This window comes from Serinus canaria, chromosome 1 (assembly GCF_022539315.1).
Source record: "Serinus canaria isolate serCan28SL12 chromosome 1, serCan2020, whole genome shotgun sequence".
NCBI classification, from domain to species: Eukaryota; Metazoa; Chordata; class Aves; order Passeriformes; family Fringillidae; genus Serinus; species Serinus canaria.
Window position 1 is genome coordinate 111,509,323 of NC_066313.1, and position 284,148 is coordinate 111,793,470.

At 45.2% G+C, this 284,148-nt stretch overlaps 2 protein-coding genes across 7 annotated transcripts; one reads left to right on the top strand and one right to left on the bottom strand.

Annotated features, from left to right (window-relative positions):
- The first annotated feature begins 58,752 nt into the window (after positions 1–58,752).
- ERG (ETS transcription factor ERG) lies at positions 58,753–203,610 on the top strand. 3 transcript variants are annotated; one of them, XM_018913382.3, is made up of 11 exons: positions 58,756–58,795; positions 98,450–98,537; positions 170,906–171,123; positions 183,619–183,770; positions 187,125–187,328; positions 188,227–188,307; positions 190,193–190,264; positions 196,048–196,116; positions 196,453–196,509; positions 198,083–198,130; positions 201,538–203,610. In XM_018913382.3, exons 2-11 carry the CDS (start codon positions 98,499–98,501, stop codon positions 202,056–202,058), a joined length of 1,461 nt encoding a protein of 486 aa, XP_018768927.1. In that variant the 5' UTR covers positions 58,756–58,795; positions 98,450–98,498; the 3' UTR covers positions 202,059–203,610. The 3 variants fall into 3 exon arrangements, with proteins under 3 accessions (XP_018768929.1, XP_018768927.1, XP_009087798.1); XM_018913384.3 differs by lacking the exon at positions 188,227–188,307 and having other exon boundaries at positions 58,753–58,795; XM_009089550.4 differs by lacking the exons at positions 58,756–58,795; positions 98,450–98,537 and adding an exon at positions 140,999–141,126.
- A 36,216-nt stretch (positions 203,611–239,826) lies between these two features.
- Positions 239,827–265,100, bottom strand: KCNJ15 (potassium inwardly rectifying channel subfamily J member 15). 4 transcript variants are annotated; one of them, XR_001990337.3, is made up of 4 exons: positions 248,641–248,777; positions 243,113–244,746; positions 241,205–241,343; positions 239,827–240,353 (listed from the first exon to the last, which is right to left on the bottom strand). XR_001990337.3 is itself a non-coding variant. In XM_009089554.4 (2 exons), the coding sequence occupies exon 2, from the start codon at positions 244,728–244,730 to the stop codon at positions 243,600–243,602; it is 1,131 nt and encodes a 376-aa protein (XP_009087802.1). In that variant the 5' UTR covers positions 244,731–244,746; positions 264,886–265,100; the 3' UTR covers positions 242,591–243,599. The 4 variants fall into 4 exon arrangements, 2 of the variants coding, with proteins under 2 accessions (XP_009087802.1, XP_018768930.2); XR_003945605.2 differs by lacking the exon at positions 239,827–240,353 and having other exon boundaries at positions 241,103–241,343; XM_009089554.4 differs by lacking the exons at positions 239,827–240,353; positions 241,205–241,343; positions 248,641–248,777 and adding an exon at positions 264,886–265,100 and having other exon boundaries at positions 242,591–244,746.
- Between the last annotated feature and the right edge of the window lie 19,048 nt (positions 265,101–284,148).

Here is a 284,148-nt window from a genome sequence, read left to right on the forward strand (position 1 = left end):
AGCTATTGAGGTGCACAGATGTAGTGTGGGCTGCAGTTTGATGTTTGGATCACAGACAAAACTCGTGCTTTTTCTGTCCTCTCACAGCCCCTGGGAATTATTAGTGTTGGCGTTAAAGTGCTCTGTCAAACACAGAGGGGATGTCTGAATGCCTTTCTTGTTTGTTTGTTTTCCAAATGTGTAAAGGCAGCCTGGAAAGCTCCCGGTGTTTGTTGTTGGTGGCATTCCCTGAATGCCTACGTCTCCCTGCTCATCCTGGAAGAACAGGAGATTTGGCAGCTGATCTCCTGCCCCACAGCTTCTGTTTCAGTGCTGCCCCTCCAGGAGCAGAGAGAGCATCCAGGACATTTCTCTGAGCTAACAGGGAGTTGGGAGCTGGAAGAGGGAAAGGGCTTGATATTCCTGGTATTTCTGGGAATCACAGACTCACTTCCCAACCAGCAATCTGTGCTGCTGGAATGAGCATCAGGTTTTGGAAAAATCAGTGTTACACCTCCCCCTGGGTAGAGCAGCCAGGCCACAAAAATCATTCTGGTGGTTTCTGTGGATCCTGGGGGAGGCCAGTTCCAGTCCCCACTCCTCCTTTCCCAGTTCAGCTGCTGGTTTTGCCTGGGTTGCTTCTTTGCAGCAGGAAAATTCAAAGGGGTAGGAGGAGAGACTGGTTTGCTGGAGCTGGACAAAGCCAGAGCAAAACAAACTCATCCGAATGAGATTGGTTCAGGGTAATGTGAGGGGTTTTAATTTCTGTGGGGAAAATAGGAATCCTAAATCACTGGCTGAAGCCTGGGCTGTGGATGCACTCCTTGTCCTGGCTGCAGCTCTGCCAAGTGGAGCTCATCAATGCTTTCCCCATCCAAAATTATTCCTCCCTGCATCTTCTGGAGGACTTGTTCCTTAGCCAGGGGTGGGGATGGGAGGGCTAAAACCAGTTTTAGTCAAAATGAGCAGGTCACCTTGCACAACACACAGGAGGTCTTTGCTAAGTGGAGTCATGAAGTCCTCAAGGAAGGTCTACCTCATCCTCCAAGAGCTTCAACAAGTTTCACATCAGGTTTGGTGACCTGACTGACACTTTTATGCCTTAACTTTCCATGCAGATGAGCTCTGAAAGGCAGATTGAAGCTGTTTCAGGGGAGGTTTAGGCTAGAGATCAGGGAAAGGTTCTTCCCCCAGAGGGTGCTGGGCACTGTCCAGGGAATAGGCACGGCCCAGCACTGCCAGGGATGCCCAGGGTGGGATTGTTGGGGGGTCTGGGCAGGGCCAGGAGTTGCCCTGGATGATCCCTGTGGGTCCTTCCCAACTCAGGATATTCCATGATTCCATGATGGGTGCTGTGGCCACCCCCTTGCTGGCTGTGCTGGGTGGATTCACATCCTCAGCCTCCCAATGCCTCCCTGCAGGGCCATCCTGCTGGGCCTGTTTGGGCACACATTGTTTTTGTGGGGTATTGTCACCCAGACAGTCCCAGTGGAAATTTTTGTCCCTGTGTTGTGTACCACATAAACACATGGGGACAAAATAGACCCTGCCCAGAAGAGCTGTAAATAATGAAGCCAGAGAAAGGTCATGGCTTGTGTTGTGTCTAGATGAAAAACTGAGGCTAAGAGGGTGAGCAATGAGCCTGGACCTCCTTCTAGTACTCCACAGGAGCTCTCCATCATTGCTACCCCAAATCTGAAAATGCTCAAATCTCTGAACTGGTCCCCAATGCTCAGGAGCAGTTATTTCCTGGTCTGAAATCTCCTGTAGTTTGAAGTCATGGCTTTATTTTTAGATCATCAACACCACCTCAGCCATAATTACACTTGTACCAATCAAGCATGTGGCAACGCTCATGGGTCTCTGAGTAGTCCTGTAGTGTCAGGCTTAATTTGTGGGGTTGGAAAAGGTGGAATGGCAGGTGTTGCACAGGAGCTGACACTGAGGTTCCACCTGCCCCATAAAGCTCCTCAAAGGTGATGTCCCAAGGGAAGAGACCAGCAACAGCAGGCACTTGGTTCAGGGTCCTTTTTCACCCTCTCCTTTCAGAGGGATCCTCCAGCCCTGATCATATCTTTGCCCTAAGTCACGTCAGGAAGCACATTTTTAATGTTGCTTTATTAGAGAGTCAGAGGCATTTGTGGGATTGGTGTGGGAGTACAAAATTGTTTTCTGATGAGGAATTGAGTCGAGGTTTGTTGGCGTCTCGTGTAGTGGCTGTTTATGTGTAAACTTGAAACCAAACCAAGCAAAAGGAGTGAAACCATCCAAGGCCTAAAATGTCATCTGGCAGCGAGGAAAGGATGCAAATACCAGACTAGGGGAGCCCAGAACCAGCTGGCTGCTGTTCATGCTGAAGTGAGTGCTCACCAGACATTCCAAAGCTGGCCATAAAGCCTTTCTAAGCTCACTCTGGTCACTGCCACTCATTTCAGGATCACTGGCAAGCATGAAGGGGGCTTCTGTTTAGCTGTGGGAAAAGAAGGCAGGGGAAAACAGCACCAAGTCCATAGTTTTAGTATCCTTTCTCCTGTGGTTCACAGCACAGACCACAGTCCAGCTCCATCTGGAGCCAGCTCCAAGGGCTTTGCTGCTTTTCAGCAGGAGCAGGGTGAACCCAAAGTGTAATGACAAGTCACAAAGGCTGTAATAAAGCCATGATCCCTGAGAAAACAGCTGTGGTGGTTTAGGAGGCCCTTGCCTCTCCCACCCCTCGGACAGAGGCGCCTGCTCCCAAAATGGTACCAGCAGAAGGGAATGTGGGATCATGCTCTGCTCCGCAACCTTCCCATCATCCCTCTTTCCTGGGAATCAATGTGGGATCATGCTCCCAAAATGGTACCAGCAGAAGGGAATGTGGGATCATGCCCTGCTCCACAACCTTCACATCATCCCTCTTTCCTGGGAATCAATGTGGGATCATGCCCTGCTCCACAACCTTCACATCATCCCTCTTTCCTGGGAATCAATGTGGGATCATGCTCAGCTCCAAACTCACCATCCCTTCGGAATCATGGGGATCATGCCACTCCCTTCTTTCCTGGGAATCAATGTGGAATCATGCTCAGCTCCACAACCTTCACATCATCCCTTTTTCCTGGGAATCAATGTGGCATCATGCCCTGCTCCAGAACCTTCACATCATCCCTCTTTCCTGGGAATCAATGTGGGATCATGCTCTGCTCCACAACCTTCCCAACCTTCACATCATCCCTCTTTCCTGGGAATCAATGTGGGACCATGCTCTGCTCCACAACCTTCACATCATCCCTCTTTCCTAGGAATCAATGTGGGATCATGCCTTGCTCCACAACCTTTACACCACCGAATCAATGTGGGATCATGCTCAGCTCCACAACCTTCACATCACCCCTCTTTCCTGGGAAACAAGCCTGTTTGGAGCTGCAGGCTGTGGCCATCTCCAGCAGCAGGCTGAGCCAGCCTGATGGGGTGATAAGAAACCCACAGTACCACCTGGGCTTGTCAGAGACCATTCTGGAGCCTGTCATTACCCATTGTTCCCTTTATTGAAAGCAGTTGTGTCTTTTGCATGTCCCCATACTTCAAAAATCAGACCTGGAACACAATTGCTGTGGCTTTTTGCTCAGGAAGTGTTTCTTATTATACATTAAAACCCAAGAGGAGGCTTTGTTGCTGCTGCAGCAGCAATATCCTGACTTGCTCAGAAGGAAGTTTCGTTCTGAATATAGCTAATCTCACACTAAAAACGTAACCCTTTGAGGCCTGGGGGCAAGCACCACGTGTGAAATCGTCTCAACTGTCATGTGGAAGGATGAGTTTGAAAAGCCACCCTTGAGAGATTATCATTAAACCGAGCCTTACGCAAGGCTGGGCTAGGAGGGATCCGTGTTTGCACATCTGTGGTTTCAGTGACCTTGGCAGAGTTGTTTCCCAGTATAAGTAAAATCAGAAGTGGAACTTGCAACAACAAGCAAATGTGTTTTTGCACTGTATTCCAGGCAGATTAGTGATGTCATGGCTGCTGTGTGCTGTGGCTCTGTCTCCTTTAATGCCTTTTTTCTTTTTATCTTGATGCTAATGTGGCTTAGAATTTCTTCAGCTAGAGAAGTCACAGCTCTTGGCATCCTGCCCCACAACATTTACCTGGAGCTCTTGCAACCTTCTGTGACATCAGTTTTACTGCTGAGGGTGTAATTGATCTTATCCATTCTTGAACATGCTCATTATAACATTCATTGTGGTTCTTTTCCAACACTGGAACATGCTCATCTTGGGACATCTATGCAATATCCACCCCCATGTACTTTATTTGTATGGTGGTTATTTTCTGAGGGTTATGGGGTTTTTTTGATCCTCACAAAGTGTGAGGATCAGAAAAGCCCAGGGCAAAGAAATTTTTTTAAAAATGGGGGGGAAATATTAAGGAAGAACCGCAAGCTGCGTTGTCTTTGTGAACTTAGCAGACTGAGTAGGTTTTTTATGTATTTCTTCTTTTCTAGTGATGCTGGTACCAGATGGCTGATTTACAAGTCAAAAACTTCAAGCATCCAGTAGTTCAGCCTCTTACTTCCAGAAGCCCTTGATGGATTATGCTAATGTGGCCCATGGAAATTCTCTTTGGATGAGAGACTGTGGGATGGATGCACTGGGAGATGCATCTTGGAGCTCCTTTGTGAGCTCTGCTGTGGGTCCCACACTGGTCCTTGGAAGTCCAGCACCCATGGAAAAGCTGAGGAGGTGGGTGGAATGTGCTGCAAACTTTCTATAGGAAAATAGAATCCACTTTGCTCATGGCTTAGCGTGGGTGCACATAAAGGAAAAGGGGATTTTCCTCCACTTCTCTCCAGGAATTTGAGACTTGGTTTCATTTTTCTTACAGTTAAGCACATTCAATAAATAGCATAACCATCACAACTGAAGTACTACCTCATCAAATGCTGTGAAAAGGATGAAGACATTTAGATGACACATAAATACACTGAGTTTTCAGCCATGGTGTACAGTGCACTACTTTCAATGGAAAATCAAGGCTTTCAAAGCAATTCATTTAACATTTCCATTTTAACACTTCCTCAAAGTCAATTGCAGCAGAGAACATGCAGCTCAGTTCGCTTCCTCAAACCACGACACAAAATAGTCCAGAACTTCTCCTATGAAGCAACAAAATCCCTCCAGGATAAAAATGCAAATTTTTTGTCCTACCACCCGATGACAGGGCTTAAGGGCTTTTCCAGTTTGCTGTCAAAGAAAGGATAAGTCTTCATTGCTGATTAATTAACTGCAATTAAGTAAAGTTTAGTTTGGTTTGATCTTCTCCCCTCCCAAGTTATGTTAAAGTGGATAAATAGTGTGGATAAAGCAGCCCCTCCTTGAAATAAAATGTGGGCAGTTCAGTAGAGGCTGGTCCTGAGCTCAAGGGTGGCTGTGCTGAGGATGCTGAAGGGTTCATTCCAGGGGTTTCTGCAGGAACTTGATTCATTTTCTGAATTTTTGCAGTTGTATTAGCACACAGGGGAGCTGGGGGAAGTCAATAATCATGGAGTTATACAATCATGGAATGGTTTGGGTTGGAAGAGATGTTAAACACCATCCAGTGCCACCCCTGCCATGGCAGGAACACCTCCCACTGTCCCAGGCTGATCCAGCCTGGCCTTGGGCACTGCCAGGGATCCAGGGATGGAATTCCATCCCAGCCCTGCCCACCCTGCCAGGGAACAATTCCTCATTCCCAAGATCTCACCCAGCCCTGCCCTCTGGCACTGGGAGCCATTCCCTGGGTGCTGTCCCTGCATCCCCTGGGAATTGTCTCTCTCCAGCTTTCCTGGGGCTCCTCCAGGCCCTGCAAGGCCACCCTGAGCTCAGCCCAAAGCTTCTCCTGTGCAGGTGAGCAATGCCAGCTGTGCCAGCCTTTCCTGCCAGCAGAGCTGCTCCAGCCCTCTGCCCATCCTGGAGCCTCCTCTGAGCTCTCTCCAGCAGCTCCATGACCAGTTGCAACCAAAAGGAAGAAGAAATTGTCCTGTGAGCAATTGAGATTGTATTAACTAAAGCTTCAGCCTGGGTTTCTTTTGGCTAAGGTTGGTTTAAAAGGTACAAAATGCAAGTGAAGATCTTTATATCTGAGTGGGTCTTCACCAAAAGGCACCACTCAGGCTCCATGTTCTGCAGCAAGGACAATCCCTGAGTATTTCTTTCCAAACTACTTATTTTCGGTTTATTTATTAATTGCTTCACTGGAATTCCCTTTCTAATTGGATTTTAGAGGAATAATAGTATCATATGGGGGGAATAATAGCATAATAGTAGTAGTGAGATAAACCCAAAATAAGCAGCCTCCCATCCTGTCCTTTACAAATAAAAATTAAAAATAAAGTCCACCAATAACAGCTTGTTCTTTGGTAAGGGGCTAATGGGACACAGGACTTGGCATGCTGGAGCAGCCACTGGAATGAAGATATTACCATAAAAATCCCTAAATCTTGACTTCATTAAAACCTATTTAATAGGATCGACGTTTTTTCCTGGCCAAAATTTCTAAAGTTATGTAATAAACTCTGTGTGCCTGATCCTCCAGGGTTATTTCCACACTCTATTAACAGGCTATAGCAGGTTTTTAAAATATGCAGCATGGTGTGGTGTGTACCTGGGAACAAGGAACAGAAAGTTCTTTCAGAGATTGTATGTACATATGTCTGTAGGCTGCATGAGCTTGCCTAAACAATTCACACCATTATCGAGAGGATCTTGGCAAAAACAAGAGAAAAAGAGATTCAGTGACTTACATAACAGGCATACATCTCTTTCCTTCTTGAGCAATGGCTGCTTCCACTGAACAAATGATATTTGAAGCACTCCATAAAAACTGCTAACAAAATCCATTCCCATGGCCTCTTCAGGAATGGAATTGGTTGCGTGTGGGATGGTGAGATGCTGGCTTCAGTTGTTTCATCTTCTGGGTAATCCCAGATATTTGCATTCCTGGAGAGTTCAAAATGTGTATCTTTAAATGTTTAGTTGCAAAAGGTGGATACAGAAAATGTTAAGTTAGGAGGAAAAGTGAAAGGATAAATATTATTTCTTTTTTCCAGGCTGATACAGATCTGTACTGTAACTTTTGGGAGAAATCCTACTGGAAGTCCCCCCCAAACACTCCTGACCATGCAAAAAATCCTGTATTTCTGGAGGTATGTGGATATTTCAGCATTTTGGGCTGGCCAGATGATCAGACCTGATCACAGGATGGGTGGGTGGAGATGGGTGGGTGCCACTCTTCCAGCCTGACCATCTTCCCCAGAGCACTGTTCTCACTTTGGGAGGTTTTAGCCACTTCTTTCTTTACCCTCAGATGCAGCAAACCCAAGATTCTTGGTAAAAATTACAAAATTGGAAAGAAATTGCCTGAAAGCTCACAGAAATTTTTCACTGAGGTGACCAAAGGATGTTTATGACTCAAATTCCTGAGTGCTGAAAATTATAGAACTGGAAAGAAATTGCCTGAATGCTCAAAGAAATTTTTCACTGAGGTGACCAAAGGATGTTTATGACATGAATTCCTGAGTGCTGAATGTTTTGACCAAAGCATTTGGTGCCTTGTAGAAGAGAAACTCCACTGGAAGGGGACAAAAAGCAGCCACTTGCCTGTCCCAAATGTGTGCAGGGCCAGCCAGAGCAGGCTGCAAGGAGGGACAGGCACATCCTCACGTTTCCTGCAGCTCATCCTCCCCACTCCTGACAGTCCCTGAGCTGGGACTTCCTGGCCCAGAGGCAGGATTTGTGTTTCTGTGTTTTATAGCTCACTGTGGACTTTTCTTGCAGGAACTGGGCTGAGTTTCCAGTTGTATTTCTGGCTCCTGTGACATCCGATGGTGAAGGATCCCCCAGTGTGGCTGTGTGCTTTGTGAAAAGTGTGTGTGAGTGTTTCAGCCTATTTCCTCTCCTCTCCACATCTTGCAGAGTGAGAAACAAAGGAGAAACATCCTGGGTTTGCCCCTTCCCAGTCACTCAGGTCATGCTGTCCCACTCCAATTCCTCGTGCTGTGTCTTGTGCAAACCAAGGGCTTCCCATCTCCTGACAGATATTTTTACCCTTTTATTTGCATAAAAGCTGAACTTCTCCAGTTCTCCTGTTGCAAAACCAAAGTTGTGGGTGTGATTATGTTAATATTATTTATATTTACATATATAGTATTAATTAAGATATATATTAATACATAAAGTATACCACAATATCTATAACATATAAAAAATATAATATATATTAATACATAAAATATACCACAACATCTATAACATATGTAAAATATATAATATATTAATACATAAAATATACCACAACATCTATAACATATATAAAATTTATAATATATTAATACATAAAATATACCACCACATCTATACCATATATAAAATATATATTATATATTAATACACAAAATATACCACCACATCTATACCATATATAATATATATATTAATACACAAAATATGCCACCATATCTATAACATATAAAAAATATATTATATAAAAAGATATCAATTAGCATTTCTGATATTAATTATTTACATTAACACATGGTGTTTTGTATTACCACAGTAGCCATGCTACTTTTCAATGGAGCTGTGCCTTTTTTTGGTCTATGTCATTTTTTTCTCCTGATAATGTAAATTCTCTCTGCTTTTTTAAGAACCACCTCGCAATAACAGCTCTGCAAATGCAAGGCAGGCTTGAAGGGATCTCTCTTTTATGTGCTGAGTTTGCTCCTCTCCACCCAAGACAAGAAAGCTCAGGGAGAGAAGTGCTTTGTTCAGAGGGAAGAAGTCTCTTCTATCCCTTTCCCACAGTTAAGAAATAGCTTTGGTTGAGTTATGAGTGAAGCCACTTACATAATCTATGGTCAGAAAGCTGAGCCGGCATGTTTTTGGGTGACTGGAAGTTGAACAAAGAGAAAAATATCGAAATTTCCCAGCTGACCCCAAAACAAAAACCTCCCATTAGGTTGGCACTTACTGCACATCTGCTGTGTAATTTGGTTTTTTACTGGCTGCTCACACTGAGATTGTCTTTGTGTGTCAGGAATTTGCAGATGGATTTTCTTGTGGAAGATGCATCAGTGTCACAGCTCTCATATCTGGAAATAGGTATTTTTGGGTTGGAAGGGACCTTAAAATCATCCTTGCCATGGGCAGGGACACCTCCCACTGACCAGGCTGCTCCAAGCCCCAGTGTCCAACCTGGCCTTGGGCACTGCCAGGGATCCAGGGCCAGCCCCAGCTGCTCTGGGCACCTGTGCCAGGGAACAATTTCCACCCTCCCAGGGAACAATTCCTTCATATATCTAACAAAAAAAAATCCACTATTTCAGTTTGAAGCTGTTCCCCCTTGTCCTGTCACTGCAGTTCCTGATGAATTGTCCCTCTCCAGCTTCCCTGTAGCTCCTTCAGGCCCTGGAAGTCTCCATAAGACCTCTTCTTCTCCAGGCTGCACATCCCCACCTCTCCCATCCTGTCTCCACTGGGCAGGTGTTCCAGTTCCTTCCTCAGCTTTGGAATTGCTCCACCAGTTCCATGCCCTTCTAGCTCTGGGAACACCAGAACTTTATGCCATGTTCCAGGTGGGGTCTCACCAGAGGAATGTCATCCCCAAATGCCTTTTCCCAGCTCTCCACAGAGACTTGTTCTGCTTCCTTCCCTCTGACTCCCCAGTTTGGCTCTGCCTGTGTTTTAGAGGAGCTTTTCTTGGCTTTGCTGGATGTCAACTACTGGACATTTGTTTATTCATTTATTTATTTCTATTTTTAGTTCATGCCTAACAGTCTTGAGGAACCAGATACATGTTCTAAATCATAATTTCGATCTTCTGAGCATCTTGTGATGTGCCAGCAGCTTCCTGAGCTTCTGGCCAGGTCTGGAAGCAATCCTGGCTCAGCCAGAGTGATTGTGTGGGATGGGCAAAGTTGCATCCTACAGGACACCCAGCAAAGATTTCCTAGAAAATCCCAAAGATTTTCTCCATTTCAGAAGAGATGGGATGCAGGAACCTCCTCCTTGCTCATGAGCTGCCCTCAGCAGCACCTCAGTGAACTCCCTCAGAAGGCCACCAAGGTCTGGCACTGTGATGTTCGTACAAACACACTGAAAGCTCTGTTTGTGCAAGTGAAGACTTATGTCATAACTTCAAGAAAAATCATTATGACAGAAGCTGGGGGAACAATTTCAGTGGATTCATTCAGAGCCTTGTGTGGGACTATTCCCAGGCTATAAATTTACCTATTCCCTGGGAAAATTTGCTTTGAAAAAGCCTTCAGTTCCAAGTTTTCCACTGTGCTGTTGGACATCTCAGCACACCAATGCCATGATTGTGTCTGCAGTGCATTCACATAAAAAGGTACAAACCTCATTTCCTTGCTGGTTAAAATTTGGAACCCACTAAGTTCTTTTAATGCAGCATCACCTAATTCTCTGTCACCCTCCCCATGAATCTTTGCCATCATTCTTTCTCTGCCATCTCCTTTCTCTTTCCCTCCCCCATCCCTAAATTCCCTGATTTGCAATTACAGTCTTTTTTAGCGAGGAGCAATGGCTTTTTAATTTTCCCCCCGAAATGGAAGTGTGCAATTATTATGCAAAGCAGCTCTCTTTTAATTCCCCAAAATTTCCGGTGTACACTGTAATCAGTCATTTTCCTCTGTACGTTTTACTGTCTGAAATTGTAAGCCTGGAACATTAGAAAACTATAATAAATAATTCAGTGATTTCCTTTCAGCTTCATATTCTACTTTGCTGAATATGTTTGGAGGTGTAAATATCTCTCTGGAGGGGGATAATTTTAAGTTTAGTTTTCTAATTTGATTAAGGAAGCGGCGCCTGCCTGTTTGCTCCACAGGCAGGGTATGAGTGCACCAGGGAGATATTTAGATATCTGTGTAGGTGTGTTTAATACACTCCTCCTAATTGTATTTCCTTTTCACCAAATAAGAAAAGTTGTAATGCAATGGGCAATGGGATTAATCCTCCCATATTCCCCCACCTCCTTTTTTTTTTTTTTTTTTTCTTTCCTGGTTTAATTGTTTCGTTCCTCACAGACAGAATCCCAGAATTGGAAAAGACCTTGACTGAGTCCCAGCTGTGCCCCATGGCCACTTTGTCCCCTGCCCAGAGCACTCAGTGTCACCTCCAGGGGACACCTGCAGGGATGGGCACTGCAGAGCTCCCTGGGCAGCCCCTGCCAAGGCCTGAGCCCCCTTTCCATGGGGAATTCCTGCTGCTGGCCACCCTTCCCTGGTGCAAAATGTACAACCTGTTCTCTCCATCTCATGGGTGAAGGAGGGACCATCTTACAAGAACAAGTCTTTAACAAACAAAACTTTCAAACCTTCAGTTAACATATGGAGTTGTGGCTAGCAAAGAGCTGTAACAAAAGAAAAGATTTCACTTAGCAGCTCTCAGGAAATATTTCAGCATATTTTGCAGAGGTGAGTGTGATAATTCATTAGTACAAAATGGCCATGTGCTATGTTAGAGGAGAGAGAAAACACTGCAGGGCTACACAGAAGTACAGGTGGCCTTAAAATTGTGATGTATTTATTTTTTTTAGCTTATGTAAGCTAAGGGTTCTTCTGTTTGTTTTCAAAACGTGTGAGATGAATTTGCTTTATCTTTTCAAGCTCTTCCTTGAAACCAGGAGAGCTCTAATTGTGGGACCTGAAGGGACCCTACAAGAACCTGGAGAGGGAATATTTACAAGGGCCTGGAGTGGCAGGACTTTAAGATGAAGGAAGAAAGATTTAAATGTGAGATTAGGAAGAAATTGTTCCCTGTGAGGGTGGGCAGGCCCTGGAATAGAATTCCCAGAGCAGCTGGGGCTGCCCCTGGATCCCTGGCAGTGCCCAAGGCCAGGTTGGACATTGGGCTTGGAGAAGCCTGGCACAGTGGGAGGTGTCCCTGCCATGGCAGGGGTGGAATGGGATGATCTTTAAGGTTCCTTCCAACCCAAACCAATTCCATGACTCCTGGATTCTATGAAAAAGCCATGTAAGGAAAGCCTAAATTAGAGCACTTTGGGAAATGCTCCATTACTGCTGCAGGTTGAATATTTTTTTCTTATCAATCTCTGGATCCCACAGTGCTTGTTTGGACTCTCCACAGGCTGTAGGGTGCTGCTTCCAGCCCTTTCATTTCCTTAGCAGGCAAGGCTGTGCTGTGGCATTATTTAAAATTAAATCCTTCTGAGTAGCTTTGGTGAGGAACCTGGACCTGCTCAAGGTGTGCTGCAAACATCCTTGTGAATCCTCCTGAACCCAGGGGAGCTCCTGAACCCAGGGGAGCTCCTGAATCCAGGAGAGCTCCTGAATCCAGGGGAGCTCCTGAATCCAGGGGAGCTCCTGAATCCAGGAAAGCTCCTGAACCCAGGGGAGCTCCTGAATCCAGGAGATTTCAGCTCAGTGTCTGGACAGCCCTGGTGTCTCAGGGGGAGTTAAAGGCAAAAAGAGATGCAGTGCTTGGAGCAGGGGACACCAAGAAATTTTAAATCAATTTGGGGGATAGAATCCTGAAGGAGGGAAGGTGTAGAGATGTGGAGGAAGGTTTAGGTGGGTTTAAATTCTTTGTGATGCCAGCCCATGAGGTTTAGGTGGGTTTAAATTCTTTGAGATGCCAGCCCATGAGGTTTAGGTGGGTTTAAATTCTTTGTGATGCCAGCCCATGAAGTTTAGGTGGGTTTAAATTCTTTGTGATGCCAGCCCATGAGGTTTAGGTGAGTTTAAATTCTTTGTGGTGCCAGCCCATGAGGTTTAGGTGGGTTTAAATTCTTTGTGGTGCCAGCCCTTTGGCAAGGACTGGGTCACTCTACAGCTTCTGGCAAATTCTTGAAGCTGTGCTTTGAGAGAGGAACTTTCTCAAAGCCTCACCCTCATCTCCCCTTTTAGAACCTTTGGTTCTGCACAGCTCCACAGCCAGACAGGCAAAAGCACCATGAAAAAAATGCAACTGGAGCATTCTTGGCATGACTTGGCATGTGGGAGCAGAGAGATGGGGAGCTTGATAGGCTTCCAGACGTGTTCTGCAGACTGAAGAAGCAGCTGGATAAGGATCTGAACTTTTGTGTGTTTATCTGAACTGAGCTCGAACTCCAAGCCACTTCAGAGTTTGCCTAGCAGTGGCTAGTAATTACTAGAAAGCTTGTTAAAATTGGAAAGTAATCGCAATAATTAATTAATTCACAAAAGGATATAAACAAATCCCCTCATTTAAACTGTGCTGGCACAGGAGTTTGGAGCAGACATTTCTCTCAGCTGACAGTCAAGGAAAACCTTTGAAAAAACCAAAATATTACAAATTCTTCTCTGCTTTAAAAACTATTGCTGGAAAAAACCCAACAAACCAACTACAAACCAGAAAAGAGGATTTGATAAATACAGAGGTGACAGGTCTGATTCCACTCCTCTGTAAGTCAGCAGCATAACTATGGAGTTACCTGTGGGAGTGAAGGGAAGCCAGAATGGGATCAGACTGTGCCGGCCACTTCTAAAGGTGGAGTTACATTATCAAAACACAGGCAGTCAGTGGAGGCTCATTCCTGTGAAAAATGTGTTTAGGATCCTGTCTGGGAATGATATGGTCGGCTTTCTCAGTAAAATGCATTCTGTAATGAAATAAATAAAGCCTTTCTGGTTATGCAGGCTTAGTTGTCATTTACTACCTCTTTAGTGATGTTAAACTTTAACGTGATAAGAGCAGAGAGAGCAGTTTCCACCCACAAGGATAAATATTGATCTGGGTGATAACAGAAGAACAAACATTCTGATGAAGTGGTAGGAAAGAAACTGAACCTGATACAGGAGGGGTTGTTTGGGCAGTAAAAGAAAGTTAGTCTTTCAACTCAGAACAGGGAAGGGCAAGGGGATGGCTTATCACAAAGTTGTTTACAGGATAATAAAGTTTCTGCCTTCAAGCTGTAATATTTGCCCATAAACAAAGAGATGATGACCAGGGTGAAGTTCTGGTGGCAGTGGAAGAAGTGGCAGCTTTGCTGCTGACTGAGGAGGGGCAGGTGTTTATAGCTGAGGGCTGTGCAGGGGCTCTGATGCTCTGTGCAGGTCTTTATCTGTCAGCAAAATTGCATCTTTAAGTCCCTTCTTGGCCAATGTCTGCTTGAAACCAAGCCTGCACTTCTCTGCTCAAAACCAAGCCTGAACTTCTCTGCTCCACTGAACCTGAGGCTGATGATTAGTCTGACACATTAGAAAAGTTTGAATTTCTATATTATAAGACCCTTCCCTTCCCTTCCCTTCCCTTCCCTTCCCTTCCCTTCCCTTCCCTTCCCTTCCCTTCCCTTCCCTTCCCTTCCCTTCCCTTCCCTCCCTTCCTTCCCTGCCCTTCCCTTCCCTCCCTTCCCTTCCCTTCCCTTCCCTTGCCCTGCCCTTCCCTGCCCTTCCCTTCCCTTCCCTGCCCTTCCCTTCCCTTCCTCTTCCTTCCCTTCCCTCCTCCCTCCCTTCCCTTCCCTTCCCTTCCCTTCCCGTCCCTTCCCTTCCCGTCCCTTCCCTTCCTTCCCTTCCCTTCCCTCCCTTCCTTCCCTTCCCTTCCCTTCCCTTCCCTTCCGCCCTTCCCTGCCCTTCCTTCCCCTTCCCTTCCCTTGCCCTGCCCTCCCTCCCTTCCCTTCCTTCCCTTCCCTCCCCCTCCCCTTCCCCTGCCCCGTCCCCCCCCTCCCCTTCCCCTTCCCCTTCCCCTTCCCCTTCCTCCCCTTCCGCCTTCCCCTTCCCCTTCCCCTTCCCTCCTTCCCCTCCCCTTCCCCCTTTCCCACTCCCCTTCCCCTTCCCCCCTTCCCCTTCCCCTTCCCCGTTCGCCTTCCCCTTCCCTTCCCTTCCCCCCCCGTTGTCCCTTTGTTTGTTGGTTTTTTTTTCATTGGTTTAAAATTTATTTTATACTGAAACCCTGCCCCTTCTGACACCTCACCTAGAAGAGCGCTTCCTGCTGGGCCTCCTCTGCTTTGGTGAGTTTCACATGAGAGAGCTTGGCTGGGGCTGGAGCAGGGAGGGTGACATGTCCCTTGTCATGGCATGGCAGATGCACCAATTTTCTGGGAGGAGAGAAATGAAAGCCTTGATTTACATGAGCCAAGAGGACAGTGCATTCAAACTGGCAGAAGTTGGGTAGATGGATATTTAGGACAAATCCCTTACCTGGGAGGGTGGGCAGAGCCCTGGATAGAAATTCCCAGAGCCAGCTGGGGCTGCCCCTGGATCCCTGGCATTGCCCAAGGGCCAGGTGGGAGCACTGGGGCTGGAGCAGCATGGCACAGTGGAAGTGTCCCCTGCCATGGCAGGGGTGGAAGGGGATGATTTTTAAGGTTCCTTCCACCCAAACCATTCTGTGCTTCTATACCCTTCCATGATTTAGCCCCCCAGCCCTTCCAGGTGGGTCTGTGGATTGACTCCTGGGGCCAGAGCAGCCAGATGATTTGTGTCCCTCAAAAAGAATGAAAGACCCCCCACACACCTCCTGTGCTGAGCCCACGGGCTTGGGCACACACAGAGGTGTGATTGAATGAGTGGGAAGGGATTACTGTCACCAAACAGTGTCCTTGATATCTTGTCCAGTTAGTCACCCAGGCTCCACCCGCATTCAGTGGGGAGGTTCAGACACCTGGAGGATGTGATTCAGCTCTCCGCCTCCTGCAGGTCTGGAGCAGGGCAGATGGAGCAGCTCCTGCGTCTCTGCTGTCCCCTGCAGGACACCTCCCCTGTGCCAGGCTGATCCAGCCCCAGTGTCCAACCTGGCTTTGGGCACTGCCAGGGATCCCGGTGCACCCCAGCTGCTCTGGGAATGATTCCCATCCCAGCCCTGCCCCCCTGCCATGGAACACTTCCTCATTGCCAAATCCCATCCAGCCCTGCCCCTGGCACTGGAAGCCATTTCCTTTGTCCCTGTCCCTCCATCCCCTGGAATTGTCTCTCTCCAGGTTTCCTGGGGCTCCTTCAGACCGCAATGAATCACACCCAGAGCTTTTTCTCCAGGTGAACAATCCCATTCCCTCAGCCTTTCCCCATTTGGAAGTTGTGAGAACACAAACTCAGCACTTGAGGCCATTCCACAAAAGCTCTTCTATTTTCTGGTCAGGCTGGGGCCCAGCAAAAGTCTGGAGCAGATTTCCAAGAAATCTCAGGGTGAGAAATCATGCTGGTAATTACCAACCTCAAAATCTTGCAGGATAATAAAAGATGGAGCTGTTTTTTGTTCTGGTGGAGAGAACTCTCAAGACAACATAATTTGTTTCTAACAAGCTTTTAATATACTTTTTGCCACAGCACACAGAAGAAAACTCCTGTTAGTCCCTTTTCCCAAAACAGGAATTGGGCTGCCAGAGAAGCTGGAACTGCTTGGAGGAGCAAGGTCTGGGGTGATTGCTCTCTGAGCAGGGTGTCACACATGGAGGTCACAGTCCCCCCGCCCCGGCGCGCCCCGGCTGCTTCCCTCTCTCCCTTCCCCTTCCCCTTCCCCTTCCCCTTCCCCTTCCCTTTTTTTGTTGGTTTTTTTTTCATTGTTTAAAATTTATTTTAACTGAACCTGCCCCTTCTGACACCTCACCTAGAAGGAGCAGCTTCCTGCTGGGCCTCCTCTGCTTTGGTGAGTTTCACATGAGAGAGCTTGGCTGGGGCTGGGAGCAGGGAGGGTGACATGTCCCTTGTCACATGGCATGGCAGATGCACCAATTTCTGGGAGGAGAGAAATGAAAGCCTTGATTTACATGAGCCAAGAGGACAGTGCATTCAAACTGGCAGAAAGTTGGGTTAGATGGGATATTAGGGACAAATCCTTACCTGGGAGGGTGGGCAGGCCCTGGAATAGAATTCCCAGAGCAGCTGGGGCTGCCCCTGGATCCCTGGCAGTGCCCAAGGCCAGGTTGGACACTGGGGCTGGAGCAGCATGGCACAGTGGAAGGTGTCCCTGCCATGGCAGGGGTGGAATGGGATGATTTTTAAGGTTCCTTCCAACCCAAACCATTCTGTGCTTCTATACTTCCATGATTTAGAGCCCCCAAAGCCCTTCCAGGTGGGTCTGTGGATTGAACTCCTGGGCCAGAAGCAGCCAGAGTGATTTGTGCCCTCAAAAAGAATGAAAGGACCCACCACACCTCCTGTGCTGAGGCCCACGGGTGCTTGGGCACACACAGAGGTGGGATGGACAAGAGTGGGAAGGGATTACTGTCACCAAAAGCAGTGTCCTTGATATCTGTGTCACAGTTAGTCACCCAGGCTCCACCCGCAGTCAGTGGGGAGGTTCAGACACCTGGAGGATGTGATTCAGCTCCTCCTCCTGCAGGTCTGGAGCAGGGCAGATGGAGCAGCTCCTGCTCTCTGCTGTCCCTGGCAGGGACACCTCCCACTGTGCCAGGCTGATCCAGCCCCAGTGTCCAACCTGGCTTTGGGCACTGCCAGGGATCCAGGGGCAGCCCCAGCTGCTCTGGGAATTCCATCCCAGCCCTGCCCACCCTGCCAGGGAACAATTCCTCATTGCCAAGATCCCATCCAGCCCTGCCCTCTGGCACTGGAAGCCATTTCCTTTGTCCTGTCCCTCCATCCCCTGGAAATTGTCTCTCTCCAGGTTTCCTGGGGCTCCTTCAGACCGCAATGAGATCACCCCAGAGCTTTCTCCAGGTGAACAATCCCAATTCCCTCAGCCTTTCCCCATTTGAAGTTGTGAGAGACACAAACTCAGCACTTGAGGCCATTCCACAAAAGCTCTTCTATTTTCTGGTCAGGCTGGGGCCCAGCAGAAAGTCTGGAGCAGATTTCCAAGAAATCTCAGGGTGAGATATCATGCTGGTAATTACCACCTCAAAATCTTGCAGGATAAATAAAAGATGGAGCTGGTTTTGTTCTGGTGGAGAGAACTCTCAAAGACACAATAATTATGTTCTAACAAAGCTTTTATACTTTTTGCCACAGCACACAGAAGGAAAAACTCCTGTTAGTCACCTTTTCCCAAAAGCAGGAATTTGGGCTGCCAGGAGAAGCTGGAAACTGCTTGGAGGGAGCAAGGTCTGGGTGATGCTCTCTGAGCAGGTGTCACACATGGAGGTCACAGGAAATCCCTGCCTTTGTTTTGGCTTCTCTGTCACTTAGGAAATGTACAACACACTCGCAGAGCCAAAGAAACAAAGCTCTGGTGTGGAATTTTCCAGGTGTAAAATCCCTGAGCTCCTCCTGTCTTATTGGGTGATTTTCTAACCAAAACCATTACATTTCCCAACCATTCTCTCTCCCTACAGTGTGTGTGACAGTGACAAGCCATTGGATGCAATGTCCACATCTGGTTTTGGTACAGGTCCCCTAAGAGGAGGTTACACTGCCCCATTCCCATCATAGTTTAGATCTCATATGCCTTCATCCATTTTTCTTTCACATGTAATCCTACAAATTTAGGAACGACCTAGGGAGGATAAAACTTCTGGAATAGCTCTGAGCTGTCCCCAGCAGCTCCATTGGGTTTTCTCCCTCCCTCTTTATATGAGTCTGTGGGGGAGGCAAGAAAGCTCCTCTGACCTTTGCCTGTTAACTTGTGCCTCCTCCACAAGATGCAGAGAGATTTTCCAGCTCAGTCCAGCTACCAAGAGCTTTCTGACAGTCAATAAATCACACCACAGCCTCTTATCTTGATTGGAGCTTCTGCTGGTTACTGTCAGATTCCTATTGCAAATATTTAATGCTGCTATTGCATTAAAAGAGGTTTTAGTCACTGCCATATGTGGCTCAAGGGCAAGGCTGGGGACACTTTTATGCCTTTTAAATGAATTTGTGTAGGGATAATAATACATGTGCCTTCCAGAAGAGCATTTCCTTCCTGAAGGTGATGGATTGGAGAGGGAAATGGTGGTTTGGAATCAGTAGATCTCTGTGTGGCAAACAAGCTAAGCAGTATTTGGCTTTGATGGGATTAACTGGAAGAGTTTATTTGTGATGGAAGGCATGGCTCCTGCCAGTTTTAAAATGAAGAATTTTTTTTCATATCTGTTCAAAAATCAGTCAGAAAGGTACAGATCAAAATGATCACTTCTCATTCCACTTCTGACTCTGCCTTGGGTGAGTCTCATTCTTTCTTCATCTTTCAGGTTTCTAAATATTTCCTCTTGGGTTTTTAAATAATGCCACAGCACATCCATAGCTGCTAAGGAAATGAAAGGGCTGGAAACAGCACCCTACAGCCTGTGGACTGTCCAAACAAGCACAGTGGGATCCAGAGATTAATAAGAAAAAAATATTCATCCTTACTAATGGAGTAACAATTTCCAAAATGTTCCAATTTAGGCTTTCTTTACATGTGTTTTTTTTTTTTTTTCATAGAATCCAAGAGTCATGGAATTGGTTGGGTTGAAGGAACCTTAAAGATCATCCCATTCCACCCCTGCCATGGCAGGGACACCTCCCACTGTGCCAGGCTGCTCCCAGCCCCAGTGTCCAACCTGGCCTTGGGCACTGCCAGGGATCCAGGGGCAGCCCCAGCTGCTCTGGGTACCCTGTGCCAGGGCTCCAGGTTTGTCTCTCCCAGAAAGGCACCACGGGCATGAGGGCACTTGGGAAATGCCTCACCTCTGTCCTGGCTGCCATCAGAGTGAAGATTGACGTAGGATCAGGGTTGTCAAATCTGGGCTTGTTCAGAGCCCTCATTTGGGATTAGTGACCTATATCTGGAATGAAAAGGGATCATAATAATGTAATTAAAGAACCTTTGGGCCAAGGGAGCTGTGCTGGTGTGTCAGGAGAGGCAGGGCTGTGCCCCAGGCTGTGCCCCAGGCTGCGTCTGAGGGGTTCAGCTGCGTTCAGTTCTACCAGTGCTGCCACAGTGGGAAAGGCAAAATATAAATAAATAAATTGGCCCTCAAATAGCTGCCAGATTTATCTGTCAGGGGATCAAACTCATCCATTCACACTGTGTTTGCATCCTCTGTCAGCCCCTGACTCTTCATTTGGCATGAGGCTGCTGATCCAGCAAGAGGTTTGCTGTCTTCCCCACTGTCCAGGACCACATGCAGCTTTCCCACACACAATCTTTTTAATTAGAGGTCTGTCATTTTTTTTTTTTTTTCCCAGACATCTTGAATGACTTTCTCTTGGCTTCCTTCACACTTTCAGTGCTCAGCCAGAAAGCAGCTCTTGGGAGCAGCCTCTGCTCCCTCAGCACAGCCACCTACTTGTTCCCCTTTGGTTTCTCAGCGAGCTTTATCTTTCCATTTTTGCTTCTAATTTATCAACACTGAGAGCCTGCCTGGCTTTGGCAGCCTTTCCTGTAATGAGGCAGCTCATGAAAAGCTGTGTCACAACCTGGCTTGTTCTTGTCAGTGGCTTTTATCTTCACTCTGCAGTCACTGGAGCTCCACTTTTTATTTTTGCTGGAGTTCTTCTGGCTGCTTTTAGCTGAGGTTGCTTTCTGTTTTAGCTGGAGGATGATTTAGCTCTGCTGAAGCCTGGCAATGATGGTACATAATAGCAGCATGTATTTTTAATCTAGATTTGGTTTCTATGTTTTACAGCACCAGGGAGAGTTTGGTTCTGTGTCTGAGGTGCCACTAAAAGATGTGTACGATTTCCTGAGTGTTGATGACTTCAGTGAATTATCCCAGCTCTGTTTTAGAGCTGTTGCTTAGGGACTTTTAGTATTTTAGTATTGATGTACAAAGCTAGCCAAAAACCAGTCTTCTTTCCTAATTCACAAAAAAATCATTCTCAAGTTGGATCTGCATCCAGAGTGGGCAGAATGGATTCTTCTCCCTCTCTGAAAACTCTGGTAAATCAGTGGAAAAGGTGCCATGTGCAGCTGCATTGCAAGGATGGCACTTTGGCAAAGCTGCTCAGCATTGCCAGGACTTCAGGGAGCCATCAGCCATCAAAGAATCCTTGTTCCCCCTGGCCATGGGGCTCTGTAATCTTACAGAATCCTGACTCCAAGGAGGACAGGCCAGGAATTGTGATGCTGATGAAACCCCTTGGAACCAGAGGCTGTGTGAACATGGTGCTTCAGGCATTTTCCTGAGGGTCTCTCTCCACATTGTGGCATTTCTCTGGAACCCTAAGGGTGAATTGGGCCCTGCCTGGGGATGCAGTTCTGTGCCAAGGCTGCACTCCAGACAGAGGTGCTGAAATAAAGCCTGAAGAAATTTATGTCTTGAAGCCTCTCTAGTTGTGAGCTCCTGAAAACCCCAGATTGCCTGATTCTGAGGCAGTTCAGTGCTGGGTGTGTTCTGCACTGTGCTGGAATGAAGCACCAGGGATTTGGGGGCTGGCTGGGGGCATCTTCTGAGGCTTTGCAGAATCTGTTTCACAAGTGGGCCTGTGGAGTGAGTCCATTGCAACAGAATTTTTGGTGATGGCTGAAGATCACACACTCATTTTGGCTCCAGGCAGGGTGACCCTGCTGTCCCTGTGCTCTCCCAGCACCTCCCCAGTGCTCTCTGCAGGAGGAATGCTGCTCCCTGCCTGGCACAGGGGGAAGGACTCTCTGACAAGCCTGATGCTTGTCAGGATCATTTGTTGGGCAATTAACCAGAGCTTGCTTCATCTGCTCTGTGTAGGGATGGAGCTTGGCCTGGCAGAGAGGAAAACTTCACCCAGAGGAAACAGCACTGAAGCATTTTAAGAGGAAACTCTGTTGAGGTTGTCATTCCATTTCATATCACAGCACATAGATTATCCTGAGTTATAAGTTGTGGTAAGAGGAGGAAGGCAATGACCAAATTCAGGAAAAGAAATTACTCTTTTTTTTGTATTGCTGATAAACCGAAATTAGCAAGTGATGGTGGGTCTGAAAAAGAGAGATCTGGCGCTCCTCTTGTCAGCACTTACAGAAGAAGCCTGGCAGGGTGCAGCCAGTGATCTCACCTGGGGGCAGGTCCTGATCCTGCCAGCAGTGAGCACACAGGGAATCCTTCAGGGAAGATCAGACAGGTGAGCAGGCTTGGCTGATAGAGCAAACCTTGGTTTAATTCTGTGATCACAGAAACACAGGTTGGAAGGGACCACATATTGCTAAATATCCTCACTGCAGTCCTAGCAAATGGAAGTGCTCCAAAAATGTGTGGATGTGGCATTTGAGGATGTGGTTTTATGGTGAAGTGGAGGTGCTGCTGGGTTGAGGGGCTGTTGGATTTGATGATATTAAAAGTCTTTTTCAACTTTGAGAATTCTATGATTCTATAGAATGAGCCAGAGCCCTGTATGATTTGTCCTTATGGGCTCCTATTTTCATCAGATCACTGCTGGGAAAGGGAAAAGATGTGGCTGAGAAATTCAGGAGATGGAAAAAATCAATCAAAGGTTGGACTCTACAGCCTTGGAGGCTTTTTCCAACCTAAATGATTCTGGGGTTCTGTGAAATGAGCTGGACACAAAAAAAGGTTTAATCTGTGCATTAAATCAGAGGTGTTTTGGGTGGTGCATTGCTGCACAAGGAGCTCTGAGGGGTTGGCTGCAGGACATCCCTGAGGTCTGAGGATGTGAATTCCTCACTATGCCCGGGGTGGTGATGGTGATGCCTTGTGCAGGCTGCCCTAGAGCAGGGGCTGGGCAGAGCTAAAGAATAAAGCATAGATTTATTCAAAGGCCTCCATGGACCCACCTTGGGCAGCACCAGAGCCCAGCCAGGGCTGCACCCAAGATGACCCAAAATGGCCCCAAAATGCCCGGCCGGGCACGGGGTCTCTCCCTGGGATCAGCTCTGCTCCATTCCCACCTTGCAGTTCATTGTCCCAGCCCAGCTTTAGCCCAGGCACTCCCACCCTGCTTGTTTTTCTCTCTCCAGCCCACGGGGTTTGTGCTCCTGGCCTGAGATTGGGATCATTTGTCCTTGGTGCCAGCTGGAGCAGGAATTGTTTTGTCTCCCTGCTCTGTGCACAGAGCTCTCCATCCCATAATATGAACCCAGACCCACACACTAAAGCAGCACAGAACCCGAAAAACAGAAAAGCTCAAACCTGAGGCATCAATGGAACCTCTCCTGTGGGATTTCTGAGGGGTCCTGTTGAGTGCTCTGCTCAGGGAGCAGTACAATATCAGAGAAAGGGGAACCCATTTCCCTCCTGCTCTGCCAGCCTGATGAAAACTCACTGAATTTATTTTCCCTGAGTTGAGCAAGGATCAGCCATCAAACAAGAGGAACCAAGTGGGAATGAGTAACATGTTGAAGTGTACCAAAGTGAGCTCATGTCCCCACGAGGATGGGGTATTTGTCTCTAGTTTTTTTTACTTCACTGGGAAACCAGAAGTAATTTTTTATTTTCTGAGAAAAGCAAGAAGCAGACCACGGTTACATTTCCTCTTTTTTGTTTCCTCAAGGAAGCACTTAGTCAGTTGATTATTCACTGTGAGACATATCCTCAGCTTTCTTTGCATTCTAGGAAGGAAAATCTAACAAAGAAATAAAGTGTGTGTTTGTGTGTCCGTGTTCATACACAGACACACACACACATACAAATCTATATATATTTTTTTTTTTTTTCAAATTTGTGGGCTTTCCCTCATCTTGGTTCAGAGCATTTTCATTTCTGAGAGGGAACTGAAAATGGCAATAATTTTACTTCTTGCAAATTTAAGGCAAGGTAACTTCCCATGTGTCCATTATTCCAGGATTTAAAAAGAAAAAAAGAAAGATGGAGTTTGGTTATTTTCAAAGCAGCGAATAATGGTGATTTTGCAATGAAAAAAAAGTAACTTTATGTAATTGAGAAAAGTTATATATTTATATAAAAATGTCTACATTTATACACTGATATTAGTCCTGACATTGGTCTCATATCTCAGTAGCTGAAATGTCACATGTTGAAATCTGTGTAACCTCAAACAGGCTGTTGCTGTTACCAAACTTCAAATTGTGTTTGGCAACCCAGTTTTTACATTTCAACATGAGAAAGGCCATGGAAATTTTGACTGTATGGTTTTCTTCATGATTAAAGTAAAAAAAAAAAAAAAAAAAAAAAAAAAAAGAAGATTTTGTATTTATTTTTAATCTGGACCATTTTTCATATCAGAATGATTTCTTTTTACTGCAGCTTTGGATTTTATTACTACTTCCCTCCCCCTTCTTCCCATTCTGAGGGGCTATTGCTAAAAGCAGTGTTTTGCTTGAAAATGACAATTTTTATCAAGGTAGTAAGAAGGAGAAGAGCAGCCACTTGCAGCTGCTGTGAGTGGATGAGGGCTTGGTCCTCAAACACTCTGGCACACAAGCAACTCCAGATATCTAAGCAGCCACATCAAAAGGTCTCATAAAGTTCTTTATAGGAACAAGTGTTTGCAGGATCATTGTTGTAGCTCTGAGTTCTCTCATGTTGCCCCATCTGTAAACCAGGAATGGTGCAGGATTCATTTGGAAAACACTCTGAAATCAATTGATTTAAAGCAGTAGTTATGAATTTGTCATTTTTTGATGTCAGGGAAGAGGGGGAATGCTGGCCAGCAACAATTGGTATTTTCCATTTTCCACAAAAATGATAAAATAGAACATTTCAGAGATGAACCTGGGAGAAAAACAATTCCTAAAAAGGAACAATCCTAAAAAGTGCTGCAAGAAGGAAGGCAAAAAAATCTGCAGAGAAACAGTGGAAAAATACAATTAAAGGAGGAATAAAATGTTAAGAAACTCTGTTGTTAGCCAGGGAATTTGGGTAGGGTGATGTCCAGAGGGCTTCATGCTTCCTTTTTCCCTCCAACAGCAGAGCCTTCACCCATTGTGCCCTCAGATCATTTTGGGGTTGATTTTCTCTGTAAACCAGGAACAGTTCTGCCCCTGCACACAAACTCACACTTCTGTGAAATGTCAGGCCCTGAACTTTTTGATGTGACCTTAAAGGGGAAATCTTGGCCACAAAGGTGCCAGCAGAGCAGTCAGACTTTCCTCCTGAATTTGTGACATTTGTGCTTCAGTTTGGTGTTGAGCTCAGTGCTTCATGTCTGATTTATTTTGATATATTTTGAGTTCCACATGCTGGTGTTACTGGTGTGATGAGTGAGGTCATCTGGCAGCCCACTGGGATCCTTCCCTGCTATTTGAGGGTTTGGCTTTTGTTTCAAAAGCTTTTTAAAAGCTGTCATAGGACACTCTTACTCTGTTTCTATTCACACACGGTTCATTCAGCTAAAGGTTTGGCAATTCATTTATATTTAGCCATCAGTTATGCAAAGATCTCTCATAAATTAAAATATGCAGTGGTGTAAAACGTGGTTACCCTGGTTTGGTTTTGTTTTCAATTATTTATTCAGTTATTTTATAATTTTTCCCTATTTATGCTGCCCTCATGATAGCAAGTGCTTATAGTGCCACCATCTGGTTGAGCCAGTTGCTGTCTCCACGCTCAGATTTTATCTTGAAATGAACTTTCCCCATTCCTACAAGAAAATCCAAGCCAGTTTTGTGCTATTTCTAACACCCCTTTCTCCTGTTTTCAGCTGTTGAGAACAAAAATTTGAAGGCAGCAGCTAAAATGACTGGCACTTGAGGAGGATTTAATCACCATTATGGGCCATGAATAATTTAATTTTTTCACTTTGAAAAAATCACTTTGAAAACTGTGATTATTCATCTATGCTAATAATTTAGGAGAGAGTTCCCAGTTTTTAAATTGGGCTGTGTTTTGATCTTTATTTAATAACTTGGGGATATAGTTTAGGGATGATGGTGGTGATGCTGGGGTGATGGTGGGACTGAATGATCTTGCAGATCTTTTCCATCCTTGATGATTCTGTGATCCAAAATTCTTCTGTGTGTATTTAGCCACTCCAAAAATGCCCTATTTTCCCCTGTGCTTCACTGATTCAGTTGAGCAGGGCAATGAATTTACTGCAGCTGATTTTTTAAATTTGATTTCTGACTTTCCAGTCTGATCCTGCAGGTGTAAAAACAACATTAATGATGATGATGATGGGACCAAGCCTGTAAAATAAGAAAATGGTGTACAGATGATTTGGGGGCAGGTAGCCCTCTTGGCAAGTGAGTGTCCAAACAGGCTGGGCTGCTGTGTAATTCCATTTCTTTTTTGGACATGTTTTCCATCCTGTGGGTACCACAAACACGATGCAAGTGGTAAAGCCAGGTCTGTGCCTGCATGTTGGAATCCACCTGCTGCCAGCAGGGATTTCCCAGTGCTCAGCTGGCCTGGGCTTTCAGTCTCACACTGGATTTGAGGATTTCCCTGCCTCCATTCCATCCTCACCAGATTCCTGCAGTCACCCAGAGCCCTTCCAGCAGCAGGGGGTGGTTGGTCCATAATGCTCAGGGAAGTTGTGGGGGTACAAAAGTGATTTAAACCCACCTTTGTCCTGTGGCCAAGAGGCAAAACACTTCCTGCTGCTTTCTTGGGCTCTGCCCTCACCTTTGGAGAGCCTCAAGGAAGAGACAAATGCACGAGCAGCTGCTTGCACAACCTGCAGTCCATTTCTTAACCCCCTTTTCTTTGGGAATCATTTCCTTGTAGGGTCCTGCTGGACAACCTGGCTCTCCCATGGGATGGGTTGGCAATGTTCTGCTGCCTCTCCCACAGCTGGGAAAAGCATTTAAGGGGTTGCTTGAACCTCGTGTTTTTTGCACAGAGCACAGGCCTGTGAGGTGGTCACTGGAGGACACAAAGCCAGGGATGTGACCTGAATTCCTTCATGGGTTCCTTCTCAACAGCTACCTTGTGCAGGTGCCACAAGCAATTACCCATTTCATCGGATACTTGAGTGAAACGTTTTCAGAGGGGGAGATGTGGGTAATCTCTGGGCCCTGAGGAGTTGTTCCATTTTTAATTGTGTGTTTTAGGGTCTGTGGGGCTCTGATATTTTAAGTTAATGCAAACAGCAACACACTGCCATCATTGTGCTCCCCAGCTCGGGGCTTGTGGCTGAATTACCTCATGATAGGCGTTTTAAGTCTTTTGGCCTCCTTCTTGGCCTCATATTTCAACACAACACGTGAAAGGGATGAAGAATGAGCTAAAACTCCCTCCTGATTGTTGCAGAGTTATGAGCTCTTTTATTTTTCATCCCATGTGTTTTGCTGTAACCTCTGGCTTTGCTGCAGCAATCCAGGCCAGGTGAAGACGGCGCAGAGGGAGGGAGCTTCCCCTCTGATGTCAGCACATTTACCTTCCCCTAAAAAGGTGGAAGTTTGCTTCTGTTTGCTGCAAACAAAGCCAAGGTCTTTCCCCAGGGTCACTCTCTGCTCGGCAGGATCTGTTTGCAAAGTGCAGCCCGCACGTTCCCCTGGAAAGAAAATTCCTGCTGACATTGCCCTGGCTGCACAAAAGGCTTTGCACTGCTCAATGCCAGGCAGTTCTTCACCCCAGAAATGCTTTCCCCAGGCTGAAGTTCCTGGGCTGTGTCCGTGCTGGTGTCTCCTCTTCAGCCAAGAGATGCCAAGGGCTGGGAACCACCACCACAGCACTCAAAACCTGCCAGAGCTGGTGCCACCAAGGGTTACACTGGATCAGCCACGGCCTTTTCAGCTTTTAAGGAGATTTTGGGCTGCCTGGGATTCCCTGGTTGTGATTGTTCAGGAAAGAAAAGGGAAATGGAGCTCCAGAGCACGGCAGGGTCTGTCCCAGGCAGGGTTTACAAATGGTGCCAGAGGAGGGTGACCGGTGGGGAATGGTGCCACATCCAGCTGGAGGACACTCACCAGTGGGATTCCCCTGGGCTCAGTACCTTTACTGATGATCTGGATGAGGAGATCAGCTACAGCCTCAGTAAAGTCAAGGATAACCCTGATGTGAGGATCTGCTGGAGGGCAGGGAGGCTCTGCAGGGACATCTGGGCACTCTGGATCCGTGGGCTGAGGCCAACGCTGTGAGGATCAACAGGGCCAAGTGCCAGGTCCTGGTGTCCTGGGTGGCCAGCAGCAGGAATTTGCCCATGGAAGGGGGCTCAGGCCTTGGCAGGGGCTGCCCAGGGAGCTCTGCAGTGCCCATCCCTGCAGGTGTCCCCTGGAGGTGGCACTGAGTGCTCTGGGCTGGGGACAAGGTGGCCATGGGGCACAGCTGGCACTGCCTGGGCTGGGAGGGCTTTTCAATCTCAGGGATCCTGGGGTTCCATGACTCTGAGCAGAGCACAAGGTGGGTGTCTCCCTGGGTTTCCCAGTGCTCCCCACAGGGAGGAGCAGTGCTGGTGCCAGCAGGAATGCAGGGGTGTGGCAGGGCAGGGCTCAGGGGAGGACAGAAAGCAGCTCCAGGCTCAGCCCTTTCCCAGCTCCCTCAGCCCCTCCTGGCAGGGACTTGTGCAGAGCCACAAGGGCCCCCTGAGCCTCCTTTGCTCCAGGCTCAGCCCCTGCCCAGCTCCCTCAGGAATTCTCCAGCCCCTTCCCAGCTCCCTTCCCTGCCCTGGACACGCTCCAGCCCCTCCAGGGCTCTCCTGCAGGAGCAGAACTGGACCCAGCCCTGAGGGACCCCAGCACAGAGGGACAATCCCTGCCCTGCTCCTGCTGGACACACAATTCCTCATCCAGCCCAGCTGCCAGTGCCCTCCTGCCCACCTGGGCACCCCTGGGCTCGTGTCCAGCCCCTGTCAGCAGCACCCCCAGGGTCTTTTCCAGCTCTCCAGCCCCTCTGCCCCAGTGGGAATGAACAGATGAGATCTGAGACCTCACTCCATAGTTAAGGTCTGGAAGGGCTGGTGTCTTCACAGAATCTGTGAAGAGTGAATTTAATATGGAGAAAAGAATAATTCTGTAAGAAGCTCTTGCAGCAGAAGAGATTTCTACTGGGTGGTCAGTACAAACTCTGTAGCCCTTTCTGTGTAGCACAGGTCAGTCCAAATACAAAAGAGAAGGTGGCTACATGGAGCTGGGAAATTTTGTTCCATTTGTTTTAACCACTTCCATCTGGAAGTGGTTGAAAGCAAAGTACATAAAGATGAGGAGAGGATGAGAGACTTTGCTTCTGTTGGGTAATTAAAGGGGGAAAAAGCCTCACCACCATAAAAAAGAATGAGATAAATCCTGTCACAACGAAGTTTGTTGCTGTGGTTATAAAAGTGTTCCCTTTTCACAGAAAGAAGCTCATATGTCTAGGATCAAGTATGATCAGAGCTTAACTCCACAAAGAAAATAAAAATACAAAACCTACAGCAATCATAGAGGAAGAGTGGAGGAAGAGATAAAGGAGAACAGAGGAATGAGATGTGGGTAATTTGTAACTTGGTATCGCTTTCAGAAAAAGATTTAGAGAGCCTGTGTCCTCCCAAAGGGCCTTTGGCATCTCATTAAAACCTTTAACATTGTCCTGACAACTCCTCTATTGCTTATATGGAGCTGACTGATAAGGCAATATTCTTAACTTTAGCACTGCTGCCTTTAAAATTCTTTAAGACAAATGTAGTTGGTCTTGAGATGGATGAGGGAAAAAAATTCCTGGACCTCCTGAAATGATTATTTTTTAAACACTGGAGCTAGGAATTCTTAAAAAAAAAACATTAGAAGAGCCTGCAGCTTTTCTCCCTTTCCAAAATTTGCTGGTGGAAAACATCTTATCAGAATTTTTTTTTCTTTTTTTTTTCTTTTTTTTGCTGCAAGAGCTGCAGGGAAAAAGCTGAGTGAGAGTGAGAGAGCCTCGCTGGTGACTTGGGGTCTGGCTGTGCTGCCTTTTCAGCATGAGTAATGGTGTCACTGTGAGCCCATATATTCTGGGCCATTTGTGAAGTGCCTGTCACAATGTTATCTAAAGAGCAGTGGCACTTTGGAGACCGTTCTGGGCTGCTGAGGAGGACAGGCTCCTCAGCCTGCCTTTGCAATCAGCTCTGCTCTAGCACACTGGGCTCCTTTACAGTGTCACATTATCCTCGTCTCAGGAAGGATTTCTGCATGGACAGGGTTGTTAAACAGTGGAAGGAGCTGCCCAGGGAGGTTTGGAGTCCCCATCCCTGGAGGTGTCCCAGGAAGGCCTGGAGGTGGCACTCAGTGCTCTGGGCTGGGGACAAGGCACAGCTGGGACTCAACAACCTTGGAGGACTTTCCCAACCTCAATGATTCTGTGACTGTTGTGCCCATGATGTCCCTGGTTGTACAATTCAGGAGAAAAGGCTTCATTTACCACTTCCCAGTTTTTCCTTCCCATGAGAAGATTCATGGCAGGAAAGCTCCCCCAGCCTGGTGAGCACATGTGGGGAGTTACCTGAGCAATTAAATGAAGGCACTCGAGTGAGAGGTGCACGTGGGATATTCTTTGAAGATGTTCTGTGATCAAAGCAGAAAAAGGAAATAAAAATAAGTATGTTTGCTAAATATTGAATAAATTAAATGTGAGGGTACTGCAAGGAAAAGGTAGAACATGTGTTTGTGGGGAAAGGCTCCATCCACTTCATATCCATGATTAAATATTTTCTGTTGTCAGTTCACATTCCTTCCTGTTGTTCCTGGTGGGGAAACTAGAGGATAAAGGAGGCTGGGACATAAGGAGCTTTGTGGGCAACTCTATGATTCATTTTGTGATTTATGGGCCAGTGTCAGATTTCTTTTATCTCCCCCAGGAAGAGCAGAACTCAGAGGGCTGACAGGGCAGTATTGTTCAGGGATGCAGGCACCAAGGTGGAAGAGTTCTGGGCAGGTGGCAAGAACTGAAAGAATAAACCTCTTCTCTCTGAAGTACCAGAATGGTAATAAAAGAATCACACAATGGTTTGGGTTGGAAGGGACCTTAAAAATCATCCCATCCCACCCCCTGCCATGGCAGGGACAGCTCCCACTCTCCCAGGCTGCTCCCAGCCCCAAAGTCCAACCCGGCCTTGGGCACTGCCAGGGATCCAGGGGCAGTGACAGCTGCTCTGGGAATTCTATTCCAGGGCCTGCCCACCCTCCCAGGGAACAAGTTAAAAGGGAGTGTGAGAACTCAGCCCATCACTCCTGATGTCCAGAGCTACCGAGAGAACCCTTGGGGGGCTCAGGAGCCTTGGAATGTTGCCAGAAGCACTTGGTGGCTTGATTTTGATCCATCTAGGGATGTGCCACCTGTGTATGAGGAGATGGAACCTGTGAGAATCACTGGGGTGTGAATGGTGAAGGGTAAATCACAGATTTTGGGGGTTTGGTACAGGGGGGTTGTGGAGGCAAGGTGGAAGAATCAGGGCATGTCACAAGGCTCTTCTTTCTTCTTCTTGTCATCCATCTTCTGTGGTGATGTTGGCACTTGTGGATTGGTCTGTGGTGAAGGTGCACAAGGGTGATAGGTATTGGGGATAAAAAGTAAATATGATATATGTAGTTTTTGCTATAAAAAGACGCGACCGCCTTGGGGGTGCTCAGAGTGCCTTTGGCTGCCCTGCTGGTCAGATCCAGGTCGGGCAGAGAAGGGATTTTGTAGATAAGAAACAATAAACAGTTCTGAAGACCAAAAAACCCAGAGTCCAGACTCATCTTTTGAGGCCCAGCGTGCAAAGAACCATTCTAAGCAAGTGTGGGAGCAGAGACAGACAGCCCAACCCCATAAGAGAGAAGTAAAAATCAAGATAGGTTAAGTTGGAAATTAACAGTTTAACCTTTCACTACATTAATCATCAGTTTGTAAGCCCTTATAATTGACTTAATAAGCTTTCTGTTGTTTGGAAATTAGGCTTTCATCTCTGTCCACCAGTTATAGACTTAGCAGTAGCTTAGTTCCTAATGTTCAGTCCATACATTTTGTGGAGTGAAATACACTGTGGAATAAACACAAACAGCTCTCAGGTCACAGTTTCCATCTGTTGTGAAGAAACTCCCTTACAGAGGTGGGAAAAGAGTTTTCCCAGGTTATAACTGGGAATGCAGCACCACAAAACCCAGTAAACTGCAGATCAAATATTCAATGTCAGGAAGGAGAAAAAACCCAGCCTGGGTCTTTTGACTCACTCCAGTGTTCTGTCTAACTGTGATAAGGTGCTAGTCTTGTTTTAACTACTACTGGGCAGCCAGCAGCTCTTCACAGGAAGAACAATATTATTTGACATTTCTTAAAATATGAAATGGCAAGAAAAATATGATACTTGACTGTGCATGGATATGAAGTTGTGGTCTTGCTCAAATATGTGATTCTAAGATGTCACAGTGAATCTGAGTGTGTGTGTAAGAGAAATTCAGTAGTTAATTTTCCAAAGTTTTTCCTTCTGGTTTCTTTTAATTAAATCTAAATTACCTTCAGAATTAGAAGGTCATTCTGTAAAATTCTGAATTAGGCCACCCTAAATAAGTTCAAAAAGGTCTATTAGGCCACCCTAAATAAGTTCAAAAAGGTCTATTAGGCTACCCTAAATAAGTTCAAAAAAGGTTAAACTTTTGAGTACATCTTATAATCATAACAATAATTATGCCTGATTGCTGTGACTGTTACTCATGAAAGAGGCAAAGCTGTGCTTCTGAAGCTGTGCTTCTGCTCCTCGGGAATAATAAGGTGATGGATGTGTTGATCAGATTTTCAGATGTGCTACATGCAGTGAAGGAAAAAAACCCAACTTAGTTTCTTTTTTCATCACTACTTTCTGGATAGGAGGGGCTTCCCACCTTCTAACGTGACCCTGTTTGGTTTCGCTCCATCAGATTTCTCAGTATGTGACAGAGGCAAGGCCTCCAGAATTCTCCTGAACACGAATGTCTGTTGCCTCTTCTGACTAATAAAGGAGTTTTCAGATTTACTAATAATTTCTCTTTTAGGTTGCCCCATTGATTTCAAACAAGTTTCCCCTAAAGGCGTGTTGCAACAGAGAAAAGCAAGGCACAATTCTTCCCAAGAATATTTCTGGGATTCACATTCTCTGAACCTCAAAGAAAGAAAAAACAATTCTTTTCTCATTTGCTGTGCCTGTGTTGTGCCAAAGTAGAATGCAATGTGGAGATTACTTACCCAAAGTGATGGTGGTTTGTTTCCTTGGCCTGTCAGAGCCCAGTGTGTGAGTTGGGACTGTTGGGTGACAGTCACGAGATTCTGTGCAGTTGTGTTCAGACTTGAGTGCTTGGCAGATTCAGTTTAGATGTAATGTAATATAGTGTAATATAATATAGACTAATATGGTATAATAAAGTAATTAATTAGCCTTCTGATAAGATGGAGTCAGATGCATCATTCTCTCCCCTCGTTGGGGGTTCCCTGCAAATTCCATGAAGGTGTGCTTGATTTCTAGGTTGTTTCTCCTTCTCCTTCTCCTTCTCCTTCTCCTTCTCCTTCTCCTTCTTTTTTTTTTTTGATGCTGGAACACTCAGACCTGGGATCCTAATCCATGAGATATTGTGAGGGGTTTGAGAGAAGCACTGGCTGTCCAGCCAAGCTTTGCTTCCATCTATACCACCACAGCAGTACAGACTCAAAGCACCTCAATAAAGTTTTAAGTTATTAAGCTATAATATTCCTAAATACAAAGTGATGTCTCCAGTGATGCCATCTAAAGCTCATTATCAAAAATGAATGTGATTTTCAGCCCACCTGTTTTGTTGGTTTTTTGTTTGTTTTTTTTTTAAATAACTAAATAAACATTGATTACTGGGGTTAAACTTCTCAACTCTGAGAAATCCATCAGCTGTTTTTCTCAGAAGCTGCTCAAGACACCCTGAAATCTGGTCATTGTGGTCTCTCAAAACCATTGTGCTTTGTTCTGTGTTAATTTCCTCATTCATTTGCACAATTATGTAAGAAATATGAAGGATGAGATCTTTGTCTCCCTTAATGTGCATTCCCACAGATGGCAGAAATTGTCCTGTATTCTATTAATAAATTTGTATTACCTGCAGGCCCTGTGATGTCTGCACAAGTGCTCTTAACTCTATTCAAGAAACTTCAAAGAATGAAAGCAACACTTCCTTATAGATTACATTGAGCAGAGATTTATTAACACCTTTTAATTGTAAATCCTGTATTTCTTGGAAGAAATGGATCCCTCCACTGGCTTGTGGAGGGACAAGTTGCTCTGGAAAACAATAGTTTGAATATTGTTTAGATTTGAATGGTTTGAATACAGTTTTGATTGACTCAAATGCCTGTGAGAACATTTATTCTTTCAATGACAGGTTAGCACACAGGAAACATTTAATCATAAATACATGTTGTGTCTTTGAAGCCCAAAACCTCAGTGTAATCTCAAACATTTATTACACAGTGGATTACAAGATACACACCATCTTCTCATTTAAATCAATGTTATGCCTATCATACCATTTTAAAAGTTGCTCTAAACAGGGGAACAAAGCTGTTCTTTCGGGCCCCTGGGATGGGTATGGGTTTGGAGCATCTGACAGGAGAGGCTGGGAGAGCTGGAGCCTGGAGAAGGGATAGCCCAGGGGGATCTTATCCATGCTGTAAATTCCTGGTGGAGGATGACCCCAAAAGATGGAGTTCAGTATTCCTAAGTGGCACCCAGCAAAAGGATAAGAGGTCAAAGGGAATGATCTGAAATAAAGAAAATTCAACCTGAACATAAAAAAACTTTTACTGTTGTGGGGAAGAACTCTGGGAAAAGGTTGCCCTGGGGGATTTTGGACTTTCCCTCCTTGGAGATGCTCAAAATCTGACCAGGAACTCCCTTCCCTCCAACAGCTTCACTTGGGGAGGGGAGGAGCTTTGGGTTTTGAGTTGTGATTTCCATATTCTGTCCCTGCAAGCAGATTCCTGGCACACACCTGGGAACACTGCACTGGGGCACACTCTGCACTTTGTGTGCTTTCTTCAGACTCCAGGCAGCCTTTGCTTGCATCCTAGATGACATTCCTCTGTGCTTGATGTTTTCTTGTCCAGAATTTCCAGTCCCAGAGCAGCTGCATTAAGCAGTTAATTCCCTTTCCCTTGTTACCTCCATCTATGAATAATCTCAGCCTCAAGAATGGGAACATTCAGTATTTTCCCTAATGCAATCCTCTCATTCAATCCAGATTAGGGTCCACTCCTCCACTGCTTATTTTAAGGTGCAGCAGAAGGAAAAAAAAACCCATATGGAAAATAAGAGAGTGTTTGTTTAAGCATGTGGCATATTTTGTGCAGAGATTTTAATTCATGCAGAAGAATTCTTAAAGACTTCTTTGTTATTAAGGTAGAGCCTGAACAGTTTCCATGTCCTCAGTCTTGTTCCCTGACCCTCTCTCCTCTCCTCAGTTACTTACTGGGAGTATAAGATCTTTTCACTGACAGAACTGGATTTTTTTTCTTCCCACCCCACCTGCCAGGAACAGCCTTAGCCCATGCCACTGGGTCTTGCTTTTTTTGATGCCATGCTTTGACTTCAGCAAAATAAATGCTCAAAATATTTGGGGCTCTCCAGTCTGCCCTTCAGTTTTTGGTTTTGTTTTTTCTCTTTCTAGTTCCCTGACAGTGTGAAACAGAGCCCAAAGAGACTGTCTGAGTCACCAGGTTTTGCCTGATGGTGCAGAAAGATTGAGATCCACCCAAAAACTCCATTTCCAGCTCAGCTTCCATCCCAGAGCTGAATAAGAACTTCACTCTGATGGCTGACAATCTCATTCCCCGGTTAAATTTACTTGTGGCTAGTCTGTGTTTGTTTTCTCTTTTGACAACTCCATTCTTTGCTTCAGGAGCTCAAATACCTCCCTAATTTACTTGTAGAAGGCACTTAACTCCCTAGATCTAATTTTGGTGGAGTAAACAAACCAAACTCTTCCATTTTCTTGGGTGAAAATCTTTTTTTTTTTTTTTTAGCATCTTCATTGCCATTCTCCACATCTGCTCACGTTTGGATGTTCTACAGCAACATTTACAATATCAAGATCTTAATACAAACATAGGGGCATTAATATTCACTCCATAGTGGCAGGATCTTCTGTTTGGATTTGTCTGTTTCTGAGCTGTATCACAACGCTGGGTTTGGGGAATTTAATTTTCTTTCTTCCCTCTCATTTTCAGCTGGGAACTGCTCCACATTCATGCCAGTTCTGTGGATATTTCTTGGATATTTGAGAGGACTGGGAAAATGTGTGACTTCTGGTTCCCTATATTGTGATCTTTTTTGGAGCCAAGCTGAGTTTGGAGAGACCCTTATATTTAACATAAGAAAAGCCAAGTAGGATCAAGTTTGAAGCCAGTTTGTGAATCCTTAGCTCTTCATAATCCTCTGCAGACAGGGATTCAGTTGGATATTTCAAAATAGCTCAGCAACTATGGGCATAATTTTTATGAACTATCTTTTAAACACAGTCATTCAAGTGACAGAGCTCAGAACTGTTATTTTAAAAGGCCTTTTAGGCATTCTTGCCCACTTTATTTGTCATGACTGTTGTTGGAATGCTTATCCTTAGCAGTCCAGAGCTTTGGCCTTTAATTAATGCTGAAATAGTCATGGTTCTAGCCCAAAAGATCTGCTCTGAGCTCAGCTCCTGTTGCTGCTGAAGGCTGAAATAAATCAGGTGGAGCCTAGACTGGGTGTGACACAGGAGTGGAGAGTGCAGGAGCAATGGTGGCAAAAAAAAATCTTACCTATCCCCAGTGGAAACTGAGAGGAAAATTTATCAGGGAGAAATGTAAGCAAAATAAATCAGCTTCAGCACAAAAAAAAAAAAAAAGAAAAAAGAAAAAAAAGAGGCAGAATAAAATGCTTATAATCTTCTTGTAAATGTGAGAGAGAAGAACTTCAGACACAGAGTCACTGCTGATGTCCTGCACTCCTGACGGGGGAATAATCCCGCTGATAAGGGACTCCTCAGCAGATTCATGCTGCAAGCACAGCAAAGAAAACAAATGAACTGAAACAAGAAACAGCATGGCATAGATGTCTAACCCTGGAAAGGCTGGAAGTCTCCAAGCACTGCCAAGATTTCTGGTTAGCCAGGCTGGGATGTAAACTCGGTGTCACACAAGAGCGACCGCGCGGTGACCGCGGGACGGAGCGCACGGGGGGCAGATGCTGCACGGCAGCACAGCCAGCTTCCATGGATTTCTCCTCAATCCATGGCTGTGTCTTGCCTGCAGCAGCTCTGCAAGAATCATTCAGGGATCCCCAGGGGTCTGGAATGGCAGTTCTGGGAAGTAGGGCAGTGATGAGTTATGCAGCGTTTCTGTGACAACAACAGGGCAAAAAAATCCTTCCTGGCTGGGCAAAGAGGGGGAAAGAGGGGCTTTCTGCAGTTTGGGTCTAGGTTTCATTCTCTCTCTGCCCTGGCTATTTGTGATCTGATCAATCTGCAGAACAGGAGCTGGAGGTTTGCCCTCTTGGTTTCTTCAGTGTGTTGAATATTTTCAGCAACAGAATACTCCCCCAGAAGCTGGGCTAAGGATGTGGCATCATTCCTGAGGGCTAGAACTGAAGAGCAAATACTGATCTCTTCATTTTGTCTCTGTGTTTTTATATAAGAGGTTGTTACAGACTGAATTTCATTTTTATGTTACTATCTATCAAATGATTTTATGGGAATACTCTGCAGTGGGATAGAGTTTTGCCATTTAAAATTCAGGAACACAGTAAAGGCCCCATACAACTTCCCAGTGGAGTCATCAGCACAAGCAAGAGGAGATAATCCTGTATATGCTGTCTATGTAGGATTCATTTTCAGTTTTGGACACATTAAAATATTTATTCACAGCTCTGCCTCATGAATCTGAACAATGTAACAAAGAAATTAGAAAACATCCTCTGTTTATGCAAATTGTGATAGGCTGGCTTTAAATTTCTATTTTTTAAAGTATCATCTTAGCAGTGTGTGTGTAAAATACTGAAAATGGAATTAGGAAATGAGAAATGAAAAGGAAATTTTCTGGTTTTGGCAAGTACATTTCACCTGAAGAGCTGTCAATTGGATAAATGTTCTGAGTATCATGAAACTGAAGCACAATGGAGTAAATGATACTCAGATGTGACAAATGATAAATTATATTCTCAACATCTTTGTACAATGTGTTAAAGACTCAGTTAGTTAAAAGAAAAAAGAAAAAAGAAAAAATATCAGTGAACAAAAGACTATAAAGAAAAAGGAAGGAAAATACTTAATCCCAAACAGTACTTGTCTGAGGAGGAGAAATAGAAATGAAGTGATAACCATGGAATCATAGAAAGGTTTGGGTTGGAAAGGATCTTAAAGATCATCTCATTTCACCCTCTGCCATGGGCAGGGAACCTTCCTCTAGACCAGGTTTCTCAAAGCCCTATCAAGCCTGGCCTTGAACATTCCAGGGATGGAGAGTTTCCCAGCTTGGTGGGAAATTTTCACTTTTTAAAAATATGAGCCAATTTCAAAATATTACCAAATTATAAAATGAGTTTCTGGCTCCTGCTCTGCCCACATGTAGTGGACATGCACCCTGGTAAATCTGCAGAACTGATCAATAAAGCGAAAGTGGATGTGTCTGACAGGACAAGGTGGAAGTTTCAGCAGTTCTCACCATCACTGAGCCCATGAACATTTTTGTGAAAGCACTGAATTTGGTCAAGACATGATGAAAACTTCTCCCACCATCCTGTTGCAAGTCCATGGATTGTCCCTGTGTAGGGGACACAGCAGATATGTGGTGTTTGGTGTGTGAGACAGACCAGTGCCACACCAGGGACTCAGCAAAGCCCCTGGAATGGTGCTAAAGCTGCATCTGGCCCTTTACTAGCCCAGGGAACTAAAAAAAAATGGCAAGAATTCTTCAAGGAATCACAGCTTTTAAAGGCTGAGTTCCACTTGGTTTGCCTTTAAAACTCCTACTCCAACTCTTCCCTGTCTTGAGGATGTGTGGGAAGGATCTTTCCAAGCCAACAACATTCTGCCTGTTAAAAAAAACCAGCCAACAAACCCCAACCTTTGCTGTGGATGACTTCCCATCCTATTCTGTGAGCCTCTCCTGCAGCAGAGCCCTCTGGTACCTGCTGAAATCCATCCCTGCTGACTCCAAAATGTGCTTTGAGGAGCAAGGGACCAGCCCTGCCTGCACTTTTGGGATGCTCAGGCTCCCCATCCACAAGGCCAGGGAGAGAGGACAGTGGGAAGGACAGAGGTTCCCTGCTGGAGGACTCACTTCAGCAGCCACCCTTGGTTTTGTTCCAAATCCCCACCAACACTCAGAGCAAAAGGAGGAGGTGGAGGCTGCCCTGGCAGGTGCTGGTTCACAGAACTCACAGAATCACCAGGTTGGAAGAGACCTTCAAGATCATCGAGTCCAACCCAGCCCCAACATCTCAACTAAACCCTGGCACCCAGGGCCTTATCCAGGCTTTTTTTTTATCCAGTCTTTTTTCCTCATGGATGGAGAGGCACCCTCCAGCCCCAGAGTCACACTCCAGTCCGTGCAGCTTGGCTCCACAGGAGCTGTGGCACCCGTCAGCTTTTCCACCACCCCTCGGATCCCCGGCTGCCACACGAATCCCCTTTTAAATCCAACCTGTGATCGACTCCTACATGTTTTTTCCCCTCTTTTGGAGCAGCCAAGCAGCATCCTGCTCAGCTGAAAGCTATCCAGCTCCCTCCACAGTGTGAGGGAAGCTCATGGCCTTTTTTGCTGGTGGCCAAATATGTGTGTAATGTGCTCAGTCTTCTGCAGCCCACACAGAGAGAGACCCTGCTCCTCTCCTGAACTTGGGTGTAACACGTTCCCTCCACCAGGCCAGCTCCAGACTCACATTTTCTGTTCACTTCATCACTACAGGACAAGTGCTGTACCCCTGTGGAAATCTGCCACTTGAAAAAGTGCCTAAAAATATATCCTGCAGTAAATGTTTCTCGGTGGGATGGAGCGTGCGCGCGGCCTGCGCTGAGCAGAGGGTTTCCCAAAAACAAATGTCTCACCCGAGCCTCTTGGCAAGGCCTCGCTGCTTTTTTAACAATTTATCAGCTTGTGTGTTATTTACTAAGGGCAGAAGATACTCCAGAGTTCCCTTTGAAACTGAAAGTTCCCAAAGCCTGCAAGGATGAGGGGCCATAAAGGTGAAAAGAGGAGGATGAGGTGAGGCAAAGAGTTTCGTTCTCGAGGGGAATGGTGTTCCAGGGGTTAGGAAATGTTGCTTGGGCTATGAAAATTGGGGTCAGCTCCTCCTTTTGCCTCAGCTTTCATGAACTCTGTGGGTTCCTCACTGCTGGAGCGTGACCACCTCTGTGCCAGGGGAGCTGGTGCACTGACCACAAGGAATGAGAGGATTTTGGAGCAAGGGCAACGTGAGACCATCCCAGGCTGTCACCACTGAGCAGAAGGTCACACTACTGCCATGAATCACAGAATTAGGGAATTACAGAATCATAGAATGGCTTCAGTTGAAAGGGACATTAAAGATCAGCTGGTTTCACCCCCCTGCCATGGCAGGGACACCTCCCACTGTCCCAGGCTGCTCCAAGCCCCAGTGTCCAACCTGGCCTTGGGCACTGCCACGGATCCAGGGGCAGCCACAGCTGCTCTGGGCACTCTGTGCCAGGGCCTGCCCACCCTCATAGTAGAGAATTTTTTCCTAATATTTCATCTAATCCTACTCTCTTTCCCTTTCTCTCATCCACCCTTGTCTTCTCCCTCCATCCCTTGTAAATATTGTCAGCTCCTTCAGGCCCTGCAAGGCCACCCTGAGCCCAAAGCTTCTGTGCAGGTGAGCAATGCCAGCTGTGCCAGCCTTTCCTCTCAGCAGAGCTGCTCCAGCCCTCTGCCCATCCTGGAGCCTCCTCTGGGCTCTCTGCAGCAGCTCCAGCTCCTCCCTGGGCTGGGGCAGCTCTGCAGGTCGGCTCTCACCTGAGCAGGGCACAGAGGCACAATCTCAATCCCTCTCCTGCTGCCCAGGCTGTGGGACCAGCCCAGGGCAGGGTTGGTTTGTGGGCTCCAGCACACTCCAGTCCTGCTTTAAAGACAAAAAGAATCTCACACTCCAAACCATCACTGAGGCACCATTCCAGAGCAGGTCTGGGAGTGGGATCACACCTTTTGGCAGCCTCAAGCTGCTGGATTCATCTGAGCCTCGTGTTAACCTGCCCTGCAGGTGTGTGTGTGCAGCACTGCAGAGGGGGTCCCAATCCCTCTGGGGAGGGGGGGTCCCAGCCCCACTGGGGAGGGGGTCCCAACCCCACTGGGGAGGGGATCCAAACCCCACTGGGGAGGGGGTTCCAGCCCTGATGGGGAGGGGATCCAAACCCCACTGGGGAGGGGGTCCCAGCCCTGATGGGGAGGGGATCCAAACCCCACTGCGGAGGGGGTCCCAGCAAAAGCACAGCTCAGCTCCCAGCAAGCGCTGCCTGCTGCACTTGATGGCTTGCAGATTTCTCTGAGAGAATATTGTGTAGCTGGCAAAAGAAAACACAAGAAAGGAAGGAAGCAGCATGGATTTCAGCCCTTTTACTGTTTGCCTCGATTTTTCCCAAACAGGCAAAGACATCTCACCGTGTCAAAGACCCGACGCGGCGTAAGGACAAAACATCGCTTGGATCACTTGATCACAGAGCAAATTTCAGTGTAGTCCTTTCTGTTTCCTCTTCAGACAGTCTTGTGCAGATTGAAGGGCATAAGAGCAGCTGTGTGAAAGCAAGAGCACCCCCCTGTAGAAGCAGGTTCCCATAAAAACCCTCCTGGCGTGCACAGTCTCCGAGCTGGAATCCTCTGAAGACAAGAAAGGACCATTGCAATTGCACCCTCTGAGACAAATTAACACAATTCCACCCTGTGCTCGTACAAGACTCTCAGTTCTGTGATCTGCCAGGGCTGCAGTGCAGTTAACCTCGGGAGCAGGCTTTTATAAAGGTGCTAACTGGTGTTTCACAGTGCCCCTGCGGTGTTTGGTTTTCATACGAGGCCCTGTTTGGAGGAATGCTGTGTGAGCATTTACTGCAGTTCCAGGGGCTGTTTGATCAGCCAGAATGGCTCCTCTGGGCAGCATTTTGGAAAAATAATATTTAAGAATTGCACTTTATAAAAATTCCGAGGATGTGTATCCTGAATTGTCGAATGTCAGCACAATGCTGGTTTGAGAAACATTCTTTTCCTCACTTTAAATTGTGACAAAAGAACACAGAAATTAGAAGGAAACCCAACTACACAACTTAATACAGTGGCACTGTTTAACAGAGTTCCCACAGTTTTCTCTGTACCATGGAACTAGGACTTTGAGGTAGGCTGGTTTTATTTTATTTAACCCAAAGACACCTTTTTTCCAAAACTAAATGTATCAGACTTTTATAAGTAGCCACTGCCAGGAGAAATTGTGTGCTCCTGCAGGGTATATCCATATGGAGATTTTGGAAAGGATCCATGAGGAAGACCCTGTTTGTGTTGAACCCCCAGCCTGCCTCACAGCTCAGTGCTGTCACCTCTCATGGGGGATGCACAAATAGAACCCTGCAGGAGTCTGGGCAGTTTGGATCATGTTCCACAGCAATTCAGAAGTCCCCACTTTCTTTTCATTGGCTGTGGAGTTGCCACAGGGTAGGGGGAAAGGAGAAACTGAGTGTGTCATGACTCCCAACTGCATTCAGTGAAGATCTGAAAGGTTTGGGGTTTTCCCCCTCAGGTTTTAAAGGTCTTCCTCTGGTGTCCTGGCTGTATTCCAGGTTGTGTGATCTTTCCTCCTGATCTACAGCCCTTCTTCAGTTTCAGCTAAATAAGCTATTCCTCATTTTCTGTCTGTTTACCTTTGCTGCATCCTGTTAGGGACTCCATCTGTGAGGTGTGGAGCCCTCCTGGGATATCCCAAATGCAAAAAAGGCAGCAAAAGCCTTTGGTTCCAGTACACATTGACAAAAATTTTTCCTTGTTTTGGAGCTGGAAGAACAGTGGGACAAGAATTTGAGTAGGGGTGTCCTCTGTTCACTGTGAACCTGTGCTCCTCTGGGTGGGTGGGAAATTTTATCCCAAACTGCAAAGGTGGCATTAGTAAAAAGAGGATTTTCTTACAAGAAATGTTGTTGCCAACAGCCTGCAAAGAGTTAAGTGGGGTTTTCTGTCACTCCAAAATTGCCAGTGACCTCAGGCACTGACCTTTCCTTGGACTTTGCTGGTAGCAGGCAGCTTTCCCAGCCAAGGGGATTTAGGTCCTGAGCCTGCTGCTGCTCTCCCTTTGGCTGATGATCTGCTCCCTCACTCTGGTGGGCTCCATGCCATGAGCAGTGTGGATCCCTCTGCTCTGGGCTGTCACCCTTTGGCCTTTGCAAGGGCCACTGTTCCTTTCTAACCCTCAGGTCTCCTGAATAAACTTTTAGGTAGAGATTAAACCAGTTTTCCTGCTGAAATGCTCACCACTTTTCCCTTCTGCCTCATGCTTGAAGCTCTGTATGGTGCTATTTCTTCTAGCTTTTTTTTCGCTTGTTTCTTTGATTGGGTTTTTATCTTTTTTTGTCCTCCAGCCTGCAGTTAGGTCAGTGTCAGCACCTTGTCAGCAGAGAGGCCTCAGTTGCCCAGAACATCCTCACTGGCCAGGAGCTCCATGTAAACTCAGCCCAGGCTTCAGATCATCTGGATTCAAGAATTTCCTTGTTCTTTGGATGGGTCTCTCCCAGCAGATGTTGGTCCTCTTACCATTAAATGCATCTCAGATTTTGGGAAAGTCTTCATACAGGAGCTATTTATTTTAAGACCTCCAGGATTTCCTTCAGGATTAATCCATGGTGCTAACCTCAGATCCAGGGTCTTGCAGTCTGTAGGCACAATTCCAAGGAATCACTGATCCCCAGTGCAGGACAGATCCCTGTTTGCTGCTGTCACAGGTGATGGAGCAACCTCCTGGAAGAGGTGACCCTGAGGATGTGACCTGAAAGCAACAAGGATGATAATTAAGCTTAACATCCTAAAAAACCCCCAAACAACCAGCTTTGTTATCTCTTGAATTCACTGTAAATTGCAAACATCTCTGAGAGAGGAATAACCTGTTTCACATTGAGGAACAAATCTCCTGGAATGATCTGTAGGAAAGGAAACCAATGGAAAAAACATTCTGGATAAAATACACAGTTGAATATCTCAGGTGACTTCATCCTCTGATCCCTAAAATAAAAATAAATGAGCCCTAACCAGTAAAAGGCCCACAACCTGTTATTCCCACAGGGAGGGAAATATGGGACAACTTCTACTTTAGATTTGTTACCCAGGGCTGAAAATGTTCAGGTGTCATGGTGAGATTTCTGAGATATAAGAGCAAGGTGTTCTAAATGTTTTCAGTATCAGGACAGTGAAGCTATTCTATTATCTAATAAAATATTTATAAATAAATACATTTATTATTACAGTGATATTTGTCTAAAATCTCACAAAATATCTGGTTGAAGATGTTCATTTGAGGGTTAACAGGAGGAACACATTGAGATAGATGCTGGTGGATCTTAAAGAATCCAGAACCTTTTGGTTTTGATTATATTATACAATAATTGTATCTGATCCAGATCAGTGTTGGCAATTTTTTAGAAGCCTAAAAAAATGAGTAGGGCAAGTACCATCATGATGAAAATCATTGCTCTTATTGGTAGTGATAAGCCATAACAGATGAAATAGAAAATTTCCTGCCCCTTCTCCCAAACCTTTAATGAGATTCCTCCAAGCCAAACTCACCAAAATGTGCTTTCACAAATGGAGACAAAAATGTTGTGGATGGGGACACCAAATTCAAAAGAAGATCCCCTTTCTTGTGCCAAGGATGTCATGGTAAAGAGCAATACCTGTGATAATGTGACCTTGAAGTTTCATTTCTGATCTAGGAAGGCTTCAGCAAGCTCTTCTGGCACCTAAACCCTGTTGAAATAATTTCAAGTCAGGCATGTAAATATTTGGAATAGTCAGAGCCCAAATTTACATCTGTTTGCAACTTTGATGTCTTCTGCATTTATACAAAATCTCTGAGTACAAAATTCAGTCTTTGCAACTGAGGAGTGGTTGGTAAGGAATGGTCCCATGCAGTGAGGGTGAGACACCTGAGTGAACAGACAGCTGACACTGATATTAAGATTATCTAATCATCAGCCTAACCTCTTGCCACCAGACACAGCTGCAGACAAAGCAATTTTTCACATTTGCTCCTAAGAATTCCAAATTTATTAATAATTTCTAGATGGTAACGAACTAGACACCAGGAATCTTGAAAGTAATTTGTAAGAAGAATTTCCCTCCATCAAAATCTTGTCCCAGCTGACCCTGACCTAGGAAATGCCCAAATCTGGAGGGTCTGTTTTCAGTTTCAGCCCCTTCTGCTAAGCAGACACCCATGGGTTGGACGATATTTTTGGAAAAGACGCCGTTCAAAGCTGGCTGCAGCAAGAAATTAAACAAATAACTCTGATAATGGGAATAACCTCCCAAGACAGTGTATTTTGTGGTGACCAGAACACTTAGAATAATTTACTATTGCATGAAGTGATGCAGCTGGTAAAATATTCCTCTCTTCCACATGGAGAGAGAGGGATGGCCGCAGGAAGCAGCTCTAGAAAGCCGCTCGCGTTCCCCTGTGGCTTGTTTTGCTAAATCAGTTGCAGCAAAAGGAGCCGCTCCAAATGGTGCATTTTTCCTGTCTTGGTTTGTTTCGTACTTGTTCAATAAAAAAAGATTCCAGAAAACCCAGGGTTGTATAATTTTTAATAAGATTTGTTAAAAATAGCGTGGCTGTGGCGAGAGGAATGACCAGAGGAAGCGATTTGTTTCCTGCCATCATTCCTCCCCCCTTCACCAGCGAGCACAAAATATTCACTTGATTTAAAATTCATCACAAGCAGCCAGAGGGTAGCAGGGCTACCACAACCCTCATAAATTACACCCAAGGCTGACCCTTCTGGAAGAGGAGGCCTTGCTGTGCTGAAGGACTCTCAGAGTTTGGTGCTGCTGCCTCCGACCGCAGCGGGACACAAAATACACCATGGGGAAATACCCAGAGGAGCAGGGGCCAGGCTGAGTCTGTCCATCCATCCACTCCAAACCTCTGCAGAGGCTTAACCTGGGAAGGAAGCCCTTGCCCACAGTGGTTCCTGCCTGTTCTAAAGAAGAACAGCCTTAATGTGGTCGTGGCTCCCACTTGTACCCACATCTCAGCTCCTCCATGGCAAACCGGGCTCCCTGGAGGGTCTGGCAGAGCCCCCATCCTTCCCTCCTGCAGGAGAGCTGCTCCTGGCCAGAGCAGAGTGGTTTCCAACCCAAATTCTGCCCCATCCACTTCGCATATGACTGATATTTCTCATGCAGGACTCCAGCAGGCTCAGGCTGTGCAAATAGCAAAGTAACTTTTTTTTTTTCCAGCCGTAAAAAGGAGAACCCGAGGAAGGTCCTGCAAAACACAGTGATGATAATCAGCACAAAAACCCATATTGCAACTGGGAGTAGCTTGATTAGTGTAGTTCTTCCCCCTGACCTTGGGAAGCTTAGTCCCATATCCAGAAAAGATGATTTTTTTTCTTCTGAAAGACTTTTCTGCGGGTCACTTTTGCCAGATAGCTTGGCCAGTTGCTCCGTGCTTAGTCCATTTTAACAATAACAACAGCAACAAAACTTTACAAGATGTTCTTTCCTCTTTGTCTGGAAGGATTAACAGTTCAGCCAAGGTCTGACTGGCCGCTGGCTCCAGGAGGAAAGGACTCAAAGGCACTCTGAGGGAGTAGTCACATGGGGAGCCTGGCTACCAGAGAGGGCTTTGGGGATTGTTTTTTATTCTGTGCTCACCCAGACTGGCACTGAGGGCAGGACTGGGCACTTCTGCTCTTGGAGGAGCTTGCTCTGATCAGTCTTCTAGGAAAAGTAAAGTCTGGGAGGCAGATGGACAAATCGATGTTTCCCCTTGGAAAATCACTTCCATGGGACTTGTTAGCTGGATTGAGACAGCAAATCTTTGGAAACAGCTTGGAAAACTGTTTTCTTCCTTGGAACAGTCACAAAATCACAAAATCACAAAATCACAGAACCACAGAACCACAGTCACAGAGTATCTAGAGTTGAAGGGACCTCTGGAGATGATCTAGTCCAAGGCCTGTTTGTATCCCGTCTTTGAGCATTTGTGTTTAAGCTAAAAAGAAGAGCAGGTGCCATCCAAACACATGGAAACAAAAGTGTAACTCCATCAAACTTATCTCTGGATTCTTTTAACCCATCCCTGGCAGGAGCATGACAGGAGTGGGACACAACAGGAGCCATTAGCCCTGAGCCACGAGGTCAGGAGGAGGCGATGACAGGAGAGCTCCATGCTCAAACAACACAATAAATGAGATTATTTTTTCCCCTCTCCTTTGTCCATGGGAAAGGAGAAACTTCTCTTTTAAACATTTCCTAGCAGGATATAAACACACAACCTCGGGGCCATAGGTGCTGGAAATACCCAGGCATCTGCTTGTCTTTGCTCCCATGGGATGCTCCCATTGGAGGTCTAAACCCCACAGCATTTGCTCCCAGCACACAAGCAGATGAGCCTGTGGATCAACCCAAACTTCCAAGGAAAGCTGGCTGAAGTGGTTCATGAGGAGTCAGGATTAGGCCCTCATTCCTCCTGCTTACACGCTGGATTTTCACCTTTCATGCTCCTGCAGCACAACCGCCTGCTAAAATTTAGAAAGCCTTTTTTAGAAGTTGTTTTATGAACACACACACACACACACACACACACACACACACACACACACACAATAATTACATTGTAAAAAAAACACACCAAAAAAAACCAAAACCCCAAAAACCTGCAGGCTTTAGAAATGCCATTTGTGAGGCGTTCCAAGTATGTACGACTGGCTCAGTTACTGGCTCGCCGTTGCCATCTGAACATCTATTTTTCCAAGCATTTAAGAAAAGTGATGTGTACATTTTTCATGTGTAATTAGGCAGCGTAATGTGATCTCTTTCTGCAGTCAAGCTGCCATGTGCCGTAGCCTCACTGAATAGCTTCCAGATTTCAACCCAATCTCTTCTGTCTAGACTCTACGTTGCTATTTTTTTTCCTTCTTTTTTTTTTTTTTTTGTTTTTTTTTTGTTTTTTTTTTCCCTCTTGCCTAGCTTAGAGCAGGCTCCAATATAAAATGCCAAAACCAGAAGGTTTTGTCCCTCTTTCTCATAAAGACGTGGGACAGATCTGGGAGGCCCCGCTGCGAGCTGAGTCCCAGACTTTTTCATAAGACATGTGTCGTCTGAATCTGACATTAAAGATTGTGCAGGCATTTCAACAGGTCATGCACACAAGGGGGGGGGGGAAATGCCCAAAAATATGGTTTTCATTAAGAAAGTGAGTATTTTTAGAGAGGTGTGGTTCAGTTCAGACGAAAAGGGAAGAAAGAAAAATGAAAGCGGCGCAAGAGATCCCCAACTGCAACATTATTTATATTGCTGTTGAAATGCAGTGTGTTCTCTTTATAAAGCTGCTTTTGGGAGAGAAATAATAGAGACCGTGCCAGAACCAGGTGCATATCATGGAGTTTGTTTATAATCCAAGTTAAAGGAGAGCAGATTTATACCAAAAAGAACTCTCCGAGGGGACTTTGGAGTTTAAGTGTCCTGTCTTAATCTATACATTACCTCCTCAACAAAGCAGTTGTCTTGAAGCAAAACATAAAGTACAGTTTCAATGAATTCACAGATAATTCCAGGGAATTTTATCTGGTGTGATATAGTTTCAGACTGCTTATTCTGTTCCCAGCTTTTTATTTGACTCTTAAGTTGTTTTATTTCTGCGTCAAGAGAATGAAAAAGATCAGAAAGGGCTCGTTTCCACAGAAAGATGCTTTTGTGCAATATAAGCAAAAAAAAACCAAAAACAAAAAGCAAGGCTTTCCCAGGCTTGCAATTCCACCACCTTGTCCTGGGATTTGCTGCAGTTTGCACACACTTTTTCTACAGAAAAAGTTCTTGTTTTAGTCCAGAAACAGCTGTGCAAATTTCCCTCCAATTTTATTTTTTCTTTCTTTCTTTTTTTCTAAATCTTATCTTTTCATCTCTCCTGTTCTAACACCACACTTTATGTTTTCCTTTTGCTCCCAGAAAATGGCTATTGTCCCATTGAGAACATATCCTTCTGCCTGCTTTTGTGTGAATGGCAGATTGGTTGGAAAAACAGGAACACTTTCACTCCTTTCTGAAGGGAAGCATGCAGTGCTTGCTAAAAATTCCCATGCTTCTGCAGAACCAACTGTTCTTTCCATTAAAAAAAAATCCACCTACTTGAGCAAACTTCTCAATATATTAGCCCAATTTTTCATTATGGTAAACTCTGAAATGGTTGAAATGTTTGCAACAATGGTGCAAATATTTTCTCAAATTTAAAAAAGGGAAACTAAACCAAAAAGCTGCCTGATCAAAATGGGGCTCTCATTGAAATTCCAAATGATGACAGCAGACAGTGCAATAATTTGATCAGAGAATCAACAGAATGGTTTGGGTTGGAAGGGACCCTAAAGATCTTGTTCCAACTCCCCTGCCATGGGCAGGGACACCTTCCACTGTCCCAGGTTGCTCAGAGCCCCATTCAACCTTCTCTTGGTGATTGTGAAATGCTTGTAATTACATTTTTAATAAAATTAAAGGGGTTTTTCTTTTTTTTTTTACATTTAAGTAAAATTTAAAAAAAATCTCTTGGGCTGAAATCTAAACTGATCACAGGAAGTGGTTTTTCTCCTGCTTTACAGAACCACACAATCAGTTAGGTTGGAAAAGACCTCTGAGATCATTGAGTCCATCCCAACAGTGAGAACTCATTTCACTAAAATACGGATTTTCTGAGCAGTAAATCAGGTCAGAATTTTGACATGGCAGCTGAGGTGAGTGTTTGCAAGCTTCACATCCCCACTAACAGCTATTTCACAGAGTCTCTATCCAAGAATGTATTGATCTCCTAAATCTTTAAGCCAGATGGGACCAATCATCATAATCTATTCTGCTGAATGGGAGCAAAGATTTCTTAGAGTTGTTTTGCGTTGCTGTCTTAGCATCATCTGCTGCCCTTCTCTTGACATTCCTCTTGGTATCTCACAGAATGTGGAAGGCCTTGCCATCATGAGTGTCACCAAAAATGTCTGAGCAAGATCACCTCTAAGTCTTTCTTCAGCCTTCCTGCAAAACCACTGTGGCCTTGGGAATCCACCATCCTTCAGGAGCCACATCCCAGCAGATCCCCATGGCCAGCCCTGCTACATGTGTAGTTTGACAAAATAAATCAGATCTTGGGTTGTGGGGGTTCCAGCTGTGGGTTTCTCTGGCTCTGGATTGAAGGCTCTCCAGATGGTGTTTCATGTTCAGACTCAGGTATTTATTATTTCTTATCAGTAAAACAGTCTCACTGCTGGGAATTCTGCAGCTTTTCATTAGAAGGCACAAAATGGCCACAATCTCTTGTTCCAAGGTCTTTTAAGACTAAACTATCCAATGAAGAACTGACACCTGGATTATTTTCCCTTTTACCCCAATAACTGATCCCAAAGAGCTGCAATGGGGACTTTTCTGCCAATTACAAAATGCCCCCAAACCCATGGAGAAGGAGGAAGAAGAAGGTGAAGAAGAAACCCAGGAGCACACCCTGTGCCCTCCATCTTGCTTCCATCCACAACACACTAAAAACCCCAAAACCTCAATTTCTCACCCAATGACACACCTGCACTGCTCTCTAGAATCTATTGCACACTTCTGTGGGTTCTGGTCTGTCTTGAAGTCTGGGAAACTTTCTCCATGGATGAGGGTCAGTCAGTGCTGCCCTGGGGGTCAGAGCAGAGAAATATTCCCAGAGCAGACAGAGAAATAAATATTCCCAGTACCCTGGGTTTCCACATTGGTTTGAATAACTTATTCTCGTGTTTTGAATGCCATGGAAATGTTGGGGCAAGTCCAGAGGGGGCCATGAGGTGGACAAGGGGTTGATAAGGAGCAGCTCCCCTGTGGAGAAAGGATGGTAAAGTTGGGGCTCCTCATCTTGGAGAAGGTTGTGTGGAGACCTCAAAACAACATCCAGGGTCTGAAGGGGCCATGGGGAAGCTGGAGAGGGACAATTCATCAGGAACTGGAGTGACAGGACAAGGGGAAATGACTTCAGACTGAAAGAGGGGAATTTTGGATTAGATATTGGAAGGAATTCCTCTCTGGGAGAGTGGGGAGAGCAGCTGGGCTGCCCCTGGATCCCTGGCAGTGCCCAAGGCCAGGCTGGACACTGGGGCTTGGAGCAGCCTGGGACAGTGGGAGGTGTCCCTGCCATAGCAGGGGTAGCACTGGATGATCTTTAATGTCCCTTCCAACAAAAACCTTTCTGTGATTTTATTTTTGCTCTAAACCACGGTGTCAGAAGCAGATTTCAGGGTGAGATATGTTTTGGAATACTTTTTTTTTTTTTTTTTTTTGCAATAAATGGTGCATGTGAGGCTGGTCCTGTCTTGACCTACAAGCGCAGATACAAAATCAAGGAAACCACATTTCTTTGTGGGATAATCCAAAGTTTTCTGGGGCTTTGAGTCAAAAACCAGCAGGGTTCAAGATGTAATTTTTTAATCCGTGACAGAACAAACAGACTTCACTTAATCCACTCCAAAGGGCTGCCCTGAATGAAACATCTTCATTTATTATCATCTCTGAAAGAAACATGAAACAGAGAATGATTAAGGCTGGAAAAGCCCTCCAAGATCTTGAGTCTCAGCTGTGTGTGATGCCCACCTTGTCAGCCAGCCCAGAGCACTGAGTGCCAGGGTTAAAACTGTTAAAACAGCTGTTAAAACTGCCCATGGCTGAGCCTGGGGACACGCAGGACATATGCCACCAGCCACAAGGGGACATCCAGGATCAGCCACAGCACCTGTGTCCCCTCACCCCTCCACCTGCTGCCACTCCAGAGCTGCCACTCTCTGCTCCAGGGTGTCGATTCAGCAGCTGGGAGCAGGGGTGGCTCCTCCAGAGGGTGACTCAGTGTCACATCTCCAGCTGAGTCACCCTCTGCAGCCGCCTCTCCCTTCCTGCACAGAGCTCTCTGTGCTGAGCCACCTGCACAGCCCAGCACAGCCAGCTCTGCCCTGCCTGCAGACACACCAAAATGGCATTTTTGGGGCATCTCTGGGACTTGTTTGCACTGCTGCCACGAGGTAGGTGGGGAAACAAACGTGTGTTTGTGTGTCTGGGACTGCTTTGGTGTGTGCAGAGCGGCAGCTGTGGAAAATCCAGTTTTTCCCATTCGTGTATCATGATGTTTTTTGGAGCTTCAGGGGGAGGCTGGTTTTCTGCCTCTGACTACAATTTCAGGCGTTTCTCTGAAATTATTATTATTGTTTCTCTGGTGCATGACACAGGCAACGAAGAAATGCTGCAGAAAACTTGTGAGAGTTAGCCAAATAAAAGAGAAAATGGTGTGATTATGTATGGGAATAGCTGAAAAATGATTAATATAGAGAAATATCACCTTTCCTAGAGCTGTGTGTTCATGAAGATTTGTTAACAAAGCTGGACTTACAGCACTACAGGCACTTGTGTGTGAAAACCACCAATTCCAGAGAGCTGAAGGCAAAATTTAAGTTTTTTTTCTAGGTACCATAACAAACAGAGAAAGCAGAGAAGCAGACTGATATAAGGAAGAGAGAGATGACAGTTCACAAGTTTCAATCCCATAAAAATGATGCTTATCTGGATATTAATTCTCCATTGGATTACATTTGCATTGAGCTATGGCCTCCTCAGGGATCACCATGCACCAAGGAATCCAAGGGAATGCAAAAATGTAAATATATAAGAAAATAATGAGCAAGTAACTTTATGTATTTACACTTACTAATTGCTTTCTATTGAAGTGTCAACATTTTATTTTTGTTCAGGCTTGTATTCATCCATTATTCATCAGCTATTTTTTATTCTGACACCAGAATTTTATTTTTTATTCTGGTTAGATTATTCACCAGTAAATATTTTTAAAATTTTGCCATCTACCTTAACTAGCTTTCTTATTTTTCATTTTCACCATGTGGCTGGAGAACTTTGCAGTTCTGACAAAGGTGCTCCATTCAGCCTTTCTGCATTGATTCACTGGGTGAGTTATTCCTTGAATCTCAGCAGTGATGCCAAGAAATGCCCCTTTGGAGAGAGGAAGGGAAATGCTTTGTTTGAAATAGGAAAAAGCACAAATTCTTCTCCTCAAGCCCAAACTGAGAATGAGTGAGGAGTTCAGTTTTGATCACAGAAATTTGCACAGAGAGTTTATTTCACTGTTATTCCAATTTGCTTTTGGACAATTATTCAGATATACAGCTTTGTCTCTTTTGGGATTTATTTGCCAATGCAGGAAAAAAAGTGAAGAGTTTCACCTTATTTTGGAAATTTAAGATATTTAGGAGGTATTCAGGCAAGTATCCCATCTCTCTAATCACTCAGATCAGACCTTTGGCATTTTAAAATTTTTTCCATCATTTCTTGTAGCTTCAAAAAACCCCTCCTAAATTCATGGGAGTTTCAAGTGTTCCCTGGACCCTTCCTGCCAACATATTGTTTTTTGAACTCAGCTATCAATGTAAGCAGAAAAAAAAACCAACCCAAAAATGAAAATAAACAAATTATCTCACTTTCCTTTTAGCCCTTTGCTTGGGAAAGAATTATTTCAAATTGACACAGCAGTCCTGAATAATCACTGATGCTGAATATCCTGGTGATCAATATCCCCTTCACCCAACCACATTATCTAACCAGATACTTACACAGGTAAGTTCCAAATTAAATCCTTTCTTTTGCCACTTCAGGGCTTTTAAATAGAAAAGATCTTTCCTTCCATAATGAAAAGTGTTTCTCTCATAGGAGGGACACCAGAGTCTTTCCAGAGATTGCCAAAATGATATTGAGGTGCCCAGTCTGGGACTAAAACAAGTCCATGAGTGCTGTAAAAAGCTGTAATTTCTGCTCCTTGAAAAAGAGTTTCCTGTTCATATCCAGGCAACAGGAGGTGTCTCTAAAACTGCCTGTCTCTCCTGAATTAAATGTCATTTTTACATAAGGGAACCTTCATTAGTGAATGTCACCCACACCTGTGAGAGGTAATATTTAGAAAGGTGTCCCCCCTTTGTTGCCTGACTTGTTCATCCTAAATGGTATTTTCATAGGTAAAATGTTAATCCTTTCTGATTCTAATGAGAAAATCAGGTGCTGGAATTGCATTTTGCCAGTGGGGAAAAAAATAAAATAATCTGTGCTCTATTTCTGTTGTTTCATATCAAAAGAAATGATGTTTATTTATTCATATATCCCATTTCGTTGATAATAACTACAAGGATTAATGCTACAAAGTTGGCATTATTATCCTTCTTTTTTGAGTTTTTTTTGAATGAATTGGTTGTTTAACCTGGGGAAAAGGAGGCTCAGGGAGGACCACATTGCCCTCTACAACCACCTGAAAGCTTGTAGCCAGGTGGGGCTTGGTCTTTTCTCACAGGTGACAAGTGACAGGACAAGAAGAAACAGCCTCAGGCTGCACCTCGGGAGGCTTAGGCTGATATTAGGGACAAATTCTTCACTGAAAGGGTGAAGCAAGCACTGGAACAGGCTGTGCAGGCCTGTGGTGGAATTGCTGTCCATTGAAATCTGTAAAAAACACCTGGATGTGGCACTTGGGGATGTGGTTCAGTGCTGAACACAGCAGCAGCCTAAAACCATAGCAAGTTTTGCATCCTTTAAGTGTTTCAGTCCCTAGTCCTGCCATTAAGACTCAAAATTATCTGAGGCCATTATCTGTGCCACTTCCTAGATGTGTTTCTTCCATTGCTCTGGAAGAAATATGGAAAAAACACTGGTTATGGATTTTTTTCTTGATCCAGATGTGACAATTTGTTGATTTTTATCACTTGTTTTGAAATTGTATTTTGAAAATTGTGTTTAAAGAGATGGAAAATGATGTGACCACTTTTTTTCTTTCCCCACAACACTCCTGAGCAAGAGGCAGCACTTGAAGATCCACCTGCTCTGAAATTTCCTCCTTCCTCCTGAGAGAAAGCTCCAGGAATGAGCCTTTGGGATGGACCTCGTCCCTGCACCGACACGAGGGTCAGCTCTGGGGACAACTGTGGTGACAGAGCTACTGAGCTGCAGGGCCATGGGAGCTGGGGCTGGTGGCACAGCAAGGGATGCTCCAGCCTCACAGAATTCACAGAATGACCAGGTTGGAAGAGACCTTCAAGACCATGGAGTCCAGCCCAGCCCCAACAGCTCAACTAAACCCTGGCACCACATCCAATCTTTTTTTAAAAACACACCCAGGGATGGGGACTCCACCACCTCCCCAGGCAGCCATGCCAGAACTTTCTCACCCTTTCTGGAAAAACCTTTTCCCTGCTATCCAACCTCATTTCCCTTGGTGCAGCTCGAGGCTGTGTGCTCTGGTTGTGTCAGTGCTCCCTGGAGAAAGAGCCCAGCCCCACCTGGCTACAGCCCTTTCCTACCTCGTGTTCCCACTGCTGCAGGAGCACTGGCTGAGTATTTTAGTCACACATGTAGGGCTTGAAAGGACAGACGATTGGGGGTTTTTTGACAGTGTGGAGCACCTTTCCACGTGGAAGCCCAGCAGCTCAGCTCTGTGCTGGTTACTGGTGGGGCTGCCAGCCTGTCCCCTGCCCCTGTGGTGCCTGAACTCTGAAGGTGATGCAGGACATGGAGCCATGGGGACTCACTGAGAGCTGGACATGACCCCACTGGCTTTGCTGCAAACACAGCATTTTGCGGGCCCTGCCATGGGTACCATTCCTGCAGCCACCTCTGGGTGCAGCATGAAGCTGTCAGCACACTCAGTGTCCCTCTCTCTGCTGTTTTATCTCACTTAACAGGAATCATGCATCACACTTCAGAGAATTTGTGGCCATCGTGTTATCCAGAGCTGCTGGGTGCAGTGTGCAAAGATTTGGGGTGCAGGATTTCCCCCCCAGCCCTCCTGTTCCTATCCTGCCAGGCATTTTCTGGCTCCAGGAACATCCTTGCTGGAGTCTGTAAGCACCACACTCCTCTGGACCAGGAGTTTCTAACCACAGCTCCACTGGGCAAGCCTGGTGCCACCAGCACCTCGTAAGGATGAAACTGCTGCTGGCTGCAGTTTGTTTTGGGGATCAACTGGTTTGGGGCTGTCTCCTGCTGGATTTATGTTCTCTGAAGAGTTAAGTACATTAGTGTGGGTAATCTCACTCCATTACCTTCTATAAAACTGAATCTATGATTTCCTCCCTGGTGAGCATTTACCATAGTGAAATAGGCTACTATTTTCATATTTAACTCATTGGTAACTCATAAAACCAGCTCAAGTTGTCTGCCCCAAGGAGCAGAAGCTGTGGGACAGGCTGGAGGGTCAGAACCTATACAAGACCTGCAGTGTCAGGGCAGTGCTCTCAGCATCGCCCTCACATCCCTCTCCCATCCCTCCCCCTGCCCCTGTGAAATCTACAAAGATCAGAAATTTATAAGGCTTCTTAAAAATCCGAGATGAAGCAATTAAACCTCCAGACTGGAGGATGTGAACCTTTAAAGGCCCTTTGCAGAATATCAAAAGAATGAGAGGATTATATTTAGCAGGTGTGACAGCCCACGCAGGACATTTCATTGTGAAAGGGGCTGACATGAACCAGGAACCGATACTTAAATTAATATAAAACATCTTGGGGGAAAGGTGTTTTCTTTTCTTTTTTAAGCATTGGGAAATCATACTGCTTTCTGGCTTCTTCAAAAGCGAGAGGTCCAAATATACAGGAGTCATCTGGCATGTAAAAATAAAAAAGTCTGGGGAGGGGACACACACATAAAAATTCTTTGGATGAGGTTGGGAGGCAAATGTTGAGGGCCAGGGGGCCAAGAAACACCGTTGTGAAAGACCTACCCTGCCTCACCTGGTGATTGCAAATCCAAGGATTTTCCCTCCCAGGGCAGAGGGGCAGGACTGGGACACGGTGCCCTGTCTGGCTCCTGGCACTGCATCAGCATCCCCTGTCCTGCCACCTCTCCTCATCCCCTCCCTGGAGACACAACCCTTCATTACAGGGGTGCTTTATTCTGAACACTCCTCTTTCTATTCCTATCACACCCTCCTAAGCCTTGGAGTGGAAAACTTGACTTGGGAGTTTTTGTGGGGAGGCGTCCATGACTTTCATGCTTCATTCACTACTGAGTGCTCCTAATTTTAGCCCAGCTGGTCCGTTTTGATTTTTCCAAAGCTGCAGATCTAACGTCCAGCAGCTCGGGTTGTTTTCACGCCCACTCGCTGAGAGCCACATGAGTGATGCTGCCCATCCAGGGGAAGGTGGGGAGGGTGACAACACTGTCCCCAACACTGAGAAGCGACTCCAGATCTCCATAGGTGGGTGCTGCAGTAGCAGAGGCCACTCAGTGCCACTTTTGGAGCATTTTATCTCTTCACTCTGCTCATTCAAGCACTAGGTGGTCGCTTGGGATCTCTGGGTTCTTAGTCACCCAAAAAAACCACACTTTGGGGTGGAAAGCTCATCTTTCTGCTGGGGCTGCCCCAAGGGAGGGAGGTGTGTGGTTGCCTGGATGTGTGCTATCAGGTACTCTTTGGCACTGAGAGAGTTAAAGGTCCTCAGCACCCACCAGCCCTGGTCTAGGCAGTGTCTAAAATCAGTCCTAGACCCGCTTTATTTTTTCCTTAAAAACAGGAAATGGAGCCCTGAAGGCTTTTTAACTGGAGAGGGAGAGTGAGGAGGGGGTATACTCGCTCTGCCCATAGCCAGCCCTGAGCCTGACCCAGACTTGGGGGTCTCTGTGTGTGTTTTTTTTATTCCTTCTCCCTTTTTTTCTCCGCCCCCCCCTCCCCTATTATTTTGGCAGACTTTTTGGAATGTCTGGGAGCTAAGGGCTTTGCTTCATGGAGCAGAATTCTGAAGCAAGAAAAAGAGAAAGTTATAGACTAAACCACAGAAATGTAAACATGTCTGCAGCTAAAATAACTCCACTTTCATTGAAAACACTCCTCGCTTACAATCAGACTTCTGTGTGCTATGCTCAATAAAACTGCATGCTAATAGCAACCAATTAATACATTATGTAGTTCTGCTTTAAAAACTGAGACGCTTTTAATTATTTTTTAAATATTTTTTTTAAATTATTATTTTAAATTAAGGGACTACTGGGTTTTCTGCTGCGGACGCCGGTGCCGGGCGCTGACCGCTGGCGGAGAGCGGCGGGCGATGCCCGGCGGTGCGGCGGGGGCCGAGGCGTGCCCGGGGACGGTCGGGGCGAGGCGGCGGCGGGGACGTGCGGAGCCCCGGTAAGGAGCCCCGGGGCCGCCAGCGGGAGGGACGGGGACAAGGGACAGAGGCAAGGGACAGGGGACAGGACGGGGCGCACCGCCCGCTTCTCCCCTGGGTTTCCTCCGTGCGAGGTGAGTGCGGATGGCACCGCCGGGACGGGTCTCCTCTCCATCACCCCTGGGAATGGGGTTGCAATCTCTGCCGGACCAGCCTCCTTTGCTTCCCCCCCACCCCGCCTCGCTCCCCTTTTATTCCCGAGCATCCCGTTATTCCTCCCGCTGCCCTCCTCGCCCGCGCTGCCACCTGGTTTAGGGGCCAGGCTGCGATTCACGTCGGGTCCCCGCCACAACCGCGCGCTTGTTCTCGCCCCTTCAAACGCGCTCCTGTTCCCCACGCCGGGGGGCGAAGCGGCCCCGCCGGGCCGGGCCGGGCCGGGCTCGGCCGCGTCCTCCCCCCGCGGGTCCCGCTCACCTCCAGCTCCGCCCGGCCCCTCCCGCCCCCCCCGAGCGCGGCCGGGGGAGGACGCGGGCACCGGGGGCGGGGGTCCCGCAGCGCCCCGGGCGCGGGGCCGCCCCGACGGCGGCGGGGGAGCCGGGCAGCGCCGGGAGCGGCGGCGGCGGCCGCGCTCGGCGATTGGAGAGAGGAAGAGGCGCCCGGAGCCGGGGGCCAGCGCGATGGGCTGAGCCCGTCCCGACTGAAGTGACTCACCGCAGTCGGCAACGCCGCCGTCCCCTGCCCGCTGCCTCACTCCCTGCCGAGCTCCCGCCGCTGGCGGCCGCTGCCTTTCCCCCGTCCCGTCCCGCCCCGTCCCCCCTCCCCGGGAGCCCGGAGTGACCCCGGCCCCAGCCCGGTAAGTGCTTTCCCTTCGGGGCTGCCATGGGGCGGGGGCGGCCAGCGGAGCGCCGGCCGTCGGGGCGGGAGCGGCGGGGAGATGGGCGAGGGACCGGCCGGGAGAGGGACCGGCCGGGGACGGGAACAGGGATCGGGCGGGGCTCGGTGACCCCGAGGGCGGCACAGGGACCGGCCGGGTGTCCCCTGGCTGGAGCGGGGCAGCCCCGAGGGCTCGGCAGCCGCAGCCGCGCATCCTCTGAGGGAAGCGTGCCCGAGTTGCTCTAAGTTTTGAAGGATTAATTTGCTGTTTGGCTTCGGTTTGGCCGCTGGCTTTTTAGGGCAGAAATGATATCGCCTTTCCCCTCGCCATCACTTTTCCCCCCTCTGGATCGTAATAGCGGCGTTGGTGCCTTTGTAATTCTTTCAGCAATTCATCATTCAATTAACTAATAGCTCTATGGCTTTTCAAAAGCTGGGCAGCTCTTGCACGGAGGAAAACCTTCAATTACCTACGTGGCTGAGGGGAGTCGTGGTTGGGTTTGGTGCTTTTCAGAGTAAGGGATACGCGGGGCTCTGTTTTGGTGTCCAGATGAGTTCGCTGAGGAGTTTGGAGTGCACGTAATTGTATTTACAAAAGTTGGAGTTGCAAGTTCTGGCTAACATAAACTTCCATTCATTGCTGCCTTTGCTGAGAGCCCACGGTGCGAGGAAATGGCTCGTTCTTTAATGAAGTTTTTTTATTTGTATTCTAAGTGTCGTTCTGTGAATTAACTCTGTTCTGAAGTAAGAGTTTGGAAATTACATTCTGCCCCGTTCTCCCCATGTAATTTTGAGTCCATTAGGAAAACCAGGATAGGTCTATGAACTGCACATGGAGAAATGTCACATTCCTTTGGTTTAACCCTTTGAGCACTTCCCTGGTTTCTCTGAAACAAGTGAAGCAGGCAAAGACAGCTTCTCACTGGGGTATGAAATGTAAACTTTTGTCAGGATACATAGATCAGGTGTGTGATTTCAGGCACATCTGAACTGACAGGAAAATCAAAGAAGAGAAATAGGTTATTTGATAGTTTCCCGGTTAGAAATAAATAAGTAAAGGCATAAACCAACCAAGCCATACCTCATACGGGACAAATATATTTTTATGTTGATTTTCTGATCTATTTCTTAAAGGGAATTTATAAAAAACAAAGATATGGTACATGGGATTAGCAACATTAGTCCTTATTTTCTCTTTTGTATGCGTTTGTGGGCAAACAACGGCAAATTCTTTGAAAAAGTTTGGAAGAAAAAAATCTACCAGCTCCAAAAACATTTCAGGGTTTAGAGCTTTGAACAGCATCTGTCCCCACCTCCCACAGTTTAGTCCCAAAGTTAAACAAATCATATAGTACTGGATAGAGTTACATGTTACAGGAATTTTATAAATGATCTGTCAGGGTAAGTCCTAGGTGTGATTAGTCGGACTTTTTGCTCCTGAGGTGTTGCTCCCTTTGGATTGTCATTTCTGTAGCATTTGGTTCTTAGAGATAGATTCTAATAGACATGTACATTATGCATGTTCTGCTTCTTATGGCTTTTAAGCAGTAGTTCCTGTGAGGTTCTCTCTGTTCCTTTTAATTAAATTTGAGCTCTTTGTAAGGCACTAAAGAAATCTGGGTGTGAGTCCAATGAGGACTCACAATGATGGTAACCACGAGCTTAAATCCCAGATTGTTGCAGACCTGGGAGCTGTGTCTCTCATCACAAGGATGCTGGTTTTGTTTGTCCTTTTCTCTCTGGAGCACCAGTTTGGACCCCGCTGTTGTCGGTGTTCAAATGACAATTCTGCACAAGATCCTGCCCCATGAAAGTGTCTTTGCTACCTGCTCTGCTGTTGGAAGTTTATTTTCTGTGCATGCACAGGGCTGTGTAAACAAACAGAAAACCTTGGGATGACTGTGGCAGTCCCGTTGGTTTGAACAAGACCCCGTGAACAGAATACCTGGCTGCTGATGAGGCAAATCCTTCCCCACTGCTCTTTCTGCCCAGTGCTTTGCTATCACAGCGTGAAGCTCATGGCACTGCTCTCCCTCTGCAGAGAGTTGAATTTTGATGGCTTTGCTGTGATCCCTGAACACAGCAGTTCCTCCTCCTGTGAGGATCAAAAAGCTTCTCAAAATGGGAGAAGCTTTTGAGGTGCTGATGGCATCTGGTAGCCCCGAAACATTACCTGTTACATTTCCTTTCCTCACCTGTCCTTTAGTAAATGCTCTAGGAGTTACAAGCAGGTAACAACAAAATAATTAAAAATAGTTGGGTCAAAACAAACCTTTTCCCTTGAATATCCATTGCATTGGGGTTTTGTTCCACTGTCAGGAAGCTTGTCATTTTCTTTTGAGTGAATAGTTATTTATTTTTTTTCAGGAAAAGGCAGCTGTAAGGGTAAAGCTGTACTTCTTTGAATCATGTGAGCAGCTCTGTGGAAATCTGGGTCCCAAACTTGAGGTGGAAGTTGTTGACAGGGGGTAAGGTTGGAAAGGGCCCTTTGGGCCTGATCCATATCATCTGAGGTCAGCAGGGCAGGCTTAGCCCTGAGTGCCTAAAGCTGCCCGCTGGTTTTCTGTGCAGCTGGGAAGGGATGCCAGGGATTAGAGTATGCTTTGTATGGCACTTTTCCTATACAGTTGATTTAAAATGCTTCTGTTTAAAAAAAAAAAAAAAAAAAAAAAAAAAAAAAAGTTCACACAGGGTAAAGATATTTTCAGCCTGAATTATAATGTTGTTTGTCTTGGGTTGGAAGAATTACCTTTTGTGCGATAACACCACACTGGTTCTCATTATACCCACAACTGGCTGCTCTCACAGCCGCTGGAATATTTTTTACTTCCCAGGGTGGTTCTGGCTGTGCCCTTTTTGACACTCAAGTTTCCCAGGAAAATGAAGCATTTTGTCTTTTTGGCTGAAGGTTTGAGTCCAAAAAATTTGTATCGATTTGTCATTTTGGAAGATAGTGGTATCTAATCTAATATATTCCTTTCACAAGTAGTTAACTAGTGTAGGTAGAAAAGTGGCAGTCTAAAATTACTTTGCTAAATTTAAATGTAAGTAAAAAGCAGGCAATAGGAAAAAAATTAAAGGGTATATCTAAATATGGAGTTGCGGCCGTATCTGTTATATTTAAACTGTATTTTAACCTCTTCTATTTATATTCAGTGGTCTGTGTGTAATCTGGAGGGGTTAATTGAATTCAAGAAACAGCAATTTCACAATGAAACCCAAAGAGTTTATTCTGCTGTGGACAGATTACATGTCCTCATTAATCAGCGATTTTTCAAAAGTAAAAAAGGTGTGCAGCGAGGTATTTTTGTGTAAAAATGAGACTTGATCTAAAATAAGTGTGAATGGATTTGCAACACGCCTGCTTCTCCCGCACTGCTGTGGCAGGAGGATCTCCTGCTGCCCTGGGTGGCACTTTGCCTTATGTGGAGTGTGAGATTTCACCACAGCAATTATTTTCCTCAACTTACCCTGGCTCAGAAATGTCCCTTTTTCCTTCAGAAAGCTGCCCTGCTAAGTGGATTGTCCTTGCACGCTGCTTGCATCAGCTGCAATCCCTCCTTGGCACAGCTTCATTCCAACAAGAAAAAAACCATTATTCCAGGAACAAAATACATAGTTATTTTTGTTTGATAATGCATCACATAAATATTAATTGTCTGCCCAAAGAAAAAACAATAAACACATGTTTTCATTTTAGCTGCAGATACAACCAGCTTTGAGAGGGGATGGTTGAAACCCCAGGGCCTCGAGCTGTAGCCACACAGCTCCGGCTGACCGCAGTGGGTTGGGGAGTGGTTGCTGTGCCCAGGTGAGGGTTTGGTTTTGCTTTGAGGCCTTCTGTGTTGATTCATTTTAATATTTAATACATGATACAACACCCAGGTGCTCATTAAAGGGTCTTGGCAGCTGCGTTGCTTCCAGCCTTCGGGAAGATGCCGTGCTCCTGCTCGGGCACTCGGCAGCATTGGTGGGATATTCCAAAGCTGTTGCCTCTTCCAGCTGCTTCTCCTGCCAACAAATATCACCTTCAGTCGTGTTTCAGGCCTCCTGAATTTGCCTTTAGCTGGGAACCCCCCACAGCTGATTAGTGCTGATTGGGGAGAGCAAGGCTGTGGGGGATGATGAGCACGGCGGCCGCCGCGCCAGGCCGGTTCAGCAAAAACCAGCTCGAATCAAATGTGGTTTCAATCAGCTCCCTCAGACACCCTGGTTCCTCCAGGGGGTCCCTAATGAAACAGCCTGGCTTGCTTTTGCTTTTCACCTCGCAAAGGCAAAGGCACGGCAGCGGGGAAAGCCCTGATGGAGCTCGCACCGCAGCGGCGGCAGAGCCTGTGGGGTGCGGGGATGGATGGGGCAGCACGGAGGCGTTGGGGCTGCAGGGGCTGGGAACTGGGAATGCTGGAGGGAACTGGGAATGCTGGAGGGAACTGGGAATGCTGCAGGGGCTGGGAACTGGGAATGCTGCAGGGAATTGAGAATTATGTAGGGACTGGGAGTTGGGAATGTGGAGGGAATTTGGAATGATGTAGGGGCTGGGAACTGGGAATGCTTCAGGGGCTGCGTATTGGGAATGCTTCAGAGTCTGGGAGTTGGGAATGCTGCAGGGTTTGGGAATTGGGAATGTTGGAGGGACTGGGAACTGGGATTGATACAGGGTCTGGAAGTTGGGAATGCTGCACAGGCTGGGAATTGGGAATTCTGTAGGGTCTGGGAATTCGGAATGCTGCAGGGTCTGGGAGCTGCAAATGCTATGGGGTCTGGGAGCTGGGAATGCTGCAGGGGTTGGGAACTGGGAATGCTGCGGGGTCTGTGAGTTGGGAATGCTGCCTGTGGCCAGCACTCAGCTCCTGCCCCAAGGAGAGCAGAGCAGGTCACGGCCCTGGCCGGGCTCAGGCACCTGGTGAGGCTGTGCAGGTGTGAGTGGGTCAGGGGAAAGTTTCTCTCCCACCATCCCACATGCACTGCCTGCTGAATTAGCATCTTTTCCTCCTGCTTTTTATTGTCTGTGACAAGTGGTTGGTAAGGGTTTGTTTTCTTTCTTTCTTTTTTTTTTTTCCCCACTATTGTGCTGTTAAAACATGCATTGATTTATCAGGTTTTCAGGTTGTTTCATTTTTCTGGTTCTGGGAGCATTGGTGTAGGAGGAGCAGCTTTTCTGCCCTGTAGACTTACAACAAAATGTTTTGTGAAATCTGATTGATTTCTTCTAATTTTTAAGGCATGTAGGCTTTCCACTTTCATAATTTTTGCATTGAGTTGATTACATTTTTTTTAGCTTCTCAAGTGTGGATATACATGGTATATTTGACCTGGTTTGACTGAAAAAAATCTTTCAACAAATCACTTGTATTTTAATACTTAATAGTGGTAATGCATGCAGTGTGTGATTTTAATGCAATTAAATGTACATGCAAAAATCAGGGATTTACAAAACTGCACAATGTATCTCTTTCTGTAAATTAAAGAAGAAAAAAATGGCAATCGAACAATTGTATGGTTCATATTTTTCTGTCTAAGTAGAAAAGGGTTTATACAGAAGGAAGTCTTGTAGTTATGCAGAAGGAAAGGCTTCTTAGCAAAATTCCGTTTTCTAAGGAGGCTTTGTCAGTTCTGAATAAACCCTGCAATAAATTTAAACCTGGTGGTTTAAAATTCTGTTTATAAAACGGACTGCTCTCTATAGAGTTCACAAATTATACACAAAGGATTAACTACTAAAGTAACATAAAGATGTTGCATTCAGCATGCACTGAGGCTAAGCTGAAAAATCTGCTTGGAAAAGCAGCTGATCTGCAGGACTTGCAAAGCAGACATGGGAAAAGTTCTCCATCATTTCTCTAAAGAACTGCTGTTGCTGTTCCATTGATTGTAGTTGGCTCTTCAAAGACTTATAAAAGGTTTTTTTTTTTTTTTTTTTTACAAAGGCTTGTGCAAAAATTTGCATTAAAAACAGGTTTGGAAAGGGAAAAAAAATAAAGGTTTTATTACCACATGAAGATAAGATAAAGGATTTAATATCAAATCGAGATCTAGTTTAGTCCTGGTCGATATCTTGTGCCTTTTCTTAAATTTCATTACACTTGCCCAGAATGTGAAGCTGGGAATTGGGGCTGGTGCTCTTTTGCTGCATTTATAAGTTCTCTGGTATTTTTATGTATTTATAGCAAACAGTCTGTAGCAGCCTCTGTATCTCCTGCAAGCAAGACCAGCCAAATCATCTGTCACCAATATGTGTGTCAACATCCTGACACCACCGAGGGCACTGTCTTTTGTAGGCACCTCCAAAGCTTCATTTCAGCAGAGCAATTCATCACCCTCTTGAAATGAAGAGCTTGAAGAAACCTGAACCTGGCCTCTTCCTTCTTCCATGCAGAGAAGTCAGTTCTAAGTGATGAGACTGAAAAATGGCTTTAGGAGGGTAGGATTCACCTCAGCTCACTGTAGCCATCCAAAAATCCAGGATCTGGCTGGCAGCAGTTGGGTAAATTCCAGCCTGGCCAGAGGACAGGGTAATCTTGCCAGTCTGAGACAGTGATGCTGGTTTGGGAGAGGCACTGAAGGTGCAGAAGATGGTCCAGCAGCTTGGGTAGGATGGGGTTGTAGGACTGGGTAGTGGCTGGCAGGGAGTGCCTTGAATTCTGCATCCAGAGACAAATCCAGGCCTTCCAGCAGCTGATCTTAGGGAGAGTGAAGGAAAAAATGTAAGTAAAATATAGCAGAGAAACAAGACAAATAATACAGTCTGAGTGGAAATTATTATTATTGCTTATTTATAATTTTAAAGTTTAATTTGAAGTAAACAGAACATTAATTTTTACTGTCAAGCTTCCTTTTTGTTTAGAAATAGAAACATTAGAAATAGCAACAGAAAACCCTTTTATGCTTTCTGCACTGCTCTCTTAACATCCTTGAAAAACTGAGTAAGAAAACATTAGCCATCATTTCAGCTTCAGAATAAGACAGGAATGGATTAATGCTGCTGCCTTTCTCTTAGGAGTGTGTTCTGGTCATGAAGGAAATAGTAACAATCATTTAAAGTGAATTTTTTTAGGCTGGTCCAACTGCATAGATGACAGCCTTGGGGCTACACTTTACTTAAATCTCTCGAAGCACAACTTTGGAAGGCTCATTTTGGACAGGCCATGAGGTTTTTACTTGTCAGGGCCAGTTTTTGGTCCCCTTGATGACAGTGGTCCCTGCAAGGAGCACAGCTGAGCTGCAGAGCTGCAGCCAGAGCAGCTCTGCATGGAGCCACTGGGGAAGGAGGGGCGAGCTCCGTGTTTGTTATTTGCTTGTGATTCCCTTGACAGTTTACAGGAGACAGAGTTGTAACCAAATGTGAGCCCAGGGAGCTCAGCCTGTGGTCTGTCTGCAGAGCAGGAATGTGGGATGGGGGGTCAGCATCAGGTTGTTGGAGGATGCAGGAGCTGAGGTGGAGGGAATTTGGGCTGTCTTCCACTCCTGTCCCTCTGGGCTAACACCTCCCTGTGTGATGTGCCATTTGTAGCACTGGGGTGGGGCACTGCCCCCTCAGCCACCCACAGGGGCACATCCAGCCCTCCCTTCTGCCCCTTGAGCTCATCATGACAGTTTTTGGTCCAAGATAGGATTTAAATAACTCCCTCTTTGCTGTGTTGGTTCCGCAGGACTAGAGAGGAGTGAGAGAAGTACTAAAAATCTATTTTGGTCACTAAAGTAAGCAGACATGACTCAGAATACTCACTGGGAACAGATCTGCTGGATGAAAAGGTGCCATTTTTACATAGTCACTTTTCTGAGTGTGCCCTTTAAACTCTTACAAAAATAGAATCCTTTCTCTGGCGCTTCTTTTGGACGGCAGGACCGGCAGCGAGAGCGAGGCCTTTCGCTGTGCTCCAGCCCCTGCTTCGGAACCAGACAAACCCTGCGCGTTTTGTGAGGCAAATGTAACATGTGTTTAACACCGGGAGGAGCAGAAAGAAGGCATTTGAAATTCGTGGGGAGGGGATTTGGGCTTGGATAGTTTTACCACTTGCAGCGGAAAAGCGCGATCCCTCGTTCCTGCCTGTTACACTTGGATGAATTCCGCCACTTTCTGACATCCTCGCGGCCCTGCAGGAGCAGGTTGGGATCAGTGGGCTCGTCTGGAGCACGGAGAGGCTCTGTTTGACCACTGCCTCCAATTCCTCTTGGACTGAGTGGCCTCAGCTAAAAATGAGCCTGAAACCACACTGACGTAATCGGCGTTTATGGACCTGCGAGGAAACAAATCATCGCTGGCAACCAGAGCCCCAGTCTGGTTGTCCCTCACATGAGGGGTGACTTCCCCCCACACTGGTGAGCCCAGGGCCCCTCCAGCTCCTGGGGAGGCTGATGGAGCCCAGTCCAACCAGATCCCTCATCTGCATTCCTTGGAAAGGGTTAGCAAGGCAAGTCATTTCACAAAAAGTCACTCCCGGCTAAGTAGGTGATACTGAATTTTTGAACTCTTCTCGTCTCTTTCTTGTTTTTGATGGTTTGGTAGGAAGCCGGAGCCTGGCTGGTGCAGGGAAACTCAAAACCAGCGGTGTTAGCACACTGCATGTGCTCCTGGGTGTTTGACAGTCCTGTTGTTCTCCTTTGGAGCATTGCTGTCTTGAAAAGTAAAACAACAAACCCTTTTTAACGTATTTACCACTTTCACTTGGTTTTACATGGAAAAAGAACAGCAACCCATAAATTCCTCTTCCTCCTTTGTTCCAGAATAACCCATGAAAGAGTTTGAAAACTCCGAATTTCTGTTTAGTAGATGAAATCTTGTCCTTGCTGAAGTGTCTCTGCTGGCTTTCACAGGGGCAAAGCTCTTCAGCTGAAGTGTTTCTTCCTCATGATTCTGCTGGGGCTGGAAAGCCCTGGAAGTGTTCTCACTGCTGATTTCCTAAAGCCTTAATTCCCCCAAGTCACTACAGCATTTAAAGGCACCGTCTTTTTTGCACAGGAAACAACCACTGCTTTTTCTCTTGATAAAATTTCCCTTGTATGAGCTCAGAGAATTTCCACTTTCTCTGTGTGGGCTCATCTTTCATAGAGGAGGAGACATGGGTCATACGCCTGCAGATCTCACAACTCCCTCCTGCTCCATCTCTGGCCTCCTCCCAGCCCCTTGGCAGGCAGGAGTCAGTGAAGATTTTCTATCAAGGCCTCCTGTCTTAATTCCTCACTGGACCCAGTAGCTTCCTCTTGCTGGGGAATCCTGTATTTTCTGGTTTAAATTTGAAAGGTGTTTGGGATATGATGACATTTACAGCCAAAGCACATCACCTCTAATATTGTCTCCTTCTCTTGATGCATGTCAGGTGATCTCAACAGGCAGGAAAAGGGAGGAAAAGCCCAGCAGGCTTGTGGGACACACAGGATTGTCACCAACCCTGCACTGAACAGCCCTGGGGATGCTCCTCCCTGCTCAGCCCCACTTGTGTTGTCTGAAGTGTTCGAGTAGAGCTGGTTTAGACATTTTCTGTGCTACAGAAACACAAAATCATTAAGGTTGGAAACCTCCAAAATCATCAAGTCCAAACTGACTGATGCCTACCTTGTGCCCAGCCCAGAGCACTCAGTGCCACCTCCAGGGGACACCTGCAGGGATGGGCACTGCAGAGCTCCCTGGGCAGCCCCTGCCAAGGCTTGAGCCCCCTTTCCATGGGCAAATTCCTGCTGCTGGCCAAGCTGAGCCTGCCCTGGCCCAGCCTGAGGCCGTTCCCTCTGCTCCTGTCCCTGTGCCCTGGGAGCAGAGCCCGACCCCCCGGCTGTCCCCTCCTGGCAGGGACTTGTGCAGAGCCACAAGGGCCCCCTAAGCCTCCTTTGCTCCAGGCTCAGCCCCTGCCCAGCTCCCTCAGCCCCTCCTGCGGCTCCAGCCCCTTCCCAGCTCCCTTCCCTGCCCTGGACACGCTCCAGCTCCTCCAGTGCTCTCCTGCAGGAGCAGAACTGGACCCAGCCCTGGAGGGACCCCAGCACAGAGGGACAATCCCTGCCCTGCTCCTGCTGGAGACACAATTCCTCATCCAGGGACAGAGGGAATGAATGAGGCACTTGGCTTCTAGGTGAACTAAATGTTACTATTGTAGTGCTGTAATTACAAGGGTTTAAAATTAGGTCTTGACAGCAGTTGAGAGCTGGTTCTCCACTGTGCTGCTGGCCAGCACTGAGATGTGTACCAGCTCCTAAGGGGAGCAGGCTGTGAGAATAACTCATTAACCAGTTACTCCACGGTGCTCTCACTCCACATATGGTGTGAGGGCTGCTGGGGGTCTGGAAGACATTAAGACCTGGTCTGAGAAAGGGCTGCACAGGAAAGGCAACAAATAACCCAGAGAGCCAGATCCCCATTCCCACACCGCTGCCAGGTACGTGCCCGTGTCACCCTGAGCCAGGGAGCTGGGCTGGGATCCAATTCCCTCTCCCTCCTGGGGTGAGCCCAGGTAGGTGAACTGTGAGTAATTGCATGTGAGGGGAACCTTTGCTTGGCTCTTGTTTGAGGGGTTCCCAGACAAAGGAAGGAATGATGAATCTGACTCCATGTTCTTGGAAGGCTCATGTCACCGTTAGGCTGGATGTGACATGCACATGTGATCAGGGGCTAAGAAGATAAATTTTTTTTATTCTGTGTGGTCTCCAGCTTATATACTCTTAACAAAGTGCAATCTTAAGTCCCTAACTACATCACAATAAATTATTATATTCACTGGTGCAAAGCAATTAATGTCAATATAATTGGTGAAAGTTTTACAGAAATTTAATAAGGCACGTATACACATCTACTTAGGCACATAGTTTAGCTTACAAAAATTTTCATGTATCCTTTCTAATCTGTTTCCATGCTGACGGCTTTATCTTCTTCCTTGGTATGGATACACTCGAAAATCATCAATTGTTATTTCTTCTATTCGAAAATCATCAATTGTTATTTCTTCTATCAAATCAGCTTTGCTTGCAGGCCAGCTGTCATGCCCATCCATGGGTTAATTTATTATTTTAAGATACTATATTATATTAAAGAATACTAAACTATACTAAAGAATACAGAAAGGATACTTACAGAAGGCTAAAAAGATAATAATGAAAGCTTGTGACTCTTTCCAGAGTCCTGACACAGCCTGGCCCTGATTGGCCAATTAGTGAAAACAACTCACATGAAACCAATGAAGCAATCACCTGTTGGATAAACAATCTCCAAACACATTCCACATGAGCACAGCACAGGAGAAGCAAATGAGATAAGAATTTGTTTTCCTTTTTCTCTGAGGCTTCTCAGTTTCCCAGGAGAAAAATCCTGGACCAAGGGATTTTTCAGAAAATACGACTGCCACACTTGGCCACATCCACATGGATCCACTAAGTCCTTTAGTGTTCAGGAGGATGAATATTTGCCTGTTCTCCCATGTGCTTTTGCTGCATGGGATGGGCTGAGGGATGCTGTTACACATCCGTGTTTCCAGAGGTAATGAATGCTATGGGGAAGCGGACGGCGGTGAGCCCATTTCCTTCACAGTGGGAGGAAAGCAGTAATTCAGGAGACCATTAAACATTCAAAATACCTCTGCAAGGTCCCTACAAAGACACACTCCATTTAGATTAAAGTCCCGTAGGGCCAATTACCTGGGAAGAACATAAGAACTTCAACAAAAGCTGAGTTAGGTATGCTGCCCACCAATGGCTTCGAGCAAGAATGGATGCAGTGAGGAAACACTCGTGTGTGTTGTGAAAGTGAGAACACTGGGAGTAGGGCTGTGTAATAACCCACTTTTACTGTTCCCCCAGGATCAGCGTGTGCAGGAAATATCTGTGGCATGCTTGCTTTTCCTGGAGATGACAGCAACCCTTTGGCAACCACTTTGTTTGATACTTTTCAAAACGTTGGGCTGTTGTTTTATGAATGTGCTCTGATTTTTTGGCTGCCAGAGCCTTTGTGCTTGGCTTTCTACCCTTCCTAAACTTGCCCATTCTCCTTCCAGCCCTGGATACTTCTCCATGAGTGCCCTTAGGTAGCTGTGATGATGCCTCTGTTTTTCTCCATGTTGGGATGGGGCTTAAAAAAACCAGGGAAGCTAACAAAAGTCCCTTATGATCCTTGTGTGGAAATAACCTCTATCTGTGTGGGTGGCTCTGGACTCCTGGAGATGGAGGGTTAAGGCAACTGAATTTGAAATCTGACTTTGTTTCTGTGAATGTTTTCTAAGAGTGGGCCGAGTATTTTGCACAAGGTTACAAAGCAGAGTTTGATCCCAACACTGGGGTTCAAACCTGCCTTTGCTTTGGCTGCTAGACCCTGATTTTGTTTGAACATTTAGCTATTCACAGTTAGACCTGAGCACCACAGTGCACTGATCCTTCAGGCAAGGGATTTTGAAAATGAGTCAGTTTTAAGACACTGGAGCAACATGTTCCTTAAAGTGTTTACTGATGCAAATTGCTGCCTGGTCTTGAAATGGCCTCCTCCCTTTAACATCATAAAAGAACTCTCTTAAGAGAAGACACAATAAACAGTCTGAGGTCTAATAAGTGAACAAGCAAGGCTGAAAGGTTTTAAAATACTGCTTGCTTAAATAAGAGTCATTAACATTGTAACTGATAATGAGAAAAATGCTCATGCCATTAGTGGTTTACCACTCTGGTTCTGAGAGGATAAAAACAGCTTCGTAAAAGAGACCGCAGACTGTCCATTTTCAGCCTCAGCGCAGGGCAAACGCTTCAGGAAAAATACAAACCCCATAATTTAAAACAATAATTCAGTATTTGTGTTTGGGAAGTGTGCTCAAAATGCCTTTTGAACGCAGGAGAGTGTGGTGATGTGTGAGCCCCAGCACTGGGTGTCCTTGCCTTGCTGCCACGGTGGGACATTGGCTCATCCACCTGCTGGGAGCAGTGCAGGAGCAGCCTCTGCCTTGCTTTGGTATCCCCATCTGATGGGGAAAGCTGAATTTGTATTTTACATGTGGCTGCCCTGGGCTCAGTGGTGGTACTTGTGGCCATCCTGGGATCCTTCCTGCAGTGGCCTTGCTGTTTCCTGCTGCTGGACTAGGGAATTTTTTGGCAAATGGAGAAATTTCAGCATCCTAGCTGGGAATAAAAGGTGCTGGGTGTGGGAGGCACTCGGTGCCTCAGGGCACTGCTGGGACTTGGTGGCTGAGGAGCAGTGACAGTGGGACCTTGTTTAACTTGGCCACCCGGGACAGGTGATCTCTTCTTTAAGGATGGTTCCTTCTTCTTCTTCTGTACCTCTTCCTCCTCTGGGCCCTGTCTCCTGTCAGTGTGTGGGGCCTTGTGATGACCTCAGCCAGGACTTTGACAATCACAGAATGAATGACTCGAGTTGGAAGGAGCCTTAAAGATCATCTTGTTCCAACCCCCAAGAAAACCTGGTGTTTGGTGTGGGCAAAGTTTGGGACTCAGCGTGCTGCACTCCTTGTCTTTAGCAAGGAACTAGAAAGGAGGCCAGGAGGAGGCTGAAATGTGTTCTCAGACTACCTCTGGCTGTAAATCCAACTGCCCTGGGTTTTACTGCTGCCTCCTGCAGCCCTGCTGCATCGACCACAGGCTTTGCTCTTACGTAAGGATGGAAAGTTGCCCCAGCTCCCCCCATGGAAATGACTACTGTGCCTTATTCAAAATGAGAACTCAATCAAGGCAGGAACACAGCTGGGTGAATGACAAGAGAAACAGAGCTGTGCCAGGGTGAATTTTTATGGAAATGCTCTCTGAATAGTATTTCCATGAAAAGACAACTCACTTGCAGATGGAGGCTGCATTGCATGAAGGAGAGTGTGTTGTACCACACCCTGAATCTGTCAAGGTCTATAAACTTTTCACATATTTTAAGTTCAGGCAACAGAGAGGCAATATTTAAGACACAAAGGTTTTCTTCTTTATGTCAATGTAATTATGTTATCCCCAAAGGAAGAAAATGTAAGCCAGGGGAAAATAAAAAGGGAAGTTTGTAGAAGGAACATTTCAAATATAAAGTAAAGGTCAAATATAATTTGAACTAGAAAGTCAATTGATCTATGAGAAAGGACACTTTTCAGGAGCATGGAAAGATCCTAATTTGACATTTCAGCAGCATCCTAGAGGTAGCAATGATAGGTTTTTGTCAGGGGGTGTGGGGGTCCTTTTAGTGGAGGAGCACGAGTGGCTTAAAAACTGCGAAAACTTCTCCCTCTTGATGGCAATGGCACTTTTCTTATTCACATCACCAGAAAAAAAGATGAGGGGAACTGTATGAAAAGCAAGAAGTAAAGGATGGTTGATAGTCAAAAAGTGGAAGAGGGGAAATAACCTGAGCCCAATCTTGAAACTGCCACACTTGGGTTTAATTAAACACCTTCTTTTTTGAGCTGTTGTAGCCTTCTCAGTGGGTTGGTTTCCAAACTGCCTCACTGATTTCACTGCAGATTTAGTGGCTATCAGCAGAGCTTCTCCAAAAGGTGATTTTTGAAATGAGTTCATTTTCCGTTGTTTCTGGGACTTTTTGATGTCATACCAATCAAGTTTGAAATGTGCTGAGAGAGAAGTTCTTGAGGCAGCCTTGAATTTTTTTCCAGCCTTTTCCTGAGTGTAGCTTTCTGAAATAAATGGGAATGCATTTTTTAATTTATGATAGCTTATAACTTGATGTCAGGGCTGCTGTAAGAATAATAATCAGGGGTTGTTATACTGACTTGATTGTTTACATTTCCTTTTGGCACTGCCAGTGATGTGCCAGAGGTAATAACACTAAACATTCTCCTCTGTCATCCTCTCAAACTTGTCACCATGGATGAGAGGATGACTGTGCATGTGTTTTAAAGCTGCAGGCATTTGTCAAATCCCATAATGGCCTCATAAAGGTCTGCAGTGGAAGTGCCATTACAAGGGAAACTTGGAAAAGGTAGGCCTTGGCTCTGAGAGTTGGGAGTAGAGATGAGTGACAGCCTTTCTTAAACTGCTGGATTTGAGAAATGGGGAAAACAAACCAAGAAGGAATCTCAGCAGGGGATTGTGAGACTGTGGCTGGATTTGGTGGTGGCACTGCAAAGTCGGGAGATGGGCTATGTAAGGGGTTGCTGGGGCTGTTGCTCCAACATTCTGATGTCAGTCATCATCCCAGTCAGATATGGAGTTGGGCATCCACAGTTTTTGAGGAATTGACAGTGAAATGACCAGGAATCACCTGCCAGCAGCACCTGGGAGCACATCCCCCAAACTCAGTGACAGTGGGACGTGTCCTTGCTGCTCTCCCTGAACCCCCAAACCCATCCCATAAATGCAACAAGCCAGGCAAAGGCATCAGTAGCAAGTGCTGACCCCCTTGGGGATGGAGCAGGGGATCCTGTTACCCCTGTCCAGCTGCACAGAATGGATGTTAACCCTTTCAAAGCCCTCCTGGTGAGCAGAGAGGGGCAGGAAAGTGCTGCTGACCTCCCCAAGTTTGGCTTTAAAAGGTTTGTGTCGGCACAGAAGGGCCACAGGGGCTCAGCAGGTCTTGGGGATGGCCGGGGTGGTGAGGACAGGGCTGGGTTCAATCTGCCACAGGCAGAACGTGTTTGGGCTGTGCTTTCATGTCCTTACAGCCTGCTCTTTATCTGGGGCTCTTCATCATCTCTCATGTCCTTACAGGCACATATCGCTGCAAGAAGCAACTCAGTCCTTCTCCTAAAAAGAGGAAAAATCAGTTTGCATCAGTGCAGGACTGCCTTCTGTCTCTGCTGAACCCCACACACCCCACAAACGTTGTCATGCACCACTTACTTTGCACGAGAAAAGGGGATATTACATCTCCAGGTTGTTTCCCCAGTACTTTTATTGTTCAGCCCACTACAGGAAGGGTTCAGGGAGTATATCCAGAAAGATGTTTTTGTTCCCCCACCATGGGTTTCAGTCCCAAGACTGCCAATTAAATTATCCCATAAATCCTCCATTATAGGTAGTAAAACCTAATTTTAGATTTCCTGCCTGCTCTAGTGTCCTGCCTGATTGCTACCAGTTGGAGAGAGGCTCAACTTGTTAAGCAGACAATTGCAGTGAATTGGCTGTTTCTTTCTGTGCCACATGTGGAGAACTTTTTAATATCTGGCATTTGGTCATAATTCTCCCTGGTTATTTTCTACCTTTTAGTAGCTCGAACATTGGAGGTTTTTTTGTTGGGTTGGTTTTTTTGCTTTTTTGGGGGGATTTTTTTGGGTTGAAAATAGACATCTGCAGTTTATTCTTTGGTCAAAATGTTTGTGAGAGGAAAGCTTGCTATGCTGTAGATAAGGAACAATGTTATTTTGACTTCACTATGAAAATATTAATAGTTTAAAATAATTTTTTATATAATTCTGTCTAAGAGCACTGTGTTAATAAAGCTAACACACTCCTGTGTAAGCTGAAAATGTCTCAGATTATCTGAATATTTTTTCATTCTTGTTCAAATACAAATACATTATTTAGCTGCGGTGCTGATTCTCTTGAGGGCAACTTCTGCTAATCAAATTCTTATGAAAGAGCATTCATTTTAAATACAGTCTTACTAAAAAATCCTATTTTACTTTGAGTACTAATGACCTCTTCTCTTGGTAATTTTCTTCCTAAGATTTACTGAGGGCACCTGATAGATAAATTTGCCACCAAAGGTGGATTTATCATGTGAGTAAGTTGTAGGTGCCTTGGTCTTTGGACAGAGAGATATTTGTGTTTGAAATCCCTTTGTCATTGAGATTGAAACAGAATCTGAGAGGAAAACTACAGCCTAAAACACAATGAGAAATTATTAATTTTTTGTTTTGTTTCTTTGCTAGACTTGTTAACTTTGCAAAATTCCAGGCCAAATCAGTTTTGGGTACTGTGGAGGCACCTGTGGATATCTTGTACCTCCACAAAGCACTGCCTGTATTTCCTGATGGATAAACTGGTGATGTTTTAACAATTTTGTTTGAATTGTTAAATTCCTGTTACACCAGGAAGGTGTGTGACAGTCAGGAAGGGACTTTTCCATCTCCAGAGTACAGTGGCAGGAAGATTAATTCCAGGTACTGGGTGTGTATAATCTTAGAGCTATTTGCAAAAGGGAAAAGTACTGCTCAGAGACATCATAGAAGGAGCAAATGCTGCTTCTCATGGAAACATGGAATAGTTTGGGTTGGAAGGGACCTTAAAAATCATCCAATTCCACCCTCTGCCATGGCAGGGACACCTTCCACTGTCCCAGGCTGCTCCAAGCCCCAAAGTCCAGTCTGGACTGGGACACTTTCAGGGATCCAGGGGCAGCCCCAGCTGCTCTGGGCACCCTGTGACTCCTCACCCTCCCAGGGAACAATTTTTTCCTAATATCCCATCTAACCCTACTCTGTCAGCTTGAAGCCATTCATATCATCTCATGCTAAAGTAACACAGAGGCTGGACCAGGAATTCACTTGGGATCCAGCTTTATTGATCCATCTGCCTTAGAATCATAGGATAATTAAGGTTGGAAAAGGTTGGTTCTTATCCAACCCTAATTATCCTATGATTCTAAAGATCTCCAAGATCAAGTCCAGCTGCTAACCCAGCACCACAAAGCCAAGTGCCACCTCCACTACCTTGCTGGACACTTCTAGGGATGGTTGTTCCACCATCCTGTTCCCATGCCTGATCACCTTTTCAGTGAAGAATTTTATTTCCTAATATCCAATCTAAATTTTGCTGGTGCAACTTGAGGCCTTTTCCTCTTGCCCTCCTTAAGTCCTTGCCTTGCCCAGGTAAATTTCAGCTGAACCTTCTGGTGACAGCCCCAGCATGTGGTGGTGGTGTTGCCCTGTTCTTCTAGCTTCTTCTAAGCCTTCTGATGTTCACATTCTTGTAATGGAGTTTCTCACACACTTTTATGTAATTAATTATTGTTTTTACATTCCTCTCTGGAGGAGGAGAAATTTAATGGACTGTTGATTCATCCAGTGTCATTAGAGGGGTAGCTCTTTCATCCTCCAATCCACTGTCACTTTTGAAAGTCCATAAATGTTAGAGTCAAAAAATAAATTTCTCTTCTTCTTACCTTGCAGTTCCAGTGTCCTCATCATTTTATTTCGTTTCCTACTGCAACAGTGGTGGTGCTCAGAGGGTGGCAGGAACTTGTCACTTAGAAGTGCCTGTCCTTGCTGATGGCCAGGACTGTGGGCACAGAAAGGGTTTTGTTCAGATGTTTTGTAGTGATTTGTGAGCTGCAAAAGGAATCAGCCCCTTTCAGCAGTGCTGACCTGTGTTGATTCTCTGATGTGCTGCTGCTTTTCAGCTTTCGCCTCAGAAGGGCACCAACTCTATTTCCTTGCCTCACCCAGCTTTTTGCTCCCCTCAGTCTCGATGGAATATAATCTTTTCAAGTCCATTAAACCCTGTTAAATTTGGGCAAAGCCAGGCAATGATTCCTAAGCTGATGGGAAAAAGGTCAAGGAACACTGCGTTGTGCACAGTGTGGTATCTCAAGTCCCATTCCTTGAAGAATGAGGCTAAAAATGGAACCCTTGTGTTTCTCCTTCTAAAGGGATCTTCTCCACCTCTCTTTGTTTACTGTGCTGTGTCTCAGTGTGGGGAGATTATCCTGTCTTGAGTGGTGCCTGAAGCGCTGTATAAAAAATAAAACAGACACAAAACCAACAAAGAATGGAAGGAAGGAATTTAGGACTCCCAGTCCCAGCACTGTGCCTTTAATGGTTGATGAAATATTACAGGCACGTTTTCAGTTGTGTTATTTGTCCAGTTGAGGAACCTGGAAATATGAGGAATGATCATATCAGTGCTCAGGATGAAGACCAGTCAGAAATTAGGAAATAATCTATGTTTTCTGTACAAGTTAAGAGCAAGAGTGACAGGCAGGGCCTTTTGAGAGGCAGAGCTCTGGGAATTGCTGCTGAATTGGATGTAGTTGATTTTAGGGATCCGCAGAATTGTGCTGAATAACCAAAATTTCAGATCCCCAAAGACAGTGCCTATAAAAGAAGCCTTGAAATGTAATCCCAGTGACTTCAATGCATGTTTGTTGTACTCTAAAATTCTAATTTAGACACAGCAAGAACTCTAGGATCATAGAATGGTTTGGGTTGGAAGGAACCCATCAGACCATCTCATCCCACCCCACTTCCATGGCAGGGACACCTTCCACTGTGCCAGGCTGCTCTAAGCCCAATGTCCACCCTGGCCTTGGGCACTGCCAGAGATCCAGAGGCAGCCCCAGCTGCTCTGGGAATTCCATCCCAGCCCTGCCCACCCTCCCAGGGAGGAAGTCCTTCCAATATCTGACCCAAATTTCCCCTCTTTCAGTTTGAAGTCATTTCCCCTTGTCCTGTCGCTCCAGTTCCTGATGAATTGTCCCTCTCCAGCTTCCCTGTAGCCCCCTCAGACCCTGGAAGTTCCGAGGTCTCCGCACATCCTTCTCTTCTCCAGGCTGAGCAATCCAAACTTTCCCATCCTGTCTCCATAGGGAAGGTGCTCCTTATCAACCCCGTACCCACCTCATGGCCCTTTTTGGGACTTGTGCCAACAATTCCATGTCCTTATGAAGGACACAAGAATGACCCTTCTTATGAAAGACGTGGAAAAAATGAACACAATTTGATACCCGTCCCTGTAAGGCTGAGAGTTCTCCACTGATTGATTGCACTGGGCACTTTCGTACTTATCTCATTTAAAAATATTTGCTTTTTACACCGAGCTGAGAATTTTGCTGAATATCCAATATCTTGCACGGGAATGCTCTTAATTCCAGGTATCCGGCTTCAGAATTTGAACAAGGCTTGTGTCAAGCCTGTGCTGTCTTGAATATGCTTCTGTTACCAGAAAAAAAGTCTCTCTGGTATGCTAAGAACAGGGGACGTGCTGGGGTTTGCAATTTTAGCATTACAGATTCTTTATTATTAATAGATTAGCGGGGATTTTTCCAAAGACTCCTATGAGTCAGAAGAGTTCCTGTTACTAAATTTCATATATTCATTTATTTATACAACTATACATGAGGTCTTATGGTCTTTTCAGCCCCGAAAGAGCCAATGTACTGTAAGTGTAAATGCAGTTTATTGAGCCCTGGAAATCATAAATATCTCCTTTAACATCTGATTTATCTTGAACTATGTGCATTGAAAGAAGAGTCTCAGCATTAGCAAAGAAGGGGCATTTGCTGCTCTTTTGGACAACCTGTGTATTCATACCCTGAGCAAAACTTTGGCAGAGAGTGGTTAGAATTAAGCTGTCACCACCAGGCCAGTTTTACTTTATATTCTGTGAGGTTATATGAGTTTTATAGGTTCATTTATTTTCCTGATTAACAGTCCAGTTCTGCTCCTGACAACATCTCCCATTTTTTTTTTTCATTCCTGTGGCTTCCCCAAGACGAGCAGAAGAGATAAAGTCTTGGGCAGAGGGAAATGTGAGGAGAGGAATTTCAAGGGAGGAAATTCGCTCTCCCGACATAAATTTGTCTGGACTTCGTGACAACATTCTGGGTTTGTACCATGGAGAAATTGTCCAGACAGGTCCCAGCAATCCAAGACCTCAGTGTACAAGGGAGCCTGCTCCACAGTGCCTTGTGGAGCCTCTGCCATGCTGGTAAATCATGGAATTACGGAACGGTTTGGGTTGGAAGGACCTTAAAGATCCTCCGGTTCCACCCTCCTGCCAAGGCCAGGGACACCTTCACTAGACCAGGCTGCTCAGAGCCTCATGCAACCACTATTATACTGAAAAAAATCAGTATCATACTGATATTATCTTTGCCTTTCCTTGCTGCCTCACCCCTACTGAAGTAGAGTAACTGGTAGATATTGTTTTCTTGGAAAGGAAAGCTGATAAGGGAATTCCTCTCTTTTATTTCCTTCAGCAATAATAAAATAGAGATAATTGAGAACATTCTCAATAATTGAATGACTGTAATAGGGTGTTCTCAACAAAATTGTATGTTGTGCTTCATTTTCCAGAAATGAAGGAGGTACATCCAGACATGCAGGTGATGGTGATAAAGTTGAGGAGAATTGTACCATAAAAATGCAAAATGCAATGACAATATAAAAACAAAATCAGATGAAAAAATATTTTGGGTTAAAATGATCAACTAATCTGGGCCTGCCAGAAATTATTCCAAGATCAGAGAGGATTTTAAAGGTCATAGTGGTCATAATGACCTTTGGGCAACCTGGGCATCCCAGCCTGTGTGGGCTGCTGGTACTTTATTCCCAAAGCTGCAGCAAACTGAAGAGTGGAACAAAGCAGGATATTAGTTATATTCCTTGATTTTCTGACAAAACAGAATGTTTTATTCTGCTTTTTTTTTTTTGCCATTTTCTCTTTTTTCCCGTAGAAAGCAACATTTCAGAAATGAGCTCTGTCCTTGCCTGTGATTCTTTCATATATGTACTTATATATTTATATATAATATAAATTATTTATATTTATATTTATATTTATATTTATATTTATATTTATATTTTCCCTCTGTTTGCCTTTTACCTGGTGACTGTGTTAGAGGCAGCCTGTGTCCTGAGGGAATGTTAGATGAGCAGGGAATCTGAAATTACTCCCAGAATGATTTTTTTTCCCCCCAGTGATTATGGAAAATAACATCTCTGCATGCTGGTTGCACTGGTTACCTGTTAATTTGTATGATTGTGTGCAGGAAGAGCTTTTTTGGCTGGTGGGACATCACCTGTGCTGGTTTCCAACAAGTTTATGGTATCCCAGGTCTTGCTTTAAACCTGTAGTTCTGAATACTTTGACACTCAGTCACCACAAGTGTCCCATTTTTCCATAGCTGAGATGAGAAAAGGGAGTATTTACAAGTGTAAGGAATTCTTTGTAAAGAGTTCTTGGTCCTAAGCCCAAATTATTATTTTTAAATCCCTTTCATTCATTTCACAGCTACTTTGGGTATCCACAATTGTGCTTTAAAACACTTACAGTAGTAGTTTTTTTGTAGTTGTTGTGGTTTTTTTTGTTTGGTTTGGGGTTTTTTTTTTGGTTTTTTTTTTTATTTATTTTTTTGGGGGGTTGTTTTTGGGGTTTTTTTTGTGTGTTTGGTGTTTGGTTTTCTTTTGTTTTGTTTTCTTTGTTTTTTAATAAAGACTTTAATAATAAGTTGGAAAAGTCTGTAGCTCCATGGTGGATATACCTGGGAAACAGGATGCATCCATTCTATCTGTGCTAGGATTTTAACATCATCTGCTTCCATCTTGCTCACTTTTGATGTCAGAGGATGGGAGTGTGCTTGTATTCCTTAGGTAAATATCTTTGGTTGGATTGTCCTGCCTGAAAGCCAAACTGCAGAGAGAATTCCTTGGACCCTGCAGGAGTGATCCCACAGTTTGCAATGGAAGATTTGCTGTTTATCCCCATGGAAGGGGTTTTAAGCTAAGGCAATGCAAACTAAGCTGCAGAACAGTTGCTGCTCCCAAGAAACTTTTCTGTCGAGGCCAGTGCCCATTTTCAGCCCCAGTGTGAGGAACAGAAGGCATCAATTAAATTCACTTTACTTAGGGCTGAAAGTTCATGTGCAGACCCTTCCTCTAGTTAACAGCATGACTGGAGAGGAGAGAGTGTACTTTGTAGCTATACATTAAATATTTATCTCCTTAAATGCCACTTCATTTTTTCTTTATATTCCATGGCAAAAATTCCACGGGGAGAGAGTTTTCTAGATTAGGGAGAGAAGCTGCCCAAATGCAGCTATGAAGATGCCTGATCCAAGCTGGGGATTTGGTTACTGTTTTAAAATTCTTTTTCTCCCCCATTTAGTAGCTGTGATCCTGGCAGGGCCGTGGGGTTTTGTGGCAGATGGTTGTTATACACACTGGAAGGACTCTATACTTCCAATATGCTCCATAAGCCATTAAAAGCTGTAAAAGCCTGGCAGACTTTATAGTTTGTATCCTGCCATTAGAGTTCCCTCTGAAGTCTGTCAGAGGGATGTAATTCCACTCTAATTAAAGCTATTCCCCTTTTTCCAAATGTGAAGCCGGCCTAATTAATGACTAATTGTTTCACAAATATAAACGAGGCTAATTGTTCCTTAGCCCCTGACTATGTGCCCTGCTTGCTCCCAGAGCTGCTGTGAAGGGTTTTACCTCCATCAAACCCCCTCTGTGGCCAGTGCAAAAGGGAGGATATTTGGAGCATGTTGCTTTTCTGTGGATGGTGAGCGTGGTGTCCCTAAGGGGGGATTTTTGTGGGTGCCCTGCAGGCCTCAGAAATGGGATGAAGATTGTCAAATCCTTGTGCTTCGTGCAATTCTGGAAACACCAGCTCGTCTCCTCCTGCCTTTCTGCGAGGAGAGGGGGGAAAGGGATGTTGGGAGCAGCAAGATTGAATTAATGGAGGTTCTGTAATATCTGAGTCAGGTGCCTGCTCAAGCAGTTCTGTCAGGTGTGAGCTGCTTGAAGAGGAAGCACATGAATTATACACAACCCACTGTGGAAACACTCTTAAAAGTGAACTTCCAAGTGGCTTTGTTACAAAATCATGCCACATTGCAACTGCAATCATCAGGCAGTGAGTGGAAGTGACAGTACTGATTTGTTCTTATCATCCCAACTCTATTTCATTAGCACAAGGGTAAGTCAAAGCTTGGAGTGGTGAGGACAGTAATTTACCTTTTTATTTCTACTGAAAAGGTAGTCAGTGCTGTTACACATTGGGGATTGACTTTTATACACACCTGGAACATAAAAAAGTGGGAGAAATTTGATCTGCATTTAAAGGAAATATTTTGCATCACTAAGTTAAAATCTTTGAACTTGGAGCTTGCTTTATTTCTTCTCTTCTTTCAGGAGTACATTTGTTTAAGGGACAGCAAGACTGATGCTACAGAAAACATAAATCTTTATCTACACACCAACATGCCTAATAAAAGGTCTTTAATACTGACATACCTGAGTTTTTCTAATAATTAAAAACTTCAGGGAACCCCAACATGAAGTTTCAGAATTGCACCAGGGTTTTGAATCCTGCTGAAGCTGTGATCATACATTAGCTCTGACGTTTCAAGTCAGTGGTGTGAAGAATTCATGAGGCCACCATGGCCACATGCCAACTTTTTTAATGTACTGGTGGATGGCAAAAAGATATTTTAAAAGGTAGTCAGTGCAAGATAGCTACAATGCCTGTTTGGCCCTCAGAAATGGAACACAGCCTAATGACCTATTTTAATGGTTCATATGCACTTGGAATAATGCCCCACACACATGCAGATGTACCCACAGAGAGGGACATTCAGTCTCTTTTTTAGCTGTACTCAACTGCTACAACAGTCAGGTGGTAGCACTGAGGAAAAATGTCAAAAGCATAAATGAAAAAAGTCCAAAGTTTGCATAATAGACCAAAAAAATTACTGTTATTACCATTCCTGGCTGTGTAATGGGGAGGTGCAGAGAAGACAGAGCTACACTTCTCTCAGAGGAGTGCAGCAAAGTCCAAAGGTTTGCAGTTTAACTTACAACAGTGGAAACTGTGACTAGGAATAAGAATAAAAACCAGATTGCTCTAAGGGTGGCCCCAAGTGGAACAGGTGGCCAGAGCAGTGGTGTAATTCATGGAATCATCACAGAATCATGGAATGGTTGGGGTTGGAAGGGACCTTAAAAATCATCCAGTGCCACTCCTGCCATGGCAGGGACACCTCCCACTGTCCCAGGCTGCTCCAAGCCACAATGTCCAGCCTGGCCTTGGAATTCTATTCCAGGGTCTCCCCACCCTCCCAGGGAGGAATTTCTTCCTAATGACCCATCTAACCCCTCTGTCTGTTAGCTTAAAGCCATTCCCCCTGTTTCTGTCACTACCAATTTGGAATGAGCACAGAAGGAGTGGGTTTGTAGGAGCTTCCATTCCTACAGGAAGGGTTTTGAAATAAAAAAAAATGCTGAATCATTTTTGGGTGAAACATTCCAGTTTGGGTGAATCATTCCAGTGAGACCTGGAAATTGAGACTGTTTTAGACATCAAAAGGGGGGGGGGAAAGTGAGCTGTTCCTAGGTAATAATGGGAACAGGGAAATGTCCTTCCTAGGTATAGAGGGAGCTGGGGAAATAGCCAAGTGAGGGCAACAGGAAAAAAGAATGGGAATTACTTGTAGTATTAAAGCACACTGATTGATCTTGCTTACAATTGCATCTTTGGGGAAGAGGGGCTGAAACACAACCAAAAAATGCATGGAAGTACATAAAAATTTATTCTAAACTCAGACTCTGCAGTCAGGTTTAGAACCACCATAGAATCTCAACATTATTATGTGTCTATGTCTCATATTTTTTTTTTTTTTTTAGCAGGGGAATTTGAGATGGGATCCATTGCTTTGGAGGGAGAGAACAAAGGAAACATGTTGATTATGAAAGTACTGGAAGAATCTAAACAATTTCAGGTTGGGTCTGTTGTGACAAGGAATCCAGTATATGGCTGAACCAAAAGGAAGGGTGGATGGCCAGCTTGGGGTGCAGTGTCTTACATTCCTGTGGCAAAATTCCCTCAGTGTCACAGCCCTCAAATACCATCCCAAATACACCAGTTTCATGAGGCAAGGCATTGTTTGGGTTTCCCTGAAGGAATTAGAATTATTCCTGCCAAATTGGAATTATTCCTGCCTCTAAAACACCCTGTATTTCTGCAGGTCCTGGGAATTAGTGATTTTTCTGCAGCAGAACTCCTGCCTGGAAGAATTGCTGCTTCCTTCCAGGCATGAACCCCTTCAGAAGTGGGTGAGACTCATGTGTGTGCCCGTGCAGTGATTGGAGTTTGAGCCTCAGTGGCTGAAATCTGTGCTAGTTTTGCTCTTTGACAGCAGTGGGATGGAGCCCTGTGCTTGCTGGGTGTTTTTGTGAGCCCTCGTGGAAAGCATTTATTGTCATAAATGGAGCAAGATCATAAACTCTGGCCCCATTTCTGCAGCAATGGATCAGCCCATCTGTAGGCCGTATGTCAATAAAAACAACTAATTACTGAATAACTAAATATAAAAGGCCCCACTGCTTAAGAAAACCCTCCTGTATCCCATTCCTGAGCTTCCTATTACATCTATGGAAAGTCTGGATAGTATTTGTTCCATGAAACTCTGATTTTGAATGCAAGCTAAGCAAGAAGGAAACTGCAGCTTTTCCCTTGAAGTTCTATTCATTCTTGCACAGAAAAGTTGGAGAAGCTGTGGATATTCCATCCCTGGCAGTGCCCAAGGCCAGGCTGGACGCTGGGGCTTGGAGCAGCCTGGGACAGTGGAAGGTGTCCCTGCCCATGGCAGGAGGTGGAATGGGATGAACTTAAAGGGTCCTTCCAGCCCAAACCATTCTGGGATTCTGTGATGATTCCATGTCTTTAGACAAAACAACTGTTCCCATTTTCTGGGGGGGACTGCTTCCAAAGTGGTTACATATTGTATTTGAGGGGTTCCCAGACGAAGGGAGGGATGATGAATCTGACTCCATGTTCTCAGAAGGCTAATTTATTATTTTATGATACTATATTATATTAAAGAATATTATACTATACTAAAGAATAGAGGAAGAATATATACTTACTAAAGAATAAGAAGAATATTTATTATACTATACTAAAGAATATACTCACAGAAGGCTAAAAGATAATAATGAAAACTGGTGACTCTCTCCAGAGTCCTGACACATCCTGGCCCTGATTGGCCAAAGAGTGGAAACAGCTCACATGAAACTAATGAAACAATCACCTGTGGGTGAACAATCTCTAAACACATTCCAAAGCAGCAAAACACAGGAGAAGCAAATGAGATCATTATTGTTTTCCTTTTTGTCTGAGGCTTCTCAGCTTCCCAGGAGCAAAATCCTGGGTGAAGGAATTCTTCCAGGAAATATGACTGTGACAGTTCCATCTCTGTCTCTTTTCCATGCTGGGACCTTCCCAGGTTCTGCTGGAAAAGGGGAACTGAAACCTGCCTTAACCCTGGAATCACTTTTCTCCTCCAGCTGGAAATAAAACACATAGGAATTATAGTTAATAAAATAGTTAATATTTCTCTTTCACTTATCCACATGCTGGATTTGCTGCCATTTTTTTGCTGCAGTTTTTTTGTCTGCTGTCAGTTCAGGTTGGGTGAACTCAATACATTCCTCTTCCTTCTGTTTTTAGTGTCTGAGGAGGAGCACAGGCATTTCCCTTGCCATATATATAGAAATAATGAGGTTTTTTTTTTTCCACGTGAAATTTATTTCTTTGAATTTTTAAGTCCAGCTTGCATTTTTGCTTAAAAATTTGCTTTTCTGATTCAGTAATGTATTATAAATTTAATACTACTGCTTTACACTCACTATTAGCAAATACATTTAGATCCTTAAAATACTATTTTTCTAAACACTGGACTTTACAGTTTCACAGATCACAGGTCCATGTTTCATCTAGCAAAGTACTTCAAAATCCAGATGCTAAAAAAATGAGCCTAAAATTATGCATTCAGTCAGTATAAGCTATTTATAGGCATTCTTCAAATGCATTTGAAATTAAAAAAATAATAAAAACAAATCTGTGAAGGTCACAAATCAAAGCATTATTGGGGATGACTTATATCCTTCCAAGGTACTTTCTTGCTAAGGATGTGGCATATTTCTGTTTTTGTAATGCATTAACATTTTTATTGATAAAGTGAGAATCAAGCTGCAGTGGAGGCGCCAGTCTTTCTGATCTGTGTATTTCAACAGTTTTTGCAGTGCAGGTCAACACTTAATGGAAGTCACTCATTTCTTAAATACCTTGTGTTTATACAGCTGTTCTGGGTTTTTTTTCCTGCTGCTTTCCAACATCAGAACTGAAAGTGCCACAAGTAGAAAGATAAATTAAAAAAAAAATTGTGCCAAAGATGTACAAAAGGAGTAAAAAAGCATTTAGTAACAGAAAGAGGATTAGTCTGTAGAACTTCAGAGGGTGTTTAGTTTTGTTCTGTGGTTAGATGATTATTTCCACTGGAAGCTGGCTGTATTTACTAATATTCTGAAGAAGGATCACCACAAGTATTTACACTTTGTCTTAAGAATACTTTTGGGGAAAAAATGGTGTTGCCAGTCATGTTGTTCGTGTTAATGTTCCCTGTGAAGGGTGGAGCTTCAAAACAACAGAAGAACCCTGCAGAGGGGTTGTGAAGGACCTTCCAGGCTTCTGTCTTGTTAATCCTTCCACAGAGAGCTTTTCATCCCTCCTGATACCCCAAAACCATCCCTGTCCTTCTGCCAGTGCAGGGGACACCCAGCCCTGCCTGAGGAGGGAGAGAGGTGCCACAAATGTCCTTGGAAACAAAGCTGTGCTGGAGGACACCTCAGTCCAGTGTTGTTCCACTGAGTGTCCTCAGCTGTGCTGATGCCTCAGGTTTGAGCTTTTCCATGTTTCACATTCTGTGCTGCTTTAGTGTGTGGGTCTGGGTTCATATTATGGGATGGAGAGCTCTGTGCACAGAGCAGGGAGACAAAACAATTCCTGCTCCAGCTGGGCACCAAGGACAAATGATCCCAATCTCAGGCCAGGAGCACAAACCCCGTGGGCTGGAGAGAGAAAAACAAGCAGGGTGGGAGTGCCTGGGCTAAAGCTGGGCTGGGACAATGAACTGCAAGGTGGGAATGGAGCAGAGCTGATCCCAGGGAGAGACCCCGTGCCCGGCCGGGCATTTTGGGGCTATTTTGGGTCATCTTGGGTGCAGCCCTGGCTGGGCTGTGGTGCTGCCCAAGGTGGGTTCATGCAGGAGATCCTTGGAATCAATCCCTGCTTTATTCTTTAGCTCTGCCCAGCCTCTGCTCTGGGTCAGCCTGCACAAGGCATCAGTGCCAGGATTCTTTTTGGGAAAGTTTCCTCATAGGGGACAATTTTCACACTCCCTGGAGCACCTTAGGTGCAGATTAATTTCTTTTCTTTTAGGTCATGGCTGGGGTGTGCAGGTTGAGGCTGGGAAACTACATCAGTTTATCCTGGAACCTTGGGAAGGTGTGGGTTGGAAGGGACCTTAAAGATCACCCTGTTCCAACCCCTTGCAGCGGGCAGGGACATTTTCTAGAGACCAGATTTCTCCAAGCCCCTGGTCTTGAACACTTCCAGAAATTGACTTTTCTTGGGATAGATTCCAAGGTGTTCACTGGAGCTGCCTCATGGGTAACTCCCCCAGGACAGGCTCTGCTCTTTGCAGCCCCTGGACCAACAAAAGTGACTCCATAAGCACAGGGAAAAAAATTATACATATATATATATTTTTTTTTTTTCATTAAAATAATGATTTTCATCATCAGACTGAGAAGCATCCCCAGAAACTAGGGGGGAGAAAAAGGAGGATAACTTTCCAGGGCAGATTACAGAAACATTTGTTGCATCCCTAAAAGTGAGTGCTTGCATGCAACAGATTCAGTGCCAGTACATTCTGTTCCTGAGCAACATATACGTTTCTAGAATATGACAACTGAAGAAATTTATTGAAAGCAGAGAAAATGTTAACTATTTTTTTTTCTTGCCCATGTATTTCTAAACTGTCATTTTTCTTTAGATTTCCCTGAAATGAATTGAAGATTCTCCAGGTTTTAGATACTGTTTTTCATTGTAACAGTTCAGGATTTTCTGGGTTTGACAGAACTGTTGGATGATCTGCAGTAAATAATAAACAGGTCTAATGTACTCAGCAATTACTGAAAGTGCATGGTGTATGTAATTTCTGATTATGCAGATTTAGTCAAGTAATTACCCTTGAAAAAGCTGTGAGGTGTTCACACAGTTATTCGTAACTTTTTATAATTACTACTGTTTGTTTTTAAAGCCTGTGCCATCAGTTTGTACTCCATGCTTAAATGTGGTTGAAAATATGAATTGCTGCGTGTGCTGAGAAAGTTGTCCTGATTCTGTACTCCCATTTTCCATGGGATTATTAGAAACAGATCTGTGAACAAAATTAAAACTAGAGGCAGAGGTATCTGACAGCTGGAGAGCCCCTAGAGGATCCAGTCCAGTCTTCTGTACATCAGCTGTGTTTCAGGTTCACAGAGAAACCTTCCTGGTCTGGAAAATTCAGGAATCAGAAGTGATCACAATGCCTGTGTTGGCCAATCCAGCAATCTTTCTTTAAAAAATGATCCTAAAGTCCAAGGAGCACAAGCCAAGGAAGGTTGAAGGAGCTGATAAGAGCCCTCACCTGCCGAGCTGCCCAGCCCTGGAGGAGCTGGAGCTGCTGCAGAGAGCCCAGAGGAGGCTCCAGGATGGGCAGAGGGCTGGAGCAGCTCTGCTGGCAGGAAAGGCTGGCACAGCTGGCATTGCTCACCTGCACAGGAGAAGCTTTGGGCTGAGCTCAGGGTGGCCTTGCAGGGCCTGGAGGAGCCCCAGGAAAGCTGGAGAGAGACAATTCCCAGGGGATGCAGGGACAGCACCCAGGGAATGGCTCCCAGTGCCAGAGGGCAGGGCTGGGTGGGATCTTGGCGATGAGGAATTGTTCCCTGGCAGGGTGGGCAGGGCTGGGATGGAATTCCCAGAGCAGCTGGGGCTGTCCCTGGATCCCTGGCAGTGCCCAAGGCCAGGTTGGACACTGGGGCTGGAGCAGCCTGGGACAGGGGAAGTTGTCCCTGCCATGGCAGGGGTGGGAGCTGGAACTGGATGATTTTTCAGCTCCCTTCTAACCCCAGCCATTCTGTGATTCCATGAGTCCATATGTAATTTGTTATTATTGAATTGGATCTTGTTGTTTCAGTTCCTAAACCATGTTTATTTGCTTTTATCTTTCAAAAGGAAGTATGAATTTTCCTTACCTCAAGGTAATTAGTCATTCATTATTTTACAAACAGTTTGTGTATCTTTCCTCAGATGTGATTTTAAGTGCAGCACCATTTAAAATGTTTGAAACAGGCTTGGGCTTTAACCAGTGGAATGAATGTAAATTAGAAACTACTCTTTGTTACTATATATCTCTCCTGATGTCACCCTGCTTTTCCACAGTGCATTATTTTTCTTTGGAAAGTCATATTTCTGTAGAGAACCAAGGTCCCTAATTACAACCTGCAGTCAGGAATTAGGTGGTGGTTACTCCATGGTCTGACTGGTGCACACCTTCAGCTAAGCTGGGACTTGAGCTGAGTTTGAATAATTAAACACAAAAATCTGCCAGGGACAGAAAGGTGGGAAATTTGACTGGATCTCAGAACTTTGCTGGTGACCTCTGTGATTTTGCACATGGGAGGGCACAAAATCTTGAATTCCTGCCTTAACTCTCCCCTTGGCATCCCATGTGTGTGTCCAAGTATCCTGCAATAGGATAAGCATCAGGGAGTAATCATTATCAAACATCCCTGCCTGGAATTAAGACACAAAGTCAAAACCTTGAGCTGTGGAAAGTGCATGGTGCAGTTAAATGTGTCAGACGTGACTCAAAAGTCTCCTTCCTTTCTGAAGATATTACTTCATTCATGTTAACCACATTTGTAAGTGGCCTGGGCTGAAGAGATAGTGTTTGGGGAATTCCAACCTCTTTTATATGCAGTTGGGAGTTTCAGGAATGGCTGCTCTGCATTCCACATTGATATATAATCCTCATTATGGCTTTGAATAAGAACATGGTAATTCGCCAGAAAAATAAATAAAACAAGTTATTGGTCAGAGGCGTACTATAATAGGGAGTACTAATAAAACCAGAGATTTTTGGCTGTAGTTTAAAGTTCCTACTGTAAATGAGCTAATTTAGGGCCATATCCTCCCCTGAGATCATGGGCTGGAATGTGAGATAAGCAGTAGCTGCACAGACACTTTTGGGTGGCAGCACAGAAATGTGCCTTCTCCATCCTTCAAACGGGAGGAGAGGGAATTTCTGTAGGAGAGCTGACCCTTCCAAGGAAATGTACTCAGAAGAAAATCCATGTTCAGTGTTGATGAACTCCAGGAGGGCCAGACACAGACACAGCTGGCAGAGACATGTTCTGAGATTGCTGCATCCCTTTGTCCCCACAGATTTAGGGATGTGAAGTAGTGCTGTGAGTCCAGAGCCAGCTAAACCCTGGAAAAACACCTTCTGTGCTTTTCCAGCAGGTGCTGACAGTCCCCCCTCAGTTACTGACTTGCTTAGGGTGACATTCCAGTTGTGGTGTCATGGTCAGCTTGAACCCACGGCTGCTACAACTGGGGCAGGTCTCACCTGCAGCCCTGAGCTGGGACTGCTCCCTCCTGCCTTGTCCTGAGGTCTCCAGGGCCACCAGGAATCTCTGCATTCCAGCTGGAAGGGAATCCCATCAGAAAGGAGCTTTGCTGCCAGTTAGACCAGCAATGGTGACCTGAGTGACAGAAATAATATTCACTTTGTGTGAGGGAGAGAACCTGTCAGCATGGCCATGAAACCAAATCCTTGAGAGGCTTTTCAGGAGGAGGGCTGGGTGGGGGAGTTGTTCTTATTTCCAGAAAAAAAATCTTAAAAAAAAAAAAATAGAAAAGGAAAAAGAAAGAAAAAGGAGAGTTAGAATCTCTCCTGTGAAGGCACACTGGGGGAGTTGGGGTTGTTCAGCCTGGAGAAGGAAAAACTCTTGGGCAACCTTAAGAGCACCTTCCAGTGCCTAAAGGAGCTCCAGGAGAGCTGCAGAGGGATTTCTCACAAGGACACTGCGGGACAGGACACAGGGAATGGCCTCCCACTGCCAGAGAGCAGGGTTAGATGGGATATCAGGAAAAAAATCCTTCCTGGCAGGGTGGGCAGGGGCTGGGATGGAATTCCCAGAGCAGCTGGGGCTGCCCCTGGATCCCTGGCAGTGCCCAAGGCCAGGTTGGACACTGGGGCTTGGAGCAGCCTGGCACAGTGGAAGGTGTCTCTGCCATGGCAGGGGTGGCACTGGATGGTTTCGAGGTTCCTTCCAACTGGAAGTGTTTCTTCAAAGTGAAAAATCCGGCAATTTTTTTTTTGCTGCCAGAATTGAGACCAGCCCCACTCAGCTTTTATTTCTCCCACTGTATTTTTTTAAACAAATAATGCCATATAATAAAAAAGAAAATTCCCTCATCCAAACTATCAGGAGATGTCAGAAAATTGTCAATGAGTTATACTTCTGTTTAAATTGCTCTTAAAGAACTAAGCACATCAGACAGTGCATGACACAATCAGTGGGTTCTGTCCTGTGAGGTCAGAGTGAGTGCAAAAAGTTTTGGAAAAATTGGGGAAAGTCAAAGAAACTTCCTGGCTTGGCACATCTTTTTGTATCTTTGTTTTCTTGTCCTTTACTGTTTTATTTGTGGCATTCACCTGCAATCAAATCTTACCCTAGCAGCAAATACTGACTGCACCTGAACAGCCTTGGCAGTAGCATTTCTTGAGGGTGAATTTCTTTTCTCAAGGTTTTATTGTTGAGGCTGTTGAAACACTGAGAGGTTACAGAGAAACAAGAAATTAAAAAGAAACAAACCCAGAAATTGAAGTGGTTATACCCAACCACAAGTTAAACATAAAAGCTTTGAGCTCCTGTCATGCAGCTCTGCTGTGTCACAGCTCCCTGCCAGTGGAAGAGTTGTGGTGTTTCACACTTACCTGCTTTACAAATGTCAATTATAAACATTTCTGTGGCTTTTCTTCACTGGACACTGCTGGAGTTTGCACTTGGAGCCATTTTCTCCAGAAATCCATGGAATCCTGCAGGCACCCAGGGGCTGGGGCTGCCTCAGCCCCACCTGGGGCACCCCTTGACTTCTTGCTGAGCCCCAGGTGCCAGCAGGAGCTGCAGCACCTTCTTCTAAACCTGGAAATATTGGAGAAGGGAAGGCACAAACTTACAGGACCATGCTGGGCAGGAAAGGGATTTTGTTTGCTTAGCAGTTCCCAAATTGCAGGCTTGTAAGGATCTTCTGCTCCTGAGTTTTGCCCACATCAAGAAAGGCAGGGTGGGTGAGTTTCTGGGCTGGTTCAAACAGTTTATTTCAGTAGATGAGGATTTCACCTCTTATTTCTTACTCCTGTTAAAGGACTTCATTTAAAAAAATTAATAACAATGTAATAAATTTCAGTAAAGCCCCGTGATATGAATAAAGCAGCATCACAGGGGGATAAGTGCACTCTGGTTTTCTCTCAGTGCATCCTTGGATGTGTAGGCTGTTTCTAAAGTGCACCAAGCTTAAATCTGGCTTAAATTCACAACATGAGGGCTCCCATCATAGCTGGAATTATTTTAGAGGTCCAGAAAGGCTGAAAATCACATGTAGCATATTTGTCTGCCTAAGAAGTGCAGCTCTAACCTTCAGCAACAGGAGCTTGAGCAGGTTTATAGTGCTCTGCCTTAGGAGTATCCCAGCCTTTCCTCTGGTACACACTGTTTGACCAGTGCTGGTGGGACCCAGGCACACAAAAAGAGATTTCCTGACAAAACAATCCAGCAAGGGATGTCTCAAAAGTTTTCCAACAGCTGGAAACCATCAGTTCTTTAAAAATATGTGACCAGTCCAGTTGCATGACAGTGTGAGGGGGTCTGAAAGTCCTGCTGGCACTGACTTGGGATATTCTGCATAGCTGCTCAGGGATTCACCTCCTGTGAGTAATGGTAAACATCCTGAGTCATGCTGGTAGAAATTTGATGTGATGCCTGGGGGGTTATTCACCAGACCAGAGTGTGCACCCTGTGTGTGTGTGTGCCAGTGCTGGGTGCCTGGCACAGGAAAGGGGCTTAGGTGTTTGATTATTCTGTCAGTGCCATTCAGAGCTGATCTCCTGTGTGATATCCACACCTCAGGCAGCAGGGACACAGGATTCCTTGGAAAGTGCCTGCAGGCAGAGCTGTGTCTCCTGGGCAGCCTGTGCTTGGATCACCATTTCATGTTGTTCTTGCTTTCAGAGCACCAGGAGTCAGGCCCAGCCACTCTGGCACTTTGCTTGCTGTTTATTAAACATCAGCCAGAATTGTTCATCAGCCAGAACTGGCCACAACTGTGGCTGTATTCTGAATATTATTTCCTGTTGTCTTGGTTTGTAAAGCCAGGTGTTTGCTAAGGAAGGCAGGAGCCTCCCTTGAAATGGAAAATGTAAATCCCCTCCTTCTGAATTATTATAATTTTGAAATTAAGGGGCTCTCAGGTAAAGATATGGGAGTAGGAATAACAGTTCTTAAATAGGGAAAATTTAAAATAAAAATGCAAAAGTACAAACAACTCCAAAACCACTGCCAGAGTCAGAGCATGCCCTGTCCCCTGTGTGTCAGGGTGGTGGCACAGTCCCATCCCAGGGGGCTCAGGGTGGTGGCACAGTCCCATCCCAGGGGGCTCAGGGTGGTGGCACAGTCCCATCCCAGGGGGCTCAGGCTGGTGGCACAGTCCCATCCCAGGGGGGCTCAGCCCTCCTGCAGTGCCAGCTGTGGCTCTGCTGGAGCAGGGATCCTGCCCAAGGGGGGAGTTTTCCTCTGCAGCTCCAGGGCTGCTGGAGATGGGCCTGCTCTCCCTCTGGGAATGCAGGGCAGCAGAAAGCTGCTCCTCTGGGAATGCAGGGGGCAAAGGCTGCTGGGCTGTTCCCAGGGCAGATTGGATCCAGGGAGGAATGCTTGGCTCCTCCCCTGGGCGGAGCATCTCCCCATGGGATGGTGGAATTTGATCAGCCCTGCAGGGACACTCCCTGGCCATGGACAGCAGAGATCTCCTGCAGGGAGGATGGGCTGGGGGAGAGATAAAGAACAAACTGCCCCAGGAACAGCAGAGAACTGCCCCAGCTCTGACAGATGGGGACAGAACACACAGCCCCAGCCACATCTTGCAACCCAGGACACCTGTGCAGACAAGTACTTTTAAAGCCTGGAGAAAAAAAGGCTAAAGAGGGTAAAAAGAGGCTTCTGGGAGCCTCTACAACTCCCTGCCTGGAGGGTGCAGCCAGAGCAGGGTCAGGCTCTGCTCCCAGGGCACAGGGACAGGAGCAGAGGGAACGGCCTCAGGCTGGGCCAGGGCAGGCTCAGCTTGGCCAGCAGCAGGAATTTGCCCATGGAAAGGGGGCTCAGGCCTTGGCAGGGGCTGCCCAGGGAGCTCTGCAGTGCCCATCCCTGCAGGTGTCCCCTGGAGGTGGCACTGAGTGCTCTGGGCTGGGGACAAGGTGGCCATGGGGCACAGCTTGGCCTCAGTGACCTTGCAGGGCTCTTCCAGCCTCAGTGACCCTGTTAATTGTGATTTGGGCCCCGTTCATTCCTGGCACAGAGCAGCACAGGCCGTGGTTCTGTTTGCTGCAGCCCCCTCTGCTCCCCGTGGGCATCGTCCAGCCTGGAGCCCTTTAGTGTCAGCCTCTCTCACTGCAGGTCATGCTGCTCTGCAGCCCTTTGCTCCAGGGTCTAGGACACATCAGGAGGAACCCGATGTGGGTTTTTAGATGAGCACAGCATGACCAAGTTACTGAAAATGCACCTAAGGTAAGAAAAGGCAGGAGAGAGGTTGGTGTGTTCAGCTCCTGTATAAAGGGGATGTTCAGGCTCAGTAAGTTGGTAATGTGTGTCCATTAAAAGTTTGATTTTGATACATCTATAGAAAAAAAAGAACAATGTAATCACACATTTAGATGTGTAAAGGATTCCCCACCCTTTGATGTATTTACATAACTCCCCAAACGTGTGCCCAGAAAGGCAACAGGTTCCAGAGCTTATCTGTCTCCTCCTGCATGGGGAGCACTGGCACACCCAGCTCCGGCTGGTTTTGTACAAGAACTTGTTTCTGTCTTGATATTTTAATCTGTCCCGAGCATCAGAGGGGAATTCACATCTCCTGCCTCAAGTATTGCTGTTCTCACTAGTGGCATCCTTCTGTGTGACACTTTGGATGTGACAGAGGATGGAAATAAGTCCCAAAAACCTGTGCTGCTAAAGCTGGATTAGTAAACGCTAGTCTTGACTCAGGATAGCAGGAAGAAAACCTGCTCTGTGGCTACAGATTTATCCTTTCATAGAATCACAGAATGGGAAGAATGGGAATGGTTTGGAAGGGATCAACTCATCTGTAGCCACGGAGAAGCCACCTTCTCTGTGGCTACAGATTTATCCTTTCATAGAATCACAGAATGGGAATGTTTTGGAAGGGATCAACTCATCAACCCTGTCACCTTCAGGGACACCTTCCACTATCCCAGGTTGTTCAGAGGGTTATCCAGGATAGCCAGAATATTCTTCCAGGATGACCCTAAATCAGGAAGGCTGTTAAGCAAGTGTTTAACTTTCAGTTTCTGTTGTAATAGCCTTGTTTCAGTTTCCTGGAAAGAGATGTCTTGCTAAACCAGGTTTTAGTGTCAGTTTTGGCTTTTTCCTTAGAGTGCTGATTATTCAGGGGATGCAGGGCAAACCCTATAGGCACAAGCAGAGCCTGTCACAGACCATCAAGCACAGACATGACCAGCATGAAATTTGGGGTGGGGGTGGAGGAGGGTCTGGCAATAGATACCATCTGCTTCAGCAAGTTAATACCAAATGTCTGGAAGCTTCCAATTCCAGCCTGTAAAGGTGGAGCTGAAATAATGAAAATTGTATTTCTCTTTGGAACAAGCAAGGAAAGCTGCCACAGCTTTTTTTTTTTTTTTTTTTTTTTCCTAGCCATGATTTCCTGAGGTGAAAAGATAAAAATTGTTTATTTTGCAGACAAGGACTTGTCCCACTTTAGAATAGCAAGACTGGAATATCCAAGTGAAAAAGAAGAATTCACTGCCAAAGGCTGAGTTTAAAGCAGAATTCCCACTTTTAAGTTCATAACAGTACAGGGAAAAGTCAAATGTCCAGAACAATTGTATACTCATTTTTCCAGCTCATATTGGACAACATTTGCTTGTCTTTGATTCCCATTCCTTGTGGTGCAGAGTTGCCAACCGGTTTGCAAATGTTCTCTGTTGTCTTCTCTTCCATAAAGGATCCATCTTTTTTAGGCAAAAGATGTGAAATGAGTGGCCTGGAATAGCTCAAACAACTTCTCTTTAACCCTGAGAGCTTCAAGACTGAGCTCTGAGAGAAAGATCTGGCTTGAGGGACACAGGGCATTTTTGGGGATGGAGCTCAGGGTGGATTTCCCAAGCTTAGGTGCTGTTGGAAGTTGAGCAAAGGCTTTAGAGAGACCAGAATAAATCTGGGTGTGGCAAAAATCCCCTTTCCTGGGTGGGCTTCTGTAGCTGGGGGCGAGGTGCAGTGCTGGGAGTATGAAAACACTGAGAACATGATCTAACACTGGATTCAAAATACTTTTCTGTCCACTTTATGTGAAACTTCGCAGTTTCCAGATCCTGTGTGAGATGCTTCAAAAGCTTAAAATATGAATCCCATAAATCCAGTGAGGATGTGGCAGGCATGGATTTACTGTGGAAGGGAGGGAGGGAGGGAATTAAAAGCACATCAGTGCTGTTGGTGTTTCTGTCTGACTTCAATCTGAACGATGCTGCTGGTGAAATTTTGCTTTTACTGAAAAAACTTCTCTTGCTTTTGAAGTTCTGTGGAAAGAAAAATCTTCTTTTAAAACCATTACATCAGTGTGGCATTTGATCATCCCCAGATAGCTGGGAAAAGTGGACAAAATGGGAATTTGACTTGTTTAGGGATTTTTTTAATAGGCCTTCAAATGAATTACTTTATTTTCATGGATTTGAAGGGGGAAAGTTGGCTGGTTTAAGTAGTAAGGGGGAGGTGTGTAAAGATCTAAATGGTGATATCTTTAATTGCTCTGTTTAGTGCAATTTATGCAAATTCAGCTTGAATAGTTCTTAGATGGTCCCCTCACCTCACTGTCTCTGGGGCAAGTTGCAGCTCAGTGTTAGCCAGGCAGTATTTGCCTAAATCAATAGGTAAAAATGCAGTTTGATTTTCAAGTTATTTTAAATGTGAGAGCAGATAACGAAATTTTAAAAAAAGCTGATGCTGAGGAAAATGACTGTTTCCCTGATAGTGCCTTGCTACTTTCAAAGTTGAGTTCAAAATCACGGGCAGAAGGAAATCTCTTGTGTGAAAAATGGGAATTCCAGTTTTTTTAAGGGAGAACGGAGAAAAAGACAAGATTACTTTAAATCATGTCCATGTTCCCACATTTTTCCACATTCTCTTAATTTTTTGTTTTATTTATCCCAATTTATTAGCAGTTATTTGGTGTTCAAGTTACTGAGTAGTACTCCACATTATTTACATTAAAAGCTGTTGTTATTTTAAAGAGCTTTAATGGTTTTCCACCCCCTACACATGCAGACAAATGCAGCCCACCTGCCCCAGCCCCTCTGCACTCCATTACTGGACATGGATAAGGGATTCCAGAACATCCCTGCTCTGAAGTGCTCTTAATTGAGGGTCTGGACCAGATTTGCAGCTCTTGTAAACGGGCACAGCTTCAGTGAAATGCTGTTTTTTTTTCTGTCAGCTGCAGATCTGTCCCAGTCCTGCTGTGTGTCTCTAAATTGGGAAGAGTGGCTTGTGGAAATCTCTGATATCTTGGGTGAATAATGGGGCTGGGCAGGGCAGAGCCTGTCTCAAGTTCTTATTTTGGGAAAAGTGTACATTGCAAATAAAGACCATTTTTTCCATGAAAAATTTCAGGGCTGAGTGTTTTCTCCTGCAGGAAATAAATCCTCAACAGATCCTATGGAGGCAGAAGTGTCTTAGAGCTTCAGCTGTGCTGAGCCTCGAGGAGGTCTGGGGAAGGAAAGATGCTTATCAGTCTATAAAAAGAGATTTCTATTGAAAATAAACATTTAAAGTATAATGATGTGCCTTTTGTTTCTCTGGTTATGCAGCTGCCTTGGGATCTGAGCTCCTGGTAAACACGTTGGCCTGGTAAAGGACATGATTCAGACTGTCCCCGATCCAGCAGCTCACATCAAGGTTAGTTTCCTGTTTATTGTGAGTCCTCAGATGTTTGGAGAGCCATAAAATTAGAGAATATGCACACATACCACAGCTTTTCTTGCATGTTTATAGATTGTGCTACTGCTCAACATGGGCTCTTTATTCCTCAATATTTACGTGCTGTTGTCTGAGTCAGCCCTGCAGTCTTTGTTGCTGACACCTGTCTGATCTGCTCTGAAGCACGTGGATATTTTAAAGAAAACTTTTTCTAAAATTAACCCTCCTTGATAATCCTTTCATATTTGGTGTGTCTGATGAAATGTACCTCCTTGAAAACCACTGGATTTCTGTGTCCCTGATTCTGCTCCACGGCATCCAGTGGCAAACATTGAATTCAACTGCAGAAGGAAAATGAGCATCATGCAAAAATTCAGATCCAAGCAAGCATCTCTTCCATATATTCATTGCAACATTTAAAACACCTTAAAAGCAGCATTGGTTTGCTGTGTTTCAGAAGGAAGGGTTTGTATTTACTGGATTGTGACTATTATTATCAATATTATTACTGTGGGTTTCTCATCCTCCTTTGTGGAACCTATGAGACCTGGCAGATGCAGCTGTTGCAGAGAACAAGGAATTTTGGGGTATTGCACACAAATTTCGTCAGGAACTGGAGTGATAGAACAAGTAGCAATTAATTCAGACTGAAAGAGAGGAAATTTAGGTTGGATATTGGGAAGAAATTTATTCCTGGCAAGGTGGGCAGGCCCTGGCACAGGGTGCCCAGAGCAGCTGGGGCTGCCCCTGGATCCCTGGCAGTGCCCAAGGCCAGGTTGGACACTGGGACAGGAGAAGGTGTCCCTGCCATGGCAGGGGTGGCACTGGATGACTTTTAAGGACTCTTTCATTCTTTCTGACTGCTTTTCTGTCTGGTTTTTTTTTTTAATTATATTTTCTGCAACTTCTTTCATGGAGTTTCTCCTCAGCTGGCTGCCATCTCCCAGTCAGCAGCTCTCTCTAGAAAAAGCTCCACTGTACAACTTATTTTTAACTGAAGCATAGAATAAAAATGAAATATTATTTTAAACAACTCCCTTTTCTGTAAAACTCAGTGAATGAAAGAATCTCTCTCTCTGAGTTGTTTTTGGGTTGTGTTTAGTTACTAGGATGAGTTGCAGTAGTGGGAGAGCTCGTTCTTTCCCCCTCTCCAGGTTTTTCAGACCCAGCACTTCCACAGCCTTCTGGTCCTCAGCTGTTTTTATGGAAAGAGCAGAAAAACAAATCCTCCTCCCCTCAAAAAAGTGAATTTTTACCTCAATATGGGTTAAAACCAGTAAGGCTTGAAAACACTGAAAGGGATTTAGTACTTCTTCATGCTGTTTAAATGCTCACAGCAGCAGAAATAACATAAAGAATAACTCAGTTCCATGCTTTCTGCCAAAACTGGTGCCCAAAGAAGGTTTCTTTAACCACAGGAGTTAGTGGGAGAGGGCAAGGCTGGGTATGAAAGTATCTTATTACAGCAAGAGAGCTGCAGAAAAATCTCTGTAATGGTGTGTTCAAGGGAATTGAGGAGCCTGTTCTCAGCAGAGCATCACCCCAAAGTGGCTGTTTTATTGAAAAAGGGTGTGAGGAAGGCAATTACTTTAATGCTGTGTTTGGGGTAGGAAAGCTGGCCAACTCCACTTCAAATCCTTCTGATTTCTGTTTATGTCATTAGGGCCTGCTGTGGTCTAAACACATTCTTTGGAAAGCAGCCACGGATGCTCGGGTCATTCCGGCTTTAAAAGTGGACATAGCTGCATTCTTTAAAATAAAAAAGGGATTAAAGTGGTGCAGGGGATGTGGGAAAGCCTCTTTGGTGTGCTGGGCTGTGCTGCCTGCACTGGTCACAGCTCGGGTGCCCCCAGCTTGAGAAGGACACGGAGACAAGTCCAGAGAAGGTCACAGAGTTGATAAGAGAGACTGGAGCACCTATGGAGACAGGATGAGAGGGTTGGGATTTTTCAGCCTGGGGAAGAAAAGGTTTTGTGGAGCCTTCACAGCACTCTCCAGTGTCTGAAGGGACTACAGGAATCCAGAGAGGGACAATTCATCTGGAGCTGGAGTGACAGGACAAGGGGAACAGCTCCAAATTGGAGCAGAGGAAATTTAGGTGAAGATATTAGGAAAAAATCCATCCCTGGCAGGGTGGGAAGGCCCTGGCACAGGTGCCCAGAGCAGCTGGGGCTGGCCCTGGATCCCTGGCAGTGCCCAAGGCCAGGTTGGACCCTGGGGCTGGAGCAGCCTGGGACAGTGGGAGGTGTCCCTGCCATGGCAGGGGTGGCACTGGATGGGCTTTGAGGTCCCTTCCAACCCGAACCATTCCATGATTTCATGATTCTATGATCTCTCAATGCTGTTGGGATGCAGAAGAGAGAAACTGGGCTCATTGCAATCATCCTTGATAAGGTTTTGTTTAATTAACTGTGTTCTGTCACACAGTGGTGTTTCTTTATATCCTTCAATGAGCAGACACAGCCTCATCCCTGCACATTTAGAGCTGGAACTTGGAAAATTCACCTTCTGGGAAGTGTCTGGATTCTTAAGATTTGGCAGATTTCAAGATTGCAGTTTTCTGCCTGAACATGTGCAGAAAAATAATGCAAAATATACAAGAATATGGCAAGATGAATACTCAGAGATTTCATCTTTTTTTTCAGAAATGGGGATCTCATGTGCATTGTGTGAGTTTTGTGTGTTCTGGTTTGAAATCAGCCTTTTCTGGTACCAGAAGGAAAATGTAACAAATCTCAATGTTCTTGTGCTCCATCCCTGAATGGGATGAGAGCTGGATTCTTACCCAGGATTCCCCATTCTGCACCCAGGCAGATCCTGTCCAATTTTGGGAATGTTTGGAAAGCCTCAAAGCGTGTGTCCTCCTTCTGTTTGGGCAGCTTCATTCCAGAGATACTAAAGATTAAGCTTTACATTTTTCAGCTTGAATGAGGCATCTGACATTGATCTGCTGACCCTGTGGCTCCCTAATGTGTAATTTCACCTGAGTCATGACCTTGTGTTTGGTCCAGGCACAAAGGAAAGAAACATTTGATGTGGACAAGAAAAAGGAATGGATGTTTTTGGATTTTCATTTCCAGTTCAGCAAAATATGGGGAATTCTGACCCTGATCTTTGAGCAGCTTCAGACATTGAGTGCCTGTAAGAGAAGTTAAATAAATAAACCTTCTCACACTGATAAAATTTTGGCTTTGTATAGGCAAGACTGTCATTTACACACATTTTATTGGGATATTTTTGTTGTTTTGTTACCATTGCACTCCAGTTCTTACAACCACAGTCGCAGAAAAACTCCAAAATGCTGCCCAACATTTGCATATTTTGTTTTTAGGGATTTATGCTTTGTAAATACTGACCTTTAAATAAACCTTATATTTTTTTAAGGGTTAAATTCTGCTTTCAAGAGGTCAGATGTTTGTTTGACTTGAGTTAGCTTGTGCCATCACTGTGAGGGGATTTTGTGGAACCAATTCTTAAAAAAACCAAGTTACTGCTGTTCCTTTGGGCCTCGCTGGGTGAGGAGAATCCAAGGCAAAAAAAAAGACAGTATTTATCAGTAATGTGTATCCTGGGGAAATGGGTGTGATTTGCATTGGATCAAGGCTACTGAAAGATTTGGCCAGTTCACATTTAGCTGGTCTGACTTTTCTGTTGGCTGGTGATGATTTTGAGATGTGGGGGGAAGAGGTTGGTGAATGGCAGCAGCTTGTGGGTGGCACACTCTGGTTTTTCCTTGCAGAAGGTGAAGAATGGGAACACTTCACACCCCAAACAGTTTAATTAAAGAAGACATTCTTGATAAAAAATACTCCAAGGGCATCAAACATTTCAAGCCAAGCTCATCTGGTCTGTGTCTGTACAACCTCATTTGTTCTGTGGATGTAACTGAGGTTGTTGCCTCTGAATCTGTCAGTTTTGGGTTATCAGATCTGGAAGCTGTTCCTGATACTACAATGAATGAAAACCTGGTTTCTTAGAAGGAATAAAATAATTATTTCATAGCAGTTTCTGAAAACCACTCCTGAGTTTAGCACTTCTCTGCCGGGGTGACAAATCCACATTTCCATGCACAGCATCCCATATTGTTGCTGGAGGTATCACAGAACCTGACCCCAGAATTCCTTTTTTGGGCAAGGAGTAGTGGATTTCAGATTGTGGCAGTGTAGAGATGCTGCTGGATGTGCCTAATCTGTTGTGTTATGGTTAAATCTGATTTTATTATTTGTTAAGGAGTATATTCTGGGTCTGATATAATCTGTTATTTTTCCTGGAATTGTAGAGTCTCTAAATAGGATCCAAGACTTTGTTATGCTGGGAGTTTTGTATGCACAATACAGTCTGCCTGAGCAGGCAGGGGGATAAGAAGGGAAGGACAACAGAATTATTATTATTATTACTGTTATTATTATCATCCTCCAGCATAAGGAGGATAAAGCCTGGCTTTTACCCCCACCTCTTTTTGGGGTCTTGCCTGAGCCAGAAGCTTGGTCCTTGTGGATTCTTTGCATGGCTGAAGCACTTCTTTGACTGCTGATGAAGTGATATTTGGGCAGCTCAGTTGGGAGTGAGAGCATGGAAATCCAAGCCAAGGATACAAAGAGCTTGGCCCAAAGCCCCACAAGAGGTACTGAGACCCACTGTAACCTGGATGGGGTGGTGATCCATGAAGAGCATGGAGTTCTGCTGGATCACAGCCTGCCACCAGGTGATAACATACTCCTATCCCTGCCAGAAAACATGGAATATCTGCTCCTGACCCATGAGCCAGCCCTCCTCCAGTGATGAGCCCATGGGCAGATGTCCTGCAGTGGCCTCTCACTGGGGGAAGGTGCCTTTAGCCCCGGGGCACAGGGGTGAACAAGCTCCTGAGCATTTCCTGGGCTGCAAACTGGTTTCCCTGCAGCTCAGGGATAACTGCTGCCTGCTTCATGAGAGATGTGAAAAGGTTTTGGTATCAGCAGCCCCCAGAGCTGAGCAGTTGTAGCTCCATCCCCTTCTCTTGCCTCTCACTCTGGCCTTCATTCATTATTCTGGTGAAACTCTTCCCTTGTTTTAGTACTGACAGGGTAAAGCCACAGCTTGAGTTTCACTGTTCTTCTTTCTCATTGTGCTGGATTAGAGCCCCTAAATCTTGCTTGAATGATCATCACAGCTTACTCTGTGTCCTCAGAAAGTAAAGTTTGCCATGGATGAGTTTATAAGCAGAGTTTACCATGGATGTGGGTGGCACTCCTCCCTCCCCTCCCGTGCTCATTCAGAGCTCCCACACTGCCAGGGCTCAGATTTGCTGTTCCATTTCCCTCCTGTGTCAGTTACCTGTAATAATGCCAGAATCACTACTGGATTTGAACTCTAGAATCCCCTCCTAGGCAGAAATTGTGATTCACTTCTCAGCAGCTTAAAATTCTGGATGGTGACCAAATGATTGCTATAGAGTTCCAGTGAGTAAATTCTTCCTTCTTTTTATTTTCTTTTTTTCTTTGCTCTTGAACCTCTACCTCTTCTGTCTGCCTGAGCAAATACCTCCTTGCTAAAGGAAAAGAGAGATAATGGCTTCTGTGTGCTATAATTGATGAACTTTCAGCAATTCGGAGCAAATCCAAGATTGCTGCCAACAGCCAGATGGAAAACAGTGTTAATGACATGTTCAAAGAAGAGTGTGTTATTTTGATAGGGATGGTCTAGAGACTTTAATCTCTATTGTTATAGGGACTAATGGCATGGATAATTCCTTAAGTGGGGCCATTTTTAAACAAAAATTATCTTCTTCATAAGCAGGAAAGAGCAAAGGAAAGAGTACCAAATGCATTTTCAGAGCTCTGGCTGATAGATGTGCTTTACATGAACCCTTTGTTACATGGAGTCAGACGTGTTTAAATCTCATTTCTGCAGTCTGCCAGACACTTCAAAGTCTGGACATTTCCACTGGTGGTGGGTAGAAATCATAAAATGGATGGTCTTGGAAAGCAGAGCCAGGGTGGGAAGCTGAGGGTGGGGAGAAGCTACAAGAAGTTGGGACAGATGGACAAGACAAACTGGAACAGGAACAAAACCAGTTCTACTTTGGGGACACTGAGAAAGAAGATCCTCCTGTTCCCCTTGCTCTGCTCTGGAGTGGGACTGAGGGCTCCCAAATCTCAGCCTGTAAAGGTTTCTCAATCCCACTTATCCCCTCTTCCTTAGGTCCTGCCCACCCTGGCATGTGAAGTCAGCAGTTCCACAAACCCAAGTGTCCAGTGCTGTTTGTGCCTCCAAGGCTGTCAGTTTTGTGTGTGGCTTCATTAAGATCACTGAAGGGAAGGGGTGCAAGGAATTCTGGCTCTGGAGCAGCCTTGGGACCCTCTAAAGGGCTGTGTCCTTCTTCCTTGGAAACTGCTTACAGAAACCACCTGCCCTGGACTATCCTCACACGGATCTGCAGAGCAAATGCTAAAGATGTGTGGGGATTATCTCTGAGCAAGCCAGAGATTACTTACTTACTTACAGAGATGACATACTTACTGTAAGTTTAATATACACTGCATTTGTATTTTGCCTTCATCTGGCCACAGATATCCCAAGGAATGGATCATTTTTCACCTTTTCTGAGGGATGATTCCCCCTGACTCGTTATTGGGAAGCATTTGCTCACACTCAGCTACTCTGTAGGGATTGAAACTCCTTAATTTCACACTGACTTTGCTCCTCCTCACCTTCCTAAAGAGGGGGAGCTGAGGGGAGGTTGCCAAGCACATCAGTTCTGCTCAGGGTCTGTTTTGGGTGGTGGGGATCAGGCAGCTTCCCCCCTCATCTCTGCATCCAGCCCTTCTTTCAGCTGTCCTGCTTGTTTGGTCACAAATGGGGTCATGAATGACCCCTTTGTTACACTTCTGGTAATGCCTTGTGGGGCTGAAAGGCATTTTCCAGGAGCTGCTGCTCCAGCAGCCCAGACAGGGATAAATGATTCTCTTGGACTTGGTGATATGCTTCATCTGTTCCAAAATTAATTTCTTCTCTCTCTCACTCTCCCTGCTCCTCCTCTCCCTCTTCCCTCCCTTTTTAGAAAATCTCATATTTCAACTTGTTCTTAGCCCCATCCTCTTTAAATCTGAATTTTTACTTCATTTTTTCCTACCCTTGTTCCTACCTCCTCAAGACCCTTTTGGATTATTTCCCCAATCCTGCTGGTGTCCCAAAGTTGACTCTGGGGTGCAATATCTTTGGCTGATGTGTTGTTTTATCCTCTTCTTTAGATTGTTAATACAGACATTACCTCATAAACAGTTATGGGCACTTGATTAGATACCTTTCACCAACTTGCTATTTTATCATTTGCCTTAAGTCTTTCCCTGTTGTTCTGTAGGATATTTTCAGACTCCCAGTGTTCTTTCCCAAGACAATTCAAATTCTTGTTGTGGAAATTCTTCCTTGGCTCAAGACAGTAGGGAATATTTGGATGTTTCCATGCATGTTTAATTAGAAAGAGAAACTGATTCTGTGCAATATGTGCTTTTCTTGTGCAATATTGTTTGTTTATCAGAAAAGTGTATCTTGTCCTCACCTAGAAGAGCAGAAGGGGTAACTGCTGTGCCCCTAAAATCCAATGTCTGTGTGGCCAGTGAGTTCTGTTCCCCAGAGGCTCTACAGTGCTTTCTTCACTACCTCCTCCTCCTCAGAAATTCAGGTTTTTTACTGTCTAGTAACCTATAAACCCCAAATGTTGCCCTCCAGATTTCCAGCAATATTTAAATTCAACTAATATGGGTGACTTTTACTGTGAGATATAAAATCCCAGAATGTTTTGGGTTGGAAAGGACCTTAAAGATCATCCAGTTCCACCCCTGCCATGGCAGGGACACCTCCCACTCCCACCTCCCAGGTTGCTCCAAGCCCCAATGTCCAACCTGGCCTTGGGCACTGCCAGGGATCCAGGGGCAGCCCCAGCTGCTCTGGGAATTCCATCCCAGCCCTGCCCACCCTGCCAGGGAGGGATTTTTTCCTGATATCCCATCTCACCCTACTCTTCTGCATCTCTAGGCCCATGCTTCTATTGCTGCCAGTGTTTTGGGTTTTGGTTTTTTTTTTTGGTTTTTTGTGACACGGAAGGGATCAATTTCTTCTGCTGCTGAGGCTTAAAAGTGTTTGGCATGTGTGTTGTATATTCCATATCATCTGTGATTGCCTTGGATCAAAGAGATCAACTTGCTGGCAGTCATTATCACCTCCTTGAACAGCAGTAAATGTTTGGTAGGACACTGTAACCTGCTATTGCAAATTCAAATTACACTGGGAAGGAGGGAGGTAAATCTGAGGTGTGCTGGGAGCCTTCCAGAGTGGGCTGGCAGGTTTCTCTCTTGGTCACACTGAGAAACTTTCCAAGATCCCAGAAAGCTGGCATGTCAAGAGTGTGAATGATATGGCAGGAACCCTGGCACAGGTTGGCCAGAGAAGCTGTGGCTGCCCAATTCTTGGAAATGTTCAAAGCCAGGTTGGATGGGGCTTGGAGCACCTGGGATAGTGAAAAGTGTGGATGGAACTGGATGGTCTTCAAGGTCCCTTCCTTCCCAAATAACTCAATTACTTTAAGCAGTATCTGGGGTCCCTTTCTAAAGAAAGGGGGAGATGTGTATTAGGAAGGGGTTAATTTTAAGTGGGAAGCACCTTTGTCCTTCCCCTCTTTCCATGGGGACTTGGTGTGGTTACATTAAGCACAGGGGGACTTGTGTGTAGCTGTTTGTTAAATTGAGTGTTCAGCCTGGAGAGGAGCCCCAGCTGAGGGGAGCCTCAGCCCTGGCTGTCCCTGTGTCTGTCCCTGTGTCTGTCCCTGTGTCTGTCCCTGGCTGTCCCTGGCTGTCCCTGTGTCTGTCCCTGTCTCTGTCCCTGTCTCTGTCCCTGTCTCTGTCCCTGTGTCTGTCCCTGGCTGTCCCTGTCTCTGTCCCTGTCTCTGTCCCTGTGTCTGTCCCTGTGTCTGTCCCTGGCTGTCCCTGTGTCTGTCCTTGTGTCTGTCCCTGTGTCTGTCCCTGTCTGTCCCCGTGTCTGTCCCTGTGTCTGTCCCTGTGTGCAGAGCTCAGAGCAGCCCAGGCTCTGCTCCAGGCCCAGCCATGGCCCCAGAGCCACGGGCAGGGGCTGAGCCCAGCAATTCCCCTGCCCAGGAGGCACAACTTCTGCCCTGGGCAGTGCCCAGCCCTGAGCAGGGACCAGAGGGGCTCTGGGGGCTCCTCCCTGGGACATTCCAGAGCCACCTGGACCCAGCCCTGTGCCCTGTGCCCTGGGATGGCCCTGCTGGAGCAGGGAGGTGGCACCAGGGACCCTCTGTGGTCCCTGCCATCCTCACCCATCCTGTGTGACACAGCTGGCACAGGTGTCCAGGTCTGGGACAGCAGAACTTCCCTGCCCAACAGTTGCACTAAAAGCCCCTCAAAATGAACTCAGAATAAACAAAAACATTGTTTAAAAACCCAACTGGAGGCCAGCTGAGGATTGAGTTAAGGTGAGGCACTGACTGCTAACTTAAAGCTTCAGTAAATTTCTCCAGTTTCCCCAGAGCTGTCCCAGAACTGAAGGCAGCCAGCTCACAGCACCTCAGCCATGGCAGAGATGTTATTAACTGAGACAGAGGAAAATATACTTTCAGTTATTACATGCTAATAAAGCACTAACTAAACAAATTTAGGCAACAGGAGCAATTATGCCATTAAACATTTAACGGCAAGATTGATTTTTAAATGTCTAATAATCTAAACCAAAGTGTGCACACACACAAAGAGGAGGAGGGAAGGAGGGAGGGAGGGGAAGGTAATTTCACCAATTGAATCTATTGAGGGCCTCAGTTCAAATGCGTGGCTATAAATGTCAAAATACGTAAGATCTGATGCAAGAGCAGAAGTGGAACCAGGATGGATGAGCTTTCCTCACTTGACCAGATTCTTCTGCCTGGGAGGAAGTTAAACACATGGGGTGGGGAAACTTGGGGAGCTGGGTTATCTCCAGAGCTCCCTTTGGATGCTGGTCTGCGTTCCTTTGGAGTGGGCAGGGAGCAGAGAACTGAGGCACAAAGTGTGGGCTCAGCCTCGGGTTTGCCTGAGCCCTTCCACATTCTGCTGCTGTCACCTGCAGAGGAGGATGAGCTGGATTACTCCTGAACTGGGAGGGAATGGAAAAATTCCCATCTTCACCTGAAAAAAACTGTTTTCTGTTCCTGGGCTGCAGCAGAAGGTGGGTTTGGAGATCAGGCTGGGACACTCTCACAGCTCCAGGGTTGTATTTGTTTTCAGAGTTTGTGGCAGGGCTGCTCCCTTCAAAAAGTATAAATCTTAATCAAATAAAACTGATGTGCTGCCATATTTACCCAGTCTCACTGGTTGTCCTACATCATGTTTTAGCATATAAGTTACATGACAGAGTTATCCAGGGGTTGCCAGCTGACACAGAAACAAACCCTCATGTTAAATTGCCTGCAGATGTCCTCTCCCAACTCCTGTAAGGAACTTCTACCAGTCCTCTCTCCCCCCCACCCCCTTTTTTTTTTGTGTGTGTTAAATAAAAGCAGCAGAAGAAGGGGAAAACAATCTCAGTAGAATCTCTGTGCTGGTGCCTCTGTTTGCAGGACAGGAAGCCTTTAGAAGACAATGCAATTTGTAGGCAGGCACAACAAAAATCCCTGTAAGGATTTCCATGAGCCTTAGTGGACCAAACGAGTCGTGGCTCTTTTGAAGGCTGGAGCTGAGTGAATAATGCCAAGTCTAAGGCTGCCAAGGTGGGCTTTTCAGAAGATTCAGACCTGAGGAGGTGAGAAGATCTTTATGTTCTGTTGGCTGCAATTTATCTGATTCTAAAATTTATGGTTAGAGTTTCAACCAGGCATGCCTTTTGTTTGGATATTAATCTAAAGAAATCAGGATTTTATCTGAGGGATTTAAATTCTTGCTCCGTTTGGCAGAAATCCCCACCTAAGGTTGTGACATTCTTGAAAACATTCACTGTTTTCATTTGCATAATTAGGAATCTTTGTTTTGTTTTCATTGTATGAATTTAGTGGAGTTGGTGAACTTTTTGCCTGGCTGTCTCCCTTGGTCGGGGAAATCACAGAATGTTGTTTCTTTTCCCTGGCTGGAGGAGTGTGGGCTATTTATGCTTAGTTTTAAAATAGACTTTTCTGTGAGTGCTTGCACCGCTCTTTGGGATATTTCTGGAGGATCAGCCTGGCCAAAAGCAATTGTGAAAGGTTAGTGGAGAGCAGGGCTCCCATTTAAACACCTACGTGGAGGAGCAGCCCTTCGAAAGCTGGGAGTGCCAAACAACTCCCACTTGGAACAATGGGAGCTGCTGAGTGCCCACAGCTTCTGAAAATCTGGCTTCAAAAGGAGATTAATTAGCAAGTCCAGCAGTTTTTAATTTTTTTTTCCTGGTCTTGCTTAATTCTGCATGGTGAATATTGCACTTGAAGTGTGTTCAGCAGTGGCAGGTGGTGGGAAGGTGGAGTTCCAGGTGGGTTGGGAGGCAGGCAGGGAGCTGGGCAGGTGTTTCCAGAGTTTTTTTCAGGAGAGCTTTGGCCAGGAGTGTTGAACTTTGCTGGGCATGTAGAAGGAAAGCCCTGGGGAGCTCCCTCTGTAACAACCCCACATGGATTGGGGTTTTTTTCCGTAGTTTTCCCGTTTGTCTTAAACTGCTTCGGAAGTGAAATAAATGAAACCAGAAAAGGCCTCTCTGGCATTACTGAAATAGGGATGTCCAGATGGGAAATTACAGTAATATCACTTGTGCATTCAGACTTCACGTCCTGTGCAGCTTCCATGTGTGGGCAAAGGAGATAAATTTGCTCTCTGGAGCTACACGTGCGCTTCTCTCTTTTGATTAAGCCTGAAACACATTTCTCTTCCCTTTCTGTGATCATGGAGTGAGGTCTGCAGGAAAAATAGGATTAGAAATTAATGTTTTGGGGGCTGTATTTCCAAACTAAGTTATCCTTGTGGCTTTCTGTAACGTCTTTTTTTTTTTTGTTTGTTTTAAATTCTATTTATCACAAATCGCCAGCCATTTTTTCATTAATGCAGACCAAGAGCAGTAATAGTTTGCTAAAATGAAGGAGGATTACTTCTGAAATTCAAATAACGAGTTGTGGTTATTGTTGCTTTTCAAACATGGCAAGCAGGTTGGCGACCAATATGTTTGCAAACGACCTAAGTCTTCCCTTCCAGTGGTAATCCGTATTCTTTTGAAAAGCTAATAAAAGTGGTGTATGAAAGAAATTCCTGGGGCACTGCAGAACTCACCCTCCTAGGGAGAGAGCCAGATGTGCTGGTTAATAACCTTGCAGGCATTCAAAGCCAGGGCAGTAACTTGGTATCACCTAAGCCAGACGTTGTGTGTTGGTGCAAGGCAATATCACATCCTGGTCACATTCGCAGCAGAGAGCTGCGAGACATGTGGAGCCTTATTAAAGGAAGGGTGAAAAAAAAAAATAAAAATGAGGAAAAGAAAAGGAGGGGACAGACAGAAGGAGAGGGAGACAATGTGTCTGTCCTGAGAAGCAGCAAAGGAGCAAACGCACTGCTCCACATGTGCATTAGTCTGTCAGCCTGGATTCTGCTCTCCAGATGTTGGGGTGGATCCTACGGCAGGACTACGGAGGAAAAAAGGATTTAAAAAGAAATCACATTTCAGGGGTGAAATTAACCTCTCCAGGTTTTGCAAAATGCAGCCTCTCTGTGTGATTTTTCAGAATGCTTTAGTGGAATAACAAATTCTAGATTTAATGGTTTTTACAGGCTTGCTTGGCAGCGCCTCCTCCAAACATAAATGTTTGTGTGCGAAACTTGTCAGTGGCTTTTAGAACCAACATGCCTCAGAGTAAAAAGCACATTAAAGTTGTTCTCAGACCAGTCCTACTGAACTGAAAATTGTTTGTGGCGGGGGTCCCAAAATCTGATGGATCTTTCTCAATGCTCAATCTCTCCGAATCCAACCCTCTGAGAGCTTTGGCCATCACATCAAAACAGTGCTTGTGCATAACAAAAACATCTATATTTGCAGTGGCAATCAGAATACATCAGTGTCAAGTTAAGTTTTTTTTTTTTTTAAAAATGCCAAATTTGCTTTCCCAGGCGCGGCAGAAAAATAAATCACTGATGGCATTTATGGTATATTTGTAATCTGAAACCGGTGGCTTCGTCTTACCGGGCACGACGTGTGCGGCAGATAAACAAACACTGCGCAAAAAAAAAAGACAAGTCCCAGCTTTGTCTGCCTGACACTTCACCTCTGTGACCAGCATCCCACAACCAGGGCCACATGTGCCTTTCGGCTGAGCTCGTGTTTAGGCTGAGCCAGGCTCAAGCCTGGGCTGGTCCTTGTGGCAGGACTGGGGTGTTCCATGGGATGCCAGGGATGGGGTTTGTGCCTGGCCAGCCCTTGCCATTGTGAAGGGAAAGGGAGAATATCTGTGGATAAATATTGATGTGAATGCGTTAAACAGGGTGATTGTTCTTGCCTGAAGATCTTTCATGAGGCCCAGGAATGCAACACTGATGTGAAAAGATGGTGAAACACAAATATTACCAAATGGTGATACACAAATATTACCAAATTTCACGTTCATGACTGATCTGGAGTCACTGCTTTCAGCTGTTGCAGGAGTGTGCATACATGGAAACTCCAGTCATGGATTTGCAATCACGTTGCAAATAGAAATGAGGCAATTTTATGTCAATATTAGGACAGAGCACTCTGGAAGCAGTCTGGATGTTTTCATACGTAATCATGGCTTCAGTAAAATCGTACATTTACAGAGACAGCTGGTGTGCCTTTTCTCGAGTTGGAATAGGATCAGCTGAGTAGGGATTGTGAGAAATCTCAGTTTGTAGTTTTGGTAAAAGCCAGAGTCACAGATAAAGATTTCTTAGTGTTATTTTGCTGTTGGATACAATCTTGACTCTCCTGGAAATCCCAAAAATGAGTGGACTCTGCAGTCCTTTCTTCCATCCGCCACACAAAGTGCACGGGGAGGTGCAGCACTATTTAACCAGGGCAAAAATAATATTTGCCTTCCTGATAGAGCCAGGTGGCATCTGCAAGTGTGCCCCACACACCTCAGACAGGGTGAGGGCTGCTGGGGCTCTGTGGGTGAGAGCTTTCCAGGCTGAGCCTTCCCTCATCACACACTGGAGTTTGTCAGAGGGAGAGCCTTGGAGCCGGCTGGGTGTGATTCATCCCTCCCGGCAAGGCCTCTGAGGCAATCTGACATTATTCGGACTGATATCATTAATTAATGAGGGCTGGATGTTATTCTTAGACACTGGATTGAGTATTGGGTAGGGAAGCCTATGAAAGGGCCCTTTGATTGAGGAAAATTCCTACGGCACTGTCAAATTTGCTAACAAAATTAAATCATCTGCCAACTTTCCAAGTTGAGGAGGACATCCCTTCTGAAATCTTGACTGAGTCTCCTCAGTGCCTTCTTGGGATCAAGGGATTTTTTGGATTTATATTCATGCCAAACAAAAATGATAAATAGCCCCCCAAAACCAGTGGAATTAAATCTACCAGGCAAGCTTTGGAGAAAGCATTTCTGTTGGTTTGCTGTAGATTTGAACCTCCCCCACATTTGTTTTTGGCTGTGCTTGGTTTAATGTACTCAAGGCAGAAAGGAGCCAAATCCCAGAGTTTTTGTGAAGCCTGGGAGTTGGTCACTGCTTCACGCCTGGGCAGTGTGACCTGCAGCCTCCCCACCATGGCATGTGCTCACAGAGCTCAAACAAACCCCAAATTTAATGGGGTTTTTGTTTGGAATCAAAAAACATGCTCCAAAGCAAATGTAGGGAGCAGCTCTCCTTGTTCCCAGCGCTCCCGTCTTCGGGGCTGGTGCTGCTCTTCTTCTTCCCGGTGCTTTTCCTGCTTCTTTTCCCAACTGGCTGCTCCCTGAATGGACCCTGCAGGTGTCCAGAATTAGCCCAGCCTTTGCAGGCCTCTAGCAGCAGATTTATAAATGAAATGCTGTCATTTCAGGCCAGCCCCGGCAGGGCTGGGAGCGCAGGAAGCGCCGAGCACATGTGGGACGGTCACACATGGATCCCATTGCAGCCCTAATAACGCTGGCATGGGAGGAGAGGGCTGGGGGGCTGCTGCCAGGTCAGCTCCCTCCCTGGTTCATCGGTCTCCAGGCTGCTTCTGTCAGCAGAGGGGTCCAATCCTGGCCAGCTCCTCAGCTTATTCTTACTGCCACAGTTTTGGGGCAAGGAAGTGGCAGATGTGGCCAGCAGTGCTGAGCCTGCTCGTTGGGGTTGAGTTAAGGTTGAGTGAAGGTTGAATAGGTACTTTTGGGGTGGTACCCCCTGAGTGATGGTGGTTGTGTCCCCAAGAGTCTTTCTGGAACATGGTTTGGACCTGGGGGTGCTGGTGACAGGGGCTGGACACGAGCCCAGGGGTGCCCAGGTGGGCAGGAGGGCACTGGCAGCTGGGCTGGGTGAGGAATTGTGTGTCCAGCAGGAGCAGGGCAGGGATTGTCCCTCTGTGCTGGGGTCCCTCAGGGCTGGGTCCAGTTCTGCTCCTGCAGGAGAGCCCTGGAGGGGCTGGAGCGTGTCCAGGGCAGGGAAGGGAGCTGGGAAGGGGCTGGAGCCCCAGCAGGGGCTGAGGGAGCTGGGAAGGGGCTGAGCCTGGAGCAAAGGAGGCTCAGGGGGCCCTTGTGGCTCTGCACAAGTCCCTGCCAGGAGGGGACAGCCGGGGGGGTCGGGCTCTGCTCCCAGGGCACAGGGACAGGAGCAGAGGGAACGGCCTCAGGCTGGACCAGGGCAGGCTCAGCTTGGCCAGCAGCAGGAATTCCCCCATGGAAAGGGGGCTCAGGCCTTGGCAGGGGCTGCCCAGGGAGCTTTGGAGACCCAAGGAACACCTAGACATGGCACCCAGTTCTCTATTTGCCAAGCTGGGGATGGTCACAGGTTGGGCTTGATGATTTTGGAGGTGTTTCCCACCGTGAGTGACTCTGCAATTCCATGCTGTGGATCAGGTTTGTCTCTCAGCCTTAGCACATCGTGCTCTGCCTCTGGGATACGTGTGCCTGCACACACACACAGCTGGGAGCAGAGCAGCAGCCACCTCAGCTGAATAAAGCATGAGAATGTTTACTACTTGGGAGAAAAAACAAATCTGGTATGAATTGTGCTAATTATGAAGAGCCTTGACGTGGTACCGTGCATTCGGCAGCAGAAAGAGCCGAGTTGTTTGGATCCCCCTTTTGGTTTGGTGTGGCTCACATCCATGAACCAGGCTCTAATCTCCAATTCTGGCTGCTGGAGGGAGGAGTTTTTTTAGGGATGTGTGTGTGTGACTTTCTTTAGATATCTGCTCTGGAGGCACCCTTAAAGCATTTTGCTTCTGTTGCCAGGATCAACAGACGAGGTGCTGGAACACACTGATAAATTAAATAGCAACAAGTTACCCAGACCTAATGGTATTAATCCAGCAGTTTTGAAAGGCCTGAAGAATGAAGTGCCTGAGCTGCTCACAACACAAATGTATGGACTCAGGGGAAGTGGGGAACTTAAGAGTGACAGTCTTTGTACTTACTTCTAAAAACAAACACGAGAGCAGAGCTGGGAAGCACCTCCAAGCCTTTCTGCAGGGCAAAAATAACACCTAACCAGTCTCAATAATAAACAATGGCAAAGTTATAAATATACCTCCTCCATCAACCATATGAAGTGGGATGTATTTTCTAAAGGAAAATTGGAAGTCTTTGTTGTAGCACATTTTTTAGGTCGCACCAAAAAAAAAAAATGCAGATTTGAAAGAACAGGTTTATTTTTAAAAAAAAAGCTCAAAAAGCTTTCTTGTCAAAAGTAAAAGTGACATTTGGTCAGCCATTAAAAATGGATAGGAAAGGAACAAGAAAAAATAACAAGGAAAAACCATGAAAAAAAATGGTCAAAACTAATTTTTAATCAGGCTGGCACTCAGGAGCAGGGTGCCTCAAATCACATTCTAAATCTGGTGTTGTTTAATCCATTTGGTAATGAGCTGGAAGACAGGAAACAAGACCGCAGTCAGATTGGAGATGATATCCATGTATTTTTTATATTATGCAGGACAAACTGAAGGAAATACAGAATGTTTCACCAAGCCAAGCAGAAAGCACTGTGCCCTGACAAATCCATCTGAGAAAGTAAAAAAATCTGTGCCATTGAATAACTATCACTGCAATTAAAATCACTGAAAAGCACTTCTGAGACCTTGCATTAATCTTCTCCCATGCTGAAAACTGATCTCTGGCTCTCTGCTTATCAGGTTCTAATTTATAGTGAAATATGAACCTGCATCCTATGACAACCATTTCTCTTTGATAACCTTCTTAAAAGTTTTTCTGCACAAAGCCCTAAGCTTGTGGTACACTTGTATTCTGTCTGGGCCAGGCAGTGATCCATGTGCTGCAGTGGCTGACAAATGGCAGGGATGGTAATTAATACCATAATCAGCTTTTGGAGCTGCTGTGATGGAGTAAAAATGCTTGCGGGGTTTGATTTGTATTAGAATCACACAGAATGGGTCAAGGGACCCCAGAGGGTCCCAGGTGCCACCTCCCTGCTCCAGCAGGGCCATCCCAGGGCACAGGGCACAGGGCTGGGTCCAGGTGGCTCTGGAATGTCCCAGGGAGGAGCCCCCAGAGCCCCTCTGGTCCCTGCTCAGGGCTGGGCACTGCCCAGGGCAGAAGTTGTGCCTCCTGGGCAGGGGAATTGCTGGGCTCAGCCCCTGCCCGTGGCTCTGGGGCCATGGCTGGGCCTGGAGCAGAGCCTGGGCTGCTCTGAGCTCTGCACACAGGGACAGACACAGGGACAGACCCAGGGACAGACACAGGGACAGACCCAGGGACAGACACAGGGACAGACACAGGGACAGACCCAGAGCTGAGGGCCCCTCTCAGCTGGGGCTCCTCTCCAGTCTGAGCAGATTCCAGAAAGAAATAAATGAAATATAAAAAGGAAGCACAGAAGAGTAGGTGGTCAGCAATGTATTAGAAATCCATTCTAGAAGTCTCTCCTGGCTAGGAAAATGTCACATGTTCAGTGACTGTGACAGGAAAGGTCTCTGGCCCTACCATCAAGTGGTGTCCTTGGAATAATGCTTGGAGGGAGCCTCAGGGTTAGCAGTGCCCTCTGCAAGCTGTTGTGTTGGCAGTGAAATTTCTACTCAGGTTCCATGCCTGCATTTGCTTGTGGGGTGGGAAGGGACTGATGATCCCTCTGGCCTGGGAGAGCTGTGTGGAGCAGCAGGGATCTGTGTGAGCATCACTTCCATCACATCAGGGCCTTCAGTCACAGCCTCAGACATTCACTGCAGGGTGAGACAATGCTTTGGTCCCTGTCCCTCAAGGAAGCCTTTTCCTTTCCAGAGGAGACCCGAGGTGTGCACAACACCTTGTTTTCTGGGGCCTGGCCCAAACCCAACACTAAATAAGCTCACCTGTCTGCTGGGCTGGATTTGAACTGGTGATGTGAATGTCCCAATTCCTGTTTTCAGCTTCCTCAGCTCTCAGATGTATCAGCACTTGGGGAGCTGCATAAAGCAGTGGTCGCAGGCTTCATTCAGAGTTGCCACCAGTACCAGCTGGAGCAGAGGGAGCCAAGTTGATTTCTCACTTATGTCAGTGAGATCCCAGGGAGCTGTGAGTTCATCAGATCAGGAGCTGCACTGCCTGCCCAGGGCTCTGTGCTTTGTAGGATTTTTTTGTGTTTTCTGCCTTCCCATCTCTGATTATTTCTGCTTCCTGATGTCCTGCAGATGAGACTCTGCTCTGAATTCCATGCCATGACTCACAGAATCCCAAATTATTGAGGTTGGATGGGATCTCTGGAGATCAACTGAGGCCTTGTGCAGGCTGCCCCAGAGCAGGGGCTGGACAGAGCTAAAGAATAAAGCAGGGATTGATTCCAAGGATCTCCTGCATGGACCCACCTTGGGCAGCACCAGAGCCCAGCCAGGGCTGCACCCAAGATGACCCAAAATGGCCCCAAAATGCCCGGCCGGGCACGGGGTCTCTCCCTGGGATCAGCTCTGCTCCATTCCCACCTTGCAGTTCATTGTCCCAGCCCAGCTTTAGCCCAGGCACTCCCACCCTGCTTGTTTTTCTCTCTCCAGCCCACGGGGTTTGTGCTCCTGGGCTGGGATTGGGATCATTTGTCCTTGGTGCCCAGCTGGAGCAGGAATTGTTTTGTCTCCCTGCTCTGTGCACAGAGCTCTCCATCCCATAATATGAACCCAGACCCACACACTAAAGCAGCACAGAATGTGAAACATAGAGAAGCTCAAACCTGAGGCATCAGCACATCCACTCCAACCCCCTGCCAAGGCAGGGTCACCTGGAGCTGGTGACACAGGAAGGTGTCCAGATGGGTTTGGAATGTCTCCAGAGGGAGACTCTGCCCCCTCCATGGAAAGAAATTCTTCCTCATGTTGAGGAATAACTTCTTCAATTTTACTTTATGGCCAGTGCTCCTTGTCCTGTCACTGGGCACCACTGGGAAGAGACTTTATGTCTTTAGGATCAAGATCCATCTCCCCTAACTCTGAGAGCTAAACCTGTCTTGAGAGCTCATGGAAATATTGGCATATCCTGAGGGATTTAATCCCATTTTAAAATAGATTTCAAAGGAGCCTAGGCAATAATTGTAATCTAGATGTTAAATTTTTGGGCAGCTAAGGTAAAGATAATCTCTCCAAAGGATTTGCATACATTGCTGTTTCTCTAGTGGAAAGGGGCATTCACAGCCTTGAAGAGTTCCCTTAAACTGAAAATAAAATCTGTATTCCAGCTTTATAACCATGGGTCAGATGGAATAATAGTTCTACCAAATATGTTTCAAATGGCTGTCTTGGGTAGTTTTAGCACCCAGTTAAAGGTGTCAGAGGTACAGGGATTAGCAATTTGGATTTACAAATTACTACTTTATTTTTTAATGTTTTCTGTGTGAGATAGGAGGCAAAAAGTCTCTCATGGGACTCTGATTTTTTCAGAGTTTCATTTTTTCAGATTATTTCATAATTCCCCTAATTGTTGTTAATTTTCCTTTCACCAGTACTTGTAGAATTACATATAATTAAAAAATATATTTAATCCTGTCTCTTTATGAGCTCAATGAAATGTTTTAACACTTTGTGTCTGCTTGGATTTCCTAAAAATTAAATATTTTTATGTTTATTTTTTTTTTCTGTGGCAGAAAATGTCCTTTAAAATAGGTCCAGGTGCACAACCCTCCAACCAAGGCTGTTGGTGTCATTCCTAGCTAGGATCCCTGTGCCTCTGGCAGGTTTTAGCTTTTCCTGACAAGGAGGTCCTTTATCCCTGGCCATTTGCACCATATGGTGAGGAAATGCAGCTTTTATCTTGAAACAATCCCTGAGTGCTTTTCAGACAATTTTTATAGGAGTCCCTTCACTCCTGGCTGAAGCAGAGCCAGTGCTGGGGGAAGATGTGGCAACCACTCAGAGGAAATGGTTGCCATGTCCCTGCAGCCTCTGGAAAAGTCTGCAGCACTTCTGGAACACTGGGACCACTCTGCAAATTGTTGGTAATGGTGATGGTTGGTCACAGGAGGCCAGGCCCTCAGTGTGAGTAAACAAGGGATGAACAAACTGGGGCAGGCTCCTCACCCTTCCCTCCCCAGGATGAGGACAAGGGATGAACAAACTGCAGCCTGGGCAGGCTCCTCACCCTTCCCTCTCCAGGATGAGGACAAAGCAAGTTTGGTTTTGGTTATCAGGGGGAGGTAACAACCCAAGTGTCTCTGTTCCATAGAAATAAGGAATATTCAGAGTGAAGGGACCCACAGGTCCCAGCCCTGGCCCTGCCCAGACCCCCCAAAATCCCACCCTGGGCATCCCTGGCAGCGCTGGCCAAAGGCTCCTGGAGCTCTGGCAGCCTCGGGGCCGTGCCCATTCCCTGGGCAGTGCCAGCACCCTCTGGGGAAGAACCTTGCCCTAAAATCCAACCTAAATCCCTCCTGGGCCAGCTCCAGCCCCTCCTTGGGTGCTGTCCCTGTCCCAGAGCAGAGCTTGGAGCTGTCCCTCGGGAGGAGCTGCAGATCCCTGAGTTCTGTCCTCAGTGTCCTGTGCTCCAGCTGGGCAGACCAAGTGCCCTCAGCCTCTCTCCTCTCCTCAGCTGTTCATCTTCAGCCAGACACACATCTCTGCCAGCTGCCTGCTCCATCCTGACTCTCCCTCTGCTTCAGTCACCTGCTGTGCAGTGAGGAGGTGGCACCTGGCCAGCAAAGGAGGCAGAAGTATTTTCCCACTTCATGCATCCCTTAGGAGGATGAATTTATCAGGGAAAGAGATGCCATGTAGGTGCAGAAGTTAAAAACAAACAAACACCAGAAAATTTTCTGAGGTAAACAAAAAATCACTGGATGGGGGAGGTGGGGAAGGCCCACAGAGGGTCCCTGGTGCCACCTCCCTGCTCCAGCAGGGCCATCCCAGGGCACAGGGCACAGGGCTGGGTCCAGGTGGCTCTGGAATGTCCCAGGGAGGAGCCCCCAGAGCCCCTCTGGTCCCTGCTCAGGGCTGGGCACTGCCCAGGGCAGAAGTTGTGCCTCCTGGGCAGGGGAATTGCTGGGCTCAGCCCCTGCCTGTTCCTCTTGTCCAACTGCTTGGCACCACTAGGAAGAGCCTGGTGCATCCTCTGGCCACCCTGTTGGATGCCCATTGCTAGAGATCAAAGCTTCCTGACATCAAATCAAGTTAATAATTTTCCTTTGTTAAAGTTTCTGAAAGGAATTTCATTTTTCATGCCCTTTTTAAATCTGGGATGTTCAAGTCAGAGCTGTAGGGTCAGGCCTGGCATCCTTTGCCCTTCACAGCAGAGGGAAATCTCAAACTGAAGAAATGAACCAACATGTCAAAGACATATTTTCTGAATAATCCTTTTGTTAGGATCTTTTTTCCTGAGGAGCTGAGAAGCTTCACCTTCTCCATGTTTTGCTGCTTTGGAATGTGATTTGGAGATATTTTGACCCAGCATCTAAAATGTTTTTACCTGATGACCAATGACAGCCACCTGTGTCGAGGCTGTGAGCAGTCCTAAGATTTTATTATCCTTCCTTTCTATTCCTTTCAAGCCTTCTGATGAAATCCTTTCTTTTATTCTTTTATTGTAGTTTTAGTATATAATTTTCTTTTAATATAATAGATATCATAAAATAATAAATCAGCCTTCTGAAATATGGAGCCAAGGCTCTCATCTCTTCCCTTGTCCTGGGATCTCTGAGAACACCACCACACCAGCAGCTCCAAAATGATGGATTTTGCCTTTAAAGGGTGCAAATTCTCCTGATCCTATAAATACATGCCTTAAGTAGAGGCTCTCCAAGACAGGTTTAATGGGAACACTGGGATCTGGTAGTGCAGGACTTCCCACAGCGTCAGCTGGGCTTTTCTGAAAAAATATGATAAAAATGAGGGCTGTGAGAGCCTGGGTGGAGCTGTGTGAGACAGAGTGTGTGGCTGACAGCATTTTTTCCAGGAAACTGGACAGTGGGCCCGTGATTTCAGATGCTTTACTAGTTCCTGATGAGCCAAGCAGGCTGGGTGAGGCTCAGATAATGCCTGTCCCCACTGTTACAGACTTTCATGTGGTTTAGATATAGAGCATTTAAATTGTTTTGGATGAGAGATTTTAATGAGATGGCAGTTTTGGAAGTGCTGGCTGTAATAGCAGCACTGTTAATATTACTGGTTTTGGCATGGCAGACATGAGAAAAGTATTTTTAGAGCCAGACATCTGAGAGGCATGCCAGGGGGTAGCATCTCTTCTCTCTGTCTTGCTCTGCATGTGGCTTTAACTTGAAACCATTATTCCCTCTGGGCCAGCAAACAATTTTGGCTAAAAATTGCCTTGGATGTGGGAGACAAGGATCAGCTTCACACATGTGGGCAGAACCCACACATCTCATTCCTCCCTCTTCCAGAGATAAGCTGTGAGGGAGTTTCCTGAAATATTTCACTTGATGGAGCAGAGGAAAGGTTTCTTTGAAGGGAGAGGTGCTTTAAAGAAAGGAAGGGATCTGTAATTACATAACTTTCATTGCTGTCAGCCTGCATTTTAATGACTTTGATTTTCAGGTAGAAAATCAGTAGAAATCCATCCTCAAATAGTCTGTTGGCTGTGTTACTCCAAAGCATAAACATATTTTCTTATCCGTTCTGTATATTTATATTTGAGAGCAAAACTCTCCCAAGAAGTATCTTTAAAGTTTTGGTTTTGTTTATTTCCTAATAAGCAAAAAATTATAAATCCCTTAAAGAGACTGAGGATATGAAATTGCTGTTTCAAAGGTAGACATTAATGAACTGTCAGGAAAGCATTGCAAGATATTAAAACTTCTCTGCTTTGAAGAGTTCTGCTCACTGAAGGGAATAAAATTGAAATAATGTAGGAGAATTACCTTGAAAGCTGGGAGTGGATGATTCTGAAAGGCTCTTCCCACCTTGATGATGATGATGATGATGGTTGATTCAGCATCCATGGGTACCAGGTCTCAAGGGTGAAAATTTGCAGCACATTCCAGATGGACAGAGCTGCAGACCTTGTGAATGTGGCTTCTGATTCAGGACTTTACAATAAGGTTTACCAACAAGAAATGAGGAAAAAGCATGATTTTTTTAGAGCTGTGTGAGACCTCTTCTTTTCTGCCTGAAACTGGATCTTAAACTGATATATAGACACATGAATAGAAATAACTTCATTTTCTGAGTGAAGGTTGGTAGCCCCTTTTGAAATCTGGGCTAGCCTGAACTTCACATCTGAGTAGGTGGCTCCAGAAGGAGCCAGTCTGACCAGCCTGGAGCTTTCAGATAACCAGCACAAGCAGAAATATTTCCCCTAAACTCAGCTTTACTCAGCTTTAGCCTGGTAGGCCAAAGTATCTCCAAACTGACAGAAGCAGTTTTGAGACTGAGGCTGTTTTGCAATCTTCCCCTCCTCACACACACACACACGTGCAGTTTGGCTGCTATTTATCACTTTAAATTGTCCCCTCTCAAATTTGAAAAGTGTTATGAGTAGCTGGGATGAAGTGCAGGCTCTGAGGAGACAGTGATAGAACTCCCCTGGCTTTAACAGAGACAGGATTTAACCCTCACCCTGGTTTTCTTAGCTCTCTGTATATATTTCTGTTGGTGATGAACTGTATCACTCCTTGCTATTTTATTTTGGCAGGCTTCAATGCAAGATAATAGCATGTATTTTTAAAAGTCAAGTTGCTAGCTTTGTAAAAGGAAATTAAATACTTACTTCTAAGCATAATTAGTCTATTAAAAAAAAAAAAAGAGAGAGATAACAGTCATCCAGAGGAGATGACAAGATAAACTGATGAGTAGAGCTCTTAAAGCCAAGTGTTTGAGTATATTTTAACAAACTGTTTAACTTCTAAATACTGTCTGTTTTTTTCTTCCATAGTTATCCATGGATATGGAGTTATTTTCTGCATATTTGTACAGATATTATTTTGAAATAATTCACACATTGCATCAGTTCATTCATAGCTTGAGCAAGCCCCAGCCTGAATTCACTAAATTGATTTAAAAACCTGTACTCAGACTGTGGGACTGGTGAGCTCCCTGCCTCTCCTGTAGTAGATTTTGTTAATGGATGATTGAAATTGTCCAAGCTATGGGCCAGAAACAAATCCAGCAGGGCTCATTTTGGAATCATTCTGTGCAGAACTCCCACAAATAAATACTCAGTGAAAAGTTACTTGTATCCTCAGCCTCCAAAACATCCCAGCCTTGCCATAATTTCACATCAGTCACTTCAAAATGTGCCACATCAAAAACTAAAAATATTTACAACAGTAGAATGTATGGATTGGCTGTACTTATTTTGGAAGGTTGAGGTAGCACCAGGCTGGTAATTCCTTTTCTGTGTGGAGTTATAAACACAGTCACCAATTGTGCCACATTTTAAGGGAGTTTCTAGAAAATTTCTCCTGAATTTTTACTAGCAGTGTTTATTTACTCTTGTAGACAAGTGATTAAAAATGAGCTTGTGAAGTGTCAGAAATGCCAAACAGTAAATATTTTTTTTCACTATGCAAATACTTGCCTGCATTGATTCCTGTATTTTGACACATAAATGTGGTGGTGTTCACAGAGGTCCCAGGACCAGGGAAGAGATGAGAGCCTTGGCTCCATGTTTCAGAAGGCTGATTTATCATTTTATGATATATATTATATTAAAGAAAATTATATACTAACACTATACTAAAAGAATAGAAGAAAGGATTCCATCAGAAGGCTTGAAAGGAATGATAAAATCTTGTGAGTGACCAAGAGTCTGAGACAGCTGGACTGGGATTGGCCATTAATTAAAAACAACCCCATGAGACCAATCCCAGACGCACCTGGTGCATCCCACAGCAGCAGAGAATCATTGGTTACATTTCATTTCTGAGGCCTCTCAGCTTCTCAGGAGAAAAATCCTAAGGAAAGGATTTTTCATAAAATATGTCCGTGATACATAATGACAAAGCATTAACGTGAGAAATACATTGTACAAAACTACAATAATCACCAAGGTCTCTATGATCTTCCAAAATCCAGCATGTGTAAACTTTGTTAAATCAGTAGTGATGCAGTTTGACATATGGGAGGCTTGGGAGATTTGGATGAAGAGCATTAACCCTGGCACTTGAGGTTTTTTTTGTTTGTTTGTTTGTTTTTGAGGGTTTTTGTTTGCTTTTTAAAAGAAAATGTGTACACAAATTAATAGATGTTGGGGTTTTTTTGATAGTTTTCATTTCACCTGCCTTCAGACATCTATAATGTCATTTAAACTATTAATGGCATTTAAACTATTTATCTGAAGCTCTTTTTGGAGAATCATAGAATCATTGAGGTGGGAAGAGCGTTCCAGGACCATCCAGTGCCACCCCAGCTCCACCAGCATCACCCCAAACCCTGTCCCCAAGGCCACATCCAGACTGCTCTGGGACAATTCCAGTGACTCCAAACCTACCTGGGCAGCTCAGCCCAAGGCCTGACCACTCTGCCAGGGACATTTTCTTTCCCAATCTCCAACCTGTGCAATTTGAGGCCATTTCCTCTCATTTTTTGCCTGCCCCTCCTGTCAGGAGCTGAGCAGAGCAATGAGGTCCCCCCTGAGCCTCCTTTTCTCCAGGCTCAGCCCCTTCCCAGCTCCCTCAGCCATTCCTCAGAACTCTCATATTCCAGCCCCTTTCTCTGGTCACACTCCAACATCTCAATGTCCATTTTTTTTTTAAGTGAGGGAGTCAATGTCCTTTATTTTGAAGTGAGGGACTTTCCTCCTCCAGTGGGAGGGAACCTGGCATTTATAAGGGCAGAAATAACCTCAGCTGAAAGCAGTTGCTGCAGACGACCCAGGAAACACAATTCCAGCAGCACACACCCTCCTGATTCCCTGCACAGATGCTCTGGCAGTGCTTTTTCCCTGGTTTTTTTCCCACCTGCAGGGCTGGGAGGCCTTTGGGAGGAGGGCAGGGTTGTCCCGGGGCAGTGGCCCTGGAGAAGCGGAGCTGTCCAGCACCTCCAGCTCCTCAGGGCAGGGCTGCTGCTCCAAGAGGGGACAGGAGAAACAGGAGAAACCTTCACCATTCTCCCAGCAAACACTTCCCTGCTCCACAGCTGCTCCCAGCCTGGCTTTTGAAGCCTCCCTGTTGCGGGGGCTCGGGGGGCGCCGCGCGTGGCTGACATCATCCACAAATGTTCAGCACAAGTGGGGCTGGGCCGGAGGAAGCTCTGCTTTGGAAGATGCTCTTGGAAAGGCTGCAGCCTTCCAAGCTGGCTCCTGAGCCCTGCCCTGTGATGCACGGCCTTTGTTTTGCATAAATGTTTGTTTTAATGAGGTAGCGCGATGCAGATCGTCCAAATGGAAAACATGTGATGCACCCTAGGCAAGAGAAAGGCAATAACTACACAGATTTTTGAGGGGGGCTAGTCATACCACAGGCTACCATTATAACTGAAAAAAACAACAAGAATTTTAATATAGCTGTCTGGCCAAATATATTAATTTAAACTGAATGGCTTTTTCTGATATTATAGCTGTGAGGCACAATGTTCTACTGGCAGGCATCTTCAAAACCTTTTTTAGAAGATTTGCTTCAAATTATTTCTGTGCACCAGATCTTGATGGTATGTGCATTTGGGAGTCTGACCAAAGGGGGGAAAAAAAGCTTTTGATTAAATCGATGACCTTTCCTGGAGGTTGAAAGAAATGGAGATTGTAATACAAAAAGCTGCCTCCTCCAACAGTGTTTTCTTCAAAACATTTACTCTGAGCTCTCCTCCATTAACCTTGCCCTAAGTTTTTCACAAATGTTTGTATCCTTGTGCCAGCACAGAAATATTCTTTCCCACCAGCAAATCCTTTCAAATAAATTTCAGTCATTTCTCTGATTATTTCCCCAAATAATTTCCTGACCACCAATTTCCATTCTTTGCCAGGGAATCCTGATGTGTTTCTCCAAAACCTAGCAAAACTGGTTTCCCTCAGCTAATTGGATGTCTTGGCAAACTAAAGACATTTTCCTGCTTGCTTGAAGATGAAAAGTGTGATCATTTCTTAATTATTTTCCAGATTGATTTCACTTGATAAAAAATAGCATTGACTTATCCTGGCAAATATCTTTGCACTTTGTAATTATTCCCTGAAGCAAAGCTCTGGGAAGCCACCAAAGCTGAGAAGAACGTGGAACATCCTTCCCCAGAGGTTGATGTTCATGAGAGTTGAGTCTCACAAGGAGAACAATACCTTGTAGAATATCAGATTAGACAACAAAACCATCACAAATTTCACCAAAAGACAGAGGCTCGATAACATCTCCTGTGTGGAGCTGCTGGAGGGTAAACTTTGCTTTTGTGCTCACCTGGGTGGCTTCATTTTCACTTGGGTTGGGACAGCCCACAGACAGCTTGGAGGAGCCTCTCAGTGTTTCTTCTCACACTGTCAGGGGTGGATTTTGGTTCTCTGCAGCCCAGGTTGTCTTCGAGAGCAAAAGAAATCTGAAGTGACCCTTTTTAGGGAACACTTCTGGTTTAGTTTTTTGGTTTTTTTTTTTTTTTTTTTTTTTTTTTTTTGTGGATGTTTGATATATCATAAATCATAAAATCCCAGGATGGTTTGGGTTGGAAGGGACCTTAAAGCCCATCCAGTGCCACCCCTGCCATGGGGTCCCTGCAGGGACACCTCCCACTGTCCCAGGCTGCTCCAGCCCCAGTGTCCAACCTGGCCTTGGGCACTGCCAGGGATCCAGGGGCAGCCCCAGCTGCTTTGGGCACCCTGTGCCAGGGGACAATCTCCCCCTTCCCAGGGAAAAATTCCCAATTCCCAATATCCCATCTAACCCTGCCCTCCTTCATCTTAAGGCTGTTCTCTAATTACTAATTCCCTAATGACCATATCCTGTTTTCATATCCAATTTTTTATGAATTTGTCTACTTACCTGAATGTTTGGCTGAATTTCCAACTCTGCCATTGGAGTGTTTGAAGTTTTTCTTCTAAATACATTCACTTGATAACTTGAAGTTCAGAGTTTTGGAGGACTCAGTGCTATGGCTCAGCTGACAAGGTGGTGTTCAATCAAAGTTTGGACTTTATCATGGAGATTTTTCCCAGCCTTAATGATTCTTTGATTCCACGTCCAAGCCTGCATTGAATTTGAGCATTTCCCAGAAAAAAAGTTCTAATTTATAAGCCTGGCTCTTAGGAAACATAGATGGACTTTTGTTTAATCTGTGCCCCAGCTGTAATTCTCCCAGGATTGGACCTGGAGAGGTGCAGGTCCCACAGGACTTTGGGTGGGAGAGTGCTTTTCTGCTAGTCCTGATCATCATTTTCTGGAAACTTTCTGTATCATATTTAACATTTTATTAGCTCCCCATCTGAGATTTTTGTTTCTTCCACTGATTCCTGCAATTCCATGTATTTCTACCTGTATTTCCCTACCAAACTTGGATTCAGGAAGCATCCAAAGCATGTGCTTGACTTTGAGGATAAGCTTAAAATTCACCAAGTGGTTTGAAAAGCCAGGTGTCTGCTGAGGAAGGCAGGAGCCTCCCCTGAAAGGGAAAATTCAAATCCCCTCCCTCTGAATTATTATAATTTTGAAATTAAGGGGCTCTCAGGCAAAGATATGGGAGTAGGAATAACAGTTCTTTATTAGGGAAAAAAATAAAACTAAAAATGCAATAGTACAAAAAAAGAAAAAAAGCCACTGCCAGAGTGAGACCATGCCCTGTCCCCTGTGTGTCAGGCTGGTGGCACAGTCCCATCCCAGGGGGGCTCAGGGTGGTGGCACAGTCCCATCCCAGGGGGCTCAGGGTGGTGGCACAGTCCCATCCCAGGGGGCTCAGGGTGGTGGCACAGTCCCATCCCAGGGGGGCTCAGCCCTCCTGCAGTGCCAGCTGTGGTTCTGCTGGAGCAGGGATCCTGCACAAGGGGGGAGTTTTCCTCTGCAGCTCCAGGGGGGCTGGAGATGGGCCTGCTCTCCCTCTGGGAATGCAGGGCAGCAGAAAGCTGCTCCTCTGGGAATGCAGGGGGCAAAGGCTGCTGGGCTGTTCCCAGGGCAGGTTGGATCCAGGTAGGAATGCTTGGCTCCTCCCCTGGCCAGAGCATCTCCCATGGGATGGTGGAATTTGATCAGCCCTGCAGGGACACTCCCTGGCCATGGACAGCAGAGATCTCCTGCAGGGAGGATGGGCTGGGGGAGAGATAAAGAACAAACTGCCCCAGGAACTGCAGAGAGCTGCCCCAGCTCTGACAGATGGGAATGGAACACACAGCCCCATTTCCAACCTAAGACACCAAGTATAATGGGGTTTGAGCATCTGCTTAGAGTGAAATCTAAAATTAAATCTCCTTCCTGAATAAGGATGTTCTCCTGAGTCAGCCCCTGCGTGCAGTGCCTCAGCCTGGGCCCTGGCTGTCCCCCGAGTGTGTCAGACACGCCGGATGCTCTCAGAAGTGGTTAATCTGATGAAAGAATTCATCTCCGAGTCATAAAGAAACCACAAGTTTCCTTCACTTTCAGTCTGCTGCTTTGATATCCTTGGTCAGCAGTTCTCCTCAAAATCCATCCCCCAGTGAAGTCCCATCCCTAATGATCTGGTTTATGCATCCTGATTTACCCACAGCATGAAGATGTTTGTCACCCTGCTGTATCCTCTGCATTCTCTTCCTTGGATATTCTGAATATTTGGGGAAGGAGGCTCTTCCCATGTCTTGCCCAGAGAATCTCCATGTGATTGAGCCTGAAATAACACAGTGATTAGAGCATGAATTTATGTGTATCATTTCCAAAAGGTGCTTTAATGCATGAGGTTAATTTTAATCTGAAGGAGTTTCAATTGAAAAATGGTTGAGCAACTTTAAATAAATAAATAAATAAACAGAATTTTTAAAAGTTTAGGGAAAAAAGGCATCCCACTCAATAAGAAAATCAACCTGAGGGAGAGAATCCCTCCAAATGAACTTTCACCTGCAGCAGCTGAACATTTTGTCAAGAGCTGAACACACGAAAATCACCTTTGTAATTGAAGAGTCAATTGTTTTGAGTTCTTTTGTGCAGCATTTATATTAATAAATCAACACATAAGATTTTGGATATTCATGGTGCACAAAGTTCTGTGGTGATCCAATTTAAAAATGGTTGAGTGACTTAAATAAATAAATAAAATTTTTAAGTGTAGGAAAAAATGCTTCCCACTCAATGAGAAAATTACCCTGAAGGAGAAAATCCCTCCAAATGAAAATTCACCTGTAGAACCTGAACACTTTATTAAGAGCTGAACACACGAAAATCATCTTTGTAATTGAAGAGTCAATTGTTTTGAGTTCTTTTGGACAGTATTTAGATTAATAACATAAATCACCACATATGATTTTGGATATTCATTCTGCACAAAGTTCTGTGGTATTCCAATTTAAAAATGGTTGAATCACTTAAAAAAAAATAAATAAATGAATTAATAAATAAAAAATTTTTAAAAAGTGTAGGGAAAAAGGCAACCTGACCAATAAGAATATCAACCTGAGGGAAAAAAATCCTTCCAAATGAGCCTCCACCTGTAGCAGCTAAACATTTTTTTAAGAGCTGAACACACGAAAATCACCTTTGTAATTGAAGAGTCAATTGTTTTGAGTTCTTTTGGACAGTATTTAGATTAATAACATAAATCACCACATAAGATTTTGGATATTCATGGTCCACAAAGTTCTGTGGTTTGGTATAGGAAGCTTGAAAAAAGCAATGTTTTCCAACCTTCCTTGAACTAACTCATATCATCTTATTTGTTTTCCCCTGCAATTCTTTTTTTTTAAAGGACAGTTTCTGGAATGGCAGCTGAGTAACATCAGCCTTGCTGTAACTTCTTTGCATTTTTTTTTTTTATTCCTATTAGAAGCTCAAGCCAGAAAAAATACCCCAGTTTTTGGCAGTTGATTAGAACCACTGACTCTGATTTTTGACTCTGCAGTTATATGGTTCTGTGTCAAATAAGGCATTCCAAATTCTTTCCTGGTGGAGAGAGCTGTGGGGCTGGCAGTGTCTCCATGGGCTTGCTTGGATCCTGCCTGTGATGTTGGCAGATGCTTTGGTTCTGCACATGCTTGGCTTGAACAAAGCCTGCACAAGCCCAGCTTGCAGAGAAATGCACTCCTTCATCACTTTATCCCCGTGTGCTGTTGGTATTCCAGGGGCAAACAAAGCTTCCCTGACCCCCAGACCTGGGACTGCTGATGTGCAGGACCCGGGGGAAGTTTGGGATTGAGGGTTCTGATTCAGGAAAGTGTCTGAGAAAGTGCCAAATTGTCCTTCTGGTGTTTGCAATTCCTTCTGTCCCAACTCTCACAGGAGGATTGAGGAGCAAGTGGGAGGTTGAGCTCTGGAGGGAGGTACTGAGTGGGGCCTGACACTGCTGTGTTGGGAATTCAGGGATGCAGATGATCCCAGGGCTGACCCTGAGCATGTCCTGGGCTACTGTGGGCAAAGGACTGGGGGTTATCTCCTTGAAAACTTTGAGAATCATCCTCCTTCCTTCCCTGGCTTTCACAAGTGAAAACCGAGTGTGGAAACCACTTAAAAATACCAGCTCAAGGGAATGCTTGGTGTTTTCAAAGCCTGTGTTATTTTTGTCAGACCCAGCAAGTCTGTCCTGAGCTAACAAATGTCTTCAGCTGTCCCCAAAACCTCATTCTTTGGCAAATCACTGCATTGCCCATAAATAAATATGGTTTCACTGAGCTGTGATGGATGAGATGCAGAGTGGTGAGAGGTCCTGGAAAGTCTGGAAGCTTGGAGGGGAAGGAGCTCTGTGTTTGAGTGTTCAGGTGTTAAACCACCTGCCCCCCCCCCCAAAATACCTGTGTTTATTTGGCAAAATAGACTGATCTGCTGAGGATCTCCTGAGGCTGCCCTGGCTCTGTCAGCAGTGTCAGCAGCTCAGGGTGGAAGGATATTCCACATCAGGAAGAAAAGTCCAGGTTTTCTGAAATTTTTCTGCATTTTTTTCCCCTGCTGTTCCAATCAGCTGAAGCTCTTATGCCAGTGATAAATCCCACAGGTGTCTGACTCACACTGGACGTACAAACCAGTGGCTACAATCATTTGTGCATGTGGGTGTGAAGGAACCTAACCAGGCTTAATAACAGCTACAATGAAACATCTCATAAAAAGGGAAAATTTAAAAAAAATAACTCCCCAAACCTGTGAAACCACATCCATAAATTTGTTCCTTACATTTTATGTAGTCTTCACTGAACTCAGTGAGAACGCAGCGTTGTGTAAAGATAAGCCAGCTGTGAGGCTTTGCAGGACTGGAGTTCATGTCTGTGGTGTTATTTTCAAGCCCAAAATGAGATCATTCAGAAGAAATCCAGCAGTTCCAGTCACCAAGTGACACATCACAGGTACCAGCAGTGTCCTTTGTTGAACCTAGGAACTGAAAAGCTATGAAATATTAGCACTCAACTGAAACATAAATCTTAGTTACTTTAAAGTCTAAGGAAAATTTTTCTACTTTTTCTTTCCTGTTCTCTTTTCCCTTTTTTTCAAATGCCAGTTTATAAAAATAAAATGATGATGGCATGAATAACATTTTTTTGGCCCTCCTACCATAACCTATTTGCCACTTACAAACCAAAATGGGTTGGATTGGAAGGGACCTTAAAGCCCATCCAGTGTGATCAGTATTTTTAATTTAATTTTGTAATTGCTATAAAACCATGTAGCCATGGCAGGGACACCTCCCACTGCTCCAAGCCCAGTGTCCAACCTGGCCTTGGGCACTGCCTGGGATCCAGGGACAGCCCCAGCTGCTTTGGGAAACCTCTGCCAGTTCTTCACCAACCTCACAGCCAAGAATTCCTTCCCAATATCCCATCTATCCCCACCATTCCCTGGGTGCTGTCCCTGCATCCCCTGGGAATTGTCTCTCTCCAGCTTTCCTGGGGCTCCTTCAGGCCCTGCAAGGCCACCCTGAGCTCAGCCCAAAGCTTCTCCTCTCCAGTCTGAGCAATCCAAATTCTCCCAGCTTTTCTTCATGTCTTGGTTGTTAAAATGGAATTGTGTGAGATTCTGGTTACAATTTGATGGGGGGAAAGAGGATCACCCCTCCATCAGGATCCTCAAATCTTGCTGGAGGGACAGTCTGGGACAGACCTTTCTCAAGGACATCCTGTCCAGATTTCCACTGCTCCTCTTGGGGAATTGCAGTAGGAATTTAGATCCAAATGGTTTAACCAGTCTCTTCTGTAGAGCAGTCACCATCCTGCAGTGTGAGAAGTTCTGGGCATTCAGAAGTGATTCAAAGTCAGATCCAAACAGGATCATTTGAAAATCCACCTTTCAGTTGGAACTAGAGATGCAGGCACAGCCTGCAGGTGACTGCCATGGAGAGTTTGGCATTTCCCAGGGCCAGGCCCAAAACACAAATCCTGTCAGTGTAAGTGCCCCATTCCATGGAAAAATGCTGCATGCAGAATTTAATTCCTTTTCCACTGGATCCCAGCTAATTGTGAGTGGTTGTTGGGAAAGTCACGGGCTACCAAGGTAATTCAGCACACATGTTGTAGCTTTTCACACATGTCTGGCAAGCCTCTCACAGTAGGAGAAGGCTCTAGGGATTCTTTGCCCAGCCCTAAATCTTGCATTAAATCCTATTAATTATTGGTTCCCTCCCTGTTTGCACTTCTGCTCATTTTTTGTAATTGGGCAGCATTTTTTTGTGCCTTGTAACACAATTAACTTGGAGCCCTCTGAAACTCAGAATTCCCAGTTTGCAGAAAACTGTCATATTGTGTCACTTGGTTCAATTCCCAGTGGGTTAAAACTTTACTCCCATTGGAGCAAAAGAAGGTTTGCCATTCATGTTGGTGGAAGCAGGGCATTGTCTTTATTTTCATTTATATGTATCTATTTCTTGATACTATATTCATATTCTATTTTTATTTCCTAAAACACTGTATGACTTACAAAGGGTAAAAAGGTTGTGATGATCATGACAAAACCCAGGTCTGTAAAAGCTCTGAGTTAGATTTAATTTGGCAATTAACTATATTCAGTGTTCTTTTTCTAAATGCCCACAATTTTTATCCATTAAAGTAAATGAATAGTCCCCAGGAGAAAATATTTTGGTTTATTGTTGCCAAGTCCTTTGATTTCACTGTAGTACTTTAAAGATAATAATCTCATTTTCTTATATGCTGTTGGAAATGTCTTTCTCTAGATGTACTGAGGTTTGAGAATACAGAAATCAGATCAGGTAGGACTTAAAGTGGAATTTCTTGTGTGTTTGGAATAGTTGGTATTTGACACCAGGCCTTACAGATCCAATGTGATCAGTATTTTTAATTTAATTTTGTAACTGCTATAAAACCATGTAGCTAAGCAGTGTTAGTTAAAAGAGAATTTTTAACTTCTTTTTACCTCACAAGGCATATGGTATTAGTGGATCTTAGCAAGAGACAGAAATATCAGATAGTTACAGAAATGTGTGAATTTCATCCTTTTTGGATCACACAGCCTGGTCTTGGGAATATTCCTAGGAGAGGTAACAACACACTTCCCAAATGCTTAATTTCTAATGAGTTTATTGAATCTTATGGCAAAACAGAGAATTTCCTTTTCTTAGAGGGCAGCTGTCTAAGTGGAAAAAGGTTGATTGACACTGAAGAAAAAGACTGATGGGAAATCCCTTTTTTCCTGTTTTTCAAAAATTTAAATTACACCTGAATTCATCCTTAGTATTTCACAGTCCTGAGGGTTCCTGCTTGTGCCCGCTGGAGTGGGGGTGGGCTTATCCCTGAGTGTGGGCATGGACCTCAAGGTGCTCCAAGAGTGGCAGATTTGAGTTTTTAAGAATGATCTGGATTAGCCCTGGTCTGTCGGGGTCACTGAGTTTCAAACACAGATATTCCACATCTGTTTCTTGTTCACAGCCACTAACAAAGAAGTACAATATCAAGAGAGTCCCAAACAGCAGAGTGTGAGAGACACTTTAATAGGTTCCATTCTTGATGAAAATCTTGGAGCAGCCTCCCTAATACGGGGTAGAAATCCAATATTCCAGACATATTTGCTGTGTGAAGTGGCCATCAATCCAGGGATGGGAGGACTTTGAAGGACACTGACAAATAACCACTTCAAACCATTGTGTAGTTCAGTTAAAATTACCTAAAGCATTTGGAAGAAAGTGAGGAAAAATGTTGGCCTTTGACCTAGAGGTTGCTTCTTTTTTTCCATGAAGAGAAGTTGCTTTTTTAAAAGGTATTTTGGTTTGGTGTTTTCTCTGGTTTTGGGTTTTTGTTTTTTTTTTTTTGTGTGTCCTGCGTTATCATTGTCACTTAACCAGCTTTAAATTAGCATCAAACATAAAGGTTTTCAAATATATTTCATATTTCATAAAGGTTTTCATCAAATAGAAAGGTTTTCATATCAGTGGCAACTTTGAGCTGGAAATTTCAGTTCACTTTAATTTATCAATTAATTAATCAATCCACACAGCACTCCTTTGGCATTTGGTGCTACAACCTGATATTTGAGAGATGGAAAATTAAGGAAAAAAAGAAGGAGAGTTCAGGTCAGGTTCATCTCATAAAGGCAGAGTTATCCAAAAGCTGGGAACAGCAGATGCTCCCTTTGCAGGGAAGAGAAGAGAAATGAAATACATTAAAGGTGCAATTCATCTCATCTTTTTCAAGTAGCTGTTGTAGGTGAGCTTGAACAAAATTATGAAGGTGGTTGTGTTGGGAGTTGCAGAAATCTTGGAGAACTAAGGTAGTTCTGACACCTGCACTTAAAATCCTTCAAGTCTGATAAAGTGAATCCCACTTCAGCAGAGAGGAATTCAATTCTCTATCTGCAGTGAGTGTCAGCACTTCCCTGCTATGAAGGACATGAATTGATTGTTGAAAATAATTCCAGTGTCATCTAAACAGACCTTCTGTTTATTTTTTATTATTTATTGGAAATTTATTTATCATTTATTATTAATATTATTTTTATTATGAAAAATATTTTTATTAATTATTTATTCTTTCCCAGCTCTGTGGTGTTTGTTTCATGTAGCCACTAAAGCTGGTCTCCAGAAAAGGTGGGCAAAAGGTGCTGTAGCCAGCAAAAATATTTTGTAAAATCTGAGGCAGCTTGGGTCCCAGATAGAGTTGGTAAATGAAGTACTTTGATTTTCACTCTGAAAACTTCCAGGGTTTCTTTTCTGTAAAGTTTTTTTCCATGGGAAAACAACCCGTTCTTGACTGCTGTTATTTCATGAAGTAATGTTAAATAAAAAAGGTGTCCCCAAATCAGGTTCTGGCTCATGTTTTCAGTTCTGCCAGAGAGTGAATTCATTGTGAGAGGAAGGAAGGTGGGGATGGGGGAAAAGTCACAAAGGGGTTGATGGTCCACAACCCCTGGTTTGGAGCAGCTGAAGGGAAGCAAAAGTGGGAAGGACGAAGGACGACCAGCCCTGAGTGCAGGGTGCAGAGTGATGGAGGGTGCCAGGGCAGCAGGAAAAATCCTTTTTTAAATTATTCTCTTTACTGAAAGGCATCAGTGCTGACTTGGGAAAGAGCAGTTCGTTGCCTGGAGTGGAGGAAGTTCCTTTCCAGGGGCAGGGAGCACCATCTAGTGACCACAGGGCTGCCCACAGGGCAGGGAACAGGGAAAGGCATGGGGACATTCCCTGCTCCTCCTCTGTGCTGGCAGGGAGGGAATTGAGAGGCACAAAAGCTTGGAAGCAGTGCTGGAGGAGAGGATGCTTTTTGTGGGATGCAAGCTGTGTCACCCCTGTGATCAGGTAGTGATAATTATTTTAATTACGTGCCTTTATGGGCTCCTGGTGTCCATGTGGTGTTTGGATTTTGGGGAATGCCAGTGCCTGGCTCCTGGAGCTGACCTCCACATTTCCAGCCATGGGTCAGTGGGTGTGAGCCCATCCCAGAGCTGTGTCACAAACATATTTTCTGAAAAATACTTTTGCTAGGATTTCTCTCCTGAGAAGCTGAGAGGCCTCAGAAATGAAATGCAAACAATGATTATCCGCTGCTGTGGGATGCACCAGGTGCATCTGTGATTAGTTTCATGTGGTTGTTTTTAATTAATGGCCAATCCCAGTCCAGCTGTCTCAGACTCTCTGGTTAGTCACAAGATTTTATTATCATTCTTCTCCTTTCCTATCAAGCTTTCTGATGAAATCCTTTCTTTTATTCTTTTAGTATAGTGTTAGTATATAATTTTCTTTTAATATATTATATATCATAAAATAATAAATCAGCCTTCTGAAACATGGAGCCAAGGCTCTCATCTCTTCCCTCATCCTGGGACCCCTGTGAACCCCTCCACAGAGCTGGATCCCATCTTTCCCAGGATGGAGTTTGTCCTGGTCCCTCAGACCTGATGCTGCATCAAAGCCACTCAGGCATGGAAGGAAGAGATCCCTGCAGCAGCCCCAAGGGCACAGCATTCCCAGGGCCAGGGGACCAACCAGGGGTCTGGGGAGCAGAGCCCATCACCCCATAGCTGCTGGTCCTGCAGCCCCATACTGGAATTCCTTTCTCTCCTGGGCACTTGTTTGTTTCACTGTTAAAACCCTGGTTGTGAGACCTTTCCTTGTGCCGAGGGGAGATTTTACCCCTCTGTGAGCAGATTCACTGATATTTTCATCAGAGCTCATGGAAAACTGGGAATTAAAGGGAGACAATCCAGCTGAAGGGCTTGGTAAGAGTGTACTTGACCCTCATACACCAAACTGGGCATGGCCAAACTGATGTTGGGAGCTGCATTTTGGCAAAATGCTGAATTCTTTTGAGAGGATTGAGACCTTTACAAATGTGTCTTCATGTGCCATGAAGCAGCAGTAATTTTCTTGGACTTCTTAAAACCTGCTTCCAAAAACTGCAGTGCAGATTCTTTTATTGTGCTCCAGTTGTTTTATTTGTAGCCTGGTTGTGCCTAGAGGAGAGTGTCCTTTTTACCTGGAAGGTTGGTGAGAAGAGCAGAACTCATTTCTTTTCTCTGCTGTCTTTTCTTTTAATACCCACATCTGCAGACGCTGTATGTACCCATACCAAGCACAACAGAAGGGAGAATGGATCTCCAGTTTTCCAATGATAGACCCAGAGATTTTTGTACAGTTCAAGGGATGAAGGCCACCTTATTACCATAGCAGAGTGTGTCTCTAATCTCTTGGTCAGCCCAGGGCAGAGTTCTTGCTTTACCTCCCACACAGCAAGAAGGATTGCAGTTCTATTTACACAGGGAATACTGCAATGTATTTCCTTCATATTTCATAGAATCCTGGAATGGCTTGGATTGGAAGGGATCTTAAAGATCTTCTAATTCCAACCCCCTGCTGTGGGCAGGGACACCTCCCACTGTGCCAGGCTGCTCCCAGCCCCAGTGTCCAACCTGGCCTTGGGCATTGCCAGGGATCCAACTGCTCTGGGAATTCCATCCCAGCTCTGGCCCACCCTGCCAGGGAACAATTCCTAATCCCCAATATCTAATTCCTAATACCTCAATTCCTAATTCCCAATATCCCATCTAAACCTGCCCTCAGTTTGAAGCCATTCCCCCTTGTCCTGTCACTCCATGCCCGTGTGACAAGTCACTCTCAGCTGAACCCATGTAAAATGCATTTTAGGTGTTCAGGTGACTACACACATTCTGAGCACATCCTGGTACATCCTAGAAAGGATGCAACATGCAAAACAACTTTTCTATTTGGAATTTCATCTTCTTCATGTAGGACTCAGTCTGATAAATTTTTTTTGCTTGATCAAACCAAATCTTCGGGTCTGTCCAGCACCCTGTTGGTTTAAGCAGGCTTAGATCAGCATAGGTTGGATCCTTTATCTCCAGTTTGGAAAGATCTTCTCTAAAGAGGGAACTCTTGAGTCCTAAAGGTAGAAAGCACTCCAAGTACATTTTAAGGGTGTTCAGGAAAGAGTTTAAGCACAGCTGTAAGTCTAAAGCATGTGCAAGAGCCCTGCTTTGATCAAGACACTTCAGCACATGTTCAGTGTTAACACATGCTGGGGAGTTTTGCTGCTCCATAGTTCCCAGATGAAGGCTGAAGGTAGGAGAATATTCCAGCTGAAAGGAGCCAGGACAAATTAGGCTGACAAGCTTCAGAGAGAAATTAGAGGGGAGCATTAGGTGACTTGTGTGGATTGTTTTTCCTGTTTTTATTCTCTTTGTTGACCAAGTTTTTCAAACTCACAGATTGTTATTTCAGACAATAACACAGAGTTGCCTAACATAACAAAAGCATTTTTTTTCTTTCTATTTAACCTTAAAAAAAAATCAGAAAAGAGCAAAATTACAGAAGTGTTTGTACTCTTTTGCAACTGGATGATGGTGATTTGATAACCCAATATTTTCCTTGCCTCACAGTACCAAAGCTCTGCTTGCAATTGGATCGGCCTCAGCGTAAGCACTCAGAAATCTGCCTGTGGGTATTAGTTTGAAAGTCAAATAAACTGCACTGGATTCTTTGGCACAGGATGTGTGCCAGCTTCAAATGGCAAAATCCTTACTGGGCTGTGGGCTCTGTAAAACTTATATAATAATAATAGAGCTCAGCAGTGCTCCTTATGCTTCCAAAATCCTTGTGTAAACCTAGAGGAGGTTTGTGTATATGGAGGTGGGATGGAGAAGAATCATTACTAAAAACTGCTTGTGAATGAATTTGTTAGATCCTCTCCACTGGGGAGCTGGAACTGATCCTTGTAACCTCTTGATATATTGGAGGAAAAACCAAAATATCAGGGGCTTAACTGGAGTGGAAGTCACCCAACTGAAACATTATACAATGCTTTGAAATTTCAAGAGAAAGGTTCTAATCTTTTGGCTGTCTTGCTCATTGTTTGGAGATGAAAAGGGAGGAAATCAACATCCCCATGAAATACAATTACTATAAATTGCTTTCTTTTCATACAGTTCATAATGGAAATAGGAAAGTTAGCTACTCTGCAGGAGCACTGTAATTTGGTGGATGTAGACTGCAAGAGCACATTCAGCAGTGCAACACTGCATTTCTACATGAACCAACCAATGAGACTATTCAACATTGTATAGCTGTGCTGATTCCAGATTGCTCTGAAGCCCCAAAAAATAATCTTTACAGTGGAAGAATCCAGAGCTCCTTAAAGTGAACTCTAAAACCGAGCTGATCTTGTGCAGGGAGTTGATCCTGAGTCCCAAAGATGGGATTTGATCATCTTGGAGCTCTTTCCTACCCCTGTTTGTCACTGCTGCATCCAGGGATTCCCAGCTCTGAGGCCCCCATGGGAGAGCTGGAAATGAGAATTCTCTGGATCTGGCAGGGCCATTCCCATGAGCAGGGGAGGGTGGATGAGCCTTTGCTCTGTCCTGCTTTGGGGGAGATGGAGCAGCACCTGCAGGACAAACCAGTGAGGGACTCTGTGAGCACCTCTGCAAAAATGCATTTCACCTTTCTTGGGTTGGGATAGGAGGGGAGAAGTGAACTGGGACTTTCTTTTGTCTTTGTGTGTGGAAAAACTGTGTGTTGAATGCCAGCAGTCATCACCAGCTACAGAACAAACCTCCCATTTCCTTTTTTTTTTCTCCTAAGGTTGGGAGAAGGCGGCATTGGGAGAGGGTGAGGTCATCTGCTTCCACTAAATAATGCTGCAATGAGCCATTCACTATTTCTTGTTCTTTTTATTGTACCACAGTCCCTGGTCAGAGGGCAGGACCTTACTAGAGCTGGAATTGTCTTCCAGGCAACCTGTGCATGGTTGGGTGTTGTCATAGGGAGCAATGAGAATTTATAAACCTGTTAGAGCAGGACCAGCTTTTTATTTTTTTTTTTTTTTTAATAAATTAATTCTGACTTGTTCTAATTTTTCCTTCCATTTTTATGGGTTGTATTTTCAAGCTTTTCTCTTCAGGCTGAAAGCTCAGAATCTCTTGACACCAGGAATTGTATCTTTTATGAAAATACAGAAAACTGTGAGGGTCCTAAGTGTGAAAGGGTTGTGCCAGCACTGGATCCTGACTGGAATACCCTGGCTGGTACTGTGGAAGCACTTTGCCTTTCTTGCATATTTTTTTTTTTAAAGTTCAGGTCTTTTATACAAAGGCCTGGGACAGGGACAGTGTTTTGTTTGCACAGCTGGGAATTCTGGGGTGCCCCATGACTGCCAAGTGCTCTGAAAGGACAAATAAAAATATAACACTGAATAAAAAATGGCCATCATGCTCTAAGCAGGAACGGACCTGCCAGTGAAACCATCTCATTTCCATTCATGAATAGAGCTGTGAATTAAGGGAAGAACATGGAAGATTTAAGACTGTTTATGGCATTCAGACATCTGCTTTTGAAGTTTTATGTCATTTTGTGACTTCCTCTCCTCAGTAAGAAAGAGACATCCAAAAGAAATTATTGTCCCCAACCTATCTGCTTGTTCTCTAAGGAAAAAAATGTGCTCAATCAGATAGGCTGGAAAGTGTCAATAGCTCAGGAATGCAGGAATGAGGTTAATGGACAAATATAGACGTGGTGTAAGCAGGGCCAGAGCTCATTAACATATTTGGAGTTACACCCATTTATACCCAGCCTGGCTTTGGCCCTGGATCAGCAATTCCCCAGTGACCAGCCTGCATCAAACCACTGCTGAATTTGGCCCATTTCATCTGACATCTGCATCCTGCCTCGAAGTGGCCTGTCACACTTACTGCACATCACATCACACCTGCCCAGGCAGCCATGGGCAATTGACTTTTTTGTTTAAAAAAAACAACAACAAAAAAAAAAAAAACAAAAATTTTTTACAAAAATTCAGTCACATATCATCAAGAAAAACAACATTGTTTTAGGACTCTTATCTCTTCACTCCCAAATATCCTGTTTCTTCGAGCTGCGGTGGCCAGGACCAATAGAAACCTCTTCCTGCCATTGGCTGACTTCATTTCCCAGAGTTAGCACAATCTCATCCGCTCTAAACAACCTCATCAAAACTTCTTTCTGGTCAGAGCGAAGCAATAATTATTATTAGCAATTATTAGCGATCAATAATCTTGATCACATTATGGCAAGCACTATTAAGGTAAGGAGGGGGTACCTTTTTTTGGTTGGAATTTTTTTGCTCACTGGCGTGTTCTTTGGTTTCCTTTATCAACCTAGATAAGTTAGAATTGGGCAACACCCCCACTGCCACAATAGAGGACAACAAGATTTCCTTTGTACTGCCTAGTAAATTTCCTTTTTCCTACTCCAACCATCCGCAAGGCTTAAAAACTTCAAACTCGGAAAAAAAATTGGGTTTTTTAAATTCACTGTTCAGTGGTGTGGATTGCATAGACGAAGCCCTTTTGCGAGAGCTTCTGAAATTTCTTGTAGGTATCCCTCGGACAACTTGGATGTGTTTGTGGACTGCCATGAGGGGAGAGGGTGTGCGCTGGAAGGAAAAACCGGGCTCCTAAGGGCACTAAACCTTTGGATACTTTGAAATGTTTCTCTTGCGGATGGGGACACAAATGGGAAGGAGAGGCACCAGCTCTTGTTTCTCTCTCTCATGCAGGTGTTAATTATGTGCTTTTCTAGAAACTCTTAACTTTAAACTCAGGACCTTTCTGAATGTTATTTTAATGGTGGTGGGAAGATCTCACGGGCGTGTTCTTTTCTATTGTTTTAATTTTTTGGACAATAAAAATCTCCTCTTGGTGCATAACTTGATCTCGGTGCATGGTTTGTTGGCTTTGGGGTTTTTTTTATAAGATGGCTTTGCTGAGTTGTTTTGGGCTGTGTCACTTAGAAAGTTGAATAAATCTGTCTGTCTGTCTAGTTTTTGTTTCTTGGGACAACAGTTGCCAGTAGAGCAATAGTTGTGATTAATTGCAGAATGTAACGGTAATTAAGCAATTTGTGATAGTGAAACTAATTTTAAATTAGTAACTAAAAATTGTAACTAATTTTACGTAAAGAGCACGGACAGGGAGGACTCTGCTGTGTTGTTTTATCAGGTTTGGGATCAAGGTATTGTCGGATTCAGGACCGAGGTATTTGTTTTCTTCGTGGCATTGTCTGTTTCTGTACTTTTCTAATTATGTCAGAGATTTAATGAGGGGTATGGAATAGCCTGGCTGTTGGATAAGGAGGGCTGCACTTGGACTTTTCAGTAAATTCTGCTCCAGTGTTTACATTTCAGAGATCATTTGATGCTTTTTGTTACGGTTTTGGGAAGCTGACAGTAGTGCCCGAGGGCAGTGTGATTAAAAACCTTTTGTTTTTGTAATCACTGATGTTTTCATGGGGCTATCAATAGAGACATAGATCTGACTCTCCTCTGCACTGCTGGCCAGCATCTGCTAAATGCAAAGTAGCTCCTGAAACTGAATTCCCTTTGGTTTTGTCGTGCATTTCAGAGCATGCAGGACATGGCAGGCACTTAATGAAAATCCTGAGTTTTAGGGAGTCAAGTTTTGGCTGAAAGAAGGGCTGTGAACTGAGGTTTTAATGATGGGTTTGCTTCTATTAATGAGAATATTGATGCAAAATTTATTTTCAAAAGTAATGGCACCACGAGATCGGATGCCGTTTGCATTTTAGGTAACTCCTATTATTGAATTCCTTTATGTTTCATATTGACTGAATTTTAATTGGCTAGAAGATTGTTAAATGATACCTAATTGTTATTATTTAACCTCCACCTTACACTTAGAGAACTGTTTTATACAGTAATATAAATGTACTGGTAATGCAATGTACTCAGCAAAATGGAAAAATGTTCAATTCTCTCTCCGTGTCTGGAGTGTGAATCTTACAGGAGGTCTCAGGTAACCCAGAATGTTGAGGATTTTGCTGTCCAGGCTGCTAGGAAGGCCTTACATGCTGTAGCAAGAATTAAAATTTTATTTATGCGAGTGCAAAATGTGAAATGACTGGAAAGAAATGACAGGTGCTTTGTATTCAAGGTGCAGGAAATGTGCTCTGACATGAGGCTGAGACTGTCCAAAGATTTTCAATTCCTCTTCTGTGGGGAGTGGATAAAGAAGCCTTTTAACTGAAGGGTTTCTGAAATAAAGACATTCCCTTTGAAGGCCAGGCAGGTGTTTGTTTAGCTTTTGCTAAACTGCTGCACACATAGATATATATTTAATCCTATAAATATTGAATATAATGGCTTGTGTTGTCTGCTGGCAGCAGGTAGCCCAGCTCTCCCAGTGTGCTTGAGGAAGGTGGAAAGCCTCCTCTGGGAATTCTCTGACTCCTTTGGGGAAGCTGGGCAGCCACTAAATTTCAGAATTAGGATGTGAATGGTTCTGTATTTGTTCACAGCGGGGCAGAGACTTCTCGGAACCTGCAAAGGTGACCTTCCAGTCAGAGTGTCTGATTCATCCTGTCCCTCTCACCACCCTGCAGACAGAGCCGTGGGACACTGGGGCTCAGCAGGAACCCTGCTGGTTTCACTGGGGCTCACTGGGCTCTGGGCAGGCAAACCCTGCTGGGAGATTTCGGGGGCTGTGAGATTTTGGGTGCTGTGAGTTTTTGGGTGCTGGGTTTGATATCCTGAGTGTGCTTTTCCCAGGGGATCACTCTCTCCTCACCCCATGCCCTCCTCCTGCTTCCCCCTGTTCCTTTTTCCCTTTGGAAGAGGAAAGCGCCGTGGTGGGAAGTTTGTCCTGAAGAGGAGGAGGAGGAGGATGAAGCAGTGGCTTTTCCCCAAGCTCTGACAAGGATAAATAATATTAATCCTGACTTCCCCACTGGACCATCCTTGCCCAGGCTAGGGATCTTTCCCTTGGATGGGGAGAGGTCAGTGCAAGAAGTTGTGGAGGGGAAGGTGGTGCAAAAAGGTGCCTGTCCAGCCAGGATTTTGGGTTGGTATTTCATATCCCAATACCTGGAGCACACTGAGCTGAGCTCTCTGTTATGTTTTTCTGGCATTTTCAAGGATGAAATGTGGTTTTTCAAGTAGAAAAAGTCTCCTTAGAGTGAAGATTTCAGGGCTGACAGGTTTTCCTCTGGCTCAGGTGGTGTCAGACAGCTCTGCGGTGGCACAACAGTGCAGAGCACTGAAGCTGAATATTATCAAATAAATGCAATTATTTATATTTATTAGTTACACTAATTACTGTAAATACAATTTTAGAACATATCTGAATTGGGCATCAGTCTTTTGTTTGTGTTTTGCCTTTTATTAGTAGAATGGAGCAAAAATTATTTAAGAGTTACCTTGGGGTGCAGTAAAAATAGTTATCCTGGAGGGGTCATTTTGGTGGTTTTTCCCATTAAATAGAAAAGTCAACTAGAATTCTAATTCCTTGCCATGTTCAAGCCTTGCCCTGTTTCTCTCTTTGGCTGCCAGTGCCACTATGCTTATTCTTAGAAAAACTCTTCAGTAAGTTGACTTTATAATGATTTATTGGTTATACTTGTGAATATTTCTTTAACTTACACCTAAATATGTTCACTTCCACTCTTCATTATTATTTGCTGAAGTGATGTTCATATGGAATCTGTGATTTCAGGGAGAAAAAGTCTGTGTGTTTGATAAAGGACAGGAGAATCTTTGTGGTTTCTGAGGCTTGAGGGTGTGGATGCACTGATTAAAGCAGAATATAGGAGGCAAGATTAATTTTTTTTTGAGGAATCTTATTCTGTGCTTGTGTCTATACCATTAGTTTTCCCTCACTTTCTTTTAGAAACTCCAAGTAGTCACTCAAATGCTTCTGAAAGCTGGAGACAGTTAAGAAATAAATCTGTTCTTGGCGTATGGAAATGTTTAAGGCTTTGTTTAAAGGATTGCATCTGCACTGAGTCCAGCAGAGCTGACACAGTAATTTGTAGTTTTGTTCCTTGCATTACAACAATTATAAAGATTATTATCTATTTTTTTTCCTCCCTCATCTCAGTTAGGAGCTGTTCCAATGGCATATTTAACTTGTTTAACTTTTTAACATATTTAATTCTGTTAACTTTATCAAAGCCTGTAAATCTTTCCCTTGGCTTTGGTGATGTTGAACATTTAAACATTTAAATTTTGCTGAGCACACACCTGAGTGCTCTGGTGAACCAGAGGCAACAACAGAGCCTTAAAGCACTTACCCTGATCCTCCACTCCTTGATCCAAACTTCCACCAATTTCATGAAGGTTTTATCCCAATAAAGGCAGCAGAATCAGAGCTATAATCGTTTCCAGGTAAAGCACTATTTCTGACTCAAACACCAATCTGCAACTTCAAGGCAGAAATGAACAGAAGTTATTCTGGGGGGATTTTTGTGTTGTTTTCTTTTGCTTTTAATCAGCAGTCATTTAACTCAATTTGGTTTGTGTCTTCATATGCCAAAACCAAGTGAAATAGAAGGATTTTGCTTTCTAGAATTAAGTCCCCAGGCAAGGAACAACAGCTGGAAAATGCATATGTTTGACTGTCTGAGCTTGTTGGTTTGTTTGTTTTTCCTGAACAAGAACTACATTATCCCTTAACAAAATGTTTTTCAGCAAGTTCCCCGTGTTACAAAAGGCCTTTCAGAAATAATGTTCAAAGAAACAAGTGCTCTTGGAGAATGACTTGCTGGAAGATAAACACAGAAGCAGTTTTGCAAAATATGAATGCCAAAAAAAAGATATTTATTTTCCAAGCGAAGCTTTATAATTCAATAAAAATATATAATGCTGTTTACTCAGGAAGAAGTAGCCTTTGTATTGCAAGTTTCTAAATCAAGCCAAGAGAATTACTTGGAAAATTGGGGGGAAAAAAAAGAAAAAAAGAAAAATTTGTTTTGTATCACTTGTATTATAAATTTTAACAAAATAAGGGTGATACAGTAGAAAATATCATAGTGCCAAACTTTGTCAGGGTAGCTAATTCATTGACTGCAGTGTGATTTTTATCATACCTATCTTTGAAAAATTCATTTCTTTGGATAAGTAATTATAGAGCCACCCTGCTGTCCTTGACATACATACATACATACATACATACATACATACATACATACATACATACATACATACATATATATATATATAAAAAAACACACACACACATATATATATATATGAGATATATATTTGTGTATTACAGAAGAAATTTTTGCACTGAAAATATCAACAAAAATAGGAAAACTTTGAAGCACTTATGTGAAGAAGGCATCAGTCCTTTGCTTAAGGAGTAGATGTGTTTTTGTGGTTGGAGGGGTTGTTTTGAATTTTGTAACCAAGCCTGCCTGAGGCTGGAGAATGCTGTGTCCCTCCATTTATTCCTGCTCCCTTAGAAGGACTGTATAATCCTGTAAATAATTTATAACTATGAACAGAGAGATTTTAGGATATTTGGTGAGATTTGGCTTGCAAACATTACCTTTCTCCTTGAAATGCATCTTTAGGCACCAAGTTACCAATTTTTACTATGCACAGAGAAAGACTGGACATTTCTTTCAGGAAAGGGATGTTAGTGGTTAATAAATCAAATTCACCATGGTCTTTAATAACTGCTGTGTATGAACCAGCAAGTACCTCTTCTGCTAATTATCATTATCAAACTTGTTTCAAAGTAAAATGAATGAATTGGCAATTATTCGTCACAAGACTGTCATCGAACATTAAAAGTTAAAAAAGAATGATGAGTAATAGTGAATTGTTTTTTAAGGGCTGGGCTGAGGGACTCAGAGTGGACAAGGGAAATGGTGTTTTGGGAGTAGTGAGTGGAAGGAATGCCTAGGATGTGATGTGTTCCCCTTGCAGCGCTGTTTGTTTGCGGTGTGGCTCTGCAGCCGTGGGTGGGAAGTGGTGTCACCAGGCTGGTGTGACCTTGTCACCCTGAGAGAGGAGCTGACTTGCTTAGTCAAAGGTGTGCTCTGCCAACAGATGACAGGGACTGGCTTTATGCAAATACCTGCAGGAAGGGGTGGATCCCAGTTTTCGGGAAGTGGCAGGACTCTTTAAAGCCACCTGCCTGATTTGACAGGGTTGACAGAGTGGCAGACCAAGACACAGTGCCACAAGTGGAGAAAAACCCCCCCAGGAGACTGGAAATGCTTTGTTTGACAAATCCCTCATTGCAGCAAGGAGCAGCACGTTAATTCTACGTGCAAGGTTTTGCAGAACTGCAGGAGGTTTTTTTAAACCTCATTCTTCAGAGCTGAAAAACATCTTTTTTTAGACGCTCTGTTTATTACCTTGATAAACAGCAAAATGCTGCCACAGCAATTACCTTGATGATAAAGGGTCTGTAGACAGATACTTCCTGCATTCATTTCCTACCCAGATAAGCTGCCAAAATCAGGGACTACCAATATAGGAAATGCTTTCAATAGGAACTTCCTATCTGTTAATATCTAATTCACTGAAAAGATCTGAGTCCTTCTTGTTTCATATAAAGGTAATGCTCTACCTGATGCTTTTTAAACACTCAAGCCCCAGCACAATGCATTTGTTGCTGTAATAAATTTCAAACCAATGCAGTTATCCTGGACTATGAAAGATCAGCATTTTCCTCTGCAGGGGTAGGAAAAGTGCCCCTGCATTTTATAATAATTGGGAATCAGGATGCTTCAAAATCCACTGTCACTCTGTCAGCTGAAAAACAATCCTCCCTCAAACTCCCTGTTGCCTGAATCCTTTTTTGCTCATTTCTGTACATCTCCAGGTAAAATACACATTTCAGTAGCATTTGAGGTGGACCTCTCCAACAAATAGTTCAGAACATGTTCTGGAGATCTTGGAGATGATTTTTTTTTGCAATCCACAGTGCTCTGCATATTCAACCAAAATGACTGAAGCAGAAATTTTGCCTCACTGTGCTGGGAAGTAAGACCACGACTAACCTGTGTGTTTGAACCTCTGCTAAGGAAAAGAAAAAGAGCACAGGGAAAGGAAATAAAGACAGAAAACCTCCATTGCTAATCATAACTTCAGGGTAATTTGTTTCAGGCACATGAACAGCAGGATGAATGAGGATTTATGAAACCTGGAGTGAAACTGGCCAAAATGAAGTCAACAGTATGACTTGACTGGGGCCAGGCTTTCACTCAAGTTATTCAGGAGTTCAGCCCAAAATTTCTGTGTTGCTTTGCCAGTGATTCTGCTGGAGTCATTCCAGTTTCTGCCACTGTGACTGAGATGGGTATTTTGGGCTTTCCCTGCAGAATTGAAAAGTCCTTTGCTGGGTGGCTTCATTTATATCCCACCTTTTCCTCTGGGATGAGCAGTCCCACACTCAGTTATCTCCTCAGGTTGCTAAATTCGTGTTGCTCTCTGGACCTGGGATCTGAGAATCTGGTTGGGTTTATTGAGGCTGGGAATCTGAGCCTGGATTCACAGGCCATTCCAGACACCATGGTGAACACAACCCTTGGAGATTTCTTGGCTGTGGGACAGGAGGGCTGCTCCTGTGGGCACCTGACCCAAAATCCCAGATACTACAGAGGGTTCTGCAAGCTGGAGGTTAATTATGACAAGTGGCTTTCCCAAGGCTGTGGGTGAAGAAGCTTTAAGAAGATGCCCCTTGGCTTTGGGCTCACAGGGGTGCTGGAGAAATGCACACTTTGTCCTGAAAGCAATGTTCCTCAGATGTGGTTTAGTCAACTCTTATCTGCTCACATAAATTTTTATTATTGTTAATCTTTGGCGTACTCACAGCAGCTTTCCTCATGCGTCAGGTATTCCCTTGGAAGTGCTCAAAACTGTTGCTTTTTACTAATCAGATCAACTCACTAAAGTGGTGGCCAGAGACATTTTTCACATTATTTCCATGCAGGCATTACCTTTTAAAATATTTCCCTGCGATTTGTCATCGAGGCATGGTTACCTCTGCTGTTTTCATGGAATTCAGAATCCGATTGTTTAGTCTACGTAAAGGGGGGAAAACGAGGGGGGTCCTGTGCCTTTAATGTTGTTTATAACGGTTGGACAGAGCTTGTCAGGTGAAGGTTAATTGCTCTCCAGTTAAAGCAGTTCTCTGCACAGATGGGTTATCAGGGCTGAACACTCGTTACAAGATTAATCTCGTTTCCGACAAGACTTCCCTTTCCTCCAACTGATTTTTGCTCAGCCATTGGACCTGTCAGCAGCCGTTAGGAGAAGGGTGGGTTACCTCTGGGATATTAATGCCTGCGAGCAGCCAAACAATGCAGAGCGTGTGTCATATCGGCGGGGAACATCTTTAGGAGACAGCACATTTCAGAGCTCTTCTGAAGGTCGTGATTCATAAACAACAGAAACAATCAGGAGTGTTTGTGTTAACCCTCCTCGTGGACGCAATCTCGTAGGCTGCTTTTTTTGTGTCCCTCCTCATCTCTTTGGACTTGTTTTTTTAGGTCCAAGGGTGTATTTTTGGTGAAAATTTTAGCCAGCAAAGCACCCCTGGTGAGATGTGGAGCCCAAGATGCTTCTGTGCAGTCGCTTGATGGACAAGCCTTCAGTTTGGGCTTAAATGAGAGGCAATAAACCACTCAAAAAAACTCAAACTTTGGGAGTTCTGTCTTGGGCTCTAAGCCAAGAGAGGTTTTTGGGACTTTTTAAATCAGGTTAAAATGAAAGGGGGAGGAAAGGGAGTACAACCTTCATTAGAATCTGTCTGTACTTAGCTATGTCACTTAGGAGCCTTGCTTTACTCATGGTCAGTGGAGAGAAAAAGGGTGTCTATGGGATGACTCAGGACTCCTGCTTGTCAAGGTCTTACCAACATTTTTCAGATACTCCCTGGAGGCATTTCTTTTTCTCCACAGATGTAACATTGGGAAATAGAGGCTATTAATTGATGAACTAAGTTAGGTCCATCAATTAAACCATTAAACCTGTTGAATTTTCCTCTTTCTCCAAGCTGGAGTCATTCAGACATGGCTCCACTGGGCTGCAGAGGTACGAGATGGATGTAAAGTGTGAGGAGAACCAGGCACATCATGTTCTTAGCACAGTATTGCCTTTCTAGCCAAGGCTGCAGCAGCTCTGCCAGTCCAGGCTCATCGTGAGCCTTTGTGTGGACTGAGTTCAAGGAGGCTGCGGCACGAACACAAGAGTCTCGCTGGAGTTTTGGGTTTATTTCAGGAGATCTGATACAACCAAAATAACACAACTTGGCAGAAGGCTCCGGCTTGCCAGATTTCTGCCACGCAGCTTTAGTCAGTGAATTCCGAAACACTAAACAAAAATTCAAGGCAACAAACAGGGTGGCTCTGATGTTTCCGTCGAGTTTCCTGTCCTGGCTTGGGATCAGCTCCATCCTGTCGATGGTGCTGAGTCTCTTCATTGACTTCTGTGAACTTTGAGTCAAGCTGGGTTGTCCCAGCCAAGAAATCCAGCTCTGTGGAGGGTCCTGGGCTGCATAGCGTTCACTGGATGATTTATTTTCAGTTTGTTTTATAAACTTGCAACAAAACTAATAAATTATATAAAAAACAAGTTTTGTTTAAAAAAAAAATCTATCTGCAAGTTTCTGACAATTTCTTAATTTTTATTTTTTAAATTTCCTTTGGATCATCAAGTAGTTTAATAACGTTACTGCTGAATTCTTAGGGTTTCTCATACTAGCAAGATTAAAAATGCATTTTCCTATGATGTAGAATCCACAGGGTTTAGGGAAATGTACTTGCTCCAGTTATGAAGCTGAAATGAAAGGTAGACAGGAATGTAACCTCTGGATGTCATCCTCTTCAGCACTCTGCATTCAGAGCCAAAGCAATTCAAGAGAGTGAATTCCATTACTGGTTCTAATAAGATAGGAAAAGTGCATAGTAAATCTTTACAATGCCAACTAAATCACTGCTGCTTTATGCCAAAGGAGGCAAGTTTAGTAGAAAGTTTTTTAATGGGCCAGGTTGAATTATTTTTAAAAGAAGAGAGTCCCTAAGAGGTTGTTAAATCTCTACTTAGAGCCCTGAATGAGGATCTTGTTTTTCAAGATGCTGATCGAGTTGAGAGTTCCTGCTGCCTGTGCTCAATGAGAATTCAGATGGTTTTGAAGAGGGAAGCTTACACACAATTAGGAATTGTTGTTATGCCACTTACCTGATGTAACTCCTCCTTGTCAATACCACCTTTCTAGAAAAAGGAAATTGAAAGTGAATTTTCCAAGGAAAGGTCTTTTTTTAGCAAAATAATGAAATCTTTAATGTGAGGGCAGCAAGGCCCTGGCACAGGGTGCCCAGAGCAGCTGGGGCTGCCCCTGGATCCCTGGCAGTGCCCAAGGCCAGGTTGGACACTGGGGCTGGGAGCAGCCTGGCACAGTGGGAGGTGTCCCTGCCAGGGCAGGGGTGGCACTGGATGATCTTTAATTTCCCTTCCAGTCCCAACCATTCCATGATTCTGAGATGATTTGGTTATCTCACTTAGAGTGGGAAGCTTTAGATCCTGGCATTCAAAATGAATTATGAATTTCAAAGGTGTTTGTTGGGCAAGTGGGTTGCAGATTTGACAACAGCAACATATTTAAAAACTAATTTATTTCCAAATAGATGTTGGAAATATTTTGATGAACAAGCACAATCTGTGAAATGTGCATTAAGTAAATTACTGACTTTAAACTCATTCTGTGTGAATTTTCTGTCTGCAATGGTGCCCAGATCCTTTTCAATCAGCATGAATGTGAAATCTTCCAGAATCACAGAATCATTGAGGTTGGACAGGACCTCCAAAACAACCAAGTTCCAGCTGTGGCCCATGCCCACCTTGTGCCCAGCCCAGAGCACTCAGTGCCACCTCCAGGGGACACCTGCAGGGATGGGCACTGCAGAGCTCCCTGGGCAGCCCCTGCCAAGGCCTGAGCCCCCTTTCCATGGGCAAATTCCTGCTGCTGGCCAAGCTGAGCCTGCCCTGGCCCAGCCTGAGGCCGTTCCCTCTGCTCCTGTCCCTGTGCCCTGGGAGCAGAGCCCGACCCCCCCGGCTGTCCCCTCCTGGCAGGGACTTGTGCAGAGCTACAAGGTCCCCCCTTATTTGCTGATTTTTTTTTTCAAATTTACTTTTTTTTCTCCACACCTTCATCACATCCTTAATGTAACCTTTTGGGACCCAGACCAGACCAAATTCCCTTTCAAATATGTTTCTCTTCTGAGCTTGGGTCTTCATAAAATTGTTTTCCTCTTTTGTAGAATTTTTATTCAGCCTCCATTCATCTCAGTGTTTCTTGGAAGGTGCAATTCTCACCAGCTCTCAGCATTTTTATTGGGAATCTTGTGATATTTAGCAACTAAGGGTCACTTTCTTGAATTATGTGAACATTTGAAATCTTAAGTGTTCACTGATAAAAGGCTCTAGTTCTAAAAATTTTACTTAAAAGCCAAGATACAGACCCAAACCACATTGGGTTTAAGTACTTTTTTTTTCCAAGGCCTGATCCAAAACTCTCTGGTCATGTTTCTGGTTTGTAAGCTGAGATTCAGATGTTTTCTTGTCATCAGGTTAAATCTTATTCCTGAAGGTGTCAAGAAATAAAGCTGGCAGTTCAGCCTCTTGGAGAAATGTCTTTGCTGTGTAGTAACTGCCAAAAGCTTCAGCTTTTATTTAAAAAAAAAATTGAAAATACTCAAATTTCATGTCACAAATTTGTGATTATATAATCACAAGTAAAGAAAATGCATTACTATTTATATATTCATAGAAATGTTCTCTCCAAATATTGCAGTTTAGGGGGCTTTAAGGCTTTTAGTACACTGCAGAGGATCAATTAAAGATGCTCTAGGTTGCTTGAGATAGGTCAGCATTAAGTAGGGTGTCTGTGACCCCCAAGGATTGCTTTACTTTTTTCCCCCCCTCCTAATTCTCTGTTTCTTTCCTTAGTGAAAAAAAGAGAAATTCAGAAGGTTGAATAGGAAGCTGAGTTAAAATGTTGCAAAAAGTTTTATGTGAAAATCTCAAGGTAGAGGTAGAAGGCAGTGGGATGTAATATTGAAATTAAGGTGACAAGAAAAAAAAAGTTAAATTTTCTGTCACTAAAAATACTCAGAATTCACAATGACATGACCTTAAAAAAAATGGAATTTGAAAATAATGGAAAAATATGTATATTGCTTGTCTTATTTGCCTTCTAATTCACAAATATATTACTGAAAATGAAAACCAACAGTGTTTTTAGCTGATTCCAAAATTTAGGTTCAGAGGAACCTAAGGTTCAGTAAGATCATGAAAGTTGGCAGCCACCATTGTTAAAAAGGAAGCTTGATAAATCCTCAGAATTAACTCTTTTGAAATCCTAGTTAAAAGGATTGGGATGATGCTGAAAATAAAATTTCTAAGCTTGGCAAGGACACTAAAATTAGACTCTCAAAAGGAGGAACTTGATTTAAATCTTATTTTAAATAATTTTCCCACTACTCCATGAACAATTGAAGCAATAATTATCTGTGCCAGTCAGTGCTGCTAAAAAAACCAAACCAAAGTGAAAGGTGGGAAAGCAAAATCTGTTGAGGAAGTTCTTTGAGTCATGAAGTGTCCTAAGGAGGACAAAGTTTTCAAATTTTTTTGAAGATGTCAGCTTTGTATTGGAGAGACACTGTCAGAAAAGGAAAACAAAGTCATTATGCTGTGAATTTTCATGGCAGTGAGTATAAATCTGTAATCCCCAGTGTTCCAGAGACCATTTACAATCACCAGCCTTGTTTAAATGAATGAGAAGGTGGCCAAGAAAAGGAGAACAAAGGCCCAAACTTCCAAAGAAGTCTGGATTTGCAAGCAGAGAAGTGCAATGCAAATTACTGCCTCAGTCAGCCCTGGCTTTCCCAGATTCCCTGGCTGGCTGTTGTATTCCACACCTTCCCCCTGCTCCAGCCACCAGCAGAACCCTCTGGCATCACAGACTTCAGCCTGGTTTTCATCATTCATGGTCTTTTCTTCACCAGGCTTCATTTTGCACAACTTTGTCTCTTCCTCTGTGTTCTTTTTCACTCAGATTGCAATTCCTTTGCTTTACTTAATCCTCAGTTCCCCTCAACTTCTAAACACACATTTCTGAAGGACAGAGCTGGTTTTTCACTGTTTGTCTCTCCTGGAGAGGGACTTTTCACAAGGGGATGCAGGGACAGCACACAAGGAATGGCTCCCAGTGCCAGAGGGCAGGGCTGGATAGGACACTGGGAATGAGGAATTGTTCCTTGCAGGGTGGGCAGGGCTGGGATGGAATTCCCAGAGCAGCTGGGGCTGCCCCTGGATCCCTGGCAGTGCCCAAGGCCAGGCTGGACACTGGGGCTGGAGCAGCCTGGGGGCAGTGGGAGGTGTCCCTGCCATGGCAGGAGGATGGTGGAATTAGGTGATCTTTAGGATCCCTTCCTACCTAAACCATTCCATAATTCTGTGATCTTCACACAGCCATCGTACACCCCTTTCCAGCAGAAACACAGTTCACCCAACTCATCAAATCCAGGTCTTGTTGAAATATTCTAACAGTAGTTTGCTCATGTGGGAAAAATCTTTCCCTCCAAGTAATGAAAATAAGGGAGGGAAACAGTCTCAAATGTATCATCAGCAGCCTCTTGATTAATCCTGTTGTTGCTGGATGGGACATTTTGGCTTTTTGAATTCCATGTGACGGATGCTGGCTCTGGCAGAGGACTGGGAGAGAGAATTTTCAGTTACATCCACAGATCCTCACCGTGACGTGAAAAAAATCACTCTGTATTTTAATAAACAGCTGGTTTATTTTCATATCTCCACCTGAGACACTTTAATTGTGATTTTCTATTTCCCACAGAATTTTCATTAATAGCCCTTAAGAGCTTTTCATCTGACTTGAAATGGGAGATTATTCTGTTCAGCTGCTAAAATTGCATGGGCTGCCACCAAGCTCACTTAATGCTGAAGTTGTTCTAGTGCTCTGAGAAATATCTATTAATTAAGTGTTCTTAGCTCTTATTTGCAAATAGTTCTATTTATGGCTCATATAAAAGATAAATTTGGAATGCAGATTTTTTGGCTACCAAGTTTTAAAACGAGCAGTGTAGGTTTTGTAGCAAGGAATGATGATTTCACTGACACTTCAAAAATTCTGTAAGAATTAGAAAAATATCCTGAGAGATCTTCCTAGAAATACAGAATCAGGAGCTCTGGACTTTGATATAGATAAGAACTAATTTTTCAGGTAACTGACTTAAAAATATTCTTTGTACATGTTACTGTAGTGATTTTTTGGTATATATTGGCACAGTCACCAATATAATATTTAATGTATATTAAATATATACATAAAACCAATCTGTACAAAAAGTGGAATATAAGAAGATGTGGCAGGAATTTTAAATGTTTCTAGAAAATGTTTTCTCCACAATTCTGTCAGAAGCCTGAAGCTTCAGAGGGTCATAAACAGCTTTAAAACACGCGTGGTCAGTGCTGAAATACTCCACATAAGGAAACAAAAAATTTTACTAAAGCTTTAGATCTGTTTTCCATATTCTTACAAAAGAGTTGGTTTCTAAAGATCTGTTTTAGATTTAAGTCTCACTGGAAGTATCTTACAAGAAAGCTTTTGTATACTTAAAAGATGTTCTGAAGAGTCAGAGTTCCCCTGATTACACCAGTGAAGTGTTTCTGGTGGCTCTGATGGAGCAAAATGAATTTGCTAATTGTTTAGGTAGAATTGGTAAATCCTCAACAATCTGTGTTTGGCTGGCTGAAAAATTGAAACTTGAGAAATGGATGTTTTGAAGAGGTGCTCAGTTTAGACAAAGATACCAGAAAGAAAGATGGAGAGGGACTCTGGTAAGGCCTGGAGTGACAGGGAATGGCTTCAAACTGCCAGAGGGCAGGGATGGATGAGATTTTGGGGAGGAATTGTTCCCAGAGCAGCTGGGGCTGCCCCCTGGCAGTGCCCAAGGCCAGGTTGGAGGACACTGGAGCTTGGAGAAGCCTGGGGCAGTGGAAGGTGTCCCTGCCATGGCAGGGGGTTGGAATGAGATGAACTTCAAGGTTTTCAACCCAAACTATTCTGGGATTCTCTGATACCCAAGGCTGGACATCTCCATGTGCATCATCATGAACTCCTTGCCTTGCCAGTGTATCAATCACACCCAGTTAGCCTCATTGCCTGCATGTGTTCCAGGTGAGCTGAATGATGTATTAATAAAAGAATAAGTCTTTTCTTGGTCAAAGTCTAATCTTCATGCTGCCAAGCTCTCAGAGGGAAAATAAAACAGGAAAAGCCCCCCTTCCTGCTGTCATGTCAAGAGATCTCTCAGGTGCCCAGAGAAGATGTGGCTGCCACATCCCTGGAAGTGTCCAAGGTTGGACAGGGCTTGGAGCAGCCTGAGATAGTGGAAGGTGTCCCAGACCACATCAGGGGGTTGGAATTAGATGTTCTTTAAGATCCCTTCCAACCTGAAACTTCGCTTTTCCTTCCCCTTTTATCAGGCTTTTCTCTTTACCTTCATTCCACATCTTGCCTGCATGTGTAGTAGCCTTTGATTATTTATTATTTTCTGATCATTCAAATTGAAAAAATAACCTCTGGCACAGCTGTGACAGTCACACTGCTCACACTTTAACTTCTGCTTTGTATTTATTTCCCTCAGCTTGTGTCTCTTCTGTTTTAGCTGTAAGCATTTTCTGACAAGGTCTGCCTCATCCTTTGCCTTAGTTCTGTGCCCAAGACAGCAGAATCCATTTATTTCTTGCATTTAGCACTGCATAAAATTTATGGTTAGTAAGTACTTTTGAGGCACTGGAAATGTCCTTTTTGCTGCAGAATTACAGCAAGTTTAAGTAAAAGTGCACAGTAGGAAGTCAGCACATTGTGACATGAGTGTTGCCCCACATCTCCCTCTCTGCAGAGTGCAACTTTCATGGTCATTCCAGGTCCCTCTGACAAATGTTTGTGTTTGGGTTGTCATTGCACTGACTGCAACATCTGTGGGTTTGCATCTTTTATCAGCAGAAGAAAAGAAAGGAGCCACATTTTTCTCTTTCATTACAGAAAATGAAATCTTTGTGTCTCCCTACCCAAAGATTTTAAAGGTGGTCAGATTCTTGATGTCACGGATTCATAGAACAGTTTGGGATGGAAGGAACCTTAAAGATCACCCAGTTCCAGCTCCCTGCCATGGCAGAGACACCTCCCACTGTTCCAGGCTGCTCCAAGCCCCAATGTCCATCTTGGCCTTGGGCACTGCCAGGGATCCAGGGGCAGCCCCAGCTGCTCTGGGCACCCTGTGCCAGGGCCTGTCCACCCTCCCAGGAAACAATTCCTTCCCAATCTAACCTAACTTTACCCTCTTTCAGTATGAAGCCATTCCCCCTTGTCCTATCACTACATATCTTCATCTTCCAGGTCTCTTGGAGCCCCTTCAGGCCCTGGAGGGGCTCTGAGCTTTCCCTGGAGCCTTCTTTTCTCCAGCTGAACACCCTCAGCTATCCCAGCCTGGCTCCAGAGCAGAGGGGCTCCAGCCCTGGGATCAACTCCATGACTTCTCTGGGCTCTCTGCAGCAGCTCCAGCTCTTCCCTGTGCTGGGCCCAGGGCTGGGGCAGCTCTGCAGGTGGGAAATCACCTGAGCAGGACACAGGGACAGAATTCCCCCTTTCCTGCTGCCCAGGCTGTGAGATCAGCCCACGCCACAGTCTGGGGAAGATCATTCCAATTGTGTTGATTCTACACTAGTTTTTTTTCCTCACTTGAATAATCCTCACAGCCAGAAAGGCCGAAATGATTTGTTCCTTCCTTACTTTTATTCCTTCAAATACAGAAACAGGATTTTAAAATGTCATGGTAACATTTATCATTTTCTTTTATCACACGTGTCTCAGTGAATGGTTTTTATTCCTGTGGGAGCTCAGCCCATAGGTTTTCCTGGTCTTCTGAACAGCAGGAGCATTGGAGATTGCTCAGGTCAGCCAGGAACTAAATGAACAAGCTCATCTGGTTTTCCCTTCTTACCGAACAACATCTATCATTTCTCTTTATTTAGTCCATGCTTTCATTTTATTGGATTGCAGAGAAGCATAAATGGTGTCTGTTTACATTCCTTACTGATTCAGCTTGAAATGCTGACCAAGTATGGCTTGAGGAGTCTATAAAAAGATGGGGTAGTTTCTGCCTCTCAGACATGTAAAGGTGTTCCTGGAAGCTTCAGACCCAAGTGCAAATCAGTTAAGCCTCCTCGACGATTTTGAAACCTCAAATCCTTTGAAATACTTGGCAACCTGCCTCTTGCATATTTACAGTTACACAACTCACAACTCTTCCCCTCTGTGACTTCTAAAAGTTCCTCCTTCCTTTTTTTCTCTAGGTCCCCTGGCAGCATCACAACAGCTCCTCTGCCTCCCTCCAGCTCTTCCCCCAGCCCTCCTCCCCTTTCTCTCTCTCTCTCTCTCCCCTTAGTGTGGCACATTGTTCTGGGGAAATGGCTTGTTTGGAGTTCACACTTTGTTTTCCTGCTGTTTTTCTGGGAAGCTGGACGTGGCACGAAAGATATGGGAACAGCTTGTAGGAAATGGGTTTGTTTGGGGAAACAATAAAAGAGAAACAGCCTGCTTACCTCTCTAATTCTCCTGGATTTTGGGAGGCCTGGGTTACAGTATGTAAAGACATTTTTGAGGTCATTTTTCAATAAAGCCCAAAGAAAAGCAAATTAAAAAATATATTTTTAATGTATCTTAAGCTTTGCATCCACCCAGCTTCATTTCTTGTAGCAATGTGTGTTAAACACTTGTTAGTGAGGTGTGGAGAAAAACCACCTTAACAAACCATCTCAGAGGTTTCTGTATCTGTGGTAAATGCAGATCTCACAGTTCTGGACAGGAGATTCTCTTCATTTGCATTGATGTTCTCAGCTCACTTTTCCATCAATGGCAGCAGCTGATCTTTTTTGTCTTTCTGAAGCTGCTGTTGGTGTTGTTGCAAAAACCAGTCAATGTCAGAGCTGCAGGGTCTGGATTTTGGCTGATAACTTTGGTAATCACTAGTTTGGAAGAAATATTGCCACAGGGAAAAGCTGCAGGATTTTTCTTGCCACCACATCAAAGATATTGCCACATGCATTTTTCTTTTCTTCTTCACATGTAAAATTAAAAATGGGCCATGACCTGTTTCTGCTGTATATGAGATTCAGCAGAGAGCCACAAGCTCTTACAATCATAAAATTGTTTGAGTTGGAAGGTAAAGGTTAAATTTGTGAGGCAGATCCCTTAAAAAAGGGGAAAAAGAATGAAAGAGTTGAAAAATTTCTGAAGTAATTCAAAGTGATTTCAAAGATTTTATTTAGAAAGGCATTGCTTAAATAAAGTAGTAAGAACTTAGTTTAGAAGCAAAAGCACAGGTGTAAATGGGATCAGATTTTTTTATACTGTCACAAAGCAATTTGTTCTCTGTGTGTGTGTGAGAGAGTCTTTTTGGGATGGTTCTGTTTTGCTTTATTTGGGGACAAACAAAGAATGTTCACTTTGTGTGCCATAGGTATGAAACAACATTTTCTTCTGATCCATTGGTTTGGCTGCTTCTCTAAATGCAATATATCAAAAACAATATCAGTCTTTTGGACTGATTTTAGCTAATGTTTGAGCTAAAACAACAATATCCTTACTTTATGCTGGTTCAGCAGAGTAAATTAAATATCCTTGTAGAAAAGCAGGCACTTCACTTTATTGCTGTTTCACTAAACCCTCTCCTGTGTTTGCCCCCAAAGAAATGACTTAATGCTGTGACATTCAACCCTGTCTTAATTTCATTAGTCATTTTTTGTGTCAGATGACTAAAATAATGTGTGCAGAAGTATGAATCAAGATATTCATTATAAACAATTATAGGAAGGTATGCTGGGCTATACACTGCAAAGGTTATCGTGACAGGAAGTCATATTTTACATACACAGTGGGCATATTTGGAAAGTTCATTCTGAATTTAAAAGGATTACCCATCTGAGCAATAATCCATATGCTCCTGAAATGGGGAATACTATGAGAGGCATGCAGTAGTACATATGTAATTATCCAGTGTATACATGGGAGCTCCAGAGTAAAAGGTGTCTGAGGAAAAGGAAGGGAGAAAAACATAAACAATAGATTTTCTGCTCCAATCATGTGCAAAAATGGAGAGCACTGTTAACAGAGTAAATTTGTAAAAAACAATAAAAATTTTGGGTTAATTCCAGTTGTCTAATGTGGAGAAGTCAGTAAAATATACAGAATTATAGAATCATGGATTGGTTTGGGTTAGAAGGGACCTTAAAAATCATCTTTTTCCCACTCTCTGCTATGGGCAGGGACACCTTCCACTGTCCCAGGCTGCTCCAAGCCCCAATGTCCAACTTGGACTGGGACACTGCCAGGGATCCAGGGGCAGCCACAACTACTCTAGGCTGTACCAAGGCCTCCCCACCCTTCCAGGGAAGAATTACATCAAGACAAAACACACTTGGAAGTGAATAAAAACATCCATACAAACAAAGATGGCTTGAGCAGCATTGCCAGAAGCTTTCAAGCATGGATATTCACAAGATTTGAATGTGGTCAGTGCTCTCTAAATAGAAAAGTGAAAGTTCTAAATACATGTGAAGGTGAACACAGGTTTAGTTGAGGTGTTGGGGCTGGGTTGGACTCGATGATCTTGAAGGTCTCTTCCATCCAAATCATTCTGTGAATTCTGTGAATTCTGTGAACCATCTAAGATTCTCCAGCTGGTTGGACTTGCTCACCCACCCAGCAGACACCCTTTTGTTTTCCTGTGACTTCCTTGGGGTAGGGGATGTTTGCAGCTGAGACTGCCCCGTCAGTGCAGGTTTTCCAGCAGGAAGGTGAGTGACCCCCTGGTGACACAGCCACGCTCACCCTCGTGTGTGCACGTGCACAAACGCCACGCACAGACCCTGCAGGGAAGTGATGGGTCACAAGGAGCTCAGCTCGTGGCCTCCATCCAAGTGTTATTTCCCTCATGCTCTCAGGCATTCCTGAAAAAACGAGGCTTCGCTGGAAAGGAAACTGGTTTGGATGCAATTTTTTTCAGGTTTCCTCAGTGCAGTGGCTGTAAGAATCTCTTCATTCCTTCCCATACATTTTTAATCACTTTGCTGATGAACTTGTCCTTGGTACGTGCTCTGCTTTAGGGAAATTTTAATGCCTGAGTTATTTTTACTTTAAAATTTCCTTAGAGATTGAGGGTGGGATCCTCTAAAAATGTTCATGTGTACATATACTTATGAGTGTGTGTATAAAAATAAACAATTAAACAATTAATTAATTAAATAAATAAATAATTTAATAAACACTTTTAGATGTATGTAATATATATTACACATGTGTATATATGCATATATTACATGTATAAATATATATATGTAATAGATATATATACACATACATATATATGTATGTATATATATATGTATATATATATGTATATATAACATATATAAAATAGGAGTGTGTGATTATACATAAAATTTATCGGTGGTGGGTCAACCCACCAAAGTGAACAAATATTAAATGTAGCAGGACAAATTATAATTGTAATGCAAAATCTCATATTTTTCTTTAGACGGTAGGAGAAGAGTTGTAAATGTTACCATAACACTGGGCAGGTCTTTTGAATAAGGCTAAAAAATCATGTTAAATTTTTTTTAGTGAAGTTTCCAAACTTTATTGAGAGTAGTTACTGTGGATAAGGAAAAGCTTATTTCTTGAGGTAATTCAAGTAATTCTTGAAGAAAGCCCAGCTGAACTCCTGGGGCTGGCCAAGATGCAAAGGATTTTAAGAGGAATAAAACATGGATAAAACTGATGGTCTAGAATGGGATCAGTGCCTTGTTTTGGGCACTGGTTGGTCCCAAGACTCTATCCCAGGGTTCTTTCACAGTATTATTTTGATCTGTTAGCTCCTAGCAGGTGTGTGCAGCCTCAGTTCCCTTCCTGTCAGGCTCTAGGCCACTTTACAAACCTGCAGTCAGCTTTGCAAAACAAGTTTTTGCTGGAAAGGTTGCTGGAAAAACACTCAAGATGTTTGTATTTGTTAACAAAATAGAATATTGGCTGCTCCTTGATATATCTCCTATCTGAAAAGCAAAGTAGCAGCAACAGGCTAACCCTGGGCTGAGATAGGAATTAAAGGGTTCTACATCAAAGTTTTCCCAGTTTTCTAGGCATTTTGCAGGCCTAGAAATTAACAGCCAACCATGAAGGAGCAAAAAACTTTCAGCTTTCAAAGTTTATAATTGACAATACTCTCAAGATGAAAAGAAAGAGAAGTCTATTGTATTGACTGAAAAAAAAGTCATTCAAACTTCACTGCTCGAGCTCTTTCCATGGATGGAAGTGCTAAAATAGGCATACAAAGCTCCAGTTTCTTTAAAAATGCAATATATTGTATGCAATATACAATCTGCAGGATATATTTGTATTGTTTCCAGCCCTGGTGATTTCAGGTTGACATAACCATTCAGGAATATGCATTCTGATCATTGTGCTGCTGCAACCCTGCACCCTCTTCCTTCAGCTCATGGTGAAGCTGATAAAAACTGGTGCTGCCTCAATGTTTTAAATAATTTTCCAGCACTTTGCTCATGCAGGAGGAGACTTTTGAGGTCCCCTTTCACTCAGGAGCCTGCTGCATTTCTCTGGTCATTGTGAATGGGCAGAGCAGCTTCCAAGCAGCTTGGAGCCCACTCAGGTGTTGAGATGGGCTGAAATAGCTGCAGGGTGGAAGTTTTCATCTCTGTGGCATCTATAAGAGTTTTCTACTTCTATATATTAAATATTGGCTTGGTGTTAAAGCTATTTATTTGCACTTCGCTGATAGAGAAAAACTGCAGGTGAAATAATTAATTGTGAAATGGCAACTCTTTAATTCAGGTGCTTGTACCTGCTCTGGAAAGGGCTCTACTCAATGTGATAATTTTAATGTGTGAAATGCAGCACACAGCTTGGCATGAGGGAGAAGTGTTTTCTAACACTGATGTTGAGTATTTTTGATCAAAGTTTCACCATCTGCAATAACAGAATTGTGATTTTTTATTTTTGAACCCCTTGCAGACGTGGAGTTGAATGGCTCAGCCTGCAAATATTACCTTCTGGTTTGCTGACATTTGAGGAATGACAGTTTATTAGAAATTGTGATAAGGCACCAGGGTCTGCATTTGAATTTATAGTATTTCAGAGTTTGTTCATTAAGACACAAAATATTGAGCCTTTGGGCTTAGCCACGAGGCCTCTGCCCACGTTAGCGGTGGAGTCAGAGTTACGCAAAGAGGCCTGCAGGACCAGGCCTCAAACATCTGCTGCCGTTTCCCAGAAATTAATCCAGCCTGCAATTCCATAACATCGCTTTGATGGATGCTTGATTATTCCTATTTTCAAGTGGGCCTCCAAACATCCTTGTATTTTTCTCAGCAAGAGGTGAGGAGAGCTGATAAGTGGCAGCACCGGGCCTGTGTTTGGATTAACGCGGAGTCTCCGAGTGCTCCCTGAAAGGAGCTGGAGGATGTTGGCTGAGCTGGCAATCAGATTCTCATGGGTGGAGGTGAGGACAACATCTGTCTTTCCTATCTTGTACTTGCCAAGGCTTTTGTTGTTCCTGAACTCTCCTCATGAATATAATATGCGGGTTTTTGTCTGATCTAATGAATCCAAGACTCGGAGATTTAGAAGGAAAACATATTCCAGATGTGCGTTGCAATTCCTGACTCAGGTGACTGCATTTTAAGCAGTAACCTTTTCCAGTATGTTCCCCACACCATATTGAATATCCCCCTTCTGCAAACGGTCAGGAGAGGCTTGTACAAGCATCATGATTAATAAGCTACAGCAAGGCTAAAACATCAATCATTTGCCTTTTGTTTCACCCGACTGCTGCTGGATGCAATGAATCCAAGGCTCAAAGGCTTGGCTTTGCAGCAGGGCTGCAAATTTTGGCTCTTGAGGCAGTTCAACCCCAGCTTGTTTCCTCGTGCAGTGGTGCCTGTTGCAGACGTGAGCAGTCTCAGACTGGAGGAGAGTTCCCACTGCTCGGGGAGGTTCTGGTGTCCAGCCTCCCCGTGCTCTCTGCTCCTGCCTGGAAATGACATTCCTGGCCTGTTTTAATTAGGTTTTCACTCCAGATGAGCAGCTTCCTAGAGCATCAGGAGATGCAGTCTGAGGGAGGATAGGGTAGGAGAGCAGCAAGCAAGACGAGTGACTTGCTCAAATCTTGTGTCCTGTGTAGTCTCCTCCACACTCTCACCCGTCCTTTCTTTCAGTAACAGCTGTAATTCAATTTACAAACCTTCAACATCCAATGCTATCAGGTATACAAGGGATACCAAGAGCACTAAAGCATGGAAACACTTAAGGAGCTAATTGCATGGCCTTGATGAGAACAATCTTCCCTCAGAAAATGCAGGTCCTCTCCAAATGTGACTGTTTATTAGAAAGTTTCAACATCTGCAAAACACTCGCTGGTGTGTTACAATTAATCCTCATAATAAACAGTTTGGTGAAAGTTTTTGTATAACAGCTTTTGGTCTAATTTAGAATGAAAATAAGTTGCAGTATGTCAGAATTCTTTTTAGAACAGAGAGGTTTTATCTGCCCAACTGTAGACATCTGAGAAGAGATAAGAAACAGCTTGTACCTGAATGGATTGTGGCTGTGGAGAGGTCAAAGCTTGTGCTTACCTATGTGTTATCATAAAATCAGATTAGAAAAGCAAAATGCGTTTACATCGATGAGGAGAAATACTGTAAAACTGGTGTCAAAAATAGATTGTATAAATGCAATGCATGTGGCAAAGTTAATTAAAAGTTCTTTATTGCAGTGCTGTTGTAAGCCAAGGATAACAGGTCCTTTTGGGAGTCTAGGAATGCTGTCTGAAGAAGCAAAAACTGCATTTTGTTTCTATAGCATCTCAGTGTACAATGAGCAGTTTTGCTGTCTTTGTGTCATTCATCCTCCTCCTTGGGTGAAGTTCTTGCCCAGCCCCATTCAACCTGGCCTTGGACACTTCCAGGGATGGAGAATCCACAGTTTATCTGGGCAGCCTGTCCCAGGACCTCACCACCCTCACAGCCAAGGATTTCTCCCTAAAATATAATATGCACCTGCCCTCCTGCAGTTTAAAACCATTGCTCATGAAAAAAAAAAAAACAAAACCCCAAAGAGTTCACAGTTTAAAACCATTGTCCATTCTAACCCCTGGGTTGGAGTGGCCTCCAAAGCCCTTTAAAATCCTGCTGCTGCGTTTATTCCTCAATATCCCTCATCCCAAGCAAATTCTGCTGCTCAACCACACACCTTATTGTCTTGTGTAGCCATTTCTTAAGTCTGATCAGACTTTAGAGGAAAAAAAAAAAAGTCTTTGTCCTTAGTTCCTGACATTGCATTTAAAGGAGGGGGCAGCTTGCATGTGCTTCTCATGATGGGAACTACTTCAATCACATTTCCTGTAACTTCATGTTTCTAGGCCAAGTAATCTTGCATTTGATTAAGTAAACACCTTTGTCCTAATGACTTTATGCCTACTTTGAAGGCGTTGCTGTACCTATTGTTCTACAGATTTGTCAGTCTGTTATTCTTTTTCCTTTTTTTAAACTTATCAGTGAAGTGTAAGTCAAAACCAAATAGAGAAATCATTTTGTTCTTTTATCATTAGTACAGAAAGTCCAAAGGAGAAACCAGGTTGGGCATAGTACAAGCAATTAAAATATAAAAAGAATATAATGAAGGAACACAAGCTTGTACAGGTTTTGTAGTTGTTGTTTTTTTTTCTGTGATGTCATAAGAGGAAATATGTGGAGAAAGGAAGATGAAATAAAGAATATTCATATTCAATATTGACCTCAGATATCAACAGCTCTGCTTCACAGATTTGCATGAAGGACCCTTCCCACCTTCTCCTCTCAGCTCCATGTGTTCTTTTCTTCATTTCCCTTTACTCCAGACATTAATTACTAGAAATTAAAGGCCTCATTTCTGAGATGTCATGAGAATATGTTGCATCATGTGAAATTCAGGAAGATGACCCATTCACTGCTAAAATTATTGTCAAAAAGTTACAAACCTTTGCAAAACTGAAAGAAGCCTGTAATGCATCTATTTTGTAATAATTATTAATGTTTACATTTCTTAATCCCACTTATGGCTTGATGTTACCAAACTGCTCCAGAGACAGCATTAATATGGATGAGAAAAAGAGATTAACATGTAAATGAGTAATGCAAAGCATTTACTAGGAATAGCACTGGCATCCATATGTAATAAAACCTTGCCAAACATTGTCAGTATTAATAGCTTTGTTTACATTTCTACGTGGCCAGACCATGCCGCTATTTTTTTCATGATGGCGAGTTCTGACAATTTTTATATTAGATTTGGTCCAGGAGCTTGCATTTGCAATTATAACACAAAACAGATTTTGAAGTCCCTGTATTTAGGAAAGAAATAACCCACACTGCTTTCTGTCAGCTGTTCCAGGACAGCAGCTTGCTGTTGGAGCATTCCTTTCACAGCTCACACTTTGGGGATACCAAGTCATGCCCATTATCAGAAATTCCTGTATGTCTGAGAAATGCTTCCTATTCCTGGGTGCTATTTCTGTGCTTTTCCCCAGGATGAGATTCAGGACTGGTTCTGTCAGGTTGAGTTCTGTTGTTCAGCATCCCTGGGTCTTGAAAGGTCAGTGGATTCAGAAAAGCCTGGGCCAAAAATCCTCACTTTTTAAGTGGTTTAAGTTGATCCCAGGGCTGGAGCCCCTCTGGAGCCAGGCTGGGAGAGCTGGAGGTGCTCACCTGGAGAGGAGAAGGCTCCAGGGAGAGCTCAGAGCCCTTCCAGGGCCTGAAGGGGCTCCAGGAGAGCTCAGAGGGACTGGGGACAAGGCTTGGAGGGACAGGACACAGGGAACGGCTCCCAGTGCCAGAGGGCAGGGCTGGATGGGATCTTGGCAATGAGGAATTGTTCCCTGGCAGGGTGGGCAGGGCTGGGATGGAATTCCCAGAGCAGCTGGGGCTGCCCCTGGATCCCTGGCAGTGCCCAAGGCCAGGCTGGACACTGGGGCTGGGAGCAGCCTGGCATAGTGGGAGGTGCCATGGCAGGGGTGGGATGAAGTGTTCTTCCAACCCAAACCATTCTTTGATTCTCTGATTTAAGATTACTGAGAGGAAGAAGAGGCTGAAGAGGACCTGAGGCTGATTCCAGCATGGGCCACATTCTTTAGTTGTGCTGACTCCTCAACATCTTGCACAGGCTTTGATGGCCAGGGCAGCTTTTGTCACCCAGGGAGGGGAGATCCCTGTCCTGCTGTCCTTCCAGACAAGCCACCAAGACCAGGGAGGGTGAATGTCAGAGGATGTTGTGGAGTGCACATTACTGAGCCTCCACACAAGGCCTGACCACAGCACACAAAGCTGGCAGGAGCTCAGTGGTTCCTGCAGAGCCTTCCCAGACCTGTCAGCGAGCACTAACTGATAACCAGCAGGATGGATACAGATGAGTGCTATTAAACCACAGCTAAACTCAGGCTCAGCTTGCTTTCCTCAGGAATTTTCCTCTGAAACAAGTTGAAGTCTGTCTCTTGGGCTCATTCATGTTTGTCTTGTTTTGTGTCCATAGTTGTAGATATTCATGCAGCCCTAATTGGGTTTGTATTTCCAGCATCTACTGTGCTCATCCGGAAATTTAAATGCTTGCATTTTCCCTCTTCAGGCAACATAATGGACACCCATAGTACAGGCAGTGTTTGTTGTCATTAGTAATGCCAATAAATAGAAAACCTTTTTTTCCTTGTTGTTCTTTATATTTATACTTACCCTAAATATCCATAAATTAACTTATATTAGGTGGAGTAATTTTTAATAGGAACCAGAAAAATTTGCTTTGTGTCACTTCTGTGGGGGAGGATGAGAAATAAATCCACTCTATAGTGCTTGATGCCTGTTTTGAAAAGGTCCATTAGTAAATGGTTTACAGGGTTAACTAATGTTTTACTTGCAATCTGTATCAGCTTTCTCCTGTACAATTCATATTTTAGTGTATTTACTGGAGCTGACTCTTTCAAAATTAACATTTTGTTTTGTGTTTTTCATCTCATGGATTGGGGCAGAAAAGAAGGAACTGTGCATTCAGTAGTGTCAGGCATGGGATGCACTGTGATCATCTGGCCAGGCTGTGTTTGTGCACACGTATATATTTAATTTTGGGGAGGTATTTCATGAAAAAATCTCATGGACTGCTGAAAAAGAACTCTTTATTTTCCTTCCAGTGTAACATCTTCTTTCTTTAGTTCTTGTTAGGTCATCCCTGCTATTTTATTATCTAAGCACATCAAATTCCCTGCTGTCTCTCAGCGGAGCCAGGGAAGAATCCCTGGGGAGCAAGGGACCAGTGGCCATCTCCCCCCACACCTCCTTGGTCTGCAGGTTTTCTCAGAAAAGGCTCTTCAGAAAAGCTTCAGACCACCAACAGCAAAGGTTTTCGGCATGAGAGGCATGACAAAAAGGGGAGGTGTTTGTCCTGGCATCCTTTTTGTCTCACAGAACCAAAGAGGCAGAGGTGGCTGGTTGCAGGTTGGTGGGAGAGTGTGCAGAACACAGAAGGAAGGGTGGTGACTGAGAAGTCACTGATGGCAGCATAGTGGTGATCTTTACACTCAGGTGACATCTGAAAATCAGCAGTAAAAAGGTGCAGATCACTGCCTGAACTCTGTGTTAGTGTCAGTAATTCAGTCATGAGTCTCAAGGTGCTTGGAGGGCCTGAGATCCCACTCCCCAAGCCCTGGGATTAAGGGGTGGTCTCAGTTTTCACAGGCAGTAAGAGGCTGGAAGTGATGTCCTCACCTTTGCAACTGCAGAGCAAACTATGAATGTGCAGAGTGCACCCCAAGGGCTCACAAACCGGGTGGATAAAAAGGAGGAATGTAGAATCACAGAGCAGAAACTCACCAGGATGAAGTCCAACTCTTCCCCCTGCATAGAACATCTGCAAAGGTCACACCATGGGTCTTCAAATGAACAAACACTGATTGTTAGGGCAGCATGTGACTCTTCCAGCAGCCAGGGAGGGTGGGAGCCCGCAGACAACCCCCCACCCTCCCAGATCTGGGGAACTCCCATCCCTTTTCTCTCTCCCTTCTCCTCTGCCGACAGGACCTCGTTTCTGGCTGTCAGAAGCAGATCTGGCAGGAGCACAGCCCACCCACATTGCCTCACACAGCTCCCTGCCCTGAGTCTGGCTCAGAATTCCCCTCATTCCCTGATCCTTGGCCCCCAAACTCGCAGCCATGTCCAGCTGGCCCAGCCTCCCCCTCAGCTTCCATCAGCCCCTGGGCTCACACGGAGCCTCCTCGCTGGCCCAGGGCTAGGGATTGTCCCACAGTGGCAGGAAGGAGGTGCTGGGCTGCATCCCTGCTCCATTCCATGCCAGGATTGCAGGATGGAGTCACACAGTGGGGATTGTCCCCACAAGCCAGGGAGGAGGTGCTGGGCTGCACCCCTGCCCCATTCTGTGCCACATGGCCAGGATGGCAGGATGGAGTCACACAGTGGGGATTGTCCCCACAAGCCAGGGAGGAGGTGCTGGGCTGCACCCCTGCCCCATTCTGTGCCACATGGCCAGGATGGCAGGATGGAGTCACACAGGAGGCCACTGTCCTTTCAGAGTCACCAAGGCTGGAAATGTCCTCCCAGCCCATCGAGCCCAAGCTGTGCCTGATGCCCACTCTGTCACTGAGTGCCACATCCAGGTGCTCCTTGGACACATTCAGGGATGGGGACTCCAGCACCTCCCTGGGCAGCCCCTTCCAGTGCTTGAATTTGCACCCTTATGCACCCCCCAAAGTGAGCCCTGGAGAAGGTGGATTTCCTCAGAATTCTGCTTTTGGGTGGTGCCCCCTGGGCCTGTGCACTGCTGGAGGACAGCAGGAGTGTGGCAGCCTAGACCTGCTCTCGTGCCTGGGGAGTCTCATCTCAGGTGGGGAGTGTCCCTTCAGGAGTTTCAGCTCTTCCCACACTTCTTGATGGAGATGGACGTGGTGGTGACAGGCACTGCCTCACTCACCAGATTCAACTCCAGATAGCTCAGGGAAGGAATTGGTGCCAGTAGGAATGCTTGGCAGTGGGAATAGAGGGTCACTGTCCCTCCTTCTGGTGTCTGTCTGGCCTCCAGACAGATGTGATGGCACTGAGGGACCTGCTGGGCCCTGCTGCACTCAGCCATAACCCGTGTGCTACCATGAGGAGGGTGGGAAGCCCTTCCCACAGCTCCAGAGTGGGGTTTCCACCAGGAAGAGTTGCCATGAGAGGGAGGGGAATGGCTGGTGGGCATGGTGTCTCTGGATTAGAGGTTTTGCCCAGATCTCTTGGCTCCTGGTCCAGAAAAGACTTGGCTGGGTCCCTGAGGAAGGAAGGGAGGATCCCAGGGGGTCAGCAGGGCCTGGCTTTTGGTTGCTCCTCATAGAGCCAGCAATTTTTGCTGCATTCAGCATATCTCACCCTTTGTATCTCTGCTGAGACCCCACAGATCTGGGCTGTGCTGCCCAAACTGCCCTCTCCCCTGTTCCCAAGGTTTGGTAGTGTTTCTGCTTCTGCCCAGCTGCACTGGGAGGGTCTCCCAGGGAGAGATTCCCCTGTCCTCCTGTCATTTGCTGACAACATCTGTCCCCATGGGTCCTCACTTCAGCTAACAGTGCTGTGCCTAAAAACTAATAGAACAAAACTGAATCATTAGGTTGGAAGAGACCTTCAAGACCATTGAGTCCAACCCAGCCCCAACAGCCCAACTGAGCCCTGGCACCCAGTGCCACATCCAGACTTTGCTAAACACACCCAGGGATGGGGACTCCACCACCTCCCATTCCATATCTTTATCACTCTTTCTGTAAGAAACTTTTTCCTAACACCCAACCTAATTTTTCCTTGATGCATGAGACTGTTCCCCTCCCTGTGAGATGGACAAGCCCTTTTTCCCTGGGGAGCACTGTGCTGGCTGCCCTGACCTGTCTCTGGTTTGCAGGAAGCGTTATCGGTGGTGAGCGAAGACCAGTCCCTGTTCGAGTGTGCCTACGGATCACCCCACCTCACCAAGACAGAGATGACAGCCTCCTCCTCCAGTGAATATGGGCAGACCTCCAAGATGAGCCCACGTGTCCCCCAGCAGGACTGGTTGTCACAGCCCCCAGCCAGAGTCACCATCAAGATGGAGTGTAACCCCAACCAGGTTAACGGGTCAAGGTAAGGAGGCTGGGGGTAGCTCAAGGAACATTTTTGTGGTGGGTGTGGCTCAGTTGTCTAAATCTGTGAATTTAGCACCATTTTAGGTGCCTCAGGATGTTGCACCTGGCTGCTGCTGCCATCCCTGGAGGCTCCAGGTTGCCCTACCTTGACCTGCCAGCCATGTTCAGGTGTTACCAGAGGGTCTAAAGTGGTGCTACAGGCACAGACTTCTCATGAGCTTGTGCAATGCCTTTCCTCTGACTGCTGATAAAATTTGGATGTGAATTTGCTTTGCACACCAGGTGAAAGAGCACATATTAAAGTTAATAAAAGGGGGATTTGCTGTGGCCTGGAGCAGCACCATTGATCCATCAGAGGGTGTGGTGTGTGTGATCTAACACTCCATGGAAGCTGTCAAATCCAGCAATTTGGGCAGTTGTCTTTGCTCCAAAGATAACCAAACACTGGAAGTAAAATCTTGTAATGGCAGAGACAGTGAACTGCTGATCTTTCCTTTTGTAGTCACTGTAAACATAATGCCAAAAAAAGTAGAGCTGGGTTTAGGAACTCATGCTGAAAAAACAACATAAATATGGAGGCAGGCAGGAGAGTAGAAAGGAACAGAAAAATAAATAACTCAACAGGCAGCAGCCACAGAGTGTCTGTGTATTGACTGTTGCCTCAGGACATTTTTGGGGGAATGTCACTATAAAGAAGACTTGTGTCAATTAGGCTGCAAAGATATTGCAGTGGATTTTTGGATATTGACTGGTGGCTTTCCCAAGCTTAGGATCACCCTGTGAGACCTGTGAAGAAACACAGTGAAGATTTTTTTTTTTTTTTTTTTTAAGGAAGCTATCCAAACAAGTGCTTTCCTGTTTAAAATGCCTGACTGTCAAAACAGTTTTCCTTTGGTGTTGCTGGAGGGCAAAGGTCCAGAAGAGTCAGTTGCTGACAATTGTTGGTGATGTACCAGTGGAGCCTGTACTTCACATCTCCCTGTCACAAACACCTGTGCTGTGTTTTAATCTCATCTCCCAGGGTCAGTTGTTCAGGAAAACCTCAGCCCTGGGCTCTGTGGTTGCTGTTCACACTTGCTGTGCTGATGTGATGAGCACCACAAGCAGGACAAAGTGGTCTGCCAGCTTATCACACCTCCCCTGTTCTGTGGTGAGGATGGGAATTGAGCTGAAGTCAAATCAGGATTTCCAGTGAGCAGTCAAAGATTTGAGATACATAGAAATAAATGGTGAGCTGAAGTTACCAAGAATTAGAGGAAGTTTTCTTGTAAGGCTGCTTATTCAGAAGTTCAGATGTCTTTATTCCAGTGTCTTTTTAATTTATGTTTTTTTTGTGCCAAGCAAATGCCCAGGTGTAATCATAAATGGTGTATTGATTCAAAATCAGTCTTACCTGCTACCTGAAATTGCCTCTGAAGTATTTGTGCTGGCATTTCTGTAAGAGGACTGATCACAGTTTCCCTCAGTGTAAATTCCATAAAGTGCATTAGAGTAGATAATCAGAGTTAATTGTTGCTGAGAGGTTTAGGTTGGATTTTAGGGAAAGGTTCTTCCCCCAGAGGGTGCTGGCACTGCCCAGGCTCCTCAGGGAATGGGCACAGCCCCGAGGCTGCCAGAGCTCCTTTGGACAGCATTGCCAGGGATGCCCAGGGTGGGATTTTGAGGGGTCTGGGCTGGGCCAGGGCTGGCACTGGATGATCTCTGTGGGTCCCTTCCCACTCAGGATATTCCATTATTCTATATTTTCTCCTTCTTTTTGCTATTTTCTATTAGCATGTGCACAGACTGAAGCACTCAGGGCAATGCTGTGGCTCCCTGCACAGGAGGTGGCTGCAGTTTCAGCTGCCAGAGTTCCCCTTTGTGGATAGAGGTGCTTGCATTTCCTTCAGAGCTGTCTGCACTATCCTCATGAAATGCTTGTGCTTGTGGGGAGGGACAGGACCCAGGGAATGGCTTCAAACTGACACAGGGCAGGGCTGGGTGGCATCTTGGCAATGAGGAATTGTTTCCTGGCAGGGTGGGAAGGGGCTGAAATGGAATTCCCAGAGCAGCTGGGGCTGCTCCTGGATCCCTGGCAGTGCCCAAGGCCAGGTTGGACATTGGGGCTTGGAGCAGCCTGGCACAGTGGAAGGTGTTTGTTTATTAATCTTGAATTTTTTTACAGCCTTCCCTGTTGAAAGATCAGTGCAGAGTTCCTAAATGGAGATGGCAAGGAAAATTCATACTTCAGTACATTTATTAAGGCATGACTTGCTGAAAAAGAAAAAAAAAAAGAAAAAAAAAAAAAGAAAAAAAAATCACTTAAAAGCTACAAAAAAAAAAAAAAAGATTAGCAGAAGAGCAAAAAAATATTGCATGCTCAGACTATACACAAAAATATTTTTAAAAAGATTTAGAGAAGTTTTATTTTATAGGGCCTAACTCAGGCCTGAAAAAATAGGTCTTAATACTACACTTTTAATGGAGAACTAACACTGCCAATCAACAAAAATAAATATGTTGTGGCATTTCTACATCTCACATACATGTATGTAATATGTCATGTTATTACACTCTGGGAATTGAAACATGGTTTTCCTGCCAGTTTTAGAGAAAACAAAGTAGGAATCAGATTGTGCTACCCTGCCTTTCTGTAAGTTACTTTGCATTTTCTATTCTGCAGAAGCCTTCCCCACTCTCTTCTTTTGCAATCCATTAACTTTTTTCCTTAAATGATAATATTAAATGATCATATTTCCTCACTTGTTAAAATTCTTTGTATGTTCAATATTACCACAAACAGTACCTGGAGTGCTTGGAGCTGCATTTCATTTTTTATTAAAACTGTACCTGCTCTGTTTAGACCCATTCTAAAATCTGAGTTGTCCCAGAGGAGGCTAAAATACATCCCCACATTTCAGAGCCGTGCAAGTGCTGCCCTGAGGTTCTCTAGGGTATCCTCTGTCCTCCCACATGGGCACCTGGATCTGAGTAATTCAGGATGCAAAGTAGGGAATGAGATCCCACAAAGTGGGGGCCAGGGAGAAGTCAACACTGCAGTTTTTTGCTGTCCAGCTCTCCCTGTGTCAGAACTTCCTGGCCATATATTCTCTTCTTTGGAGGGGGGTATAAACTTTTGGGAGCATATTGAACCCCTCAGACATCCCCAGTTTAGCACCCACTCAGAGAAGGAATGTGCCCCCTCTGCTAGGGCTTACCCCAGACATACTTTGGGTGTAATTGCCCTACATTAAACTCCAAAAGTTAACAGTCTCAGAGCTGGCATTCCTGTGAATACCAGAGAAATGACATTAGAATGAAATTAAAGGGTTATTTTCAGTGCTGCACAGGGATTAGCTACCCACTTTTCTTTAACCATAACAGTATTTTTCAAGATAAACCCTGCAGCCCAGCACCACAAAATACAGCCTGGGGGCTTACCTTAAATTAAATAAAGCAAGGAAAGTTTAAATTAAAGCTATCATTTACCTGGCTGGTTTTGCATGTATAATACAGGTGGTATCAAATTGACTTTCTCGAAGTACAATAATTCTGTTCCTTCCAGGTACATAAATCTAATGAGACCTTTTGTGCTACACTACAGTCAATCTTTCACCTGAATGTAACAATCCTGTTTCCTGTTATTTATTGCTCCTGGGTCAGGCCAAAAAGATTCACCCTGTAGTATAAATCTGGAGGTTGCATATGCCACACTGGTACTTTGCTGTTTATTGTTCTTTATGTATTCCATCAAATTAGGCATGAGCAATTCTACCACAATGAGTGCAATTCATGTCATGCATTTAGGGAGAAATTCACTCTGTGGAAATGCTCTCATGAGGCTCTGGGTACTGCTTAAACAACATTTATAAATCCATGGATTTCCCAGTGGTCTTGGAATACACTCACCCACGGGGCTTTGCCGTGCCCATGGGTGGGACTACACAAAGGTAGCTTGGAATAATGACATTTGCTGTAGGTAATCCATCTTTTTCAGGCAGGCTGGAGTGGAACACAGAGTCTTATTCAGGCCACAGATAAATTTCTCTTGCCATGAGCAGCGTGATGATTTCACTGAAGAAGTATTTTGAAAGTTAACTGCAGTGAAAGCACAGCAGAAGCTTTCCAACATCAGCTTGGCTGATAGAGAAGTTGTAAAGAAATGCCAGAAATAATTAGTTGTCCTTAGGATTTAATCATGTGCAAAATGTTGATTTAAGTGCTACCAGTTGTTGCTTGAAAACCATTTGAGAATGAAATTATCACTTAATACATCTTTTGTGCTGGCTCTTTTGGGAAATACCATTTTTCTTTGCATGTAACTGCCTGAATTTTCATCAAAGAGCCTCTGTACTCTCCAGGTTCAGAATGTCTGACACACTGGAGGACTTTTCAGAGTCCAGGGTGAACTTGAGTTTCTTTGCTGGTGATTTTTTTTCTTTTTCCCTTGATGTAAAGTCTCCTAAGGAGTAGATTCTTTATGCTATACAAGTCAGCAAATTGGAATGGGGAGCCCTTGAGGCACTTTGTTCCATCAGGATGTGTGACAGCTGCTGTGCCCAGGCACTGGGGAGGGAGAATCCATCCATGTGGAGCTCTGTATTCCAACAACTCCAGCTGCTCCCAGGATCCAGGCTGGCAGGCTTTAAGCTGTAGGAGGCACCTCTGCATCATGGTGTGATGCTGGTGGATTTAATTAGAGCATTTAAACAGCTCCACAGAATCACTGAATTGTGGAATTGTGGGGTTTGGAAAGCACCTCTGGAGATCATTCTTGTTGCCAAGGCAGGGTCACCTGGATCAGGAGATTCAGGAACACATCCAGGTGGGTTTGGAATGTCCCCAGAGAGGGAGACTCCTTGTTCTCCCTGTGCAGCAGTTCCAGAGCTCTGCCACCACAAAGTAAAGAAATTCTCCCTGCCGTTGGGGTGGAACTTCTTGGGGTTCCATTTACGGCCATCACTCTTCATCCTCCCACTGAAAATTCTGTCCCCATCCTCTGGCCCCACCTGGTGAGTGTCCTCCCCAGAGAGGGAGACTCTTTGTTCTCCCTGTGCAGCAGTTCCAGTGCTCTACCACCACAAAGTAAAGAAATTCTTCCTCCTGTTGAGGTTGAACTTCTTGTGGTTCCATTTACAGCCACTGCTCCTCATCCTCTCACTGAAAATTCTGTCCCCATCTTCTGGCCCCACCTGGTGAGTGTCCAGGACTTGGAGGGACAGGGCTGGTGTGTCCACCCCCCTGACATCACTTGTTTGCCCAAGGCTTTTTCCAGCCCTGGAGCACAACCCCACAGTGAGGGCACGGTGCCACATCCCCTCCACAGCTGGTGGCACACCACTGGCATCCAGCCTGGCATTCCTGAGGAACTTGAGCTCAGACCAAACAATAAGCCTGGCCCAAAGCCCCCAACAGGCTATGGGATTCTGTCTCCAGTGGTGCCATGATGATTTTTGTTACCTTTTCTTTTTATCTACCTTTTATATATTCTCGATACCCTTAATATACATACTTGTAATTCTTTAAAGCTAGTATCTTAACAAAATCCTAATATTCTACTAAGCCAAAAAACCAAACATCCTAAAAACTTCACAATTAAAAACCAAAAAACCTTACATTGTCTTAAAAAACCAAAGCCCCCTCTAAAACATATAATATGAAGTAAAATAAGGCCTATCTTAAAAAATTCTTTAAAATAGAAAAATGTCATGCTATCCATTTAAACCTGTAATTAAAACATCTTCGTTAAATATGCCAATTTACAAAATCTATAAAATTGTATATGCACTCTATGATATATATACATTTCAGATATTCCACCTTAACTAATTATTACACCATAAAAATCCTTGATAAATACCAAAATAAAAACCCTTTATCCCTTAACCATATCTAACTCTTCGTACTAAAACCAAAGAAAAGGCATCACCAGCAGAGTCAGCCCTACTGCAGTCCAGGGCAGAGCTGGGAGATCTGTCCTAAGAGGATGATTCTCCTTGTTGGAGCTGCCTGTGTAAAATATTATTAATTTTGGGTAAGAAGACATGGATTATCTCAGACTGATAATCCTTTTTCCCACTGACTGGGTGGTTGGTGGACTGGCTGCCTACCAAGCTGGAAGAATGGCAAAGTCAGGATGTGTGACTGCTTCAAGAAGCTCCTCTTTGCTCTGAAAATCCACCAGCTTAACTTGAGCACTTGCATGTGTGTGTGTGGGCATGGCTTGGCTCTGTTCTTGAGGCAAACACGTTGCCAAAGGGAAAAACAAACTCAGCTCACTAATACTACAACTATTTTGTTTTTTTGGAAGCTTTTTGGGGGGTGTTGGGCTGGCAGGTGCTAAATAAGAAGCTTTCCAGTCTGGGATAATGGGCTCATTCATAATTATCACTGCTATATTTGGGATTGACCACTGAATTCCCAGCAACCAAAGGTTTTCAGATGGGCAGTGAAATATAAGAATAACCTTTAAATAATGACATAGAGTTGTGATCACTGTTATTATTTAAGACTATTGTCATTCTTGCTTTTTCATTTCCTGTTTACTGTGTCCAGAGTGCTTAGAGCTGGTGGTGAGTTTTCTCCTCTGCCCTGTCATTAGTGGGTGTTTCATTTTGATCAGGGCAGGATCAGTGGGGTTGTTCACTATTCAAAGTTTAGGACTAGCTCTTTAAGACAAAACAGAAGGTAAGGAAAAGTGCTTAAAAAAATATTTTGCACCCTCACAGCCCCTTAGTGCTAATCATGAAAATCAGCAGACATTCCACAGACATGGGGGATTATGGTTTCCATACAAGATGTCACTTCTGTTTATGCCTGGCATGCTCTATTTTCCTAACTTTCTATATGATCCCTGCCCACAAAAGAAGGCACGTGTGGTTTGGGAAGGGCCCCATCTCCTGGTATTTCATATTTCACGAAACCACAAATACAACAGCCTTAAAAGCTCTTGAAATGAAATACAATTTGAGAAATGTAATCCATTACCATCATAATAGAATTTCTATAAAAATAATAAAAGAAAAACAAGAGAAAATAGGTCCTGAAAGTTATAGGCCAACTGGGAAGTCGTTGTGGCTTTGGCCTAGCTATCACCATGTCAAACCTCAGCCTTGTCCCAAGCAGCAGTCTAATTGTAAATTATGTATATACAGAACATCATTTCTTAGCTTTGGCTTTTCGTGACCCCCTTCCCTGCTTTCCCTTTCTTCACTCCAACCTGACACGTAAGAAATATTGAAGTGTTTGCACTAATGGAGAAATGACAACGTGCAGTCAAACTTAAACCAGCTGTTTCCCCACACTGGGAGCACAAAGAGCAAAGCTGGGAATATTTATAGCTTGACTGGCCTCTAGTGAGCTAGACTCTGACTGCCTGCATTTGCCACCATGGCCTTGAGGCTGGAAACAGCTGTGGGTTGCAGGATGGCTGGGGAAAGCTAAGGGGAAGAAAATAAAAGAGAAAATGAAAAGATTGGATTGGCCAAAGTTGTTGTTTGATTGGAGATGAATGGTTGGTGTGTGTGCAGCTCAGTAAGAAGCACCTTCTGTTGTGTTTACAGAAAGGCAACAGCTCTGTCACAGGAGAAAGGAGCCAGAGGTGGCTCCAGGTGACATCGCTGAGTGACGCTGGGCCAGCCCCACGTAACCCTGAGCACCCACTGAGCCCAGGGCACCCCCTGGAGAGGAGTTTTCCCCAGGTTTGGGTGCTCTGTTTGCAGGGGGATGCCCCATTCCATTCCCATGGCCTGCTGGGGCTGCTGGACCATGCAAAGCCCTACATGGAGCAGGGCAGTGCCACGACTGAGTGGCCATGGGAGGACTGGGAGGATTGCACTTTTCTTCTCTTTTGTCATCTTAGGACTGCTTTTGACAGCTTATAGCAAAGATTAGCAGACTGTCAGCATGGTTCCAGCACCAGTTTAAGCAGCTTTAGCCAGTGATGTGTTTCTGAGGGACCTGCCTGCCTTCCACAGACCTGGCAGCTTGTTCCCACCCTGGCCATCCCTTTTCCAGTTACTTACTCACCCATTTTTTTACTTCTTTTGTGTACAGCTCCCCAGCCCAGGCCACTGAGCAGCTGGGCAAGAGCCTGTGGGAGCAGATATTTTGACCAGTGGGATTTTTCTGGCATATTCATGTTTCTGTTGTGCTGGAGTTCTCTGAGGGAAATTTTGCTCTCACAAGAAGTCTTGGAAGGGAGTCCAGAGGAGGCTCCAGGATGGGCAGAGGGCTGGAGCAGCTCTGCTGGCAGGAAAGGCTGGCACAGCTGGCATTGCTCACCTGCACAGGAGAAGCTTTGGGCTGAGCTCAGGGTGGCCTTGCAGGGCCTGGAGGAGCTGACAAGAAAGATGGAAACAGAATATTCACAAGGGCCTGGAGTGACAGGACAAGGGGAAATGGCTTCAAATTAACAGAGAGTAGGATTAGATGGGATCTTGGGAATGTGGAATTGTTCCCTGGCAGGGTGGGCAGGGGCTGGGATGGAATTCCCAGAGCAGCTGGGGCTGTCCCTGGATCCCTGGCAGTGCCCAAGGCCAGGTTGGACATTTGGCACAGTGGGAGGTGTCCCTGCCATGGCAGGGGTGGCACTGGATGGGCTTCAAGTTCCCTTCCAACCCATCCTGGGATTCTGTGATTCTCTGACAGGTGCTGAGGCCTCCAAAACCAACCTGGAAATACTTTTCAGAATCTCAGCACAGGCTCCTTCTCACCTGGGAGCATTTGGCTGTCCCCACTGTGCTTCAAAGTAATAAATTTCAGGGAAGTTTTAGGTTTTTTCTTCATGGGCCACTTTTTCAGTGACAAAGTCCTTGGGGAGGAAACACTGACCAAATTCACCACAACCTGAGTGAATAAGGATGAGGCTGAGCAAGCTCTGCACTGCCCTCAGTATGAGCTGACCTTGTAGCAGCCTCTGTAATCCAAGCTGTGCTTATTAAACTTGTGAAGACATGTAGATATTTGGAGAATACATTTTTTTTCTCATTTATTTCACTCTGAAACTCAGAAATATTGAACAGAGGAGTTCATACTATGGGAATGACACATGTAAGGTTTTGCTGATTCCTAATCTGAATTTCTCTGACACCTTGCACTTTGGCACAGCACAGGTGTTTTATGTCACCTGGGGAAAATAGTAGCATAGTGAAAAGGAAAAAATGTGCTTCATACACTTATTTATGAATTTACATCTGCTTTCATCAGAGTCAATGACTGGCAAAACTCCAGTCAGCTTTGGTAGGAATGGGTGATAAATTTAACTATCAAATTCAGCATGATTTTCAGTAACCCTGCTTTAAGGTGAGGCTTTCAGGTCTAAGGAGAAAATACTTTCTCAGCAGACATTTATCATCTCAAGACTGGACAAAGTGTACTTGGGTACCATGACTGTGTGTAGTCTTACTTCTTTTTAATTTTAAATTTTTTTTCTTTTTTGTAAATTCCAGGTGTAACACAGTATATTTACAAAGGGCAAAAATAACAGGCAGCCGTGAAGAAAAACATCTCTGGTTTCATTTCAGACCTGGAGCTGGGGATGAATCACTGCAGAGCTGCACCCTTCATTCTGGGTACACTTTCCAAAAGCTGCTTTTCCACCCTGGTGGTACAGAAATAAAGCAGACTCACAGAAAGTCCTAAAAAACCCCTTTGTAGCCAGTCACACTCTTGTTGTTCTGGGCACTAGAAACACCATTTTTCTAGCATCTGCTTGCATTTTCAGTTTTGCTTTCTGTGCTGTAGAAGTTTGTTCCAGGCAGTTGAGTTAAGCCCTGGCTCAGTGGTTCAGGGCACACACTCAATTTGAAGTACCAGAGTAGTCCTGGTAAATCCCATGGAGTTGATTCCATGCCTGAAATTAAGCGTGGCCTTTGGAGATTTGATGGATGGAGGATTTACTTGTCCACCCAGTGAGCTAAAGGGACAAAACTCTTGACCATCTGCTTCTGGATTTTAATGAAAAGTTATGACTTATTTATGATCTTCTTCCCCACCCCTGTGTGTTTATATTCAGATCAAGAAAACCATCTCAGAAGCCCTGTCAGATTGCCAAAAGCTCTGTGCTACTGGATCTTCCACATCATTTACTGCTCAGTGTTTACAAGAGTGTTTTTAATGCACCATTGCTTGTAGAAGTGCTGTAGGCTGCTACTGATGGGATATTTCACTTTGGAGTCCCTTCATCCCAAGTTTCTTCTCCCAGAAAAAAACCCCAAAATTAAATAACTGTGCCAGTTAAACTAAAGGATGTTGCTAGTTCTCTGTTTCCTAAAAATTCAGTGAATGGGCCAAATAGTTCTTTGTAACATAATTGCTTTTGGGAGTTGGGGTCCACATCTGCACAGGTATAAGGGCTGGTGGTGGAGGATGTTTCCAAATGTCCACCATTTAAAGTGCAGGCTCACTCATGCATTTATGCCATTTGTATTTGTGGAAGGGAAGCAGAAAAAGACAACATTTCACTCACAAGGAATCATCACAAAAGCTCTCCTTCAGATTTTATGTCTGAAACAAAAAGCAGCTTTGTTTTGCTCTGTTTGGACAGAAATGGGCTGCATCCCAGGGTTATATTTAGTGGTGTGTGGTAGGAGAGCAAAACTAAACCTGAGAAAATATTGCCCAAGTGCTCTGGTTGTGAGAGGAAGGGCTGAATTCACCACCATGCAGTGGCAGGTGCTGACTGTGTTTTCCATCATGGCTGTTTTTCAGTGCTGGGGCTGACAGAGCACTTGCAGGGCTTTTACACAGGGCACATTTCATGGGGTTGTCTTTAGAGGCATCCTGGAAAAAGTGTGTGAAGCCAACATTTTCCAGGCAACACTGGAGGCCCTCTTCCTTCTCCTAAAGATGATGTTGCCAACCATTGAATGATCTCTATGATATATTTTATTTTTTAACTGAAAGTCAGCAGCAGTTGATTTTTTCCCTTAATATCTACCTTAACACAGAAGGGTAAAATTAGTAGAAACATTGCATAGAAAAAATGATGCTATACTTTATATTTTCTTTTAGTATTTAAGATGTACACTAATTTTTCAGCTTTCCAAGTGGTGGTTCTTTTTTAAAATACTAATGTGAGAATTATAACTGGATTAGTTGCTGAACTATGATAGTGCTGAGCAATCAACACAGCTGAGTCACAGGGCTTTGAAGGGGCTCCAAGAGAGCTGGAGAGGGACTTTGGAATGGGCCTGGAGTGACTGGACAAGGGGGAAAGGCTTCAAACTTCCAGAGGGCAGGGCTGGATGGGATATTGGGAATTAGGAATTGTTCCCTGGCAAGGTGGGCAGGGGCTGGGATGGAATTCCCAGAGCAGCTGGGGCTGCCCCTGGATCCCTGGCAGTGCCCAAGGCCAGGTTGGACACTGGGGTTGGGAGCAGCCTGGGACAGTGGGAGGTGTCCCTGCCATGGCAGGGGTGGAGCTGAGTGATCTTTAAATTCCCTTCCCACTCAACCTATTCTGTAATTCCATGATTCCATGAATCTGACTTGCCTCTTGTTTAGTGAGACCACAGCACAATTTCAGGAGTTAAATGGCAGGACTAAAGGAAAGCTTGTTAGTAATGAGGTATTGCTGAAGAAACCAATCCCCAGCTAACACCCTTCTTCCCTTGCCAAACAAACTCCTTACATTTAAAGGTATTCCCCATGGCTGAGTTCTTTATTTTGATTTTTGTAACAATTTTTCTCCCTCTGATGAAACACGTTGTAGACATTAAATTAAGGGACAAATATGTCTGTGTCTGCCAGAAGGAAAACTGTGATGCAATTAAAATGCCATTAGGGAACCCCCTGTGGGATGTTAAACCTAAAGACTCTATTCAGAAAGCAAAGCCAAAATTAAAGAGGTGTCTGGTTGCAGATCCTCTGCAGATTTCCCTGTCTTGACTACAGTACCATGGAGACTGAGCTAGTCAGGAGCTGAAAGGTTTTTCCAGTCATGCGTGTGGTATTTTAAATCATGGCTTTGGCAAATGTTCCCTTTTTTTGTGAGCCTTACATAGAAATGTGAATACATTGCGTGACATGAAGTGCAAGTGAGTGTGGAACAACGGTGGCAGAGGAGGTGGGCAGCTCTCCAAGCCTTGGACTGCTTGGACAATGGCAACTAAGAATAGTTTTCCCCCCAGAAAATATGCAATAAGTGCATTTCTATGTTACTCAGTTGTCTGTGAGATGTTTGGAGAGGGAAGTGCAGCTCCTTGCAGCCACCATGCTGAACAAGGTCATGACCAAGCCTCCGTTCCATGCCTGGAATGAAATTATTAGTATTTATAATTTCTGGAGAGATACGAGAGCCTGATCCTTTGGTAATAGAAGTAAATCTATGGTCCACTGAACCTGATTGGTGTTTTTAGACATCTCAAGGAATCTGCAGAGTCACTGGGTGGAGGGTACTGGGTTTTCCAGGTGCTCCACTCCCAGTTTTCCATTTCATTCCAGGTGATTCTCTGCTGGTGATATTAATAAGGACTGGAATAATAATGGAAGCACCCCTTTCTTGTCTACCTAGGAATTCTCCAGATGACTGCAGCGTGGCAAAAGGAGGGAAGATGGTCAGCAGCTCAGACAGTGTTGGGATGAACTATGGAAGCTACATGGAGGAGAAGCACGTTCCACCCCCAAACATGACGACCAACGAACGAAGAGTCATTGTGCCAGCAGGTCAGACCCTCTCCACCAAAAGTGCAAGCTAAAAAAACTGCACTTCCCTCAAGCCCACTAAGATTATTTGAGAGGGTTTGGAGAAAAGTAGTGATCAGGAGGAAAAGAGCAGTAGTTTGTAGGGGTTATGGAGAAAACAAGCCGAGGAGGATCAGTGGGGACACCTCCTCAATCTGTTCTTCCCATTTCAGCAGCAGAATGGGCTGATAAGAGGCACTCAGATCTCATCTGACTCCTGTAGCTCCTTCTTGGAGGATTTCACCCTAAAGTGAGCAAAAGGAAGAAGCACCTCCATTTCTCATCCCTTGGACAAGCTGGGTGCAGGATGTGTGGGAGAGAGAGAGAAAGGATCACTGTAGCACAGGTTGTCTTTGAAAATACCAAAAAGTAGCTTCTGTGGGATCAAACAAGGCATGAAGAGCCTCTCTGTGGGTTATCCCCTGAGTCTGGGCAGCATAAAACATTTTAATAAGCAAACTGACAACTCCACTGCAATGTAAGAGCACAATTGAGAAATTCTTGGTCAGCCTTGGCAGGCTTGGCTGTGGGATTCAACAGTTGATGGGACAAGAAGGCTGCTGCCTTCTTGTCACTTCTGGCTGCCTTGAAGCCAAACAAACCTGGAATATTGTGCAGAATAATCAGCATACCCGTTTCCAAGTCACAGCATCATGGCATCTGTGGGTGTTCCTAAACCACAGGATGTGCACAGGGTAAACTCAACACCTGCAGCCAGGAGGGAATGTTTTGCTGCTGGTTCCTCTCCAGCAGAGAGGTGCTTGTGTGAAATATTTCTGCCTCTGCCATGTTGCTTAATATTATTACAGTTTTTCAGTTGCTTAGACATGCAAGAGTACTGACTGTGGCCAATTTTGCAAGCTGTGATTATTTCAGTTATTTGTCAAGAAAGGTGTGGACAAATCTGTTGCAGTGTCCTCTGCAATGGTATTGTTAATTCTGTTCTGGAGACAGGGGAGTGATGCTCTGAATAATAAATGTCCTGCCAACACTGAAACACAGAGCTTTTGAATGTTCCAAAACATTTCTCTCCCTGGTGTTTGGTACTTTTTCAAAAAAGATCTTTAGTAATTCTTAGCATGGTTAGCTCAGCAAGGGATTTTTTTATTTAGTGTATTCCTGGAGATGTGTTTGAGGTGGGTTTGAATGACTTCAAGGACCAAGATGGTCACAGTCTTGCCATTTTGAAGTCACTTGAAGAAATTAATGGGCAAAAATCAGTTGGTTTTGGTTATTGCATAGGCAGTGTGCAGGTCATGTGATAAAGTTAGAAGTAAAATTCACATTTCCAGCTGTGGTAACTTTCTATTTGTTATAATTAAGGGGTGCTTAAAAATCACAGACATAATGAAAATATTTTGGTAAATTTCCAGGTGTTTGATTATTTTCTTCAGAGCAAACTGAAGTTCTCAGAGTTCTTTGCTGTAGGTGTGGGCAATCTCATCCAGACCTGAGGTTTACCACCAGACTTGCATCTATCTAGATTCCTACTTATTTCATACCAGATGGAGGCATTATTTTAAGTGGTTTTTGGTGGAATTCAGGAGGTCTTCACCTCTTTCAGATCAGCCTGAACAGCAGTGAAAATAGAGGGAATGGCACTGAAGTTAAGCCATAGAAAAGTTATTTAGGCTGCCATTCATATCCCAGATTTTCATGGGATGAACCTTGGGAGCCAGTTGACCTCTACATGCTCTATTCTCAACCTCAAGGATATCACAAAATCACAGAGTCATTAAGATGATAAGGAACAAAGTCTTGAAGAATTTTCTTCCCTTGGCTTTAATATTTTCTCAGCAAAAAGTACAAATTCTTTGTGGTATGAGCTGAGAGACCTTTATGTTGGCTCTTTACTCAAGAACAAGGAAAAATAGAATAACAGGGAAATAGAAAATGAGGAGTTTAGAGGGAAAATTTTAAAAAGCCTAAGTTAAAATTAAGGATGCATTAAAAAACATTTTGCTAGAAATCTCAACTGTTTGGGGCTCTTTTTTCCCACATGGTTTTGCCCATATTTCAGGTATTGAGTACAAACCCATGCAGGTGTAGCTATGTACAACACAGCAGTCTGGGAAAAAAATGCAGAATATTTTAATATTCTAATATTATTAACTAGAGACCCACTCTAGTTTGTGAAATAAGTGCCCAAATCTGTGAGTGCTTATTTAGCCTGTACCCAGGAAAGATTCTTCTAGACATGAATGGAAATTTCACTTGAATAAAGATAAGGTTTGAACAGAGAGTTTTGAAACTTGTTCTGCTCCAGCTTGCAGTGCTGTTAGTGGCCGAGAAGCTCTGTTAAAAAGAGCTAAAAACAATGGCTAAAAAGGCCTAAAACAATGAGGCAGAAGAGCTGAGTGAGAGAAGGAGCTCACTCACAGAATTCCCAGAATCCCTGGGTTGGAAGAGACCTTCAGACCATTGAGTCCAGCCCTGCCCCAAGAGCCCAACTGAGCCCTGGCACCCAGTGCCACCTCCAGGCTTTGTTAAACACCCCCAGGGATGGGCACTCCACCACCTCCAGGGCAGCCAGGCCAGAACTTTCTCCCCCTTGCTGGAAAAACCTTTTCCCTGCTCTCCAGCCTGGATTTCCCTGGGTGCAGCTCCAGGCTGTGAGCTCTGGCTGTGTCAGTGCTGCTGCAGACAGAGCCCAGCCCCAGCTGAGCACAGGCACCTTTCAGGAGCTGGCAGAGGGATGGGGGCACCCCTGAGTCTCCTTTTCTCCAGGCTGAGCACCCCCAGCTCCCCCAGGGCTCCCTCTCAGGGTTTGTGTTCCCAGCCCCTCTCCAGCCTCGCTGGCCCCTCTGGATGGGCTCAGTGTCCCAAGGTCCTTCCTAAATCTGAGGCCATTTCCTCTCCTCCTTTCTCTTGGGACATGGCAGTAGGACCCAACCTCCCCTCAGTGCTTCTCCTGTCAGGGAATTGTGCAAAGCAACTCACAGAATTCCCAGAATCCCTGGGTTGGAAGAGACCTCCAAGCCCATGGAGTCCAGCCCAGCCCCAGCAGCCCAACTGAGCCCTGGCACCCAGTGCCACATCCAGGCTTTGTTAAACACCCCCAGGGATGGGCACTCCACCACCTCCCTGGGCAGCCGTGCCAGAACTTTATCACCTTTCTGGAAAAAACCTTTTCCTGATATCCAACCTCTATTTCCCTTGACACAGCCCAGGCTTTGTTAGCACTCGGAGCTCTCAGCCCTCCACAGTCGTTCTCCCTTGCACTCAGCACACCAAATTAACTCCTCCAGCAGTCAGTAAAGAGGGGATTATTTTGTACATGTCCAGTGCCTCAGAATTGCCCTTCCCTGCCTGACTTTTTGCTGTGTGGCCCTGCAGACCCCACGCTGTGGAGCACTGACCACGTGCGCCAGTGGCTGGAGTGGGCGGTGAAGGAGTACGGGCTGCCCGACGTGGACATCCTGCTCTTCCAGAACATCGATGGCAAGGAGCTCTGCAAAATGACCAAGGATGACTTCCAGAGGCTCACCCCCAGCTACAATGCAGACATCCTCCTGTCACACCTACACTACCTCAGAGAGAGTAAGCCAGCCCTGCGTCGTGCCTGCAGTCAGTCCCAGATTTACCGCTGTGAATAATTGGGTTTTCCAAATGTCTGTTGCAAATGTTGCTCTTCCTAAGAGCATAACAGGGAAGCCAGCCCAAGTCCTGTCGACTTTGATGGAAAGATTCCCATTAATTTCACTCATGTTTATCATAGAGAAGAATTAGGGACTTTTTCTAGGTATCCATCTCAGAGAAAAATTGAGTTGAAGCATGTTGAGCAGGAAGAAAAAAATCACATGGGGTTCAGTGCTGATGTTTTTTCTGGTCACATACTCATTTCTTTCCATTTTAACTAAACAAGAGTGCAAACATTGATTCATAAAGTGAATTCCAGGCATGATTCTAAGGAATGGCAGGAGTTTGCTGTACTCTGGGTAGGATTGGGCAGATTCAACTGAATTGAATAAAAAAAATTCTGTAAATTCATGGCAAAAAAGGAACAGTCCCTGAAGTCCAAATGCAAATTAACTGTAGTGCATGGCTAGAATTTCAGTGGGAAAAAGGGGACTAGGGATTACCTAGATTGAGGGCTTTCACCTAAGCTTGAGGAAAATTTGCCTCAGTTTAAAGAAGTTAAAATGAACATGGTTTTTAGAGAAAAAAACCACCAAGCATTGCAACACCAGTGCGGTGCAGTCTCCTCCACACGCACACTGTCAATAACCAGCCAGAAATTTTGTGCATTCATAACAATAAATTATGATCTTGGATAAATGAATGCCCTTATTTACCCTGTAGCCCACACACCTCTGTCCAAACTGCAGGCTGTTGATAGATTCACATTCAGGCAATCCTGTCAGGGGAAAATATGGTTTAAAAAGATAATTCACGATTTTTTTTACATTTTGGTGTTGCTTTTTGTTTTGTTTTGTAGCTCCTCTTCCACATTTGACTTCAGATGATGTTGATAAGGCCTTACAAAACTCTCCACGGTTAATGCATGCTAGAAACACAGGTAATGCTGGCACTGCTCCCACTGCTGTAGGTCATCTTCTAAAAGCACAGGATTCCTTTCCATGGGCTGCTTGCTAAAAAAATGGAAGTGGTAAATCAGGAGGGAGGCAAGAGAATCCCCTCCCTGCTGTCTGTGTGTTTTCTGCACAGACACACAGAGAAAAGGTGAGATCACGCAGGGCCAGGTGGTGCAAAAATGGTGCAAAAATTTCTGGTGTCCTGCAAGAGGATGGGGTCCCTGACACAGCATAAAACTGCAGGTTTGGGGCCTTTTATCTGAGGATTTTTATGGTCCTTCTGTCCATTCTACTGTCAAATCTACTCCATGGATCCCTAGAAGCTTCTTGGAGCTCAGAAGTGCTTTGGGCTCTGGGGAGTGGGGATGTCTCCCCTCCCATGAGCTAGATGTTGTGGGAATCAATAAAATTGCTCTTTAGGCAGCTAGCTCATCTCATTTTCTAGCTGCTGTGGGACTTGAGCTGGGAATTCCACTAAGGCTGATTTGAATTTAAAATTATTTTTGTTGATATTCACCCTTCTGTTAATTTGGCCCAGAAAAAGTATTGAGTGTAGGCAGGATAATGACACATGCCTCATCTGTCTTTCAGGATGCAACTTAAAGTATTTATGAAAATAATTCAGAATCAATTTTAATTTGCTGTAACATTTGTGCAGCAGAGGCTGGCATGGAATTGTACAAATAATAATGTGGTTTATATCCCTGCAAAAGATGTTTGGAATATTGCATCATCATGCCTGAGGGTGTTAGTTACCTACAGTGACCAGAAATAACAATTCTCTATGAGAAAGGAAAAAGATAATACAAAGGATAATGCAGAAGAAAAAGAAAACAAAACTTGGATAGCAATGTTTCTTTCATATTTTATTTCATTTTTCACTCTGAGTGAGTTTCATAGCAAAATTTACTGGATTAGAAGTTCTCTGCCTGACTTTAGAGGTTTGCCACTGGTCATAGTGGCAAACAAAGTCCTGCTGTGGGCTCTGGGCTGCAAACCCCACCAAAGGCAACAAAAAAATTTTTCCATTTACTTTGATGTGGTTTGGATAAAATTTAAGTCCTTTTTAAAAATAGATGGACTTGATGGTCTTTTCCATCTCTGGCTTTAGAGATTCTCATTTGCCAAGCATCTTCCACTTGTGGATATCCAAGTGTTGTTCAGCAATTCTGTGTGTTATCTTTTTCTCTCTGTGTGCACTGACAGTGATACTCTGAAATCCATTTCACCAAAATGAGATTAGCTGTCATTGGGGAGTGTGAACAATGTTGTGCTGATCATCAGCATATGGGAAATCAGTTGTTCAATTTTCAGTGGGCCACAACAGAGTTGGAAAAAAAGTTCTTGGAATCAGCAGGAATTGACTTTTTTGATGTTCCTGGGGAGGGTTATGAGAAGTCCATTGGTGTAGTCAGAGCAATTTCAATGCCTGAGACAAGGGAGATTCCATTTCCAACATCAAGCTCAATATTACTCATTTTTTCACTCTGGGGAAGATGAATGAGATATCTGAGGGTCTGAGTCAAAAGTCTCTGTTGAAAATATGGACTTTTCTGGGAATGCAGTATTGAAGGTAAAGAGGTTTTATTTCAGGGGATACAAAGCCACCTTCCCAGGTGGAGGTGGTTGTGGTAGAAGGAATTTCCTGAGCTTGACTGTCTCCTTCTTATAACAGATTTTGCACAGACTTTTATCCCATAATTTCAATGGATTTACATAGATTATTGGAATGAACTTTTATATCTAACAGTCCAAAGGCAGAAATTAGTTTCAGGTTCCTCACTCACTCTACAGGAGGGGAAAATATTGGTGTATTTAGGGACTGTGGAAATGAATCTTTAGGTGTTATGTCCTCTTCTTTCTCTTCAGGAGGTGCCACTTTTATTTTCCCAAACACATCAGTTTATCCAGAAGCAACACAAAGAATTGCAACCAGGCCAGGTATGAACAATGACCACTTTTTGAGTGTTGTGCTCTTACTCATTTCATCTCCTGAAATATCTCATTCTTTTTCCCTTTTCATAAATATGAGGCTCTATTTTGAACACACATATTATGTGCTTATACCACACATATATGTGTCTATATAATTGTGTAGAGTGAAATAATTAAGTAGAGTTTAATAAGTCCATTTCTTCCACAAATCTCTGTCTTTAGAGCAATTGTATCAACTTCATAAAGCACCAGGGAATCAGAGACCTGAGCTGTGTTCTCTGGTTCTGTTGCACTGTCCCAGCACTGTCACTTGTCAATGCCCTTCAGCTCTCTGTTTGTAAAATGAGGCTAAAATTTCATTTTATTTGAAGTATATTGTGGAAAAACACTCTAAAAATGCAGGATATATGCTTCTCCTGCTGGCTATTTATGTTTGAGGCAAGCAGAACCAACAAAAATCTGATTATGAGTTTAAGAGTCTTAAGTAAAATCAAAACATAAGGAAGTTCTTAATGCTCAACAATTTGAAACCTGTGAAAGTTTTGTGGATGTGCTGATTTGTGAAAGGCTGATGGGAATAATTAAAGAAGGTGAGGACATGGCTATGAAGCCAAAGATTTTCTTTTTATCACCCTTCACCACAAAAAATGCTGGAAAAATGCCTAATCTGGACATTTGCTTTTCCAATAAGGAGTGCAGAGTACTGAGGGACATGAAGAAGAGTTGCAGCAAATACTGAATTTAAAGGAAATCCATTACTGAGCCAGAGGCAAAAATCCAAGTGCTCAGAAGGGACTGGAATTGGCTGAGCTCTGGTGAAAAGAGATATTGGCACATTAATAAAAGGGAGTTTGAACAGGAATTATTTTATTTGTGCTCTAGGGGAGGGTGCAGGAGGGTTCATACAGATATTATTTTATATAGCCTTGTATACATGTATATATGCATGTCTGTAGATTTGGTAATTGATAATTAGAAAAGAAAAAAGGAAACAACTTCCAGGCCATTACATCAACAAATTCAACTTGTTTGGATCCTTGGAAATCAAACTCTGCTAGGTTTGTTTATATTAATGGCTAGAAAGGGAACTGTTAATCCAGTGCATACATTTGGCTTTCATAAAGCATTCACCAAAGCACCCTACAACTATTTACAATAGAAATTAAATCAGTGTATCATAAGAAACAAATTAAGAACTGGCTAATTATTCTGTCATCACTAATGGACATCTTAAGTTAAGTTGGGATTGTTCAGCCTGGGGAAGAGAAGCTTTGGGGTGATGGAATTGTGGCCTGAAGGAGCCCCAGGAAACCTGGAGAGGGACAATTTCCAAGGGCTGGAGGGACAGGACACAGGGAATGACTTCAAACTGACAGAAAGTAGGATTAGATGGCATAATGGGAATTAGGAATTGTTCCCTGGCTGGATGGAATTCCCAGAGCAGCTGGGGCTGCCCCTGGATCCCTGGCAGTGCCCAAGGCCAGGTTGGACACTGGGGCTGGAGCAGCCTGGGACAGTGGGAGGTGTCCCTGCCATGGCAGGGGGTGGAACAAGATGATCTTTGATGTCCCTTCCAACCCAAACATTCCATGATTTTATGATTTTGTTGTTACTTTAACCCAGAGATTCCTACACAGGATTCCTGTCCAGGCACCCAGGAAGTTCATTAGGGAGAAACAACTTGGCAATCAATTAACAACTGAAAACACAAGTTGATAAATGCAGCCCAAGGCAGAAGTTATTTGCATATCTTACTGATTCCAAATTAGCCCCCTTCACTCATGAAGGAACAACTTAACAGAGTCATCTTTATTTATGGCACAGTGGCAGCCAAAGTGAGAGATGTGAAAAATGAAGAACCATGGTGGAGAATCCCATGGGAAATGTGGCTGTGCCACTGAACAGCCCAGCAGAGTGGCCTTGCATGGAAAGCTGTGTCAATCATCCCTTATCAAAAAGGCTTTTTGCAGAGTTTGGAGGTGCTTAGAAACGCCTGGGAAAGCCATGGGAGTATGGAAAAAAAAATCTTTGGAGCATGTTGAGAGATACAGAGGTTTGAAATTGTTCAAATCACAGTCTGGGGTTGAGGAAACTTGATATAATTATCAAAATACAGAGAGTGACAGAGCACCTGCTTAGTGTCAGTATAAGAAGAAGTGATATTCCAAATAAATTAAACATTTTCATGGAGCATTAAAGCAGACTGGAGTACCCAGGAGCTCTCAGGGACACTGGGGAATGTCAGCACAAACAGGGATGAGAAAACAAAGCAGAACTATGGAAACAATCACCAAACACAAATCCAGAGGTCCCAAACTCTCAGTAATTCCCAGCAGAAATGAACATGTAACATAAGACCAGAGGGACCTGGTGTCCTGCAGGAAAAGCTGTTCCAATGGAGAGGATTTCAGGCAAATGCTGGAATGAGTCTGTTTTCCACTGGACTTGAATAAAAATTGGGATTTTTTTTGTTTCCTGACAAGGTCTATGATTTCCATATTTTTCTATGTGTGATGGGAAAAAAAAAAGTTAATTTTCTCTAGAGGAAAAGGTTCTAAACCACCTATCAGACATGGCGAGCCCCTTCATTTCATCATTTTAATCTGACTCACATTTAAAATGACACTTTAAAAAATGCTTTGTGTCAGCCTCTTTCTGCATTGACACAATTACTTGTGGAATTGCAGTTTAGTTTTAGGGTTCTTCTGTGCAGAACTAAACATTTTCTACAAAGAACTGTAGTGATTTTGGAAGTATTGTTTTAATTTATTTTTTTAACAATTGAAAGTTGATGGACATCTTCAAAGTCAGAATTTTTATTCAGAGAAAAAGGGGTTTTTGCAGAAATTCAGTTTTCTTTCAGGAAACTGTTTTGTTGGCTTATTCTGTGGTTTTCCTTTGACTTAAATGTCACATTTCAACCAGGCTGCAAAGAAGCTTTCCCATAACAAAGCACTGTTCATGTGAGAGCAAAAGCAGACCCTGGGGACAGCCACTTGCTGACATGAAAAAGGTCAAAAATGAGGAGCAGGGGGAATAAATAACGTTCAGTGGGAATCAGCCAAATCCTGGGGTGCAGTTCTGGAGAGAGTAATTAAGCACTGCCATTGTTAAGGCACTACAATAGAAGATGGGAAATGAGCAGGGCTTCAGTGCAAGGGAGGATTTCTGCAGTCACCTTTACAACAGAACATGAGGTTTCAGTGACAATGAGGCTCTCAAGAGCTCTGGGACACCTGGCTGGGATTTGTCCCACCAAACAGGAGCATTCCCATCAGGGAGCTGTCCCAGAAAGGACACGTTGTGCTGATGTCTGATGGACAAGAACAGATCTGCTTATCTGCAATAACAACAGTGTTTATCAAGGCTGAACCAAGCATGAAGCTGGAGCTTTGCTCTATTTCAAGAAAAGCTGATAATGTGATTTTTCTTTTCATGGAGAGGGTGTAGTCAAAAGATCATCTTGTGATGTGAGGAGTTAAAAGGCGAGACAGCTTTCTCACAGTGCTGAATTTGTACCAAGTGTGGTTCAAGTGCCACCAAGGACAAGCACACACAGCATCTGCAGTGCTCTCAGGGCAACAGGGGTCTGATGGCTTGGAGATCCAAAAATAGGAGAGAGGAGGAGGAGAGTAGAGGAGAGGTGAGAGAGAGGGAGAGGGAGAGGGCGAGGTCGAGTGAGAGGGAGAGTTCGAATGGATCGGTCGTATTGATATTCTCAGGGATTATTTGCTCCTATTAGCTTTTTCTTCCGCCTTTCTCACCTTTCGGTACTCGTTATCTTCTCTTGCTCTGCTCTTGCTCGTTCATCTTCTCGTTCTCTCTTCTCGTCTTTCTTTCTTCTTCTCCTTCTCGTCTCTTATGCTTCCTTCTCTTTCTCTGATGCTTCTCTCCTTCGAACTTCGATTCTTCCTCCTTCCGTTCTCTGCTCTTCTATGCTCTTTATCTTCTCTCTCTTATCTGATTCTCCTTCTCTTCTCTTCCTTCCTCCTGTCTCCGTTCCTTCTCTTGCTCTTCCTCTTCTCTTCTTCTTCTCTTCTCTTTCTTCTCTTCTCTTCTCTTCTCCTTCCTCCCATCTCCCCCCTGTTCGCCTCCCTCCCTTCCTCCCATTGCCAGCTCCCTTCCCTCTCTCTCTCTCCTCCTCCCTCCCTCCCTCCCTCCTCCCTCCCTCCCGCCCTCCCTCTCCTCCCCCCGCCCTCCCCTCCCTCCTCCCTCCCGCTCCCTCCTCCCTCCCTCACGACAAGACTCCCCCCGCCTCCCGCCCGCCCACACGCCCGCACAGCCCGCCCACAGCCGACAGCAACCCCAGCCTTTTGCTCTCCCTCTTTCGTGCCTCGTCCCATTTCCCCCCGTGCTTTAGTCAACCAATCGGTGGCCTTGTGTCACCATTTCCACCCCCCCATAATCTGGCAGGGGAATCTGGAGAGGAGGTAGGGAAGCTGCCATGGAGCAGGGAACTGGCCAGGCAAGGCACAAGATACCTGCAAGCCCCCCAGAGCTGAGCCCCCTCTGTACAGACAGACTCAGAACCCACTGCAGTTGCAACCAGAGTAATTCTGGATTTCTTTTTGCCAGGTGGTAAAGTCTCTAATAAACAGCAGTGTTTGTCTCAGCCTAGGCAGGACATCTGCAGGTCACTCTGATTCATCTTCTGCTCAGAGATGAGCACCTGTAAAATTCACATTATTTTCTCTGAAGCTGTGGAATAGTCCTCAAGAAATCAGGGATATAGGGTTATTCGTGATGAAAATGCAGTACAAAAATCAGTTGAAAATCTCAGCAAACCAAAGGTTTTGAAGTGTAGGATTCTGGGAGGTGGCAGAGCTAACAGACTAAATAAACTAAAGGCAATTTGGTTGTGCATTTTACATTACACTTTATTTCCATGCAGTGCTTGGAAGCGGGCAGATAAATCTGCCTTGCACAGAGCCAGGCTGGGGCTGTTTCTTTGCTTTCTGGTTTCATTTCCAAACATGAATTCTGAAATAAAGCACAAGTAGTGTTGAGAGTCAAGACATCTGCACCAACTTAGTTCCACCAGGTGGGCACTGCTGCCTTCCTGAGGCCCTGAAAGTTACAGAAGTCTCTGATTTTGGCAGTAATTTTAGCTAATGTGTTAAAGTCAGCCGTGGAAAAGCACAGGAAACTGCCAAAGATTTCTAAGGGTAAACCAAACATTTAAATTTACTACATTTGCTTTATGAAGAAAGCTTTTATGGTTCCGTTTTTCACTTTTTTTAATATGCTAAATCACTGAAATAAAATAGAAGTAACGAGTAAGTGAAAGACAGGGAAATGAAAATTTAGATGTGTAAATTTAAGGAGCTTGTCCCAAGAAGCAGAAAGGAATAAATCAACTAAAGCCTGTCTTTTTAAAAGGAAACACTGTTAGATGCTGAATTTGGGAGGGTTTATGCATAAAATGAGCTCTTGGGGGACTTTTCCTGCAAGATTCTAGCCCAGGTTATCAATGATGCCAGTGTGTGCCATTCCTTGGTGTGCTGGGCTGAGGAATGGGACTAAAGGGAGTACCCTGAACCTTTGGAAGTGATCAACTCTGTATTGTCTCTAAAGATTCTTTGTACCACCTATTTCAGTGCAGCTCAGACTTCTGACAACAACAGAAACCTCTGCAGTGCACAAGGCAATAAAGATGATAAAGGTTTTAACAAAGAATTCCCTGCCTGTTTCAGTAATTTTCCAAATCCTGACTCCTCCCAAAAGGTGCCCTTTTTGGACATAACCACTTTAGCCATATCTGCATGAATAAATGTCTTTTTCTTTCACAGATTTGCCTTATGAGCAAGCCAGGAGATCAGCATGGACGAGTCACAGCCACCCCAGCCCTCAGTCAAAAGGTAAAAGCATCTACACAGCTGGGGAAACATGGATAAACTCCAAAGGGAATTACAGGAGCTCTGGAGGGGTTTTATCTGTGCTTTTTTGGAAAGCCAGTTGTATGGGCAATGCTGGGAGGTGTCACTGGGCAGCCACATCCTTCCTTAAACTCAAACTTCATCCAATCCATCACCACAGAACCTTAAAAAGCTTTTTTATGAGCTTTCAATCCTGTTGTGTCCATCCTGGAGCAGAGGGCAGCAGGAGCTCCAGGCCTGGGGACCTCTCATAGGTTTGGTGAGCAACTTCCTAACTGGAAAAATAACTACATGGGGTTTTGTTTTTTCCATTTTCAGCTACTCAGCCATCATCCTCAACAGTTCCCAAAACAGAAGACCAGCGTCCTCAGTTAGGTGGGTGTCACTTGCTTTGAATTCTGCCTGGGTTTGTTGAGTGTGATGAGAAGGGCACCCAAACTGCACAATCTGGTTCAGACCACTCCAGCTGAAGACCACCAAAACCCCAGATGTGAATGGGGTTTGCTCTGCAGCTGGATTTGGGTTGAGTGTAATGTTTAAAGGCAGTGACAACCTTCCAGAATAAAAATGCTCTTAAAACAATCCATCTACAATTTGGGTACCAAGGTGGAAGGTGGACATGTCAAAAGACCCCAGTGGTTGAGATGCCAGCAGCTGGGAAATGTGCAAGAGCCAAAAAAAAAAAGGGAATGGATTACAGCCTACAGAAACCCATCTGAATTTGGCTCCTGAAACACAGCAGGAATATTAGAGGGATTCTCAGTCTGTTGGAAAACTGAGGAGAAAGCAGAAGTTTATGGGTTTGTAGAGTAGTGGTTTAGCAAAATGGGTGCCTTTTGTGGTTTTAGAGCAGCAAATCCATGGGGTGGGGCCTAATCCCTTATTGCAAATTCAGCTGTATTTTGGACAGGTAGCTGGAGAGCACTCCAAAGGTCCTGAGTCAGTCATGGCTTTTGTTAACAGCAAAAGGTTAGAAGGAGGAAATACAAGAGATTTAGAGGATATTCTTAGCTCAGAAGACTCTGAGCCAGTTTTTATCACATGGATTTTAGATCATTATTCTGGTTTTTGTTAGAGCTAAACAAGACTGTGCATGACTAGGTCTCATTAACTCATGCACAGACTGCCTGGGAAGTATTACACTGAATTTTGCCCAAACAGTGTTTTATCTAATCTGGCCTTCCAACCACAAGAATCTTCCTAGAAATATACCAATGATTTATGTAAGTCCTGAGGACCTTTTAATGGCTGTGTGTGAGCTGCAAAAATTATTTAAATGTGTAAGGAATGTAACCTGATTGTCTTTTTGGCTGTAAAAGCCACAGTCACTCAGTGCTTGCAGCCCCTCACTTTGGCTTTGGTCCTGCTGTCACAGCTCTCCCTTTCTCCCTGTTGGACTTCAGGCCAAACTAAGTTTTCATTTCCAGAGAGAAATATTGAGATGTTACAGGCATGGTAAGGCTGACAGAGGCTCTTCTGAAACCACCAGTCACTTGATTAATCCATGGGGTCCCTCACTGGAGTCCAGTGGCAAAAGAGAATCACAGAATCACTGAGGTTGGAAAAGACCTCCAAGGTCATTGAGTCCAACCTGTGACCCATCCCCACCTTGTCACCCAGCCCAGAGCTCTGAGTGCCACCTCCAGGCCTTCCTGGGACACTTCCAGGGATGGGGATTCCACCACCAGAATGCTTCATAACAAAGTTTACATTCTGAATATATGCATCTGCATGTTATTACAGTGCAAAAAGCAAATGTATGTCCTTGCACACCGAGTTTGAAAGGAAAACATGCAAGTGTTGCCATGCAGAGGGAGAATTGCTCAGGTGTTGGACCTGCTGTCTCATCAGGCAGTGCACATTGCCCCTTACAAGGTTCAGAAATGATACCTAAAATATTTGTCAATGCTGTTGCATTATTTTAAATCTTTCTTTCACAATTTTGTAGATCCATATCAGATTCTGGGACCGACCAGCAGCCGACTTGCAAATCCAGGTGAGAAGGGATTTTGCTGATTTAGGAGGCTTTTTTTCTTTCACTGCTGAGTGTCCCCCCTTCACCTGTAAGACCAGACCTGGAAGGGGATGTCCCTGATTTTCCCACTCCTGAGGGGGAGCTGATACCCAGTGTGTTGCAGAATTTCTCAATTACACAAGGGTGGGACTGAGGAATTTAAAATCATTAAGGTTGGAAAGGACCTCCAAAAAGTCCAACCTTTGAAGCTGGAGTTCACTTCAGTTTCCTGAACATCAGGATTTGGTTAAGGGCTGTAAGAGACCCCATCTGGTCTCCAGTCACCCCTCCAGAAAGGTACAAATCTCTTAACCACTCTTCATCAGGTGTGTCCCAGATTCTGTTAATCCACAACACAGTATCATACTGGCCTTGATGAATACAAAATTTTGGGATTAAATATATAGGAAAAAGAAAAGTAGAATCTATTTGCAAATAATAAGTGGGTTAAACACTTCAAAAACATTCTCCCACCTCAAGAAGGCAGTGGGATGCATTGTGGATAGGGATGTGTAGCTTAGAACACAATCACAGACTCACAGAATCGCTCAGGTTGGAAAACACTTCAAGGATCATTGAGTGCAACCTTTGACCAGCATGTTTTTGCTAAAGACAAGGGATCTTCTGGGTGATTTAGTAGCTCTGCTTGAGAATTGTGCAGATTTCAGTGCTCCAAGTCTGCAGGACACGCTGTGGCTGTCCAGCACCATGATCAACAGCACAGCCCCCCACAATGGACTGGCACTGTGTGTTCCACTTGTGTCCCTTGCCTGGACAGTCCCAGGGCAGGACATTCCTCATTCCACACAGATCTCCTCAGCCCCCAGTGACAATGGCTCTTTTTACAACAATCTTACGCCTTTTCAAGGCCAGAAATTGCCAAAATGCTGATCAGTTTCCTTTCACTTTCTCCCGAGTGACATCGAGCACAGTTCTAGATTAGCTGACTCTCTAAACAGTTTTGTGTGGCAGAGGAAAGTAATTAAGTAAGTGTTAAGAATAGGATTTTCCAAATGGCCTGAGGTGGTAGAGGTTTCCAGGCAACACGGGTCTTGACTGGAAGGGGAGGCCTACATCTCTTTAATTTGGTCATAAATCATGGCTTGCCAAATTTTATCAAGTGTCCATTTGGTTGATTTCATTACTGTGAATGACATTAACACGATCTGGATTGGGATGCTTTTTTAACATTTGGGTATGGAATTCCTCCACACCATCATTCCTCTGCTTTAACATGTTTTGTGTGTTTATAAATTGGTGGAATTACTCTCTCATTAAAAGGAAATTGACAGCAACCATTTATTTTCATAGGACTATATATTACATTTGGAAGGCAAGTGTTTATGTTAGAACATATGTTGGATTGCTTATTCAAAAATTTGTGTTTTGTCCAGCACTGAACTGTTTATTGATTTTCAAAGCCTAATCCTCTTGTTATGTTTCGTGTATTAAAACTTGCATGCCTTGCTCATACCACGGATTCTTTTGTTTGTTTGTTTATTTAATGCATGTTAATGGAACAGAAGAAATTCATTAAGGCCAGTTTGGATAAATACAATTTAAATGAATATGGGTTTCAGTTGCACTGAAGTATAAACTGCTAATGGGTTTCAGATGCTGCTCTAGCTCGATATTGTAATTGCTACTATAAGCTTTCTAAAGAAAAGCTTGTTTATTATACCCACATAGCTGGTTTGGATAAGAAAAAAAGAAAGAAACCCAACCTATTCCTGGTCAGAGACATAGTTCAGGGTTAGCACATCCAGGCTGGTTGGCAAATTCTGCTGACACCGTGCTTGTGAAACAGATTGCATCGCAAGCTGCTTCAGCTGCATTTTGCATCATTTCAGTGTTGCTTTGTTAAGAAATGCTAAGCTTCTGACATGACTATCAGTGGCAAGGCCCTTTGAAATCTGCTTTCACTTGTCTAAAATGCACAAATTTTGTTGCCCTACCTCACTTTTGCAAAGTTCACAGCAGACCGTTTTCTTTTTGCGGTGGAATTGGCAGAGAGTGAGAAAAATACAACAGCAACATTTTATGCCTTAACGTAAAATAATCATTTTAACTCATTTGAAGCAGAATGATGACAAGGATGTATTTTATGGACCTTTTCACTGTTCCTGCAGTTGTTTTGCCCTCTGGTTGTATGCAGTGTAACAGCAAGCTAATAAGTTTCCGTTGTGCATTTCCCCAAATGCTGCAAAGGGATGATATGGTTTGGCACTGGCCCAGCTTGCTCTAAACTTCTCCCTTTTTGTGTGGGCTCATTCCATAGCAGGGAACATTTAGTTGCAACATAATGCTGTGAGAACAAGCCGAGTGTTACGCAAGTGAAAGCTGTTTGTGCTGAACTTTGCAGATTAGTTTCCTAAATGAGCACTGTATTATTTCCCCATCAATTGTCTGCGCTGAATGACATTAGGTAACAATTAAATCTCCATGGAATGGCGTTCTGCCACTCACATGAGGGAAAACACGACACATTACAATTATCCCTGCTCTTTAGGGTTTCATGAGACAGTCCTGGGAGAAGGGGGACAGTAATAGTTGCCTCCTCGAGCCAGGTCTCATAAGCTCTTGGAGGTCTGCTACTGACCCAAGATAGCTCAGCTACCTTTGGAGGCATAAAATCAGCAGGATGGCTTCTGTTGCAGTGTTGGAAACAAAAAGGTTTAATAAAAGGCAAAATAACAAACAGAGAAAAACTGAGCCAGGTGCAAGAGGTTCTTGCTCCTGGTAAAGCACCCCACAAAAGCCATTAGTTTCTTTGTTCTCTTCTTTCTCTAGTAAATTGGCTAGATGGGACTTTTTGGCTTCTGTCCAAATGGCTATCCTAAATTTGAGGTGAAGTCCCCAAGGTCCTGTGAGGTGCCTTTTTCACCTAATCGAGGAGAGAAACTTCTGGGCTTCTTTCCTTTTTGAGGGGAAAAAGGATAGTTTTGTCACTCTGTAGTTTTGTCTCATTCCTGTAGGGGACTGGCTAATAGAAAGAATTAGAAGCCAACATCACAACATTTCCTAATGGGGTCCTTGGGGATGAAGCAAAGTAGAAACCTGACCCAAGAGTTCTTTCTGATAAAAAAAAATTAGTAGCAAGTGTCACGTGGAATCAGTGGAATAAAAATGTATGAATCTATTGTGAAATTGCATGCATATATATTTAAGAAAAAGATAAAAAGAGATCTAGAGTTCCCAGGGGTACACATGTCATTTTAGAAGAACAATTCCCACATGAGTCCAGCTCTGTAATAAACATACCAGCTTTACAACTTTCACAAAAGTCATAAAGTTTGGTTTGTTCCCTCAAATCAGGGAGAGCCTGCCCAATCGATTCCCTGACATAATTCACTCCAGCCCTGACATTCCCGCTCTGTTCCTCCCCGCAGGCAGCGGGCAGATCCAGCTGTGGCAGTTCCTGCTGGAGCTGCTGTCGGACAGCTCCAACTCCAACTGCATCACCTGGGAGGGCACCAACGGCGAGTTCAAGATGACGGACCCCGACGAGGTGGCGCGGCGCTGGGGCGAGCGCAAGAGCAAGCCCAACATGAACTACGACAAGCTCAGCCGCGCCCTGCGCTACTACTACGACAAGAACATCATGACCAAGGTGCACGGCAAGCGCTACGCCTACAAATTCGACTTCCACGGCATCGCCCAGGCCCTGCAGCCTCACCCCCCGGAGTCGTCCATGTACAAGTACCCCTCGGAGCTGCCCTACATGAGCTCGTACCACGCGCACCCGCAGAAGATGAACTTTGTGGCTCCCCACCCCCCTGCCTTGCCCGTGACGTCCTCCAGCTTTTTTGCTGCCCCCAATCCGTACTGGAATTCGCCGACTGGAGGGATCTACCCCAACACCAGGCTGCCAGCTGCTCATATGCCTTCTCATCTTGGCACCTACTACTAAGTGGGGTGGGGGAGATGCCAGGCAAAGCAAAGGAGCTTCTCACTGGGGTTGGGTCCCCAAGGAGTCGCAATGAACTCTGTTGGAGTACTCGAATTAAAAGTGCCTAAAGAGACAAGTGAGGGTTTGGCTGGGGGCAAAAAAAAAAAAAACAACCCCAAAACCACATTAAAAATAGATGTCAAAAAGACTTTTTTGTAGTAGGGATTTAAAGGAAATATCCAAGAAGTATTAAGATACTAAAATGTAATGTATATGGGCATCAACTCTGTGGACCAAACAACAATAGACTTGTAGGTAGAAGCATGAAATGATAAGGAAAACCTACGGAAGCTGGTGGTCTTAAAACGTTGATAAGCTTGTGTGTAAAGTTTGATATCATGCTAGTGCAAAACTGGGACTATACTACAGCAATATAAGGATAAGTCTATAGTGACCTAACATACAGTATATGGATCGTTACAAAAGAGAGGGAAAAGGGAAAAAAAAAGAAAAAATAAGCCTATCTGTATTTAAAAAACAGAAACATATCAGCAGAAGAGACTGGTTAGTGTGGAAGCTGATTTGGAATAGAACAGCAGTGTTGTGGTTAAAGTCAAACGAGATCCATTCATCAGAGCGAATCAGCTACTCAAACTGTGAAGACAACCCAAACTTTCAGATTCCTTGACAGTTTTACAGGAACCCTGAGCCAAACGTGGGAAATGAGAATGTGCTGGAGGGCAAGTGTATGGTTGCAGATCAGAGGCCTGCACCTGACAGAGGAAGCAGGAAGGAGAAGGAAGAGGAAGAAGGTGGTGAGAAGGGGAGGAAAGAAACTTCTTGACCAGTAGAGACTGAAAAGACTGAAAACTTTGTAGTGTTGGGACTATGAAGAAACACTTGTTTGGACTTGTGAAACATATTGCTCAGTATTATACCATTCCCAGTATTTCAGGAGGAACAGACTTGATTCAGTAGTAATAAAAAGTGGGAAAAGGGAAAGGGCAGAAGGAGTGAGAAATCAGAATATGCATCTCTTTTTTTTTTTTTTTTTTTTTTTTTTTTTTTTTTTTTTTTTTTGAAAAAAAACACAAAAGCAAAACTGGAATTGTGTCTGATATTTAAAAATTACCAGTTGGAACCTCATCATTACTAAGGGAGTTTGTTTTCTATTGGTTAGAGCAAGAGACAACCCCTGACTGCCAGAATCAGAAATCACCTGAGTATTTTTGTTAGGCAGGCGCCAGTTTTTCTTACCGAGTCGCGAACGCTGTGCGTTTGTCAGAATGAAGTATACAAGTTCAATGTTATTTTTTTTTCCTTTTTATATAATTATTATATAACTTATGCATTTATACACTACGAGTTGATCTCGGCCAACCAAAGACACACACACACACACACACAAAACAAACAAACAAACAAACAAAAAAGGGACAATCCAAAAAAAACTATTGTGGCCTTGAATTTTAACTCTGTATGCTTAATGTTTACATTATGAACATATTAGTCCTTAGATTGCAGAATGTATGTAATAAAATAAGCTTGGCCTAGCATGGCAATTTCAGATTGACACTGTGGTTTGCATTTGTGCTTGCATTTTTCGTGTGTGATGCCCATGCCAGATCTGCTACTCACCAGGTTAAAATAGGCCAGGCTTTTTGGGCTGTGAAAATGTGGGAGCAAACAGCCTGAGTTTAAAGGGCACAGGTGCTGTGTATCTTCTTTTCCAGAGAGTTCTGCTGAAAGACTTCCAGCCCTTCTTCAACAGTGCCTTGCCATCCCTGTGCTGAGCTTCTCTGGCCCAGAGATTGCATCCATCCCCAATTAATTCACTGACAGCTCCACGCCCAAGGCTGGAAATCAAGCCTAAGGGAGGCCTCTAAGGAAGAGTACTCATGCTCAGAAATGATCTTTTGTTGTCATGAAGTTATGCTGCAAAATCACAGCCTGAGATGTATCTTCCTCCTGAACCGTGTGTTGAATTGCTTTGCCCCCTTGCCCTTAATACATTCTGTATCATTATTAGTAAATAAAGTGAATAATGAGTAATTTCCATTATTCCCCACTTTAGAATGGAGTGTGTGGCAGCCTTGTTCACAAAGGGCAGGGAGTTTTATTTTTCTCTTCTAGCTTTAGAGGCTTCCCACTCTGTACCCTGGGCCCCAAAACTGCATCTGGTGCCTACTGGCATAAATCCACTCTTTCCCAACACCATCTGAAAAACGGGTCTGGAAAATCATCCCTGACATTTATGAGTGGCTTTCCACAGTATTTGCTGCAGGAATTCCAGACAGCTCAGCCCTCTGTATCCCTCCTTTTTGCTGTTCTTTTGTGTCCTTTTTCCCAGACAAAATGGGTGTGGTTTCATGTTTTATAGATGTTCTGCTTATCCATTTTTTGGGGAGCAGTGGGAGCCAACTGACCAGGCTTTGTGTTCGGAGTGTCTTGGTGGCAGTTTATAAGCACAGGGTTGTGTTACCAATGTGTGAGACCTGAGCAGGGAAATAAGCACTGTAAGGCTGTATTTCTAAAAAAAAAGAAAAATATGAACTATTGGAAAAGGTCAGTCACTATTTTAGAAAGTTATGGAGTCAAGGCAGGCACACCTACATGTGAGTATAAAGAGAATAATTTGCCTCTCAATGGAAATAAATCCAGAGATCCTCACTATCTGCTTCGTGTGTACTTCCAGCCCAAAGTGGTAAGTGTGTTCTTGAACCAGCTTTTAATTAAACACTAAAAATCCAGATTTAAAGAAGGTCTTTGTTTAGATGGTCAAGGACATGCCTGGAGGCCTCCAAACCATCCCCAGTGCTCACGGGGCTGCCTGCAGGATTTCCAGACTCTGGTGCCTGGCTGCTGTCCTGTGCAATGGGAGCACCATCCTGGCACGGGGATCCAGATCCTGGGACAGGGATGGAGCCAGAGCAGATGGAGCCCCCTCGTGTGAAGAGCAAAATCCTCGAGCTGGCCATGGGAAGCTCAGTGGTCACCCATTGCAGGGCACCACCTTCCTTCAGGACCTGCTCCCTGCCTTCCAGGAGCCTTGGAAAACACAGATTTTGCAAGAGGGGAGTGAAGGATGAAGAGACCCTGCTACTGCTGCCTTGAGGGTATTTGTAGGGTCCCTCTGTGGCCGTGGCAAGGGATGAGCCCAGTGCAGGCAGAGCTGAGGAGCTCCATGTCCACACCATGGGAGACGTTCAGTGAGGCTCAGACAGACCCCAAAACCTTGGCTGGATCTTCTCTTTGCCATTTAGCACCTGGACAGCATGGCCCTGATGTGCCCACATTTGCAGAAACTGGTAATATTAATAACTTTAGCCCTTTATTTAAATTTCTTTAAATTTATTTAACTTTCTTTCAAAGCCAGTTGTCAGCCGAGCTGCAAACCTTACCCAGATTCCAAAGAGTCTGCACTTGGTACCCCGAATTCCACAAGCCTTTTAAATTGCCCACAAATCATCAGGGATTCAGACTTTCCTTCTGCAATTTTTTCTACTTCAGACTATTTCTTGTCCCAGCTAAAATATAATTTTAAAATAAATTTCTCGTTACATGTGCATTAAAGGTAGAAGAAACCATTTTACCTATGTCACATGATTAGTCATCTCATTATCTTTTTCTGTGCCATCTTCTCAAGTTGTGGTCACATTGGGAGAATAGTCTCTGATGATTTAAATTGCTGGTCAGTCAGAAGGGCACCTCATCCATCCAAAGGGATTGGTTAATTCCTGAATTTTACCTCCTGATGCCAGTCAAATCCTTCATTCCCTCTCTGGGCAGTGGTGGGAGCACTTGGATCTCTTCACAGCAGGTCCTGCCTGCATCCTCCAAAGTGTCCTGGCTCTGCTGCTGTCCCCTGGGTGCTGTGACCTCTCCTTGGAGGCACTGGCAGCTGCAAGGACATCAGAGCATGACCCAGAATGAGCTCTGCTTGAAGAAAGGTTAATGAGAATATTTTGGGCTGATTAATGAGGATATTTGAGCCAACTGAAATGAGGAAAATTATTTCAAAATTTAATTTTATAGCACCACAGAGTGGTTTGGGTTGGAAGGGAAATAAAGGTTCCAGCAGGGACACCTTCAACTATCCCAGGCTGCTCCAAGCCCCAGGTCCAACCTGGCCTTGGACACTTCAGAGATCCATGGGCACCCTATGCCAGGGCCTCCCCACCCCCACAAGGAAAAATGTCTTCCTAATATCCCGTTTAACCCTCCCTTCTGTCAGTTTGGAGCCATTCTTCTTGTCCTGGCACTCCATGCTCTTGTAAAAAGTCCCTCTCCATCTTTCTTGTCAGCTCCCTCCCCAGCATTTTTTTTAAAGGGCACATACTTTCAAGAAAACTAACAAAACACCCAGGGTTCTTGGGCCAGGAGTTGATGAGATGCCCTTTTAAATCACTGGATTGAGGACTTCTCAAAACCAGGCTCAGAAAATGTTGGGGTTGCGTGCCAGAATATTGGTCCATATAGATTTTGTAAAAACCTAAGGGGCAGAATAATTTTCTGTGCCCAGTCCTAGAAGCAGTGAAGAATTCTGCTTGGGAAACCAAATCCATCCATTACAACATTGCAACAAAACTATTATTATGATGATGTTCTTATAACAAACTCATTATAACAAAACTATTTTCTACTGTACATTTTCTGATGTTTCCTTAACCTTCTCCTTTGAAATGGTCTCAATTCCAGGGAAATTCCACCCATTCCCATTGCACAGAGCCCAACACATCTCATTGTCAAAAGGAGGTGGGTGGTTGGGTTTTTTTGTTTTCCTGCCATTCCTGCATTTTGCAATTCCTTGTGATTGCACTCCCCATGCATCACCCTCCAGAGTTCTTTGCCTGCCTCAGTGTTTACAGCTTCCCAAATATTTGTGGTTTGTTATCACGCTCCCTTTGACTGGGCGTTTGCCAAGCTTTGACATATTCCACTTCACAAACCTATCCCTCTTCTTCTCTGACAATTGTTAATGTGCCCTTCTTCTTTTTCCTTTGTATATTTTTCCCTTTCCCCCCCCACCTCCCCCTGCACATTGCCAGGCCTGTCTAAACCATTCCTGTCTAAACCATTCCCATCTAGGAGTTTTTTGACTGCACCTCCATCCCACTGGAGTCTGTTCTTCCCATCAAGCAGCTGATGCACTTTTAGTTCCCACCTGGATGAAAAGTGAGCAGCTGAAAGATGGATTTCCATGTTCTTTCTTTGGAGTTCCCTTCTCATGGGATGAAAAGCCTCTTTTTCTCAGGTGTCTCCACCAGCAGACCACTGGGAAGCTTTTTCCAAACTCTTGGAATGAAATTCCTGCACTGGTCCCACCAGCTCATCCTGTCCCAAAAAAGTGCCTCTTCATTTCCAATTTTCTGCGTGCTGAAGGTGTCATTTTTCTCCACAGAAAACTTAAAATCTGCTCACAGAGAACCACAGGATTGCAGAATCATCAAGGCTGGAAGAAACCTTCAAGCTCATCCAGTCCCACTGACACCCAGCACCACCAGCACCGCTCCAAAACCATGTCCCAAAATTCCATATCCAGATACCAAATTGAAGACAGGCTTCTAAAACACACACAAGAACTTGGACTAAGTGATTGCCATGATACTTTTAGGCTTGCAAGCAGTTCTAAGAGGATGTGAAAGGCAAGTTTTAAGTTTTAGGCACACCTTTTACTCAATTCATTCATATATTTTTGTAAAATTCCCAGTTTGTGTCACAAAACAGCCTTGTAGATCACTTGGCCACCTGACACATGAGCACAGGACTGCCAGGGCTTCAAAAACCACTTTTCTTCACCCCATGGAGAAGAGCTGGAGGACTTGTGAAGTCCTTCAGTATTTCTGCAACCCCACTGACACTGAAATGGTCAGTTTTAGAAATAATGTCCTTTTCCCCTGTGGGCTGGGGATGGGTATGTGTGCATTAGTGTACTCAAAATACTAGGTGAAAAAAAAATGGGGAAAATCAACATATCCATTGTTTTATGGTTGAAAAATGCCCTCATGCTGCTTAGTTCCCAGAAACTGGTCTGGTACATCCACACATTTCAGTTTTCTGGGATGGGAATGATGACCCAGCCATGAGTCGGATCCCATTGTGCTGGAGAGGGTAAATACAGATCATGACTAACAGATGTTGCTTTGAAGTGCTCCTATCTTTAAATACACAAGGCTAATAAATGCTGGAAAATTCTGTATTTTCTACCAAGACTAGGCTGAACATTTTCCACTCTTTCTTCAAAGAGTTTGGGGGGGGTGGGGGGGTGGATTTTTTTTTTTTTTATTTCTTCCAGCATATGCTGAGGATAAATCCAGGAAATATGTGCAAGGTCCTTGGACATTGTGATGGGCTCATATCCTGGCACAGAGGCACAGCTCATAGCCTGGCTCCCCAAGGGACTGGAGTGTCTGAATGGCTACTGGTTACAAATAAGAAAAAATTCCAAGTGCCTCTGCATGGCTGTGTGCAAGCTGAAAACCTCCCACCACAGGTTTCCTTGGAAAAGACAGGAAATTAGGACTGCAGGAAGTGGCACACAGCCTTTGGAGGAGGGTTTGAATCTCTAAACAGGTGTGAAAATTACCTTGGCTGTTCCAGGAAGTGACAGGGGAGGGGACACAGAGCCAAGGATGCAGAGAAATGAAAGAGCTTTTATCAGCAGGGCATGGGAAGAGGAAGGAAAAATAGGAGAAAGAGGCAAAATTGGAGAGGTAAAGAAGAGGAAAAAGTTCTTAAGTGCTGTCAGAGGAGTTGCAAAATGCTGTGACACTGACACCCTTATTGACAATTTATGGAGGGGGATGGATGTAGAGTTTAAGATGTCCTTGCAGGGGTTCCTTGGTGCTGTTGGACCTGATTTGATGGTGGTGACACGAGCTCGGAGCTGTCAGCAAACAGGGAAACAACCAGAGCAATAAAACATGGGCTGAGAACATGAGGGCAGCAAACAAAGGGGTTGGCTTAGCTCAAACTCCTTCACCTGTGGAAAAAGGGGAATTCCACAGGACAGGAGATGTCAGGGAGGCTCCAATGACCAGGGAAACCCAAATGGCTCATTCTAGCCATGGAAAGTGAGATGGATCTGAGGGATGTGGGGAAGGAAACAGCAACTGGATGTCAAGAGTTTTGCAGAAAGAGAGAGGAAAGCTGAAGGAACGATGACTGTGAGCCCAAGGGAATTTAGGGGTTCAGGGTGTTCCAGAGTGCAAGGCATGATGTGTTCTGTCACCACCTGTGTGGCAGTTGGCTTTTGTCAAGTGGGCAGTTTTCCTATTCTCTTCCACACCCCCTCCTCCCTCTGGGGACACACCTGCTGATAAGAGGCCACTGAATGTCCCTGCATGGCTGATAAGAACTGCAGCATCCACTGGGAGATGTGAGCCCAGAGGGAGGAGCCAAGCATTCCTGCCTGGATAGAATCTGGAGATTCTGGAACACCAGCACAGCTTCTCCACTGGATTCCCAGAGGAACAGCAGCTGCCTCTCCCACTGGATCTGAGAGGGAGAATACACCTTTCTGCAGGATCCCTGCTCCAGCAGAGCCAGCCCTGGCACTGCAGGAGGGCTGAGCCACAATTCCAATGGGACTGTGCCAGCACCCTGACCCACAGGTGTCAGTGTGCTCTGACCACAGGTGTCAGGTGTGCTCTCACCCACAGGTGTCAGGTGTGCTCTGACCCACAGGTGTCAGGTGTGCTCTGACTCTGTCAGTGTTGTTTTAGTTTACTGCATTGTTTATTTTATCTTTTTATTTTCTTCCCTATAAAGAACTGTTATTCCTGCTCCCATATCTTTGCCTGAGAGCCCCCTAATTTAAACTTTATAGCAATTTGGGGGGGTGGGGAGGGTTTACATTTTCCATTTCAGGGGAGGCTCCTGCCTTCCTTAGCAGACACCTTTCCAAACCAAGACACAGGGGAAGAAAAAGGAAGCTTAAAGATAAAATAAGGTGAGGTTTAGCTCAAAAACTGAGCCCAAAGGAAGGGCTGCAGGGCAGCTGTGGTGTGCAATTCAGTAGGAGGAGGCAGGTCAGCACATCTGGGCTGAAGCAGCAGCCCGAGCGAGGAGACATTGGAGTGGGTAAATGTTGTACTTAATTTCTCTTTCTACACTCACCACTTTAATATATTTTCAGCTAACATTTCATTACAATTTCCACAAACATTTCATGTCACGACTCCATTACAATGCAGGCTGCAGAGGAACAGCTGTAAAATAGCCCTGCCAATGCTGGTAATTTGCACTGGGAATGTAACATCCAGCTCCAGTCGCTGACGAGTGCCGTGCAAAACGAGCTAACGGGCATTTTTCATTTCTTTAACCACTTACCTCAACAATTAAATGTATTGCAATGCTAAATCAGAGTATATAATCAGTCACTGCAGACTGTATAAAAGCATCAGACCATACATCTCTCTTGTTTTGTCAGGAGCTGTACAAAGTGCTGGCTTAGCACTCTGCAAACGGCTTTGTTCGCTCTTGTTACTTTAATTGTACACCAAAAAAAAGGAAAGTTTCATTCATACTCTGTGTGTGTGTGTCCTGCTCTGTGCCAAATCCAATATTCTCTCCTTCTCCTACTCAGTGCAGATCACAGAGGAAGGTTTTAGCACATCAGCCTTTGAGGTGGGAAACCAGTCACTGCTTTAATATTTTTGCTGTTCCACTGTCACTACTGGAACAGCTCCTGAGCTGAGACAAGGTTGGTGCTCCCAGTCACTGCTGGATTTCTATTTCTCTGCTTTGGACAAAAGCTGAGGTGTTTGGTTTATGACTCAGTCATCTATTTCTCAAAAATACCTGGTGGGCTTTACTCAGAATAGAACCATGGAATGGTTTGGGTTGGAAGGGACCCTAAAGTTCATCCTGTTCCACACCCCTGCCATGGCAGGGACACCTCCCACTGTGCCAGGCTGCTCCAGCCCCAGTGTCCAACCTGCCCTTGGGCACTGCCAGGGATCCAGGGATGGAATTCCATCCCAGCCCTGCCCACCCTGCCAGGGAACAATTCCTCATTGCCAAGATCCCACCCAGCCCTGCCCTCTGGCACTGGGAGCCATTCCCGGGCTGCTGTCCCTGCATCCCCTGGGAATTGTCTCTCTCCAGCTTTCCTGGGGCTCCTCCAGGCCCTGCAAGGCCACCCTGAGCTCAGCCCAAAGCTTCTCCTGTGCAGGTGAGCAATGCCAGCTGTGCCAGCCTTTCCTCCCAGCAGAGCTGCTCCAGCCCTCTGCCCATCCTGGAGCCTCCTCTGGGCTCTCTGCAGCAGCTCCAGCTCCTCCAGGGCTGGGGCAGCTCTGCAGGTGGGAAATCACCTGAGGGGGCACAGGGGCAGGGTTCTGCTACACAAAGTCATCGATTGTACCTTGCATTTCCCCCCCCTGTTTTGGCACAATGTAAAAGGAGAGAAATTGGAAGAAGCAAAGCAGCTGCATGTAGTCAGAATACCTGGCAAAATGTGCTGAAGTAAATGTGAGCTGACTGATGATTAAGTTGCCAAAAGACCAAAAGCAATTTAGGGTCTCAAATCTGGTAGGCTGATGGGATTTATGTTCCTGGGACATTCCAGAAATCCCTCCCTGGTGCTTTGTCATTTAAGAAAGTCACATTCCTTTAGAAGGCCTGAGTGCACAGCCCTGGGGTGACCCTCCCTCCAGCAAAGGCAGCCGTGGGGCTGGGGGGAAAATGCCACCATCAAAAGTCATGGAATTGGCTGAGTTGGAAGGGACCCACCAGGATCATCCAGTCCAGCTCCTGGCCCTGCACAGAACACCCCAGGAACCCCACCATGTGCCTGAGAGTATTGTCCAAACACAACTCAGACAGGCTCCTACTGTCCAACCTGAACTTCCCCTGGTACAGCCTGAGACTCTCTGCTCTTGTGGTGTTGGTGGGATCAGCCAGCTCCTGATTCATCAATCCCTGTTTCTCACGGAGCTGTGGCTGTGCAAGGCACCAGCAGCTTTTCTCTTCAGCAAGAACAACAACCAAAAAATCAGTTTTAAAAAGCAGAGGAGTGGTGTTGTAAAGGTGGGCTGACAGCTGGCTGGATGGGAGCCAGTGAGTGTGCCTGGGTGGCCAAGGAGCCCAATGGCATCCAGGAATTGTGTGGCCATCAGGAGAGAGCAGGGATGGTCCCTGTGCTGGGCACTGCTGAGGACACACCACAACGTCCCCATCCAGCTTTGGACTCCTCACTTCCAGAAGGAGATTGAGGGGCTGCAGGATGTCCAGAGGAGGGAATGGAGCTGGGGAAGGGTCTGGAAAACCCCCACAAGTCACACACGTGTGGAGCTTCCATGCCTCCAGTGCTCCCTGGTGAAGTCTCCCCATCATCTCCTCATTCCCACAGCAGCACTCTGCAGGGTTTCACCAAGGGGTTTTTAAGAGGTGTTTTGGGGCCATGTTTTGCTGCACAGGCCCTATTCAGCTGTGGAAACCCAGAGCACAGGGAATATTTCCCTGTCTGCTCTGGGGTGCCCTGACCCCCAGGGCAGCTCTGACTCTGACCCTCATCCATGGAGAAAGTTTCCCAGATTTCAAGATAGACTGGAACCCCCAAAAGTGTGAAATAGATTCTAGAGAGCAGTGCAGGTGTGTCATTGGGTGAGAAATTGAGATTTTGGGGTTTTTAGTGTGTTGTGGATGGAAGCAAGATGGAGGGCACAGGGTGTGCTCCTGGGTTTCTTCTTCACCTTCTTCTTCCTCCTTCTCCATGGGTTTGGGTGGCATTTTGTAATTGGGCAGAAAGTCCCCATTGCAGCTCTGTGGGATCAGTTATTGGGGTAAAAGGGAAAATAATCCAGGTGTCAGTTCTTCAGTGGGTAGTTCAGTCTTAAAAGTCCTTGGAACAAGAGATTGTGGCCATTTTGTGCCTTCTAATGAAAAGCTGCAGAACTCACAGCAGTGAGACTGTTTTAGTGATAAGAAATAATAAACACCTGAGTGTGAACATGAAACACCATCTGGAGAGCCTTCAATGCAGAGCCAGAGAAACCCACAGCTGGTACCCCAGTAACTGGGACCCCCACCTTCATCCCCTCTGCCCTCACCTCCTTCCCCCTGCAGGGCCATGGCTGGTGAGAGTTGGCTGTGCAGCAATTCCAGGATGCTCCCTGCAGTCTCTGTTTGAAGGTCTGGGCTGTGCCCTGTTCCCAGCCTGGCTGTGGTGCTGAGCCTGGTCCCCCAGGGCACTGAAGGAGGGGCAGAGGTGCCTGAGAGTGGGGCAGGAGGGCAGCAAGGGCTGGAAATGCCACAGTCGGTGCCCTGGGCTGGTTTCGTGCTGCTGCTCTGGTCACTGCAGGTACAAGTTCAGCTCCTTGTGAGGATCCTGCCCTTTTCCTGTCCCCCCAGCAGCTCCCTGGGGGGACAGTGGCAGTGTGCTCACCCCAGGCACTCCCCAGAGCCAGAGCTCCCTCTCCTCGGATGTGTCAGGGCACATTTGCTGCCCAAGGCATATTCCCATTTCTCCCAAAAGATGGCACTAGGATTCACCAAAACTGAACTCTGGGCGCCCTGGATATTTCATTTTTGTGAGAAATCCCCCCAGGACCCTGCAGGAAGTGCCCATCCCTCACTCCCATAACCCTCTGGAGCATCCTTCCCTGGGCAGATCCTAGCTGGCCTCAAGGTTATGGGGAAAAATCGAATTATCACCTGCTCAGAGTGTGCAGCAGCAGGGGATGGATGTCTTTTTCTAGGATGCAAATATTCCTCCCCCCACTCCCTCCCTTTACATCCTGAGTTTTATTTCTGAGGCAATGAGAAAAACAAATATGTGATGTTGGGATTAATCCTCTGGCACGCTGACATTATCTGCCATAGCAAAATTGACAGCATGAGGGGTTTCACTCAGAAGTTAATTATTTTTTTCATATGAGCAACATAGCCCATAAAATTATGAATCTGGAAATCTGCCTGGTAATTTAGAGCACATTATAAGGGATTTTTTGATGTGAATGTTTCTATGTAAAGATAATTATAGAAATATTTCCATGATTAAAAGGATACTACTAATGAAAGAAACTTTTGGTGAGATTATTTTTCCTTGCAATCCCTATAACCCGTTGAAGAGAGCTTTTTAACTGTCAGTGAAGAAACCATTTCTTTTCCTGAAAAACAACCCCCATTCCAAGATAATGGACTTTTTGCATTCATTAACAACTCTGATGGAGCTATCACCTGGAGAGGTGGAAGTTTTCTTTTCATTAAAGAAAACGACAGGATCACAGCTCCATGAATGAATAGAATTAAAGTGTGCAGATGAAGGATTTCCAAAGACAGCAGAATTCCATGGCTGAAAGTGCTGTCTCAGTGCATTTAATGATGAAGGGAGCACCACGTCCAAGTAATTCACCTGCCTGGGCAGCTCAGCAGCATCCAAGGACCACTGAATCCTAAAATTGCTCTAAAATTGTGCTCATTAGCAATAAAAACTGCAGCAGTGACACTTTTTGCTCCTTTCTTTGCAAATGTTGGTGCCTCACGAAAGTTAGGTGCCTGATTCCCACGTGCTTCCAATGTTTAGCGGGACCAAAGTTTAGCATGCAGCCAGAAAAGTTCTTTTTTCTCCTCTGTGTGCTACCAGCACTAAAGAGTGATTAAAAACACGAGTGTGAGAGGCAGCTGAGGATTCCTCTGAGCCCTGGTGTGAAAGCCCTCGTGGCAGAGCTGGGGAAGGTGATGTTCTGCAGTGCAGCACCTGAGCTTGGAGGTGTCTGTCCAGCCCTGTCCATTTCCCTGTTTTAACACATCCCACTCATGCACTTTTTGTGCTTTGCAGCTCATTTTTGCTGCTGGTGTCTTTGGGGCTGTTCAGTGATTTACAAACTGCCACTCACCATTGCAGCACAACTGCTAATTAAGCAGGAAAGTGGGAGCACACTCTTGGAGGAGAGGAGGGCTCCAGGATGGATTCACCCAGGACATTCTGGAGGGCTGGATTCACCCAGGACATTCTGGAGGGCTGGATTCACCCAGGACATTCTGGAGGGTTGGATTCACCCAGGACATTCTGGAGGGCTGGATTCACCCAGGACATTCTGGAGGGCTGGATTCACCCAGGACATTCTGGAGGTTGGATTCACCCAGGACATTCTGGAGGGCTGGATTCACCCAGGATATTCTGGAGGGCTGGATTCACCCAGGACATTCTGGAGGGCTGGATTCATCCATGGATGTTGTAGAGTCGCCCATGGCCATTCTTAGGAGATGGATTCACCCAGGATATTATGGAGAGATGGATTCATCCATGAATATTCTGGAGGGAATGATTCATCCATGGTCATCCTGGAGAGCTGGATTCACCCATGGACATTTTGGAGGGCAGGATTCACCCAAAACTCTTCCTTAGGGCAGAATTCCCCCCTTCCTTAGGGCAGGATTCATCCAAATCCCTCCAGAATTGCTGGGTTCACCCAGAACCCTTCCTTAAGGCAGGATTCACCCCTTCTGGAGAGCAGGATTCACCAATGGCACTTCCTTAGGGCAGGATTCATCTAAATCCCTCCAGGAAGGCTGGATTCTCCCATAACCCTTCCTTAAGGCAGGATTCACCCCAATCCCTCCAGGAAGGCTGGGTGCACCCATAACCCTTCCTTAGGGCAGGATTCACCCCTTCTGGAGAGCAGGATTCACCCCAAATCTCTCCAGGAAGGCTGCATTCTCCCATAACCCTTCCCTAAGGCAGGATTCCCCCCTTCTGGAGAGCAGGATTCCCCCCAATCCCTCCAAGGATCCCATAACCCTTCCCTAAGGCAGGATTCCCCCCTTCTGGAGAGCAGGATTCACCCCAAATCTCTCCAGGAAGGCTGCATTCTCCCATAACCCTTCCCTAAGGCAGGATTCCCCCCTTCCTTAGGGCAGGATTCCCCCCAATCCCTCCAGGAAGGCTGGATTCACCCATAACCCTTCCCTAGGGCAGGATTCACCCCTTCCTTAGGGCAGGATTCCCCCCAATCCCTCCAGGAAGGCTGCATTCTCCCATAACCCTTCCCTAGGGCAGCACTTTGCTGCCTTTATAAACTCAGGAAGCCCCTGACAAAACAAAACCAACCCCAAAAAACCCTCCAGCCAACAAGAACGAGGAAATGCTCTCCAAAGCAGCCCCGGGGGTGGAAGGAGCACCAGCCTGGGATGTTCTGGAGCCTCGGGCAGGGCTGCTGTGAGAGGCGCTGGCACTAGATGGAGCGATGGGTCAGCGCGATCCCTGCTCGCCGCACATCCTGCTGGAAGCACATCCCAGCCTCGTCCCGGCCTTTGGCAGGATGGAGCAGGTTTGTCAGGCTCCTCTCCAGGGGCTCCGGGCTCTGAAGGAGCCGTGTGGCCCCGGGTCAGGGCTCAGAGAGGTGCTCAGCCCTGTCCCACCCCAGCTCCGCTCCTCCGCTTCCATTAACAGCATCACTGCCCAGAAACTGCAGGAAAAGCTGTGCTAATTACCAAAATTAATCATCCCCAGAGGACAGCAGCCAACCTCCAGTGCCAAGACAGGCCCTGGTTGAGTCTGGCTCTGCTTGGGGGCTGTTTTCCTGCAGCCTCCAAGTCCAGCTCGTTCTGTGTTATAGATGGATAATGAGGTGATTGGCTCTCACAGTTAAAAGATAACTGTTGTGTGAATATTCAGAAAAGCTTTAGTGATGTACAGTTATGTTATTGTAGTTTAGATGCCCTCTGCTCTCCCCGCAGTTCCCTTTCCCCCCTGTACTGTTGCTATCAGACAGCCTGGGCTGTCCAGGACAGGTACAAAGAAGCTGCACAGGTGTCCCTTACCTGGGGCAGGTGGGGATGGAAAAGCTCAGGGGGTGCTTAGGGGGTGAGGCATGGCAGCACCTGACCTCCAATCCAGTGACAAGAAAGCAGTTTGCACTGATAAATGGCAAAGCAGAGCTGACTGACAGACTTTGGGAGGGGCCAGGGCTGGCTGATGGAACCCCAGGGGTCTCAAAGAGTGAGCACCCAGCTTGGAGATGAGCTGGCCATGTGGTGTGCATGAGGGGCAGCTCCCAGCACTGCAGCTTTTTCCTTATGCAGTCCTTTGTTGTATTTTTGCCAAGGTTTAATAAACCTCTTTAAATTCTCAAAGTGAGCAGCTGTCTCTCACATTCTGCCACCAGCCAGGGGAGCAGAATTCCACATCTGTGGGATCCTGAATTCCACATCTGTGGCCATTCCTGGGCACTGGAGCCACATCTGGCCAGGGCTGAGGTGCCACGGGGAGCTGATGTCAGTGGCAGCAAATGGGACTCAGCTCTGGCTTGGCACCTCACTAACAGGAGCCTTTCATGTGGTTTTTGGGTGTAACTGAAAGCAGCTTTTGGCCCAGGGGGATGGATGTTTTCTGCCTTTGTGTGTGCCCTGTGTTTTGTCATCTGGAGCATGGAAATTAACAGGGGATCTATTTTAGCTTCGGAGAATTTTAGGGAATTTTTTAGGATCTATTTTAGCTGCTTCTTTGGAAATCTGTATGGGAAATAATGTGGCCTGCCTGAGCAGGGAAGGGATTGTCCCACCTCGAGGCCTGGGGGATTTCAATTCAAGGAAGACATTGAGGGGCGGGGGTGGGTCCAGAGAAGGACAACAGAGCTGGGGAAGGGTCTAGAGAGTAAATCATGTAGGAAGTTGCTGGGTGAGCTGGGAAAGGGGCTCAGCCTGGAGAAGAGGGGGCTCAGGAAAGATATTTTCACTCTCTACAACTCTCTGGCAGGAGAATGCAGCAGGTGGGGGTTGGGCTCTGCTCCCAGGGAACAGGGACAGGACAAGGATCACCAAGAACAAGCTCAGGTTGGACACCAGAAGGAATTCCCCCATGGAAAGGGTGCTCAGGCCTTGGCAGGGGCTGCCCAGGGAGCTCTGCAGTGCCCATCCCTGCAGGTGTCCCCTGGAGGTGGCACTGAGTGCTCTGGGCTGGGCACAAGGTGGGCACGGGGCACAGCTGGCACTGCCTGGGCTGGGAGGGCTTTTCCAGCCTCAGGGAATCTGGGATTCTGTGATAAGCCATGAATTGTGGTTGTTCAAAGCATGATTTTCCCCTCTTCTGAAGAGATGATTTGCTTTTCATCACGAGCCCTCAGCAGACTGGGAGGCAGAACAAGAACTCCTGGCAGGATTTCCTTTGTGCCACCAGGGATTAAGGCACATGAAATCCAACCAGCCTGTACCACCCCTGACTCCAGTTTTTGGGCCACTTCAGCAGTTTTGGCCACTCTCCCACAACCTCAAGAAATATTCTGAGTGCAACTTAAACCAGTCTTGGTGTTTGATACTTATCTGCTTAGATCCTCTTCAATTATATGCATTAGTGGCCAACACTGGGGCACCACAGGAGACCCAAATGTGCCTCCAGTTGAGGCATTGCTTTATAACTCACAAGAAAGAAAGAAAAGATAAAAAAGAAATAAAAGATGAAAAAGAAGAAGAGAAAGAAAAACTGATGCATTATAGGAACTGAATCCATCATAACTGTTGTTCATTCAGTGTCTCCTCCTGTGGTGCCCACAATGCAAACCTGAGCTTTCCTTCCCAGAAGAACAAAGTTACTTTTAGCATATGAAGGAGTTTTTAAAAGCTTGAGCTTTTAAAGCCTATGGAAAAATAAGCATAGAAAAAATACAGGATGATACTAACCTTGGGGAGGGAAAGAGGGGTAAGATAATGATCACAATAAAATGGTTGTGAGTGTGATTTCACCATCAGGAACGCTGCAGTAGGAATTTGAGGTTTTTTTATCATTCATCAAGAGGGACAAAGCCTAAACAATCAGGTCAGGAATATTTTTTAGGAACAAACAAGGCTGATTTTGCTATGCCTCCTGCATTCAACTTGGAGGTCAGCAGGGCCCAGCTGCTTACCTTGCCTGACCTCCTTCAACAACACAAACCTCCCCTTTTCATCCAGTTATTCCTGCAATGAACTTAAGGGAACAGGTTCACACTTCTTCATTAATATCCTGAAAAAAACCCTACAGGAATTCTGTCACTTTCATCAGCTTTAGCCCTGTGTTCCTGCCAAAGTTCAGCCACTGCTGTGTTTGTGGCTGTTTGGTTGGTTTGTTTGCTTTCTGTCTGTCACAAACGGTGTGTTCTGCCCTGCAAAAGTGCCCACACGTCAGTCAGGGAATAAGAAACAATCCCACATCCCTGAGGTGACTCACACACCTCGTGGATACTGAATCACCATCGGGATGAGGTGAACATGTGGTGTGCAAAGCAGAGGCTGGAATGCTTTCAGCCAAAACATTCAGAAAGTGCTGCTACAAATTAGGGAACCCACAAAGAGCAGCAGCTGGTGAGTGATTATTTGCAGCCCAAAGGGCTAAGCTAACAATTCCCAAATGCTTCTGGCTGTCACCCCTTTAAGAGGCTGTTCATTTTGTGTGCCCCCAAACCCAGAGAAATATAGAAAAGTCAGCTTGGCTTTGTCTAGCTCTAGTCCAGAGACCCCCCTGAGCAGTCCATACTCCAAATCTGGGCACTACTGGGCTAGAATATTGTTTGTTTAGTCCTGTGAGCACTAACCATCAAGGATTATTCTGTAAAATCCCATAGACCACCCAAAAAACCCTTTGTGACAGCACAGGTACCCTGCAGAGCCTCTGGAAACTCCACTCATGAGCGACCTGGCCAAGGCAGTGCTGGAAGCACATGAAATTATGGGAACTGAGTCACAGAGCCCAGCACATACTGGATGCTTTTCTTTATAGGTTAAAAGTAAACAGTCTTTAAAAGACTTTTTTCCCCCCTATATGAAGGCAATTTGGGCTGATTATTTTGTCCAGGGCTGGACCCATGACGTTTTGTTGTTGCATGAACTGAGAGGTTCATGTGTTAAAACGCTGTTCCAGGGCTGCAGCTGATTGTGTGCAGGTTAATAGAAGAGCCTTTGTCAAGGACATTGTGCAAACACATTTCCACAAGACATTATTGTCTGGACATGTGAGCAAATATTTGCCTAAAAAGTCTAATTAACCATTGTTCAAGAACTGCCACCTGCCCCTGGGTTTTCTGGCACTCTCCTGGAAGGGACTGTGTTGTACAGCAGTGCCTTTAGCCAACATTTCCACGGGAGCCAACTCCTGACCAATCATTAAGTAAACATTCAGCTTGCTGCCTATTATTTTAAATTTCTTTTAACAATAAAGGAAGTGTTACGAAGAAAAGGAGTAAAGGCAACCAGTCTTGCTTTGGCAGGGCTACAGGGAAGGGACATACGTGGCCATGGGGTGACAGAATCCCCAAATCCCAGAATCGCTGAGGCTGGAAAAGTCGTCCAAGGTCATCAAGTCCAACCTGTGACCCATCCCCACCTTGTCCCCAGCCCAGAGCTCTGAGTGCCACATCCAGGCCTTCCCTGGACACCTCCAAGGCTGGGGACACAAGGGACATGCTGGGGTAGCCGTGGGTGAGGCCATCAGCAGCACGAAGGACGAGCCCATCTGCGTTGTGAAGTTCCTTTTGTCAGCTGAAGCCACGAGAAGTGATGACAGTCACGATGCCAGGGGATGGATGGACAAAAGAGGATTGTGCAGCTGTCCTGGAAAATGTGGTGTGTGACATGCCAGGAGGCTGGAGCAGGAGCCCTTTTGAGCAATGTCCTTTTGCATCTCCAGTAAAGCTGCCCCAAACTGCAAATAAATTACTTCAGAGACAAACACTCGCCCACCTGCCTTAATCTTAAAGATATATTTTTACAAAGATTTATTTTGGAAAGCTACCCTCACATTCAAAGTGGAAAACCAAATATTTTTGTTTGAGAATCTTGAAGTTAAATATTTTGTTGGTTAACATTTTGTCTTCTCAGCCCTTTCTGGTTCAAGTAGTTCAATGAATTTGATAGGAATTCAACAAAATATTTGGTCAATTAAAATATGTATTTTTCTTAGTTATACCCTTTTGTTAGAAATTGTTTCAGGCTCTTCCACTCATGGAAACTATGACTGTCCAAAGCGATTTTTTTTTTCCATATTTATATCATCTTTATTTCAAATTCCTTCTCCTAAAAATAAATGATGTTACTGCCTGGCTGAGCTGTGCCATGGGTTTTGTGGAAGCTGTTACTGGCTAGAAACATGTGATTGTACTAGATGTACAATCTTGGTTTGCTCATAAAACATTCTGTTGCCAGTTAATAAAAATTATCATTGCTTTTCACATCTCAGATTTCCCAGCTGACCAGCTTCCCTAACTCTGGCTGCTGCAATCCTGTTGCCCTCAGAGCCCAGAGGATGAGGGTTTTTGCCCACTCATTTGTTTCTTCCTCTCATACTCCCACTACCAGCTGAAATGCTCATGTTTTTTCAGGACTTCAGCAAAATCATCCCAGTCCTGACCTGTATGTTCCAACTTGTCCTTGTCTCGTGGCAGAAAATAAGGCCCATGAAATCTCTTCTCTGTTAAGAGCTGACTGAAGCACAGAAATATAATTATAGAAAGTTTTGGAAGGGAATGGAAGGGATCTTAGAGATCATCCAGTCCCAACCTCCCCTGCCATGGGCAGGGACACCTCCCACTGGACCAGGTTGCCCAAGGTCTTGTCCAGCCTGCTCTGGGACACTTCCAGGGCTGTATAAGTGGCTGGAATTCACCCCATGCTCTTCTGCATTGTCACTGTGAGCCCCCCCAAGCAATCACAGCTCTTCAGAGACATAATCCATGCATGGCATTCTGTACCTGAGGGTTTGTGGCACCTCTGTGCTCATCATCTCCACCCTTGCTCAGCAAATACGACTGCCAGGTGAGGGAGAACCTGACCTGCTGAATGACGGGAGTTGAGTGGGGATGGCTATGCTTGCCTGGGACACACACACTGACCCGAGGCCCTTCACTGCTGTCACCTTCCCCCTTTGATCTGCCACTGCACTTGTGTTATGGCAACCACCAGCCCTGTTGACAAGAGGAGTAAAATAATGTCACCAAAACCACCCCAAAATAGCCTCCTCGCCACCACTTGGGACAACTGCCCGCGGCAGGAAATGCTTCCTCCGGTGTGATTTCCTCCTGAGGGACTGCGAGCTCCCAAACAGCCATTGTGCAGAGCAGGGATTCAATACACAAAAGGCTAAAAACTGCACAGCATCCTGTCCTTGCTGTTCCTGAAGCAGAGCCCTTCTCTCGCTCCGCGAGGTGCGGAGGCGACGAGCGCAGGTGCCTGGGCCGGCCAGCAGAGTCACATCCCTAAGGATGAGTCCTGCACCAGAGAGGAGCACCTGGAAAACAGAGCAGCTCACTGGGCTGGAATGTCCCTCCCTGCCCAGAAAAAGAGGGAGATGGGATGTTGAATGATCTCCTTGCACAAGGGCTGCAGGGCCCGCTGAGCTGAAGGGAAGAGAGATGCCGGTGATTGATTTATGGTGATTCCTCCCGGCCTCGCCAACCTTCCAAAAAACACAGTCACCCTGTCCTTCACTGTGCAGGCTTTACTGGCATCCTGCTCTGGGTTTGGTGTGGCAAAGGCCTTGGAAACGACCCTGTGTCCAGCCCTTTTGGAGAAGGGGGCGGAGGTGGTGGGCTGCAAGAAATTGCTGCGGAGTCATCGGGAGCGCGAATGGCGTAAATGCCAGGAAATATCTCCTGCTGCTTATATTTAGTTCCTGATAAGGCTGCTCCGACCCAGAGCATGCTGTGCCCTCTCCTGTGCCTTTCCTGCCTGCTGAGGAGCCAGGGGATGCTTGTGCAAAGGTTTCACTGATGAAAGAGGAAATAATTTCTTGCTGCATGCCAAGGTTATAGTCGGGGGGGGGGATTTGCGCAACTGGGAAGAACCAAGACTTTCCTTCATCTCTCCTGAGGAAATTGAGAAGCTCCATTGCCAAATGTCTGTTGGGAGAATCAAGAGGAAGCAGAGGTGTTTATCCTCTGGAGGAAGTGGGAGGGCTCAGGGGCTGCAGCAGTGACATTATCTCAGTGAGGGCCATGCCTGGGGCCGTGCTGGGACTCTCATCCTGTTGCTTCTGAGGAGCAGGAAGCTTCCATCCCTGAGTCCTCTCTCCTGCTGGTGCCCATGGAGCACTGAGCCTCTGGGAGGTCAAAAACCCCGTGGGATCTTTTATTTTAACCTCTGCTTCAAAGCCCATGTGTTTTACTGTGAGTTTGTGTGTGCGACTTTCTTCTCAGCCATGCCCTCCGCAGACCCCTCGTTCAGCTTTTCCTGTTGACCAAAGGTTTGATTTCTGTCTGGATGAAAAAAAAACCAACCCAACCAAACAAAAACACCAACCCAGAAATACCTCCCTGTGTATCTCACCCATTCCTACTGCAGGTCAATGGAAATGACTCTCTGAATTTAGTCAACAGTTCTGTTCAGGCTGTTCTATTATCCATAGTTTGGGGATTTGTCTTATTATCCTGCCTTTATCTGCTCAGGAGCCATATGTGGCTCCAGAATATACTCCAGAAGTGCATTATATCACATAATTAGCACATGGGGCATGTGCTTTGGCATTCCTTTCCCAGGGGAAAAATGACCTGTGCAATGTTGTGTGTTGATTTAGTGCTTTTCAGGGTTTTCAGGATTCACTTTGGGTTTTTTTTTTAATATCCTCATTTCTCTTGGTGTGTATATTAGAGGGTGACAAGGGCTCGCAGCTCCTTGGCCAGATGATTTCATGGTGCAGGACCAGCTCACAAAGTTCCATTTTCTCCTGAATGGAGGAATATTAAATTTATGGAGAAAGTTATTGGCAACAGTGAGGTCATTCTCCACCTCAGAACTTGAGGCAGAATTCAGAAATGCTGGGCTAAGTCCTGTGGCAAGTCTGTGGTCCCCAATACTGCAAAGCAGAGCTGCCACAGCTTTCTCTTGCAGCTGGTGTTCCCATGGGCTTGATGGTTTTCACAGGATCCCAGAATGGTTTGGGCTGGGAAGGGACCTCAAAGCCCACCCAGTGCCACCCCTGCCATGGCAGGGACACCTCCCACTGTCCCAGGCTGCTCCAGCCCCAGTGTCCAACCTGGCCTTGGGCACTGCCAGGGATCCAGGGGCAGCCCCAGCTGCTCTGGGCACCCTGTGCCAGGGTCTCACTGCCACCATAAGGAAGAATTCTCACCTTAGATCTGATCTAACCTCGCCCTTGGTCAGTTTGAAGCCATTCCCCTTGTCCTGCCACTCCGTCCTCTTGTGAATTCCTGGAGCTTTGTCTGAAGTGCCCACAAATCCCTCAGACTGCACCTGGAGGGGGTTCAGCCCCACTTGGGGCCTGGAACAACCTGGTCTAAGGGAAGGTGACCCTGCCCATGGCAGAGGGGGGGAATGGGATGATCTGTAAGGCCCCTTCCAACCCAAACCATTCTGGGATTCTGGAAATGGATCAGAAACGTGTGCACACAAGGTGCTTTGCCCTCTGTCAGCTCTGCCAGCTCCTACAGAGCCTTTCTAGGAGAACTGAACAGGCTTTTAAAGCATCTGCCCATTTACACATAAAACCAAATTACATAATTGTAGCTCCTCTCAGAGTCCAGGGAACACATCCACAGAGCAGCCCAGTCTGGCCTTTAAACAGGAGCACTTTCACTAAATTGAACCATGCTGGAGTGGCAAAATCTGTTGTAAATAATTTATTTCACTTGTGTAACCATGAGAAATGAGATCAGGAAGGAAAGGGCACCTGCACTTGCAGCCAGCCAGATTGGCATCAGCCCTGGAAATGAGCAGGGATCAGAACAAAACTGACAAAGGTTGTCCTTTGTGTATGCAAAATGACAGAAAAGGGGTGTAAACACCATCCAAAACAAACAATAAATCTCATTTTCTTTCAGAGGCAGCTCCTGGTGAGGAGAGGGGCACTGGGGAAGCTGTGGGGAGCAGCACAGCCCCAGAGTGCCCTGTTGGGTCACAGGGTGACAGGGACAATGCTTTGGCCCGTGAGAAGCACCCAGAGGAGGAATATTTTCCAGAAGAGTGGCAAATGAACAACCACTCTGACCCAGGGAGATATAAAACCTGTCTGGACACCTCTTTTATTCTGGTCCCCATCACTCCCTGTGCATTTCACAGGTGTCCCAGGTCCCTCCAAGTCCCTCCAAGTCCCTTCAGGTCCCCCCAGGTCCCCCCAATTCCCTCCAGGTCCCCCAGCTCCCTCCAGCTCCCTCCAGGTCCCCCAGGTCCCCGAGGTTCCCCCCAAGTCCCCCCAGGTCCCTCCAGGTCCCCCCAGGTCCCCCCAGGTCACCCCAGGTCCCCCAGGTCCCCCAGGTCCCTCCAAGTCCCTCCAGGTCCCCCAGGTCCCCCCAGGTCCCTCCAGGTCCCCCCAGGTCCCCCAGGTCCCCCAGGTCCCCCAGGTCCCTCCAGGTCCCCCCAGGTCCCCCCGGGTCCCTCCAGGTCTCCTCAATTCCCCCCCAGGTCCCTCCAGGTCCCCAGGCACTGCCAGCTGCAGCCCCAGGCAGGTTCTGCATGGCCCCCATCCCTGGGCCCAGCTGGACTCTGATTTCTGTCCCAGCTCATCACCAGCAGGCAGAGTCTTCAGAGACAAAAACTTTCCTTAAATCAAGTCCACTTCCAAGGAGGGAAACAGCAGAGACCCCAGTTCTGGTCCTTTCCTAAGGCCTGACCCTTCCCTGCTTCTGCCCCATCCCATCCTCTTGGCCAAAGCAAACCCATCTCTTGCTTGGGCTTGCCCATCCTCACCTCCCACCTGAAAGCAGTTTTGGTTCCATAATTTTCTTTGTTCCCCAGCTCCACTGATGTCTAATTTTCAAGGCATTGGAGGCAAGGCCTCTGAACCCAAGAGCACTGCTCATGATACAGCCTCAATCACCTTCTCCAGAAAACTGGAAGGTTACTTCCCTCTTTTTGTTTTCCCCAGAATAATTTAAATTAAAACATGCAATACCTGTCCCAGGACAGTTTATACAATTACTCCAAATAACCTTCAATAACTAAGTCATTATGTTCATTGCCTAATAATATATAATTGGGAGTCATAAAGATTATTTACATGAGATAGTTTTCCAGGTATGGGGAAAGCAGCTCAGTGCTGATAATCAAACCAACACTTTAAAATTCAGGAAGCTGATCAGCACACCAGATTTTATTTTATTTAACAAAGTGATATTCCTGCCAGGTCTGGGATCTTTCTCTGTTCTTTGCTGACTTCCAAGAGCAGTGTACTTTGTTCCTTTGTTCCCTTCATGCTACAGTAAGCAAAGCCCTTCATGTTTCCTTTCCTCTTGGGCCAAAAGAAGCCACCTGAGACTGGCCATGGTCAGAGGGAGCCCTTGGGAGGTTGGGGGTGACTGAGCTCACGTCACACCAGCACTGGTTGTGCTGTCCCATGGGGCTTAGCACAAGTCCTGAAGTCACCCTCAGGTCCCAGGTGATGTGCCAGGGGCTGTGCTGCCCTTCAGCACCCAGGGACACCCAAAAGGGACCCTGACCTTGTCCCAGCAGGGATCCTGAGCACCCCTGCATGGGCTGGGCTGATGCCTTGTGCAGGCTGACCCAGAGCAGGGGCTGGGCAGAGCTCCAGAATAAAGCAGGGATTGATTCCAAGGATCTCCTGCATGGACCCACCTTGGGCAGCACCAGAGCCCAGCCAGGGCTGCACCCAAGATGACCCAAAATGGCCCCAAAATGCCTGGCCAGGCACAGGGTCTCTCCCTGAGATCAGCTCTGCTCCATTCCCACCTTGCAGTTCATTGTCCCAGCCCAGCTTTAGCCCAGGCACTCCCACCCTGCTTGTTTTTCTCTCTCCAGCCCACGGGGTTTGTGCTCCTGGGCTGAGATTGGGCTCATTTGTCCTTGGTGCCCAGCTGGAGCAGGAATTGTTTTGTCTCCCTGCTCTGTGCACAGAGCTCTCCATCCCATAATATGAACCCAGACCCACACACTAAAGCAGCACAGAGTGTGAAAAATAGAAAAGCTCAAACCTGAGGCACCAGGGGAGCAGGGCATGGCCTGGCAGGGCTCACGTGGTGTTGGGTCACCTCAGGTTTCTGATCTCTTTCTTAGGCTTGGGTTGATAGGAAGGATTTGCAAATAAGGCAAACCTGCCTGGAAATAGGCACCAATAGTTCTGAGCTCTGCCACAGACTTCCTGAGACAGCGTGGGAAAGCCACTCCATCTCCTCGTGCTGGGATGGGGAGGGAGAGGGAATCTCTCATTTCTTCCTCCCTTTGTTCATCTCATCCTTTAAGACTTCATGGTTGCCTCTCAGTGTAGGAGTAGCCTGACTTTGGCCACAGCCCGTAGGTTTTACTTTAAAATAGACAATGAATAGTAGTGGAAGTAGCCATGAAATTGCTATCACCAGATAGGACTCAAAAAGAAATGAAATAAATGGCATGCAGCTGAATTTTGTTAGTTCTCTAGGTTCAGTTGAACTCTTATGCTAGGTAAGTGTGGCAGTTCTTGTAATGGCACTAAAAGTCTCACTAATATTTGGGTTTTTTTGGAAAACTTCATGTCCCAGAGTCAGGTGGTTATAGCTGAGTCTCACTTCCCACTGAAAACCAAGTTTTTCTGCTTTTAATGGTCCAGAGAAAAGCTTTAGGATATCATTCCTGGAGGAAGGGAGAGAGGTGGAGATTGGGAGGGAAAGAGGAGAAAGGCAGAGCAAGAGAGAGAAAAGAGGAAGAAAGAAAGAAAGAGAGAGAGAGGAAGAGAGAGAGAGAAGAAGAAGAGAAAAGATAGAGAAAGAAAAGAAGACAAGAAAGAAAGAACGAAAGAAAGAAAGAAGAAGCAGAAAGAACGAAGAAAGACAGAAAGAAGAAGAAAGAAAGAACGAAAGACGAAAGAAAGAAAGAAGAAGAAAGAAAGAAAGAAAGAAAGAAACGAAGAAAGAAAGAAAGAAGAAAGAAAAAGAAAATTGTTTTTGTTTTGTTTAAGGTCTCATGATGTTTATGCCAGCCCTAGGAACTTCAGTGGGCTGATTTGTGGTTTCTGAATGGATATCTTTGGCAGCACAGGAATCTTACTTAAGACTCTAAACAATTATGTTCTGAGTCTCCAAATAAAATGGTTGTGCTTTAACAACAGTGGAAAAGTGAAAGGTTTGGCTTCTCTTCCTTTTGGATTAACAATGGCATGAATGGAAAACTGGTGCTGTGTGCTGCACTGATAAAAAGAGCAAACAGATTTGTTTCTTGCAGTGCTGGAGAAGATCAGCCAGCAGGACCTGAGGCAGATTTCATCTCACCCTGCTGGCCTGGGGACAGGTTGTGCTGTTCTTGCCAAAAAGTGTTTCTTCTCTAAGCTAAGAGATGCCACCCTCATTTGTTCTGAAGAACTCTTCTTCTTTTAGAGTGTGTAGCGGTGAAAGATCCCTGTCCCCCAGCTAGGCTGGGACAAATCCCAGCCCAGGGAGGGCATAGTTTAGGGACAAATCCCAGCCCAGGGCATAGTTCAGGTATCTCAAGGAGGCAAAAAGTCACAATAAGTGTTAAATACCCAGGGCTTTGCTCCCCACCAGCAAATCACCCAGTGGATCCTGTTCAGCATAATTAGAAAATCAGAAGCCTCACACAGACTGTTTTCAGAGCTCAATGCAAACTCTTCTGTTCATCCCACGGGAACTGATGGATGTTGAGGGGATACTCCATGTGCTGCCCTGCTTCCCATGTGCCCCAAATCTGATGAGGGCAGCTCTTTCACTAAGATCCCCCATCAGGCAAATCCCTGAATTTTCCACTCCTCAATTATGACCGTGAACTCCAGTCCCAGGTCAGCTTTGAGCCACAAACCAAATCTAAACTCAGTCTGGATGCAGACCCAGCCCCTTCCCCTGCTCGGAACACGCAGGAATTCTACAGGCAAATTTTGGAATTTTCCATGGTCTGTGAGAGTCTCTGTGGAGCAGCAGTGTGGGCAGAGCAGGCACAGAACGGGGGCTCTGGAGGCCCAGAGGAGTGGAAGCAATGGTTTTGCTTTGTGGGTAATACCTTGGAAGTCCACAAGGCTGCTCTCCAGGGAGAAGATGGGAAATCAGTGGTGGGATCTGTGTCTGTAACATTCTCTAAGGGCAGGGTTCAGCAAAAGAGGCAGAGCTGGAAGGGAGCACCAGAGGGGCTGGGCTGAGACTCCCTGAAGGTTCTGTTTTCTTCAGGTTTGAAACCTTCAGGGAGGAAAAAGAAAAGGGAAAGTCAGCAATTTCTGCCTGATGTTTCCATCCTTAGGATTGTCTGCCTCCTGGGGGAGTCTGCCCTGTGGACATTTTAATTGGAGCAAAGTATCCCCAGTGTGTGAAAACTCAGCCCTGCTCAGAGCTCACACTAAAGGCTTCCCCCAGCCACTGGAGCTCAGCAAATCCCTGTGGCTGAGCCCTTCCAGGTGGGCTGAGTGACCAGAAATGCCTCTTTTACCATGAATTCTCAGCTTTTTAATTTTTTTTTTTATTTGTAACCTAAATGCCCCTTGGAGTGGTGGTTTGGTTTGTTTTTTTTTTTTTTCCTGAACATATTTTACAAAATTGTCAGACTTCAGACATGCAAGCACATACAAAGCCCAGTGGTGGGGTTGATTTGGGAAGCCCTGGGTGACTTTGCCCAGACATATATTTCAATTAAACTGCACAAATGTTCAAATTCCTTGGCTGCTTTCTGGAGTCCCAGGTCTTTACCTGCCCTGAGATCTGGATCAGACCAGAACTGCTTGGGAGTGATTTTCCTTTATCAGCTCCTTTTCAGGTAATTTACCAGCAGTCCAAGCTGCATATTTACTCTGAAGAGCAGCAACTCCATCTTTCAGATAAGATTACTCTCCTCCAAGTAAATATTGGGCAGAACACAAGGAAGGGATGAAAACTGCAGACAAAATGGAAAGGAAATGGCTGATCAGGCTGTTAGAGAGTTAGTTCAGGTTGAAGTACCTTTGGAATGGGTCAGAAAGGAGATGAGAGGGGAAAGCAGTTCATGCTTTGCAGGACCAAGTGCAATGCTCTGCACTGGCCTGTGATCCTTTCAAAGTGCTCACCTGCCAAGACTGGTAGATTCAGACACTGAAAGTTAATTTGGAAAGAGTCTGGAGAGCTAAATGTCCCTGCTCACTGTGGCATCCAAAGTCACTCCAACCCCTGAACTGATAAATCAAAGCTTTAAACCCCTTTACTCTGTGGAGGGGATGCTGCTCTGCAGGGAGGCAGACACCAGGCTTGCCCCCTGTTCCCACAGAGGAACTTTTGGAGGGGCAAACCTTTGTACCAAGCTCTTTGTTCTTAGAAGAGTGCAGAACCTGGGAGAGACACAAAAGGATGACGAGCTGCATCAGCTGCAAACCTGGGTGCTGCTTTTCCATGTGGTGCTCGGCTCCCCTGGTGACAGACACGTTATAAATACCTCAAGACAGACCCATTTCAGAGGGGTGTCTGCAGCTGTGGGGAAGCTGCAGATTGGAAATTCCAACTGACTTGTCATAGGCATGAAAAATATTTCCCAAAGCCACTCAGAGCTCAGGGGGCTTTTCTTGAGCAGAGGTTTCGTTGGTCTCATCACTCTGCTGTTAGAAATGCTTCTGAGGGCTGCATTCAGCCCAAAAACTGGTTAGTGCTGGAGTCAAAGCCAGGGTGATGTGAGGCTTGCCCTTGGAGCAAAACAATCAGGCTGGTGGGGAATTGATTGCGGTTAAAAAGGTGTTTGGTGCTGTCTTGGGGTTGGGAAATGGGGGGTCAGTAGCAAGAGCCCTCATTGAATCACAGAATGTCCTGAGCTGGAAGGGACCCCCAGGGATCACCCAGTCCCACCCCTGCCCTGCCCAGACCCCCCCAAGCCCAGCCTGGGCATCCCTGGCAGTGCTGGCCAAAGGCTCCTGGAGCTCTGGCAGCCTCGGGGCCGTGCCCATTCCCTGGGCAGTGCCAACATCCTCTGGGGAAGAACCTTTCCCTAAATCCAACCTAAACCTGCCCTGGCCCAGCTCCAGCTGCTCCCTCAGGTCCTGCTCACACAGAGATCAGTGCCTTTCCCTCCTCCTTCCCTCTTGAGGACATTGTGGACTGCTGAGGTGCTATTGATACAGGGCATCCCCAGCCAGGGAACAATGTGCTCTGACTCCATGATTCAGGAGGCTGAACAATGGCTTTATTCAGCTATCCCATATTTCACTAATACTATACTATACTAAAGAGACACTAAAGAACAACCAGGGGCTGTCTCCAAGAGTCCCCACACAGCTTTGACCCAACTGGCCAGCCAACCCAAACAACCATCAGCAGAGTCCAATTAACAAATCACTCTTGGTAAACAATCTCCATAACCCAGTCCACGTGTGCCAAACAACAGGGGCAGCGAGTAGGGCTAAGAATTGTTTTCTCCTCTTCTCTGAGGTTTCTCACTGACTTTCCCAGGAGAAATCCTTGGGAAAGTTGTGCCTGCTGCTCTCTGTGGAGAGAGCTGTGGCCACAAAGCACCTGAGTGCTTCACCAAATGTGCTTGCAGGGCTTGAATCACCCATGGGACACCAGCCGCAGAAGAGTGCAGGCAGACACTCCTGGAAGTGTCCAAGGCCAGACTGGATGTTTCTCTGAGCAACCTGGTCTGTTGGAAGCTGTCCCTACCTGTTTCAGGGAGTAGGAATTGTGTTGTGTGGTTATTTCAGTCAGGGAATGCTGGGGTCCCTTCTTTGAGCTTTATTTGTGGCATCACCTTCATTACATGGTTGAGATAACAGGAAGATGGTAAAGCTCACATATAGCTAGCAGCAGCTAAAGATTTTTTTTGTTACTGAGTACTTTAAAAACTTTCTGGCTAACAGTGTACTGGTAAAGGTTGCAGATGATTGTTTGAGCTAATTACTAAAAGCACATGTACACTTGTTTCACACAATGTTTGCTCGTCTTTTTTCTATTAGCAATACACAATAATTCATTAGTAAGCTTAAAACCTTTTACTAAGTATTTTCTTGCAGTCTTAAAGTCTATTTTAGCTAAGCCTAAGACTCAGGTTATTGTTTAATGTCTTTGTTTACTATACCATTATAACTTTTACTTTCAAACTTTACAGCTACAACTAGTTCTAAGTTTTCTGTTCTTTCTGTTTCTGAGGCCTATTTTCTCAGCTGTCAGAAAATCTTCTTACTTTTACTATTTCCCACAGGAACTAGGTTGTCTTCAAGGCTCCTTCCAGCCCCAAACATTCTGGGATATGAAGATTATGTCAGTACTCCTGTCCCAGCCTAAAATCAGGGAGACTTCCACCTTCAGTAGCATGATTTACATCCAGTGCCATGTCTGAACCATCCTCACACATTTTTTCCCATGTTTTTTGCTCCTGAAGGAGCAACCATCCCACCAAACCTCTCTGTGGCTGTCCATGTAGGTCCCTACCTTGTTCATGACAGAAATGTGACTTTATCCTGAGCTGTGAATCTCCCCAATCTAAAACCTTTCTGGGAAACACTGGCATTCCCACAAAGGCAATTGTGAAGGCTCTTAACAGCCTGAGAGCATTCTCATTTTGGGGAGAGAAGGATTTATCACCCTGGAGTTCCAGCAAGCTCAGTTCCAGGCAGTGCAATACCCAGGACACCCTCAGATTGTGCAAACAATGGGAAGAGAGGAAACGATGCTGGAGTTTGTGCCTTCCCCTCCATGAAGACATGAATGAGGAATTTCAAGGCTGAATCATTTATTTCTGATAAGCCACTCTGTATTAATTACACCTAATCACTCTAGCTTGGCTCCTGGCACAGCTGGTAAATTGTTACCAGCTTGCTGGTGATGGTGCTTATGAAAGAGAAATCAGGACCCATTTTTATTGGGGTTGTCAGAGATTTCCACCCATCACTCCCTTGTTCCTTCCTCCACCACAGATCCCTCACGTGCCAAGTGCCACCTTAACTGTTTATGGGGTGGCTGTTGTCTGAAGGGGAAGAAATCTCAAAAAAAATTTGTATTCCTAGGTATCCAACCTTAACACACAATTAGAGGGGCTCTGCTTTAAAAATTCTCTTAGAACTTATGTGGAAGATTATCTTTATCTACAGAATTTAAAAAGAACTTGTTTATAGAATAAAAGAGGTTCAAAAAGTATTTTTAACGGGGTTTTTCCTCCTAGCTGGGCACTGGTGGTCTTTATACAAAACAAGAATGAAATGGTGCAATATTCCTTTGCATCCATTTTTCTGCACTACCACAGAATTCTTCCTGCCCAGACACACATTACCACGAGGTTTGCAAGTGCTCTTGGGGCCATGATTACATTCACTGCCTGCTCTTGCCAAAATGTAAAGTAAATTATTTTCATATATATTTTTATGTGTTCATAAAAAGCTATGCTCTACTTGACATCTGTTATCTGGATTAAGGCTTTTTGTTCAGCTGGCCAAAAAAGAGATGGAAGTCCATGGAGCATTTGATCCACCACAGTCCACAGATGATGGTCATTTGTTGGGATGCTAATATGAGAAAAAAAAAAATCCAATAAAACAAGCAATCAGCCTTTGGACTTAAATAAAACAACAGAAAGGGGAAGAAATGCCAGGCCCTCCTCCATAATGCTCTCCCATTTATTATTTTTGCCTGTGTGGTCTTATGATCATAAATGTTGCCATTACAGTCTCCACGACTTTCTCGCATCTATCACCAAGACCTTCTGGAAAATGGAAAGCAAAATGCAGTTTTTTGGAGCTCCCCTCTGAATTTGGATGCCTGAACTGAAAATGAGCATTGAACCAGCTCAGAATTGCTGCCACATTTACTAGAACCAGTAATGTCCAGAGTTATTTCCACCCTGCTCTTTTACAAGTCACGTGGTCCCATTTCTCCTCCACCAACACTCTGCATAAATGAAGACCAGACTCATAACCATACATTCAATTTTATCACCTTGCCACTGTGTGAACAGGAAGGCTTCAGAGATTAAATGGCATTTTAGATAAGGAGAGGGAGCAAACCATAACAGTTTCAACAACAACAACAACAACAACAAGAGCTTTTTTTTTTTTAAAGCATTTAAATAAATGATTGTGGGCAAGATCTATTCCATACAGTCAGAACATAATTGGGCCCATAACATGGCTGATTTACTGATGGCCATGAAAATTTAATTACTTACGAGCCACTGAATGAATTATGCAGTCTCTGATCACTGCAGAATAAAGTTTATAGCCCAGATTCACTGCTGGCACAAGCAAATGGAGCTCCTTTGGCTTCCATGGAGCTGCCACCATTTCTTCCAGCAGTGAGCTTGGCTCACCATCACTCCAGCATGGATCCAGAGTCCCTTGAAGTCGATGGAAAGGGGCCTTGACTTCAAGGGACTCTGGATCCTGTCTGGGGTACTTTGTGTTTTGCCAGCAGCTGAATTAGTCACAGATCCCCACGTACACACACTTGCATTGTGGTGACACGTAGTGACCCAGGGGTGGGACTGGAAATGCATCCCTAGCAGCAAACACTCTATTTCTGTAACCCAAGCCCACATTTGGAGCTGCTCTCCTCACATTTAGAACATTTCCACTCAGTGCCAGCCCCCCTGTTTGTTTGCAGTTTAACTCCTTGGAGAATGTTGTTCCATCACCCCCTCAAACCTGAAAAATCGAAACTATTTTGGCTGAAGCTTCATCAGAAAAGATGTGGTTATAAATGAACATCTTCTTGCCCTGCACCAGCTGTCTGTTCCCTAGGCCTGACTGTGAACACAATATTCCCAAGAAAGCTCTTTGGCACAAGTTGGGATGATGAAGGACAAGATCACACATTTTTATGGCTGGCTGGTAGAAGGAAGTTGCTGAGCTTGCTCTTCTCAAACTGGACATCAAACTTTATCCTCAAATGTTGTCCAGCCTCAGAGAGGATCCATCTGAGCAATGCAGTGTCTCCCATCACCACTTCAATAAAATAATTCAAAGGAAGTTTAATAAGTTGATAGTGAGGCCCTGGAACAGAATTCCCAGAGCAGCTGTGGCTGCCCCTGGATCCCTGGCAGTGCCCAAGGCCAGGCTGGACACTGGGCCTTGGAGCAGCCTGGGACAGTGGGAGGTGTCCCAGGGGGTTGGGAATTAAATGATCTGTAAGGCCCCTGGAAGAGATAAAAGATCTCACCCCCACCACCTCTCAGGTAGCATCAAATGTAGTAAAAATGCCTGATTTGACCTAAGTGTGATCTCACCAAACTAAAACTCAGCTTTGTCCCCTGGCGTGGACACCCCCAGCTTTGATCTGCGGGGTCACCCTCGATGTTCTGCTCCTCTGTGCCACAGCCTCCCAGCTATGAATGGGAATGGCAGTCAATCCCCTGGGCTGCCTTAAAGAAGCACTAAAAACCTCCTGTCCAAAGGGCAGCAAAAGCAAAACCAGGCAGAGCTGCTGTTGTTTAGCAGCTGTGTTCAGGTATGAGATGACTCTTTGGTAATGGGATGGTGGTGTCACAATGCAGGTTTAAAAATAGACACTTCCAGAATATGAAAGTCCACAGACAAACTTGTGAAATACTAATTCAGTCACTGGCTGTGGATTAGCAGTGAAGTCTAAGTTCAAATTCCAGCTAAAAAGCCAAATTTAGGGCTGTAAAATATAATGTTTAAACAAACCTGTATCTGACACCAACTGAACATCACCAAACAGAATTAGAGCTGGCTGAAATTCTTCTGGGTTAGCATGAAACTACTGGAAGTTTAAAGCTTTTACAGTTTTTTGTTGGTTGGGGTTTTTTTGGTCTTGTTTTTTGGGTTGTTTTTTTTTTCTGTCACAACCTTGATAATGGGCTTATTATGGGAGTTGTAAAATTTCATTGCAGCTCATTCGTCTCTTGAACAAAATGAAGCTCATTTTTTCCAGTGGAAACAGCCTGGTCCTGATGATCCTTCCCTCAGTGCCAGAGAAAAGGTTCAGCTGGATTTTTGGATCAGTTCTGCTGCCTCTCTGCAAAGCCAGGATGCTGCAGAGAAGGGGAACAGTGGAGCCAAGAATTTGGCCTCTGGATTTCAGCGACATTAACACCCAGAAAGAATTCCTGGGAAGGACCACTTCCATGAGGGAAGCTGGAGCTGTTCCTCACAGTCTGGGGCTTGTCTGCACATGCAAATAAACACATCTGGAATCAGAGGAGCCGTAAATTCAGGGTGTGAGAGTGCTAAAATGGAGAGAGCCATGTGGCAATGGGATTATTTCTTTTTTATCTCTGCTGAGGCAGGGAGAGACACCCACATTCCAGTCCCCCAACATCCAGAGGCACTGCCACTGTGGACTGACTTACTGGGAGCTGTTAAATGATGGTGCTGGAACAACTCCATGTGAATACAAGCTCTCATTTTGCTGTGGAATTGGGAATAAACTCAGCTTGGTTATTTCCTCTCACAGTGAAAGATTTGCCTGGGTTTTGTGAGGTCTGTACAGATAAAATTGCCCGGGTAAAGCAATCAGAGTTTCATTAAAGGGCATTTCACAGCTGACTAAACTTTTTTTCCAATGTATCAGAAGGCTCAACCATTCCTGGGTTTCAGGCCATTGGTTTGGAGTGGCTGTTCTGGCTTTCAAACACTCTGCTTGCAGGAGGAAGGATCAGCTGTCATATTCACCCAGGAATAAGTAAAAAAAATGGATTTAGGACAACTTTCTAGAAATAAAGCACAACTTTCCTTATGCTTAGGTGCAGTTTATTTGGAGTGGAATGCAAGCCTCAGTTCTGAAGTGCTCCACACTGAGGGAAGATATTTATTTCTCTTCCTTGTCTGTCTTTTGGAAAGCATTTTCCTTGTTTTTTCAGCCATAAACTGTCATGTTTTACACTCAGATCTGCAGTTTTAGAGATGCTTTGTGGTCATGCAGAGCTCATGGGGCTCTCATTTGCTGTTCCCTGCTTTTTCAGGGCACTTGGGGTGCAGAACAGCTCCGAATCCATGGAAAAGAGCAGAGGGAGAGGAGAAGAAATTGGGACTCTCATTAGGAATTACACAACCTCCATCCACTCTGCCCTTCTCCAGACACCTGATGGTGCTGCACTGGAACCAGAGAGGTTCTGTCACACAAATATCAGCTGGACACACTTTGGGAAGCCAGTATTTCCTAAAAGCTGTGCTCCTCTCAGGAAAGCAGCTGTTTGTCTGCAGCTTTCCACTGGAAAACCATCCAGACTCACAGCAAGCACCTTTCAGAGGCACTTATGGTGCACACTGTTCTTCCTGAACCTTTTCTGCCATCAGGGCAGCATTTGGGATTTTTTTTCTGAAAAAAATCTGTTTGTTTTTTTTTTCAATAACTGGCCAGATCAGTCATTTAGCATGAATCACCTAATTCATCCCAGATTTTGGACTTTGATATTTATTCTGAGATATTTCTTATTTTGGAGCACAGCAAAGGGTACATTTCTCAGACCATTTTACCCATTTCATCCCGTAAAGAATGAATAACAATTACCTAACTTGAAGATTGTTGCTTAACCACAGTTGTTAAGTGAAATCATACTCTGCTCATGGTTCAAGCATACATCTTTGCAGCAAAGGAAAGATAAATAAATTATGATCCTAACCAACATTGGATAATTAGATGCTTAATATGGGCAGGAGAAGGGAAAAAACATTGAAATTGGTCTATAGGAGTGGACAGTTTGTACTGCAAAACCCAGCAATGAGTCCTGGAGCCATCTGCCCTCTGTTAGGTCCTTTTAATGTATAAAAACTCCACATTTTAGTCTGAGGTTGGTGTTTCCAAAAGAGTAGATATCCAGGGAGAGTGGCCAGTGAAAGGTTCACATTGCTGCACCCAATGGATAGTTTTTTCTGCATGAAAATGATCAGAGCATCTCCACAGTGCAGGATCTCAGCACCAACAAAGCTCCACGAGCTGGTCTGGGTTCCCTCAAGCCTGTCAGACACTTGGATTTCAGCTGGAGCTTTGGGAGTGCCAGGAATTGCTCCATTGTGCTGCTGCTCCTGAGGATGCTGATTTGGGCAGAGCAGAGCAGACAGGTAGAGCAGGGATGGGTTTTGTCCACAGGGAATAATTGATGGCAGGACATCTTTTGTACTCATATTTCCCTAAACACTTTCCTCCTCCCAGTGCAATTAGTGCCAGCCACCACCTCATGGTTTGTGGGGATAAATGTTTTCAGGGAATGGTAAAGAAGGAATGAAATCAGCAATTCTGTGATCTGCTGAGGGGCACAGCCAGCACTGAGGAATTTAAAATTTCAAGGGTCTAAAGAAAGCAGTGGAATCCCATTTCCCTCTGTGTGGCATTCATATTCTCTGAAAAAAATCCCTTCACCCAGGATTTTCATCTGGGAAGCTGAGAGGCCTCAGAGAAAAGGAAAACAATTCTGATCTCATTGCTTCTCCTGTGCTGTGCCCATGTGGAATGTGTTTGGAGATTGTTCACCCCCAGGGGATTGTTCCAGTGCATTCTGCTGGGAGCTGTTTGCACTCTTTGCCCAGTCAGGGCCAGGCTGGGTCAGGACTCTGGAGAGAGTCACCAGTTTTCATTATTCTCTTTTTAGCCCTCTGTCTGTGTCCTCTCTGTATTCTTCAGTATAGTTTAGTATTCTTTAATATAATATAGAGTCATAAAATAATAAATTGGCCTTCTGACTGGATTCTGGTGTGAGTTGTTTTGACTCATTGGCCTATTGGGGCCAAGCTGTGTTGGGACTCTGGAGAGAGTCACAAGTTTTCATTATTATCTTTTTAGCATTCTGTATCTTTTCTGTATTCTTTAATATAATATAGTATAATAAAATAATACATTAGCCTTCTGAGAACATGGAGTCAGATCCATCCTTCCTGCCTTCGTTGGGGCACCCTGATTTTACAATCCCTGTGTGCACAAGAGCATGAATGTGTCTAAAAAAGCAAAATGTTGGGAGGAGATGCAAAAAGCCCCTGCAAGTTGTGCTGCTGGTGGAATTCCCTTCCCTCTGTGCCATGTGTGACACAGGACAAAGCAGCCCTGAATGGGAATGTGTGACATCCTGGAAATGCTCCTGTCAGGCCACAGAGGTACAGGATGTCCAGGCAGCACCTTTGGCACTGAAAGGGCTCTGTTCTGGTAATCTCATATTTGCACAGAGTTTCTGCTGGAGGCTGAGCAGCCAAGGCAGGGGAAGATTCCTTTGTTCACAAAATCCCAGCACCAGGAATATTCACATTATTCACATAATCCCAGCACCAGGAATATTCACATTATTCACATAATCCCAGCACCAGGATTATTCACATTATTCACATAACCCCAGCACCAGGATTATTCACATAATCCCAGCACCAGGACACAGCCAAGCAGGACAAAAACAATGGAAAAGCAAGAGCTGGAGCACACACTGATCTTTTTTAAACTCCTCCCCATCACAGATTTATCAGAGTCTTACCTGTTCCCTCAGGAGCTCAGGCTGTCATCAGGCTGACACTGAGCAAACACACTCTGAAGGCATCAGGAACATTTGCTCAAATACATCTTGCATTCACTTTTCCCAGGGCTTTGAGTCATCTCAGCAAATCTGGGAGTGGATTTTGGGTTTTTTTTTTAACCTTTGGCATCCTTTGGACGTAGCAGATTTTCACTCACATGGATGTGTGTAAGTGGTTTTGGTGGTTTTTTCTCTGTTTTCCACCCCTTCCCCAGAATATTTTACACCTCATGGCTGTTTTCCCTCCTAATTCCAGTCAGAAAATAAAGAACCATGTTTTACTGGAGACCACTCTGTTCCCCTCTCAATCCTTGGCTTCCCACAGGCATTGTCATCCCTTGGGAAGATGAAACATTAGTGAGGTGTGGTGGATTTGACTCTGGCACACTCATCTTCTGCAAGGAAGCAACAGAAGTGAAACTATGCTCATTCAATCACCTACCTACAGAGAAAAAAAAATAAATAAATTTAAAAAAATAAAAAGGGAACAATGAATTATTGAAGCCAAAGCCAAAGCAAATAATTCTGAGACAGTCCATGAGGTCAAATAAGTTCTCATTCATTTGTGGGCTGTAAAGTCCAAACAATAAAGCTACTCTAAAAGAGTTCTGCTCACTGATAGCTCCTGAATAAAAGAAATGTAAGTCATATCCCTCAATAAATTTTTTAAAAGGAAATTTCTGGATTTTTTTAAAAGTCTGACTTTTAAATAGTGTCTGGAATGGAAGATTTACTTTGTACACACATTCATGCTCTTGTTCACACAGGGCAGTGGGATTCCACTGCTTTCTTTAGACCCTGAAATTTGAAATTCAGATTCAACAGTCCTTGCTTGTGGGTGAGGCAGCTTTGGTATGCTCACCAAAGTTTTGCTTTTTGGCTCCACATCCTGTTCCTTCTCAGGCAAGGGAAATCCCCAGAGCTGAGGCTGCCACAGCCAGTGAGAGGTGGTGATTTGCTGCTGGTTCCTATCAGATCCACGTGTCCTGACATTTTCCCACTGCTGCTGATCATCCTGTTCCACTGCTGCCCTTCTGGGCTGGAAAAGGGCAGTGGAAGTTACACCTGCACAAGAGCAGGAGGGAAAACTTCAGCTCACTCCAGAGCAAGGCTGCTTTCTCAAGCTGAAGTCAATAAATATTATTTTTATGTATGTATATGACACTACTGTGCAGTCTCTCGCTGCCTAATGCAGATTTGTCTCAATTTTGTAAAAGATTTCCAGTGTTTTCACAGAATTATCTACATTGGAAGAGACCTTAAAATCATCCACTCCCAGCAGCATCACCCCAAACCCTGTCCCCAAGGCCACATCCAGACTGCTCTGGGACAATCCCAGGGACTCCAAACCTCCCTGGGCAGCTCAGCCCAAGGCCTGACCACTCTGCCAGGGACATTTTCTGTCCCAGTCTCCAACCTGAGCCTCCCCTGGTGCCATCTGAGGCCATTTCCTCTCCTCCTTTCCCTTGGGACAGGGCAGCACAGCCCGACCCCCCCGGCTGTCCCCTCCTGGCAGGGATTGTAGAGAAGCAACTTTATTCTTTCTTTTTGTAAAGAAAACAGCTGTGTCTGCTCCAGGCCCTGCCCTTCACTTCCTGTCCCGGCACGGACAGGAACTGCCACGGCCAGGCCGGCACTGCACGTCCCTTCAACGTGCACCGTCCATGCGCTTGCCTGCCCGTACCTGCAAGTGAATCCCTTCCCGTGCCCTTCCCTTCCCTTCCCTTCCCTTCCCTTCCCTTCCCTTCCCTTCCCTTCCCTTCCCTTCCCTTCCCCTCCCCTTGTAGACCCCAAAGCCCAGAGAAAAACATTTTTGTGGTTCTTTTTTTCCTCTCTTTTCAAAGCTTTTGCTTTAAGATGCTTTAAGATCCTTTTTCCTTCCAGGATGATCTGATGAGTGGAGCACAGTGACTGACCTCTGGGATTGGTGAACAAAGGGATCAGGTCACCATCAGATGTTTCTGGAGAAGAACCAGCTCATTTGCTGTTGGTGAAGCTGTTTTATAGTCCATGCACAGCTGTGACAATTATTTTAGGAGTTATCTGAGTCCTTATCTGGATTAAAAAAATAATAGGGGTGCTTGTTTGATTATCAAAACATGGGTATTGTCAGAGGGCTTGTCAGATGAAGAGTTAAGACACCTGTGCACTTTCATCCCAGAGCATCTTTGAGCTGTAGGACACAAACCTCAGATCAGTGAAGTGACTGCAAAGGTTCTTGGAGCACACACAATTCATGTGTGTGATGGAAAACGTGAAATTACCAATCCATCATTTAAACACTTACATCCTCTATATGGGGCTGCAAATCTGTGCTACCACCCAGCATAAAACAACCTGGACATTCTTTCCACAAATGCCAGGCAGACCCTGCCTGCAGTGGTTTGAGAGAATTTGTTCACTCTGTAGTGGGTAGAGAAACTCTGTGGATTAAGTGAAGTTTATCTTTTTAAATAAGTAGCTGGATGTTGCCCAGGCTGCCCAGAGAAGCTGTGGCTGCCCCTGGATCCCTGGAAGAGTCCAAGGACAGCTTGGATGGGGCTTGGTGCAGCCTGGGGCAGTGGAAGATGATCACTTCCAACCCAAACCATTCCATGGTTCTGTGTATGCTTTCCCCCACAGGAGAGCTAAAAATTCACATAAATGAGCAGTTGAAGTGCCCCATGCCCCTCCTCAGCAGCACCATCCTGCCCCACTCACAGCCACCCCACAGGGCCCTGCAATGTGTGCTCCTCTCTTGCTGACATCCATCCCTGGTGCCACCTCAGTGCTCAGCCTGCCGATTTATTTGCATTTTAGGACATTGTGTGGCAGGTGCAGCACTGCATTCCACCAGGCCACACGGTGCCAGGAAGCTCAGCACAGTACTGGTAAAAAAAACTGAGTGCAATGATGCCAAAAGTCACAGAAACACAGAAGGTTTGGGGTTGAAAAGGACCTCAAGGATCATCTGGTTCCAACCCCCCATCCTCTCATCATCGTCAGCCTTGGTGGCTCTCAGGCCAGACCCATTTAAAGCAGCTTTTCCTTGCCAAAGCTTTAGAGGAGCAGAATCTCTAGAACTCAGAGAGCTGCCAAAGTGATATGAGTCAGAAATAATTGCAAATTCCCACTAAAAAAGCCTCTATAACAGAGATGCTACGTGGACACCACTGGTTTGTCACCTGTCCCCTGGCCACTGCAGTGACCTGCAGAATTCCCAGGGCTCTGTGCCAGAGCCAAATATCCCCTTCAAGCACTCAGCTCCTTCAACACCTCTAGGGTACCTCACCCTCTCCCCATGCCACAAAGAGATCAGGAGCTGCTCAAATTAAATTCATTTATTAATGGAATGGTTTTAGTAGACCAAAATTGATTTGGATGAAAGGAATGCTTGTCCTTTATGGCTGCCAGAAAAAGTAAATATTGTCTACAGACATTACACAGCTTTCTTTTAACCAGAATTAAATACGGTCCGGAGCAAAGCAAGCAATCTGTAGAATTGTATTGTTATGCTGCTGTTACAAACTATTTACACTGGATAAAAAAACAGGTGTCTCAAAGCCAGCTACAACCCTAGGTGATTACTGTTGTGATCCTGTGTGTCTCTTGCCCTCATCTCCCCTTTTTGCTATCAGCTATAAATCAGGCATTAGCGAGGTTAAAAAAAGTGAGTGATCCTAAAACAATCACAGAACGAGCTCTGAGCAGCAGAGACAGAGAGCGAGTGTTCCTCCCCACCACCCAGCACTGCTCTGTCACATTCCTTCCAGATTTAAGAAGGAGTTTAACCCCTCCCTGCAGCTCTTCCCACATCCAACCATCTGTCTCTTCAATCAACTTACTTTCAGTGCCAGGAATCCCCAGGCAGGTGATCCCTGGTAGGAGAATATACATTTTAAAGGTACATATTTCAAAGGAGCACATTTTCCTCTAGCAGTGCTGTGTGCTGCCCCTGCATGTTCACAGTAAAACCACGTCAAATAAATATTTGAGGGAATCAGCACAGTGAGTCCAGTTTCACTTTCCAAACGGAAAGTGGCGTGTCTGCTTTCAGTGGTGGCATCAGGCAGAGGTTTAACACAAACCCAATTTTGCTAAGTCACGATCAGGAACAAAGGAATCCTGCCTAATTACAAAATACTTGATTAACAACTCAGCCAAAGGGGTCGATTTACTGTACACCAAAGCTATTTGCTGAAATAGGACTGAAAAGGAAATAATCCTGGAAAGGGCTTCACTTCTGGTTTCACAGCAGACATGCAGCACAGAAAGTATGTTCTTTTTCAGTTTGCAGAAAAAAGGATTATTCAGAATACTTTGTCCATCCAATCAAACATTACTCTGCTGCAACAACATTGTTCTCAGTTCCCTCTCTCTTTGGTCCTCCTGCCTGTATTTCTCCTCCAGCTTTTGCTTTTCAGAGTCCATACTGTAAAAAGTAGAATCTGTGCTTCTCCTGATCTTCTCAAACTGACTGAAATCCGCCACGTACTTTCCATTTGGGGAGAGGGAAACCACAGGCACGAACTCGTAGCCCCAGTGGATCTCCTCGGGCACGTAGGAAGTCCTGCTCTGGCAGACAGCACTGGTGGACTCCACCGTGGCATTCAGGAGCACCACGAGCTCAAAGTCCTTCTCCTTGAGGTTTTGAGGTGTGAGGTCTCTCAGAGGGCTGCTTTCATCCAAAATGTGGTAGAAGGTTAAAGGCAGAATGAGAAATGGACTTTCTGAAGAGGAGTCAACGTTGAATTTGACGCTGGCTTGGTTCAGCAGAATCCTCTCCCCTTCTTTGGTTTCGTAGGTCTGAAGAAGCTTCCCAGAGAGCTGGCACTGTATCAGGAGGCTCTTCCTCATGTTTGCCACTCTGATCACCAGGCAAAGCTCCCCGTTGTGTTTGGTGATGACAGCACAGTGGCTGAATTTAATGGTCTCTGCCCTTTTCTTCGGCCTGGCGATCTTGGCCAGGAAGGTACCTGTGATGAAGATCTCAATCAGGGTGGTGATGACCAGCTGGGCCACAAGCAAGAAAATGGCATGGGGACACTCCTCGGTGATGAAACGAAATCCATAGCCAATGGTTGTCTGGGACTCCAGGGAGAAGAGGAATGCCCCAGTCAGGGAATCCACGTTCTTCACACACGGCTCCCGCTTCGGGGAGAACTTGTTCATCTCCAGGTCGCCGTGAAGGAAGGCGATGGCGTAGTAGATCACCCCAAAGAGGAACCAGGTCATGACAAAAGTAGCAGCAAACAGGGTGAGTTTGTACCTCCACTTCATGTCTATGACCGTGGTCCACAGGTCCTGCAGGTAGAGCAGGTAGATGCCATCGACTTTGTCGATCCTGACGTTGCTGTGGCCGCTCTTGGACATGACGCGCGGTTTGTGCGCCCTGAGCATGGCGCCGTCGATGCCGCCGTTGACCAGGGCCACGCGGGACATGTTGATCTTGGTGGGCTCCATCCTCACTGCTTCAGTCCTGGGGAGAAAAGAAAACAAGGAAACTGCTGCTTAATGAAGCCAGAGCCAACCACGAGGAGTATTTGGAAAGGCTGATGGAGAGAAGCACAAGCATCATCTAAACACAGCAGCAGGGAATAAAAACAGCTGGAATATAAAGTTACCACCGTACAGTATCTGACATCACAAATAATTTGATATTCTTTTTTTTTTTTTTCCCCAGGAAAAAAAAAAATTCATTCTTTGATTCTTTGATTCTGGTGCCTGCCAAGCACGGAGAAGTAGGTTTCTTTTATGATAGCCTGCAAAAGAAATTTGTCAAAGCTGAAATTTTATATCAGTATTTTATTTCTGTAAAAGGCATTAAATATATTTCTTTTTTCCTTACATTTCTCTAGAGAAGAGGCTCTTTTTGATTAGTGAGCAGGTTTTCTTTAATGCCCTGAAGAGAGACATCTGATCAGAATTAGAGTCGCTGGGCTCAGAACGCAGATCCAGCTCACCACCTCTGTCCCTTCCTGCGACAGAGGCAGAATGAGCCAGACCAGCTTTCACTGGGAACAATTAACTTCCACAAGTGATTTACTCAGTCGGATCTGGCTCTTTGTGACGGACCTACAACCAACCTAGAGGGAAACAAAGCCGACCTGAGCACATCAAAGGCGAGGTCTGCAATCTTTACACCTGGGTGCAACACTCTGAAGCTGTCTGCACTGGACAGCACTCCCACATTTTAAGCTGAGGGGGAAAAAAAAAAAGAAAGAAAGAAAGAAAGCAATTCACAAAGTCAGCATTCTAAACGTGGGCCCTGACCTGCACAACCCCAGCAATCACTGGAGCTCCCGACTCCTGGGTTTGTTTACTGGGCACCAGGCTGGATGGAGAGGGAGAGTGCGGGCACCAGGGCTGGGCAGAGCCCCCAGGGTGAGGCAGAGCCCTGCCCGTGCCAGCTGGAGGAGGCAGGAGCAGGATCCTGCTCACAGGACCAGACAGAGATTACGTAGAGCAAGGACAGTGCATGTTATAGTCGTTCCCAACAACAAAACTTCCTGCTGACAAAAGCAACAAAGAAAAAAAACATCCCATGCATCCTTTGTGCTTTGGCAGGTCTCACAAAAAGGCATTGTTTGGTCCCATTGTTTTCCTCAAAAAGAGCCTCCAAGTCAGTGATTAGTTTTCGCCAACTGCTGGAGAAAAAAAAATGAAAAGAAAAAAAAAAACCCTAATGTCTTCCTTATAGCTACTTAAAAGAATTTTGCAGGAAGTACAAGATATATTTGTGGGACACACATGTGCCAGCCCAGGACATCAGCATAATTGCTCACTGAAGTACCTTTCCTGTTATGTCAATTAAGGAGAATTTTTGTTTGTGACTGTACTCATCACACTGTTGCAGGTTTTCTGGGAAAGGGTAATTAAACTTAGCCCTCGTTAACAACTGTAGCTCATTCCAGTTTTGATTTAACCACCAGCATTTCTCTTCCACAGCCCTGAACCATTGCCACAGATACATATTTATGTAAGAAAGGAGTGCATCCATGATCCCAGTAGGAGATTCCTTATGTGACAGTCAAATCAACACACAGAGCGCAGCATGTCCGGATAATAAACAGGAAAAAACCTTCAAGTGATCTGAAAAAGAACAACGGGAGGAAATGTGGGGGCTGGGAGGGGTAGGGCTGGGAAGGACTGTCCATGCAACTGCTCCTCAGGCCAGCCCAAAGCCAGCACTGCTGCCAGGGGGGAAGGCAAATATGTGCAGGCTCTAGAGAGAAACAAGTGCATGCTCCTTAGGGAAGAGGCTCCATTCCCCCACACCAAGCCTCTCCCTGGAGAGGACACGGATGTAAAACCTGCCCAAAAGTCTGTCCTGAAATCAGCACACTTCTCTCTCTCTAGCACACTTCCCCTCAGACTTCACCTGCATGCTGTCAGAACAAGTTTCCTTGCTGTGCCAGAGGGATTTGGGATCTCTGCTCCAGCGTTGGAGGCACATCCCCATCCCACCCCCAGCTCAGCCCACTTGGACAGCTGCTCCTGGGAGCAATCCCCAGGGCAGACAGCTCCTCCTGCCCTGGAGGTCACAGGGATGGGGACAGCCAGGGCTCCACCATCCCTCCTTGGAGCTCCAGCCTGGTGGGTTTGGGCTGGAGGGGCAGGGCCAGGGCTCGCAGGGTGTCCGAAGGTCAGAGTTCCCTGTCCAAGGTCAGGGATGGCCCAAGGGCACTCAGCTCTCCACACTCACCACGGCTCTGCCATGCCCAGATCCTGCTCCGGGGATTGGTGTATGTGTGGGATGCAGTGGGAACAACAACAGTTACAGAATCATGGAATGGTTTGGGTTGGAATGGAACTTAAAACCACCCAGTGCCGCCCCTGCCATGGCAGGGACACTTCCACTGTGCCAGGCTGCTCCAGCCCCAGTGTCCAACCTGGCCTTGGGCACTGCCAGGGATCCAGGGCACAGCTTCCCTGGAATACCTGTGCCAGGGCCTGCCCACCCTGCCAGGGAAGGAAAAGATCCCTTGCTCTCTCTCTCTGCTCTGCCCTGGAATAGGCTGTTCCCTGTCCAAGAGCCCCAGATGAAAAGAATCCTGAAAGTGCAGCAGCCTCCCACATTTCCAGACCTGCTGAAGGAGAGCAGCACAGACACAACACCAAAATGCCACGGCAGAAGAGTTCCCCCCAGAAGATGGGAGGAAGGAAGGAATTTTGAAGGCACAGTCTCTCCCCTGGGCTGCACCAACAGAGCTGTAAAATTTGCTGTTTCAGGTTTTAGGCTGAGAAGTGAAGTTTTGGTGCAGCCCTGGCCAAGTCTGGCACACTGCAGGCTGCTCCAGCTCCCAGCCAAGGCTGCTCCTCACTGTCCATCTCCCTGTCCCATGTGTAATATTGATCCCACAAGTGGCAGAGAGGGAAACTCTGGAGCCTGCCATAGGTGAATGAGGCTTTTTCAGAGCTCCCTCATCACCTTTTGCTTCCTCCCCTGATTTGTGACAAAGTTACTCAGCTTTACAGCCACTTCCTGAAATGGATCCCAGCCAAATCCTGGTGCTGTTTTTGGTGGCAGGGTATTTTTGTGTTGATTTGCTTCCTATTTTCTTTTTTTTCTTTTTTTTTTTTCTCTCACATCACTCTTTCCTGCGTGATCCTGAATTCCTCTAGTGCTCTTTTCCTCCCCAGGGAAATTCCTCTTGGTTTCCTTTCCCTGCAGAAATACTTCCCTTCTCTGCCACAGTGACATGGGAAGAGAGGATCTGTCACTGCTGCCTCCCTTATCACTGGCAGCAGCCAGCAGCAATCACTTGGGGGAAGAAACTCTGATGAAACCATCAGGAGATAAAAGAAAAAAAAGGGCTTCAGATGAGGATTCTCTCCTGCCCCCACTTCCCCACTGCTTCCTGAGTGAAGGGACCACTATAATATCCCAAATTAAATTATTTATGGGTGTCTGTATGTGTAAAAAACCACATTACAGCACCTGCATTGCTATTTCCCATCTTATAGAGGCACCTCACACTCTCTGCCCTGACAACCTTTGGTTTGTTTGCTTTATGCTCACTCTAAATCACAAAGCACATCTGCCACAGTAGGTTAACATGAACAAACAAGCTTAAATAATAAGAGTAATATCCATTTTTACATTAAAAGAACAATTTCTGTCTGCTCCCTCACTGATTTTACACCGATAAATTACTTTTTATTGCTGTAAATCAAAGTGGAGCTGCAGATAAAACTGAGCTGAAGCAGAGTTAAGGTAACACACTTCAAGAGGGAAGAAAATGAAATTGTCTCAGGCTTGTCTAGCATTCTCAATTTGAATTATCTCCTCTCCTCACCAGCCCTTTTGGAGCAGCCAGAGGAGCCTCCAAGTTCAGCGCAGACAAAGTCAATAAAGCACAGAGCTACATACCAAGCCACCAAGCATGAATACCTTGACCTTAAGGTAATTCCAGCAGCCAGGGGTCTAAGCAGCACACTGCCACTGCTTCCAGGGAGCACATTATCAGGGAGCCAGCCTGCACACACGCAAAAATGTTCCTCTTGCATGGAGCCAGCTTTGCTTGTGCAAGATCTCTCTTGGCAGACACAAGTGATTAAAAGCCTACAGGAGCATGACTTGTTCGAGGGGCCTCAGCTGTTTTCCTTTTTGGTTTTTTTTTTCTTTCCCCCCCTCAATCAGATGTGGCTTTGCCACTGGAGCAAATCCTCACGCATGCTTCGCTGCCACTCCGATACGGGGGCAGAACTTGAGCTGTTTTTTCAAGCAGCACAAAAAAACCATTAGCAGGCTTGGCAAGGAGAAAATGAAAAGCCAGGGGTGAGGAAAGAAAACATTGAGGAGGGCTGCATAATCTTCAGATCTTTCCTAGGTCTGATGTGGTTCAGTAGGTTACAAAAGTGCCTCCTGAATTCTCAGTGCTCTGCGTAGCATGAACATCTTCCTCCCTCTGGGCTGTGCACCAGGTTATGCTGTGTAACTGTCAGCCAGCAAAATCCTCCTCCGTGGCTCAGCTGTGGAATTCACAGGAGTGGAGGGAGGGAAGGAGAGGCTGGAAAAGGGTGCTTTGCCTCTGGCACAGCCACACAGCTGGACACTGCTACCCCGGGCTCCAAAAGGAGCCCTTCAGCGCTAGGACCCACCAGGGAGTGGTGACAGACAAGCCTGAAAAGCTAAACTTACACATTTCTGGTTTTTATCACAAAAAGACTGAGGCAAGACAACCATAAAGAAACCCTCGAGTCAAAATCAGCTCCCAAAGTTTGCCTTGAGCTGCCACCTTGGAGACATCCATCAGCACAGGGCAGCCCTGGGAGTGGTCACCCTTCCCAGTTTGGGTACCAGGAGCAGCTGAAAGCAGGGACACGTCCTGGGCCAGCACAGGGAGGGCTGAGGGGTGCACTGCTAAAGCCAGAGATGGGTTTTACATCACTCACTGCAGGGCCAGGGGCAACAGCCATTCACAGAGCAGTGGTAAGGAAGCAAAACCTCAAATCCATCTGTCCCTACCTGCTGGGCATGGAAGATGGATTAAAGCTGGAGAAGTGTCGTGTGTTGTTTCTGAGGGAGATATGTCCAGGAATGTTGCTGTTCCCCAGGACAGGGTGCAAGGCTTTGCAGTGGTTATGGATTTACACAGAGGAGCCTTTGGAGCTACACTGATGCAAAGAAACAGAAAAACAACCAAGAAGGCAGAAAGGAGGCAAAAGAGGACCCAAAGCTTATTAAATTAATGGAGAAGCTCCCAGTGATTCCCAAGGCCTCCAAGGGGAGAAAAAGCACATCCTGCAAGGGTGTGAGCACTTAACACACTGCAAGTGAGCATCCACCCTCCCAAAATCCTGCCCTCCAGCCTCTGCCCTGGGCTCTGGGCATGAGCAGGGGCTTGGCATTGCACATCCTTCAAGTACAAAAAAGTGTTCTTTTCAGAAGAAATTAATAAATTCCCCACATCACAAGACTCTCCTTTTTGTGCTCAGCTGGAAAAAAAAAATAAGACAGAAAGGTTCCCCAGAAACCTGTCCTGCTTTTTTTATCTTTATAAATGGCTTTTCTTCAGCAGGGCAGTACAAAATACTTTAGAATGCCTCCCTGGCTGGCACATTGTTGCTCCAAAGTCTTCTCAAACACTGGGAGAGTGCAGTTTAGCATTCAGAACCTGCCTGTGCTGTGATGCTCTTCCCACCCACAAACCCTTTCCTCATTCTTGCTGTGCAAACCATCCCAGGCTCTTTCTGCACAGACAAGTCTGAACAGACTCCTGGGATCCTGCCCTCTCTGTTTCTGGGAAGTTGGGTGCCAGAGCTGCTCTGCAGGGCTGAAAGGGACATTTATTGTTGCATTTTTGCAACAATATCGAGTTCATACCCTGCACTTCCACTTCCAGTTACATCTGGGGCTGCTGTGGGCCCATCAAACATCTCAGCAGAGGGAAGGAGCTAAGCTGGGACAGAGCAGGAGTGATCTCCTAATCCAGTTGAGCTTAGGAGCCACTACAAAGCCAGGAGTAAAGTCCCAGAGAGCTTAATACCAACTATTGTCCTGCTTTGCACTCTCCCCTTTCAGGATGACCTTGGGGAACAGCTGAATCCAGTCATTCCTCCTCCCTGGAGGTATTTCTCTTTACCCCAAGGGTATCACTCACAATCCTGCTTTCCCTCACTTTGTTTTGTATCCCATTCCTCTCCCCATTCTGTGAATCAAAAGCTCCAAGCCAAGGGTGCTTACCCCACCCCCAGAGAAGTGTGTAGCTGACTGCATAATGCTTTATTTTCAGCCAAAGTCTCCCTGTAGGTTCACACCACCTATTCCTGACCTCTCCATCCCATCAGAGAATCACAGAAGGGTTTGGGTTGGAAGGGACCTTAAAGTTCATCTCATTCCAACCCCGTGGCACAGGCAGCAGCTACTCTGTTTTCAGAGGTTTCAGACTTTGCAAAGCTTCATTTAGAGCAAGGTCTTCCCAGCTCCTTATCCATCAGAAATGTGGGAACAAAGCCTCAGACTCAAGGAGGAATCTCAGCTTCACCTCCAAGGGTCAGATTTGGGAACACAAGTGGCAGCAGCCACGGGGTTTGAGGAGCAGGAGGGAGGAGGAGAAGGAGAGCAGGGGATGTGTTGGGAGAAGATTGAAGACAAGCCAAGGAATGCCTCATTTTTTGGCTCTTCTTGCTTAGACACAAGATCAATTAATCCATGAGGTGTTTTGTGGCATGCCTGAACACAGAGCTCCTGGGCATCCAGCAGGGTGAGGGTCAGGGATGAAGACACCTGGCCACATTCCAGCACCCAAGAGGAGCTAGGCAGGGATTTTCTGCAGAATAGTTTTTCACTTAGTCAACTCAGGCCTACCTAAGTCCTTCCTAAGTACTTAATTCCTTTTTTGGGAGCAGGCCCTTGGCCAGCTAGCTGCTCTGGCTGCTGGGAGAGTGTTTTCACACAGCTCCTGCTGCCTTCCCCATCCCAGAGTGGGGACAGGCCACCTCTCTGGAGCACAGCTCCCAGGGAAAAGGCACCCAGGGAGTCTGGTGCTGCCTTTTGTTGGCTGATTCCAGGCCTGGGCTCAAGGTGGGTGAGGTTTTTGCCCCAAAGGCATTGTTTTCCCTTGATTTCTGCCTCATTGGACACTGCCTGGTATAAATTACCTGTCACAGTCATATTTTCTGGAAAAATCTCTTTGCCCAGGATTCTTCTCCTAGGAAGCTGAGAAGTCTCAGAGAAAAAGGAAAACAACATTATCTCATTTGCTTCTCCTGTGTTTTGCTGCTTTGGAATGTGGTTGGAGATCGTTTATCCAACAATAAATTGGTGGATAAACAGTAAATAAATTGATGGTTGTTTCATTGGTTTCATGTGAATTGTTTTGACTTGATGATCAATCAGGGCCAGGCTGTGTCAGGACTCTGGAGAGAGTCAGGAGTTTTCATTATTATCTTTTAGCCTTCTGTAAGTGTCCCCTCTGTATTCTTTAGTATAGTATTCTTTAATATAAAATAATAAATTAGCCTTCTAAGAACATGGAGTCAGATTCATCATTCCTGCCTTCATCTGGGAACCCCAGAAATACAAGAATTACCCAGCTGAAATCTGCCTGCACGAGCTCATGGGCCAAGAGTTTCATGGTTTTGCACCCAAATCAGGGGTGTCTGTGTTTCCTTTTAGTATTCTGGTCACAGGGTGGCAGCTTCATTAGGCAACAAGACAGAAAATAATACATGGCCTCTTTCTGAAGCCATGTACTGCTGAGGTTATGTTGGAAAAAGTTCAAGGGGAAGGGAATTCCTTCCCAGGTCAGCAGGAGAACAAAGGGATTGGACTGGACTGCTGCAAGGGACACCCTATAGGAGCCTTCCAGTTCCTAAAGGGGGCTGGAGAGGCACTTCTCACAAGCACAGGACAAGGGGGAATGGGGTTCAGCTGAAAGAGGGCAGGGTTAGACATGAGGAAAGAATTGTTCCCTGGGAGGGTGGGGAGTTCCCAGAGCAGCTGGGGCTGCCCCTGGATCCCTGGCAGTGCCCAAGGCCAGGTTGGACACTGGGGCTGGAGCAGCCTGGCACAGTGGGAGGTGTCCCTGCCATGGCAGGGGGTGGGATGGGATGGTTTTAATGTCCCTTCCAACCCAAACCATTCCATGATTCCATGAACAGCTTGCTGGGACTGTCATTCCCTGCTCACCACAGGTTGGCTGTGTCCTTGCTTTCCTTCCTTCACAGCAGACAAAGGACAGCACCTTGTTTTTAACCTCCCCAGTGCTCACCCATCACTTCATCACTTTGAACAACAGCGATAATAAAGTCAAACTCAGAGCAACTGGTTTGCCAGTCTGCAGCTGGTTGGAAATTTGCTGCATCTGTTTCAGAGCTGAAGAGGGGTTAGTGGAACAGAAAACTGCTCTGCTTTCTTTCTTTGTTTGCTTGCCTTTTTCCTCCAAATTCATTTCTTGGCCTAATAAAAATCTGGTTTTGTTTAAAAACAAGCAAGCAAACAAACCCAAAAACAGACACTTCCTCTGGATTTTTAATTTCAATTGTCAGCAGGTGGTTGAAAACGAAGAGGAGCGTGCCAAGTCATGGCAGGGAGAAAAGTTGGCGCTTTGCTGGTCGTTCAAAAATTTGGATAAAACAGCTGCAGGCTGCCTTCCCCAGGGCTGCTGCTTCTCCCAGACTCTCAGCTGAGACAGGAAATACATTTATCAGGCAGCAGGGGGGCTTTTCAGACCAGTTACAGCAGACCATTTACAGTGCTTTGTGCCCCTCTTTATTTTTTTCACACCAGATCCCCTGGAGCCCCAAACCCAACATCAGACACCAGGTTCCAGCACCCCAAGAGCATCATCTCCTACCTGTATCCCACCCCCACCAGGACAGGAACACATCCTGGGGCTCAGCAGCTCTTTTTTTTAATTAACAATTAGTGGTGCCAGTTGGCTGCTCAGTGTCCCAGTCAAGTTGGGGTTTGTTTTTAATTAGTCACTGCACACCAGGGCTCTCCCAGAGCTGGGTGGAGCTGTGGCCATGGGGGTGAGGCTCCCTGCAGGGTGCTGGGGCAGAGTTTTTGCTCTGCTTTCTCCCCAGCAATCACATTTCCAGTAAATCACAGCTCTCCCTTAGCCCACACCACCAGCTCATTAAGAACTGTACACATACTCTGCAGAGATAAACCTGCTCAGTTGTTCAAAATGTTCCTCAAGTTTTCCATCTCTGTGCAGCCACTGAATCTCAACACTGAAATGTCAGGCTATGAGAAGGGTTTTCCACCAAAAAATATTAAAATTCCTGTGCCTTTAAAATATCTAAAAACCTCAATAGTATTGAAAGTAATGGTAGGGTGCAAAAGGCCATAAAGGTGGTAAGGGGGAAAAAAAATATTTAAAGTATACTGGTAACCTTTTTTTCATTTATTCCTAATGTGGACACAATCAAATGTAACTGGGGAAGGTGGATGCTGTTACTGGAGTAAAGTTTTTCCTATAAAAGAATTCCTGGATCCTTTTAACCTGTTTGTTGTAGCTGATTTGTGCTGCCTTCTGAAGGCAGAGCAATGATAAATACAGAGTAACCCGCTAAAATAATAAATAAATAAAATAATCCAAATTATTGTCATCTCTGCCCGGCCAGGACACAGCAGTGAATTTGGAGGGATGTTTTGCCATCATACAAAGCACACTGCCAAGAAAGAAGGATGGGTTTGTCAGGGTTTCATCTTAAAACTTGTTGCAAGCTGATTTTCTCAGGAAGTTATTTGGTTCTGAAGAATTGCCCTGCCTGTGTGAACAAGTTCACGCTCTGGAAAATGTTTTCAAAAAGAGACTCTTCTCTCATGCTGACAAAATGCAGCCTGTGAGACAAAGTACCCACTTCTCTCACCCAAACCTAAATTATTTTTATATTGGATGTCTCTCTCTCCCAGGCAAAGCACTGATGATGTAACTGGCACATATAACTGGCTTATTTTTTGATAATTAATTATTTTACAGGGAATTACAGCAATTGTGGGCAATATTCTCTTTGAGGGGCACAATGTCTTCAAAAATGTTCATTCCTACCCCATTTTCTCTGCACCACAAGGATTTCAAATTGCATCAAGCACCCATTTCCCTTGATTGTCAGGGTCTGAAATAATGGAGAGCAAGGTCTGCTTCATCTCAGATAAATGTTTGGAAGCTACTTCACTTAAACAAAACTTACAAATTTTTAAATGCTGGAAATAAATTTCAGTTGTGTCCAATAGATTCAGGATGTGATATTTCACGGGCAAACATTTATGTGCACTTACATAGAAGTAGGAGATTTATTAAAATACTGTATTAAAATATTTTATTAAAATTTAAAAGTATTTATTAAATATTAGTATTTTTTATTTAAAAGTATTTATTAAAGTACTTTTTTTAAATTAAAATGTCATTCCATGGTGCGTGAGCTCAGCTGGTTGGAGTCTGGTAAAAACACCAGGGTTGGGGGTTCAATCTCTGGATGGGTGATGCCCTTAAAAATTGGGTCTGATGGTCCTTGTGGGACCCTTCCAACCCAGAAGAGTCTGTGATTCTGTGATTCTCAGTTCTGTAAAGCACAACCAAACCTAAAATATTGATGTGGGAGATTTTGCTCTATCTAAAGTCAGTTGTGGATGCATCTTCTTTCACACTCGTCCCCCTTTGGGCCATTATTACTCTGAATAAAGTCTCTAGATCTTGAAATAAAAGAATTTCCTTCCAAGAAAATAATGCCCAGTCTTGGACACATCCACAAGGCCCAGGAGCCACCACCTGGGGCAGTGCTTTCAGAGCAAAGCCCTTTGCTAAAACCCCTCCCAGAGGTGTCTGGGGTCACCTGGGGCTCACACACCCTGTCCCCATCCCTGTCCCCATCCCTGTCCCAACCCTGCTGCCCCTCAGAGGGGACAGAAGTGGTCATGGGGGGTCCTCTAAACCACCAAAATTCTGGGCTGATTTACAAACCAGAGCCTTTCACCTCCTTCCCTGAGGTGGCCAGGCAAGAATTAAAGATATCAGTGACACTTCCCCATTGGTGTAGGGTTACTTATCCTCAGTGCTGCCCAAAAGTTTTGTTTCAGGGCAGCTTTCTTTTTTTCTTTCTTTCTTTTTTTTTTTTAAATTTAATTTTGTTCCTGACCAATCCATGGATGTGGTTAATTTAAGGTTTAAAAGGCTTTTGCTCACACATACACACACACCCATATATGTTTTCCACTGAAGTCTGTGCTTTTTCCTAGACCCACCCAAATTCCAGTACATAGCTCACTCGTGTGCCAAGCTTCCCTACTCTCCTTGCAGTGAGTGGAAAAATGCCCTTTTTTCCACTCCTGCACATTTTAGTGGGGGGAACCATGCAGAGGAGAAGGAAGAATTTAGCTATACCTGTGTTTTTAGAGCAGAAATAGGAAAGAACCTCAGTGTTGTCCATGGGAATGCTTTTTCCCTAATGTTTTTGAGGTTCTGAGCCCCATTGCTTGTTTGGGACTCTGAGCTGGAATCGTGGAGTGCCAAGGAGATTTAAAAATTAATAAATGTGAAGCAAAAGCAGCTGCTGGTTGGTAAAACTCCATTCTGTTCATGTGAAGTACTTCACACTCCTGAATGTTTGGGTATTTTAGGTGAGGGCTGAGAGAAAATCAAAGATTAATGGAGAGGAAAACTGGGGAGTTTCAAGTGGAAATGGCCTCAGCCATGTCCTTTAACGGGGCATTTTGGGCTACCAGCAAATTCATGGAATCCCACAATGGTTTGGGTGAGAAGGGACCTTAAAGATCATCCATGCCATGGGCAGGGACACCTTCCACTACCCCAGGGAGCTCCAAACCCTGTCCAGCCTGGGTTTGAATTTGGGGAAAGCTGGTGGACCATGGGCTGTAACAACACAGGAGCTCCATCCGAAGCCTTTTCCATTTTTCTGTCCTCCATGGGGATTCTCATGGGGTTAAGGCTGGTGCCCCTTGATTTCCTCTTCTCAGGAAAGGCACCAATAAATCCTCTCTGACTTACAGAGCTCCCTGTTTTCCTGGAGCTTGTTGGAACATAATTTCTGAAGCCTCTGTTCACCTGCCAAGCCAAGCTGAAATTAGCCCATGGATTAAAGACGTGGGCTGGTTTGTCTCCCTTCACTCTTAGGTGATGGAAATTAAAATAGGCCAGGCTAATTATTTATCCTTTCCATCAGCAACATGCTAACATTGTACAGGAGCTCATTGTCACTCATAGATCTGCAAAAATTGGAATAAAATTGTTTTTTTTAAAAGAAGAAGCTGTTTCCTGAGTTTCTTGACTGGGAGGTTGCACAGCCCTGCTCTGTTGTGTCTTCCAGATAAACTCCCAAGGAATCAGAGGGAAAAGAATCTTTGTTTTCCTCATTGCTCTCCCAAATTGCTTGATCCCTGCCAATTTCCATGACACAGACCCCTCAGTCTGCTGCAGAGACTGTGGCTTCTGAAAGGGAGGAAATAGCATGAAAGTACTGGTGCACATCAGTGTTTTTGGATTTTCTCCGCCAAACCAGAAATATCAAAACAAAATTGAAAAAAAAAGGGAAAAAAAAGGAAAAAAAAAAAAAAAAACTTGTTTCAAATAAAAAAAAAAAAAAACCAACAAAACAACAAAACAGAAAAAGGTCATTCTGGCTGTTTGTTCAAACCAAAACTGAGCCTTTCCTTTTGAGGTTTGCACTGATGTGTGTGTGTGTGCCTCCTTTAAATCAGGTAAGGAACAAAACATTCCTTGGAGTGACAGATTGTGACATCTTGCTTCCACAAAGTCAAAATACAATTTTTTTACTGCTCAAAATCATGTTTGGTTTTTGGGTGTTTTTTTTAATCTCTTTAATCTCTAAACCTGCATTTTCAGCCCATAAGGCTTCTGGTTGAAAAGTCTCAGCCAACTGTAAGGACCACGTGGGTTGGTTTGGTGACAAGTGACACTTGGAGGGGCACAGCCTGTCCTGGTTGTTGGGATCTGGGAACACAACCACAATTCCCTCCTCCTTTTTCTTTTCCTCACAGTTTCTTAGGAACCTCCATAAAAGCAGTGATAATGTGCCCAAACAAGAGAAAAAATCTCACGCTGCTTTTCAAAGCCCCTGCATTTCCTCACCCTCAAAGGAGCCTGATTTCCTGATTTATTTACACATCCCTTATCTTTATGGCTGCTCCTTTATGATCCCATGTCATCTCCAAAGCTCCTGCAATCTTTTACAGTTGGGAAGGTCCAGCTTTGATCACTGGAGCCATCAGGCTGAATAGAACATTGTTCCTGCTCCGCCGAGAATTTTTTCCGACTGCGCTCAGGACACCGCAAACTTATTTTTACAACGCTCAGCAGCTCCTCTACCTTGTTTTTCTGTGAGTTTTACAGATGCTGTGGGTTTCAGGAGGCACTTTGATGTTTTCCAAGCTGCCTGATTTATGAGAACAAAAAATACCACCGTTCCCCAATTATTTTCTGTCGCCTTGTAATAAGGCTCGATGCATCAGTGGAAATTTAGTTTAGGCACAAAGAATAACTGGGGAATGAGGAAATCAACTGCATCTCCCACAAGAGATCATTCTTCCAGTGGAAAAACCAACCTTTTTGATCTCTAACCCGCTGTACTTTTCCTGTAATATTTAATAAAGCCTCCATTTTCAATGGAAAACACTCTTGATGGGAAATGTGTAACTGGTAGACCTTTCTGTGTTATTTTAGTGCTGTTTATATTCTATTTTAGTGCTGTTTGAACAGAATTCATGTTTTGTAGGTAAGTGGGTGCTGAGAAAGCAGCTGAGCAGGGCTGTGAAGATCTCCAGTTGCAGCAGATTCCAGAAGGGGTTAAGATCATGGCATTGCTGAAAGTCCAGGGACTGTCACTCCACCAGCCAGGTGGCAGCTCAGTGTCAGAGCAGAAAACTCCTCCATTCCCTGTTCTGGTGACACCCTGTCAAAACCAGCCTTTCCCAAAAGTAAAAACTCTTTCTGAAAAGCTGTTCCCTTGCTCCATTTGCTGCACAGCTCAGCCTTCTGGTCTGCAGGCAGCTCGGTGCCACAGCATCTCCAAAATCCACCTTTTCTTCCAGTCCCGAGTTTCAGTTCATTAATTAACATTTCCCAACACTCCTCCTGCTCACAGTCCTTCTCATCTGACCCACTCAAAAATTCTGGGATAAAAAAAATCTTATTTCTTTTCTGCTGTTTTGGCCATTTTAATTTCTTCTTCATTAATTCAAACACATCTTACACTTCTTTGTGCCCCTAAAGCTCACAGTCTAACCTTCCCACAGCTGCTGCCCTGACCCCCGTAGCTCTGCTTTCTTCTGCTCTTTGTTGGCATCTCATTCCTCTTTGTCCTCAACTCAGTCCCTGGGGCTTTTTTTGCTCCTTTCCTGGTTTAGACTTCTCCCATTCCACAATAGCTTCCCATGTGACAGAAATAAAATTCCCACGTCCTGAAAATCCACCTGTGTGAGATACAACTTCCACAAGCTTCTCCCCGTCATTGTGTTCACCTACAAAGTTCCTCCTGTGTGTCCTTCACTGTTAGATCTGAAATAATTTACAGCAGATCCAAAGTTTTCCTCTTTGTTCATCTGACTGCAAAGTGTGGTGAGGACCTGCTGTGCTGTGAGAAATAATTTGTTCTGACTGTAGGCTATGTTCAGTGATTATAATAAGTGATTTATTTCTTTGGAAGCATGCATTTTTCCAGGATGGAAACCTGGGATACTTTGAGGGATGGATGTGCCCATCTCCCTGCAGTGCTGATGACCTGAGACCAGATCTAGAACTTTCAGACAGCTGAAATGTCTTTTCCTTGCACCTCTATAGCAAGAGCCAGAGCTTTTGAAAGCTGCCAAGTTTATTTATTCCATAAAAATCAACTGTTGCAGTACATGAGAAGGTGCCACTCTCCTCCTGGAAGGATGAGAATTACACGTTAATTACCTGGTACAGGTGTGCATTTGAGGTTGGAATATCCTAAATAAATACAGGTCAGTCAGAGCTGTACTGCTGAAGCCTTTCAGGTGAAATCCCATGGGAAGTGCTGATGTGTGTGGGATCCCAGGTGAGATCACACAGCATGATGTGCCCTGTCCATCACACACACAGTTTAATTGTTGTAAAAGGTGCAAATTATGCACTGAAGATTATGAACAAGTTTCTAAAATAAAAACAACTCATCTAGGAATCTAAAATAGGGTGTAGGATATGTCTGCTCTGTTTTAAAGGTTCTTGCCTGTGACATTCCCTGTCACAGGTCAGCTTGGTTATCACTGTCACAACCACCCTCACCAAAACATGGATTCATCAAGCCTGAAGGTTTAAAAGTCTCCCTCATCCGTGATCACAGAATCCCAGAATAATCAAGGTGGGATGAGCCCTCCAGGATCACCCAGTGCCACCCCAGCCCCAGCAGCATCACCCCAAACCCTGTCCCCAAGGCCACATCCAGACTGCTCTGGGACAATCCCAGGGACTCCAAACCTCCCTGGGCAGCTCAGCCCAAGGCCTGACCACTCTGCCAGGGACATTTTCTGTCCCAATCTCCAACCTGAGCCTGCCCTGGTGCCATCTGAGGCCATTTCCTCTCATTCTTTCACTTGACACAGGCAGAAGAGCCCGACCCCCCCCCGGCTGTCCCCTCCTGGCAGGGACTTGTGCAGAGCCACAAGGGCCCCCTGAGCCTCCTTTGCTCCAGGCTCAGCCCCTTCCCAGCTCCCTCAGCCCCTGCTGGGGCTCCAGCCCCTTCCCAGCTCCCTTCCCTGCCCTGGACACGCTCCAGCCCCTCCAGGGCTCTCCTGCAGGAGCAGAACTGGACCCAGCCCTGAGGGACCCCAGCACAGAGGGACAATCCCTGCCCTGCTCCTGCTGGACACACAATTCCTCATCCAGCCCAGCTGCCAGGGCCTCCTGCCCACCTGGGCACCCCTGGGCTCGTGTCAGCAGCACCCCCAATGTTTTTATCTGTGCAATTCCAAAATCCTAAGGTGGGGCTGGGCTCTGTCTGCAGCAGCACTGACACAACCAGAGCTCACAGCCTGGAGCTGCACCCAGGGAAATCCAGGCTGGAGAGCAGGGAAAAGGTTTTTCCAGCAAGGGGGAGAAAGTTCTGGAATGTTCTGCCCAGGGAGGTGGTGGAGTGCCCATCCCTGGGGGTGTTTAACAAAGCCTGGAGGTGGCACTGGGTGCCAGGGCTCAGTTGGGCTGCTGGGGCTGGGCTGGACTCCATGGGCTTGGAGGTCTCTTCCAACCCAGGGATTCTGGGAATTCTGTGGAAATATGAACAACCCACATCCTACACCTCTGTCACTGCTGCTTCTTTCAGAGGTTCCCCTTTTCATGGTGGGATTTCAAATCTTCCTCTCCTTTTCACCATAGTTCACCTGACATTTATTTAGCAAGGTGAGAGCCAGTGATCAGTTGGTAAAGAGCAAAAAGCTAAACTAAAATTATTTGGTGGCAAAATTTTGGGGAAATTTCATAGACAAGGTCAGAAAAATCAGAAAAATTGTTTGTCTGGTTGCCATTTTCCTTGGGAAGTTAAAAATGAAATTAATATCATTTAACAAGGAAAATTTATTTATTCATTGGTTAAAATGTAAACCTCTATTTTATCCTATTTATTCTGGTTATTTTATTTAATTTGCATCTATTTTGTTATATGTTTTTGTCAGGCTGTGTAATTCTAGAGAGGAAAAGGGGAAATTTTGAAATTTCTCTTCATCAGTTCATGCTCTGAATATATCCTTTAAAGTCATCTAAGTAGGTGCATTATTATATATATTCCTTCCCTACAGCTTTATGGTAATATATTGAGCAGATAACCATTTTTATCATATATTCTCAGTGCACAAGTGCTAATTTTAGGTAAGTTCATGATGTGAAACCAGATTGACCCAACAGTGAAACCCCTCAGTTAAAACAATGGAGATTAATTAATCTGATCAGGTTGTACTATTGTCCCAGTCAAAATTGATTTTATTTTATGATTTTTCAGTCATGCCAAAGAGAAGGTGGCTCTCTGAGCACAGACCAATCCAGCTGAGGATCTCCATGAGAAAAACCAACCAGAAAGGAGCCAAATATGATTTTAGATGGGACCAGCCCTTGTCCCAGCACTTCACTTTCACCAGAGGCAGCAGAAGGTTTGCAGAAGGCTCTGCTGGAAGATGAAATTTGCCAAACCCCTTTCTCCCCAGTGGGTGTAAAGAACTGCAGAAGTCCCAAAACTCTGCAGATTTAACCCAGAACTGCAGGATTATCCCAAAAAATCCTCATCGGGTCTGAGCAATATTTGTCCAGTGAAGGGTGACAACACCTAAAGCTTCACTGCTGTCACATCTTGTTCCCTTTCTGCCTAGCCATGATCTCTGCCTTGCTGTGAACCCCAGGTGTGCTGGCCACACAAAGACAATTCCCAACCCTGGGCATCCAGGACAATTTCCTGCTGTTGGGAGGAGGCAGAGAGGCTCTGGGTTGTGATGGATCCACCTGCATTTCACAGCACAGACAGGCAGAGTGAGCAGGAGTTTCAGTTCATGCACAGCCAGTCCCAGGGAGCTGCTTCTCCCCTGCTGACTCCAGGAACATGCACATCATTTTTGCCAAATCCCTTTCCACATTAACACCAAAATCTTTACCCTATTACCACCAAGTTCTTTTCAATATTAACACCAAGCTCTTTGCCATATTAGCACCAAACTCTTCAAGCCCTTTACCACATTAACATTGAGTTATTTGCCATATTAACACCAAGTTATTTGCCACATTAACATCAAGTTCTTTACCATATTAACACCAAGTTCTTTGCCATATTAACTCCAAGCCCTTTGCCCTAATAACATCAAGTTCCTTGCCATGTTAACACCAAATTCTTTGCCACATTAACACCAATCTCTTTGCCATATTAACACTAAGCTTTTTACCATATTAACACCAAGCCTTTACCATATTAACATCAAGTTATTTGCCATACTAGCACCAAGTTATTTGCCACTTTAACATTAAGTTCTTTACCACATTATCATCAATTTCTTTACCATATTAACACCAAGCACTTTGTCATATGAACATCAAGTTCCTTGCCATATTAACACCAAACTCTTTACCATATTACCACCAAGCCCTTTACCATATTAATACCAAATTCTTTGCCACTTCATACCATATTAACATCAAGTTCTTTACTTTATTAACACCAAACTCTTCACCATATTAACACCAAACCCTTTACCATGTTAACACCAAATTCTTTGCCATATTAACCCCAAGCCTTCTGCCGTACTAACAAACACATCCAGACACACTGAATGCTGAAATGATGCTCAAGCCTGTAATAACTCACTCGAGTCATTCATGACTTCTCTCACCCCAAGGGGTTAAGGACAGCTCAGCTTTCAGATATTTAGCATTTAGTAAATTCCTTCCTGGTAAATTGACAAAGTTCATTTTAACTGTTTCATGCAATAATCTGTTATTTTTATAATTTTCATACACATATAAGGTCCCTCTAAAGGTAAAGACTTTTCCCTCTGTCAAGCAAAGAAACCAAAAAGGCATCACCCCAAAACCTGCCTTGTTTTTCCTTGAGGAAAAGTGAATCAAAATTTATTTCAAAATGCTCTGAGGTTCAGCATGTAAAACTAACATTTCTGTTTTTCTTGGTCCTTCCCAGCCTTGGTCTCCACCTGTTCCCAAAGAACACAACCTGCCTCTGTGAACGGTGTGTCTGAGGAGAGGGAAACGGGACAGGAGGCAGAAATGAATATTCCAGACAGCTTAAATGAAATCTGGATAAATCAATAAAAAAATTCAGCTGCAATTAGCAGCATTAGCTGTGGGCTAATGGCTTGTTTGCTTCATGGCATGAGGAGCCAGGATAAAAAAGAACTATTTGCTTTCATTTGAAATTCTATAAAAAGTAACAGACTGAATTATTGTATGTACATTGGAAGACTGAAGCCCAAGTCATCTGCTGCTGTTTTTGTCTCTAGGCCATGCCTCATTTACTGGGATGAAATTCCTGGGGAAGTTTTTGGTCTGGTCTACAACTCTGCTTTATAAAAGTGATGCCAGTTTGTTCTGTACAAGCAGCACCGTGTTACACTCCAGGTTTGCTTCCTCCCTCCTGTTAGCTGGTTATTAGGGAGTGCAGAGAGCATTGTGACATTTTACAAACAGGGAAATAAAGAAGACATTTCTTTAGCAGAAAATCTTCTCCTTCCCCTCAATTAAAAAAAAAAAATCACAAGAAAACACAGATTTGGTAGGTAAATACACAGGCACTGTGATCAGAAAGACCCTGGAAATGCCTCTAAATACAATATAGGATGGAACAAGGTGGGTTAAAAAGTGCTGTGGATACTCCTGGGTCACAAAGGAAAGCCAGCTTTGTTCCTCGTCACAACCAGCACCTCATGGAGAAAAGGAGATTTTACCTCTAACTCTCACTGCAGCACGATCCCAGTGTGAAAATAAAGAGGGGAGCAGTAGAAAAGGAGAGGGGAATTTGCACCACGGGCTTTGATTGTGATCATGAGGAGAAGCCAGAGCTGTAGCAAAAAAGTTGTGTGAAGACACAGGCAAAAGTTGGAAGACAATGCCTGAAGTTCTCCAACTCAGACATGTTTACATTCTCTACACCTTCCACAGAAAACTGACATTCTCTTTTCTTATACACAAAGGTAACAGGGACAGGAGAAAGTTCCAGGCAGGTTTTCTCACCATGCCAATGAAAATTGATTTCTGCACTGGAAAAAAGAGCAAGAGCTGGCTGAAAGTTCTGATTCCAGCAATCTAAACAGCACTTTGGTTTTCTACAGGGAAAAAATCCTGGCAGGCAAACAGTGACAAAAACAGGTTCAGCATCTGTCCCCCTCCCCACCATACACAAAACTCAGCCCCAAGCATTCAAACCCCCCATTCAGTGCTTTACATCAGTGGAAAGACCAAACCGTGACAGCTTTTGCTTAATTGCTGAGCTGCCTCTGTGTCAAAATCCAGAAAAAGGCACGATTTTATAAAAGCATTTTTTCTCTTACACACAGTTTCTAAATCCTTAAACTACCAAAATATAGGAAAAAAAATAGGAAAAGCACCTACTCCTTAGCTTCCAGCTCCACACAGCTCCCAAAGCACTGCTAAGCATGTATGGATTTTTGACAAATACCTCTTACCTGTAAAAGAGCAATGTTCAGATTCCTTACTAGATGTTATCGTCATGACAAGTCAAACAATCTTTTTTATAGAAGGTTGGGCTGCTTTTCAATAAAGCATGTGTGCATTTAAAGAAAAAAACCAAAAATCCAGCACAAAACAAACCCCTCAGAGAGTCTCCCTTCCCTCGCTGTCAGTCAAAAACAAGTTGAAATAAGCCTGAGTTGGAATTACCTGAATAAAGAAACTGGAGAGAGGGAGGGAGGAGAGGGAGGGAGGGAGAAAGAGAGGAAAAAAAAAAAAAAAAAATAGAAAAAGAGTCCGAGAGGAGACTCAGTGATGTCAGCAGTGTGTGCTAAGGAAATCTACAGCTGAGCCCAGCAAACTTTATAACTGCACAGCTCTCAACACCCAGCTACGTGGTAAGCAAATACCTGCTGCAGAGGAAACTGATTTGCTTCTAAAGAAGTCAGTTAATCTTTGAAGAAACTTCAGCCAGGCTGATCAAAGTCCCTGAAAGGCCTTATTTCCTAAATAAATAAGGTTATGAGTGGTTGTATAATGCTCAGAAAAGAGGAAGAAGGATAAAAAGTCAACATTATCGATTACCCCTTTCCTGCTGGCAAAAGGGAGATTGAAACTCATCTGAAATCAATTCAGGTTATGGTTGTCACACACTGAGCTGCAGCAGCTGGAATCCCTGACCACCAAATTTTCCAATGTGGTTATCCAAAAACTCCTTTCCTTTGGTGACTCTTTCTGGGTTTGCCTGGGTGCTTTGGTCTCCCAGCTGCAGAGAGCACAGGCAGGGATGATTTGAGCAGGATGGAGATTTGAGCAGGATACTGGAATTTGATGGGATTCCCTGCAAACAGCAGCAGGGAAAGGGAAGATGCTGCAGCACTAGAAAGATTGATGTGATGCCCTTGGATCTGTAATTCTGATGCCCTTATGCTGTAATTCCTGGGAATTCCAAATCCCAGCAAGCTGCTCCAGGACAGGAGAGCTCAGCATCACCTGCAGGCACATCCCCCAGTGCCTGGATAACTTCCTTCCCTTCCCCTTGGGAGAAGGAGCACATCAAACATTGGGATGAGTCCTTCACCAACCAAACCCATCCCACCCCAAATTCCCAGGGAGCACACCAGCCAGAGCCAAATCCCTGCTAAAGGGGGATCTAAATGCCATTAACAGATATTAATAATGCCATGCTATGTGACCAGAGGAAAGCAGGAGCTGGAATTCTGCTGTCAAGTGCAGCATGCAGGCAGTGCCAGTAGGCAGCAGCTGTTTTGCATTTAAAAGGGCAACACTTAGAGGTGATTTTTTTTTTCCATTTTTCCAGAGACTAAAGAATTTCACACGACTTGGATTGTTCCCCGAATCCATGAACCTGTTGCACTGGTGTCTCTCTATATTTACCATGAGGGAGATGGCAACAGCTATAAATATATTTATATTTATATATAAAAATGCCTGTGAAGGTCTTTTTCTGCTTTCAGATGAGCTGTTCTGTTTGCAGAGCTTCATCATGAAGCACCTACACCAGGATTTCTCTTTCACTACCCAGTTAAATTATGTTTAGCTGGGATTATACATTATTAAAAATTCCCAATTAAGCCTTTCCCCTTCTTTCTTCTGGGTAAAGTTTGACAAACTGCCCTAATCCTAAATGAATGATGTGCTATTCCCACGCATCCCCCAAATCAGGATTTTTGGAACATGGTGACCATGAAATCCACTGTAGTGTGAGGGGCTTGTGGAATATCACAGTATGAGGATATGTTTTGAAAGATGCACAGCTCTTCAGTTTTTAAGCTTTGTGTGTATGATTTAAAAATGCAATACCTTTCTTTGCAGTTTTCCACCTTAAACAAGTGTCACTTGTCCCCACAAGCTCTGGGGCTGTTCCCACACAGCTGCTGAGGTGGGCCAGAAGGAGAAGTTAATTTATCAGTTCATACCCTCCAAAATGCATAAATTCACTTTTTTTTGATTCAGATTTACCTTCAGATTCACCAGGGCTCATAAATCTCTTTGCTTGCAGCAACCAAATGTGAGTTAAAAAGTGTGGGCTAGAGATGTTGAAATACTGATCCAAACTTCAGCACTCAGTAAAGGTGAGCAGGAAACCCCTTGGTGATAAGAGGCTTGCTCAGGGCATTTTCAGATTTTATGTTGGCTCTGGATGAAGTTAAGTAAGGAAAAGAAACAATAAAACTGGATTCCTGGCAGAAAAGTTAGCCCTACTCATCAAAACTGCACCTGCAACTTGATCTAAAAATCAGTTATTTTACTGAAAAAGTGCTTTGGGCTTCTCATGAGGAACATGATCCAGCTCAGAAGAATGTGTGCAGTGTGAAAGGGGAAAAGGCACAGCCACTTTTCAAGCCTTATCTCTTTTTTTTCTGCTCCTAGGAATCCCCAAATCATGAGTTAAAAATCAGACCCAGGATATAAAGAAACTGGCATTGTTATAAAAACCAGAGAAATGGTTTTTGCCCAAAACAAGTTCAGGATGTCTTGAGCAGGCAGAGGTGTCACCTGAGAACTGCTAAACACCTATTTGTGCTTTTACACAACTAAATCCATGTGTAAAGCTGAGCCTTGTCTTGGTAAAGACAGATATTTGTGCTTTATGTACTCTGTGTTTTCTTCAATTATTTGAAGGCAGTCCTCTAGTTTCTGTATTTTTCCCATGTGCTTTAGAGTATTCATCTCTTCATCAAACCACTCACCTGATTCTTACTGATGAACTTCTTGATAAAAACAGAATTAACAGGGTTAAAATTCATAATGGAGATTCCCATGAAATAAAGGTAAAACACTGGACCTGAAGGTGCTGCAGGAAATGCAATTCAGGGAATTGCAGAAGGATTTGGGTTAAGGATCATCCCATCCCACCCCTGCCATGGCAGGGACACCTCCCACTGTGCCAGGCTGCTCCAGCCCCAGTGTCCAACCTGGCCTTGGGCACTGCCAGGGATCCAGGGATGGAATTCCATCCCAGCCCTGCCCACCCTGCCAGGGAACAATTCCTCATTGCCAAGATCCCAGCCAGCCCTGCCCTCTGGCACTGGGAGCCATTCCCTGGCTGCTGTCCCTGCATCCCCTGGGAATTGTCTCTCTCCAGCTTTCCTGGGGCTCCTCCAGGCCCTGCAAGGCCACCCTGAGCTCAGCCCAAAGCTTCTCCTGTGCAGGTGAGCAATGCCAGCTGTGCCAGCCTTTCCTCCCAGCAGAGCTGCTCCAGCCCTCTGCCCATCCTGGAGCCTCCTCTGGGCTCTCTGCAGCAGCTCCAGCTCCTCCAGGGCTCGGCCTGTGGACACCAATGGGGACAGGAATCTTCACACTCCAAAAAACCAGACACCACACTCTCCCCACGTACATGTGCTCTCAGCATGCTCAACACACGTTTTTCCACCTTTTTCTTTTGTCACATCTTTGTTGACATTGCAGCAGTGGCCACCCTGAGGAATTCCCAGCCCATTTTCCCAGCCTGCTCCAGGTTAACGCCATGGTTGGAGTACAAACCCTCCACAATATGCTCTTTGAATTATCAGAGGTTGTGGCTGACACTGCTGCTCCTGGGGGAGATTTGTGCACATGGAAAGCACATAATTGGAACAGGATTTTATTCTGCTTGATGAGCTTCACACAGAAGGATCTGGCTGAGGAGAGCCCAGCTCTGTTCTCAATGAAGCGAGCGGTGACCTCTGTGGAAACATTGTCAGCACAGCTTTCCAAAACTTCATCCCAACAAGTTTGGACGTGAGAAGGCTGCAGTTGCTGAGATGTGTCTTATCTGCTCACATTAGGTGGTGGTGGTTGTTCTCCATCCAGCTGGCTCAGGGTTTCAGACCCCCAGCTCCACTGCTGTCCTGTGAGAGATGGAAGGGCTTTGACAGCTTCCAAATTTAAGTTTCTGCCCAGAATTTTTGCTTCTTGATGACAGAAATACTGGCATGTTGCCACCCAAGATAGCAAAAGGATCTCCAGGTAGCAGAAGGCTCTGGAGGAAAAACAGCCTCCTGAGAAAAGTCACTCATTCCCAGGCACATTTGGCTGTCTTCTCCCTGGCTGTGGAAATGGGCAACTTCTGGATTTGGTTCTTGCCCAGAGACGGAGAAGATTCACAAGCAGGAATTCAAATCCAAGCTGGCTTTCCACACCAGAGTGAAAATGACAACGGGCTTCAGATCCAAGAGGGATTTTAATTTCCCCTCCCCTGCCAATCTGGTCAAAATGTCCAAAGCAGCAGAACTTCACCTCAGATTCCTGGAACTGGTCCTCACATCTTTGCTTTGTGACACTCTGTGGTGGGTGCATGCTCGGTTTGCCACATCATGAGCCAGCAGGATGCATGAACATCCCCACGGGGACGTTCTGCTCACATCACTGGGAGCTTTCCTGCAGCACTTCCAAGAGCAGACAAGTCTCCAGGTCCCTCAGGTCATAGCTGTAACATGAGGTTGGATTTGTTGCTGTAGGGTTGGATCCACGCTCAAGGAAAACTACGCTCTGCAAGACATAACCCTCAGTATTGTTCTCAGCTGCAAGCAGGGTGTCTGGCCCAAGCAATGACCCAGGGTTATGGTCTAGAAGAGCTGCTCCAGGGGATGATGGAGAGGCAGGGCTGGAAGAATCCACTTTGAGAGCCACTGGCCACAAGAAACAGAGGCAGCTTTGCCTGGTCTGTCATTTTCCTCCCCGTGACCCACGGTGGTCTCTCTCTTGGGTGTTCTGTGGTTTCTCCTCAAGTGTGAATTTCCCTAGTTAATAGCTGCCCTAGATGACCAGGAATCCTTCTGGGAACTGCTGGAAAACCCCAGCTCCTCAACCACTGGATGCCTCCTGTTGATGTGACACAACGAGCATTCCTCAGCCAAAGAGAAACTTGCATCTTCAATTTCATGAATCTTCAGTAGCACCCTTTGGAGGACAGCAGTGGGAAGGGAGATCTCTCCTGATCAGATTTCAGTTTGTTTGGCTCACTAAATCTGCAAAGTCCACTCTGCATCCTCCAACCATGGGGTCACAATCTCTTAATTCTCTAATTCTCTAATTCAAGCCCAATTCTCAGCAGTGTCCAGCAAGCAGATCAGGTTTTTTCCTTACCTTTAAAACTTCAGGGATGTTTTAATGGAGCTTTGCTTTGGAATAATTTGAGAAATAATGGTTTATTTTATTTGGAAACTTCTTTTCATGAGCACCAATAAGAGCCTTGCAAAAATACCTTTTTGGAACTTTCTTTACTGCATTTCTTTGAGCTGTGGCTATTTGGGACTAATCTGTGGCATTGCTGCTACTGGTTTCAGATAGCCAGACTAGATGGCCTCTCAGGAAACAGCAGTAAAAAGGCAGAGCAAATTAAATGAGTACCTTTGTGCATTTTTAAACACGTCTTCCTGGAAAAATAACTTCTGGCTTAAACGAAAGGAACTGCAGTGTGTACTTTTGCCAAACTTTATCCAAGAGGATTAAGAAGTGAGCCTACAGACAACTCCTGAGGTTGACAGAGCATAGAACACTACAGAAAGTGCACAAAAAGAGGGTGATAAAGGGAAGGGCACAGAGTTTTCAGTACAGGGTGTGTGAACAAAGACTGTCCTGAAGTTTGCTATCACCAACAGAGATCATGGCACAAGAGATATGGAAAGTGATCTTCCAAACACCAAGGGCAAACATTTGTCCAGACAGGGCTGAAAAGGCTCAACTTCAAGATCAGATTTTTGTAGGAAGCAGAGTTGTCATCGTTGATCTGCAGAACTCAGCTTTGAGAGGAAGCAAAATCCAACCCATGATATGAGAGGGGAAGCAAGCGATGGCTCCATGACAGGAAGGTGGACAGGGGTGCTGGCTGCACCCATTGTCACCAGGATTGCACCACAGTTTCCATCACAACCTCCTATTTTCATGTGCCATGAGCATTGCAAAATGCTGACCTTTGGGGCTGCATTTTTCCATGCTTGCTCTCTGCCCCAAAGGTGAATTCTTTCAGAAATTCTAAGCAGAATCTTTTCAGGGACCATGGCTATTATTTTTGGCTGTTGCCAGGGCGGCTTGCCTGGGGCAGATCAAATAACAACTGGTTTGTTCCTCTGAGCTACAATAAATCCCACCATCCATCATGTGAAGGAGAAAATTAAAGGCATGAAAAACACATCACAGCTCTCCCAATTTTAATGTTTGCAAGAACTGTTTAGGCTTGCAAATGGCAGCAGGTGAAGAAAAGAGAGATTTAACTGGGAGATACCGCCCTGAAGAAGAGTCTCCTTTAATGACAATTAACTCCACAGCGTTTACATCAGGAATTGGTTTCAGGGACAACTATTGAAAAGTGGTGTTAAATACAATCTTCAAGATACCAGGAGAGGAGGCTGGGTCTGTTTTATCCCTCTGAGTGTTTCTAACATGGGACACTTGCTTTTCTCAAGCAGTTAATTAAGAAATGAAGGGTTGCACATTCCCATCTATTGCCACAGGCTGGGTTAGTCAGTGTCAAGGGCAGTAAATATTCTCCTTTTCTCAAAAGCAGAACCTTAAACATGGATATAGTGGCTGACCTACAGGTACTTATGGTTGAAAATACTCTCTAGGGGCTTTACAGACCACAGCCAATGCATTAGGATTGAGATGCTGAGCAGCACTCAAAGCCACAAACAACCCCAGAACAAAACCCCACGTCTGCTGTTAGGAAATCACACCCAGGTGGCCTCATATACCCCCACACATTCTCCTGATTTTATCATCCACAGAAAATATGTCTGAAAGTTACTGTACAGACAGGAAAAGCCAGTCTCCCTACAGGCCCCAATAAAGACCAGAGCTGTCCAAAGGTCTCTGGGAGTACAAATGGATTTGTTCCAGTGGGTCTGGCCTGTGAGGCTGCTCCAGACTACAGCTTCATCTGGGGACACGTGCTCCAGCAGGGCCATCCCAGGGCACAGGGCACAGGGCTGGGTCCGGGTGGCTCTGGAATGTCCCAGGGAGGAGCCCCCAGAGCCCCTCTGGTCCCTGCTCAGGGCTGGGCACTGCCCAGGGCAGAAGTTGTGCCTCCTGGGCAGGGGAATTGCTGGGCTCAGCCCCTGCCCGTGGCTCTGGGGCCATGGCTGGGCCTGGAGCAGAGCCTGGGCTGCTCTGAGCTCTGCACACAGGGACAGACACAGGGACAGACACAGGGACAGACACAGGGACAGACCAGGACAGACAGGACAGCACAGGGACAGAACAGGCAGACAGGGACAGCCAGGGACAGACACAGGGACAGACACAGGACAGGGGGACAGACACAGGGACAGACACAGGGACAGACAGGACGACAGGGACCAGGACGACAGGGACAGACAGGGACAGACCAGGGACACAGACAGGGACAGACCAGGACAGACAGGGACAGACACAGGACAGCACAGCACAGACCTAGGGACAGATACAGGACAGACAGGACACAGGGACAGCACAGCCGACGACAGGACAGCAGGCACAGACACAGGGACAGACAGGACAGACACAGGGACAGACCCAGGGCCAGGCAGGGCTGAGGCCCCTCTCCCTGGGCTCCTCTCCAGCTGAGCAGCCCCAGCTCCCTCAGCCTTCCCTGGGCACGGAGCTGCTCCAGGCCCTTGCTCAGCTCCAGGAGCTCCTGGCCCTGCTGTGCTGAGGAGCCAGAGCTGGGCACAGCAGCCAGAGGTGCCCCAGGGCTGGGCACAGGGGCAGGGTCAGCCCTGACCTGCTGGCAGTGCCCATCCCAGTGCACCCCAGGATCCCATTAACCCTTCCTGCCCCCAGGACGCTCTGCTGGCCCAGGGACAGCTCGGTGTCCCTCAGGACCCCAGATCCTTCTCCTCAGAGTTCCCTTCCCGCATTTTTCTTTCCAAATGATTGTATTTTACAGCCAGTACTGTTCCAACTTCAGCATTTAAGTGCCTGATAATCTTACATGTACTGACTATACCATTCAGCCCACCAAAACACACTGCTCATGCTCTGTCCTGATACATTCATATTTGACATGAAATATAACACTTTAATGCCACACTTTTAACCTCAAGCACCACAAAATGCCTGGATAAGACAAAGCTTACAGGGTTCACATAACAATCTGCTTGTTTTATAACTTCCTTTTTCTAGCTGCAGCTAATGCACCCCATGCCAATTATTGCTAAATAATTCCTCCAGGTTTGTTTGCAACCTAAGAATGTCTGGCAGATCTGCAATTGCACCTGCATGTGAACCTTAACATCAGACTTGCAGTGACTTTGCTCTGTAATACATCCAGCTTTTATAGAAACCAAAAGGATGATGGTGAAATCAGACTGGTTTGCCATTCACTAAATTTAGGAATTTTTGAATATGTGAAGCAATTGCTAAACCCCATGTTTAGCAATTGCTAAACCCTCACAGCTCTGTGGTGGAAGAGTTCAAGCAGAGCTTTCATCAGTGCACTAAACAGCTTCAAACTGAAGGACAGTAGGTTTAGATGGGATCTTGGCAATGAGGAATTGTTCCCTGGCAGGGTGAGCAGGGGCTGGGATGGAATTCCCAGAGCAGCTGGGGCTGCCCCTGGATCCCTGGCAGTGCCCAAGGCCAGGTTGGACACTGGGGCTGGAGCAGCCTGGCACCGTGGGAGGTGTCCCTGCCATGGCAGGGGTGGCACTGGGTGATTTTTAAGGTCCTTTCCAACCCCAACCAGTCTACAATTCCATGCTTTTCCCTGTTTTTCTTCTGCTTCCCACAGCATATCTCAGCTGAATCACTGACAATGGACTCAGGGGGAGTGCCTGCACTCTCCACACTTTTCCATGTATTCCCTGGCTTCTGAAACCTCGGCCACTGCAACATTCCCTGGTTTGAACCACTCTGTCTCTTCCCCCTGTTCTGGGTCTTGAGTGCAGCCTGTTGACAATTGATTTCATCAGGACAATGAATTATACCTCTGGATTGCTTGGAATGACAGGAACTCTTTTCCTCAGGGTTCATTCCACTGTTTTCTTTACTCAGCTACCTCCACTTGCTCCAGTACACCTTTTCAGATGTTTGTGTCCCTCAAAGGCCAGCTGTGCTATTTATCCCTTCTTGGAGGACCTCTCCTTTTAACTCCTTCTTGGAGCAGAGTTATCTGCTGGAGGAACTGAGCCCTTTCAAACCTGTCCACAGTGTTTGCATTGCAGGGAGGAACTGCAATCTCCTAAAGCTGGCTAAGGCAGGCTTCAAAATACTTCTTCCATATTTACTTCACCTTTGGGCTATGTGTTCACCACTTTTTTTTTTTTTTTTCCCCTCTAATTGTTGGTATTATTGGCCCAACTGCATTTCCAGAGGAGTTAACCCTCAGGACACTGCTCTGCACTTTGCTTTCCTGATCTTCCCTCAGATCTCTCCCTGCTTTGTCCAGCCTCAGAGTGACTTTCTCAGTGCTCTGCAAGATACTTTTACTTCTTTTGTTTCCCTTCAGCCCTGGCTTGTTTACATTTTCCTCATATTGCCTTGTTTTATTGCTCATCTAGACCATCATTAACTATGTGTACTTTTCAATAACTTCCTTCACTTGGTTTTTTATCACTTCCTTGAATATATCCCAGCAGATCTGCAGGGAGATTTCTTCATCCTTGCCAACCAGTGGCCTGAAAGTCACCCAAAGCCACCCTGGAGGACTGGCAGGAGCTGTCCCTTAGCACAGCCCTGCTTGGGCACAGGAGGTTTGAGGTGTTTTACAGGTGAATCAAAGCAGGAAAATCCTCAACTGTGACCAAAGCCAAAAGATTTCCAGTGAATGTCATGGATAGATTCTACTGAGCCAGCTGAGGCGGGGGATGACAAGTCAGAAAGCCACACAGGTGAGTGTGTCTCAAAAGCATCCAAAATTCCCACCTGGTTTTGGACATCAAGAGGGCAACACCTGGTCCTGGCCACACCATGAGCCCTGATGTGACTTTTCCTCCCTGCTGCCCAAAAAGGCACCCCCAGTTCAGAAGAACTCACTGAGCCACACTGAATTTTTTCTCTGGAGCTTGGCCATCGGGCCCAGGCCATGGAAAGGGCTCTGAATTTCCAATAAGTTGAACCTCCAGGAATCTGGAGCTATCAAAACTGTGTGAGACAATTTCATTCCAGCTTTGGCAAGGCAGAGTTTGGACACAGCACATTACAAGATGTCCTGCCAGTTCTGGGTCTGGGAGCAGACTCCAAAGCAGGTGAATCCTTCCTTAACTAGAGTTCTACAGCAAGGAAAATGTTTCACAGAACTCAAGCAAAGATGAAACCAGCTGGCTGATGGAGAGGGCTAAGAGAAGTGGTCCTCTCTGAAGAGCTGCCAGCAGTTTCTGAAATGAAGGTCAATTAAATTAAAATAATTGCAGTTTATATCTGCATGAGATTGGGCACCTGTGTGTAAATACAACCTGAATTTGTAGCCCCACACTGGTACTCGGTGGCAAATATGTGCACACAGAACAGAGGCACTTTCTAGAAGGCAGGTTTCACACATTCCTTGGCAGACTGGATCACTTTCACCTCCTGTGATCCCAGACATCCCAGTGGTGTTGGAGAAGGAAAATGTCCTTTGCTTCTCTTGGATTTCTGGAACAACCTCACACAGATTCCCATTTCTGTATCTCTGTTCCTGACACATTTGCCAATCAAAGTACCTCTCTATCTCCCTCACTCTTCTTATCTCAAGGGCTTTGTTACAAAGTAAAGGAAGCTGGGTTGGATGGTGTTGCCAAGCTTTGAAAAGCTTCTGTAAAACTCTACATTTTCCTATAGTGCTGCAAAGCCCATATTTACCTAATAGACTGTCCAGAGTCCAAAGGAGCTTCTACAAAATTTCTGGTAAAGAGTATTTGTTTTAAGAATTGATATGCATGCCAAAAACAATGTACTGCATTTATCAGCCTGGAACTGTTACAATCTTTTCAGCAAATAATATCCCAGTTTCTGAAAAAGCCTAAAATGTGTAGCTAATCCAATTGTGTCACCTCTCATTTCCTTCAAAGAGGGGGGGAAAAGGCAAAGCTAAGCCTGAAATTCTGGTTTGAATTAACTGCCACTTTATCTCTAAGTGACCTCTTTGTGCAAAGCTATTACTGCAAACACAGTCTCTGAATCATTCAGTCCTCTCCAAGCCTCAAACACAGAGCTACAAGGTAGTTAATGCTATCAGCACTATCATCTTGCATTTGTGCAGGGCTTCTCATCCAAAATATTCCAGCTCCTGGCAGGCTGATCCTTTCCCTGGGTGGGCTCCTCATGTGGGTGCTGCATTCAGCGTTGAAAAGGGGAAGGGGGCAGGAGGGGGATTTTACACTTTAATTCCAGTGCCACTGTTAAAGAAAATAACCTTCCATAAGGTGCAAACCAGCAACCAGAGCTCTGCAGTGCCACACAGCCATGGAGAGAAGGAAATGAAGAATATCCCAGGCATTCTTCTCACATCCTCTCAGCTATCTCTGGTGGCATGGAGGGACATAAGTGTTAGGAAGGTTCAGACCCTCTGAGAGAAAGCAGGTATTTAAACAGAGAGCATTGGTTATTCAAGTTATGATGGAGCCCTGCTTCTAACCAGGACAATCTAGTGTGGTAAAAGCTTTAATTGGGATGATTAAAAACCCACTTAATTTTCTTCATTGGAATAAAGGCGCTTTAAACTCATTCCACTATTCCTTGTGGCCAGCCATGCCAGCCCATCACTGTCTGCCCACTCTGCCATGCACCCACCCAAAATACCTTTTTTTTTCCATTTATTCCTGGTCCTTCCTCAGCAGCCAGGGGCTCTTCTTCCCGATGGCACCTCCTGAGGGTGTTGGCAGGCAGCTGCTGAGGGTTGGGAAGTTCATCTCACCCCTGTCCTGCCCTGCTGCTTCCTGGGGCTCTGTCCTTCCTTCCAGCCCTGCCTGCTCCTGCAGCTCCCTCACTCCCAGCTGCTGGAGCAGGTTGAGGTGGTGAGCCCAAGGGCTGGAGAGCAAAAGAAGAAAGAAGAGAATTTTATACTTTGGTATTTTGGAAGCTGGAATCCAGGAAGAAGCTTAAGAACGTGACTGGAGGCCAAAATGTTTGGCTCTCCAGTTACAGAGCGGAGAGGGGCAGGTTTATTCCTATTGCAACACTGTGGCCCGTGTCCTGCAGGAATTTTCCAACATCATGGATGTGTGGTGGGCTCAGAGCAACCTCTCCTTCACTCCTCTGCTTCCTGCAGCTCTGTGGGAGGAAGGTGATAACAGAGGGATCAGCAGCACTGCAAGAAAACTGTCTGAGGAATGGAGCTGTGGATGGAGGACATGGGAATTATTCTTGGGACATCCTGAGTTTACAACTTCTCCTGCCACTGTCCTCCACAACTGTCCTTCCATGCCCTCATTCCAGCAGAATCATCCTGTCCAACTGTTAATTTGGCTGCTATTTCATTTATTCCAGCTGCTGAGTTCGAGAAAGGAAATTTTTAAAAAGCAGCATCTCACTGAAAACAGATGCTGTCTCTGTACTAAGCAGAAAAATTAAAGCATAAAGCATGGCTTGTTTACAGTGCTGATTCTTTGTAAAGTTTTGCTGGTTTTATCTTTGATATTAAAATTCCAAGTATATTATATCACTTTATTTTTGATGCATCTGGATTAGGGAAATCGCCCATTGGCATTTTTCAGGAATACTGTACATTAAATGGACTAACAATTTACCACAGAAATGATAGCACACAGAAAAAATAAAAAAAACTAAGCTCAGCTTTTACTCCTACAGAACAGACACAACTTTTCTGGCCTCCATTTCTCCACACTCACACTTCTGTGTAATTTTTCTCTATATCCAACATGCACAAATTAGATATACTGGACTAAATCACAGACCTACAGCACAGATCTGTGTGTGCACAGCTACAAGGAGAGATCACAGGGATGCAACTGCAAGGAGGGATCACAGAATCCCAGAATCACTGAGGTGGGAAGAGCCCTCCAGGACCATCCAGCCCCAGCAGCATCACCCCAAACCCTGTCCCCAAGGCCACATCCAGACTGTTCCTGAGCACTCCCACAGACAGGGACTCCAAACCTCCCTGGGCAGTGCATTTCAATGCCTGGCTACTCTTGCAGAGAATTTTTTTTCTCATATCTAATCTGAGCCTCCACTGGTGCAACTTGAGGCCATTTCCTCTCATTCTTTCACTTGACACAGGCAGAAGAGCCCGACCCCCCCGGCTGTCCCCTCCTGGCAGGGACTTGTGCAGAGCCACAAGGGCCCCCTGAGCCTCCTTTGCTCCAGGCTCAGCCCCTGCCCAGCTCCCTCAGGAATTCTCCAGCCCCTTCCCAGCTCCCTTCCCTGCCCTGGACACGCTCCAGCCCCTCCAGGGCTCTCCTGCAGGAGCAGAACTGGACCCAGCCCTCGAGGGGCTCTCAGAGCCAGCACAGAGGGACAATCCCTGCCCTGCTCCTGCTGGACACACAATTCCTCATCCAGCCCAGCTGCCAGGGGCCTCCTTGGCCACATGGACTAGAGCTGAGCCAGCTCTCTCTCTGTATCAGAGCTCACTGGCTCCCAGTGATGTTTTTGCTCTTTGCTTGGAAGAATTCAGACAAAAACATTTGTTTTAGTACAGTGCAACAGGCAAACTTGAGCCCACATCCTCTGAGGTGAAAACTGATCTTTTGTTGAAATCACCTTATCAGTGTTTATGGTTCAAGGAGAATACAACAACGCACATTGTCCAATGACCTTGGACTTGGAAAACTCAAATGAGAAGTGCCTGTGATTTTCAGGTGTCAAAGTTAACCAAGGGATGGTCTTTTCAACTTCCTTGATCTATTGAAGCTGTCTTCTCTTAGGAAAGACAGGCAGAGAGTTTGTGGTCTGCCAGAGCCAGCAGGATTTAGAATTTCTTAGAGTTTCAGGATTTTGTGCCTCAAATTATATTAAACTAAAATTGTACATGGAAAAGTATCAATGTCTGTGTTGATGCATGCTGATTTTCAGCTCAGGAATACAAAAAAAAGAAAATTACAGCAAAAATGGTTTGGCAGCAAATCCATCTTCAAACGTGGTTAGGGAGATGTGATGAGGAAACAGCTATGGTCAAAGTCAGGGCATGACAAGTGCAGAATTTCATGTTCTGTGTGTTTATATAGATTTTCATCTCCTTCTCCAGATACCCTGGCTATCACTCCATCTGGGGGTCACTCCAGTTTGGGCTGGTGCAGGGCTTTGGGGATGGGGTGGTGGCAGATGCTCACAGCACAGCCTAGACCCAGCACTGCTCCTCGTGGTCTGGTTTGTTTTTCTGCACAGCACTGAGATGGCTCAGTCATTTTACCTGATTTCTCTGCAAACTGAGATGTGAAAAGCAGAGTCTCTCACTTTTCTCCCCCCCACAAATTGGGGCAAGATTTACCTTTGCAGCGTTCTCCTTGGAAAACTTGCCAAATTGTTCCCTGAGCAGGACATTTGGCAGGTTTCAATTTCCATGTGGGCACCTGGTTTCCAGTGTGCTGCACAACTCTGAGATCATGATAAAGAATTCAGAAAGGCCTCCACAAGAATATTCTTGTATGCTCTCTGGTAATCCAGGGGTAAAGAAACAGGGGAAAGTAGGAAGCCCTGATCTTTTGGGTTCCTCTGGGAAAAATCACCAAAAATCTGGAAGTAGATCTTTTACTGCAGCCTCACAAACTGCTGTGGCCTGACTGGAGATGTCAGGGCTTCCTACTTGGTCCTCTTCCTTCACCCCTGGTTTATGGACAACTTGCAAGGATGTGCTTGTGGGGGCATCCAAAATTTAACCCTTGGGAGCACAGGAACTCAGGAGAATCCTTCAGCAGATTCCTTTTACCACATCCTCTGTTTATGGGAACTAGGCCAGGCTTTTGCAGTGGTACCCATGGTTTATATGAGCTCTCAGCTGATTTATATTCTCCCCCAGAAAATGGGATCCTGAATGGCTCTCTGAGGCACAGCAGGATCTCCCTAGGAGGGATTCCAGACCAGGCAGAAGCAGGACTGTGAGGCTGAGCTGTTCCAAACTGACTGGATTTACAAGCCCAGCTGAGATTATACATCACCAAACCAGTGTTTGCTTCACTTAAAAAAATTACTTCTCTGCTTGATTCACACTGAGGAAGGGAAATGAATTGCCACAAAAATGATTTCCTGAAGTTTCCTTTCAATGGTCTGACTTGTGAGTGTTTAATGAGGCTTGGCTGATCAATACGGATTTTCCTTGTGGAGAAATTAATTCTTTCCTATTTGTATTGGAACAACTGGCACTGCATTTCCCATAGATCACTTGGATATAAAATCAATTATTTAGTCCACTCCTGTAGGAAATAAAACTTTTTATTTGCTTGTGTTCTCTTTGTCACTGTATCAGAGCAATTGTTTTCAGCTAAAAGTGCACTTAATGAGGCTGTAAAGACTCTGACAGATCCATTAACTGCCGGGGTTGTTATAAAGTCCCTTTTTCTGCTTCTTGTGAAAGCCAAAACTCAGTCCCAGTGTGGCATCCCAGCAGGCAAACTCAAGAAGCCAAAGAAGACTTCAGTGAAACCATGAAATCTTGTATTTTTACTGATCAAAAACCACACCATGCGTTCCAAAGCGAAAAAACACTACTCAGATTTTCTATAAAACCTCGTGCCAGTGGTGAACCTTGTGACTGAAAGCACATGACAAAGCACTGCTGATATCACCCGGGTCAGGATTCAGCACTCATTTGCCAGCAAACCTTCGATCTTCAAGCACAAAGTTGTCTGTGATGTGAAGGGAACCACTTTGGTATTAAATCCTTGGTTCAAGTACCTCATCTTCCACAATGTTTAACGCCTCATTACGACTCTGATTATGTATGAACTGTGTTCTGGCTACTTTTTGACCATTCCTGGTGAGAAAAAAATCTTAAAAATGTACTTAGGGTCAGTTGTTTTGTAATCACAGGGTAAATTCCTACCCCTGAGTAATTGCCCTCAGAGTTCCTGCATCCTCCTGCAGCATCTGGAGGTCCAGAGGTTAACTGAGGGTCCAAGGAGCTCCTTAGAGGTGCAAGGGGACAATTCCTTCTTGGTGGCCGTGGCCATGGCACTGCTGGGCACAGGATGCTGCTTCAAGCCTTTCTCTCAGGATAAGCAAGCACCAGGCAAGGGAACTGAGGAATTCCATCACCAGTTGGCTTGGTTTGAAAAGCCAGGTGTCTGCTAAGGAAGGCAGGAGCCTCCCCTGAAATGGGAAACCTGAACCCCCTCCCTCTGAATTATTATAATTTTGAAATTAAGGGGCTCTCAGGTAAAGATATGGGAGTAGGAGTAACAGTTCTTTACTGGGAAAATTAAAAATACAAATGCAATAGTTCAAACAAACAAAACAAAACAAAACAAAACAAAACAAAAAAACCAAAACAAAACAACCAAAAAAAACCACTGCCAGAGTCAGAGCATGCCCTGTCCCCTGTGGCTCAGGCTGGTGGCACAGTCCCATCCCAGGGGGCTCAGGGTGGTGGCACAGTCCCATCCCAGGGGGGCTCAGGGTGGTGGCACAGTCCCATCCCAGGAGGTCTCAGGCTGGTGGCACAGTCCCATCCCAGGGGGGCTCAGGGTGGTGGCACAGTCCCATCCCAGGGGGGCTCAGGGTGGTGGCACAGTCCCATCCCAGGGGGGGCTCAGGTGGTGGCACAGTCCCATCCAGGGGTCTCAGGTGGTGGCACAGTCCCATCCCAGGGGGGCTCAGGGTGGTGGCACAGTCCCATCCAGGGGGGCTCAGGCTGGTGGCACAGTCCATCCCTGGGGGCTCAGGGTGGTGGCACAGTCCCATCCCAGGGGGGCTCAGCCCTCCTGCAGTGCCAGCTGTGGCTCTGCTGGAGCAGGGATCCTGCCCAAGGGGGGAGTTTTCCTCTGCAGCTCCAGGGCTGCTGGAGATGGGCCTGCTCTCCCTCTGGGAATGCAGGGCAGCAGAAAGCTGCTCCTCTGGGAATGCAGGGGGCAAAGGCTGCTGGGCTGTTCCCAGGGCAGATTGGATCCAGGTAGGAATGCTTGGCTCCTCCCCTGGGCAGAGCATCTCCCATGGGATGGTGGAATTTGATCAGCCCTGCAGGGACACTCCCTGGCCATGGACAGCAGAGATCTCCTGGAGGGAGGATGGGCTGTGGGAGAGAGAAAGAACAAACTGCCCCAGGAACAGCAGAGAGCTGCCCCAGCTCTGACAGATGGAGGTAGAACACACAGCCCCATTTCCAACCTGTTTAAAATCATGGAATCATGGAATGGTTTGGGTTGGAAAGGACCTTAAAGCCCATCCAAGTGCCACCCCTGCCATGGCAGGGACACCTTCCCCTGTCCCAGGCTGCTCCCAGCCCCAGTGTCCAACCTGGCCTTGGGCACTGCCAGGGATCCAGGGGCAGCCCCAGCTGCTCTGGGCACCCTGTGCCAGGGCCTGCCCACCCTGCCAGGGAACAATTCCTAAATCCCAAGATCCCATCTAAACCTATTCTCTTGCCATTTTAAGCCATTCTTCCATGTTCCATCACTCCATCCCTTGTCCCCAGTCCCTTCCCAGCTCTCTTGGAGCCCCTTCAGGCACTGGAAGGGGCTCTGAGATCTCCCTGGAGACTTCTCCAGGCTGAACAATCCCAGCTCTCCCAGCCTGGCTCCAGCACAGAGGTGTTCCAGCCCTCTGATCCTATTAGTGGCTCTCCTGTAACTGCAGTGATTATTTCATTTGACAGTTCTCAAACTGTACATCCTGTAACCTTTAGCAAAAAACCCCAAGACCTGTCTGTCATGCTGAGGTCCTGGAAATGTCTCTCAAATAACATCAGAAATAATTGTAAAGTGCAAAATTATAGTTTGCACAAAGAAAAAAAAAAATTAGGGTATAGTGATCAGATTTTCTCAGTGTCAACATGAACATCAAGGTCAGAAAACTGAGCCAAACATCCTCAGCTATCTTTTAATACAAGGGCCTTTTTTTTTTTTTTTTTGTAGTGCTGCCACAGCAAAACAGATGCTAGAAATTCTCACTCCAAAACTCTTTGCTTTTCATCCAGTTTTAAAGCTGTGGTGAGGTTCCAAGTTAAATTCACAGAGGAGAAAGAAATATGCTGGTGTTTGCATTGTAATATGAATTTTCCATTGAAGATGTGGTTGAATTAGCAGTTCATTTTTTAACTATTGCTTTAATTTGCTCCTTGTGGTCCAACTCTTTTTTTTTTTTCTCTCTATAAAAGTCATGCCTCAGTCCTGTGTGCCTTTTGAGACAACTCAGTGTAAAATTTTTAAGGGGAAGGGAATTGTCTAATTAAACATCTGTAAAGTGGCTGTTGAGCTCCATTTGTGTGGAGTAAAAACAAATGGGAGAAAATGTGAAGGAATGTGCTGCTGACTGAAAGTGGACATACCCACCTTGTTCTCACCCATGGGCAGGAATATTAAGGTTGGAAGGGAATCCAAGTCTAGACATCCATTATAGGTTTTGTATTTTCATTATAGACATCCATTATAGGTTTTGTATTTTCATTATAGACATCCATTATAGGTTTTGTATTTTCAGCCCCTCTTTTAACTCGTGCCTGGAGTGACTGGTGTGTGTTCACACACTGGGACATTTAAAGCAAAGCAGAAGGAAACATTTTTTTCCTCCCTTTTTCCCTCCTTAGCACATGGAAAATAAAGAGAATTGTGTGTTTTTTCATCATAAACTTGCCTGTTTTAGTGACCTCCCAGGGGCTGCATTTTAGGGCTTCTGCTCTGGACTTCCAAATCCTGGGAAGCACAAACCCATTTGGACATTTTGAATTGTGGATCTTTTTCCAGGAGCTGATTCATAAGAAACTCAAGGCTGATGAATCTTCTTTAGCTGGACAATCCCTGCTGAATTTTAATCTTAATGCCAACGTTGGCCACTTGGAATTTGTGAGAGGGATAAATGCAACCCGTGATCCCTTTTGTTAGTGGAAAACAAGAGAGGTTTAAGCATCCTGGAAAGAGGGAAAGCTGGCAGGAGGAAACAGAGGAGGCAGCAGGCTGACACTCTTGAAGCTGAGCAGAAAAGATGGAGTTAAGCTCCAGAGCAAGGCTGTGGATTTGGGAAAACTGGGAGCAAAGCTGGCTTTTCCCTCTGCTTGCAATAGTAGTTGCCTGCCTCTACAGAACAGGAGACAAACTTCCAACCTGCCCTATCCCAGGAAAAGCTGCCACGGACATCCTGAGTGCCAGGGAATCTGCAGAAACCTCAGGTGCTCTCTGCAGATCCTGGGAAAATGAAATTTCAGCTGCATTTGGTGAGGATGAGAAACAGCAGCAGGTGCTGGAGACTCA

Excerpts from the sequence above, each read along its gene's own strand:
- ERG (XM_018913382.3), top strand. The coding sequence starts at position 98,499 with ATGATTCAGACTGTCCCCGATCCAGCAGCTCACATCAAG. Across the intron at positions 98,538-170,905 it reads ATCCAGCAGCTCACATCAAG|GAAGCGTTATCGGTGGTGAG; the intron begins GTTAGTTTCCTG and ends TCTGGTTTGCAG. Across the intron at positions 198,131-201,537 it reads CAGCCGACTTGCAAATCCAG|GCAGCGGGCAGATCCAGCTG; the intron begins GTGAGAAGGGAT and ends TCCTCCCCGCAG.
- KCNJ15 (XM_018913385.3), bottom strand. The coding sequence starts at position 245,183 with ATGTCTCTCTTCAGGGCATTAAAGAAAACCTGCTCACTAATCAAAAAG. Across the intron at positions 244,747-245,115 it reads AGCCTCTTCTCTAGAGAAAT|GACTGAAGCAGTGAGGATGG; the intron begins GTAAGGAAAAAA and ends TTTTCTCCCCAG.